Here is a 288,358-nt window from a genome sequence, read left to right as displayed (position 1 = left end):
TCCATGAAATAAAAGGATAGAAAGAAAGTAAAGTTTTTGCCACAAGATACCACAATAGATAACTTTTATCTATTTTATGGAACCTGACAAGCTCTCTGGCTCAAAAACAAAAAAAAAGACTTAGTTCATTTTTTCCAGAATATCAGGAGGGCTTACCGCTTACAAAATCATATTCCCAAAGCGATAAAGCTGCTTTTGTCATGAGCTTGGTTTAAAAGAAACAATTCAGATCCAGGTTTCATTGCAGCTGCTTTTGATAATGCCTTTAAAAAGTTGCTAGCATATGTAAAACACAAAACAAACCTGACAGCTTGTGTAATAAGCTTTGTCCTAGTTGAATTTCAAGTTACAGTTGTGTAAAGCTAAGCTACAAGAGCCGCTATTTAGAACACAAATGAAAATGGAAACTTTCAATGAATAACAACACTAACGCTCTTGTTCGAACATATACTTAAATAGGATTCAGTTCTGAAAGGATACATACATATGCTGGGTTTCTTGCTATATAGCTTCTTTGGACTGGGAGGTGAAGAATAATCACAAATTTCTAAAAAGTTTGATAGAGAGTTCTCATCCCCTAAGTCAGTTATGGTCAGCGATGTCATCTACAGTCATATCATGCCAATATTGCAAAACATAATTTGAGCCCTTTCAACCTAAGTATATTTTCTATATAGGAATCATACAAAAGACAGACAATTATTATTAATCATTCTTCATAAATAGTAATTATGCTTTAAATTACTAAAAACATCATCAGATATTCAGTAACTTCCATAATAAAACATACAGTATTTAATAAAATGCATTTTGTTTACTTTTTCCTTAGTATTTAAATTGCAATGTATACAGTATTCTTTCCTAAAACTAATTTTTGAACACTTGCACCAAACATCATTTTTTCAAGACCCCCTTTGATTATTTTTTTTTTTTAATGCCATTCAAATTTTAATTTTTTTCCCTGAAGAACCTCTAGAGAATGAGGAAAAGGACAGAGGCAGATTCCCCTTTCCTGTAAAGGGGCAATTTCATTAAGACACCTATATTATTATCCTTTAAAAATAAATAAAGATAGTACAATCGGAACAGAGCAACCACAGAGTTTGCGGTCTTTCCTGGTGCTGCTACCTTAGGAGGATTGCCAGCCTCCACCACACGCAGCCCCCAGCACGCTGCTGACCCACGAGTGTAGGATTAACCAGACCAGACCAGACCAGAGGACGGGACTGATCTTCTGTCATGCACCCAGCCAACTCCAATCGCTCACCTTTCAAGGAAAAGTCACAACTGGCCCCAATATTCCTGGCCTCCCATTACGACACTACTGTCAAGGGCAGAGGAGAAGATTGCTTCCTAGCCTCAGAGAAAATTACATCGTTATTTCTCTCTAACAGGAGATTTGATTAGAAAGAAGCAGTGGGCAAAGTCACCGTGCTCCTCACTGGTGCAGCCGGCGTCATGGGCTATTCAGCACAAGCATGATAACGAACATTAGCCTCGATAACAAAATTATCCCGGCCTTTTTACACGCGGTCTGCATAGCTAACACAATGTCCTGCTGCAGTGGTGAAGGCTGCCTGCCTTCTCTGTGAAGAAATACTTCCTGTATCTTCCAAAGTTTTCCATCTTTCATTTAATTCATTGACCTATTCCAACGGTATTTTATGGAACTGGATGAGAAGGACACAAGTGATCATTTTTATTATAAAATTATTAAAAAATTACTGATGCTGAGATTCTCATCTCCTAAAGGAGCCTTCCAGGCTAAACAATGATCCTAAGGGCAAAATAATTTTACCAGCAGCATTTTTAGAACAGGATCTGTTGCCAGGATGTGTGTGTATATATATATATATGCACATATATATCAATGAGTAGCATTTTCAGAACAGGATACACATAAAACAAACAGGGGCCCCACTCCTGGAGCAAGCAGGCAGTGGCTGGGAAGTGTGTGCAGAGACACACTTCAGATCAGACTCACACTGTGCAGCAAGGCTCTAATTTTTAAAATACTGTTGTTTTCCATCTCCTTCCCTGTTTTTTCTGCTTTTTGCCTCATCTGAGTCTTTAAACATGTCCCAAAAACATAAGAATGTGTTTGTAACACCAGCTGCATCTCCAGTACGGTACAAAGCTGACCAGTAGTATAGCATTTGTGCAAGTAAAGCACATGAAAACAAAGTATAATTTGCTGCTTCCCCAGAGTCTAAAATCTTCCCTCAAATTTTATGTGAGATTGATTCATCTGAACTCAGGTCAGCTTCAAGCTATAAAACATAGAAACTGTTTATTTCTCACCTAGGCTCAGAGGACAGGTCACTTTGCTTTGGCAATAGACAGCAGGACAGCTTTGTCTCCATATTAAACTGCAATCATTTTCTTTCAGACATTAAGACCCCGCTTTCTCTTTTTGCAGGAAGTAAGCTGCAGTGGAGCACAGCGATCTCAATGGTGGTGTTTGCGTGGCTCTTTGCTGCATTTTGGTCCGTGATGCCCTTGCTGGGGTGGGGTGAATATGACTACGAGCCCCTCCACACCTGCTGCACGTTGGACTACAGCAAAGGAGACAGGTGAGGCGTGCAGGGATCGGGCAGCAGCTTTCCACCAAGCACACGCAGAGGTGCTTGCCAGCAACAAGCAAACCCCAGGGCCTCCTCCACCCGAGCATCCCCAGCCAGCAGCCGTCCCACCAGCTCTCGAGGGAGGGCTGCAGGGAGGACGCCGTACTGACGGGACAGCCCCGCTCCAGCCGCGTGCACCATTTAGTATGGTAACACACCAAAACCTCTACGGAGGGCAGCTGGGCTAGCCCCTGTGCCACCAGCTATTGCCTGCTGCTGTAACAGATCTCCCTCCCTAGCAGTTTGGGGAAAGCACACCTTGAGATGCCCTCAACTGGGGGCAATGCTACACTCAGTGACAGCGGGGACAGCTCCAAATCAGCACCGAGGCAGCTTTCACAGGTCCATGGGGGAAGGCTGGCTTTTGGATTTCTTCTTCGCCCTTGTTCCCTGGCTTTATTTGTCTGGTTATCTGTAAGCTGCATCTTTTATGGGTTTAGTACTCAAAACTCTTTCCAAATAGTTTTGTTCTGATGCATGTATAAGGTCTAGCATTGTTATCTACACTATGCTGTTATCTACGCTGTGTGTTTGTCCCATACACAACAGCATGGCACAACCTAGCTGACCTTCAGAACATGCTGCATCTAAAGCATGTTGACAGGACTGGTTTTGGCAATTTTAAAAATATAAGTTAATATTTACATTAAATTTATGTAGATGCACTGGACAGGAATTAACAGTCTGTTCTTTTTCCTCACCCTTTCCAGAAACTATGTCACATTCCTTTTTGCTCTGTCCATTTTCAATTTCATGATCCCGGGCTTCATCATGCTGTCTGCCTATCAATCCATACATCAAAAGTTCAAGAAAAGCGGGCAGTATAAGGTAAGAAAGCTTCCCCAGTCCCTGCAACTGCCTTGCCAAAAATAGGCTTGCATCTGAGTCAGTCCTCAAAAATCCCCATTCCTTCTCCCCGTTTCTTTCACAGAAGCTTTCTTTCACAGACTTCTGTGCTAACTCCCAGTATTCTTTTGACTAAGGAGAGTAATGCAGCACTGGACGGGCTCCCTCAGAGAGGCTGGGGAAACTCCATCCTCAGAGATTTCCAGATTCAGCTAAGACAAAGCCACAGCCACCCTCACTGAGCAAAAGTCCCCCTTCAAAAAGCAGGCTGGAGTAGCCATCTCCAGGGATCCCCCCAGCCAACACTGCTATGATTCTAGTCACAAGAAAAAACAGTGTATACAGAGTATTTGTTAGTTGCATATCAATATTTACCCAGAGTAGCTTTGCTCAGAAAGGATCTTATTACCTGCTTTCATATGAGCTCTTAGCTTATCACTGAAAAAGTCTTCCAGAACTACAACACCGCAAAGAAATGTCATAGACGCTCAGTGCGGGTCAAAGTGCCTTTATAAATGTGGCATGTTTACACTCTGCTGAGGAAATTCAGAAATCTTTATGAGCCGGAAACAAAGGAATTGTTCTGGCGTGGCAGGTTTATGGGAATGCAATTTGGTGATTATATAACTTGTTTCCTTATGTGCAGCCTATACAGGCTGAGGGCACGGCCCTTGGCTGGCTGGTACAGCCTGACACCTTAACTTCATAAAGACAGTTAATTCTTAAGGAGAATGCTATAATGGCAAAGAGATAGTCAGGCAGACGAATTTGTAGCTGTCTGGAATATACACAAGTCCTCTACATACTTCAACAAGTTTTTATTATAAATCTACTGCTTTTTCAGTGAGTTTACGTAACAGCTTTTGATTTTTTTTCTTTGCCTATTACAGAATATTCTGTAGTTATGCAGACCAGCTATGATGCAGAAAATGTGTAAGCATAAAATATCATTTCCCTATTGATTAATATTTGTAAGGGACTCAGGAACTACTGGCCATGAAAACCATGGATAAGGCCCTAGCATGCAAGGGCACAGGAACCAGACAGGACACAGTGCCCCTGCATTCATTTGTTGCCTTGCTGCAATACTGGCTTCCCACACTTTTGCTGCAAGACCCTGTAAGAAGTCAGCAATATCTCATTCCTTTTCAATCTGTTATTAAACTTGCATACTGCCCTCTGCCCTCAGTAGCTATTAATGACCACAGCTGCTTTGGTTAGCAGATCCACTGATTTAACCACTACAGCATAACTTACTCTGTCAACTCGCTCCAGGAGCAACTGATGCCAGTTCCCAGGGAACAGAGTTTCCTGGCTTACTCCATAGGCAGCCTTTGGGGAAGAGGAAAGAGCACAAACCGTTGGGAAATATATTCCTACGGCTCCATTACTATCAATAGCAAAGCGGGCACGGTACGGTATATTCTACTGGCCAACCCTTTCCTACTAAGGAAGGAATACAACCTCATAGTATGTCCTATCTGCTTATTGCAGTGTGCGGTTGTGAAATAGAAAGGAATTTGTTGCTCTTGTTTTTCAGTTTAATACTGGTTTACCATTGAAGACACTGGTCATTTGCTGGGGTCCCTATTGCCTTTTATGCTTCTATGCAGCAGTTGAAAACGTGATGTTCATTTCACCAAAATACCGAATGGTACGTCAATGCCATCTGAGGGAAGTCAAAAAATGACACTGTTCTTGCTTTCTTCTCTTCATTCCAATAGAACACCACCAAGTTACTCACCAGCAGTTTGAAAGGAGATCATATAGAACAAGCAAATTGTTTCCTCAAAGCATATTATTTATCTACCATTTTAAAGGCAAAATAGCTAAGCACAGTAATACAATAGGCATTAGTCAGTGCTTTTATCAAACAAAAAATTAGGAAGTTTGATTTTTTTCTTCTTCAGCAGTCGATTAGGGAGATCCTTAAGCCTGACCTGCTTCACAGTTTGCAGGAGCTTTTTGTGTCCTTCCCAAAGTCAAGTGCTGACTCAATTTTCAAATTTTGAACAGTTTCATTTCTTTTTCTAATATTTTCCTCTCCTCAGGGAAGTTGCAATTGATAAAGTTACTCTAAAGGTTACACTTTTTTTTTCTCCTTTTTTCTGTAAGTCTTGGCTATACTGAGTCCCAGAGGCAGTCTCAATGTCATACTGAACCTTTCAATTTCTATTCAGTTCTCAAAAATCAGCCTAGTTTCAGGTCACTAAATGCATTAGTGTATTTAGATATTTAGTATCCCACATAAAACGTGTTAGCAATATTTGTCCATTTACCTATCAAAAGGAAGCCATGGCACACCATTCGCACCTCCTAAGCATGCATTGGTATTCAGTCTCAGCTAAAACATCTCAGTTTCAGCAGGCACCGACTGAACTTCTCTCTCCTGGAGACACCCTTTCCTGGGTAAGCGCCACTGACTGACCAAATAGCTTTTAGGGGTCTCATCTCCTTGGGGTAGCAAGCTGCTGCCAAGAGAGAAGCATTTTGTTGGGTAAAGGGAAACTGAACCGAGGCTGAACTACGCCCCAGACCACTGGCTCCTCAGTTGAGTTTGCTGTTAACAAGTATTGCGTCTCACAACAGATTCCTGCCGTTATTGCCAAGAGCGTGCCGACAGCGGATGCCTTCGTGTATGCCCTGGGGAACGAGAACTACAGAGGAGGAATATGGCAGTTCCTCACAGGACAGAAGATTGAGAAAGCAGAGGTTGATAACAAAACTAAATAACCCATTACGACGTTAAGCCAGATTAATGCAGGTACATCACTGAAGGCAAAACAGTAGAGGAAACCATGTGCATTCTCCGATATGTGCACACAAAGGCGGTTCCACATTGGAAAGGCTGTGCACTGGCTACAAGCAACGAAGCACTGAAAGAAAGCCCCACAGATAACTGTTCAAACTATCACAAGCTGCTTGTCAAACAAGCTGCCTTAAGCCTGTGTTGGTTGTTGTCAGTCTCATTTTATATGTTACTGCAAATAAACCGTGTGCTACAAAGCTTTTTTTTTTTTTCCTGGACTAACATAAAAGCTCAGCAAATTAACTAAAGTGGGTATTTGCTTATCCAATGAGGCCTACCCGAATTAATCCGCATGTGGTTTGTCCATATGGTAATGTCTGGATTACTAAAAGATTAAAGGAGTATCCAGAATTATACCACGTGTCTGTATAAATAGCTTGTTCATCTGAGCAATGCATTTTCAATGCACCCGAAATAGGAGTTCCCAAATTTTCAGGATGAATCTGCCTTCCTAATTCAAAATTCAAAACATTTCAGTGGACATAAATAAGGAATATTAGCTTGGCTCCTATTCAAATGAATTAGTGTGCAACATTCAGCTTAGTTGCACGCTAAACTGTATCAGATCTTGCAGCTGCTGCTCACCAGGACAATCAAAAAGCTCACAGTGTATCATTAAAGCATTCATATTTTTAATCAAACACTGGGCAAAAAACTAAAGGGAGGTATGGATCAAATTCTGTTCTAAAAACATTGTAAGAATAAAAATTACCTTCACACCTGCCATTAAATTCCCTTATGCTCTAAGTGGGTAAAAGCAATCACTGAAGCAGCTGCAAATAGAGAAGGGTCTGAGCAATAAAAAAGCCACTTATTTTACAGTGATAGGAATTAATATATATTTAAACTCCCAGAAATGTCTATTTTAAACTTTTGTATTTGATCATGTTGCTCACATTGCCTACAGAACGCAAAACTGTCAGTTGGTCTTGCCTGTTACTACAAGAAGTGTCTCAGAATGACCCATTTGCAAAAAATAGGTGCATGACACAATAACTGAGGAACTGTGTGCACAGAGAGCCAAACCTAATTGATTTTTACAGAGATCATACAGTTCACTTCCAAACATTGACAATGAAAGAGCTTTTGAAGCTAACTAAAGAAAAAGCTGATCTGTCACTATGATGCTTTTCAACCTATTAGGAGGAAAAACAGTTGTGTATGGGTTACAAAAGAGTAGATCCTGGAAGCTAAACTATCAGTGGATAGAAGAGACATTCCTCTGGTGGTTATAGATATGAAACAAATGTCACTGTTACAAGTTACCAGCAGGAGCCCATACAGATGGGTTTTGGGACTTGTGGTGTTCAGCATAGTCATAAACAATCTGACAAAGTAGTGAATAATGAAGTGACAAAATTATTCAAAATAGTCATATCTGAAGCTGACAGCTAAGACTTACATCTCAGGTTCTCATAATATTAAGTGAGAAGATGACAAAACTGTTTGCACTGATAACTGCAAAGTAATGTGTATGGGCACAAAATTACCCCTGAGTATGTATCTACAGTGACAGACTAAATCTGCGATTATCTCTTTCCCAGGAAGAGAGACCTAGATAGGTCTTGAAATCATCAGCTCACTTGTCAGCAGGGCCATACTTAGGAATCCTAGCAGAATACTAAAAACTGCTAGGAAAGGAATAGGAAACAAAAGAGAAAACAGCCTCAGACCACTGTTTAAAGCCACTGTTCTCAGACTTGTTAAATACTGTGCATAGTTTGGGTGATTCCAGCTCACGGAACATTTAGAAAAGCTAGAAAAGGGCCATAAGGATGATCAAACAAGGAAGAGCTTCAACATGACAAGGATTAAATGAATGAGAAGTCTGGCTCAGAAGAGGTAGTTGATCAGGAGACCGCTCTATCAAACCAGGAGTGGTTCAGTGGATGCGAACATGGAATGACTGTTTACTACTTCCCACAGCGCAAGAATGATGGAACATGCAATGAAAATAGATAGATCTGTGTATTTTCTCAAGTACACTGTGTGAAAAATATTCTTTATGTTTGCACACTGAAACACATGGCTCATCTGTCAATGGTGCAATAAATAATGGCTTATATTATTTGGTTGGAATCCGAGTCCCCTTTGGCTTGAAGGGGACATAACTCAGCTAGGAACCCATCTCAGTCTTTGGCTCTTAGCCCATTTTCAGAGTATTTTTGAGTTCCTCTTGCTATAAGCTTTTTATTGTGGGAGTAGAAAGGAGAGTTCACTTAGCATTTCTTCAGTCTCTTGGATGGCTACAGATTTTAACAGTGCCTCTGTTTAGCTTTATACATTCCTTTTTATATTTGATCACTGAAAGCTCCTGATAGGTAAAGCCAAGTATTATTACTTACTGAACATAAAATTGCTTGGTGCTATTCAAGTCACAAGAGGAAGATGGCCTCCACCCTCATCAGTGACCAAACTTATCCTCTACAGCTACACCAAAGAAACACAAGGTAACAAAATTACTCAAATCTTGCCGACCTAGGGTGACGCAAAACTTAAGGATGAAGGAAAGGGGTCCTTGAAGAGCATGGCATATGTTCATGTAGCCCCGGGTAATGCTTTATATCACAATCTGTTCTCTCTCCCTCCTTCACAGCAGCAGCAGTGCAGTGCATTAAAATGACACGAGAACAGGGCTGTTCAGCCTGAGTGGGACCTCACACAGCTCTCCTGAACGAGACCCCTCTTCAGCAGGGTCCCCATGTCACATTGTGTTGTGCTGAGTAGCCATTAGTACTTAACTGCTCTGACCTACTCCTAATTCTCATGTGTTTTCACTACACATTTACATTCCTCCAAAGTGTAGGGGTGTGGGTAAAACCTGAGTTATTTCTCGTCATTCATTCCCACCCTAATGCCTCAAACCAATACTTCTCAACCTCTCAGGCACACAGCTGCCCCAGCTGAAGCCCTACTTAATACAATAAATTACAAAGGGTTCTTGACTGAAGTGAGGCAAACAAAGCATTTGAACAAACTGACTGGACTTTGAAGTGTCCTTAGCTCTAGTTCATAATGTCTTAGATGCTGACTTCCTGCTAAAGAATAGAATAAATGAAGTTGCTTGCAGTTCCTGGAAAGGTTTGTTTATGAGGCCACAGATAATCTGAATTTCACTTAAAAAAATAGGGAAAAAAAGAAAAATACAGAAATAGATGTGAAAGTTTCCAGGAATTGGGCACTAAGGCAAAAAAAAATCCTCTTCTAGCTATAAGTAGTTCTCACCATTCATTTATCTGCATTAAACAGAACCAGCGAACAATCGCTAACAAGCACATCAACAAGTGCATTGTGTTTCTTTCAGAAAAGTGTCTGAAAGCGAGCTGCACCATATTAAGAAACCCAACACACACTTCGAGTCAATTAGTTACCCTTAGCACAGTCAGTCTTCCCTACCACAATGCTGGCATGGTGCCCTCCAGCACTGCTGATTGTCCAGGTCTTGCCAACGCGGCTCTGCTGCCATTCTAATAAAGCACGTCACACCAAGGCCCCCTATTTCAAGCAGGGTATGCTGAAGTGTGCAAAATCCCATCATGCTTTCACACCCTGGAGAATCCCAGCTGGCTAGAAACAGGCTTTATAATACCCCAACAAAGTACAGCCTAGGGGTCATACAGGGGCTGCAAAACACTTCCATAGATAGTATCTAGCTTATCATCCAAAAAAATAAAAAATAGAACAAAGAAAAATGTGTAATCCTTGGATGCACTCAGCAACTCAGCTGAAGCTGGAACAACCAGCTTGAACCTTAGTGATTAATGCCAACTCTGTTGTTAAAGATAAGAGTGACTTCAACCCACCCATAAAAATTAGTGACAACTTCGGGCTACTTCAAATTAGCTACTGCAGCCCTTTGTTGGGGAGGGATTGGACAACTGGTCACAATCAAAATAAAAGAAGAAAGCGTACCTCTCCTTCGGGTTCAATTACTTGATTCAGTATCCAACCAATCACTCTAACACACTGAACTGCAGTATTATATCCAATATTACCAAATCATCCTAGTATCCCTATTACAGACAGCCTAATTCTGCTCATTATGCTCATTTGTGTCAGAGGAGTTCTGTTAATATTTTGATGTTCTGATAAAAAATAGGCTTCTAAAGAATAGAGAAAAAGCAATTTCTCCTTCTTATCCCTAGACACAAACAGCATAATCTCAGGTTTTATTTCAGCAGAAAGAAAGGACTCACACTTTAAATAGCATCTCTCGGAGTCCTATTTTCAAGGCTATTAAATGCCCACAACTCCAAATGAAGTTAGTGTGTCCTCAATAACGCTGAAATCAAGCTCTGGCTGACTAAGCTTTTTTGCACTGCCTATACTTACAAACATCCTACAGTTGGATAAAAGAGTGGAGTTTTTCTGCAGTGCATTTTCTTCATGTGCTCCATACTTTTTCTGATGCATTTTTCCTAACAACTCCTGTACTTCTGACCAGGACACTACAGTCTGATTTAGGAATTGGAGCAGGGAAAGAGTTTGCATGTTCCCTGTCTGTCAGCATACTGCTTTGAACTGCATGACCACAGAACAGTGAAGTGAGATGCTTTTGCCACCACGGAGGAAAAGGATGGCCAAAGTTCCTAAATACGGGCCCAAGTGCTAGCGACTGGTTTGGTTTAGCCACTTGGGATGTAAAGGCTAACAATGTAAGATAATTATAATATGATGAAAGAAAGTGTCATTCACAGTTACCTACCCTAACTTCTATTATGTCTCACTTAAATTTCTTGTGGTGTTTCACCTGTGGGGGATGTCTGGGTGGAGACTCACACCTCAGGCTCTGGTACTGAAAGTTTGCACTTTGGAGTTAAATGCAAAAATATTTGCTACCGTCTATACTATGCATACTCACAGAGATTATTCAGAGAATTATGATGAATGTTCTATATGATCAATATGAGAATAAGTGGTCTAATGAAGTCTTAACCAGAAGGTGCCTTGTTAAAAAACAGGCATTCTTCTTTCTGCTCAGAAAAAGAGGGATGAACCTCTTGCATAAAGATTAAAATAACAACATTTTTTAAAGTGGTGAACACATATATCCATATATCTGTTTTAGATGCTGTTTGGAAACTTGTTAGTGTAAGGCAACCTCTTTTACATTCTTTAGAGGGCAAAAGGATCCAGGGATGTCAGTAACAAAAAAAAAAATCTAAAAAAGATTTCAAGAAGATACAAGTTTGAATGATTATAAATAAAATTAAAATTGTACATGTAAGACTTAAGAATTATTTGCTTATGCTTTAAGACCCTTGGATTTCCACAGGCAGGATTGTTTTCCTGTGTGAGCCATGTAGTAAGCTATTAGCAGATTTTGTTCAGAATGCAACATCAGATTGTACATGGCATCTCATGTGTGCATTGACTGTGGCAGAGAAAGAGAGCTCAGATTGACTAAAGGCACTGTGCTGGGATATGGATTTTCCTCACATCAGGAAAATAAGAGACAAGCCCAGGGCTCAGCGCCCTGCACATTGATTAGAGGCAACGCATTGCTACTGCCTGAACAGTGGCATAGATTCAAAGTCAAAGGGAACAAGCAAGTTGCTACCTCGAGACATTGGCCAATAAGAAATTGTCAATACAATTAAGAATTTGCACCTAAATGTCGATTTCAAGTTAAGAAATATTTCAGATGCAGATTCAATTATCTGTTTAAAGAAATCTAATTTAGATTAATCTAGAGCTTTAATTAATCTAAATTCTTTAAAGGCTTTTTAGAAATATGCCTCAGAGGACAATACTTAAATCTGGAGATCCTTAAGTTTAGAAAGTGTGCTTGTTTTTACTAATCATTTGTTCTTGGAAACCTGAAAAATAATTGCGCAAAGTCTACTATCCCAACATGATGCTATAATAAGTCATTTTTTAAAATAATTTCTAACCAGTAGTACAAGAATGCGACTGCAGGAAGACAAATATTTGTGACCTACAAACACTCTGTTTTAAAAAAGGACTGAAACTGTCAGAGCAATATTTCACTTGCATATGAAAACTAGTGAAGAAGTGTTTGGAAGCAGACAGAAAACTTTCAAGTCCTTACAATAACAGTGTTAAATTTTCAATATGCTTCAGATCTTGAAAATAAGAACAAAAAGTAAAAGCAAACTATATTTTGCCAGATGAAAGTTGGAGGCACTAACTGTCAGAAAAGTCACTATTTGAATTCTCATTGATAGAGTAGCAAACTCTAGATATATTTTTCCCCCCCTTGTGGTGTTCAATGATCTATGTCCACTGTCACAAGATTTGTTTCACTGAACTACATTGGGAAGTGCTAAGGCATTCTTGATTCCTTGCTCTAAAATCTGACCCTTCATTCAAATACAGGCTGTTTGGCAAGCAAATTATGTCATGTTAGATGAGATCTTTAGCTGAAAAGCAGAAGTACAAGCAGGAGTTTAGAGATGCTATAACTACAGATGAGAAAGGAGAAATGCTGTTAATCAAATAGAGGGGAGACAAAACCAGAAAGTGATGGCAAAATTTGTCAACAGAGGCCTTCATTATGTCTCCCTACTGAACTGGAGCCAGGCTGAACCACAAAGCTAACTGGCACTCTGCTGTTATGCTTCTGGCCCAGCAGCGCGTGACAGCACGTCCTAGACACTGCACTGAATAGTGCCTCAGATGTATAGATCGAACGTCGCATTTCCCAGAGGGCCCCACAGCTTCCCCTCCACACGGAAGGTCTCGTCTCTCTTGAAGTAGCTAACAAAGAAAAACCTTAGTGGAGACAAGACAGGTAGTAGCTTTACTGAGTTATCCCTCCATGTACAAAGAAAATATGTATAAAGAAAACACTTGGCAGAGAAACTCGATATATCCAGCTCCTGGAGTATAGTCCCCAAGCCTAGCATTGCACCAGAAAGTGGGATTCACGCATTACATAAGGAAGAAACAACCTAAAACAGACAATAAAACCAAAGAAAGGTTTTTGTCTCATATCCCGCCTGCTTGGCCTTTGGCATCACATTTACCCACTTCCGCTGTTTAGCCTGTTTTCAAGAAAGATTCAAAATCTGGAATTGGGCAACTTGAAGTCTTTCTTTCAAGAAAATGAGCAGGAAATCACTGTTATGGCCAGAAGAGATGCTCTTTTGGGATAGTACTTACCTGGTAGTGGAAGGATTCAAATCCATTTGTCCTTAGCCTGACAGGAGTCAAACATACGTCATCCTTCTCCCCAGAGATGCCCTAGCACTGTTGCAAGACTTCCATTTCCCCACTGAAACTACACCCTTTACAGAAAAGAATTCAAGGTTTAGCAAACTAGAGGGGCAGAAAGTGAGCGCAAGCACTTAGGGTTTGATTTGACTAGAAGGGAAGAAATCTGGATCATGATCCCTGCTTCCAGGACAAAATGGCAAAGGCACATGTGTTGCTAATGAACACTTGGATTTCTCTAAGATACTCGTGAGGATTGGTAAGACACAACAAACTTCATCTCCTATGGAACTATCACAGAACATACTCTACAGATTAAAAACAAGACCACTGATAGATCTCAAAATATAGCTGGTGGAAAGCCTGGGACACCAGGATGCATCCCCCCTGTGAACAGGGACATTTTTGAGCCAGAAACACCTGGTTTTGATCCAACATTTTTTGATTCTCTATATTTGGATATAGGCACATATTCAGCTGACACAAAAGTTTGTGGAGTAGTAAATTAAGAGATAGATGGATTATCATTACAGGATGACCTGAACCGCCTGGATAAATAGTTATAATCTGACAAAACATATTTTGGAAAGGCTAAGTGTTTGAGATCCAAGAAAGGCAGTCAGTTATATTTACATGATGGAAGACTTTGCTTTGAAACAACAGGGACTCCGATAAGGATTTAGGGGTCATTATAGATAATTGCCTCAATGTAAGCTCTCTGGGCAATGCTGCAGCAAAAAGAACTAGTGAGATTCTTGCATATGGGGGGAAGCGGGAGGGAAGAGTATGAAGTAGAAATAATAAAGGATTCCATCTCTGAGCAACACTGCCAAGACCTCTTACTGATTCATGTCCCAGTATCTGCATTTTAAAGAGGATTTAGAAACATTGGATAGAGTTCAAGTAAGCATAACAGATGAATTCCCTGCCTTTAACAAAAAAGCCCAAGCCTTCTGACATGAGGGGTAAGGAGCTCAACATATTCAGGTCATTGAAGAGAAAGCACAGATACACCTTCATCACATTATGTAGATAATTGCACTTCGGGGAAGATACATGCAAGGAGCTTTCCAAGTAGGCTGACAGAGATTCAATGAGTAAAAGTCAAAGTTAAATAAATTCAACCTTGAAATGAGGGAAATTTTCCCAGCAGTAAAGAAATAAAAGACAGGAACAGCTTATCAGGGGAACTAGTGAAATCACCATCACTTGCAGCATTTTAGAGAAAGATAGATCTGAAGATAGGCCTTTAAGTCTAGCTTCAGACTAAATGATTATGGCTGTCCTTTCTTGCTCTGGAGTCTATGAATCTTAGTTCTTTCACACATACCTTTATTTCCTCAGCCCTTTGTAGAAGAGGATTGCCTGCACTGTACTCAACATGCTTGAAATGTTCTGTGTGTGGTAAAATAACAGCTTGATAATGCTTCATGGATATCAAACAGGAAGGATGCAAATTACTGTTCTGAGGCCACATTAGTCTCGTGTTCAGGGAAAAGGGGTGATGAAGGGAAAGAGTTTGTTACTCTTTCCTGAAGCATGTGAGACAACCCCAGACAGATGGATGGGACCACACTCCTGGAATGGCAAAAATCTTTTTCTCTACACCTTTCTTTCTCTTTTTAAGAGCTGGGACTATGCTGCAGTCATAGGAGCAGCTACAGGTAGTGGAAGACATCCCACAGGAATTTTAAACAAATTACTCTGGGGTTTGGGAGCCCTAACTCATGAAGATCAGCACAGGTTAACTACTGTTTCTTGGCTCTTCTGTAATCTCAGTGCTTCTCCAAGTCAAACCAGTCACCATATGCCCATTCCCTCCCATCTCCTCCCTCCCTGTCTTCCTTCCACCCAAGGCCATTGCATGAGACACTTGATTTCCTTTACAGTGTAAGATTTGTGTGGCTTGTTAGACTCCTCTGGGCATTTCTCACCTAATTAAACCCACTACAGAGACTGCCAGCAATAGTAATAAGTTAGTGCCTTCCTGGGGCTCACAGCAGTCTAGTCCCCTGAGGGACAAAATGCTTCAGTTTAGCTGGAGTCATACATTTAATAAACTGCTCCACACAGGAGATCAGACTAAATGATCTTACAGTCCCTGAAGTTGTTTCTCTTTCTTTTTTTATCCCAAGTACGTTTTCTCTTTCTTTTCACAAGTCACTGGAGCAGAAGTATATGAAGGAAGAAAAAGTTGCCCACAAGGAATGAGGTCTTAACCTGGTATCACCTGGAAGTACATCCATCTCAGCAAATGCAGTGACTTCCAGGCTACCCTGGGGTAAGCAAGCCAAGATTGAGCCCTGCCAGTTGAGCAAAACTGTTTGTCTGTGGATACCAGCTTCTTCCCACTCTCACACTCTGGCCTATTGCTGGCAGTTGACCCTGAAAGTCAGCTAGGATTTTGATAGCAGTTGTTTGATAGAGCATGATCCATTCCAAAGGTAGGGACCAGCAGTCACAGCAGCAGCAGGGTGGCCATTAGCAGCTCTAGTTTGGCAGGTGAGCAAAAAAGACTTCACAATATGGTATCTGGGACATGATAAAAAAATACCCACAACCTCACACAGCATCAAGTGTAAAGTTTTGTTCCAGTATAGCAGTGGCTACTGCTCAACCTTTATGAGTCTGAGAAAGTTTTCCTTTCACATGCAAGCCCACAACTATTTTGAAGTGCTCTATTATTACTTTCAAACTTGCACAAAGAGGCACAGGGTTACCTACTGTCCACGTGTATTCCTTCAGGGATAGGTCCCTTTACAGGATTGTTCAACCTTGCTAAACATCTAAGGCAGTGCACTGATGTAGCCTCCAAGAGCAGTACTGTCAGCCCTGTTTCTAGCTAGCCAGGGTGGCCTGCATTTGAATGCCATGCAGCTACACTACAGACTGTGACAGACAACCTAGCTACATACAAGATGGCACTGTATAAATACAGAGAGAGTGCCCTCCATGTCTGTCCATCTGTCCTTCCTCTTCTGTCTGCTGCACAGCAGGCAGCAGCACATTTGCCTTCCATGGCACAGTAAAGAATGTCACCTAAAGACGGTATTTTGAAATTAAATGTATATAGCAGCTATATATTTAAGTGTAACACATGAAGCAGCAATGTGTTTAGAACAGAAACAGGGGGAAAAACCCAGGGTTTTTGACTCCAACGAAAACCCAGTCAGCAGTTGAAATTAGAAACATTAGTCCAGTAGCACTGCCCATAAGTAAAGGCTCCATTTACCAGCAAACAGTTACATAACTGGAGCTGGCTGAACCTCAGCAGCTTTGGAACTGGGATTACACAGAATCACAGAATCGCTGAGGTTGGGAGGGACCTCTGGAGATCTAGTCCAACGCCCCTGCTCAAGCAGGGTCACCTAGAGCACATTGCACAGGATTGCATCCAGGCGCGTTTTGAATATCTCCAGAGAAGGAGACTCCACCACCTCTCTGGGCAACCTGTTCCAGTGCTCTGTCACCCTCACAGTGAAAAAGTTTTTCCTCATGTTCAGATGGAAGCGTCTGTGTTTCAGTTTGTGCCCGTTGCCTCGCGTCCTGTCGCTCGGCACCACTGAAAAGAGTCTGGTCCCATCCTCTCGATACCCTCCCTTCAGATACTTGTACACGTTGATAAGATCTCCTCTCAGCCTTCTCTTCTCCAGGCTAAACAGGCCCAGCTCTTTCAGTCTTTCCTCATAAGAGAGATGTTCCAGTCCCCTAATCATCTTTGTAGCCCTTCGCTGGACTTGCTCCAGTAGTGCCACATCCCTCTTGTACTGGGGAGCCCAGAACTGGACACAGTACTCCAGATGTGGCCTCACCAGGGCTGAGTAGAGGGTGAGGATCACCTCCCTCGACCTGCTGGCAACACTCTTCCTGATGCACCCCAGGATACCATTGGCCTTCTTGGCCACAAGGGCACATTGCTGGCTCATGGTTGACTTGGTGTCCACCAGCACTCCCAGGTCCTTCTCCGCAGAGCTGCTTTCCAGCAGGTCAGTCCCCAGCCTGTACTGGTGCAGGGGGTTGTTCCTCCCTAGGTGCAGGACCCTGCACTTGCCTTTGTTGAACTTCATTAGGGTGAAACTAATGAAAAAAGGGAGTATCACAAGCATCAGTGGAACAAGCAGTACTATAGCCTGTTTTAGATTATACTGACCAAATAATAATAAAACTAGTTTTAGTGTCTTTTTGCAGTTGTTCTAAGAAATCGTTACCAGCAAGGATGAGAGTATTACAAACGAAACAAAGGAATACAGGACTAGAAGCGTGTCAGCATCCTATTACCTAATAATGTATGCTTAGATTCTGCTTTAAGCAAGCAGTAGCTTCTTTTTCTTATAAGATTTCAGAAGCCCTGCACTTGCCACAAAAGTCTATTCACTGGCTTTCCACCACAAGAGAACATTGTGCCCCAGACAGGATATGTAACTAATACATTATCCAAAGAGATGGTGATCTATCTTTGGGCATCTTTAAATGATGCATAAGGTGTCTTTAAATGACACATACAGTTTTTCTGGCTGAAAACTACTTGTAGATAAGGCAAATGACAGAACATGAACACGAAATAGTCATACTGTGGGGAAGGTACCATATGGTATACAAATCCCATTAAGAGGGTTTAATTGTTATTTTAAAGCCTATAGACAAGCAGGAATAAAAGGGAGTCCAGTTCAGGTATTCTTCAGATGCCCATTTTGCCTATAATTTGGTCACACTGAGAATGCAAAACCCATCTCTCCTCCTGCAGGCAGCTGTTAGAAAATGACCGAAAGAAGGTGGAGTAACGCCCCAGTTACTGTGAGCAAACACGGGTAAGCCCATGGCGCAGTGACTCCAAGAGAATCACAAGGCTATGTGCTGGCCCCAGCCCTTTTCAGTTGCATTGTCAACTTTACTCAAAGCAGTTGGTTAATCTCTAATGCAGTGATGGGATTTTCCCAGTTTAAAGTTTCTCTCTTTTTATAAGTAACCCACCCTCCTGACAGAGCTGTCAGGCCAGGTCTGCCAACAGCATTACTATTCTCAAATCTATTCTCTTTTTCCCCCCCTCCAGGTGGTGGAAGAGAAATGAATCAGAAGGTCCCTTCAGGTGAGGGGACTGCACGATGAACAAGGGACAGTCCCTGAGCTGCAGAGCTGCAATTTTTATTTGTTCTCATGTCCCAGGCTGGGCTCTCTTGTTGCAGTGTGTTGGAAGTAAAACAGAAGAAGAGCTGGTTAAGTATTGCCTCCAGCAATCAAAAAGCTAATGGCACAGAGGTGGCTTGTCAAACTTCAAGCAGGAGGGGGGAAAAAAAGAGACCTCTCAAAATGCATTCTGGTTATTCTATCAAGGATGTAACAGAGTGTCTAGTTTGGTTTTATTAAATTGGTGTATGAAGATAATGTCATTTAGAATCCCAGGCTTTGGTTGAAGCTCTGACTATAAGGTTTTAAAGCAGGTCTGAGGCCCAAAGAAAAAAAAAAGAAAAAAGTCTGCAAAATCTAATCCATCTTTACCTTTTTGCTTCAATGTGACTCTCTTGTTAGCTCCCTAAAATTAGATTTTTAATCTCAGATTGGTACCCCATTCTCTGCTACTCAAGTATCACAAACAGTGAGAAGATTATGGCCACTTACATAGTATCTATTTTCATAGAAGTCTTTTAGCACCATAAATGTTAAATACAGCACCCAGTTTAAGTTAGCTTTAACCTCAGGTTGACTCCAGTTAACTAGGCAGGAACAGTCATTAAAAACAAAACAAAGCTAGCACTCAAAAAAATCTTAGTATACTATTTGATATAATAGATAAACAAATCAACAATGGTGAATTCTGTAACTGCCTTTTTTGGCAGACTAGGATTTGTGAGCAGTTAGTCTGCAACACATGGACAAATTGGTTACAGTATTCACTACCAAAAATAGCCTTACAAAAGTACTACAAACTGGGACAGCTCATGCAGCTATATTTGCAAATAGTTAAAAATTGGACACCACAGTCTTTTTGTGACTTGAACTCCCACTAGTTTTTCCAGGACAGCCTTTTTTAGGTTCCTTGAGACCTTCACAAGAGAAAATAATATATCCCTTGACTAGCACTGGACCATCACTAGATCATCAGAAGTCACTTGTGAAGAGAACCAAAACAAGTTAAAAACCTAGAACAGGAATGACATCAGCAGAACAACTGCAAGGGAACCCTGAACTATATTTGGTGACTGCTTCAGGAAGAAATACGTTCCCAGCATCAAAACAGTAGTTTCAGGAAGTGCTATCAGAGAACACAGGCATCACGTTCAGCCTGGGCTACGCTTACCTACCCCCAGAGAACCAGCACCTGCTCCCTCTGACTCCAGAGGGCTTTACAGCTGGGCTACATCCCTCATTGCCAGGGGCCAGCACTCACTCCATGGTTTTTAAATGAAAACACATTTACAGGTTACACATTTACACAATAACTTATACAGGCATACCTCAGAGATATCACAGGTTCAGTTCCAGACCACCACAATAAAGTGAATATCAAAGTGAGTCACACGAATTTCTTTTGTTTCCCAGTGTGTATAAAAGTTATGCTTACACTATACTGTAGTCTATTAAGTGCACAACAGCATTATGTCTAAAAAAATAATGTACATACCTTAATTAAATACTTTATTGCTAAAAATGCTAACCATCATCTGAGCCTTCAGCAAGTCGTAATCTTTTTGCTAATGGAAGGTCTTGCCTCGATGTTGATGGCTGCTGACTGATCAGGGTGGTGGTTGCTGAAGGCTGAGGTAGTTGTGGCCATTTCTTAAAATAAGACAGCAAAGAATTTTGCTGCCTTGATCAACTCTTCCTTTCACGAAGGATTTCTCTGTAGCATGCGATGCTGTTTGATAGCATTTTATCCACAACAGAATTTCTTTCAAAATTGGAGTTGACCTTCTCAAACCCTGTTGCTGCTTTATCAGCTAAGCTTACGTAATATTCTAAATTCGTTGTTGTCATTTCAACAATGTTCACAGCATCTTCACCAGGAGTAGATTCCATCCCGAGAAACCACTTTGCTCATTCATAAGAAGCAACTCCTCATCTGTTAAAGTTTAATCGTGAGATTGCAGCAAATTTTATCATGAGATTGCAGCATCTTCAGGCTCCACTCTTAATTCTAGTTCTCTTGCTGTCAGCCTGTCCTTTGAAGCTTCGAAGGCAGGCATTGACTTCTCTTAGCTGTGAGGGTCCTAGATGTCATCATCTTCCAATAGAAGGTTGTTTCGTCTACATTGAAAAGCTGTTGTTAGTGTAGCCACCTTCAGCAATTATCTTAGCTAGATCTTCTGGAGCAGCTTCTACATCAGCACTTGCTGCTTCACCTTGCACTTATGTTATGGAGACGGCTTCTTTCCTTAAACCTCATGAACCAACCTCTGCTAGCTTCAGACTTTTCTTCTGCAGCTTCCTCACCTCTCAGCCTTCACAGAATTGAAGAGAGTTCAGGCCTTGCTCTGGATTAGGCTTTGGTTTAAGGGAATGTTGTGGCTGGTTGGATCTTCTATCCAGACCACCAAAACTTTCTCCATATCAGCAATAGGGCTGTTTCGCTTTCTTATAATTCGTGTGTTCACTGGAGCAACACTTTGAATTTCCTTCAAGACCTCTTCCTTTGCATTCACAACTTGGCTAACTGTTTGGCACAAGAGGCCGAGCTTTCGGCCTCTCTCGGCTTTCAACATGCCTTCCTCACTAAGCTTCATCATTTCTAGCTTTTGATTTAAAGTGAGATAGATGCGACTCTTCCTTTCACTTGAACACTCAGAGGCCATTGTAGGGTTATTAATTGCCCGAATTTCAATATTGTTGTGTCTCAGGGAATAGGGAGGCCCAAGGGGAGAGAGACGGGGGAACGGCCGGTCAGTGGAGCAGTCAGAACACACACAACATTTAAGTTTGCCATCTTACATGGGCACGGTTCGTGACACCCCCAAAACGATTACAATAGTAACAAAGATCACTGATCACAGATCACCATAACAGATATAATAATGAAATAGTTCAAAATATTGTGAGAATTATCGAAATGTGACAGACATGAAGTGAGCACATGCTGTTGGAAAAATGATGCCGACAGACTTGCTTGACGCAGGGTTGCCAAAAACCTTCAATTTGTAAAAAAAACAATATCTGCGAAGCGCAATAAAGCGAAGTGCTATAAAACGAGGTATGTCTGTACATTAACCTATGCATCCTATTTCTGCTCCTGCATCAGCACTTATCCAGACGTTCCTGAGCCAACTATGTTGTTTTTTTAATCAGACACTTGGTCTGCTTGAAGAGCTTAACACCAAATGAGCCCCAATAATCAGGTCATCCCTAGGTAAACAAACATCAGGAGCAACACCCTTAGAGTTGCAGGTTCATCTCAAAGGCGTAGTACTGGACTTAATGAGGCTGCAAGTTTCCCTGTGTTTTACTATGCCCTTTTCCATCATCACATGGCAACAAAAAAAGTCTACCCTCAGCAAGTTTGGCATTTTCTCATCCTCCAGGGAGAAAAATACAGCCAAATCCTATCCTGGCATAGGAAATTGTGTAGAAATGCAAGTGAAGATATATCTGATTGTGTCTGCCTCTCCATTGTGCTTCAGCTTTTTGGAAGCAATTAAACAGATGCCTAAAGCTGAGCAGTAAAATGAGTACCCAGGAGCTCTTCCCCATAGAGTTTTCCTCCTTCACTTGGAAGGCTGCCACACACACAGATTGTGATATTCTCAAATATTCATTACTCAGATATACTCATCTGTTAAATACAGATTGGGAAGAAGAGGATAGTTAGGGCTGGTCAAAAGCAAAATATTAAATCAGAAAATGTTCTTGTGAACTGCCATGACTGCTACTGAGATGCTTTGAGAGCTTCTTTTTAAAAGGCTATGAAATCCCAGCAAAATAAACACACACATGCAAAATGGTATTAGGGTTCTATGTCTGAAGCAGAATCAACTGGCTCTGAATGAAGAGGTCATCTTAAGCACAATCCCCCCATGCTGCTTTCAGATTATTTTTTTTTCCATATAGAAGTATCAATAGCTTTCAGGCTTCTGAGCAAGTTCTATAACAGGATAATAAACAAAACACTTTCAGTTACTCCTGAATACAAAAACAAGGAGCAACAAGATGGTAATCAAGACAGGAAAGATCAGGAGGAAAGAAAAGCTCCAGTTATTTGAGCATTCTGAAGCTAAACTGAGCACTTCATAAACCCCAGCAAGAAAGTCACTGCCCCAAAGAGTGCTCAGTCTCACCAGGACGTGACAGAGAAGGCAAGCACCACAGGGAGTAGAGAGATACAAAGATGAAGGATAAGGACAATGGTAGAACCATATGTTTAGAAGAGAAGTTTCTTCAGTTTTCCCTATATTTGCATTTGCAAACATATTTACCTCTTGACTAAAGCAGCCTCTGGGCTCAGATCCAATCTCCTGCAGTAGGTGGTGAACAAGTGTCACAAGTAGGTTGCATACTTTAGAAAAGGAATTAATCTGGATTTCATACACTTCATTCCAAAGGTCCTATTTTTTCCTGTTTACTTTCATTCTACAGAACTTAAGTGATTTTTAAAACTTGCTCACTAATACTTTTAAAGAGATTAGCAAGTTAAACAATTGTCTATGCCCTCATTTCATCACAAAACACAGGTTAGTTTAATCTTCTTAGACTCTACAATGATGCTATAAGGGCATAGCTATGGTTTGAAACACCACCTCATTCTAGATGAAAGAGGTTCCAAAGGTTTTACTTCCACTTTTTTTTGAAGACAGACTTCTTCATAGTTAGGGTTTCTGTAATTTGCTTCAGGGACATCTAGCAGCAATTCCACCAACAGAAAAGGAAAGAAAAAACAGCCTTTGAAAATGGAAGAAAGATTTATGTTCTAATGTAAATGGGGAAACCCTCTAGTACTGAAGACATCACTTAGCAGCTGTATTTTTCTAACCTAGAAAAATGGTATGTGTGTGACAGCTGTAGGAATCACTTGCCATATGTGCTCTATGAGATATAGAAATCAGAAGCATAATGACTTCCAGAAGGCAGCTGTGATGACTGAGATGCAGTAGCAATATCCTATAAGCTACATCCATTTCTATCCAAGAGAAGCCTAACCTGCAAAGGTGTAATAACGCATGCTGCTTCATATTGGCTCCATCCTGTACTTTTTAGATTGCAGACTCCAGGCCATTAAGAAAAATAACTTGTTACTAGTTTATCACAGTCCACTATCTGCTCAAACATTTGCTGGGCAATGGACATAATCAACACTAACATGAATTTGCATGCAAGTGAAAACCTTCTTCCTTCCAACTCATATTCTCTTTATTACACATCCTGTGCTACTGCTACCAAAGAACACAGAAATGGCTCCCAGACAAGTTTTCATTGCAGGGACAAAATAGGTGCTCATATGTCAAGTCACCACACCCCATGCCTGCAGCCAAGAAAGCTGCACATCTGGTGCATACTTGAGGTTGTTCAGTGACCTTTCCCATCTTGGAGAAGCCTTAGTGGGCCCCAAGGAAATCTCAACCAACCACTTTTTCTTAGATAGTTTTTGCCCTAAAAATTCTTCTAAAGGGGGACACAATGAGAAAAATACTTCCTCTAACACTGCTCTAAAATTTAGGCTCTCCTGTCCTTCACAGCCAATGCCCAGGCACTTCTCTACAATATCAGTGTTCCCATTCCCCTAAACAGGGCACTGATGGGCAATTTCTCAAGTTCAAAGGATGCCTAGGGAAAAGCTGCTCAGTGTCAACCTTTTACTATCAAAACAGTGATTACGAACCAGTTTCATAGGTTTCTCCTCACCCTTCCCTCAAAAATACCTCTCAAAGTTGATAGTAAATTGCTTTTATTTATAACAAAACAACTCATCTATGCCTTGAGGAGCAATGCAACTCAGCTAATTCTGCAGTTGGCGCCCAGGTCCCACTGGTAGCTTACAACCTCATGCCTTTTCAGACTGTAGTTTCCAGAAGCCCAGGCCAGCACACAGGGATGGGCATTCCTGTTGCCTCTCTCAGAAGAGCACAAAGTGCTCTGCCTGAATAATTTGTGAAGAATTTACAAGAACTAATCATGTTGAACCCAATCTACCACTTAAGTGCTGCTAAATGAAGAATCAGTGGCAGTGGTATGTACAGCAGAGCTCTAAGGATTAATGGGTATTTAATCTGGTTAGTTTGATGCATGGTGGTATTGTGCAGGTGTTACAGTTAGAAAGAAAAAAAAATCATTTCCCATCTCTTGGCTTTGTTTTTCTGAAAAGTCAGCATTTCTACGGTGTTATTGTTTCTCTCTCACTACCCTAAGCAGATACACAGCCCACAACTTCCTCTCATTCAGCAGATAGGTACATTAGGAGAGCATGTTCACATGTAACCTGCAAAGATGTTGGAAAGGCCTCTTCCACATCCTACAGGGAAAGGTTTGTCATACATAGCAGAAGGATTTAAAACTAGCATTCCCAAAACACAGCAGAAACAGACACTATTTCCACAAGGACTACAGCGCATGTGATTGCCCATGCTGCTTTTGTGACTGTCATTATTTAGCACAGCCAGCTGAGCAGCGTTGACCAAGTACACCAAGACAAAGGAGCCCTTCCCTCTCACCAATGTCTTTCTTGAGGGGAGAGGTACCTGCCACTTTCCTCACTACTAGCTTTACAGACTGCTCACTCCAAGAAATACTTTCATGCAGGGATTTAAGCCAAAGACAGGGAGCTACACCTGTCCAGTAGTGCATGGTCCCTCACAGAGTCACCTCCGGGAGCACCGGCTGTCCTGCCAATCCTTGCATAGAGTTGCTACAGGAAACTCCCCTCCTAGATGGAGTTTCATCCTCTACCACTCAGTCCTGGAAATCTGCTCCTGCAGGAGCCTCAATTATCTCTAACCAAGGGATCTACTTCTACGTAACAGTAAAATAAAGTCACTTCCCTGTTTCTAGGGCTCCCACATTGGCAGATTTTTCTTCTAGTAAGAGTAAAGTGCTGCTGAGAGGGCAGCCTCTGTATTGCTTGCTGACAGGAAAGATCTGTTGTCCTGAGCATTTGCAAGTCCATTTAATAGAGACAGTGACCTCTCTCCATTTACTGAATTGATTTGGGATATAAATGTTTCCTCTACTGAGTGTATTTAAATTAATGGCTGCTAAAGCAGCTTATGTGACTATTTAATCTAGCTTTTCCATATAATTATCTGTGGAATGACTGTTTGAAAGGGAAAACAAACAAGAAATTGGGGCAAAACCATCACTGACAGACACTGAAAATGGTATGATGTAGCCATAGCACATGAAGTTATTTGCAGTTACACAGATGTATTTGTTGCTCATTCATTACCGCTTGACTACTTTCCCAAAAACTGAGCATTTCTAAAGGCCATCTGAACAGAGACACATCCACACACTCTGTGAGCGGATCTCAGACAAGCTCTGAACAGGCTGCACTTTACAAAATTAGTTTCATCCACTGAACCAGAAAATACAAATAGCCCTCCATGAATTTCCCTACCCAACCCTTTCCTTAGGAGGGAAAGGGGACATGCCCAATCAACAGGAGAGGCCCAGCTCTGCGGTTCATTCCCTGATGTTCTGTTTCTAAGGTTTTGATTATGGCTAGCTACCATTAACTGAGGCAAGAGAAATATGGACATTGAAAGACATTTTTAAAGGCCTGCTGCAATATGCAAAGACTGACTCTGATCAGACATGATCTGAGTTAATATGCTGGAATAATATTCTCTTTCATTGTACAGTGGAAATCCGTGCCATTTTCCCCATTCGTAGATACAGGAGAAAGTGATGCTGATCTCTTGTAAGGCACTAAGAGATGTTAAATATACTCGCACCCTACTATTTTCCTTTTCAAGATCTTCCATATCTTCCTATGTTAATAAGGTACATCGCACCAAAAAAAAAAAATCAGAACAGTGCAAAACTGCATCACCCCCAATATGTCAGACAACTCTTACTGTTTCAGTGCAGAAAAAGCTAATCAAAGAACAGGCAAACAGTATTTGCAATAGGAATCATTAGGTTTACTGCTTCTAATGCCTAGCACACGACCTTCTGATGATTTCTCCAGCTTGTGTGCTGTGAGCCTGCTTCCTCATCATGCTGTAAAACTGAAGGGAACACAGGCCCTCATCCAGGTACCATACGTAACTTGTAATTCCTCTTCTGGACATTGCTGCTTCCGTGTTTTAAATATGGATAAGCTTACATAAAGTTCATTTTAAAAACGAGTACTGTTCAAGACTTTTGTGCAGATACTATTGCATCCTTACCACCGGTTGTACAAGACAGTGCTTCAAGACACAGAAGTCCAGTCTAAAAATCTCTCCTCTGAGGAGACAGGGATGCTGTCCACACAGCTATACGTTTCCTCCTCCTGCACGTGCTCCAGCGCAGAGCCAGGAGTTGTGGCTGCTGCCACTGTCACAGTTCCACAATGCAATTTTCACTCTGTGCTGGCACTAGCCAATCAAACAGAATTTAAGAACCCCTACTCAGATTTTGTGATCCGAAATATAATCAAAATCAGGAAGGAGTACATAATACAAGCAACTACATTTCCTAGTTAATAAGCTCTGTCTTCACTTTCCTGAAGACAGACCATTCCAGGGTGTGACTCCAAAGGTGAAAAGTTGCTTCCCATTGCCTGTCACGGCAGGCGGGGGGAAATCACCTTTGGGTAATCTCATCCCGAGGATAATCGAGTTAGCTCAGCCCAGCAGACAGTGCTGATCTGAGAAGCAGGAAGGAACAGATTCGCTATGACGTGGGCAGTCTGGCTCTTTATGAAAGCCACCTTCACTCTTCGGTGGCTGGAGCCACCCCCATGGCTTGGGGGGGGGGGCAGGGGGTGTGTCTGCTTTTCCAGACATCCCACCTCTCCACATGCCTGTGGTTATGGGGGTGTCTGACCATACGCAACTTCCAAAGCTGCGAAAGAAAATGGCATGATCTACTTAAACAATTAGACCCAACGGGCAGTGGATTTCTGCATGACTATTGCATACCTCAGATTGCCTCTGGACTTTAGTCACCTGAGAAGTGTGACAATCTCTCTGAAACACATGCCCCATCACAGCTTATCACAGGTAGAAAACAACACTGATACATAAACAAAGAACCGTGCCCTCCACGTGCGTTTAGACATAGATCTGGTACAGATCCTGACAGCAGCCCCCTGCTCTCTGTTGTGCCCAATACAGAAAGCAGCCCCCCCTCCTTTGCCGCTGCCAGCTCACAGGTATACCACAAGGTCATGTCAAAATATACCGCCTCAAAGATTTGCTGACTGGCCAGTTGTACGTGCAGTTGGGAAACAGAGGTCACTCAGTCCTGTGCAGTCTTTCAAAAAATGTACAATGTGGAGAAAGCAGCTGAATATAGACCATCAGCCCAAGACTGACAGCACAAAGTGGCAGAAAGCCTAGCAATAGGAAGCGAAAACTGTAGGTCTGTCTCTGGTAACTACTACTGCACTTTTAGAAATTGCTCTGATGAGCTCTCAGGGGAGTAGCAGCCATTTCCTTCAGTCCTTGCTGAAGCTTTACAGAGGTGTGGGCCATTTTCTCTGGGATTTTGAATCAGAGAATAAGTGGACTAGACTGCCTGGAGAAATCAGTGTCCTCTTCCAGCACCCATCCAGGCTTTATGAAAAAGGAGATTTGATAAGAACAGAGTCAAAGGGGTGTTTAAGTTCAAAGATGAACACCAGAAGGATGCCCAAACACAGAAAATATTCTTTAGAAGAAGGCCAAGATAGAGATTTATCTCAGACTCCAGTTAGAAAACAGTTGAAATCTCTAAAGTCCCAGCTGGCCCCTTCCATTCAGCTCTCTAAGGAGGCCAGCCAGGGCTCAGCTTCTGATTTATTGCAGAGTTACAGGACACAGTTGTTTATGATCAAGCTGGAGGTTCAAAGCCCTGTCTCTTCAGGCTGATGTCCACAGACAGCACCAGAGTAGGACACCTTATTGCAACTTCATCTATTCTAAGCAGCCCAGGCAGAGCAGCTGTTGTTTGTTTTGTGCTCTCACATAAATATTGAGGATTTCACTGCAAAATCTTTGGCACTGGCTTGGACAAACAGGGAGCAAATAAAGATAACGAGTGATGATATCCATGCATCTGAGTAGATTGCCCTTAATGGAAACAAACCCTGCCAGAGAAAAATTTACGTTTTTAAGATACAGGTATTTGTTTGCTGTTCACCAAATCCATCATTTCAAAGTTTGTCTAATACATGGCACATCTTCACTGACATGCTCTTACTGAATTTCTGACATAACAGAAAAAGAGATTACAATGCCACAACCAAACAAATAGCTCCATTGATCATAAACATAGTACACCTGTCCTAGAAGGCAGGAAACTTTTATGATGACCTTTGAGAATGTTTGGAGAATATACAACTAAGACTCTCTCAGGCAAAATTCCCATTGAAGCCAACAGTACTTCAAGGGAATCCCTATGTGAGAAAGGGTTGCTAAATAGTCTCAAGTACAACTCAGAGATACTAACATTTTTTTCAGAAAGTGTGTTACTTTGATAAAATTGCTCTTTAACTTCTTTTAAACAATTTTACCAGTAAATACATATTATTCTAGATAAGATTCAATGAAAATATTTAACATTTTGTAAACAAAGTATTTGAAATATATATACACAACTGCCATCATAGTCTGAGGCATGAAATCCAAATGTTGATGTTTCCGTGCAGAATTCTGTGTCAGCGTAGATCAGCCTAGAACAATACTTAGAGCAGCAAATCAGTGCTTACACTGATAAATAATAGAGAAGGAATCACAAAATATGGGTTTATATCAAACACCCAATACCTAAGAGAATTAAGTATGTGAGCTCCATCAATCCATAGGCAGAACCAATTTTTTCATATGCCCCAATAATTAAATTCCTTCTCACCTCAGAAAAGCAAAACTCTTATATGCAAAAGGTGGCATCAAATCTTTGTGCTAAGGAATGAAAACCAGCAGCTGTTCCATAGCCCAAATGCAAAACTAAAATATGCTTTCACACCAAGAAGATATGCAGAAATGCTTTGCTGTCAGTAACAATAAAATACTAACAAGTAAATAGAAGCAAGTTACAGTAAATAGAAGGAACCCCATCCCCTGCCAGCCTGCACCTTCTATAGCAAGTGGCATATGTGTGAAGCAAAATTAAATTCTATCAAATAATGTTTCTCCATCTGCTTACACTTTGCATCTTCTACACTCTAATTTTCCTTTGCTGTCAAAGACTTCCCTAAATGCCAGACAGAGGATAACCAGATCAGGGGCTGAGATAAAGAAAGGGGCTTTTTTTCCCCCCCTCCCAAAAATACATGATACCTTTGCACCACCTACTGGTGAAAGTCACGAGCGAACAGCCTGAGGAGTCTAGCTGCAAAGAAGGCCTCTTTCTATCACGTACATTTAACTGCTGACAACTGACTTTCATCTTAAACAGTTCAATTTTTTTAAAATATCATGGTATTAGTTCTGTTCTAGTCAAGATCTCTATTGTCTTTAAATGCTGTTAGTGAAAAATTTACTTATGGGATTAATGAATATGAAAGGAAAGTGCATTTAAATTCCTTATTTTAAGATCATATTCTTGTAAAGTCACTAATTTCTTTGCTTCTCTTAAGGAAGGACACCTCTTATGCTGAGCGGACAGGCTACTTTAATACCAAAAAAACATTTAGTGGTAACGTATCATTAAATAAAATACCTAGAGGACACACATTTGCTAGTTACTTAAATTGGGTCTTTGCTATTGACATAGAATCACCCTGGCAGCTTCTCTGTAGCAAGGATGCCGAGCCCTTTCTGTAAACTTGACCTTTCTCCTTTAAGGTCAGCAGCAGCAGATGTAAGATGATTTTATTTGTATGATCTATGATTTCATTGTCTAGGGTTTCTTATATTCTTATCAGTATTATTTATTCATTTAAATAGTAACACATGGGGAAGTGTTCATGTTACTCAATAGAAAGTATTAAAAGTATTCAAGAAAGTTACTAAAGAAATTAGATAGCTGATTACTCCAGTTTATCAAGTAAAGACAGCAATAAACTCAATAAACTCATTTTTAAAGAGCAGCTCTGTTATATTTATAACCAGAAGGTGGCATTAAGTTGCCACGAATCTGCTCCAAGTGTCGTTTACTGCACTGCCCACCACAGCCTAGCACTGGAGTCCTAGGCACTTCACACAGCTACAAATCTATCATTTAAGCTACTACTTGGGTAACCTCTTTACGGTTAAAGCAATAAATATAGCTAATAACTCTTGCTAAATGGTAAACAAAAATGCTCTATTTCTGCCCTCTTGTCCATTCCCCCTGCAGGACCAGCCTCTGCCATGCCTGCACTGGCTTTTCCAGGACATAGTTGAAGTTAGGGGACTCTGAAGGGTCCCACATCCCACCACAGAGCTCTGCTTTCCGAGCTGCCACGTCTACTTCAAGGAGTCTCTGAAGGTTTGTACTCAGCGGACTAATTGTCAGGCTCTGTACCTCCACTGAAAAAAACTATCAGGTCAACAAGTCAAATCAAAGCAGAGTACCACTGCTGTTGACCACTGCTGCTACTACCAGAGGCCCAGGCAGGGCTGTGCCTGTTTTCTGTGCACTCCAAGCCCACCAAGTACGCGAAGAGTTGCTGTGTCCGTGTTAACCTGAAACCACTAAAAATCACAGCAAAAGCAGGGGATGTTGCTTCATTGGATGGCATCTCCAAAACAGACTGGCTGGAAATGCTGACCCCAAGTACAGACAACAGCTGGTGTGTTTGCAATGTCAAATAATATATATGCACCATTTAATATACTTTAAATACATTATAGACAACATCCCCCCCAAAAAAAGGCATTTATTTTTAAAGAATCTTTGCAGATTCTGATCTCTCCTTTCCTTAAAAAAGGAATTAAATGCAGCTGACATGACAGTCTGTGGCAAAACTCCCCCTGACTTCCGTTGGGCCTGTTTCAGTCTGTGTAACATGTGCCATACTGTCTTCATCAGCAGTAGAGTGGCACTGCAGAACCTCAGGGTATTTTCAGTGGAATAAGTCCCTGTGATATTCTCCACTTCCATCACATGTCCAATGAAAAAGGCAACACTAAAGGAATCAGTGGGTGGAAACCCACAGAGGGTCCAGCCAAACAAGTCCTAGGGCAGCAATGCCACCTTACCTCTCAAGCAATGCTTCTGTGCAACTTCAGGGATGTGTTTACATGGACTGTTCATCCAGAGAGTTCCCACATTTTACCAGGAGAGAACTTACCTCTATAAATGGTTCATAGCACTGGAGCCTTGCACAAATATCATGGAAGGAATTGCAGGTGTACAGGCTTATTTATGCTAAAAACATCTCAGATGCTTGAAGTTTCAAGTGGAAAAAACATATGTGCACATCTGTGGACTGATGCAAAAGACAGCCTTAGAGCCCTGAAAGTTTCCTCCATACAGTTTACACCAAAAGGCTTGATTCTCTACTGCAGTGCTCCAGATTTGCACCACTCCCCTCAGGTCCCTGGAGCTGTTATGCATTTTTGAGCAGGTAGGCCGCCCTGGGGCAACCAGGGTTTCAACTGTAGCTTGAGCTGTCTGTCATGGATGCAAAGGCCCCCAGGCACAGCAGAAGAGCAGTCCCATGGTATCAAAAGAAGAGAATAAAGGGATGTTGGAAGTATACTCTGGCAACCCCCCTTTTATAGAGCAACATCTCTGCACCATATACAAAGTAAATGTCAGGGCATGGAAGTGCAGCACTAGAGATGCAGTTAAGTACAACCCTCTTGGCTCCACCAACCAGTCCCTCCACACAGCAGCAGGATTTCCAGGAGACTAAAGACTAACAGGCAGCAGAGCAGGCCAAGAAGGAGGGCAAGAGCTCTTGGTGCCCAGTCTCCTGCAGCCCCTGCCCCAAGTCACAGCCACACTATCTCCTTCAAAGGAGCAAGGTTTGCTGCGAAGTGATTAGCTGACGCAAGGCAAATACAGAGCAGTACTTACTGTGCAGTATGGCTAAGAGCACCTGTAGAATTATTGATGTAGGGGGTTTTTTGTTTTTGTTTTAATCCCACAAGTGAAAAGGAAATGCATGTACGGTATGTCATGCTTGAATCAGTATCTTTTGGTGTTAGTAAAGACAGCAGTTCAAAGCTAAACAGGACACTCCAGGCTCAGTGCTTGCTAGTGCACCTCACATAAGGGATGCAAAGCAGATTTAATTTTAGCCCTCAGCCTTTGTTATATCTGTTTACAACTGCAGCTTGAGTATGAGTAGCTGAAAACAGCAGCAAACACAGAAAGGCAAGAGGATCAGAGCAGGATAGGCTCCTGCTCTCTAATGCAAGATCAAGAATGATATAGGCTGGAACCACAAAGTGTTAGCACCAGACAGTACTGGTTACAAAATCCCACGCTCCCACTGACTGATATGAAGCAGTCCAGACCCAGAATAGAGTCCAGAAGCTTTCATGTAAAACTATGTAGGCACATGCATCTTGTACAGACTCCCTGACCAGCTCTCTGGCCATGAACTGTTACAATCTCAACACAGAATCTAGAGTACTGCCAGACAAACTTTAAACCAAGAGAGTTCTGTTTTATTTAACTTTTTCTTTTTTTTTTGGGGGGGGGGGGAGGAGGAAGGATTAAACCAAGAAAGATAGTTCAACATAGTTATATTGTTTTCCACTTTTAATGAGGTGTTCATTACTCTTTTATTGTGAAGTCTTATTTTATTATTTCAGTGTTACCCCACCCCACCAAAAAGTGCACATCTGGGACAAGAAACTACCATTTACCAGAAAGCACAAGAGAAAAAAATTAAGTAGGAGTCCACAATTGCAAAACAGAAGCATCAACACTCAGGATATTTCAACTCTAATGCAGGATAAGACTGGGAAATGTGAAATGCTCAGACTTCCTTTTTGCTGTGATCATTTTCACACAAACACACAAGGAGACTCAAAGCCAGGAAAAACCCAGAGACTGGAATTACTCTATATTTACAAAGAATAAGCAAAAATATAAGTTCTCAATAAGAGATAAATAAGACTAAACTCATGAGTAACTTTGCTTGGGAAAGAGATAAAGAGAAAAATAGTAATATTTTAATTCCCATTTTTCAAATAAATAATTCGGAGAGGTTTAAGTGTTTGGGGAGGGGTTTTTTTTGTTGGTCTTAAAAGAGGAACAAGGGGCTCCAGTGATGAACATTTAAAGAAGTGATCAGCCTTGCCAACACTCACATGTTAGCCTAGACAAACTGAGCATAGGCATTCAGAAGGAAAAGAGAAATGAAATTCAGGTTTGGAAGTCTTGCTATTCAGGTCGCCAGTCATCCAGATTAGCACAGCTTCCTGAACGTCCACAAACTTTTCGTTCCCTGGGACTTGGTGGTGGAGGGACAAAGAGGGGACAGACTGAGATCAACACTCATCATGAAACAAGCTGATGAGGACAAAATCTATATCTGGGCCCACAATATAAACACAGGGTATGTGCCCTAGTACTGTTCCATGAGGGAATTTAAGAAAGGGAGAGGTTTCAAGTTAAAGGGTGATGGCAGGCTAGTGCTGATACTCAGTTTGAAGCACATGAAACTACTGAAAGCTCCGGAGTCCTCAGAGACTGAAGGAAATGCAAGCGGAGCTCCCTGAGGGAAACCATATTTCAGCAGGTCGTGAGGAAGCCAATAATGATTTCCACTTCATTTGTATGTGTGCTAAACATGTTTGGCATTACTTCAGAGAGATTGGGGTCAGAAGTTCAACAAATATAGATCTTTCCTAAAGGCATCACACTAGCAGAAGCATCTGGATCACTCTTGGGGGGGGGGGGGGGGGAGTGAAAATCAGAAATCTAGGTTTGCCCTAACCCCGATTTCCCTGTCTTGAGAGGGTTTTCCCAGCTGAGATCCATTACACAACAGCATGCAATAGTACTTAGTTAAACAGTTCTCTCCTGCCAGCAAAATACACCCACATTTCATTCCTCATTAACAGAATAATTTAGTTGTTTCCTTATATGAAATGAGCACACTGAAAAGACAGCCACAAAGCTTACCTTGCATTTTACTTCACTATCAGGAAGTTTCCGTATAGTAGACAGAGAGCAGAGCAAATCAGAATATCATTCATTTTGTGCTCTCCCTATGGCCTTCTCAGGTTACTGTTACCCTGGATCAGCAAGAGCCTTCCTTTCCTCCAGAATCTCTTCAGGACTTCTTCTAAAAATATACCTAGAACAAAGGAGAAAAGAAATGAGATGATACATATATGAGGGAGGGGGACGTAAGCCATCTTCCCTACACTATCAACAGGTGACAGTAGACGGTTACAGAGGGGCCAACTAGGGCACTTAAATTAACCAGTGCCTAAAGCAGACAGTGCAAATACACCCTCTTGCAATAAGCCCGAGGACATGCTCTTGTTCCCTCTATGGTGAGGCCTGCACTGCAGCTGACACCCTTGCACAAGTTTCAACATACACTGTTTTCTCACCACACGGTTTCTCAGGCTGTAGGACACCCATTTTCCAGGTAGAGACACAACACTTGCTTTTGATGGTATCCACACTGGGCTTAAAATGGGGTCTAGCATTCTGCTCCTAAACAGATAACCAGTCTGAGAGCGAGGGAAGTGCTTCTTTTACCAGTTTGTAAGGGTGGAGTCTTGCCTAGTAGCTGTAGCAGGCCTCACAGCGCAATTTGTTCTTAGCAAATTATGAGAACTCAGATGTGTAAGAACATTTGCAAGTACTTGCTAGGTGAGAAAGGCATAACTTTCCCATGTAGAATAGGAATCAGGCTGTCTTCCACATGCTTCCCCTTTTGCCCCCCCCCCCATGATCTATCACCATAAGATGGAGAACATCACCTTTCAGCTTCCAAGGCACTACATTTGCAACTGTGTTGACAAGAAGCACATTTAGAACAAACTATGTTCTTAATTGTGCATCAAGTGCAGGTACCATCTTGCATTTCTTAAAGGAAGCTTTGAACCATCCCTCTTACCCCAGGGAGGTTATAGCAGATGCCCGTTCTGCTGCTGCCCATCACCTCTCCCTCCCAGACCCTGGGGCAGCTCCTCTGCCAACCAGCATCCCTCTGGGCAGCCCCTGGCCATCTGGAGCAGCTGCAGCAAGCAGCTCCCTCGCGACCATTGCTGCAGCATCTCTGGAAATGGAGGGCAAAGCACCATTAGCTGCTTCAGCGCTTGTCTCCCCATTACGCAGCAGGAGCAGCAGCGAATGCCAGCGCTGAGCTGACTTGGCTTGAACCGAGAGAGGCACTTAAAAGAAGGGTCTGCCAGCCAATCATTTAGTTTCTTGGCAATGATGACGGCCTTTAACTTCACCCTTTAGGCTTTGGTGGCCTGGCAGACTTGCAATATCTACCTCACACACTTCTTGATACACAGCGGAGTCACCTCCTCCTGCACAACTCCCCCAGTAGTAATGTAAGGAAAACCTCTGGAGTAAGACACTTTGTTGTCACTTTTTGTGGATGAGATGAAAGGTGACCCAGCAAGCAAAGGTTTCCTCTATTTGTGGAAGATAACAGAGCTGCAGCAAAAACCACACTCTCCCTTCCTCTACAAGATGAGGAGTAGGAACCTCAGCTAGACAGAGACAGGACCTGAAGCCAGATTACCTGATTTTTGCCAAGAGGGAGACACATTCAGGGGCTTTGGAAATGCAACAGACAAATCAGGGAGGTAGGAAAGCGGAAAAGCATGGTGTCCTGAGGTGGAGTCATCCTCCAAAGCCTTAGACTTTCCTTTATAGAAATGGTCAGGGGCGGAGGGGGGAAGGGCCACATACACAACGACAACATGGGGAGCACCCATTTGCATCAGCCGCTGGTCTCCTGGCTTCCGTGTCTTTCTTGGAAAACAACCATGTGACAAAGACTCCGAGGACTCGCCGAGTTTCAGCGCACAGCCTGCCTTTCTTTACATTGAACTGGCAAGAAAGGAGGAGGTTCCTGCTGTACCCAGCTGTGTTACACTGCTTTCACTTGCAGACAGACAGTGTTTTCCAGCTATGTCTGGCCGCCACAGAGAGAGGGGAGGGGGGAAAAAAAAAAATCTTCCTGGTAACAGAAGAACACATCTTTCAAGAAAGCCTCAAGCAAACTCAAGGGAAATAAGGCAGGAACAGAGACTATTATTTACGTGCATAGGACTTGATTGAACTAGATTAAGGTAATGAATACTGGCTGTGAAAGATGAAGATTCATTTTTCAAGAACACACGTGCAATTCTCTTGAACTTCAGTAAAAGCTTACAATGCACGCTCTAGGGATAGAAGCCTACCAGACACACATTGTCATTTTGACTTTTCGCTAGCAAAAATATGAAAATAAAGGGGCCCCTGTTCCTCATCTTTTCAGAAACTTTTCCCCTTCCATAGTTTTTTCTGGTGATTAAGTCACCATAATTACCACTGCAATCTAAATCTAATATGAAGCCTGAGTTTGTTTTCCACTGGTACTCATTTGTAGTGCTAGATTGGGGCAACTCACTAAAGCATACAAAGAACATTGCGCAACAACCTTCTTGAGTCAGTGGATAAGGAGAAAAGCTCAGCTAAACTGTATTATAATCACTAAAAGTGATTCCGCCCTATTGCTTATGCTCCAATTCCACTGGCATGAAAGGTACAAGCTGCCTTATTTACACATGCGCTAGTGAACTCATTTACACACAGCTGCTTTCCACCTTGGAGCAATAAAAATTAATAATAAAAATAATTAAACCTCATCAGCCTTCAAGCATTTGGAAGCTCTAGAGCCCCATTGTCAGATCCTCTGAAAACGCATCAGCCTCCTCATGAGAAGGATTTGGGTTTGGTTCCTGCAGCGCTGGCTGTCAGAACCAAAGTGCCTGACTATAACACTCAAACAATAGATTATCCCACTGTATCGACCTTCGCTGCTCTCGGTTAATTCTTTTAATTGTCCCAGCACATCTTTTCCCATTAGGCTGATGTAACTTGTTTAAGCATACACAGATTGATTTATGACAGCACTAGGGATGTTAATCAGATGCCTGCTCTCCCATTAATGCGTGCTCTGTAAGAAGTGCTGGACAAGAGTCTCCCGTATGGGCGCTGTAGCCTTTTCACTGGAATTAAAGAGCCTCACAGCAAGAGCAGAATTGTGCTGCACTGAGGCGGCTTCCACCAGCACTGCTGGGTAAGGCAGGGTCACTGCCTCCTGCTCTCGATTCTCAAGTGCCATTTTCTTTAAATACAGCTGCAATCAAGGAAATGGAAAGTCTCATTAAAAGTTCTCTGATAAGAACTTACTGGAGCCCGCTGAAATCTTAAAACTTCAGCAGGGGGCAAAGGGATTTATGAGAACATCACCCTGCTTGTCTCTGCTTAAAGGGACACTCCTTCACAGAGTACATTCAACATCCTTTAACTCACTGCTGTGCATCCCCTGCACTTAAATAACATGTAGTATAGAAGCCTGGGCAGAACAGATTTCTTTCCCAGTCATGCAATGCACAGAAGACAGTGTTCATATGCTGTAGAGGTAATTGAAAAACAAATATTATATTACAATCCTTAATAGTACAAATAAAAAAATTGACAGCTATTAGGAAAAGACAGGACACTGCAGATCTAAGCTACTTCTCATTCTATTACTGAGTGTGCTCAAAATTAAATGTATTAGATATACTCAATAAGAAAAAAAGTTCATCTGCAGGTACCACCATCCCACTGAAAGTCAAAGAGAACTTGACCCCTAACTTCATGCTTCTACCAAAACAAACAAGCAGACATCCCCACCACATCGCCCACTTTGCCAAACTGCTAAAGAAAACAAGTAAATTCTGATTCTGATTCCAATCTACATAACCAGACACTTTAGCATTACAACAGGGATGTCACTAATCCCATCACATTTTGACAGCAAGTCCCCCCACATTTTCCCACCAGCATCAGGGCTTAGTGTAAGAATTCTCTCAGCTGCTTCTCCTGGGTATTACTCCAGCTATCCAGCACTGGTCAGTCCTGCCTTGGTTAGCTATCAGATTTCATTCTTCTTGTATTTCCAAATTCTTCAGCCAGCTTTCTATATGATTTTTAAACAAAGAGTTATTGGATGTGCTGACAAATCTCAGGACTTGTTATAAACTTGTACCACTTACAGCCTAGTCCTCACAGATTCAAAGGGGAGGGGGGGAGCCAACTGTGTAATTAAAAAAAAGTCACAGAAATTCTCTCTTAAACTATGTTCCAGCCCCATCTTTGCCCCTCTAACACAGCAGAGGGGATGTAACAAGAACAAGAAGAAACATGTAATTTGGATGTAACAAGAAAACAGAACAGAGGATGCTGCAAGTCATGAAAGCGACCAAATCGACGACAGCAACAGAGGCAAATCCCACAGCTGAAATGCTTCGGAGAAGAGGAACATTCAAACAGTTAAAGCATAGGGCTGTTAGCAAGGAAACACCTCAGGCTCCCTATCTTTCAGTGGGAAGAGCCACTCTGTTAAGCAAACCGCTGAGAGGACCAGAAAAAAATACAGATGAAGGCACATACACTCCCCCCTGTTGTGCTTCCCTTTCCTGAAGCAGGAGGCAAAGCATTAGCTCCCCCAGCAGACAGACATTGCAGAGAAGGGGGAAGCATTCACTGTCTGCTGTGCACCGGAGCTTCACAAACAGCTACAAGAGCTGCGCTGTGCCTGGCCACAGTTCAAAGGTAACAAGAAGAGCAGGGGAGTGACCACCCGGGGGAAAGCCCATCACCACGGACAGAGAGAAAATAGTTCCTCAGGCTCCCAATGCTATGCAAGAAACTACAAATAGCCACTCATTTGTGAATAATCCAGGAACATGCTTCCAGAACAAAATAACGTCAACGCACCTTCCCCTTTCATGATTTTCCACAGCCAGGCCACCATCAGCAATGCCTCTGCGTCAGCTCAGCTCTGCCTGCAGCCTGCCAGCAGCAGCCTTGCCGGCAGGCCATAAGCAGCTTGCTGCCGGCTCCTCTGGGACCAGGCTCGCTGGGCTAGCAAGCAAGCAAGCAGAGCCCCAAGGGGATGCACGGTCCTGTCCCATCCCCTCCCTCTGCGGGACACCCAGGCCCTCACTGGGACCTGACCTAGACAGAGCAGCAGCCCTTGTGCCCCAGCACGCAGGTGAGCACCACCACAAAGCCCAGGTCTCACCACAGGAAGAAGCTCTGGGAGAATTAGCTCCAAGAAAGCTTTCCCCAAAGCATGCATCAAGATAGAAACACTAGGGTATAGTCACCAAAAATGGGAGTTGGGAAACTGGCACTAGAACAACGCACTTTCAGCCCAGACAAACAGACGACAGGAGGTGCATGGCTCCTGAGAGCAAGCCAGCACAGTTCAGGCTTCTAATGTACATAGAGTATTTACAGCAAATTCTTTGAGAACAACCTACATGCCGAGAGCAACTGACAACGTTTTCAAACCAAAAAAGGTAAGATAGTTGTAAGAGTGCTTTCAGATAATTCATACACACCCCCCCCCAAAAAAAAACATTTAATGTATTATTAATTATGAATTATTCATTCAGCTCTATTCAAAAATATCAAAGGCTGCTTTGATAGATCTAAAAGAACCAGCATGAACCTTTGCCCTTTGTACCTCACTGGGAAGAGCTCCCCAGCTGACGAGGATGGCACAGACTCATGACCATATGCTGCTCCAAAGCAGCACTGACAGAAGAGATCTCAACAAATACTCTGAATGACACAGGGCACAGTGAAATTGCTGCCTTGCCTGTTCCGCCTCCACCATGTCCACGTCCCAGCCCTTCACTTCAACAGCAGCCCCAAACCAGCACTGTTTTGTCCTCACCCAGCACTTACTCCACTTACAGCCTGACCACCATCCTCCCTCCAAGGGCCAGCCTCAGCCTTATGCTTTCCCAAGGAAAGAGACCCTGACACACACCTGATGCCAGTTCCTAAATTTGCATAGCTACTAATCCTACACACCTGCAATTATCTACAACCTGGCTTCAATCTCCACTGATCTCATCTACATCCTTAAAAGGAAAATTTTGTCCCCCTATCCTCAAGTGTTTTTGGTACTTTAAAGTATCACAGTTATTCAAAATGTTAACTCAGAGGATGAAAGTTTCAGAAATGTAACTTCTTATGAATAAAAGAATGCAACAAGATTAGATGAGCAAAACCAGTGATAAATCCTGCCACAGACTCATCTAACATGCCTGTAACATATGCACATAAGTAAATATCTAAGGCCTAGAGTAATTATTCTAGGTTTACCTTTTCTGACTTTCATAATTCATACAGAAAAGCAGAATCTAAAACAAAATTACTTTGTCTCTAAGACACTATTGCCTACTATTTCATTCTTTACTCAGAATTGTCTCCTTTCTGATAATTTTGTAGTAAGGCAGTACAAAATTTCCAGATGCCTGAGGTTTTCTTAACAGACACTAAAATTTCACTTAAACAGTATGAAGAGAAGCTGACTCATATCCTGTCACTAGGACATGTCACATACAATATATTCTGCAAACATGTTGTGTGTCCCCCCTCCCCCAAGAGATTTGCCTCCCAGTTTAAGAAGTAAAATATTCATATTAGATTCACTCTGCTTGGGACAATGTTGATCCCTTCACATGTTACCAAACCAGAACATCTGACAGTTTACTCCAAACATCATGCTTCTGCAGAGAGCATGATGAGAATGCCCAGCATAATGAAAACCTACATTTAAACTGTCAGCAAATCAGACTGCCAATCTGACACCACTTTTAAAGCAACAGAAAATATCTCTGGCATTTGTGAGTGTGTGAAGATACGTACCCTGCTATCTTAGGTTTGAGAGGCTGTTAAGTAACAGAGAGCTAACAAGGAGTTTGATTTAGGCTACAGCAAAGCACAGAGGGTGAACACAATTGACTAGTGGAGAAACAAGTTAAGAATCAAAGCCATCAAAACATTTCTCTAGTTCCTGTTCACTGCAAAACTGGATGACAAATGAGTGTGCAGATGAACTTTTCTTGAGGTTTTATTGAACAAGGATAGATTCTGTATTTTTACACTTGAAAAACTGAAAAAATATATTTATGGTTGTCTCAAAAACTTTTTGACAGGCTTCCTTAAAGGAATAAAGGAGGACATGAAAGGACAAAAATGATGCTAAAGCTCTAAGATGAGAAGCAGTCGTTGGGAGGAGCAGGATCTTAGAGATGCTTCTTACATCTCTAAGAAAACTAATACCAATGCAGCACTTGTAGTTTCCATCTAGTCTGCGACTGACAGAGGAAACATTTCAAGGATGCAAACGCACAAGAAGAGAAAAGAATGGTTTAAGGTGACACACAAAGGAGACCTATGCATACAGGGAACAAAACAGGAAAAGAAATGTCAAGCTGAACAAATTAGGAGACGATTCAAGCAGTGAATTTTATTGCACAGCGAAGTATTCTCCAAAGAGAGAAGTGGAAATGCCATTGGCTCAACCATTTAAAAGTAGAGACATCAAGAGCTTATTGTAGAGAATACACTGTACTTTCAGGGTTGGAAGATACACACTATAATTTAATAGCTCTCTTTTAACTCTAACTGCACAACTGTCTATCACAACTAACAAGAACATCAACTATTGCTAGAGCTAACAAAAGCTTAGGCACAAGTCCTCAAATTACTTTTTGTCTTTCTCTTCTTTCTCATCTATTTTTCTGTCTCACACTAAACATTATTTGCCAAAGACTGAAGCAGTATGACAGCAGTTTTCAAACCACATGAAATATGGGTACAATGTAAAAAACCCTGATCATTTACCATTCCTAAAAAAAGATGCTATGACAACCATTTTTAAAGAGAAGTCTTGCTTATTAAACACAGCTTTTACAGAAATGGATGGGCATGCTTTAATGTATAGTCCCCATCCCTAGCTACATCTCTATCTGAAGTTTTGACGAAGAATTACAACAGACAAGGTCTCCCCACAAAGCCGTGGCAAATAGCCAGTTACTGCTAATGGCAGAAGTGCTGTTGATTTGATGGGCTAAGCTTCCCGCCTAGCTACTGTCACTCAGAACTGCCCAAACTGCCTTCAGGCCTGGTGGGCCAGCAGGTCCCTTGAGTCAGGCACACCTCGCGGCCAGCAGGATCTCGAATGCAGTCCCCGACTGGTGATGGAGCCGGGCTGCACAGGGCAGCTGGAGAGGGCAACCCCAGCCGGGAGAACCTGTACTGGAAGCAGTGGCCTGCCGAGCCCCCTGCTACTTCCCCAGCGCCGCCCCGGCGAGTCATGGCCACTGGGCTTTGCCAGCCCCTGCCACAACTCCCTCATTCCTTACGTCTCCAAAGCATCTGTGCATGTGTGTGTCTGTGTGTGCATCTACGTGTGTCTGTCTGTCTCGGGCTCTCCATCACATGACGATGTTAGTGTTTGGTGGGAAAATCAGGAAGATCAGCTACCACTGACATACTAAGGCAAAGTACCAGCATTTTCTCAATAATTCCACTCTCAGAAATAATACATTGGTTTCTGTTCTACAGACCCCCCATTTCACACACAAAAACGTGTTTGAAATGAAGTTGTTGAAAATGGACTTTACATTCTATCTCCCCCCTTTTCTCCCACCGCACCTCTAAAGATTATAACAACACATTTATTAAACAAGGTGAGTCTCTCCTATTTGACAGGATCAGATATGCAAGTCTTTTAATCAGAAATGATGTAGAAAAAAAACACAGAAATAGCTCAGCACTAAGTGCTAAAACATATTGCCATATCCTTAAGAGGACAAGCTCTGTATTACAGACATTAAGTACTAGGGCTATTAAGAAAATTAATATTTTGCAGACATGAAGAACTCTAACTCTCTGAGTCATTGCATTTGGACTCCCTATATCAAAAAGTTTTTCTCATGTGCAAGAAAGATTCCTAGGGACACTCAATTAACTTAAGTCCATTCTTGACAGCAGTGTGCATCACAGCCATAGTTACTTCTCTCTGTCTGTAAGATCACCCTCATCCAACATTTAAAACAACCGTCATTCCAAAGTACAAGGACTATCAATTCAGTACGAAGCAGGACAAGCAAGTGCAGATTGCACACAGTCATTTTTTCTGTTTAGCTATGAGCATATTTATTTTTATGTTTGGATAGAAACATATCTCATTTTCAAAAATTCCTGAGCTAGTTAGGTCTTTCTTTTAAAGCTAAAGTGAGTGTCAGAAGTAGAACTAACAGGTAGTACTAAACCCCACTCTCCACTCATGTTCCACTTGAATCGGTATCATAAATGGAAGGATAGGTTTATATGTGTTATATATTATCTGTTGTTTCTGAAATCCTGAAGATCTTACATGTGATTTCCATCCCTGAGCCTTTTTTCTGGACACAGGAATGAACTCCTGAACGGGACAGAACCGTGAGCTGTACTTTCCTTCATCTACAGCCCTCCAAACAAAGCACGGAGTCAGCAAGCCTTGTCTAGTCAGGTCCGTTCTTTATACAGACCTCAAATCTCCTCTGTCTCCTTGACATTAAAAGTGGATTTCCAAAACTGAATGTTCTGCATTGCAGGACAAATGAAGTACATTACCTCCCCCGCATTCTTCCTCTCCAACCAAAATCGGTGTCCTATCTTCTGGGCTTTGGGATAACAGAACAAAATTTAAAAAGTCATTTCACCTCATCTCACCCTAAAAGTCCCATCCCAAAGATAATTATGAGTTTCTAAGCCAAACACCAGGGAGTCTTATTTTAATTTACTGTGGGTCCATCAACTCTGACCACATTTGAAGGTACATCTTCTCCCCATTAGTTCTGTCCAGTCAAAGAAGCTCATGTAGTGATGACGCATCTGTTGTAGATAAGGGTATCAGCTGATTTGATTTACTAAGAAAGCTAAATTTATTATGCAACATTTTACAAGTATAATTCTGCTTTCCCTTGATGGCAATAAATTCAATATTATCTCCCCTGAGACAAGAGAACCGGTCCCTTTATTATCCAGACATGACCCCCAGAGCCAGATTCCATTTTAGAGACGGGAAATGGCCATATCTCTGATTAAAAGGGAAACTTTAATCAAATAAAGTGCCTCATCAAGCAAGAGCCAAGATTCCAATACTCCTGACTGCAGCAGAACAATAATCCAAAGTCATATCTCCCCCCAGCCCATTACCATCTACTGTAAACGTGACATCCATCCCAAACAGGAAGAACATCCATCAGCAGTTTTCTTGTATCCTAAGAGCTGTTCCTCCTCCACTCATGTTTTCTCTCAGGAACACTTCTTCAAAGTGCTCCCTCTGGATCTACTCTGGGAACTCTAGGAGGATGGGGTTTGGGGTCTGGGGTTGGGCTTTGGGGTTTTTTGACCACTAGCAACAAGATCATGCTCACAGACAGCAAGTAACCTGGACCATGCAGCCAAGCACAGCAGCCGTGGCCTTATCTCAGCACCATCAAGTTAAGACTCTTCTCTTCTCTTGGATATTTTCTGTCCAGACTCTGAAATAGTCTTTTTGAGCATACAGAATATTATCTTCTTTAGAGTCCCAGCTCAAGAGCTTTATCCCTACTGCCAGTGGTGTATTTCTCAAGTTTTACATCATGGGTAACAAATGAATAACAAATAATGTTAATAATGACAATATGGATGTCTAAGGGTATTATTATTGTAAGTGTGCTTCAAGCCTCCACTTCTGTGTAAGTGCAATCAGATCTGTATGCCACTCCATGCAGAGATCTGTCTTCAAGACTTTCTGATCAACTGGACAGTTTTCTTTCAACAGAGCAAGATACAGCAACTGCCAGAATAAATCACCTTCCTTTTGGCCACAGAAGCCCAGCGGAGTGCTACGCAAGCAAATGAAGGAGTCCGAACTCCACACCCACTCAGTGATGGTTCAGCTCCAAGATCTAATTATTTCATACATCATTCTGCAAAGATATTCCTTGGATCAGTCCACGTGTCATTTCTGCTACAGGCGTAATGGTTTTTACCCTCTGTTTTATGCCAAGAGTATCTTCCTAATACTGAAGCATCTGAACTGAGCGACATCCCTGTTCCATAAGGCTTACAGCTGGAGCAGCTGGCCAGACAAAATGTGGCAAGATACCCGTAGACTTGATTGTTTTCCCAGATATTTGTCTAACTGAGTGTTATACATACACACAACGATGTTAACTGTATTACTCTCTGCTTTCTACTCTATCTTAAACCACCTCTGAAGGCCGGACTGCTTTCCCAGGGGCAGACGTGCTCACCTCACACCGCCTGTGGACGTGCGGGGCTCAGACCCGGGCCTGTGAGGGTCCCGTTCCCGGGAAGCCCCGACTCCCCGCGCGTCTCCTGTGCCCGGCTCGGACACGGCCGGGGCTCGGAGCGCGGCCGTGGCGAGGGGCGCCCGGGCCGGCCCGGGGACGGCGGGCAGCCCCGGGGGGTCGGCGGGCTGGTCTCCCCGCGGCCCCCGGGGCCGCGGGCGGGAGTCCCGGCGAGCAGCTCTCCGCTTAGACGGCAGCACCCGCGGCGCCGCAGCCCCTCCGCGCAGGCACAGCGACAGCGGCGGTCCGGGAGGGAGGCAGGAGGGGGCATTTGGGGCTCGCGGCGCAGGGGCCGCCGCGCTCATCGCCCGCTACCGACCTCCGTGTCAGGAAGCGCCGCGGCGCTGCCGCTGCCGCTGCCGGCGGCGAGCGCGGCCCCGCACCGCCCGTCCCGGGCCAGGCAGCGCTGCGCGCAGGCTGCGGCGGGCGCCCCCGGGGCCGCTGCCCCCGCGCTCCCCGGGCCGGCGGGAAACGACGGAGCGCGGGGGGCGGCGGGGGCGGCCGCCACGCTGCGAGGGCCGCCCCGGGGGCTGCGGGCGGCCGCGCCGTCGGGGGGCGCGGGCTGCCGGCGGCCCCCACCGCCCGCCGGGGCAGGGCCCGGCAGCCCCCCAGGCGGCCCGGTTCGGGCGCCCGCCGCCGCGTTACCCCCGCGCGGGGCGGGGCGGGGCGGGGCGCGGAGGCGGCGGCGGGGCCGCCCGGGGGGCGCGGAGGGAGGGAGGGAGGGAGGGAGGGCGGAGGGAGGGAGGGAGCGGGGCCGGCGCGGTGCGTGGGGGGCGGGTGGGGTTTCTCTCCGCGGCGCTTATTAGTGTCATGATGGAGGGCCGGCCCCTCGGATCCGCCTCAGAGCGGCGGCGAGGGCTGGCGGCCGCCGGGAGGTGAGCGGCGGGCGCGGGCGGCTCTCGCTCCGGCGGCGGCGGGGGAGGCGGCGGCGGGGCCGCCCCCGCCGTGCCCCATGCGGGCGGCGGGGCGGCGGCGCTGAGGCGGCGATGGCGGGCGCGGGGGACGCGGGGCGGGCGCGGGCCGCCGTGGCGCGGCTCTCGGACGCCGTGGGCGAGCGGCGGCGGCGGCTGGGCACGGCGATGCAGGACGCGCGGCGGCAGCGGCGGCTGCTGCTGGTCATCGTGTGCGTGGCGCTGCTGCTGGACAACATGCTCTACATGGTCATCGTGCCCATCATCCCCGACTACATCGCGGCGATGCGCGGCGGGGGGGGCGCCGCGCCCGCGCCCCCGGCGGGGGGCAACGAGAGCGGCGGCGGCGGCGGCAACCGGAGCCGGCTCTTCGCGCGGTACCCGGCGGCGGCGGCGGCGGCGGCGGGCAACGAGGACGTGCAGATCGGGGTGCTCTTCGCCTCCAAGGCCATCCTGCAGCTGCTGGTGAACCCCCTCAGCGGCACCTTCATCGACCGCGTGGGCTACGACGTGCCGCTGCTCATCGGCCTCGCCGTCATGTTCCTCTCCACCGCCACCTTCGCCTTCGCGGAGAACTACGCGACGCTGTTCGCGGCGCGCAGCCTGCAGGGGCTGGGCTCGGCCTTCGCCGACACGGCCGGCATCGCCATGATCGCCGACCGCTACGCCGAGGAGCCGGCGCGCAGCCGCGCCCTGGGCACGGCGCTGGCCTTCATCTCCTTCGGCAGCCTGGCGGCGCCCCCCTTCGGCGGCGTCCTCTACCAGTTCGCCGGCAAGCGGGTGCCCTTCCTGGTGCTGGCCTGCGTCTGCCTCCTCGACGGGCTGCTGCTGCTCGCCCTGGTGCCGCCCTGCGCCGGCGGGGCGCGGGCCAACATGCCCGTCGGCACCCCCATCCACCGCCTCATGGCCGACCCCTACATCGCCGTGGTGGCCGGCGCCCTCACCACCTGCAACATCCCCCTCGCCTTCCTGGAGCCCACCATCGCCAACTGGATGAAGGAGTCCATGGGGGCCACGGAGTGGGAGATGGGCCTCACCTGGCTGCCCGCCTTCTTCCCCCACGTGCTGGGCGTCTACGTCACCGTCAGGCTGGCCGCCAAGTACCCCCACCTCCAGTGGTTTTACGGGGCCCTCGGCATGGCCATCATCGGCGCCAGCTCCTGCGTGGTGCCAGCCTGTAGGAATTTCGGGCAGGTCGTTGTCCCCCTCTGCGGCATCTGCTTCGGGATCGCCCTGGTGGACACGGCCCTGCTGCCCACCCTGGCCTTCCTGGTGGATGTGCGCCACGTGTCCGTCTATGGCAGCATCTATGCCATCGCAGACATCTCCTACTCCGTGGCGTATGCCCTGGGGCCCATCGTGGCCGGCCAGATCGTGCACACCATGGGTTTCGTGCAGCTGAACCTGGGAATGGGTCTCGCCAATGTGCTTTATGCCCCTGTTCTCCTCTTCCTCAAAAATGTCTGCCAAATGAAACCCTCTCACTCGGAGAGGAACATCCTCCTGGAAGAAGCACCTAAAGGACTCTATGACACCATTAAAATGGAGGAGCGCAAAGGCAAGGGCAAAAGCCTCCATCCAGCGGGTGAAACGGAGGAGAACAATGTGGACTCTTACCACAGAGACCTGGCAGGGGCGTCTGAGGAGGACTGTTCAGACTATGAATACAGTTAGGTTACTCCGAGCTGCCCAGCCCCCAGTAACAAGAAGTGGCATGTGGAAGGGAGGGAAAGGGGGATGAAAGCATTATTGCCATACGTTTATGTACCAACATGCAATATATACATTTTAACCTTTGTCATGATGTAATGGCTTTCTTCTTCTAGACTTATTTTTAATCTGTATTTCCTTCGTCATTCTGGCAAGGTGGGTGGGGGCCAAGGACTCAATCCCAAAGAAGATTATCTGAGTGATCATTGGCATAAATCTGTGATGGTCCTTCCAAAAAAAAACCAAAAACAAAACCCAACCTCATAGCTGGGGTCTAATTGTGCAAAGTTTTCTTGAGCTCAAACTGTGTGTGACATACTGTATATCTCTGTAAAAATATAAGAAAAGCAAAAAAGTCTGTGTAATAAATTTCAAATGGCATATTCAGGGACTTAATAAATCTTGTGTACATATACTTAGATTTTCAGTTGGTTTCATATATTTAAGAAGAGCAACAACTATCACAATGTCTTATTGTTCTTTGGGAATAAACTGAAGCACTGTACTCATTTTTTTCTCTTGTGCTGCTCTCCGGTAAGTGCAATATGCTGTATTATGTTGAAGTCCAAACTACAAGAATAATATGATCTGAATAAATGGAATTGAAGGGGATCGATTGTCTTTGTTTCATTGATGTGAGTTGCTTTAGGGAGGGAGATTGTTGTGCTCAGTGTAACCCATATGGTAAGAATTCCTCATAACCCCAACCTCATCATTTACCAAAATCACTCAAGAGAAAACCCGAATACGAAATGTTTTTTTTATTATTATTCTTTGAAACCTATGTTAACAAATATGAGCAAACAACATGGCACTGCAAACACACTATCGATCACCTAAAACGGCGTCTTGATGATACCTCATATTTTCATACTTTTCAATCGCGAATTTAAATTTTCACATATTCCAGAAATTACATTTCCAGCAAGTAGATCTGAAATACTGGCAAAACGCCTTTCTGGTCCTTAATGCTGCCCCAATCACAGTGTTCACCACAATATAGCCGATAGGGATTAAACAAAACAAAGAAAAGATGGGTGAGGTGCTTCATTCAAACCTTTACAAAAAGCGGAAACCTTGATCAAACCACAGATTGGAACCACAGCGCATGTTTTGCTCTGGAAGTTTCCCTTGATATAAAATAAAACCGTTTATTTAAATTCCCACCTCATTAGGAAAATAATTAAACTACTTATTTTCGCAAGTGGAAAAAAGATACAAACGGCAACAGCAACTATTAAACTGTTTCCACCAGTTCTCTAGGGAAATGCGCGCCGCGAAGGAGGAACAGAGAAATCGTTCATCAATCCCATTTAACTGCGACGGACTGACTGACCTCGCGTTGTTATAGTCGCTTTCGGGGACACTCGAATCGCTGCTCAAAGGGTACAAAACTAATGAAAAGGCCACTAAGAAATGGCACGGCGGGCTTAGCAAAAGAAAAGCAATAACGAATGCGGGTAAGAGCTGAATCCCGTTTGCCTGAAACCCAGCCGCTCCTTGCGATGACCAGGAGCGCGGCAGCAGCGGCTGTCCGCCGTGTCCAGGGGGCCGCCGGCATTTCCCCTGGCCGCGCTATTCGAGCGGCGGGTCTGTGCGGGGCGCCCGCTCCGCCGCCGCCCGCGGAGCCCGGGACCGCTGCCGCCGCGGCCGCGGCCGCCGCTCCCGACCCCTCCCGCCGCTCCCCGGATCGCTGCCGCGGAGCCCGGGACCGCTGCCGCCGCGGCCGCGGCCGCCGCTCCCGACCCCTCCTGCCGCTCCCCGGATCGCTGCCGCGGAGTCCGGGACCGCTGCCGCCGCTGCCGCCGCTCCCCGGACCGCTGCCGCGGAGCCCGGGACCGCCGCGGCCGCGGCCGGCGGGACGGCAGGCAGCCCGCGGGCAGGGCTGTGCGCCCTTTTCGATCGCGGTGCAGGAGCAGCTTCCAGGAGCCGCAGGTGTCCCGCTGTGACACAGATTGGCACGGAAGGTAATCCCTGGCATTTGCCCGAGCTTGGGCTAAGATGGTCACCGACAGCTTAGCACCTCGCCTTCCTGGGGGCCCCCAGCCCCGGCGCCGCCGGGCTGCCCGAGAGGCAGCGGCTAACCCCGACCTGCGGTGAAAGGGACGCGCGGAGTGCCCGGGCTCTGCCCGGCTCCGCCCGTCCGTTCTGGGACACAGCCGGCACAGAGCGACTTAGCAGCAGTTTTGCGATTAGTCACAAGCGAACGGGGCACTGCAAGGCGGGCGGCTGGCGCGGGGCCCCCTGCCCGCGGGCGCGGCGGCAGGGCGGCAGCGCCTGTTGCACGCACACCGGGGCGGGCCGGGCCGGGCCGGGCGGCGCCGGGCGGCGGGGCGGGGAGGAGCCAGGCGGCGGCGGCGGGGGGACGAGCCGCGCTCCGCACGCCCCCGCCCCAGAGGGCGCTTGGCCGGGGACGGAGGCGGCGGCCGCGGTACCTTGGACAGAGCCGCCGGGACGCCGCCGGGAGCCGCGGACCCGGTCCAGGAGCGCCTCGCCCCGCAGGTAAGGGCGGGCGGGCGGGCGGCTGCGCGACCGCCGCCTCCCCGCGACCCCGGGCGCCCCGGCGGCGCGGCTCTCCTCGGCCCCGGCCCCGCCGCCCGCACCCCCGGGCGCCCCGCCGGCGCGGCTCTCCTCGGCCCCGGCCCCGCCGCCCGCACCCCCGGGCGCCCCGCCGGCGCGGCTCTCCTCGGCCCCGGCTCCGCCGCCCGCACCCCCGGGCGCCCCGGCGGCGCGGCTCTCCTCGGCCCCGGCTCCGCCGCCCGCACCCCCGGGCGCCCCGGCGGCGCGGCTCTCCTCGGCCCCGGCCCCGCCGCCCGCACCCCCGGGCGCCCCGCCGGCGCGGCTCTCCTCGGCCCCGGCTCCGCCGCCCGCACCCCCGGGCGCCCCGGCGGCGCGGCTCTCCTCGGCCCCGGCCCCGCCGCCCGCACCCCCGGGCGCCCCGCCGGCGCGGCTCTCCTCGGCCCCGGCCCCGCCGCCCGCACCCCCGGGCGCCCCGCCGGCGCGGCTCTCCTCGGCCCCGGCTCCGCCGCCCGCACCCCCGGGCGCCCCGGCGGCGCGGCTCTCCTCGGCCCCGGCCCCGCCGCCCGCACCCCCGGGCGCCCCGCCGGCGCGGCTCTCCTCGGCCCCGGCTCCGCCGCCCGCACCCCCGGGCGCCCCGCCGGCGCGGCTCTCCTCGGTCTCCGCCGCCCGCACCCCCGGGCGCGGCAAAAAGCCGGGAGCCCCGACGCGCAGGGAGCGGGAGCGGGAGCTGGAGCGGCGCGGGGCGGGGTGGCGACCCTTGTCCCTCCCGCCCCGTTGCTGCCTCCCGCGGTCCCGCTGCGAGGGTCGCCCTGGAGGGAAGCGGCTGCCCCGGCGCTAACGCGTGGGAACGCGTCGGGGCGAGAAAGCCGGTCGCAGGCGGAGCCGAGCGCTCCCCGGCGAGCCGTGCTGCTCCCGCCGCCGGCACGGAGTTCACATGAGGCGCTAAGGCGGCTCCGCTTCCCGAATAATGTAAAAGGCCGTAGCAGCGCGCACTTCAAGCACATCTTCCTGATAACTTTAAGCATATTTTCCTGATAACATCGAGAATGAGAATGAATAGATGGGGGCTAAGCGTAATGCTGCAATGACATTATATATTGCAAGTTGCCTCCCGAGCCCAGAATGTATGGAGAACTCAAATATAAGCACGGGGGCTCGTTGTGTCAGTCCTTTTCTGTGGCCTGCTGCAGGAGAGATCAGTCCCTTTTGTTGTGGATTTCTGCTGCCGCTTTGAGCTGCGGGGAGGCCACCCGGCTCCCTTGCCTGCAGCGACGTACAGCCACCCCGCTAAGCTGCTCACCACAGCCCGCCAGCTAAGCCAGCTGTAAATAAAAGCAGCTAGGATTAATTTTTTTTGGCCTAATAACTTTGACAATGCACCTCGCAGCTATCTGAGCGAGCAACTTTGAAGTCATCTTGAATTTCTCCAGGATTTTCTCTTGTGTCAGTTTTTCCCCTGTCCAATATTAAGAAAATTTAGGATTGGGCATGGTGCTAAGTTGACAGTGCTTGAACAAGAGACAAAGCTTCAGTTTATCCCCATGACAGAGACAAGTACAGTTTAGGCTGACACTACCACCAAACTCTCTTTGTACTGATTTTACAGATATGTGGGGCTGTTATTAATAACATTTCCCAGAGAAACAGAGCCAATACGGACTTCCAGTTAATGTGATAATTATTGCATATGACAAAAAATGTAAGGAAGGAAGGAAAGAAAGAAGGAAGGAGGGAAGGAAGAAAGGAAGGAAGGAAAGAAGGAAATAAGAATAAGGAAATAAGAAATAAGGTAAGAACAAAAGCCCCAGTGAAAAGAATACCAAGCAAGATTATTCCTTTAGGGGAAAAAGGCTTTAGGGACCCTGAAGACAAAATGGCTTCTCTGTATTTGAACACAGGTCAGGAGCTGAGGCTAGCACCTAAACAACTTGGCAAGCCACCGTCTTCTACGAGTTACAGGACATGTCCATTATTTGAAGTGCTTTGAATCTGTGTTGTTAGGAATTCACTGATATGTGATGAGATCTGTGTAGTACACGAGAGGGAGCTGAGCAACACAGCGGGTTAATGTGGCCTTTCAGCAAGGGAAATAGTCTCTCACCTGTGTTGAAATCCTGAGCAGACGACAGATCAACACGAGTTTGGTATTTGGCTCATTGCAGTGCCCTGGGGACATCTCTCAACCTTATACAATCTACTTCACAACACATGGCACCACTGGCAGCAGTTCAGGACAGGAACAGGACAGGAACAACACAGGATATTCAGTGACCATGTACCTATTCACAAAGCTGTGCCGAGTCCAAAAGACTGAAATAGCCAAGGTGGTTCCTTGGGAAAGGAATAACGCACAACCCTCCCTGCCCAGCTCTAACCAGAACTGTTCATCTCACTTTCATACACCATACATTTTCATACAAATCATTTTTAAAAGCATTGTAGAAATAATTCAAGGGCCCTGCATTTATAGTCCCAAGGGTTTCATAAAGGAAATACAACATTCTTTTCTACTTAGTCAATAGATATTTACTTTTATATTTTGCATATCCACAGTGCAAAGCAATTAAAAAAAACCTGATCTGTCTGCACACATAGAAGTTATTCTGCTTTAACTGTACCACCATAATTGAAGGACAATTTCTTGATGTGGGCACTATCATACCAGAAGAAATATGTGTGCCAGTACAGCTTATTCTTGTACAAAAAAGGAATAAGAGGCATCTGTAGAGGTGAAAACAAGGATAAGCACAGTACCTAGGAGACACAAGTGGAATTATTTGCTCTGTCACAGACAACTTCTGTGACTTTTGGCAGGCTAAGCAGTCTCCCTGGATAGGTCTCTGCCATTTGGAAAGCCTGCTTTGCGAAGCAGCTGAAGCACAGTGCATACCAGCTCTCCCAATAGCCCTGCTGTCCGCCCAGCTGCAGCCAGCCAGCCCACCTGCCGGAGCAGCTCGCGGAGCCGCCGGGGCCCGGGCCCCACAAGCACCTGCACCCGCCAGCTTCTAGCATGCGTGGGGGAAGGCACGTCTCCATCAAGCCTCCATTCTGTAGCTCCCACACCTTTAAAGCAGAGATAATAGCATTTCACTGTGTCCGTGGAACTGTGCAATGATAAATACATTGAAGGACTGGTGCTCTCAGATAAAATGGTAAAGGGAGGGCATATAAGAACCTTAGACAGATAACTGCAGCCTTACTATGACCTGTGTTGACATTAGTATATCCAGAGAAAAGTCACCTCCTTCCTCCAGCTAATGAACAGTAGTAACACAAATCCATGTGCAGATCACAGCAAGATACATTGCAAAGCAAATTAGAGTGACAAAATAAACCATGTTGAGAAGGGACCATTTATGTGCATCAGATAGTTCTGGATAAAGAAATTTATAGCAAAATAAGACAAACAGAATGTCAGAGTAATCTCCACAGGGCTTAGTTCAGTAGTTTTGAAAGCAATACTTCTATTTCTCTTCAGTTTTGCATTCTGAAGCTTCTGTGTATGCTTGCGCAGGGAATATTCCCCATGTACATTTTGATTATAAATAATGGGTACTGACTGGACTTTAAATCTTTTCTTTTTCCAGAACCGAGGCGTGAGGCTCTATAAGTGCCCCCGAGTGGCTTCAATTTCTGTCCTCAACAAAAGATAACAAAAGAAATGCAGGAATGCCTGTCCTAGAAAAGCCCATGCAGAAGAAGGAGAAAGAAACATGCAGTGAAAATGAGACAGTAAGTGACTGTTTCTGGGAAAAGAAAAAAAAAGAAGACAAAAATGATTGAAGATAAATTACTTTTGACAGCTGACAGTAAGACTAATGCTGTAAATTTAATGTAAATTAATTTAAAAGTTACTTGTAAAACAAGCTCTGTTCCAGAGCTAATTTCTTTATTTCAGGGAACATTAATTATTTTGCAGCAGTTTAAAACCAGGAACTTTGATCTAATGTTAGTACTTCTCATATCTGAATACATTTACTCAACCTCCTAACATCCTGTGACGAATTCCAGTAAGTGAAATACCATTATACTACGACAGATGCATTACTACATAGCCAGAGATAGCATATAATTATTTCTTAACAGTGCAGAACTATCAGACTATCACACAGGATTCATTTGCAAGCTCATTTAAAAGATACCGGGTGTGTATACCTAAAGTTAGTCATCTAAATCCCTTGGGTTTAAAGCTTTTGTCCTTAGCAGAGCCAGGAAATTAACAGCAAGCCTACCCAGAAAGATAGGGTCAAAACAAGGTATCAACAAGAAATACTTTTTGGCACATCTATTTCCACTGACCAAGAAATCAGTAACAGAAGAGATATGTCTTGACTAAACATACCTGAAACTGCAAAGTAACCAACTTTTCATTTCTGAGATCTAAGATGCATTACAAGCTAAACTGGATTTGCATCTTCATTAATAACAGGTACTTAATCCTACAACACTTTTTATGAGTATCTGTGATCTTTGGTGTCCAAACAGGAAAATGTAACGCAGCACTGCCTTTTCCATGGATGTCAAAAGGTAGAGCTGGAATTTGAGCTCAGAGGAATTTGAGCTCAGAGACAGCCCATTCCTCAATTTTTGTTCAAAGCACTTCCCCCTTGCCCTTGCCCTTGCCCTGGGGAGTGGAAACCAGCTCTGAACCTGCCTTGATTCCTCTGCTGTTTCCCTAAGTATCTATTACTGGCTGCTGTCAAAGACTGCTGGGCTAGATAGACTTTGGTTTCCTCCAAGACATCCATTTTTATGCACATTGGCCCTGACATGCAGCTCTCAAAATCAGCACCCAATCTGAACCAATATATTACTCCAAAATATTGTATTCATAATATTCCATCTGCCTATCTAAAGAAAAAAAAAACTACAACATTTTGGGAACAGGTAGAATTATTTACTAATCTGTTTTTTTTTTTATGATTAGACAGTGCCAAAACTTCCAGTCCCACCACTGCAACAGACCTTACACATGTACCTACATTGCATGAAACACTTGGTGCCAGAGGAGCAATTTAGAAAGACCAAGGTCATCGTGGAGCAATTTGGAATTGCAGGAGGCCTAGGGGAATCCTTGCAGCAAATCCTCGAGGAAAGAAGGGAAAAGACAGCAAACTGGGTAAGCAAATGCAGATTAGAAAAATAACCACTTGTGTTGGAGGATGCTCATTTACAAACTATTTGTGATGTTCTATATGTGATCACTGCTTTCTGCAGTGATTTTTCAATGGGTCACTGTAAAACAGGGGTCACATCAGATTCTACCTAAGGGAATGAATATTTCATACTTATTAGGCCAGAATTTGAAAACAATGTCAAAATCCACATCATTATTAAGTCAGGTCAACAACTCGTTGAGATAAATGAGGGAATTCATGCATCTCAGACTCAGTCTGAGCTTATCTGATAAGCTTACAGCTCATCTGGAAGAAGCACTGTATTATATTGTTTGGATGTAATTCCAGATTGTCCCTTAAATCACAAGATTCTGATTTTTTTTTGAAACAAAAAATGCATTCTGATAGGGCTATAAAAAGTGCTCTGCATACACATCTAGCCAAATCTCTGATCCAGTAAAATTATTTTGGAATAGAATATTTTAAGGTAGGAACTATTTTTCTAAAATAAGACTATCATTTGCCATTCACTGTCACAGTATACTATATAGTTTCCCAAAAGTATTCTCTTTGCAGAATATATATATATATGCTATATACTATATATATAATATGCTATATAAAAAACATACATATACTATATATAAAATATATAGCATAGTCCATGCTGAGAGCTCAGCCTTCAAAAAAGGCCAGATTTCTGCTTCCCAAGACAGGAAAATTAAATATCTGTAGACAAAATAAATCTGATCATTCCGGTCACAATCCATCCTGCCTGTATTGACCATGTTAGAATACGGCAGCTGAAAGCTGGAAACACTGCTTTTATTGAAGTCCTCCTGTCCCAGCGAGGAAGAGACACACCGAGTGGTTTCGTGGATTCACTGAACTCTTGCAGGCTTGCTACTGACGTCAGTGAAGCATAGCTCTCCCTTAACTCTCCAGTGGTGTGATCCGTAAGAAACCTCAAGCAATCAAATTTTTGCCATAGTCAGAAAAAAAGTCTACAGTGCTTGGATAGCTTTTATTTTAAAAGCAGTGCTTATTTTATGAACTACTTGCTGCTGCAGTCTGAGAGCCTACTAAATACCACCCAATCTGTTTTTGTTATTCAGGTCATAGAACTTCATGGTTTTGGTGACTAAATTAAACATTTCTTAAATAAAATAGAGCTCCTGATTACCACTACCAAGAGAGAAATGTACGTTTAACTGCTTACAGCATAAAAATCATAGAGGAAGCATGTATAAGGGTTTTCTGAAACATCTCAACTTCAAACTCTGGTCATTAAAATTAAACACCTGCTTCTTAAGATAAACTATAAATGTTATAATTCGGAATTTAACTCATCAAGAATACAGCTCTAGCCTGTTCTCTTGAAGACTCCAGAGAATGTGGGGGAAGCATCTGTTCTAACAGCAGTGAAATACCTCAGAGGAAAACTTTTTCAACAGATGCATGCATTCATAATTATTTTTGCATAATTTGGTTGTTGTTTATAGTTACTATATGCAAAGCTTACCTGCTAAACTCAGACAGATCATTTGATCTTTTTAAGAACTTCTCCATTTTCCACATAATGATTTTTCAAACTCCACTCAGACATAAAGAAATACTTTTACCATACCTCTATGTTTTCAAAAAAAATGGTTAGAAATTTAATGTGTGTCTGCCTGGGTTAAGCATCAGTAATTTGCATTTGCACCAATGGACACAAAAGTGGATTCTCCAGAGACCCTATCCACATGCCTGTATCTGCAGGACCAAGCCACTGGGCTTAGGAAATTCTTTTCTCACTCTGTGTTCAGCTACACTGTAGCTGTATTTGAGAGCTAACAACAGAGCATCTTAGCATTATTGACAAATATTTGTAGCCCCACGAGGAAAGCCACCACTAGTAAAATTCTATCCACCTCTTGAATATATCTCTTGAATATATCCTGAATAACGCTATTCAGGAGTCAGTAGTTAGCATGTTGTACTCAAAGATTTTTTCATTGTAGAGAGAAACAAATAAAAAATTATTAAAACCACCGTATTATGGGAGTTGTTTCATTCTTAATGGAACACAATGTAAATTGCCATTGATTGAAAAATAGGATTATGGAATTGCAGCTGATTTCAGCTCAGGTCAGAAAGCCCAGACTGAAAAAGCTCAGTGGCTCCATTAATCAGAGCCCAGGTCTGACACAGGCTGCACCAAGCACTTCCCCCCCCACAGACTGCCTTTCTGCTTGTTGTTTGTGGCTCTAAGATTTTCTGTCCCCTTCCCTCAGGTGTTTAACTACTGGCTGGATGACATGTACCTCAACAACCGGCTAGCTCTTCCAGTCAATTCTAGCCCAGCAATTATTTTTGCTCGTCAGTATTTCAAGGATGTAAATGACCAGCTGAGGTAATGTACTAAGACTTTGCAGCTTTTGCTAAATGAAAGGATATTTTAAATACATTGCTTTGGCAAAGAGACAATCAACTTTCATTAAAAAACAAGGGCTGTTACCATTAAATGATTCCCTAGTAGGTCTGCTGGCTGAGGGCAATGTTTCTGGAGTTGCTTATACTGAGATTCAGAAATAAAAGTGTCATTACTATTACATTTATTGCATTAGAAAAAATAAATGCCAACTTATTTATCATTTTTAAAGGAATATTTGCAAAGCAATTCATTGTATAATTCAAGTAAACCATTTCTTGCTGGGAAAAAGAAATGCAAATTCCTGGCACGTTGTTTAAAGAAAAACAATCTTTAACATGCCATCGCTATGACTCCTACCCACCCTGCAAACCAAAAAGATCACACTAGCATTGAATTGTCTCTTTTGGGTGCCCAAAAGGGCACCAGAAACAACAGGGCGGGTAAGAATGAGAATTTGGAAATCATTCCTCCCCAGCAACATGACTTTCATCAGACCCCTTCTTCCCAGCCCCTGGGTTGACCTTTTTACTTTGAACTGTTATGGGTGGTTACAATCATTTAAAAAGCAAAAAGATAAACAAGGAGCCAAGTACATAATATACCTCTCCGGACACCCTTAAAAAAGGATTCCATTTTTCAGCCTTTGCCAAAACATTTTCTCCTTTTAAGCAGTAAACCAGATCAAATCTACCTGCATATAGTGCAATTTTCTCTTTGCTTTTAGCACTCTCCAGCTGCTCATTACTGAAAGAATTAACTGCATATGAATTTATGCTATTATAAAACAGCCAAAACCTTGAAGCCGATATGTGTCATTTTAACATTTTGCACAGACAGCCAATGGATCTTTTTACTTTACTTTAAACATAACTATAAATGCTTCTATTCATTACTGACTAAATTTATTGTGCACACGGCTTTCTAAAAACCTCTGCTTTGCATTTTCTAATGTGCATACTATAACAAGGAAACATTTTTCTCAGAGCCTCCCATTCAGACACAGCGCAAATGGGCAGTGTCAGGAAATAATACACCTGTCCACAGCCCTGCAGAAAGAATATCTGCTTAGGACAGGAAGTACTCTAATAAATTGGACAGCTTATGAGTGTTGATATTGAAACCCATGTTAAGGATCCTATTAAATATTCAGACTCTGCTCCCATTCTCTAAATAACTGCTTTCAGGCTTTCTCCTGTGGTAGTTTTGTTTAACCATTTGCTAGGATCATTTCTAGGATTTCATATTTCTCTTGACATAAATTAATTTTGGTTTTGGGCAGGGGGGTGAAGGGGGCTCTTCTTGCCAAGTCTGAAGACTTTCTCTCCTTATGCTGTATAATCAATCACTCAGGCTCTCCTCTCTCTCTCAGAAACAGACCAATGTTGCTGAATGACAAAAAAATGATGTCACTTCTATCTTCTGCTTGCAGGTTTGCTGCTAATCTCATTTCGGGAGTGCAAGACTATAAAGCTTTAGTGGACACGTAAGTAGCTTGGAAGGAGAGCTGCTGTTTGAGTTTCAGCAAGGCTTCTGATTCAGAGGTGCTCTGACATGCCCAAAGTCAGGCTGCATTGGACTGCTCCAACATTTGGAAGGGATGGGGCTCCAGCATGGCTGCTTCAGCAGTTTTTCACGTGCTTTCTGCTTTATTACTGCAATCTAGCGGGTCAGAAAAGGATCTTTTTTGATGTGTGGTAGTCATCATTTTCAAATGTACTGTTCAGCCCAAAGTACAAACACAATTTGACTGACAAATCTATTGAGAATACACCAAGAAGTCTGTGCTCCTTGGCCCCAAAAAATGTGTTGTAACACAGCCTGCCAATGCCCCAGGTACCTGAGAACTGCCAGGATGGGGCCCTCCCTCACAGGTATTGCACCCTACGTTTTGAGTACTAGCTCCCCACCCCAGAGAAAAAGAATATGACATCCCACCAGAAGGAAGAAGCCTCATCACAGGCAGTCTGGTTCAGTGGCTAATAAAAAAAAAAAAGTTGATTATTCTCTTTCTGGGCATAAAGGGGGCGGGGGGATGACTCCATCATTCTTTAGGGCCTGCATAACGTAGCTCATAACAGCATCTAAGAAGCTACACTTATTATTTTCCAAAATTACTGCTGAAATCACTGTTGTCTGAAAAATAAAAACAGTGGAGAGTTAGGCACGACAGAACTGCACCGTAGTGGAGGAGGGGTCATTTTCCCATCTAGAAATACAAGAGACCTACATCATTTGCTATAGCCAACACTTACTTGGATGAGGAAGGCAAAATCCATATTAAATAACATAGCTTTTACCATCTATGAATTAGATAAAAGAAATCAGAAGGGGCTGTTCAACTTTTCAGTTCAAAGTCTGGCAGCTACTCAGAAAGTATAGAAGAGGTACTTATTCAAGAACATGTGCTTTTGTCCAAGAAATGCCATGGAACTGCATAGACCATCACCAACATGTTGTGATGTGCTATTGCATACTAATGTAGTTCACTGCATCTTTATATGACAGCATCTGAGATAAGAAACCACATTGCTTAACCAAAGGATAATTTAAATTCTTATTATTTTGACCTCACTCGTCTAGATCCAAAGACTCCTCTGATCAGGTTTGTCTGCCTTAGATCAGTAGTCATTTAACTCCTCACTGCAGTGTGCTCATATTGTTATTAACGTTTGCTTATGACCCCTTCTGTTTCCTCATCATAATTACATTTTCAATTCCTTACATCACTGTTAAAGTCTTCTAACAGTTATTGTACTCCTAGCTTCTCTTGGATCATTCAACATGCAGCACGCACAAAATTCCAACCCAAAACTTTAACTGTGCAGATACTCCATATAGTTGCCAGGACTAAGTATTCCAAACAAAGCCTAAATTGTTCACATAAGAGTCGTAAGAACTTAGACATGCAGCTACTAATCACTGCCAATTTTGGGGGTCCCACTAGAGTTAATAACCCATTCCTTGACTGCTGTAATCACAAATTGTCTTATCTAAATCCATCCTGCTAAATCACTATTTCTGATCATCATAGACGATCTTTACCACTCCTGTAGCAATGTTTCCCAATCATGATCTGAGACCCATGTGCTAAACAATGTGTTGAATATAAGAGGATATCTGCATTACGTAAAACGTGGGAGAAAGGAAACACTAACAGCCCTATTTTGTTGATGAGGAACAAAAAATTGAGCAACTGTAAAATGAAGTGATACACAGAGTTTCACAGGGCCAGCAACTGAGTAAATATCCCTGTTTTAGAACTTCTGACAATATAACCTAACCTAAAACATTACCCTGTATCAGCTGTTTCACAGTAACCCTCCTGGTGTGTCTCTTTGCCCCTGCCCATCTCTGGTAGGCTGGAAGCTTAGTCCTCTTTTACTGAAGGAAAACTTCACCACAAGATCTTCTTCCATCTGTAGTCCCTGCAGCCTCTCCCAAGTGACAGGTGCATTATTTCCTGCTGCAATGTCAGCAGGATATTTTATAACCCGTAATCATAATTGTGATAACACTTCTCCTTTTCCTGATCACTGAAGAGGCCTTTTAGGGGGTATTGTTTCCACCTGGCTTCCAATAAAAGAGATCAGGTTTTCTGCACGCACTTTCCCGTAGATCTAAGGAAGGATTAGCACCTAAGTGGAGCTGTTTGGAAAAAAGGAAAAGATCTTTGTATTGTCCAGGCTGTTCCCATCCATCAGGCATGATCCTCGGGTCCCAGAGAGGAGACCCTCCACTCTAACCATCCTGGGCAGTGCAAGTCTTCTGTGATTTGTGCTGAATTTCATCAGCACTTTTTCCTAAGTGCTACATCTTTTCCAGTTGTTCTGCTAATTTCCATCCTGCCAAGTTTCTGGGGTCCCTTCTAGGCAGGCTTCTCACTCACATTGCAGAGCAGTTCATGACCTGCTATTCTTTCCATTTCCACTAGATGATAATGCAATTGCTTAATGAATATGCATGAGGCTGCCAGGAATGATGTATTTAACTTTGGTATGGGAATTCATCTATTTCCCTTATAACTGTAATCTTGTTTTATTATTCAATTTGTGTTATACCTAATCTAATTGTAACAGAACAAAGGACAGATTAGATTTCTTTTCCTTTCTGTCTCTCTCCCCTCTTTTCCTCTGGTTTTGTTTTTCTCCTTCTCTCTCTCCAGCCATGCTTTACCTGTTGATTTTGCTCGTGGACAGCTGTCTGGTCATCCTCTCTGTATGAAGCAATACTATGGACTCTTTTCTTCCTATCGTCTTCCAGGACATACCAAAGACACTCTTGTGGCCCAGAAAAGCAGTGTAATGCCAGAACCTGAGCATATCATTGTTGCTTGTAACAATCAGGTAAATGGGTGCTCTTTTCTTATACCTCCCTATATTTCTTAGTTGGCTTAAATCACTCAAGAACAGCCTAATCCAATCACTGCTCAGGAACACAATTAGCATGCTACATATGAGCTCACTGGAGCCTTATTTGGTTCTTACCAATGATTCACTGTCAATATTTCCAAAAGATGCTTCTGCAGCATTTTTGTCCTTAGCCCACATTATGTTCTGAGTACACTGATGCAGAAAGGAGGAATGTGGCAGAATTCATCTGCTTTCTCATTCAAACAAAAATGTTTATTAAACAGAGAGGAAACCAGAGAGGAAAAAAAATTGTATCAGAGTGTATTTGCTGGAAATGTTAATCTCTTGACAGTTAAGTATTGGCATACAATACATGGCATGTATAGCACCATCCCTTGCAGGGGTCCCTAAGCTATGTCTGGACAAGTTCACACAGGTACAGGCAGAAATGCTGAAGCATTAGAGGGGGAATCTGACCAGACAAATTAATGCTGCCAAGCAGCAGAGCATATTGGCTAGGCAGAGTACGTGTATATGACTCTACTACTTGCAGCACTGCCTGAGCAGTGCCTACAGACCCCCTTTGAAGAAGAAACAGATTCTGGTGAGTCCCTTTTCCACAAAGTCCTCTTCTTCACCTCAGTGAGAATTTTCTAGGTTATTTTTAAACGAACAATACCATGGAAATTATTTACATGCTTCCTGATTTTATCTCCTCAGGTGTTTTAAATCTTATTCAAATAACATGCTTTATATGACTCTGATACCCCATGTAAATCCTCTACAGCCACTGGAGTTCCACTGGTGTAAAAATCCAGTGGGGGTGAGCCCTGAGCCAGTCCCAGTGTTTTTGTTCTCCACTGCCCTCAGGCCTGGCTCTCCAGGCAGGACTTCAGCACCTCAAAAACATCCAGGCTAAGGCAAGATGTTGGACTAGTGAGGGTCCCATTCTGCCCGTTTGTGACTGTTCTTCTGACTTCTATTGTTTCTTTGCAGTTTTTTGTTTTGGATGTTGTCATTAATTTCCGTCGTCTCAGTGAGGGAGACCTTTTTACTCAGTTACGAAAGATAGCCAAAATGGCAGAGAATGAAGAGGAAATGTTGCCTCCAATTGGCCTACTGACAACAGATGGAAGAACAGAATGGGCACAGGCCAGGACGATCCTTATGAAAGGTTAGCAGCAGTAATCCCAGCTTTCTCTTCTTCATCTTCTTCCTCCTCTTCCTCCTCACCATCATTGCCTTTTTTCGCTGGCAGTGAGCCTTACAGCAAATATATGACTGAAAGTGCAGCCTCACTGCTTAATTTTTCTAGCAGGAGGAAACTCAATATCTGTAAGTGTTCAGATGTAGCTTACCAGAGAAGCAACAGATATAGTTTGACCCGTTGGCTGTATATGTTTAAGTGTTATGTCATGTAACTACCTCTTGCTTCATTCTCTGTTTTTCATCACATAAATTACATTACATCAGATTTTGTGATTTGTCTCTTTCTTCATATCCATTATGTACCAATGGGAACGATGCATACTCTTAGCTTTTAGCAACTATCAGATATTTTTCATCTCATCTAAGATATCTAAAAGTTAAGCATCTATTGAAGCTAGTTGTGTACTCTCTGTAGTAAATGGAGAAAGACAAAAATTGATTCATCCAAACCATAAGCGAGTATCTAAGAAATGTGAAACCCATCATTATCCAGGGATAGCTACCTCTCTCTTTTGACAACAGGCAGCATTTAGCTGTCTTGGATGCTTGACTTTGAGACAGTTGATGATAACGAGTGGGATTTTTATCCTCTATCACTTCACATCTTATATATTTCACTTTGAAGCTCAGTGATGTAAATTCCCTCTTTTATGCCATTTTAGATGACCTAGGTATTAATTTTTCCTCTCTGAAAAATGTTAACTCATCTCTTTATCCCAAACTCAGCAATGCTATAGAAAATACTGCTGTTTTACCAATGCCTTGGAATAAACATGAGCTGTCAATAATCTCAAAATATTTTTAGCATCCCAAGGAAGTTCTTCCCTTTTCTTATTCAAATTTATCTGTGCTTATAATGACTTTATAAATACTTCATACATATCCAGTTCTGGCCATTATTACAGTTTAACAGTAGACACTGAATATAATATTACCTCTTCTACAAGGCTGCATAGTCTATAAATAGTGAGTGTGTATTAAACCTTCCACTGATTAAAGATACTGCAAGGCATAAACCAGAAGATTCTCTGGCTTTCCTAAAATCCGCATGTTTGAAGAACTGCACAGCACATATCCCATAGCACTTTCCTCATGCTAATCAGTTTATACAGCAGTATCTTCAAAGGAAGTTAACTGAGAAAATATTATGATTATTCCAGTAAAATGACAAGCTGCCAACCCAATGCAGTTTGCAGCAGATGACACTCCTAAACAATTTAATATTTGTACTGATGAATTCTGGTACATTGTACTTTCACACAGTTAAAAGCACTCAGAAACATTGCCTTTGTAAGAGAGTTGACTTGGAGGAACCTTGTAGCTAACCTCCCCTAAAGCAATGGGATCCACTCTTTGAATAGGGAAATCAGATATTCAGGAGCTGTCAGGTTTGATGTAATTCATCAGTGCTAAAATCTACTTGTGTTCAGGAATCTCATCTCCCACAGATTCTCCTGGATTGGCACTGGACACTATTTCTCCAAAATGTCTGGCAATGAAACGGCTTGTCTCAGTAGAAATGCGCTCATATTCTAATCAATAGATATTTAATACAGAATACCTACACAGGTTATTTTGGGGGTGGAAAAGTAATCATCATTAAAGATATGATCACTGTATTCTATGGAATTCATTGAATTCCATGGAAGTATCACCAGCTTCAAAGAACCTCTATTCAAGGACTTAGAAAATATCATTAGAGAAAAAAAGAGAGAATGTTTGTTCAAAATCATCCTCTTCTATAGAAAAAGCATGTTTGGTTTAAATCATGAACACTTTTGCTTCATTTTCTGTTTGCTCCTTTTTTGTTCTCATATCCATTTCTCTTTTGACTTTTAATTTCCACTCACAGTACATACTGCACCTGGGTTAAAAGAAAATAGCACTTTCCTTTTACATGTTTGCAGAGGATACTCTTTCATGCACCTATCATTTCATCCATTCTTATTGCTCCCCACCCACAACAAACAACTCATCCTTTGATCACAGCATGCTTACAACAGGACAATAAAATTACTAGCTGTTACAAACAATACCAGATTTGCAGTCAGTGAACTCAATTTTGTAAGCCAGTGAATTCAACAGAGCAGATCCAATGCCAAAAAGAGTAGTGATATTTTCAGACCATCATTCTGTTAAACCATACCACTTTCTTAGCAGTTACTTTGAGTTGGAAAGTTCTCTAACTTGACACTAATTCTATGAGTCATTCTCAATCTCAATGTGCAGAAAGCAAAACAAAATACGAGATTTAAACAATACTGTTATTTGCTTTTCACTCTCTAAACCTGTACATTATGACACTGCCTCATTTTTAGGCTCCCTCCCCCTTTTATTTTGTACAACAGGAGAGAAACAGATTCCTGTATTTTAATGAAAAATGAGATACACACCTAATCATTTATTTTCAGGCCATGCCTTTAAGTAAAGCAGTGAATGCCTTGAGACTTGCAGCAAAATCACATTAGTAATCCTAGATCATCTTAAAAGAAAAAAAAAATAGACAAAACTAGCAGAAACAGCTCCATGATGGATGTTTCTAGATTACTTGGCATTTGTCGAAATATTCATTTCAATGAAGAAGGAAACCAACTCTGTTGTACAGCTGAAAAAAACCCAAATACTGCACTAGCAAGCGTCACAGCAAAGTGATGTGAGTCTTCCATAATCTACGTAGGGATCCCATCCTGGACCACTCAGATTAGCAGAGGTCCTCTATATAGTATGATGCTGTTCCACATGGATACATGAATATTAACACACCCTTTTTAAAAAGTCTGCGGTGAAATGTTCTTGTGACAATAACAGGGGGAAAGAAAAGGGTCTAGTGGAGCAATGTGAGGTGGAAGGAGTCAATCTACAATTGTTCCCTACTGGAGGGGAAAAGAGAGGACGGTTTGGGAAGGAGGAGACCCATACAGTGCTCTGCAAATGTTATGAAGCGGATATATACATGGGCTTGCATAGATCCATAGGTAGAAGATAGGTCCTTTAGGTGAAAAGATTTCAAAAGAGTTGTAACAATCCCAGCCATAACTGATTTATAAGTATTTTAACTGCAGAAGTAATCCATTCTTCTAAATAGAGGAACTGGGTAAGGAACTCAGTTTCTACTGATATAAGGGGTACCGTACCAGGCACACTATATCTGAATTTGTCGCAGGGCTTTCTTCTCAATTTTTTGGTATTAAAAAACAGCAACTAACCAAAAACAGACTTGCCAATTCAATGCAGCTGTGTGCACTGGAAAGAAAGAAGAAAACCATCTTGCAGGACTTCAGTTTTTTTCTGGTGTTTCTCCCTCTGTTTCAACTCCTTCTGGAAATATTTGTTTCTCATCCCAAGTTCACGAGTCCTTGTGCAGTTCATTGTCTGCTTTACATGATATTCTTGTCAGTGTTTGATCAGCTCTCTGGACACGTTTGTTTTTTTCTGTAAGGACATCTTTCCATTACTTTTCTGTTTCTAGCAGAGCTTAATTTTATTCACTCCAATATGTAGACTCAAGCTACCCTGAAGCCATATGTCAGAATAAGGGCTTCATATCTATCAAGGATGTGTGGGCAGCAGCCACAATGAAATATATTTAAATTTATCCAATAACATAAAGCAGAATGCTGAGCAAAGTGTACCAGTTTGTAAATCACTATCGAAACAGTTTTTCCTTGAAGATGCCCATCCACAAGTACCAGCAGCAATGAATATGTGGCCATTTCCATTCTTGAGGATCTCTTCAGAATTTGTGTTGACGTACCCATAGCATCAATGAAATAAATACCACAGTTACTGTCAGCCCTGCAAGTGGCATACACTAAAAGAGTTTTATGGCCAAGGAGACAGGGACATTTCTTCTCCCTTATAAAGCTCCTGAAAACTTTTGAATACAATTCCCAGAGAGAGTGTTTCACATGTTGTACGGAGATACAGATCACTGGTACAGAAGGTGGCTTCTAAAGCTCAACCTATCTACATGCACCATCGATTACATCCTCCAGGCTCAAGTCTTTGTGGGAACTGGCAGGAATGCCAGGTGCTTTCCTGGGGACTGGTAAGTCGCAGCCTCTGTTTCTGTGGTCAAGGGAAGATAATGAACCGCTTGCTCCAGCGGGTCCCTGCTCAGCCCTACAAGAAGCCAGTTGGACACTTCTGTCGCTTTGGCTTCCCAGCTGCCAATGCTTCCTTGCAGGAGCCACTGGACAAAGACAAACAGTACCTTACCATAACCCGCAAGAGTCCGCAGCTCCCTTCTTCTTTCTCAGCCAACTCTATCACTTCCCTTTCCTTCTCTTGCCTTCTTTTTGGTTTCTTGTGTACTTGCACTCTTTTTTTTACTGCACAGCATCTGGAGAATTAGTATGGATGATAACAAGTATCTAATTTTTCTAGCTCCCCATTAACCTATTTTACTGATTTCTAGGAGGTACGTATTTTGTTAGTTTAAAACACAGACAAAAATGAAAAACATTGCTTTTTCAGAGGATGGAACTGCTCTTCATATTTGCAAAAACTAAAAACATGCACATTTTGAAAAGACTTCATATTTCAAATGCAAATTTGAATTGTTTCATTTTAAATATTTTTTCTATTCCTTCAGCTAAAATCATCTCCCAAATTCCATACAGATTTGTTGAACTTAGCATAGGCTTGAAAGTAGTTTTGATCAATCTGAATACACATCTTTAGTTAATTACATTTTCAAACACAAGCATTTTCACCAAATTCTAGCAAAACCAACAGATGAAAGCTGATCTGTTAATAATGGAAGGAATTTTAAGTTGGTGTTTGAAAGCACTTTTTTCTTTGATCTTTTTAACCACTATTTAACAGCAATTAAAGATGTCTTATGCCTTTGAATAGAAGAAGTCTTTGTTACAGGTTCTACATTTTTCTCCTTTCAATTAAGAGCTATATTAAATGCTCACAATTACATATTTCCCATGCCTCAAACAGGCCCTCAAAAGTACAGCAAATGTTTACCTTCTCAACATTTCTGAGTTAAAGAAACTGCGACAAAATAATTCATAAATACATCACAACTAAGGGGAAAAGTGCTGAGGTCAATGTAAAAATAGCCTTTGGAGTATACCTGCAAAACCAGGAGAGACAGGATAGGAAAAAGGAGCATGCACAGAGAGCCAGAAAAAGCACCATTTATTCACAAGTGCATTAGTGACAGAAGGGAAGTGGAACATGGCAACCCACAGTTTTGGCAATACCATGTTCAAAAACGAAATCTTACAGCCTTATCCACTGATGTTTCCTTCCTCATGAGAAGGCGGCAATATGCACAGTCCAGGGGTTATTTCTCTAAAATGCAAGAAATGATCAGTGATGGGGCAGAGTTCCTTGTTCACAAAAGGTTTTTCTGGAAGAACAGCACAAAACCAGTATGGTCTCTGTTGTTTCACAGAGGAATACTGCAGCAGTGCAGCAATAGCACAAGCTCTGAAACTCTATTTTCCCCATGTCCTTTCTCTAACTGTTACATATAAATTAAGTATTTCTTGTTTTAAGAGTAACATGGATCTATTTTGTAAAATAATTACTCTGGGAAATTAAAGGAAGAACAAGAAAGTGGATATTATTGAATCACATGAAAGAGACACAGATATATTGCAAAAGTTAACACACAAATTCCTTGGTGTAACATTTCCTTGCACCCAGGCTTTCTGCTCTTGATGGAGCTCTGCAGAGACAGCAGCTCATTGCAGAGTCAGGGTCTGATCTTAAAGGCTATCCAAGACAGCAGGGTTCCCTGGGCAGGGCTGCAGTACAGATAACAGGATGTGAACATCTCACTGTTTTATCCCCAGACTCTACTAACCGCGACTCTCTTGACATGATTGAACGGTGCATATGCCTGGTGTGCCTGGACAGCCCAAGCGGGGTGGAACTCAATGATACAAACATGGCATTGCAACTGCTACATGGGGGAGGCTACCACAAAAATGGGGCCAATCGTTGGTATGACAAACCTATGCAGGTAAAAACCTTACACTGCTATATTACTGCATGTGACAAAGGACTTCCATTGCCCTTGGGGCCGGGGCCGTTGTGAATCAAGTGAGAGAAAGAGAGGAATGTGGTATGAGCATTAGTCAAGGAAGAATTGGTATTGAGAGCAGAGCTGTTTGTTCCCTGCCAGCCAGAAGTAGGCAGGGGAAGCAGACCTACCGCCTCGTGAGCAGTGGGGGGCCTTTTCCAACACAGGTACACCTCCACTTTCCATAAAGTTGACCTTTGCATGAGGAGGTAGATATATAGACAGACAGACAGACAGGTAGACAGCTGATAAATAACAGCAGGCATTTAATTCTGCTCAATTAAAAGAAAGAAAAAAGCTGGACTAGGAACCTAAAACAAAGAAGAAAAGCAGAATAGTTTTCTCTGTTCTTTCTCGTCACACCATTTCCTGGGGTCCTAGAAATACTACTGTTTACAGTTTAGCATGTGCTTAAGCTAGTATTAGGTTCTCACTTAACAGACTGTTTATTCATTTAACGACATTCTTGTTGAAGCTTTCCCAGAAGTGCTGATTTCTCAAGCCTCTTTCCCAATCAGATCTTGATTGTCATATTTGAAAGTGTCACACTGCTATTTTCACATTCTGCAATAGACCCAGGGAGAAACAATATATTAATCTCCAACTGTCAACACTGGTGACACCTCATGAGAAATTGAAAAAAACCCTGACTGATACATTGCTCGTGCAATGCTTTTTGCTCTTGCCATATCTAAAAGCATCAACATGAAAAGAGAGACTGCTAAACTAATTTCACTTGCACCAGCTACCCCAGTGCAAATCTATTTTGGTAGTCATTCCTGATTTATGCCACTGTAAATGACATTATTAGCAGACTCAAATGTTATGTTTTTAAAGAACAAACCATTTGTCTTTAAGAACCATTTGTCTTTAATTAGAATCCTCTCTTATTTGCAGGGCCACTAGTAGAGAGGTTTCAAACAGATGGCAATAAACAACATTTTCTTCTTATTCACTATCAAAAGGTAGCAGAAAGCAAGTAAATTTGCATAGTGTATGTGAGGGCTTCACCTGGCCAGATGCATTCAGGCTAGAAGTAGACCAAAGGTAAAGAGAAATTCTTAGAGGAAAAAAAGATCCTATTTTCCTCCATGCAAATGCAGATTATATAAGAATTTTCCACAGTAAAACTTATATTCCCACAGTAAGACTTGTTTTTTCCCTCCACATTCTTCTCCAACTTTGCAGTGAGGCACCAGAATGAAAAATGTCCAGTAAAACCTTTTGCATCACATACAACTTGTCCTCTCTGAAAACCTCATGAGAACTACTGGAAACCAGGGAGGTAGGATGCGTCAGGGTGATACAAATGCACAGTGAGCGGAGTGGGAGAAGTCCAGCCAAAGACATTTTAAAAGAAGTGAAAAAAAAAAAATACCAGGGAAAGTACAAGAAACATATGAGATAAGCTGAAGTTTGGTCTGAAGTATCTGCTGGTGTTTGAGATGCAAAAATAACCAACTGCATGTGGGGTATCACTGAACTAGAGTGTGTTAAGTGCAACCAGTTATACCAGTGTGTATGCAATGAAATCAGGAAGGAAGCAAGTAAGAGGGAAATGAAGAAACCACCACAAAAAGGAAAAGAGGAAGCAGGATAGTGAAACAAGCCATGAGAAAGCTATTAAATAAGGATCGGCTTGATCATTTGATAGGACATTTGCAATAAAATGTGATTCTAAGGAACTTGCCAGATATAAAAGTCTTCCATTCCCTCCCAAATGCTGAAGGAGAAGCCCTTCCTGTCTTTCTAGTGACGGGAATCTTCTCTACCGTAAGGGCAGATGCTAAATCCAACTTCCAGATTGGGAAATGGGAATTGGTAAAGTTCGCATCCTCCCAGGAGTGGGCCCAAAATCCAAAATAGCAGCATAAAAAGGATCCAACACTGTGTGTCTCCCACTGTCATTTGTATCTATACATCTGGATCTATAAGTCAAGGAAGTTCCTGATGCGAGCAATAGAAAACCACAGGAGAATGACAACATCTCTTGTCAGGTTGGGTTGCTGCCATAGGTAACTTACCCAGAATGTGATACATTCACTACAATATCTTGTGCTTGTTCTTTTTCTCACTTAGTTCGTAGTAGGAAGAGACGGAGTCTGCGGTACAGTGTGTGAGCATTCCCCTTTCGATGGCATCGTCCTGGTGCAGTGCACAGAACACTTGCTCAAGCACATGTGAGTCCCCTTTCATTACAGCTACCATGCCCACTCTGAGCCCTGGAAATGCTCTACCAGCATCAAATTCCCCCGGTGGCACAGGGCCACACTAAACCATGCTCAAACCATTAGAAATCAGGCATTGACCAACAAACTGCTAAGAAAGCGCTATTTAACAAACAGATTATTACTGTGACCTTAATGCATTTTCTCTCACATACTCATAGGAAAGAAAGCTCCAAGAAGTTAGTCCGAGCCGATTCAGTGAGCGAGCTTCCTGCTCCACGGAGACTAAGATGGAAATGTTGCCCTGAAATTCAGGCACACTTGGCATCATCAGCAGAAAAACTCCAAAGGTAGCACAGATTCCTCATTTTTCTGAAGGATGAATGCAAACTGGGAACCACTCAGCACAGTGTGTTCAGGAAGGTGTTTCCTCCTATAGCACTCTCCTTGCTCACCCACTCCTCCTCCTCCTCTTCCCAAAGCTGGAGGTATTTAGCATCTCTTTGCAGCATGGCGCCCTTATGGAATTAATATACAGTATTCAGGCATTGCACTAGCACTGTGTTCCTTCCATGTAAATATTAGGAAAGCTAAAGATCACTGGAAAAACAGTTGAAATGACCTTCCCTATTTGCACAGGATGCAAACACTGCCTGTCCTCTGTTTTTATGGGTACATGGTTCAACCTGATTAAAGCAGAAGCCAGGCCAATGGAAATACATACATAGGACAAGTAGAATACAGCTGGTTTGAATAAACAATTTGAATTCAGTTATTTAATTTGTTTGCATCCATGTTGCTGCTGCAAAGGTTAGTTCTTCTGACTGGGTTTCCACACTGTAACAGATTTGCATGATTTTGGGGATGGGAGTCATGGCAATGAGAGATTTTCTTTCAAATGATTTCATTTCAATATTCAGGTCTTTGTTGTAACTCTCTCTGAAGAATTAACAGTATACACGTGATCAACTCTAAGTCTGTCCAGTGTGATCACACTAAATGAGGCCTCAAAGTGACTAAAAGCATATATGAGAGTATAAAAACATTCAGGATACAGAGTAATTTTTTGCTGTTTTTAAATAAAGGTAGCATTCTAAATAGAAACACTGAAAGGAGCCTATGGTCTTCACCTATTTCTTACACTTGTAAATCTCTCAGAAATTTGTCCAGAACAAAGGAGGCCCTGTCTTAGGCCTCAGAGGAGGAAATGCCAGAGAGAAAAAGGTGTTTTACTGAAAGGAACTGAAAGATCCGAGTGCCACAGCTCATGTCAGGGTTGCAGATTACAAGCCCAGTCTAGAACCTGTATGAATAAAAGTTAGTGGGAACAAGTTACCAAATGCCGGGACCACCAGCAGAATAGGGGCCCACTCACCTTAGAGTGGGCATAGGCATGAAATGTTCTCTGGGTTTTATTTGCAAACCAAAATGTAACAGGAGAATTTTGCATTGCCCCCCATGATCACCGCCTCTGCTTGTTTTCCAGGTTAGTAAAAAATCTGGACTTTATTGCCTACAAGTTTGAGAACTATGGAAAAGAATTTATCAAGAAACAAAAGACTAGCCCAGATGCCTACATTCAAGTAGCACTTCAGCTAGCATTTTACAGGTAAGGTTAATTAAAATCACAGGAACAAGGTAGCACAAGAGGAGATACTCGATTAGTTGTTTATACAAATGGTTGAGATTTTCCTTAGCACCAGACAAATACCTTCTGCATGGAAATGAGTTATCTTACCTGAAGACTGCAAGGCAGCCAAGATGGAAATTGCCCCTGGGTCTAAGACAGAGTACTCCTTTCACTCACCCCCTTTTTCACGCTTTGCTGTATTGACCCACTCCCTGCTCCCACACGCACCATTCCCTGCTAGCCCCCTCCCCACTGCTGTCACTGTGCCTGGCATAGAGAAGAGGGTGAGGGGACATGGCAGAGACTGGCAGACAATCCTGCCATCCACAGCAGCCAAAGCAGCCAAAGCAGCGAGGGGATCTGAGTACATGGGGCAGAAAAGCTCCTTTGCCACTAAGGGTGTAGCTTGAGGGCACTGTGGCAATAAGCTAGAGCTCCCCACACAGGCGTGTCCTGGGCTGCAGGGAACAACATAGATACTACAGCAGCATATCAGATCAGAGTTCCTATACAGGATAATAACTACTGCTGCTCCCTTCCTCACAGGCACCTCAAGATTTGATAATACCCTCTGATTTCCATGCTATTATCAAAGTTAAAAGCTCCTTTTTACATTGTCAGAACGGCTAATGCTCCAGGATAGAGATCAGCTGCATAGTTTCCTGCAGAACAGCCTATTACACCAATAATTCTTAATCTTTATCATGTCAAATTAAATCCTGAAGTGCTCTTTATCTAGCCAAAACCAGCAGATGCCTAACACATTTTGCATACTCCATTAACCAAGGCCAACAACGATCTGGTCCAAGATTTTCATCTGGATCTCAGCCATCATACAAATCCCATTTATGCTACAAAAAGCTTAGGGGACAGTTATGTTATAACTGAGAGCCCTGACTGAACTGGAAGTAGCTAAGGCAAAGTAGGTTTCCTGAAACAGAGGTGGTAGCTATATATATCTGGATGCAAATTAGAACAATAGTCTACATGCTCCGTTCTATTTGCAACGTGGGCTTTCTGTCCACTTCGTAGTCTCAAATGGCACCCTTTTCCCCTTTTAATTTTCTGTTTTTCATTCACACAAACACACAGTGCATTTTTTCTTGTTTTAAATAAAACCTATTTCACTCCTATAAGTATATGATTAATTACACAATTATTTTACGACACAGTACAAATAAAATATTCCTTGAGATCTTTCAGTAAATTCTAGTTTTACTAGCCTTGTTTTTACACAGCAAGTCATTTTTTACTGGTGCTGCATAACTGAAATGTATACAACCATATGCAGCTCCTCATATTAGAAAGGAGTGAGCATCCATCTTTTTTAAGTTTCTTATAGAATTCTATTAACATTAAGATGAATACTATGCAAAAAATAAAATCACGGCAGTAACAATGAAACATACTGAGCCTATATTTCTTTTCGTCTTTATGATTCCTTGAAAATAACCATTCTTTTTCTTATTTCATTTTCTCAGATGCCACAGGAGACTTGTCCCTACCTATGAAAGTGCTTCCATACGCCGTTTTGATGAGGGCAGAGTCGACAATATTAGGTCTGCTACCTCAGAAGCATTTGCTTTTGTAAAAGCAATGATTGATGATAAGTCAGCTCTATCGGTACGTTGGTCTGGCTCCCTCTAACTTCTCTGGTAAAACTCTAAGCAAATAAATACATCCACAATCCCCAATCTCTCAGTTGTTAACTATTAAGCAAGAGCATAAAGGCACAGGGCAGGATAACAGGCTTTACAGGATTTTGCTCTTTATGCAAACCAGCCATTAAGCTAAATATTTATATATTTTTATTTTTATTTAAGCATCCAAAAGATTCACAGGTGCCTAAACATGGCATTATAAGAAACAAAACATCTGAGGTTAGACCTAGTATCATCTTCTGTACGATCCATCATCAGAGACAAATTCTGCTCCCTGGAGAGATCTAGGCTGAACATGGAAAGTTCAGGATCATTATACTGCCACACCAGGGGAATTGCCTGGCAGGTCCCTACAACAGATAGCTGTGCTGCAGATTGCAATGTGTGAAGTGATCTAATTCACATGCTTTGATTTTGGTGGAAATGTTCTGACTGATCTTTTTGGTTTTAAAGTTGTGCTTCTGCCAAATATAATTATTCTTCTGGGATCCCCAAGGGACCTGAACCTTAATGATAAAAAGATATTGCCTAGCTAATAAAACAGCTCTCTAAACTGTCCTGACAGCCATCTTGCAAAAATGAAAAACTGTGTTGCCTTTTTTTGAGACACCACCATCTGTTTGCCAGAAGCATGAGTGCTCTGCATAGTAGATAGTGATGGGAAGAGGTACAGCTGACAGAGCTGAGACAGTATCTGCACAAACAGATCTGTGCCATTGTCCCTCCTGCTGCCTCCAGAGCGCTTCCCTTAACATGTCTCTGTGTGCCACTTCCACCCACTGCTCTTCACTGCTGTACAGGCAGTTTCCTGGTGGATGTTTAGCTGCAAAACACTACCACCATATAGATCATTTCACACAAAAAGCCCGCTACAGCGTCAACAGCCCACATAGATGTTCCTTAGCATCTAGCATAGGATTGCCAAAAGTATTACTGGGCTGTAAACTAAGTGTAAATTAATGAAACATTGTAAAATGGGCTCTAAAATCAGAAGATGAGGAAAAATTTGTCCAGAGAAGACGTAGTCTGTTTGTCCACTGCTTATTCAACCCCCTTAAGATTACCAAGTCCAGAACTTACCTCATGACGAACATGATTTGAAGAAGTTCCATATTAAAAATGACAGCTCAAAGGAAAGCTGAGGTAATTTCCTACCTAGTATGGGTAATTCAAGGCAGATTTATGACCATACTACTATATACACTAGTGACTACCATACATTAGACAAGAAGATGCCTTTGTTATCCGCTATCACAATGCCCTGTCCAACTGCCCATGGCACAGCTCTTAACAGTATTTCATTAGAAGCTGGAGTCATCCGTGCAAACCCTCCCCTCCTGACTCGGGCCTTGGCATACCCCCAGTCCCAACACACGTTCCCACAGGCTTGGGGCAGTCCTAGGAAGAGCCAGCCTGCTCCTGACACATTGTCTGGCCATGTTCCTCTTCCTCCCTCCAACAGTCTCTTTCCATCTTCCCCGGTCCAGCACTTTCTGACTTCTCCAGCTCTCCCAAAGCTTCAATATTTCTCATTTCTTTATGACTTAGATCTGAGATTGTGCCCATCTTAACAGCATCCTGAACTGTATTGCTTCACATGACAAAGCAGAACGCCATGCTCCCACCCCAAAATCTTAATATCACATGCCTTAGCAATACCAAACAGGGAGAAAGTTTTTATTCCCTCTGAAAAGGCTGCAAGCAGAATGCAGACCCCTCCACTGCTACTTTTCCTGCCTTCTTGTCCACTGAGAAATGCAAAGGGCATCTAAACAGATCCATGACTGTCTTTGAGACAAACTTTTAAAGTAGCAAAATGTTTGTTCAGATTTGAACAGCTTTCAATCCAAAACTATATATATATTGTGATCACAGAATCAGTTAGAAACAGAATTCACTTAACAGAACTCTCTTCCAAGGTGATTTCTTTAGACCTACTGATTGCTTGTGGATGTGACGGGGTTAATTCTATTTTTTTGGACAAAGAGATGCATCATTTGATTTAAGTAGCCTTGAAGTCCCCAAAATATTGTTTGTTAATAGCCATTAATCCAAATCAAATTAAAAAAAATTCTATCTATTGCCAATAAAAGTGCTTTTCAAGGCAGAGCTTGAACAGTCACCAAAGATTGATCAAGTCAGATTGATTCTCTACCAGGAGAAATATCTCACGCATTTGACACTTGCTGTAAAAGAAGCAGCATCTGACACTGCAGAGATTGCTTGAATAGCTGTAAATTAATCAGATTTAAAGACTGCATTTGATAATTTAATCTGTATAAGGGAACTAAGGCCTGGCTGTAGCCTTGTGAAAAAATATCAGACTCTGTACTTTGAGGGTCCCTGATGGTGGCCTTGAATTGCTTCTAAAAGGAATTCTTTGTTAAAAAGATCATTCATCGTCCACTGGAGCTGAAGGTTCCCTGTTCATCTGGAGACCTAGCCATTCTTGGCTGTTTCAGGGTCTCCCAAAGTTGAAGTGTCTGACTTGATGCACAGCAAGGCAGCACTTCCTAGGATCGCTCTTTTGATGTAAAAAGCTGACATTAGACAGGACTCAAAATTTGCTAGTTTGTTATCTGAAATGTGAGGCATCTGTGAAGGGTAGAGCGGCTGTGGAAACTTCTAGATGCCCTTTCACACAGGGGAGTAATTTCTTGACCAGCTACTAAAGCATCAGTAATGGTTTTCATTAATACCACTGTCATTGTCCAGATAAATCATTCTGGAGAAGATATACTGCCTGTTTTGAAAGGCTGAATTACACTTGGCAATTATCTTCCCTACTTCAAACGAAGTGATTCAATTAGTAATAATCTACACCCCCAAAGACCCATGGAAAGGAACTGCAAATCTTTCCTCAACTTCAAACAGAGCACGACCAATGAGCCTGTTCAACCCTCACACAACCAAGTGCTGTAGCTGATCATGACACTGAATCCCTATGGCTTTTCACTGATACATTTATTCAGAGTACTTACACCGGAGAAAGGAGAAAAGGGCATTTGAGAGTCCTTCCTATTTGGTTGCTGGTTAATTGATGGAAGATGCTATTTCTTTGAAAGATATTTCAATAATAGATATATTTCTATTCCCCAACAGGATTCTGAGAAGATGCAGAGATTTAAGGATGCAATTGCAGCTCAGACTAATTACACTATTTTGGTAAGTAAAACATTGCTTTGTCTGGATAAGGACTAGCTAGTTTTTCCAAGAAAAGTATGAAGATACAGTCTTTAAGTATTTGAGCATTATAAAATGTAGTCATCTCTAAATAGGAAAGTATCCACTGTGACACATTCAAGAAAATTTCTAATGACCCAAACATACTTTAAATAGCCTTATTCAACTAATCCCAATTAATCCTGAAGGCAAAATGACAAAATTCTGCATAAGACATCAGTGGCAAGATCATCGCTCTTGGGCATTACCTCTCTCATCTAGAACTGTCACGGAACATGACACTCTATACAACATATTCACAGGCAACGTGTATCTGTGAAACATGTATGACTTGCATCGCTGTCATTAATTAGGAGTCCCAGCCACAAATTAAGATTCCACTAAGTTTGGTACTGTACAAATTAACAATTCAAAAATAGCCTCTGCCTTAAAGTGCTTGCAGTCAAAATATAACGAAGTTTTAAAATATATATATTGAAAGGTTTGCAAAGCAGAACACTAGCAAGATGCAATAACCCTTTATTCTGAGCTCTTTGTGACCATCATTAAATGTTAGCCATGCAGAGAGCCAAGAAAAGAGGAAATGGGGCATTCTAAGATGAAGTGGCAAGTTGACAACCGAGTGCCTTAACAGGAAAAGAAGCAAGCAAGGCTTAAGAAGCAATTGACTTAGCTGCCTTATAACATGCATGAGGGATAGAACTCAAACTGGAAAATTTAGATTCCCAAAGTTTACAGGTATTTAGATCCTAAAGCTATAATATTACAGAAAAGCTCATGAAATCTGTAACACATAGGAAGATTTTTTTTTTCTCCCTAAAACTGATCATTGGCATATTTTCTTATGTTCCTCTTCCCTAGGGGAGAGAGATCCTTATCTGGGAGCTGATCCTCAGCTGACAAGAGCAGTCATAGTTCCACTAAGTCTGTGGCCAGCAACTGAGAATATAGCTCCTCAGATAGACAGGTATTCCAGAAGGCTGATCCAGGGTGCCATAAAATAGAGGTCATTAACAACAAGGGAAGGATTGTAGAAACTCCATTTTAAAGGTCCAAATGCAGTATTTAAAAAAGGAAGGGATTCCTCCCAGTGAAAAAATAATTTTGGTGTTAAATACCACTCATTTTCTATTGAATAAAATTGAGACAATTCATACTGGGTAACACTCTGCATCCCGCTGTGTCAAGACAAAGCACAGACTTAATTTACTAACAACTTTCTCAAACCACTCATGAAATTAATAAATGTTAATAACCAGCTATGTTAAGACGATCTGCTGCCCATGGTTCTGCCTCAGACTATTGCCTAACAAACCCACTAAAAACCGTTACATATAATCATTGCTGATTACTGTTTAAATACTCACCATACTCAAGGAATTATTCACTTCTAGTGGCTATTTCCAAGGTATGCTTAGAGCATAGGAGAGGTGAAGTGTTGTGTTTAGGCAGGATTTGTTCCTAAGTCTGTGAAACAAAAGAAGCAGGGGAGAAGGTTTTGTGTTTCAAACACCATACTGGGATATGCACCTTAGAAGCTGAGACTGAATTTCATCTTTAAAGCAGAGGCAAGTCTTACCTCAGAGAAACTGTCTCGCCTGAGCTATCTCAGGGCAATCTCCCAGTGAAGACAATGTACTGCTGATTTACCGGGTCACAACCAGTGGAGTTTCTATACAACATCTTTTTTTTTTTTCCTATTAACCCCCCCCCCCCCAAGTCATTCCAGTCCAAGAAAATGTCACAAAATTTAGCCTCTGGTGTAACTCACGGGAAAAAATTAAAATCACTATGGGAAAATGAATTTAATTGATGTGTCTTTATGGGTAAGACTTGCATGGTCTGACTAAATCATATATGTAACAGACTGCAGTGTAATAGCCCCTAAGAAAACCAAAAAATCTACTTCATAAAACAAAAAGCAATCTAATGATTTTATTTCCCCTTGTTAAGGCTTACTAGTAGCATTGCTATCTTAAATGTGGAGCCCTAAAATTTAATTTAGCACAGTTTTTTCCTATGCGTTGACTCACAGTTTATTTCGTTAGCCTGTCTCGGCCTCTCTTCAGACATGGCATTGATCTATGTTGCAAAAATGTCATTGCTAACAGCCTTATAAATCTTGTGTGATAGCAAAATATTTCCTTTGATTATCAAGTCAGTTTCCCTCTATGGGAAAAACAAGTAAATGCTGCCCTGATGTATGCTCCTTTTTGCAGCTTCCCTGCTCCATCTGGCTTGATGACCAAATAGGCCCTTTACCAATGGGTGTCTATTCCTTAATATGCCAAATAAGATTATGCACTCCTTGCCCCTTGCTTCAGGCATTTATTAGTGGTTAGGATGATTCTGCACCTAAGAGGAAAAACAAGCTGGTGCTCTTCTTTAAATCCTACGTTCTCTCTTAGGTTGCTTTGTTTCCCTTGTTATGAGGGGCTGGTGCCATGGCATGGGGATATCAGTTCTGTTTTCAGTGTAGTCCAAAATTCCTTGTTCAGCATTCCCTTCCTCAACTCCATCCTCCTGTAATCAATACACTCACCACTTAGAATGAGGCTAACAAGCTTTTGTGCCACTTCTGGAGAATAAACAGAAGGAAAAAAGAAGGCCTTTAAATGCATCTTTTCATCTGAGACAATTTCTGCCCATTCAGAACAGCTCAGCCCTGTTCTTCAGCTGCCAAAATTTTGATTGGTTTCCTAAAGAAACAAAACACCTGTAATTATGCTCTCTGTCCATCTGTCTGCCTACTTCCTCTACTAACTTTTGATCCTGTTAGCCATCTTCAATCACATATGCTAGCAGGTCAAAGATATTAAACCTAATGAAATTCCGTAAGTCTATGGAGTTAGGTAGCTGGTTAGAGCAGAGGGACCAAGCATAGCAAGCCCAGGGCAAAAAAAAATTATTACAGGCTCTGCAGCAATTAGTTCTTGAGAGCTGGCTAGCTGGTCATCAGCATGCCCATACCGTTAACCAGTCAGCCATGGCACATGCTGCTGATTGCCCCCCTGCAACACGGGACACAGGAGGAAAACAGGGACAATCATGAGCAGGGCCTAGGGGCAAGCATGGCTGGTTGCGAGCTATGAGTGTGGTGAGCAGAGAATCAGGGCAGCAGGATGGAACGTGGATTGCTCTAGGTCTCTTGCTTGCCAAACACCTTATTTTCTCTTGAAAAGCCCTGTTTAATCTGATCCTAGATCCATGGTGCTGGGCCTGGGGAGTTTATCCAGCTATGTTGTCCTATACTTACCGTTCTCAAATGCCTTCTTAGAAACAAGGGCTGCCTCTGAGACAATCCAACTCTTCAGCGAAGCCAGCACATAGGCAGGGGTGAAGGGAAATTGGGGTGTTTAGGCAGTGAATTAAATAGAGAAGGCATCCGCATCCCTAATCCCAGTCTTCTCAAGTGGTGGGGGATGCTAGTAGATCATGATAGATCACTAGTAGATCTGTTCTATACTTGAAATTGGATCTAACTTTGAAGATGGCCCTGCTCTGAGAGGTAGTTGGATCAGAAAGATGACTTCCAGAGGTCCTTTCCAACTTAAGTTATTCTGTGATCACTAGTAGATCTGTAGTAGACCTCTAGTAGATCTTTGGATCTAAATTCTATGGAATCACATGCATTCTACCTGCCAGGATTGAGACCCAGGCAGCAATGCAATAAAAGATTAATTCCAGCCTGAAGGTGTTTTGGAGCTTCCTTATAATATAATCCTAGTGATGCACCGGCAATTCCAAATCTACTTAGAGAAATCCAGTGCCCCATATTCTCCCTTTAGCAGCTTTGAAAGACCAATCCATGATATTCAGCTCTGAGAAATGATGAGCATCCAGAATTGCCGATAACATCAGCACATGACACATCTCAAGACCAAGCTCTTTCCTAATACTTACAACTACAAAGCACCAGATGGATTCTAGTTATTGATCAGCAGAGTACATACCTGGAGTAATATCTGAATTGAGGTAAGGCATTACACCATTCAAACCAAGTTCATCAACTCTGACCAGAAAACTAGGCAACAACAGCCAGGAATGCACCTCCATACTTAGTTAAATACTGACGTACACCATGTTGTACACAGGCTATTACTGGAATGGCAATAGACAATCATCTGCTAGGGCTGAGAGAGGTGGCACGGGAACACTTCAAGGAACTGCCAGAGATATTTACAGATGGGACGTATTTGACAAGCAATCGATTCATCCTCTCAACCAGCCAGGTGAGTTTTTCATATTCACTGGTCTTGCTATGCAAAGGCTAATTCATTCTTGTTCTTTAGACCTTGCAGTTCACAGTGAGAATGCTAGATTAAAAAAAAAAAAAACACTGATACATCAAGAGATCTGCAAAATTCTCCAGATTTTTTTTTCCAGTTTTGGTTCATTTCCCCAAATTAGCACAGTAAATACTGGCTGAAGTTTTTACTTCCCTTGCAACACCTCAAAGCCTTTCCCAGAAATTCTGAAAATGCACACATACAAATTCAGCAAAATTTTTATGAGGGCCCACTCCTTCCTCACTTTCCATACTACATATCCTCCCATTTCCTGTCTTTTCCTCCTTCCCCCCAGGCACCGGCTCTAGTGGGAATTCTTTTCTCCAGTGACAGTACAGCCACAAGCCAGACAGGCTGCCATTCTGAGAGAGAAAAGCCAAGAGCTGTGAGCAAGTTTTCTTCTTAAAAGTAGCTATGTCTAAAATCTTCTAGAGCCTTCAGCTACTCACTGTCAGACTGCAATCCATGCAGGCATGCATCTGGATTTACAGACATATTAGACATTTACAGACATTCAAATTTACAGACATTTACAGATTTATAGTTATGTACAACTATACTAAGATACTCTAAAAGTCAACGCTTCCTATATTCAGTGTTCTCAAAAAGGAAACGTCCTTTGTAGCATACAGCTTAAAAATTAAATGTTTCATTGCATATAGCAGCAGTCCTAATGAAAGAAGAAATCTATGTAGGAATTCATTTACGGAAACACTAACTCAACTGCATAGATTGGAACTATGCAACAAAAAAGACTTATAATATCGTGCTGAAGCATAAAACCTTAATAAGTAATTTGATCTTGTCATAATGTTTGTAGGCTTTCAGACATGAGTGAATGTAACCAACATACTACTACATAAATTCTCCAAGAAACTATCCATGAGCAAAGAGTGCTCCTGAATAGCTATATGGCCTTCGGCTGTTGCACAGCCAATTTATCTGACAATTCTATGGCTCTATTAGCAGGACTAATGGCTTGTTCTACACCATTAAAAAACCAAATGTCATTTCTGAAGGCCCATGTACACAAAGTCTGAAACATATAGATTTCTAACACATTTTTTATTTTCTCTAGTAGAAAGTGTTTCACTCCAGTATTATGCCATAATTAAACTGAAGTGTAATAGAAATGTAATTTTAGCTGGTACCTAGACACATTAAAATATATTTTTAGACAGCATCACAATTATAAATGATTATTAAAAATGGACAAACTACATTCTGTAATTGATTACAGCCTTCACATTACCAGGTTAACATAACAAGTTTAAGATAAATTAAGGAAAACCTTACAGAAGTTTTATGTAACATAATTACATACAGCCTTACAAATTCCATAGCAATCAGTAAACAAAGCTCATAGCTGTTAAAGATCTGTATAGAGCAAGCAAAGAAATACATTACACCTACTTCAAATGATTCCAGTTTTCTAATGCACACAACCAAATTCTATACTGAGATCAGCTTTTACCTTCCAAGTGTCAGCTCCAGGTCTGGACTTCTGAAGGAAGCCATATTCTGTAAGGAGGATTCACCACATTTCAAACACTAGTAGCATTGGGGTATGTGTGTGGGGGGGTTGTTTGTTCGTTTGTTTGTTTTGCTTCATTCCTAACCAGCATTTCAGATGCCCTGATTAATCAGAAATCATTCCTTACCTTCTCCCTGCAACCAGGTTCCAACTACCATGGAAATGTTCTGCTGCTACGGGCCTGTGGTGCCCAACGGTTATGGAGCATGTTATAACCCTCAGCCAGAGCACATATTATTTTGCATCTCAAGCTTTAAAGACTGTAAAGAAACCTCCTCTGACATGTTTGCAAAAGCTGTGGAAGAAAGTCTCCTAGAAATCAGAGATCTGTGTAGCAAATGCAACTCCACTATGGCAAAGCCACTCGCTAAACAGGAAGCAACCCCACAGTCACAGAGTGACCGCAAACCCTAAGAGGCCGTGGGAATTATTTTCCTGAATACACCTTATGGGGAAACAATGATATGGTTGTTCAAAGGCAAGATAATACAAGTAATATATTAGTGTACAGCAAAAATATAATTTGTTTTAGGTTGTTGCCAACATTTAAAACCTCATAAAATACTGAAGCTTCCATTTCTTGCTTAAGAGTCAGTAAAAAGGTTTGTTTCACTGGCTGAAATGAAGAAGGCAGTAACACGAGTATGTGTGGTACAACCGTTTCTAACCATAATTGACTTATGCTATTTTACCATCTAAAAGAAATTGAATAAGTTTGTATATGACATGAATAAAATACTAAGGCACACTGACTTAACATCCCCTGCAAGTAGTTCTAAAACATTCACATCTGTTCTTGCAAGGTTTGCATGTAAAGAAAAAAAACATTCCCCCCAATCAAGAATGTTGAGCATAATATTGTAAATAATAGGCTGATACCATTAAATCTTAAAATTTTGCATGAAGAGTATTTAACACTATATGCTATTTCCTATATCCAAGAGACATACCCTGGTAATGTTACCTACAAAAGCAGATCATTTTTAATGTGGCTTCTGTATATCTCCACAAACAGCAACAGATTTTAGGAAAATTACAGGAGTGTCTGCATGTTTCCCCAGCTCAAAAATGATGCAGAAACAGTTTAGCCTTTATTCTGGTTTGCACTGGCCCCAAACCAAGCACCTTCACATACATGTTCTACTTGCACTAGAGGAGATCAATGCAGAAAGCAGCATAGTGGAGATAAGACCCAGCAAAGAGAGCTGTGAACTTTTTGTCCATAATGAATTGACTTAATTATTTTTTTTCAATAAGTGGGCAAAATTCAGCCTGACAGAGAGGCAAAGCACAAAGCAGAAGTGCAATTCAATCCCACTCAAGAGCTTTTCATCTGCACAGGAATGAATTTAGTTACTGTGACTAACAGAAGAACTGTATGCAACCACACAAAATCAAAGAGCAATAAGTAACTAGAAGCAAGAGGCAAGCAGTAAGAGATGCTTGCAAGATATGGAAGTCTCTAAGTTAGAACTATAAATAACAGTTTAAGAGTACTGGTACTTATTTCAACTTTGGATCATCCCACTTGGGAGGGATTTATATTTTATATTTTTTAATATTAGATATAGAGTATCATATTCTACAATATAGAGTAAATTAAACAGGGAAAATAATATAGCATCTAAATAATTTCCATGTTCTGGGGGTGTTATTTTGAGGCTTCTCTCATTATCTCTTTAATTTCCAACAATTCCTCCAAGAACTGATATTTTCAGTTACCTTCTCTCAAGCTGAAATATGTTGGCTTGCTTAGAGATTTTCAGTCCTAATTGTTAGAATTTAGTCACTGACTAAAGACACTTACTAACTAAATTTGATGCAGATCCTTCATAAGGCAAGCTGGAGCATACTCAGAAGTCTAGCCAGGGGCTGTTTACTTGCCTATGGAGAAGTGGACACCTTCTTTTTAATTCTTCCCATGGACCGAATAATCATGTGCTTAAGCACTCACAGGCCTAAAAGCGGGGGGGGAGAGGGGGGGTGTACAATAAACTAGTCAGAGAGATGCAGGGATACTTTTCTGTCTAAGAAGTCTAGATAGTGATTCAGGACAGTATATACGTCCTTGCTTATTTTAATGCCTCTTTGGAGTCACATACATGCAGTTGTCCGCTGGGTAAAGGCTAGCCACAAGCCCTTATATTAAAGCACAGTAGGCCTGATAATCAGTTGGAACAAGTCAGGTATGTTGGAGCTAATCAACTGTGTTGATTTACAGTGACTGAGGGCTGGGCTTATGCTTTTAAAGTTTATGTGTTCATTTAAAAATATGTATATTTCATTACTCTCTTAAATATCGTTCAAACAATAGTAAATACAGAATTTATTTTTAGATTATATAAAAGAAAATGGCATAAAAGCTGCCCCAAAGATGAAATAAAAAAAAAGTAACCTGTTAGTCAAACCAAGTGTTCACTTAATGAATATACTGTTCAAAATATGACTTTAAATTGTTTTTATACTGAAATTCTGTAAATTACTTTGAAATATTCCCAGTAATTTTGCTTTGGTTTGTTTTATGTCACTACAAAGGCATTCTGCACTTTTAACACATATGTAGCACTACAATCGCAAGATTTTTTCTTAGAATTATATTTTCATAGAATTATATGTTTGAAATGATGACCAAACTTTATGTGCATAAAAATACTGTGAGTAGTTATTTGATTATTAATTTACTTCTACTGAAATAGATCTCATTTTATTTTATATTCTATTTTGACAGATATTAATTTTTATTTACAAATATTACCTGTATATTTTTATTTTACCTTTTTGGCTGGAATTTTAAAAATAGCTCAAACACTGTACTCAACACACAATCACTGAAAATTCAGGCTGAAACTCAGACTACATATGAAATATTATACCAGTTTATCATTAAGTAGAAGAGCCCATCACTTGTCTACAGCTGCAATAACAGATGTTTTAGATGTTGTGATTGGTGGTGGAAAATAGTGACATCGTGTTTTTTACTTGAGGAAAAAATCAGTGATCACCCATACGTCCTACTTATTTAGCTAATCATTCCATACTTAATGCTTACTGTTTTTAGCATTCACTCTACTCTTCACATCATTCTGTTGAAATGAGCAGCTTCATTGAACTCGGTCACTCCAGAGGAAAACATTCAAGTACATGCTTAACCTTTACTCACAGTAAAAGTAATAAATGTAAACTACCTTACTTTGTTCAAGAAACTTCAGAAACAGTTCAGGTACATTGAAACGAGAGTCTTGAATAAACTCAAGAGGGACAAAGTTCACAGTGCAGAGCATTACAAACTTACCCTCAGTTTGTTGGCAGGAGCTTCATAAGGGACTGTGCTTCTTCTCAGTTACCACAATCACCTGTACCTATGTGGTATGATCCCATGCTGCAGCTGCATATGTTAAGGATATCAGGAAATAAGTTTTCTTAGGTACCTATTTAAAGTTAATTGTATTAGACAAATGAAGTTCTCTTCTGAGGTTTTAAAATATGCAATCCGTACACACACACGGAAATCAAACCTGAAGTTTTAAAAATGTTTCCAACCAGAAAACTATGGAATGGATTGTTCATATTAAAAAGGTAGAAAATCTTAACTGACAGACTAAGTATAATTATGTTAACATAACAAGTGGCAATGATTTAAAGAGACCTCCTGGTTGGACTTGAGACAAACTCACTGCAAGAGTTTTAAGATGGCAATTATTTCATGCTGTACGCAGGTATACACACACATACACACAATACTGGGATGCAGAATTTAAAAACTGATTTTTGTGAACCTCAGTATTCACAGTGAACAGACAAAAGTAAAAGAAACTTGACTTCAGAACAGTGATGCGTATTAAGGGTGTAAGTACCTGACAGTACTCTTCTGAGTATTGTCAAAGGCCTTATGCTGTGTGTAAAATAGGACACATTATGACAATATAGCTGAACTTCTTCTGGTGTTTGAGTTACAGAGGACATAAAAATATTTTAGTGATACTTTTATTTTTGTAAAATAGTATAGATTTATGACAAACGTAAATGTGTATTTATAGCACAGTTGGTTTTGTTTCATGCTTTACGGAAATATGGTATTTATCTGCCTCTATATTCATATATATAACTCAGAGCAAAGGATACACTGGTACTATGAATTCAGCTTAAAGACACAGGTTCAGAGCAAATAAAAACCGTCGCAAGAAAAGTGTCGTCGCCGTTTCCTGTCACGCAGGTCGCCGCTCCCGCAGCCCCGTCCCCCCGCTACTCCGCGCCGCCCGGGCGGTGCCGCTCCCGCCGCGCCTAACGGTCGCCAACGGTCGCCGCCCCCTCCCCCCGCGCCATGCCGCGGCGCGCGCAGGTGACGGTGCGGCACGGGCCGGCGCGGGGCCGCCACGCCGCGAGGTGCGGGGGGCTCGCGGCGGGGAGGGGGGACCCCTCGGGGGCTGGTGCCCGGCGCGCCCGCCGTGTCAGCGGGGAGGCGGGAGCGGGCTCGGCGGCGGCGGCGGCGGCCGGCAGTGCGGGAGGACGTCGTGGGGCGCCTGAATGCTGTGGGGGCTCCGCATTCAGGCTCAAAGTTATGCCGACGTACGGCCCACTCGGGGTTAAAAAAACAGAGAAAAATTTAGTAAGATGTACTTTAATACCCTATTGTTTCTGATTCATCATGAATCGGGAGTTTCTGTAGTCTGTTTTCTGTTTATTACGGAATGAGTATTAGTTCTCCCTCTTAATGCTTTCCATCGGTAAGAGGATACACAGTAAAAATTTCTGCCTAGCAAAATTCATCAAAAGTTGCCAGATCAATCGAATTGTATGTTTGGGATCTAAAGCGTTCAGATAAGTCAAATTCTATGATTACAAATGCTTTAGCTCACATGCATACAACAAAAAGGTAAGCAAATGCCATATCAGACAAATCGGTGTTTGCTTGATAATGGAAACTAACAAATAATACAATACAGTACTACAATAGTATACCTTAATACAATATATACATGCTGCTGGCAATTCATTCAAATTATCTTACTGAGATTACTAGGTCATTTAAATATACATGTGATGTGGATTAGGAAAGACCAGGCCTTAAACTAGTGAAACAATAAGTGTCTTGGTGAGCCATCCTGCTTAAGGATGAATTCAGTCAGCACACTGGCTCAGCCTTGACAAATAATTGATTAAAAACCTGAAAAGATGAAAGGAATATACAGGGATCTACTTCTACCTAGTAAAACAAGTCTATGGAATAAGATGAATCAAAAAGAAATTTAAACCTATGGGGCCCCAAGCAGAAGCATATGGTATTTATGTGCTGCTGGAGTTGCATTATCAGCCAGTTTTTCTACTTCCCCAGTTCTGATTAATTTACAACAACACTATACAATGTACTGTAAGAAACCCCAAACATGTCTAATGTATCTAAATAGATATGTAGATTCAGAGAGGATTGGGTCCCTTTTGGTTTGATTCTCAGAAAGCTTCACAAAATCTCAAGCCTTTAACTGTACTGAGGAATTATTCTTTAAGGAGAAGTGAAATGAATTATGCCTCAGTGAACAATTGGGTTATCAAGGTTGTTCTCTTAGTGTTCCAGCTGTTCTATAGCACCATCTTAACATTTATGGGAGATTTCTTTTGAATTTAGTTTTATTCCCTGGTACTTACAAATAAATACATTGTGTGTCTTACAGTTGCTGTGCCAGTTAATAGCAAATACAAGTGCATAATGAACTTCTTACCTTTTATGAAACTGCTAGAACTAAAAATGACAGAGGGTGGAGGCTTCATTCAAAGGAGATCCATTAATGTAACAATAGTGAAGTCACATTAGAGCTGATAGGATTTGTAGGGAGTTTTGTACAGCACTTAACTGTGCTAACACTGTTATTTGCTCTGTGGTCTCATAAGCTCTAAAACTGTGATGAGTTCACAGCAAACCAAGCAAATGACAGTACTGCTCAGTGCTTCTCTGCTCTTTTGCAGCTGTCTTGGAAGCAGATGGACATGAACTTACTCTAGAAGAGATACCAGACTGGAATACTGTGGAAATCATAGTAAATGGGGAGACTGTATTTCACTGCAACATCAGTGACCTGGACTTTGGTAAGTACAAAGGTTTAATCAGAGCAGTCTTTCACTGAAAACACTTAGAAAGCGCTCATTTTGAAATCTAAGGCATAAACAGTCTGACTTCTGTCAACATTGTTACTTTACAGTTCTGCAGTACTTTATATTTGAGGCATTCTGAAGTGCACAAGGCAGTGCTTGGAACTTGGGACACCACTACTCAGCACCTTCCCCCATGCACCAGCACACAATCACAAGCAAGCCACTTACATTTCAGACCACAGAAGTATTAGGGCACTCTTCTCCATTCAGAATAATAAATATCTTTCTATGCCTGGGCCTTAGCTTCTTTGCTTTTTCAGCCTCCTCATTTTGGTGCTTCACTGACAGCAATTTTTTAATTGAAATTTTTGCTGCAGGAGAGACAAGGAGCTTGAGGGCTCACTTTTTCTCATGTTCTGTGCTACTGGCAGCCAAAGAAAGGCTGACAGCCACTGCTTCTCCCCTCCCCACTGTTCAACAGCCTCTTTATGGCTGGGGAAGAAGGACTTGGGGAGGGAAAGCAGAAAACTGACCGACCATAAAGGCATTTCCAGCAGCACAGCTTGATTGGTTTTACCTTCTTGCAAAGGAGCCAGACAGGACAGCAACTGGGAGGTTCCATTTGTTCTCTTTTTGGAAATTTCTGCCAACAAAAAACAACTTTTTTGTCACAGCTCAAGATGTATGCTAGACAGTGTATGCTAGCGTGCGTGTGCATTCTCTCTCTCTCTCTCTCCTGTCTATTGAATCACCTGCAGTGCTGCATCTACTTCTTGCTCTGCTTCTGATCCAAATCAAAGCTGAATCAATCTCAGATTATGCAGCTAAAAAGGATAGAGCCAATCTGGGTCAAAGTACCTTGAAGGAGAATGCAGAGGAATATGGATGCTACAATAATGAGTACTAATGCAAAATAAGAATAAATTTACTTGCATATAAGTTGTGTTTTTCTGCTTTAGGAGGTGATGGCAAGTTGGATCCACTTTGTGAAGAAGCCAGAAAAGCAGTGCTGAATGCTTACTGATTTACAGGGACACATTCTCTTTTGCCCTGTTTTTTTGTCAGGCAATTTACTTATATTACAAACGTACTAGAAATGTCAGGATACAGTGATTCTTTACACTATGTCTCTTAGACATACATGCCTCTAGATAATCTTATTTGTTGTATCCATGTGTCAACCAAGTACCAATATACTACCTTTTCCAGAACCAGTCATATGTTACTAACCTGAATATTACAAATTCATGTAGAACTGCGTCACATGTAGTTCTTATAATTTGATTTTAATAAAAAGAATCAAACTCCTGAATATCTTGCATTCTTTCAACTTTTAGAAAGTTTGAAATTGTGTCTTCAACATAGGAAAGTCATTCACAACTGAAAATCAACCCAAACATTTGACTATATGGAAGTGTAATAAAGAGATGCTGTATTATCTCTAACTTTTAATGCTTTCCTGAGAAAAAAAATAATTGTCAGAGAGATTTTATTTATCTACAGTCTAAAGACTAGAATTCTCTACTCTTAGTCATACAGAAGATGGGCCAGTTCTGCTCTTCCGTTGGCCAGAAGTGTCCCACAGAGTATTCTTGGGTCATTAGACACAGCACAAGGGTACACAGAGAGGGAATTTGGCATACTTACAAGGATAGGGCTAAAGCTGATGGGATGTCACCATAACTGATACTCCACCAGGTATCTCAAAATGACGCTGCTTTTTCAGTCGCTCTATTTTTGTTTTTGATAACTAGTGTATGAGAGTTCTTTTTTTTTTTTAACTCCTGATTTATCAATATATAATCTCAACCTCAACTTCATTTTAAAGATACTTTTGGCCCAGATAAATTCAGCAGTTTGCAAACAAACATATGCCAGAATGCTGGTACTCTGAATAGTTTTCAGTTTGGGCCATAGCTAAAGAGGTAGTTAGTCTTTGCATCCTAACGTAGTGCTATGAACAAAGAAACTCAGCATTAGCACAGGTTAAGGAGTGTTAGGCTGCACAGCTATAGTTTCTAATGTAGCAGCAGGTGAGACAGGCTGACCGTTATAAAGCCAAGGATGAACAAATCCTACCACTCACAATATCGCCTATCAGCTGTAACCTGCAGAGAGATAGCTTCAGTTACAAATGAACCACATTTACTGCAGTACTGATACAAAACAAACAGTGTTGTCAAAATAACGCTATTGCTATGCAATACAGTCTCTTACCAATAACCTAAAGATGCCAGAGGCATTAAAGAAACTATCCTCCAGTAAGTGAGAAAAAAAATACCAGTAGTCAAAATTGAGTGAAGCAGAAACTGAAATGTCCCTCTAGAAGACTGAAACATTTTTGCTTTCTGCCACTCTGATAAAACAAGAACAGAAATTGAAAACATTCAGACTAAACCTTGCTGAGAAGATGCATAAAATTAACTGTGATGCAGATAAAGGACCATTCTGCAGCAGGCACTCGCAAAGACCAAAGGCTGGGCTTAGCTGTTGGCCCCACTCTGGTTCTGCACTGTACAGGCAGCACTGAGTGCCCACCTCACCATCGTTCTGACCCAAAATAGTCACTGAACAAACTCTCATCCACCATAACCTAATTCCAGCCTCCAGCTGTAACCCGCAGCACAGAGAGGTTCTTAAAAAACAACCAACCAACCCCCCCCCACACACACACAACTACTGCGTTTGGCAGCAGGGCACCTCCAGAGGGGCCTCTCTTCCCAGCAGAGGCGCACGCCGTGCTGTAGCAGTAACCACTTAACCGCTGCCCCAGGAACTGTGCGCAGAGCTCTTCATGGCAGCAGCTTTCAGAGCTAGGGTATATTCCTGCCCCTAAAGCCCCAAATCAGAACTGCGCAAGAATGGATTACTGCTCCCTCTCCCTCTGGCGGTAGATTGTTTATTGGCCTCTTAGGTAAATGCAAATTAATTAGACTAAGTTAGTTTAAATAATGTTAATTCTAGAGCAGGATTTATTCCAAAAGATGAGAGACTAAGCTCCCCAGACCTCCTGAGCATCAAATGACATGAATATCAATGCAAATGCTCCAGGCAAAAGAACTCACCAGGGTGACTAATTTATTAAAAAAGAAAAAAAAAAGTTTTAAAGTTTTACTGTGTTCAGGGTCTGTGTATTATCAGCCTGAGAATGTTTCTGATATACCTCCAAGTCAGAATGAGAAAAGTTTTTTAGGGAGATGTTAAGTCTTAATAAAACAACTTGTTTAGCTGGAATAAATATAAGCTTTGAGGAACACAAGGCTTCACTTCTGAAAGAGAAGCAGGAGACTTCAAGACAAGTATGGGTTGAGAACAACCTCTCTGATTTTGTTTTAGAGTAATATTATGACCAAATCAAAGATCAGAGACAAATAAAACCTTTTTAATACAACAGGCTACTTCCATCCAGTAAGGTAAAATATTAGCTCCATCAGACATTTTGAACAAGGCTGGCTAAAAGGCATAAGAGATCTGAGATCCTGTTGCTGTGCTTTTGTTACAAAAGGGAAAAATAAATACAAATTTTAAGTAGCCCATTCAGTTTGATACCCGTCCCCTAAACATTACCTGCAATTAGTTGCCATGGCACTAGCAGGCAGCTGGATATTTGAAGGCACTGTAGTAGCCACTTGGACAAAGACATTTAATATTTTTTTATACGTTAAATAACTACACTTCTTTCGAAGTCTCACTCGTTTTTAAGGGGATTATCTGCCCCACAGATAATTATGGCCATTTGAGAATGACTGAACTAGCCTGCAGATCCTCTCTACAGCGACTTCCATCCAGGCTATTGCGATGAAGTCAGATCAGGAGGAAGAAAGCAGCAGCAGCAAATTATTCCAGTAGTAACTCCAGCTAAATTGCTGTGCAGCCTTTATGGTTTGACTAATTGTCTCATTAAGACACATTTCTGATCACTGAAATGGATCTCAAGTATTTTTAATCACTGAAAAAATTATACCACTAAGAGCCTCTCTCCCTCCTATCCTCAGCGCTATTTGCGATGGAAAACACACAAAGGCCCCTGTTGATTGGAGCCCCACTGTTGCACAGTTGGCAGTCAAATGGTACTAATGGCACAATAACACAATATAACTAAAATAGCTTGCCTTTTAGAGTAACAGTCTCTTATAACATGATTAAACTCTGTCATGGCTGTTTCCTCATGTTTTGCAAATTGCTTCAGAAAATCTGACAATTTTCCAGTAATTTCTTCAAAAGGGGAGGCGACAATAAAAAACACGGAATCAGCTATCAAGAAACAAATTAACAACACTTGATACATAAAAAAAAAAAAAAAGAAAAAAAACAACTGCATGCAGCACATGCAGCGCAGCAGCCTGATTGCATGGCACCCAGTCCGTTCCCCTTAGGCAATGCAGCCCCAGAGCATGAGTTTGTCCCATCTAATTGCAGACACTTTGAGATACTTAATTTAGGAGCCGGCTTGCCCTAGGCTACCTCTATAACTGATGAAGAGAGGCATCTCCGCAGAGCGATTCACATCTCTACTCACTAAAATGATAGTATGACTGCTAGTCTCCTAATCCAGGAACTTAATATTGTCTGGAACCAAACAACAAAAAAAGAAATGAAGCTTCTTCTTCATCTGAGGAGCAGGTTTAAAAAGGAACGAGCTGGCATTATTTGCCCTACTATTGACATGATGTTTACGCTATTTGCAAACAGGAAGATTTCACTCTCGGCCATCACTCACAGTGGCTGCACAAACTGTACACTGCAGCAAAGCATTTCCCCTTACAAGAGTTACAGACGTTTATCCCATATATTATCATGTTAAAGACAGCAGCCACTTAGGCTTCTGAGAATAAGCTGTTTGAAAACTAAGGCAAAAGTGGCACAGCCATTGCTAGGAGATGTATAATTTTGTGATGTTCAGTCTGACCAAAAACCCTGCAAAGACCTAGGAACTGTTTCATGGAGATGGAAGTGATGCATAGGAAGGAATTCACTCCATACATGTACTCAAGCAGAATGGAAAAGATCCTATATATTCTCAAGTGTTTACTGCTTGTTTAAAAGTTAGAGTATGATGGTGATCATGTGCTTGGAAAAATAAAACAACATATAGCTGATGTCAGTATGATTCTTGAAAAGAGTTTAAAGTTTATTAGCAGGACAATGTTGAATTAGTTTAATAGTACTTTTTTTTTTTTAATTATCAATGAGACTTCACATAATTTTCCATCCTCTTCATTTTGCATGTTGGCCATTCAGCAAGGTAGTATTAAACATGGCTGAATGGCAGCACTAAGAATTTCTGTGTATCATTTTTACATACTAAGAGAGAGTCCGTCACAGATTTGCTTTGTGGTCTGGATGAAATTGCTTCTCTCTCTCCTTCATCTGAAATGGAGATAACCGCTGTGAGTCACTGAGATCTTGTGCTCCCTAATGTATTTTCCAATTCTCTGATAAAAAGTGATAAACAACTACTTGTATTGCGCTCCACAAACAGTGCAGGGAAATGTTTTATTCCAATACATGCATTCTTTAAACAAAGAAAAAAAGACTGTCTTTTTTAAGCTGAAAAATTATAACAAACTCAATCATTTCTGCTTTTGACAGTCCTTTTAACTATCCAGATTGCTTTTGGTTATTTTAAGACATTTTTGTTTAAAACATTTAGAATGTTCCCTATCAAAGCCTTATGTGTTGCAAGTGGAAAATAGCCTAAGATACATGCAACATTCTTCCGCTCTATTGAGGCACATATTTACAAGAACCATTACTCAGTAGAGGCTCATTCAAAGGAGAAGCAAGATGCATTACTAATTTAAGAAGAATTTAAATTTACTTGCTACAGATTTCAGTTTTGATCAATTTTGTAAGGCAGCTTTAAGAAAAGACAGGATTGTTCTGCACCCACACACAGGCACTATTCAGATACATGAATATTTACTCATATATACATATATATAAGGCAGTGTCCAGTAAGGTCATTTGAAGTATAGTCAGAAACATCACAAATCAGTGGTTTTCGCATGGACTTTGGGATAAATTCTGAGGCATAGACTATGCTAGAGAAATCTCAGTTTACTCTCCTTTGAGCTTTGTTACAGAGACAGGTACCACAAAGTTGGAACATTCTGCATAAATCTATTGAGCTGCACAGTATTGTGCTCACTACAAAAAATAGTTTTACTGGTAAGTCTAATGAGAGGCTTGAGGGCTTTGATATAGGCCTAAGAATAATCATACTTAGTGTAGCATGTCCTACTTTTTTTTAAATGCATGGGAATATCAGAACAGTGATACTGAAGAAAAGGAGAAATATCAGAGTTTTTTTGTTGACCGCCCCTGTGGAAGCTCTTTATGTGTAGTCATATACTAATGTGCATACTCAGATATATCTTCCTGAAGCCTGTGGAGTTTTGTCTAAGCAAGAGCTCCAGAATATATGTGTGTGCATATAAATATATTAAAGAATGTCTGTTTCATAATAAGCAGGGTATATCGTGGTATAAATATTGCAGAGTACACTAAATAAGCATGGTCACATATGACCAGATAGTTTTTAAATGAACATATCACAAGAGAGGTTAATTATGTAAGTGTGTAACCAGGTACCGTTCAGAATCACTGGAGATTAAGTTACTTTATTCCTCTTTATCTCTTCTTTGGTAACAGCCTACTGCCTACTCAGAAGAAGAGAGAATCCCGAAGCATCACAGAGTTTCAGCTCTTAATCAACTTTAAAATGAGAGAGTTTTGTCAACAATAGTTTGAAATTCTGATAATCCAATAATTTTCTTCAACATAGTTTTGTGTCTGCTGGCATGAAATACCATTTAAGATGCAAAGCTGCAAAGTATTTGTGCTTTTTTTTGGTTTCTTTAGCTGCACAGGGGACAGAAGAAGTCTTACAGTGTATTTTATGTTTATGTATTTGTCAGATATATTGCCACAAAAAAATATAACCCCAAAAAACTGCACACGCAGACTTCTTCAAAACTGATTGTTAGTGTCAGATACTAATATCCCAGGGGTAACATGCAACTTTACCATATTAATAAGACTTTTCCAGACATGAAAAGATATTGTGTTTCAGCCCAGACACCCAAATATTAAGTCTGATGCAATCTGGTTTTGCTTGGGCCATGAAATTCACAGAGAAAACTGTCCAGTGTTCACCCTATACAACAGGATCAACATTGCAAACACTGTTTAATTAAAAATATGTTTGAGCAAACTGCGCTAGCACAAAGAAAACTGCTGAAGAAAGATTTAATCACATAAAATTCTTAAAGAGATTGGCTAGGTCTTGCTTTCAGATTACTTAAGTACTGCTTAAAACATGTAATTAACATATAGTAATAAATATTTCATCTTTAACAAGCCTATTGGGAGCAGTTTGTTAAACATTTATTTCTAGTCAGGGGGAATTATGTACTATCATTTTATCATGTTATGTATTAGACAGTTTTATTTCATCCCTTTGATAGCCACAGTAGTGAAGACACTCATTTGAGGAAACAGTATACTCTGGAAACAAATGTGTTTTGTTTTTTACTAATTAAGTTTACCCTTGCAAAGTCTGGGCTACCATACAGTAAGAGCTCATATTTACTTGACCGCCTCTCCTGTGGAACTGACCTGCTACAGATTTGGGAACTTTACCGGAAAGCCCAGCCAGGTTACCCAGGGGGTCACTGCACAAGTAACCTACACTGCGCTGCACGCCTCGAACAGCCCTGCGGAGAGAGAGTTCTTGGCCTGTCACCACTTTGTGTGCTGATATCCAACAGGAGATATTTAAAAATAAATGGATATTGTAGAAGTTTAAAGTCTGGATTCATGTAGACTTATGTTGCCAAAAGATGCCCAAATCCACACCATAAGTGGCACTCTAGTTTTTTATAGTCTTAATTATTTGAACTGTAAAATGCAATTTTATTCTATAGAGCTTTTCTAGTCAATATATATTAGCATTCCCAGGCAGAAGCCACCTAAGTTAAAATTGATAAAACAGTAACAAGGATAGCAGTCACATTTGTTTCCAAATTTATGTTTAATAAACAATAATGCTTGAAGATTAAGCATATTGCCATGGCATAAGACCTTTTTATTAACACTTTTCCAACTCTATTTCCTCCTTCCCAATTAGAAACTACTGCTTCCTGAAGGTGAAGCCAAAGTTACCTTTTAGGAACTCTGACAGACTTACTGAATTTTTTTGGATGTAGACACCCATTAAGGTAAATCAGCATCACCCTGTGAATACCCAGAATGTCCATTGCAAGGCCAAACAAAATTTATAAATGTTACATAAACACTTAAGATCTTTATGAACATTTTATTCTACCTTGTGTTTGTCAGCTGAGGAAACACAAATGTAAACAGCAGAGATCATATACACTGCTCTGCAAACCACGCAACAGCACACTGAACAAGGGCAATCACTCCTTAAGTCAGTCACGAGCGCATGGATCAGGCCAGCAGCCCAGGGCCATTGAGGGACCTGTTCTCCTACACGTTTTCTCTACTCAGGGACTCCGCACAAGGTAGTGTCACAGGTGCGCAGAGGAATTTGTGAGAGCACTAAAACGTTACTGTCCTTTGGCTACAGCTTTTATTCCATTGCAAGGCCAACTAAACTGTGGTCACTTGAACCACTACTCAAACAAACCCATTATACTGATAATGCTTAATGTCCATCTGAGGAAAACAACCAAGAGCCGGGCTAAGCACCTCCTGGTCTTCCCTTGGGATAGTCTGAGCAGAGTCTCTATTCCAAAAGGGGGAGAGCATAAAGCTGGCTCGGTATGACACTGTCAGAAAGTTTTTTCCATACTCTTTTATGAGAATGTCAGTGCATTTATGGGCAACTGAATAGGAGGTAAAGATTTCTGCAAAAGAAATTATATTTCAGTATTTCACACAGCATCTTTAGTGATGACTACAACTGTTTTCCTCTCTAAATAAATTAGATCTCCATTTGCCATTAATGACTGCATCACTTAAATATCACGAAGGAACCGCCTGGTGCGCTTATTAATAATTGAAAACTTTGGAGAAATCTGTGAAACATTTTCAATCAAAGCTAATAAATCTCAAACATTTTTGTTTCCTGCATCATTTTTTCTCTTGTTCTTTTATTCTTTTTTAGACAATAGGCCAAATTTTAAATAATGGCATTAAGAAAAATTAATGCACAATCCGAAATTACAGTTAAGAAGTATTTAAAATCAGAAATGGTTTGACCAGTAAGAAAAAGCAAGAATTACGGAATGGGCAATGTTCCCCCATCTCCTTCTTGCAAATATATTGAATTTCTATTTCAGTCTGTATGCAGTTTGCTAATATCTTACACTGATGATTAAGAAAACGTAAACACATAATCTCTGTTCTTGGTCTGCATAAGCCTGAAGAAAAGCTTTCAATAATCATTGCTTCATCAGTAGAGTCCATCAAGGACTCCTGCTGCTACACAACTGGACTTTACAAAGCTACTAAATGACCAAAGGGAACAAAAAATACCCAAGACTTTTTGATTAAAGTGAATAGAAATCTTGAATGCTTTTGGCTTTGTCATTTAAAGCTCTACACTGTAATAATTCTACTCAGCGACCTTTACTATGCAGGGACAGCGGCAAAAAGATATACGCAAAATTAGCCTCATCTGCAGAGATCTTTGGATGTGGTATGGTCTATTTTTTCCATGAACACAGAAAGGCTCTAGGAAAGGTAGTGATCATAGCTCCAAGTGCTGCAATCCTGCCTGCAGAACATGGAAGAGCAGGAAGAGCAACGTCCAGTGCCTGTGCCTCCTGGCAGGCAAGGCCTGCCGGGGATCATCACCAGAGCCCGGCAGAGGCAGGTCATTCTTCGCCTCCACCCGTGGAAAGACAATGGACCTTCTTCTTTTTAAAGAAAACACACATTTCTCTACCATCTTTCATCCGGAGGTTTCCTCACCTTTCCCAAACAAGCCTCAGTGTGCTCACACTGCAAATAGCAGTATTTTACATACTGAGAAGCCAGTGCACTGAAGCAAGCTTCTCCAGCCTGTGCCTGCAGCAATCAGAAACCAAGAGATTAGAGCAAGGAGAGCAACCAGCTACACACCAGTGAATAGACCCCCATTGAAACAGCTTTCTTTGCAGGATTGTTGTGGTCACAAGATGCTCTTACTTTTTATTTGAAGCGTCTGGTGCATTTTGGCCTCAGGAATACCAGAGGCTAAATTTAGCCATCATATTAATGCACGTTGCCTTGATAGCTTTGCCAGCTGTTTGCATCAGAAATCTGTCTGTCATTTACTGTGTTTTTCTCTAGACCTTCAAGTCCATGGAAGCTCTGATGATAACCCAGAGGATGACAGCCGCTCCACCCTGAGGGTGGGAGGAGAAACGCCTAACCAATTCCCACCGGCTGGTCTCTTACCTGCCCGCAGAAAGCACGAGCACAGGGAGCCTGCAGGCTCCTCCACCTCCTGCTCCAGCCGGAGAGCCTTTCCCAGCAGCCATCCTCAGCCTCCTTTCTGCAGTGTAACTCCTTAACTCTTGTCCTTTCCACAGTGGAAATGGTGGGCAATGCCCCATGGGGCGGCAAGGGTCTGCGCAGGGACCCCCTGGCCCACCACGGGCATTCAGGGACCAGCCATGGCCCTCCATTCTGGAGAAAAAAGTAAAGAACTTAGGATACAGATGCAAAGGAGATAGAGACAGGCCAGCCAGGGCTGGACTGCAGCCTGTCTGGGCTTTGAGCAGCTAGCAACAGCCAGGGTTTGCCTGGCTGCCCCCGTCAGCAGTAATTAACAGGTCACCTGTTCTGGGAACTCGTTAGCCCAGCAAGGCCCCGATAGGCCCAGTGCTGACCTGCAAAATTAAAACATACTGAATTTGCTGAACCAACATACAGTAGCAGATTTTTCATCTTTGACCAGACCTGCTACCTTTACACCAAATTTGTATCTGCTTTTAGGGATTTTCAGGTTCTACATGATTTTTGAGTGCCCATGTATTTTGTATTTTGTTTTAAACAACATTCTAGTCCTATGTGCCACAAAAAGCTAGATCAAGGAACAAGTCTGACAATTTCTGTAAAGTTAACAGCAAATCAAATGAATTAATGTGAGGAAAGGCAGTGTGTGCACGTGTGAGTGCGTGCGCGTGTGTAGCCAGAGCAGAGGTTCCCAAACATTTGTTATTTTTAGCAGCAGTGGTGGTTACTCCCCGCTTTGTACCCCAGGCAACTGGTCTGCTGTTTGTGTATCATGTTAAGAGCTACCAGAACTCTTAAGAGAGCAGCCAGAGAGAGAGTGAGTCTAGGCAAAGGGTTCTCTCCCTCTCTCACATACACACACCCACCAAAAATCAAAAAGGCACCACTTTCGTCTACTCAGTTCAAACAACCAACTCGCACTCCTGTTCTTGTCTAGTCTCAGATGCTTATTTTTACCTCCTAGAACAAGCAGAGCAGTTCCAGCTCCAGAGATCGTTTCTCCTCTGCTAGAGCAGACGTGTGATTCCAACTGTAGCAAAGGCAGAGCAGAGGTTTTCAAACACCCCTGCTGCTAGGGCATTTCATCAGATAACTACTGGGAAACAAAAATAATTTTGTGACAGAAGTTGTTCGAGCAATTTGTCTGCCGTTGTGGACATGCATCATGTGATACCTCACCTGCAAATACGATGAAGCCAATTGATTCTTGTATCATGCTGACTCTATTCTTCCTTCCAAGTTACAAAGCTATGGTTTGAATTTCAGTGTAGACTATTTGCAGAGGAGGCCTATTTAGTATTTCAGTCCTTTTCAAACATTGCACAAAGATTAAAGGATTGCTGTTTAGTATGTAAAAAGCATTTATGTCAGTTAGTTCTACGACAATATTTGTCTTCTGTGAGATCAGAGAGATATTCTTAACCCAGTTTAAAGATGCCATTACAGAACTTGCATTCATTGTTGATAATGCACCTATTCAAAAATTTTCTTTAAACTTTTTTTTTATTCCAAGGGCCATATTAAAGGGAAGCAGAAGAATTCTATAAATAAGTATAATTTGTGCATTTAGCAACTTATGATGTTTTAATGGCTTCTGAACATTTACTGTCCATAGTGCAGGCAACAGGAAAAGCAATTCAATTGAAACATAAGTTGAGCCAACATGCTTAGAGAAATGAACCTCTTAGATATCTGACTCCGACATTTTAAAAAAAATCTGTTTGAAAGAGATGTGTTCACTTAATTACTTTTAAAAAATTAGGATAAAATGAAATAGTCTAATATAACCCCAATTCCTTTATTACTCCTTTTAACTCAATGGTTTGGAATAATCACCTTTTTCTAGTCCAAATGCTTTGTTTTCCTCTTTGCTACTAAATTTAAGTAAGCCACTACTGAGGAAACAAACAACGAGCAGAAAAATGAGCTGCCCTAGCATTCTTATGAGTGGGATACTAATGCCAACACTCGAAGGAGAAACTGTCAAAAAAAAAAAAAAACAGCCATAACAGGGAATTTAGTTCTTATGTATTTTTATTTTATTTTTTTTACATTCTTTGATGGAATTTTTATGCAACTGTTATGCCACATTCTATTTTACACAATGAAAATGGAAACCTGCCATTTACCACTTATATTTCTATTTCTTTTGTTGTTGTTTTCTACCTCCACACATACTGTGGGATAAGTGCATTTATCATATTTCATGCAGCACTGACCTGCCTTATGCAAGCAGAGAATACAATAAATGGTGCCAGCAATATTTAGCTGCACACATTCTTGCCACAGAAACATGCATTCATAAAAGCATTAAAATACTTTGGGTGACAGTTAATGCCTATCAGCTTAATGTTTTGAGCTATAGAAATGGACAGGAGACAATCTTTGCTGCTGTCAACTGCAGTACTTTAAGTTCATTAGGTTTCAAAAGACTGAATTAATTTAAATGTTTCAATGAGAGAAAAAGCCCAAGGCAACCAGCCTAATTTGAAAGGATGCTACAGAGGTTCACAAACATCAGGCTAAGTTTGGCTCTGGAGCCCATGGTAAGTACCTTGCCACATCCATTTTCTGCTCTGACAAAAGGATTTTTTACCATCATGCTGTCTCCAGGCCAAATGAAGGGACAGCATGAGACACACACCCCTTTTTGGTATCCTGCTTGTACTACTACTATCCTGCTTGATCATAGTTGAAAGGTTTTAATAAAGCTTTTCATTTTGATAAGACAAGAAGCTTTTCAGCATCACCAGACTCTCTGAATCAGACAAATCGTCAAACCTTCTTATATCGCAACCAAAATAGCAATAGCAACAGGAGGGCAAAGCTTACCGCCAAGAACTTAAGAATGTCCCAAGAGCACACAGAACAGGGAATTGGGGATGGGGGTGAAATCTCATCCTTGTGTTTTCTAGCCACTTACCTCGGTGTACCAAAGCGGCAGCTCTCCTGATCTCTCATAGCCCTCCAGACACCACAGCAGAACAGGGCCCTTGGGAGGGCATTACCGTTTCCTACTTGGATACAGGCACAGCCATTCCTCTGCTTCCTACTCCACCACTTGTTCTGTTAAATGTGCAGTTCCTTCTGCTGGCCAGCAGAAAGGAAAATGTCTCTTCCTACTAGACAGTCTAGAGCGTTGCAGAAACCTACAGTCACAAGGTTCACCCAGATCCAAGTGCTCCTGGAGCAGAGGGAACCGGACTTCTGACAACATTAATTCTTATATTAGGAGGGGAAAGGAAAGCTGTGCCTACCTGCCTTCTAGCACTGCAGACAGAGTGCCGTCAAAGCGCTCTGAGGCCACCCTACTACACTGTACCTCCAACGAAGCCAAGCAACCACTATCTCCCTAGAAGAGAAACAACCCCCTGCTGTTCCCAGTCACAGCTCATGGACCTGCCACGCATTGACTGTTTTACACAGAGCCAGTTCTTAGAAGCAGTTCACTTTTATCTCCCTACTGAAAAGTATATGGCAATTGGTATCCTAATAGACAGGTAAAAACAAAGGAAAAAAAAAATCAATTACTACTTGTACAAAAAACACAGCACGTGCCTTTGGTCAATCAGCAACTGCTGCCTGCCCACTTTCCTCTTAAAATAAAAAAGGGCAATTAAACCAGGAATTGCCACTTCAGAGCTGAATTAATATCAGCAGGGAGATTTGAGGCAGCAATTAGCACTGGACAAAGGAGAGAGCCCACCACTTGCTGAGCAAACACAGATTTTCCATCAAGACACAACCTTTGTACAGGTGCTACCTGGTCAAAGGAAAGCAGCTTCCTGTAGTCTGGGGAAGGGAAGAAGAGTCCATCCAAAAGAGATGATGTCCACAGGAGGACCCCCACAGTTCTCTACATAGCACAGTACATCAAATCAGGCAGCCCAGAGAATGGGAGCAGCTAGTACTGTCATCTTCTTCCTTTTGAAGTCATTTGTCCAGCACTTTGCTGCTGCACTCTCCTGCTGATTACTCACTGCTGCGAGCTGTGGCCTTGTGCAGACTTCTTCCTTCCTCAGCTATCCATCCCCTACAGTTCTTTTCTTGGTCCCTTTCTGTTTCTCCCTCCTTCACCCTCCTCCACCTTATACATAAGTGGTTCACACTGCTTTTGCTATCACCCATAGACTACTGACTTTGTAATGTAACTCCTTATTTCCAACCTCTTTTCTCACATCACCAGGCCACCTTGCCACCTCTTTTCAATCTTGACAGCCAGTACATTTCTCCGAAGTCATCTATCAGCTTGATGGTAGCACCCTTTACTTTTTGGCTTCATTACTCCTCTCCAACACATCCAGAAATAACTGTCAACCATTTTTCCCTAGAACGATAAACGCATCCTGTTTCCTTAGTGGCTCCCAAACTCACCCTCTTCTTTTTCAGCGATCTGCATAATTGCATCATGTTGTCCATGCCTGCTCTGCTTGCTTACAGTAATTAGACAGTGCCCACAGACACTGGATCCAGAGATAGGAGACACTCCTTGTCCCAGAGAGCACTGGATCTAAATAGACAAGTGACAAAAAACAGCGGAAGATAAGTAGGACTGTTTCCTCTCCCCTCCCCCCCTTTGTTTTTTTTTTTTTTTTAAAGAAACTGGGGAACAGGATGCAGAGTAATGAAGTCAGCTGGTGGATCCTTTAAACTCAAAGCAAAAAATACAAAATTTTCCAGTATTTTTCCATTCAATCTTATTTCCTCTTTCAGATGCAGCAATATATAACGCTACTAGATGGAAATGAGCTGGTGCCCTGCAGTTAGAATGTCTTTCCCTCAAAGGCCTCCAGGTTGAAAGCTGTATCCAAGAATCTTCTGAGCGACACCAGATGAGTGTTCTTGTTGCCTGTGGCGGCAGCAGCAGCAGGCTCTCGGCCAACATACCTTTGTGACAAATTGGGCAGACAGGTGAGAAGAGAGACAATTTTGACACTGACAAGCAGGGGAACATGCTGCTAAGTGCATTCAAGTCAGCTTGGTAGAATCAGACATTTAATCATCAACCTTCTGACATAAAAATAAATCAAATTGAAGTTGTGCCATCAGATATACCTTCTGGTCAGTCTCCACCTCTTTCCCCCTCCCTTCAGTTCTGAGCTGCATCTTCTCCCTCATCCCTCCCAGAGTCACCAGCTACAGCGTCTCATCCTTAGATAAGCTGCTCTTGGTGATAGAGACTCTCGTTCCTCCAACAGCTGCACATGCTGACTCAGGAGCCAGTCATCTAAAATAAGTGCAGAGCTATCTGACTGGACCGAGCTTTTACAACCGCTATTTTCTCCAGAAACCTAAAATTTGGAGTGAAATTTTTAGAAAAGACAATCTTAGACAAAAAGAGATAAAAATCCAGGTGGGCCAAGCACCGTATTAAGTGGCAATAAATACAGAGCTAGTTACTATTGATTTTTTTTTTTCAGAACTGCAAGAAGGAGCAAGATACACATTGTGTATTTAAGAAAAAGTTGCATAGACTTTTCTCTCATTCCCCTAAGAAATCAAACTCAAAGCTTTTGATTTGTGAGGAACTTGACTTCCCCATGAATAACATCCTCAAATCAAAAACCTGGCAAAAAAATTATCCCAGGAGATAAAGCAATTGTTTAAAGTCTGATACCATATAGGTCGAGTGTGGTTCACAATAGTGCGGAAACGAGGTTTGACATAATCATAATATCCACTGTTCTTGTGTTCCTCCTGACACCAAACTAGATCAGCCCCTGGATACTTCTCAAGCTCTTCTTTCAGCAGGTCAAAGGGGAACGGTGAGATCTGGAAAGAGGTAATAATTGGCAAAGCTTTCTCTTATGCGGTGTTAGTCCCTGGTAGGAAAGGCTTTTAACCTATCGGGTGTTATACACAGCCATTGTAATTAACCATTTAGTATCAAACTAATATAATTGCTATTTGTTCTTAAAGTGACTCGTATTTCTTTAATCATTTTCACAGTGTCAGAAATGACCATCAAGTTATGAAACACACATGTTTTATATCAACACAAGTATGTAGGGAAGTGGTCATAGTCCACATCTCTGCATTTCTACAATTTTCTGGTAAAGTAGCTGGCACAATTCAAGTCCATTTGCTTGGGTAGAATTATTGAATGGTAACATAGTTCCAAGGGTACTATTCACAACATTTAAACCTAGCAAACTAGAGGTACAAATTTAAGATGCCATCAAATTATAACCTTCAGTTTTTTATATTGTTCTGTGCAAGTCATCAAGCTTTGAGTGTCACTGTCCAGTATATCACTGATGTGTTCCTACTCCACAAGACTATGAGGTTTAGATAGTCTCTTGTAAGATCAAAATGTTATAAAAATGCTAAGTATCATTATCATTTCCTCACATATTTAAAAGCATAACACCCCCCTGCTGAAAGTCTTCCCAAAGACCCTGTTTTTCTGAGGATTCGGGAGCTCACCTGTTCCAATCTAGTTATAGCCACTTGTTTCTCCAAGTCTTGACTCTTTCTTTCTTTCACAAGATCGTAGTACACTTTCCCCGTACAGAAAATCACTCGCCTGACCTCATGCGGCGTATGAGCTGCCAGCCCATTCTCAGGAATCACACGTTGGAAAGTGGTACCTAGTCAGAGCAAAAATTAGAAGAGTGCTCTCAATTGAACTGACTCTGTAATAAAGCAGCCCCAAGAAACAGTCATTTTCTGAGCAATCAGCTGGGTGCAATGGTCACAGGGCTTTGCTGCCTCTCTACTACTCTACTCTACTACTTTTCAGACCAGCAATTCTGCTGAAGCAAACTTCAGCAGTTTAGTTTCAAGAAGTGAAAAGATTTTCAGTAAACTACTCTTCTACACTTAATAGGGAGAAACATATTGAGAGAGAATTCTTTTTTAGTTTTATGTTGTGCTTTATACCTCTAATTTTTAATTGATATGATAGCTCACTGTCGAGCAAGTGAAGGGTTAACAGGACTGAAAAAGTCTGCCAACTAAGGAGTCTGCATGGACCTGCAGGGAGGGAGGAAGCGATAAGGAGGTGTTGTGGTCTTGCCTTGCTAGCAGGGTCCTTCCGAACAGACAAACAGCCCTGTTGGCAAGAAACTCGCAGAAATCAGCGAAAACAGTATTTGCCCAGAGTCCCAGCTGTATAAAAAAGGAGACTTGGATACTAAAGACTGTCTCAAAATTATTATTATGAGTCCACAAATTAACAAAATTAGAGAAGTTAGGGACTGAGTAATGAGTGTGGTCGGGTCAAGATGTCTACACAAAGATGGTGGCAAGACAAACGAGGCAAAGGAGGAAGCGATGTGAAGACATTGCAGTCCACCTCCCTGTTTCGCAAGGAGCAAAAGACCACGATCACAGAACTTAACTCTGATCCATGATAACCTTCAGCTCATTATTTTAATATTTAATATTTTAATATTATCTCGCACATCCCCTCCTAATTAGCATATCAGGAAGGGGCGGGAAATGAATAATAAAGCAAAAAAAAGGCCAATGAGAAGCGGCTCTACGAACATGCAACTATGCATGAATCAGCATGGATGACATTTGCCCAGAATCCCAGCCAGGTATAAAAAAGGGTCACCGAGCAGGAGAGTGAGCAGGGACGGGAACATGACCTGACCATCCTCTCCAGCTGGACCGTGAGTATTTCCCCCCCCCCCCCTTTTCCTGGGATGCTGGGTTAAGGTAACTCCTCATGAGGTTGAGAGCCCTCTCGTTAAGAGAGTGAACCAAAGGCTTGCCAGTAGTAACTCCTCAAGGTTGAGGGCCCTCTCGCTAAGAGAGTGAACAAGAAAGCTTTCAAGTAGGGATAAGCAGTGCTTTCAGTTACTAGCACAGTAGCTGACTATTTCGGGTTATCCTTTCTAAACCAGTAATCGATGATTTCAGGTTATCCTTTTGAATCAATAATCAACGATTTCGGGCTATCCTTTTTCGGGCTATCCTTTCTAAGTTAGTAATCGCATTACTTTAATGGATGTTACTAATCTAAGAGCTTGCGTGAGGAAGTAAACACAGTTTTTTATTATATTACTGTCTCAGTCATTACTATCAAACTTTCGTAGCGTGACACTCACCCTTGCTGACAGTCTTTTTCAGAGATACACCAGAAATAGTTTCTTCTTTCCAAGATGATCTCAACCATGTACATTACATATTTTTAGAAAGTTTTAGAATATTTTCTATATGAAATGTGATAAAAAAACATAGCATAGCACATGTTCTTGGTAAAAGCATTACAGAGCAGTTGGCAGCAAGAACCTTAATGTAACCAGATCTGGTAACTGCAAAAATATTTACACAAGCACACACATTACTACTATATACTTATGGGCTTCAAACCTCCGAGAGCTAAAATGGAATTAGCCAAAGGAAGAATTAGCATAGTACTAAGCCACATGTATGAGTGATGGGATACAGTTTCAGTTGCATATCCTGACTGCTAGATATCTTTTCCCCTGTGATATCATCTCCCAGGAGAACAACTTGCTTGGGATACATAAAACTGGAATGTATGAAAGGCAGTAATCTTGCACTGGCAGGAGAAGGGACTTGATGGTCTAAAAGATTCTTTCCATTGCTCCTTTCTGTGATTGATTAGAACTATTCCCACATCAACCAACTGCAAAGTTGCAGACAGCGGCATGACCTCCCAGTCTGAATCAGCACACCCACTTACCAGGAGAATAAGCTCCTGTTTGAATCATTTTTCTTGGAGGGAGAAAAACAGCAGCACAAATGTATGAAAGAGGAACTGATTTATGTCAGAATTATCCCATCTCACTCAACAGCAGAATTTATCATTAAAGAAGACTGAATCTGTGTTTTATTGGGTCAGCTGGAGTCAGTCTCCCCCTCCTTCTCAGCTTTCAGTTAAAAACAGAGCAGAGTCAGCTGAGAGTCAGCAATACTTCACTTGCTGTCATCTTCAGCAGAAACATGAAAGTAAATCAAAATTAGGTGTCAATTAAGAGTTTTGGCTGCTACCGAGAGTTAGCCTGAAGTAGAAGGGCACCCCAAGACTTAATCAAAAGGACACCTCACAATCCTTACAGAACTTCTAATCTGCAATCATTCTTTCTAATGCAAAGAAATGTAATTGCAATCATGTGATCACACGCACACACATTGTAATCATGTTTTCTAATCTAATAATTCTATAAGCTTTTAAAACCAGAAGTCAAACCCAGCAACATTCTCTGCCTGAAAAGAAAGCTGGACTCACCTACAAAAAGGAGATACTGCAACATTTAAGGATGTTTAGAAATGTTAATATGCTTTAAAGAAAAAAAGGAATAAAAAAGAAAAATCTAAGCAGTTATTCTATCCTGACAGCAGTCTGGATATCAGCTAGAACTTGAACCACCATACACATACATGCACACTCACTCTCTCTCCCCTCTTAGTGGTGCGAACTGCTATATTCACTTACTACATTTCCCCACACTACTTCTGTGCCACTCGATATGTTCCAACCAGTGCATAGCAAGGCCAATCCATCTGGGGGTTTTTCGGTATTGCACTGGCAGTTGCTACATTGTCTCTTGGTGCTAACAGCACGCCGACAGCAGCCATGGGTGCTAGTGCAAAGCAGGTTCACTGATCTTGCTTTAGACTACTAGTATGATGTGGCAGCTCCAGAAACGAGTACAGCAAGAAGAAATGGGCCCATCATTCTTCAGAATGGGCATAGTGCAGTTGCAATCTGTCTCTCCTGTCTATGGGGGGCAGTACAAAGAACAATTAAATTTTTTAGTGGAGGGAAAAAGAGAGGAGGGACCTAACAGCCTATTGAGGGGAACACCCCTGCAGAGAGGAAAATGTACTTTCCACTGCCTTTAAGATTAATGGTTGGTTAGGCGGTAAGTCAGTTAAAATTAAAAATTCTTACTTGAATGCAGACTCACTCTTCATCCAAAGTCCATGTCATATCTCTTCACAACAGCTCCACAAAAATTAAGCCAAAGGAAGACACAGACTCTCGAGAATAGATTCTCTTTTCACATTTACAATCTGACATGTGACTTTGCATAGCTGATTATCTGTCCATAATACTTTAAGTCAACCTACCAGATACCATTTCATCAAAACTGGATTTAGCTTCTGGATGCCTCAACAGTGACTTGGGCGTCAAGATAATCAGCTGTAAGACACAAATTTTTCCAACGCTCAGGAGCTGCTTCATCTACATTATTATATGCAATATTTACAACACTGTTCATACAAAAAACAGACACTAAATATGCCATAGATCAATTCAATGTGAATAACTTAGACACAGTAAATTAATTTTGCATTTTTTGAAAGCTTAAGAAGTTTCAAAATTATTCAAAAGATTTAGATAATCAAAACTCTAAATGTTCTCAACTACAATTGCTTATAATTCCCTTCCAGAACAAAATAAAATCACAGCCTTTGAACCAGTAAAACATTCAACAGCTCTATCTTAGTCTTTAAATTATAAAGAAGCTAAAGAGCTTCAAAGGTAAATACGGAGCTTACTCAAAAATATTTGTGCGTTTTAGCATCTGTGTTAGAAGTTGGCTAGTCTCTGAAAGAATTCAAGGCAATTGCTTTTGAAAGGAAGGTGAGAGGAAGGGAGAGAATCAATTGCAACAGCATCGAAGTTTAGCTTTAAACACGATCTAGAAAGGATGAATGTCTAAAACCAATGGAGCACTTTGGTCAGCTCTGCCAACAAGAGACTGACTGGAAGTGTTTGCACTCAAGGGAAACCCAGGCTGAGTTTCCAAATTTCACTTGGAAGTTAGCCACCACTACAGTCACAGCAAATGCCTTAATGTAGTCATAAAAATGTCCATGTCTTACGCTATATAGTTCATGTTTAAACTAGGATAAACTAACTTGCACTAATGAATTCTTCATACTATCAGAGAACATCTCTGTAGAGGAGAGGGGAAGAGTCTGGCACTGGAGTGAAGCCAGCATCAGAGTCCAGACCCAAAGAGCCTGATTCAAACGCAGCAGTCACTTCTTATGCAAATACGTACACATTTTTTAAGTTCTAGCAGTTAAGCATATAGATTATATGTATACAATGTATTAGCGACACTGTATCTTGACAAGCTGACCTGGCGGTCTGCATAGCTAGAAGGAAGGAAAGCTGAAAACCAAGCTGTAGAATTCTGGTAAGTGAGAGCTGAGTTTCATTTCATCAAATCAGCCACCTTTAACCTATGCCCATTTAAGGTTTTTCACCAAGGATTCATTTTTTTATTCAGCAGTATGTCATATACAAACAAAGATCCCTTTTTAATGTAAGGGATGAGTTAATATACCTAGAATATTCAAGTCTATTACAGTAACTGTACCGGTTTTCTGAATGGCAGCAAGATCTGTCTTCTGAGGACGTGAAAGTAATTGGCTGGAGTTGAACAATTCACCACAATCCAGTTGCATTCATACAGCTGGGAAACTTCAAACTGTTCAGTGAACTCCTGAGAGAAACATTAAAGGCATAAGAAAAATATCGGGGGGGGGGGGGGGAAATCAGAAAAAAGGCTTGAAAGCCATCCTTCTATTTCTGACTCTTAGCAACGCCCTTCCTCAAAAACTTAATTAGCAGATTTCTACTGAGATTATATTATTAGCTAGGGAAGCATCCCTACAAACAGTTCTCCTCTGTTTCTACCTCTTCCCAGAAGTGTATGCAAATAAAGGAAAAAAGCTCCCATTAATTTCAGCAGGCTTCAATAGGTGGAAGACACAAAATGGAACCCCTTTGAAAGGATCTTAAAGTTACAATTCATTTTTTTGTGTGTACAGTTAACTCTCTCTACCTCTCCCTTTTTTTGTAGGTGTCCTGTCCTCTTCTACTCTTTTATATAATATATATATCTGTTTTATATTTATGTATTTTATAATTTTTTTATATAAATAATACATAGGTGGACATAGGCATGCATAGATACAATAATCTCACCACAGACTGGTACAGCATCTAAAACAATGATGTCCTGGTCCATCATTTGAGCTCTCAGCTACTATGATAAAATTTGCACTTGCTTATTATGTGCAACTGACAGTGCTTAAGCATAGTCAGTCAAACGGAGCTTTATGCTGCCAGTGCACAGAAAAAAATCACTTTTAGGTGAGAAAGAGCATGGCTCTGAAACCATCCTTACCCCAGTGGTAACAGATCCAAAACTGAAATACACTTTTTCTTTTTTGTTTAATTGATGGGAATTTCAATTTCTACATAATAGCATTTATTAGAACTAAATTAACACAAACGCTGCAGTAGGGAAGGGCATGTTCTGTTGCCCAATATCCTGTAGAGCTTTGTACTTTTTCTGTAGATGTGACTGATCAGTCTCTGAAGTTCTTAGCTGAACCAAATTTAGAAATTAGACTAAGTTTATTAGGGAATTTGGGGATGATTCTCTTATACTTTTTGTGGAAGTAGAATTTTTATACATTGTCCTCACTTTCGTGCTCTCACCAGTACAACTGAGCTCCACTGCAAAAGCCAGGTGTGATTTCACTTAGCTTCCTTTAGAGATACCAATTTGTAATATGCACAGCAATATAACCAGGCAAAATCACTGGCCCTGAGGAACAGCCATAAAGAGATCATGCTCCCAGAGACTGATTGCACATGGCCTCCGCTTTGAAATGAAGTGGCACAGCTGCATACTTTGATTATTTTTACTAGGACCAAGTTAATGTTATACCAGCTCTTGAAGCTAAATCTAAACCCACCATACCTAGCTAAAAGGATTAAAAAAGAAAAAAGAAAAGAAAAAACTTGAATTTTTTCTTTCATGGAAAATAACTGAATGCTACTTGTGGCAATAAACTGATTTCTCAGATGATAAAGCCAACAAAACCCACGTTAAAATAAATCTCCAACAAGCAAAGAGCAGGAAAAAGGACACGGCCCTTGACAAATCCTACTTACTGGATAAGCATCAGAATCATCATTGCTCATCTGCAGAAACCTCTCAGGCCTCGCCGATGAATGCTCTGGACCCTGGTAATCATATCATTTAAAATATTAAAAAGCCAAAACAGCAGTTAGACATCAGCCTAGGTCACTCACTGCTTAAGTACTCCCTGTCACCCTTGCAGCTCTGCACCAGGCAGCACACTCAGTCCCCCAGCCAAAACCATGAAATGTTGCAGCACAGAGAGAAGAGGACCTGCCACAGGACTGACATTCTTGGTCTTCCTTCTATGGGCTGTTTTCACAGGAGAAGATTAGTTTTCACATGGAGCTTCAATGCATTTATCAGTTGCAAGTAATTTCTGGCCTGTCTCAGTATATCTGCACAGCGAAGACCAGTGAAAGGCCAGTAGGTTCATGTGGACACAAGAACGACCTTGCTAATGCAGGGCCAAAAGGAGGAGGGGGAATGTCAGGAGGGCAAATATTATGTGCTTCTCAGTGTACTGCAGTGCCCCACACTTCTCAGCAGCAGACTACACTTGCATGCTGAACAGGAGCAACCACTATTTAATTGCTGATTCCCTGTGCTTTATTAGCAACACATGTGGACTCGGGATCTCTCTCCTACAATAGCTCACTGTTCAACACAGGACAAAATGCCCTAAATGAATACTTCTGCTGAAATGGATCAAAATGCATGTAAACATTATCTGCTAACTAGCCCAGGATTAATTACTGTCTCCTCAAGAGGGATTTTACATTCTGTCAAAGTACTGAACACTCAAGTCCTCTTTCTCGCTAGCAGCTCCCAAAGCAATTTCTTCTAACGCACACTGTTAGCCCCATTTTATACTAACAAAACACACATGCTGGGCAGAGGCAACATCAGGAATAAGGAATGTAACAGAATCTGTTGTCTCCCCCCTCTCAAATCTCTCCACAGCTCTTAAGTTAAAGACGTTTATAAAGAAGTTTTGCTTCTCTCATTCTCAAAGCCTATCTCCACTTTTAAGGTGCCAAATACTCTGGTCATAAGTGAGTAGGGACTTGGAAGAAAGAGGCAAAGCCAAGTGAAACTGGTGCACAGCAGGAGTCTAATATTGCAATAGTGCTTCTGTATGCATCTATTTGCTGTAAACCAAACCCTACCCCAAGCACAATCTTCACACAGAGATAAAACACATACAGCACTCCACAAGCATACTGAATGCAATAGGCTGGAAACAGATGTCGCTAGCACACGGTTACAAGAGACACAGAGGCTTCCCTAACATACACACGCATGTTGCCCCAGCAACAACCTCAGTCCAAGGCCTCAGTGTCCACATCCATCTTTGATTTCTCTGCTGACACTGCCAGTCAGACTGCCAGTGACTGCTGTGTGGGATGGTGTAGGGTTTATTTCGATTGCGACCACCTATCCAGTGAGACCTATACTGAATCCATTAGCTACTTTCAAATGAGTCACCAAGGAGCCATAAGGCAGCAGAGTCTTTCAATCACAGCCAACCTGCCTGCAAATGCATGACCTAGAGGTGAAAAGATCCATATCCCATTACAAATCCTTCCCCAAATCATTCTGTCCCCAATGCTGCAGTCAGAGAAAATAACTCTCCTGTAATGGAAAGCTCCTCCGGGAAGATAATGGATTTCAACAGCCGTGTGGGATTCTTAAATATTCAGAAAACACCTGACACCAGTAGCAAAATAAGCATGTTTCAGAACATCTGGGCAAATCCTAGCTGCCAAATGGCTAAGAGAAAAGAAAGATTAACAGGATTACAAATAGCAGAGATCTAGCTCCCTTCATGTGAGCGCTTCCTCACAGAGGGCCACACTTCCTCCTGAGAGCACATTCAGGCTATCACTCAGGATTCATTTGGAGTCCAGCCCTGCAGTCCTTACCTAAAGAAAAATTAATTTATCAAAACTTTTGTGAACAGCACCAGACCCTTTATTCTTTACACAGAAAAGGGTATGGAAAGCCATTCATAAGATACGAATGCATATCAGTATATCAGAACAGGATTATAACTGAATGGAAATAAACTAAATTGTTTGGAAGAATGGTAATGACTACCGGTTTGCAGTAAAAGGGTCTTTAGCATTTATAGAGATGGAGATTGCCACTATGGCACATATTATGCTTTTCTTAAGAGAAGACTAGAAACATACATGCATCACTTCATGCCTGTCAGTGAATTTGAAAAGGAGAAAAAATCAACCTAGCATGACACGATGTTCATGTAACCTTTGAAAATAATTTAAAAGATTTGAAGAATAATTTTACTGCTGATGTGAACTTCATGAACGTTGCATACACAGCCCCTCCATGCCCTTCCCCCCAAGACATTGTCTAGTTCCTCCTACTAGCCACCAAAGAAGAGGGCAACAGCTAGCGGAAAGATGTTTCTTCCTAGAAAAGAGGAATTTCTTATTATATCAAAGTTACCCACTGTCAATTATTTTTGAAGAACTTTTAAAGTTTCATATCAATTCATTGTAACTAAATTCAGTGCAGAGTTCACACAGACATGTTTCATGCAAAATGAAACCAAACAAGTACTGCTAGACACTGACATTTTTTGGTTTTTATTGCACACCAAGAATCCAGCTTCTTAGGGAAAGGCGGCAGTGTCTTAGGTAAAGAAAAAAAAATAAAGAGATGGGGGAAAAAAAGGCATGGAAAAAAATGGGTTTTTTTTCCGCATTCTCATGCAGTTACTCAGCAACACATTAAGTCTTCCATCTAATAAGGAAAAAGTGGCACAGGCCACTAAGAAGATAAAGCCAAGTGCTCAGAAACATTTCTCAGTTTTCTTTTGTTCTCACTGACCAGCCCACACACATTCCCTTTTGTAGCACTGAAGCAGTCCAACACACTAAATAATATTTCCTCCCTCTCCTAATATCACTGTGAGATTCCCAAGATACCTTTGGATTTTAGGGACGGGGAATGAGGTGCTACAGTTTTACACATTTCCATTGGTGCCAGTGAGCAACACTTACCATTCCTTCCATCCCATGTGGCAAGAGCAGAACAATCCCATTGTGGCGAACCCACTTAGCCTGGCCTGAGCTGATGAACTGGTCTATTATACACTGGGCTGTGTTGTGAAAGTCGCCAAACTGGGCCTCCCAGCACACCAGGGCGTTGGGACTTGCCATAGCAAAGCCAAGTTCAAAACCTAAAAAACAAACAGGTAGAAGGAAAAGAAACAGACTTGCTGAGAATTCTGTTCATTTCTCATAAAAAATAAACTGAGAAGAAAAACAACATGATTAAGAGCATGAATCAAATTTTTTTTTAGCCCTGTTGCAAATCATGCAGTTTTCAGTAGTACCATTTTCATTATAAAGATTAGCAAATAACCTTCTCACAATACTGACTCTAGTCCTTCGAACTCTTGCTCAAACATCTGAATATGATATGAGTTTCTAATGAACAGTTAAACTTCCCTTCTCAGCTCAGACTTTTGTGAGAGGTTTTCGAGAGAGCTCACTGAGGTAGTTACCATTTTTCCTGTAAAAACACACTTACAATCCAGGACTAGTTCAAAAAGCTACTTGCTCATTTTCTGACTTGCACAGCCCTGCACAGTACTGTTGATTTCCCCCTGCCCATGCAGACACTGAATAGCATTATTGGTGACATCAATCTTCAGTCCATAGGCAGGACCATAGTCTTCAGACTTTTAAATAAGCTTGAGCATTCCAGGTGCATAAGACACACCTCTGGAGTATCTGTCTTTAGTAAAGAGTCTTTTTTTTTGGCAGGGTTAAGGATCTCTGCCTCAGTGACGGAAAGCAGACCAGAGACATTCTTCATGGGGATGACATCGCTACTTTGGCTAATGAAGGCAGAAAGGCACAAGCTTATCTCTCTCTCCAGTCCTCGACAAACATCTCAACCCCAGTTCCAGGGGGTTTATAGTAGCAAGTAAGTTCAGAGACTTCCCTAAACTTGTGCTGTTTGAACTGTAAATTCAAATGATTCCTTACAGAATAGAAGGACCACGCATTTCCACTTACTCCAGCACATCGGGTTAGCACAGCAAGACAAGTGTACAGACAGCAGTGCAGGTATTCTGCACAGAACAGGCCAGGCAGCTTGTTGACTGCTCTTAAAACTTAAAGTTCCAAATGCAACTGAAGTCTCTCAACAGGCTCCATGGGTATCAGTTAAAGGCAGAAAAAAAAAAATTATTTCTCTCACCGAGAGATCTTTAGCAGTACAATAAAGCCCCAGCTTCATGGTAGGATTTGGGGAGATGAGTAGCAAAGAGAGAAACGAAAAGCAAACTGCTATCCCAATATAAGCTAGCACTGTAATTGCTGTCTAGCAGCTCTACTAAGGCAAAAGAATAGAAAACTACAAGGGTGTTTGCATGTGCTGCATGGCTTTTGTTATGCACCTTTAAACACAGCAGAATTTCATGCTAAATTAGACCATGAAAACCTAGCTACATGTAATGCACTTGTCCCAGTTTAATGACCATGCTTAAATTTTAGGTATTTTTCAATACCATGTTCCACAGTGACCAGCTCAATGTGCTTGCTAAAAACATACATGTAATCTCTGCTCATGTTTTCCCTTGTTACTTCCACACAGCTGAGTCTGGAGTGCTGATCTAGTATCTGTACTCATGTTATACAGCTATAGCTTTGAACAACTGAAAAAGTTCAAGCTCACACAGGTCACCTGCGTAGCGCTACACTAGATATAGAGGTTCTGACTGAGGAAAAACTGATTCAATACACACAGAGAATAAATATTTGATGGATAAATACATTTTATGTTGAGGTTTGTAAGTTCTGCACAAAATCTTAAGATCTATTTTCAAACACAATTTTAACACGGGAATATTCTCACTGAAGGTTACTCCAGCAAATAACTGGCATTGCTGTTCTAAAATTTTATTTAAAAACCTAAGATAATGAGTTGCAACTCTTTCCTGAGTAACTGCAACATTCTCAAAAATGTAATAACGAGCTCACAGACCAATGAGGATTTCTTGCCTTTGTAAAACAACTTTAAGATCCGATTATGTGATTAGTTTGCAAGGAGAGAGTCCCATCCCACTAAAGCTGAACTGTACTGAACTCCTGTGCTTTGTATTTATGCTATTTACAAGCCACTGTCATTTCCATTTTTGTCTGATTTCACCTTCTTTCTTTTCCTCTGTTTCCTTACTGCCACACTGTAGACGTCACAAATGCTGTTCTACGATATAGGCTTGATAGCAAAACCAGCTTAGGCAAAAATGAACACACTTTCAGGTAACAAAGTTACTGTACTGCTGAATTTGCCCATCTGGCCCCTAAACCCCCAAAACAGTCACAAGAGTAGTGTACGCTTCATTAAGACAGAAATGAGCCAAGACAGAAATTTTGGATGCAGAGTAAAACTCCTTCATATCTGAGAGCATGGTACACTTATCCTGATACTATGTATTAGTTTGGGTTTTCCCCTTTTTTAACTTGCAGACAATCTCAGGAGTACTGGACAAGAGTATCACAACGCACTCTGTAAAACCTAATACTACGCATAATATTTCCTATACCCAAATGCAGCTAGGAGCCCAAATCCAACCACAAGTCAGGTACCTAACAAGCCTCCTACATATTCTGTGCTAGTAAAATCCAAGAGAAACTGCTTTGTGACCAGCAGTATTTAATAAACTAGAGTAACCGATTGGGAATGCATAAAAAAAAAGTCATTGGAACTACAGTTTCTGATTCTGATCAACACCATTTTACAACTCTTCTAATCAGAGAAGTTTCAGGAACTCTGAAAAACCTCAAACGTCCTGGCAGAGAGGAGCTTAGCATCTCAATATTCTCCACACACAGTAGGCTACTGCTTCAAACTCACCAGAGAGTGATAGCTGACATGTCTCATATACTTGTCATTTGTGATTTATACCCTGGTGACTAGAGGCTGCAGTCCCTCTAACAGAGCCTCTCTTCAGGGAATTCAGTGCATAAGGGAATTGCTTCAAAGAGAACTATAAAACCAAAAAAGCCCACAAGCAATAAGAGATTTTATTGCTACTAAACTACCTTTAAGATGACCTGACATGCCAAGAATAAGAGAAAATGTAACAATATATTAAGAGGCTGAAGAGAGCAACATGTGCCACATACAGCACATGAGTTATTTTAAGGTTACCAGTGCCAGGTTATGGACTTACTTACAGAGGAGGATTTTAGGATCAACTCCTGTTCATACTTTCTTTGCCCTTTTCAGCTTTTGCTCAATTTTTACTTTATGTCTGCTTTCAGAAAGATGCTCAGAGCTCTGAGCTAAGACTGAGGTCTTCATGTGCTGGGAGCTGCAAACACACAAGTAGTTCCTTCCCTGAAAGTTTTACTGTCAAATTGAAAGGGGGGGGGGGGGAAGGTGAAGAGCAAGCATTTCCACCTCATAAATTTGAGAGCTAGTGATCATATAGTTACAGAAAGTTTGAAGTAGCTTTTACAATGTCACAAGGAAAACCCACAGGGAAACTAGCGAGATCTAGGCATGCATCAAACAAGTCCCCGCGTAACACTAACTACAAGAACGTCCTTCCAACACCTTATATGAAGTTTTTACACAGGTTGTCTACATATGACACTGAAATTGCTTTAGTTTGATTCCCTGACCACAGCTAAATTGGCATTACAGGATCTCTTTCTTCTATTCCAGAGAAAAGTCTCTTCAGACAGTGCCAGCATACAGACTTTCCCAGAAGGTTAGTAGATGGACAACTTCAGGACGACTTAACTGCATGAGAGAAATAGCAAAATAACTTCAAGCAAAACTGTTTATTTATGGAGACAGCTGGTTTACATCCCATTTTTCTAGTGTCTCCTTAGTCTACTCCTTGGTAATTCCAGCCTAGTTTTTTTTTGTTTGTTTTTTTTATCATCTCCATTGCAAGAAATCTTTGAATCACTTGACTTCTAGAGTGCTGAACTCTAAACAGTCCATCCATGACTCCAGCAGCTGCCTATGCTCTCACCAAAAGGAGATCAATAAGTTAAGAGGCCAACAGGAGACTGGTAAGTTAGAGAGACTGTCTTTCACCTTTGAGTCACTATGACAGTCCATTTTCCAAAGAGGATGGCTCTTGCTGATTATTCATTTGGTCTGACTCCCTGTACGTGCTTTCTTTTAGAACACAGTTTAAATCTCTACTCTCCTTATTTGTGCGATTCCATTGCTTTTAAACACCACGCAAGGAGTGGAAAAAAATCTATACAACTCCTTCAATGCATGTTCCCAAAGGTATTTGAAAAATAGATTTCCCTAGATAGGCTTGAATCCCATTCTAATTTTACACAAGCATTAAGAGACCATTTCTACTGATTAGGTGACATGGTTGAGAAAATATGCAATATGTTCAAGGCTTATTTGCACATATGCTGCTCTCTATAAGGATAGGATAATCCAGCTTTTGGAGAAGAAAGAACTGAGGTGCTGACCACTTGGAATTACCAATAATCACATAGTCCTTTTCAAAGAGTATGGAACTTTATGAGGATTTAAAACTTGCTCAGAGCACACACGTAATTCTGTTTCGCATACCAAAAATACCCTTGAAGTTTCACATGGGAAAAAGGGTGTAATTTCTCACTTCCTATCTTGTTGCTCCCTTCATGCTAATAATCACCCCAAGGTGATTCTGTCCCAGGATAAGCTACATTAAAAAGGGTGGTCTTAACACAGGTACCTTCTGCAAGCTTGCTGACGGACATATAACTATTTGGGGAAATATATTCAAGTGCAATCTGTACATTCTGATTAATATTTTTAAATTAGCACCACAAAGACTACTGTATCATGAAACATGTGTCTGTGGTATATCCATCTTTGTTTAATCAGTCTCCAGAACTCATTTTCTACCAGGTAAATGACTAAGAGAGTTCATAACTTTAACGATTTTTTTTTTTTCTTACCACCAGCAATTACAGCAACTGCTAGGGAGTCTGCCTAGAATTACTACTCCTACCTGCATGTGGAGAAAAGTGTTTGAAGAGCTGGACCTGAAATACTAAATAAAAAATCTCAAGTTATTAGTGGAAAGATGTCTAAACAGATGCAAGAGGAGAGGCAGAGGCAGAGCTTTTCCTGAAAGGGATTTGTTCAGGCACCAGATCAGTCAAGGTCAGGGAAGGTGACCCAAGCTGGAAAGACTCCACAGTTCTAGAGATGAGACACAAACTGCAGGGGAGCAGGATCCTCCCAGACTCCTCACAAGGGCTTAACCTCAGACCAGAATAAAGGGTTAAAAAACTTCAGCAGAGACCTTGCAAACTTTTATTGCTTTTGTCTCCAGAGACCAGAACTGAACAATGTTGTTTCAGAATGCTGTGCAAAGCTTGTGAGCTTAAACGATTAACTCTTATATAGCTAGAGACCTGGAGAACACGTTTAAGCTATGGAAAAATCTAGTGCTGAGACTCCTGGCTGCAAGATGTAGCTCTCAAAGAATGAAAGGTGAAGAATCTGGGTGGCAGAGAGATCCAACCAGTTCCTGAGCTCCTTGCAGCCTTTAGGGGCTTAGAGCACACCAGGGCCTGGGGGACCATGACCAAACGCAGAAGCGCAGTAAATTTCCAAACCGAGGGAAGATAAGAAAGAAAGATACCAACCACTTGACTGAGGTTGCAAAACTAATGTTTTAATTGTTGGAGTTCATTAAGGTCCCTAGATGACAGGCATAGTAGAAATGCTTGTTTCTATTAGCCCGGTTCCTGCTGTGCTCCCTTACTGTTTTTTTGTCACTCTGGCAGAGAAGGAGGTGTTGTCAAGCAAACTGGCAGCTTACACAGCACATTATACTGTATTTTTATCCACAGCACTTTGCATGACTGTCGTAAGAACTATAGCTTTCAGTCAACATAAGTAAGGCTACAGCTTAATTGAATATGATTTCTAAGTGACTTAAGGCATGAATGTTAAGTAAGGGCCATAAATGGCTTATCAGTACAGGGAGATAACGTCAGAATGAGGAAAATTAAGACAGATTTGTGCCATGTTTAATCGAAAAATCTAACTGCAGGGACTAACAGAGTGACATGCATCCTTTCACAAACCCAAATACAGCCCAGGAGAGAGGGAAGTTAACACCTATTTGATGGCTGATTCTACGGAAACAGAAAGACTGATGACTTCTAGAGCTACATGTATGTGCCATTAAGAACCTGGCCCTTTCTGCAGTCTGTCCTGTTTCCTAATGCAATTTCAGTCAGATAATTTCAGCATTTCCTAATTGTAACCTTACAAGAAATATATTATTCTGAATGAGTAGTAACTTTACATATTCCATCCTAGGAGCATGTTGTGAAAAAATTGAAATCAATACCTGTCTTTTTTTCCTCTGCCTTTCCATTTAAACATCTTCCCCACCAAAAAAGCTGTACTCGAGGTCTCTTGAGGTTCAGGACTTTGCTGAACTATGTACTAACTCCAAGTCTGTCATGCTTGGAAGTGTCCTGGCAGTTCCCAGTATGGGATGTTACAATCCCAGACCTCTCAAAGCCAGCACTGAATCTGACAGAAAAAAAGTCACTCTTCCTGGATGGAGAATCAACACTACACAGTCCTTCTGAGAGTGATACAGAAAGACAGAAGATTCTTTAAAGTATTTAAAAAAAATGCTGAAGAGGCATCACAGAGTGCCTTTAAGGTAGTTCTGCTTTTCTTCTCTGTCTTGATCAGCAAATAAACTAGGGAAAACTTTTCTGCTTACATGACTTCACACAGCAATCAGTTACACTCCCGGACATACATTTTCAGTAAAAAGGAAAATTCATAGCTAGATGAGTGAATGCACAACTAAATTGCAATAATCTGGATATAGCTAAAGATACTAGACATAGGATATCACAATTGAGACAAGAAATTAGGGATTATTAAATACTCTGATTAATGCCCCAATACACACACCCCTTACTACTTCCTGTATTCAAACACAAGCAATTGTTTGAACTATAAGATAACAAGATTACCTTCGTTCTATCTCTAAGGGAAATCGATCTTGTCAGAGTACCATTTTAATGGAGCAGTTGCAACCCAGGTGCTCCTAACCAGCTCAACAATAAACTTGGTGCAAAGCTCACAGCTCTGAATAGGGGCCAGCTCTTGGCTTCTGCACCTGCCAAGGAAATAATCTGTGGTTTTATCATGCAGAGCTGTTCAACCCATTTTTACTTAGCTCCAATTCACAGGAACTAAAGGAATTTCCAAAATGATTCTGACGTGTTGCATGTTTACACAGCTACAAATTATTATTTTTTTCCTGTATCTCCTCTCACAATCTGCACTCCCAAGTACTTTAGGACACTAATCTCAAGCTGTTCCTCTGCAATAGGCTTGTACAACAGAATTAGCATGTAGAAAAAATAAAACTTTGGGTCTTTTCCCTGTTTTCCTGCTCTCGAAACATCAACTCCTTGAACTGCAACAATCACTTTTTTGTCCACATATTAAAAAGGAGACCAGATGATGTTACCAGCCAAACAGATTAAAATTACTATAAATTCTTTTTGACTAACATTCTTAACTAGAAGAGACATTCACACACTGGTTCCTTACCTCATCACTGTTTCTCTCTATGGATACAATATACAAAAAGTAAACATACCAGAGAAGGACGATAAGTAAAAGCTAACAAGAGAGTAAGAGACTTGATTATAAAAATCATTTCAACATAACAACATGGCATTTTAATTAAAAAAAAAAAAAAAAAAAAAACACACACAACCACTCATCAACTATTTCCATCAATTTAATCTCCTTTACTGTCAGAAAAAGTCTGAGACATGGGGGATTTAGAGTTCTTTCTATATAATTAAAAACATCAACATTGTTAGTTTCGAAGAATCAAATTTGAATTTACTCGAAGGATCAGATGTTACATCAACTTTCACATTTCTGCTGCTTGCAGTGTAAACATGTTCAGTACAAGAAAACCAAAACTGTGAGAAATGGTACCAAATCGGAAACAAAAAATAAGACCATTCTCTGAAATTAAATTCTTGCTCTTTATCTACAGTAAGTAATTTTTCTTACTTTTATACGCATCTTCTCTTTCACTCTCTCTCCTATTTAGAGATCATATATAAACATTATCTAATAGCTTAAAGAGATGCAGAGGAAGTATCTTAGTTTTGCTTATACCAATTCTGCCACAGAACTAACAAAAATACCTCAAAATCTCAGCTCTTCAGCCCATGCTCCAGCTATACAGTTTTGTACCATTCAAATTTTATTATTAGCAATATGTAATATGTATCATATGTACAACTGATTACACGTTCAAATATTTCTGTAATCTTCAGGCAAGCAGTTCACAATTACCATCTTTATCTATCATGTTTCATTTTCTTCCCCTCATACCAGCTATGAAATGGATACAATTCTTCATTATTTACCCAAAGGATCAGTAACATTCTTGATAAATTATTAGATGCCTTTGTTTCGTGTTCCCCATTCCGTTTGCCACCCTCAGCACATCAGAGTGAGGTTATCCATTCACTGCTGCTGAACATAAAATGTCTGTCCAGTTCCAAAAATATAATTCACAATGATTAATGCTACAGATAACAAGGATTTGTGTTCTTGAAATAGCACATTCAGACTAGCACTCAGTTCATATAAGGCTAGGATGTCTTTTTATATCTATATTCCAAAGTGTCCCTGATTTTGTTGACAGTTCCTCCCCTTTTGTTAAAGCATTAGCTGTATGTTCTGGCATTGCCAATATCAACTACAACAAATAGATTCTTTCAGCTGAATCCCACAGCTGTAAAACGTGGGGACGCCTGTTCAAGAGACGCCAGCATCTGAAAGGGATGGCTTTGATATCACTTCTACATACGGCTGTTCCACAGCATTTTTCTATGTTCTCTTTCTTGCTGAGCTCTGTCTCTGCTACGCCTAACTTACTTTCCAAAATTCAAATATTATGTCATTACTATGCAATTTGCTGCTGAACACTAATAAGACCAACGCTGGCATATTCTGTAACTTTTCTGCTGAAAGATACTTGACTCTCCCAAATCACAGTTTTCAGTATAGGCAGGTTCTAAGCAGCCTATACAAATAGGGATGCCATTGGGGAGTGTAGAAAGTAAGTTTTGTCCTACAAGCACACTAAAATCTGTGCAGATTCATACGCTGGATGCTACAGGCAACACATTCAAAAATTAAAGAATAATTGAAGTTTTCCCCTCTCATTTGTAATCTATGCTAAAATGTTAAAAACAACATATAGGTTAAAAACAAGACCGATCATAGCACGCTACAGAAAAACAGAATTTGGTTTAAAGCTTATATTACAACAATTTTTAAAAACCTTTCAAGATAAGAAAACAAAGTACAAATCTTATAATGACCACAGTAATCTACTGAATGTCTTAGACTGCTTTTCTCGGGGCGGGGGGGGGGGGGGGGCGGGAATCAGTTTAGGCATTTTGATTGCATTTTAAGCCACTGTTCTGCACTTCCTGGCTTCCAACTGATGCAAAACTGTTATGAAAGCAATAATGTCAAAATACAATACAGGCAGAGTTTGCTTATGTTTAAATGCAACTAGCAGATGGATGCATATTTTTTGGTTTGAGGCTTGGCAAACTCAAGTAACAAACCAAAACTTTGCAGGCCAGGAAGCTCAACCACATTAAAGCAAAATCTGAAAAACTTCCTCCTAACAATTCTTCCTGCCATCAATTCCTCCATCTTGTTTGAAACCTATTAAACCATAACCAAATCTCTTAGTTATCCTGAGACATACCTAAGACGCCATATTCCGAAAGGGAGCTGTTGCACACAGTGTAGGGGGCCTGCTGCTCCCAGAGGTGATTCATGGGAACGCACGTCCTCTTGTCAACTTCTTGATCGTGAAGCACGTGATGGCGATGGCTGCAAATAGTTGTTGAAAGAAATCTATCAGCTAAGAATAACCTTGGGCTGCAACAGAGCCATTTTAAAATATAAACCATCAAGCTACGTTCCAGAAAGTATGAAAGCAACAAAGTTACCTCTGGTACACACAATGCTGGTTGGTTGAAACATAGAGATACCATCATACCTTTAATACAATTGCTACCCTATAAGGACTTTCACAGACTATCCAGGCTTGTTCTCACACACTCATGGAAACTGAAAATACATCATCATTACTGGAATTTGGGGGGGGGGGGGGGGGAGTTTATAAAATATTTTAGACTGATAAAGTCAAATTTCAGAAGGTTAAATTGTTATTAAAACCATTTTACTGTGCCTCCCTGGCAAATTCTATTATTCTTTTCCTTAAGACAATAACCGTTTGTCTTTTAAGCAAAAAATTCATCCAAGGAGCTTCTCTCAGCACCAACACTGAAGTAGCTGCATCCTCCTTCCTGCCATTTCCATTCATACCACTTGCAGCTCTCTAGCCCACCATTCATCAGCACTGGAATGGGGCACCAAGGAGCACTATCAAAACAGAGACGACTGAAGTAATTACTGTAATCCATTAACTCTCGGAGCAGACTAACTGAGTGAATCACACCAATATGTCCAGCTTTACAACTGCTAACATAAGGACAGCTATTATGTTGGTAACAACTACTGTGTGTTGTACAGCTGCCAACACTGAACTGAAGACTGAATCTTTCTGTATTTCCTTTGGTATAATGAATGCTAGCAAAAGAGCTCCGAAATCTATTTAGAAGTCAACAACATAAGACCAGGAAAAGACAGAATGCTTGAAGAACAGCACAGGGAGGTAGGCAGAAATGGGAAAAAACACACACAAAGACCAGCTGTAAGGCAGAAATAATTTTTGATACTATCATTTTATTTTTGGCATTCAACCAAAGATAAAAGGCCTAAATAGATGGTAACCTTCCTGAGCTTGAGTTATGAACCACCAACAAAAGGCGGATACAATGAGCATGGATGGACAGCCAGAATTATACAGCCATGCAAGTCAGATTTTGCTGCTGCACAGTTGTCAGGTTTACTGACATGAAACTAGCACAGATTCAAGTCTCTCTCCCCCTTTCCCTCCTTTCTCCAAAGTGTGGCTCCAAGATGAGAAAGGGGCAAGACCTTTTACCTGCAGCATTATCTGACTTCCTTCTATTAATAATGTTAAGTGGAGTATTACATTTAACACTCTTCAGATGGGAGAAGTAGCTTATATCTATAATATTCTGGGTTCCATGGGATAAGGGCTCCAGAGTGAGAAGACAGAGGTTCCAGGATCTAGCCAGCATCCTAGGGCTTGCTTGAGGAGACCTTTCTGGCTAGCACTATTATATGCTCACTCAGTGTGCAATGCATTCATCCCACTGCATACTGAGATTATTTTATACTGACAGAAGGTATTCTATTATAGCCAGCACTTCAGAAACTCCAAAATAGTGAGTGCACTCCCATAATGTTGTCTTCATTATGGCAGTACCGTATCTCCATTTCTCCCCAAATAGTAGCTGATGCTCCCTCTTCAATTAGACCAAGATATATGAGATTTTATGTACTTCAAAGATTTTTGGGGGGTAAGAAAGTGTCTTTTTAATACACAGTTTGAGAGAGGATACAATGACATACACTTCCCATGTGTTTGCAAGTGTTTTTTCCCCAGAAACAATGCACAGACATTTGCAAGAGTCTTCAGCTGTTAGGGGAGTTGCTCACATTTATTATAGATGGCAGAGAAACCCAACCACAACTAAAATAGCGCAGCTCTATTTAAAACTGCAGCATATCTTAGAGGTGTTTGTATGATGAGTTCACATTTCCACCTATTCCTCTGATGAAATGAATCTGAATACAGTATTACAGTTTAAGCCTTGTGCATTTCTACAGTGTTCTCTTCTGTTTAACAGGATAGTTTAATATTCTCTGACCTCCCCAGGTCTGAGGCATTTTTTTAACCTCATCCTTTACTGTTCTACTGCCATATCACAATCGTAATTAAAATTCACAATCATACCATAGCCTAGTATTTGGTAAACCTGGCATGCAAACTCAAAACCCAACAGTAAAGCAGAAACAGGTTACTATAAATCAAACATCTACAGTACTGGCTTCAGTCCCCAACTTCACAGGCATTTTTATTCCTTTCCTAAAAGACTGAATAATAGCTAAGGATTTCTGTGCCATGTGAATTCTAATCTTTACCAGTCTGAATAGGGTTTTTTTTGTAGCACGTTTTTTATTTTCCCTATGTTGCTGTGTACACAACAATTATTTTCCTCTTGGATATACATCAAGAAAATCTGGCTGATAGTTCTGGAAAATCCTCTTCCACCTGTTACAGAAACAGTATTCTCACTGCAAGTCTGTATGAGAGTGCTGGACATGACTAAGCACTCACTTGAAATAGGTAGTTAGGTTGCTGAACAACGTACACGTGTGTTCCTCTCCCAGGAGGTGCATACCACTTTACAAGACCCATATTCCTAAAATCAAGAAGGATGAGAAATCTGGGAGAAATCTCCTGATTCTCACTTTTGCATTAAGATCTTGTCTGAATCATTTTGTCAAACTGCCATTAGAATGGGAGCAAAAAGAAGAAAGCCTGAAAGCCTGGATACCAAGTGAAGTTCAGCACAGAAACAGAGAGGTGCACCACAGAAGGCAGGCACCAACACTCATCATTCTTTTCCGCAAGCATTCACAATAAAGTATAGGGCAGCTGCTACTCCATCCACCCCCAGCAATGAGTTTTGCATCAGAGAGTTCAATTAAATACATCATTAAGATTTTAGTCCGTGGAGAATCAGGTAGGGAAAAGCAGCAGCACCATTTATATTTTACCAAGTGATCAGATTCTGTGTTCATTCATGCTCCATGGTCGAGTCTCGGTACAAAAGATCTTGTTTCACTTAAAAGAGACTTGCCAACTGGCAATACGTTTGTTTCAAAGGATACTAGAGCTCGAAGCAGCTACCACTTCAATGCTATTTAAAGACTTCAGAATCTGCAGCAGCGAAACTCCTCATCTTACTTCTCAGTAATTAGATGGCTTGCAGCTGAATTTTTAGCCAAAAAGCAGAAAAAAAATCATTTCTGCTTTTCAGCAAGAGAAAGAAGAAAATGTCTAAGAATATTTATTCTTCCTTAGATTTAGTTCTTTGAAATGTTCTCTCTACAGATAAGCAGGAGATTGGATTCTTCTTGAACACCAGTACCTATTACGTTCAGATTGATGCCAAATAGCCTCAAATTCCCCTTCCCCTCAAAAAACCATATTGCTTAAAAACATGTTAAAGTGTTTAAGTACGGGCCAGCATTTAACAATTATTTCAATACTCACCTAAAAGTACCCCTTTCCACATCCTGTCCACTTAGTCGGACATGGATCCCTTCTTTCAGAAAAGAGCCAAAAGCCATGTATTCTGCTAAGGCCCAGTCAACAACCCTGTTCTTGGTCATTTCCAGGCGGGCTCTCAAAATCCGAGAGAGTCCTATATCGGAATAAAGATCAGAAATCAGTGGACTTACTTGAAAGACTTTCCACATTCACAGTACATTCACCTTTGCCCCACTGGACACAATACACTAGAACAAAAAAACCCATCAAGTTTGAGTTGCTACTTTTAGTTGCTGATCCACTGTCTTTGTCAAAGGCAGAACAGCTGCAGCAAAGTTAAGCAAATCCTGATACATTCTACAAATTGTTTTTCTAACCCGAACTGCAAGCAAAGTAAAATAACTTCTTTCCCAGGCAAAGGGTTGCATATTGTTCACACCTTGTTTTAGCAAAAGAAAGTAAGATTGGCTGTGTCAGAAACTACTGAGGACAATTAAAAAGATTCATGGTCCAATATTTCTCTCTACAAATTTATTTTCACATTTCTACTCCCAAATACTATTTTGTAAAAGACTGACAAGTCAGGTATTGGGTTAGTGGGTTTTTTTCTTCTCTCCTTCTCTCTCTCTCTCATTTTTTCTTGGCACTTGTCATATTGGACTTCTGGAGAAGTCACAAAGAGAAACAGACAGAATTAATCAATCAATAGCATTAGTATCAAGCAATCGACAAACAGGAAGTTACAGCAACTGCCAGTGGATTTTCAGTTGACAAGCAACAGCTGTTTTTGTTTGATTGCTTGTTTGTTTTACAGAGAAAGTTTTAGAGCTTGATGAGCTAAAAACACAACTTGCAACACTGTGGCTTTTAAAGGGGGGGAAAAAAAACCCCACAACTTTGAAGCTGCCCACACTTCAAGGTGCGTCCAGCTTTTGAGGCTATAAGCTTAGTGAATTTGGTGTCATTTGACATCAGCTTCTTTTCACACCTGCACGGATGCTTTTGGTAAGCTGTTCTGTTTGTTATTTTCCCCTTTCCCTCTGTTATCTTCCCCATCTTCGCAAAAGTCACACTGCTTCCATTCCACAAAAAAATTATTCTCTTGTCAAAGTTGTTTCATTTTAAATAAGAAAATCTTGATAATTGACTCATTTAGAATATTCTACACACCTGATTAATATCTCCCTGTCTTTCAACAAATAATTGGAAGCTGATTTTTTTTTAAGCTGTTTTGTTCTAGTGGAGGGATGCAAAGTACTTCAAAGGTGCTCTTCCCATACCATTTCCTGCTAGTCTCTCTCTTGTGGCCTTTTAGGCAACATAGGAGTCTAGCACAGCACAGTGAGAACTATTGCCCAGGAGGAATGCTTTCCTCTCAAGAAACAAAAATCTATCTTATATACTGGCAAGTGTTACTTAATGTCAAGGGTTAATCAAATTACTAACAAGAGACTGTCTTGTCTTTCTAATCAGAATGTGTAATATTAAATTTTATTGGCTGACTAATTTCAAACTTATCAGTGTCACAACAAGTTGCACAAATGCGTAGAAGAGTTTTAAAGTTAATCTAATCATTGTATCTGCTCAATAAGCTTGCAAGTGGTAATTAGGAATGCCCTTTCATCATTACTCGTAATAGTGTTTAATTGACCCAAAGGAACACACACACATACAACATCTATACCAGACACATTTTATCCTTGATTGATGACTGTGGAGAAGAAAGATTATCTAGAGATTTTACTCAGAAAAATCACTCTTTCCACAGATCCTAAGTAAATTTCCTCCAAGCCAGTAAAAGCAGAGAGAGCCCTAAATCAAGTGGATCCATCTTTACAGGGAGTAATAATATGCTTGTTCCATGGGGAAAGCTGCTAGACTCCAACCAGTAAAAGAATTAACTCAGAACTTGGACCCAATGCCAGGCACTCCCTATTGAGACACACACATTTAATTTTTTACCGTAACATGCTAGATTCAGAATTGAATCTCTTCAGACCAAAAGCTAAGATTTTTTGAGAAAACGCTAGATTTGTGTTATCACCAACACTAAAAGGCTACGCTGAAAGAAAAACTGGGCTCAAATTTACTTGCACAGAGTCTACTCTACTGTACTAAAATTAGGCTCATTGCATATCAGCAGTGTTGCCTGGTCTGAAAAGACTAAGCTAAATCTCTGAATAGAAAGTTACAAGAGAAGAACAAGAAAAGTGTCTTAAGTGGATCTCAAATTACCACCAGTTTCAACATAAAAAAACACCATTAATAATAGTGCTTCATGAGATGGGTGCCTTACTTCCCAGTAAGTCCCATGAACATGCTGCATAGAGGCAGCATTTTACACAAGGACTGGAAGAATGAAAGGATGTATTAACTTAACATTACAAACAGACTATAACCTCCCTCAGAGAAAAAAAAACTATTTTAACAAGGTATGGAACAGAAGTGGTATGATATTGAAAGTATATTCAACTGAGAACAAGCAGCGGGACCCTATCTGCCACATTCTCCTTGCCCATAGGATGGAAGAGGTAAAATTAAAAGAAGTCACTGCCATTTTCCCCTTTGGGAAACGGTCCATCAGCAACTCATGTGCAGAAATACAAAACCTCAGCAAGAAATGTAGCCACTGAAAGAAACAAGGACTCCAGCTGACCTGCATGTATTTTGAAGTCTTTCACTGGCACCGAACTAGCTACATTGCCAATGTGAGTCAGTAGGTCTTCTGAAATGCCAGTTGGGGGACATGACATGCTCTTGGGTTCTCCATCCACATTAAAGAATCCTGGAAATAAAAGGTTTGGTGAGATGTTGTAGAAATCTCTTAATCAGTCCTAGACTATCTGCAATTTATTTAAAAACCCACAGCTCTTTAAGACATTCTAAGCAGCACTCTAACCTAGTTCTTCACCTTTCAGAAGAGAGGCACAACCATTTCCACTGTCTGCACGACAACAGTACTCGATCTTACTGGCACACAGTGATCTGCTTTGTTTCTACTTTCACTCCCTGCGAATGAAGTCCAAGTGTGTGGGCAGAGGCAGCCAGTAAAAGGCAAATGGCACCTCAATCCCTCCAAAAAAGGAGTGTAAGGAATTTTCCTTCTTCCTGAAGGAATAAAGATAGATAGCACTAAAGGTAAAACACTTCTCTGCTAGACTGAAAAGTGGGCTTTTTAAAAGTCACATCTTTCAAGATTTTCTAAAAAATGCACCTCTTTCAAGGTGAATTGGAAAATGTTTTACTGCTAACATAGGCAAACCATAGGTCACATTTTATTTCAAAGGAATGCTGCCTGATAAAAAAAGTAAAGAGTCCTAGAATATGGACTCAAAATGAAAACACAATAACACTAGAATATATGAAAGGACACTTCTCACCAGGCCAAGGTGAATCAAGCCAGTGCTTAATATGTAGAATCTTATTATCCTTGGATCTAGTATATGCTTCTTCACATATTCTGTCATACTTTGCAATTTCTTCCTGTAGAAGGAAAAAAAGGCTTTCCTTTTAAAACAGATAAACACAACACCCTGGCATCCTACAGATGGGACCTACCATTCAGTATGATAAAAACAGTTAACAGTAATGCCATAACAAAATTTAGTTGCAATTATGCAAACAATCTTATTTTATGTAGAATAAAATTGTCTTCTAGAAACATGCTCACCCAAATCACTCTAAATAATTTATTTAGTTTATTGGGCAAGTGTTACCGAGGAGAGAACCAAGAGCTGAAGTAGCCAACACTATTCCAAAAATCAAAAAGAACTGAAGTGCTACATATAAATTACAGTCATAAGATCAGAATTATCCAGCTGTCATACTTCAGGCTGCTGAAGTTATGAAAGACTAGAAAAGATCCTCCTAGACAACTAGTCCAGCTGCAGAGTCCAACTAAGAATCTACTAGTTACACATTTCAATGGCAACAGGTACAAAGCCACAATCTGAAGCAAAATGCCTCTACAACATCTATGCTTCAGTCCAAAAACACACTCAAGTTATTAAGCTAGCTAATTTTAAAAGTACAACAGCAAAATGGAGCTCAGTCTGAGCAGCCAAAAATACGTCCAGGATCCTGGATCCAGTCAAAGTCCATGCCACCACTGGCACACTGTTACAACTATTCAGGATAGCTAATTCTGCATGAGCTGTGATCATTCTTGCGGATAACAGTATGCACACACACTAACTGCTTTTTGATTTATCTGCAATGCTGTGTTACTACACAGTTAGCCACACTTTCTCAGAAAAAGCTTTGTTTTATAAGCCTTCCATACATTTACTCTCAAAAAGATTAAGGTAAAGATCTAACCGGTTTAATACAGGCACCAGACTCCGTACATTTCATCTTTCTGGAATATTTCAAGTGATCTCTGAACTCAGTTGGATTATTTAAAGAAAATAACAAGGTTAAATCATTTTTCTTGCTTTAAATATACACAACAAACTGTTGAATGCAACTACCACTTCTAGGTGATCAACATGAAAACACAACTAGAATTATAAGCATTCAAATACTGTCTTACTGCTGAATCAGGATTCTAGAGACGAAGAACAGCTACCAAATTCTTCCATCTCCAATATTCAGATCTGAACACTTTTTAAAAATCTCAAAACTGAAGTAAACTTTTTTCTGTGTATATTACATCTATATTCTTAGTCTCAGTACTTCGCAGCACTTTCAGTCCTTTTCTTTCAACAATACGCATGTACATTCACGTGGAATTCATTCCTCATTAGGTTATGAAGCAAGGATTAAAGTTATGAAAATTACTGAAGTAGTACCTCCAAGGAGGTAAGCTTTAAAACTATTTATTTTACACAAAAATCAAAACTGAATTGAATCAGAAAGCGTCAAAGAGGGAAGACACAATCACAGTAATGAAAAAAGGTTGTTAAGCGGACAGCATATAATGACACAGCTATTTCTTCCTGCAAACAGTTTCATAGGTAGCCTTTAACACTGTTGACATATTGTACCTCAAACTCCTGTAGTGTTACAGTCCCATCTGCAATCAGTTTGTCAGCATACTTCTTCAGCACTGGCACCTGCTTATGAATCTGCTTGTACATTAGAGGCTGGGTGAACATTGGTTCATCCATTTCATTGTGCCCTCTCCTGCGGTAACAAACCTACAAAGGAAAAGATTGTTTCTGTTGGTAAGGAAAGATGCCAAATGAAATCTTTCAATTTCATGGTTTTACAGAGATTTAAAAGGTTTATGGTATAGAAATGTTTATGGATTCTTGTAGGGTTTTTGTTTTTTAAATGAAGAACATATGCTTCTTAACTGGGTCTTCTAAGCCACATAAAAATAAGAGAGAGAGTAGTATACACTACAGAGTGAAGAATTAGGAAGCCCAAAACTTACCAAGTCAACAACGACATCTTTATTGAATGTGTTCCGCCATTCTGCAGCTACACTGCACACATACATCACTGCTTCAGGGTCATCAGCATTCACATGAAAAATGGGAGCATTTACCACACGAGCAACATCAGTAGGGTATGGAGATGAACGGGCCATTCGGGGGTCTGTGGTGAAGCCAATCTAAAAACCCCAGAAATTACATTAAAATGATGGGGGCATCTCCCTCTACTTCGCTTCAATGCTTGAGGTTTTCATTTAATAGTCATTTACATGGCAGTACTCTGAGCTTTTCATTTTGGCAGCTATATGAGCTGCTTTTTTTTAAGCTTCCTTAAAAACAAAGCGAAGCAAATCCATTTAAGTGTTACCAACTGAATAAAATAAATAAATGTAGGTGATACAATATTATCCACTCAGAGTTGCTAGATACTGTGACCATTTTCAGGAACATCCTAACCATTCTAATAAACAGAGGGGACAGTATATCCAGCTAATAAAAAACAAGAACAAAAAAAGAAATATAATAGCAACTAATAAGCAGACAAATTGATTGAGAAATGCTCTACTTATTACCTGGTTATTGACCACAACATGAATAGTGCCATTTGTGGTGTAAGATGGGAGGTCACTAAGATGAAACGTCTCATAAACCACTCCCTGCCCTGCAAAGGCAGCATCCCCATGTAATAATATGGACATAACCTAAGAGGAAGGATTATACACACGTTAGAAAGCAAAAACTGCAATTTAAGCTCCTCAGGAGGATCTCTTTGTTCTATGTTTCTGTAGTGCTTACAGAATAGAATCATACTTTCATCATAAACCATATATTTGTCTGCATTCTGCCTGCTTTGTTCAATACTCAAATGAAAGTTATAAACCTACTTCCTGAAGTTACCCTAGAGGTCAAATATACTTTATCTAGTTCAATGGGTGGAGGAAAAGACAAGGATTTCTCCACAATACAAAACTCTTGGTAAACCACTTTCAATAAAAATACTATAAAATCCTATCAGGAAGGGTTACCATGACATTACACCATTTTTACCTTTTTTCCTGCCATATCCCCTCGATAAAACTGTTCGGCTTTAGTCTTCCCCTGCACAACAGGATCCACTGCTTCCAAATGAGAAGGGTTAGCCATCAGGGACAGAGTGATTTTCTTATTTGTTGCTCGGTTGATCCTCTCATGGTACATTCCCAGATGATATTTTACATCCCCAGATCCCTAACATGCAAGAGGTGGTCAAGGTTCAGGCACATCATTCATACAAACTGCTTCCAATTCAGTATGTCTAATTTATCCTTCATTCTGAAAAATTGATCTAGCTAGTTATGCATCAGTATACACTGTAGATTCGACAGTATAACCTCACATTTGAGCACTGTTCCTACTTTATTATCTCAGTGTCACTATCCAACACATGATTAATATTCACAGAATATTGACACTCATTTCATTTTTATGAAACAAAAAGATAGCTGGGAGTATGAACTCAGTCAAATGATCTGGAACTTATATGCCTACAATCATTTTTTAGACTTTACAAATGAGATGCTTCCCACATGTTAGAGGTCAGGCATAGTCTTTAAACTCTTTACCAAATTTCATCAAATCATATCCCTCAAACTAGAAAACAAGATGATGCTTCTCAGCAGATGATAATACTATTGTGATAATGACCAGGACCAAAAATGACTAAAGACTAAATAACTACTTTAAATGTTGAATTCTCTGTATAGATAAAATGAAGAAGCATCTTACCTCATCAGTTGCTTCAAGTTTGGGATCAAACTGACAGAAGATCTGCTCCAGCTCTTTTCGGATGACATTAGCCAACACATTCAGTCTACCTCTAAGAAAAATTCAAACACAGTTACGGCTCAAACATGGTAATCAACAGTGTTAGTAGCATAAAACTTACAAAACTGGCAAGCCATCTATTTCAGAAATTTGCAGTTAAGAAGTTCACTTTAAACTTTTAAAATTTAAACTCTTTATTCTCCCTTTCTTCCTCCCACTGCAAAGTTCCTCCAATGCATTCCCACTAACACTTTATAATACCTAATTATCCAAATGTGAGCAATGAATTTTATACCTAACTAGCAGCTGTAACATGACAACATTAATAATTAATTAATAATTAACACAGACTGCATAAGTAAGTGTGATACTATCTCATCCTCCTTTCTCAGTTCTAGACTCCATGCAGTGGGGTAAAAAACATAGCTGCTGCCACATTTGCTTGCTGCTTCAAGGTACATTGAAGTGACTTTCACTAGCATTCACCTGTGAAGCCTTTAACCTCTCATTGACAAATATAGTTCTATGTTTCTGTTACTCACTCTAACTGACTTTTGCTTCCTAACTTCTGCAATACTGGCTTTGTTAATAAAATTCTACAATCCAAAACCCGTCTTAAGACAGCAAGTCCATTTGTTGGGGGGTTTCCACTGACATTACCTATGAGGCATCCCCATTATAACATATTCAATTCCCATTTCACTGGACTTATCGATGATGGTCTTAAGTGCAGGAATCATTACTTCACATCCTTCCAAACCAAATCGCTTTTCTGAAGACCACTTGCGAGCAAGAAAGTCTTCAAATCTTTGCAAAAAAAAAAGAAAAACAAAGAGAGAGCGCATTTGTATTGAGAAAATGTAGCAAACATTTAATTACCAAACATCTTTTAGCAAATCAAACGACTTTACTCTGTTTTAAAGCATCTGCCAACACATGTTTGTAGACCTCTGGAGATAAATCATATGCAGGGGGTAGACATGAGAGGGAATTAAGGCTTCCTCCTCCACCTGAGAAGTGTTCCCCAGAACTGCCCAGGTTAAACTGCTCCTTCCCATGTACACAAAATTTACGCTGATCACTGGGAAGGCAGAGTGACAGCAGAGAAGTCTTCTCTATGGATTGAGGATGACCTAGCAGAGAACCTGTATTTTCTGGAAGTAACAATGATCAAATACTGGAAGAAAACAGCAAGAGAAAGCACACCTATTTCATAGGCCCTTTTTAATGGGACAGCTCCTCAGACTACGTGATGTAACAGCTGGTACCTTGCCAAGAACAAGGACACTGGAATCTCTGCCTCAGCTACAGCAGGACAAAGATGTCCATCCTTGACAGTTCTACATTGTTTCATTCTTTAATGCATTTGTGCCAGAGGCAACGTGAGTGGTTAAAAAGTGCTTTTAACAAACACTGAGAGGGTCATTTGTTGTAAAGTCTGGAGATATGGAATGCAAAGGAAAATAAACCTCCATGAACATAACTATTGGTTACATCATCTGTGCAATGTCTGGGCTGATAACACGGCCATAATCCATTAATACTCAGTTTACTCCTCACTCAGGATGCTGACATTTACCTCTTCAGATTGAAGTCCTAAAAGCAATGAAATGAAATGTTCCCAAAAGACAACAGTGTCACCTTAGCTCACCCAACAAAACCTTTACAAGTCAGGCATTTTAGCAACAAGTCAGATACTCAGCTAAAATAAGCTGCCATAATTCCTCTGAAGTCAGTGGGGCTATGCCAGCTTATATAAATTGAATGGGGGGTTCCCATTTCAAGCAAGTCCCACAGGGCAAATCAAAGTGGTGACTGCATACACAGTTTTCTCTTTGTAGCTACAAGTTGAGCCAGCACTGCACAAGCACAAAGTTCAACATCTGAGGTGAACTGCCGCTAAGTGTGTAGCATTACAGGATTTCATAGTCACATCTGGCAAGTCCATATGCCACTGAGTTCACAAGGGCTGCAGGTACTCGGTGCCCAATGAGAAGCAAGTCTTATAAGAGACAGTTACTTATGGAGGGGAGAAGCTAGAAAGGCTTGACCCTGCACAGGAGTAAGACGACACCCACATGGATCAGACTACACAAACAGGGTCTAACATTGACATGTTTAGTAATGCATACACATAGAACCATATAGATATACAATGAGTACTTTTTGTGGGGAAGGCTTAAAAATGATCTGTTCAATAACCTGTCAGGAAACACCAGGAGGAGGTGAAATTCTACCTTAAAACTCAGTCTCAGGTACCTGAAAGTACGTAGTAGTTGGAAATAACATTTTCTGAAAACACAGTTCTCCTGCAAAATGATGTCTATCTGCTTTACAAAGCCACAAATCTCAATGGCACAGCCAGTTTTTCACAAAACAGATTTTTCTTTTGATACTTTTCAGAGAAAAAAAAACATGTCAAAGGTAGCTGGATAGAAATTTCTGTAAATCCATTTTCAATAGACAATTAATTTGGCAGAAGATGAGTGCTTCACTCCTTTATGGTACTAGAAACTCCACACCTTTCCACAGCTTAGATAAGCAGGAGTAATAGCATAAATTTGCGTCTCAAGATAGATGGAGACGCTTCATAGTGAGGGCTTCTTAAACAAACTTACCGAAGTGCCATATTCACTTGACCATTAAGTACCTTTTCTATTTCTGTTTAAATTAAACTTTTAACTAGACGAATGATCTTGCTATAATATTGGCAAACAAAACACCTAGCAACAATATGTTTGGTATCTCCTATGGGAACTTAATTTTCAACAGTTTTGAATAGAGAATTTTAACCAAAAGAATGTTTCTTTATAAATCTCTAACTCTTGTGTTTACTGAAGGATATGCAGTATTTCAGACTGTAGGAACTGGAACAAATTCTGTGCCTGAGCAGGGAGTCTCATTCTAGGGGAGAGAGGGTAACTCAGACTCTGGGATCACAGTATCTCTATACAGATAGCCACAACTGGAGCAGTCAACAAGCTGTTTCCAGACATGCTTCCACACATGGAAGAAAACTCTTGCTGCCAGGTCATGCACCAGTACAGCACCTTTTCGCATGCCTCAAAAGAAAAAGGCAAAACATGACTCGAAATCACATTATGCCACCCAAATCCAGTCCCATTCTGGCACAGTGTTCCAAAAAGACCGTTTATCTCCCAGTGGGCCTGACAAAGATCATGTCCACACTTCATCCATCTAAAAGTTTTTCTTGAATCGACAATTAAGGTGGCTTCTTTTGATCATGCGCTACCAGAAAGATGGAAAGTAGATAGAATATAGCAGCGGACTGGTATCCAAAGTTGTTCCGACGCTTATTTTCTGACACAGGTATGAATCTTTAACACAGATTAGCATCACTAGTCTGCTGAAACAAATTTCTTCCCAGTTTTTCTCCACAAGCCAATGAAAACATTGCCAGATATGCCACTAAAGTTGCGCAAGTAATAAAGAACACAGCCTTCCCTTTAAGGAAATAGAATATTAAATGTCACTAGACAAACCCTGACATACCCCACAGCACACAGCTTCCTTTGATATTGCAACCAGATTAACTACACCCACCTGTAGCCCAAATTTCACTTCCACCCAGCAGAGCTTACAGAGCACACCAGCTCCCCACACCAGCTCGCACTCAGCTAGCGCTGAGCAGAGCGGAGCGGTTTCCCTGCACCACCCCGGCATACCTCATTGAGCGCACCAGCCTTGCCAACAAAGTCCTTTTCTCCTCATTAGTAAACTTCATAACACCCGGTGTTTCAAACTTCTGTCGGATCCACTGGCACTGCTCCACATCATTGATGAACATAAATTCCAGGCCAATGTGTTGGCAGTAGGTATTCTAGGAGGTAAAACACACCAATATAGAAGCTTTAGGAGTTAATGAACCATGAGGAAACAAAATGTATTTTTAAAATTAAACTTTCCATTACTCTTCCGAAAACTATGTTGTCTTCTTCCCCTTGCCCTATACTTTCCTCACATTAATCCTATAAGCAATTAAATTATTTTACTGAATTTTTACTTCTTCTGCCAGTAAATAGACAGTTTTCTTTATAAAAGTAACATTTCAGAATTTTGAATCTAGAAGATTCTCATTTGGTAGTACATTTAAAGTGGGCCAAAACACCTGCCTTAAACTGACTGGCATATTTCACCTAACTCACAACTGTTCTTATGGGCATGATACAGTCTTTACTTTGGATGCATAAGCAAAGATTTCAAGTCATTTACCAAAATTTACCCAGTCTTTTTTAAATGTCACCTGAGGTCAAGTAATAAAGAGAATCAGAAGATTGTTATGAAGTCTCATGCAAATTATCTGATAGCTGGCAAGTCTCAGAAGGCTGGAAATCTGAAAAAGAACCCAAGCAGCTGAGAGCAGAGAAAGGAAGGGGAAAAAAATGCAAAGATTCTTCAGATACTTTAGCCTTGATAAAAGTGGGCCAAATGTGCAAGTCAACATATTTCTCATACTTGCAACAGGTCAAAGCCAAGAACTCCTATATTCTCAGTAATTTTTTTTAATTTATTTTCATTCTCACAACTCATTTCTGTAATTCATCCTCCTCACCCCTACCCCTTTTTACTGCAATGGATTCTATTACCATGCCACCAAAATCTTTACAAGTTTTGTACTACAAAATCCTGAACAAACCACATTTGGGAATACTCAATACTTAGTAAGTACTTCAGCACTTTACAAATTCATTATTAGCACTACTTGCTGTTTGGAGTTCCCCTCCAATTATAATTATTCTTTTAATCGTCTACTAGCTTTGATGACTTCACATGGCATAACCATATCGCCTGTCAGAGAACCAGACTCTAGGAAAGGGATTGGGGATGAAAGCAAGGACCATCAGTATCTAAAAGCTACAGATGGGTTTTCATGAATTTGATACTTAATCTTCACATCCAGGTTAAAGTCCCACTAAAGTTAGGGTGGCAAGACCAAACCCTGCACATCTTGAGTACAGTAGGCAAAGGAAATTTGTGTGTGACAGGAAACAAAACAACAACAACAGTTCTAAGGTCTCTACTCCTTTTAAGCAGCACAGACTTTTTGCAAAACTACAGCCTGCATTAGTTCTACCACATTCACCTCTTTAACACTCATCCAAATCTACATATCTGGGACATCCAGTAGATGAAACCAGTGGTGCTGCCATCTCTGGTAACAGTGCAACTGCTATTTTTAATGCCATCTGAAGTCTTTATATGCTCTATTAATAATTAACAAAGAGTAAGTTCTTTGTGGCTGACAGCTTCTGGAAAAATTTCACATCTGTTTGGATGAAGTCACAAATCGAAAGCGTCACACTGACCTCCAGCCGTCTGATGATCTCTCGTAAAGAAAGACTGGTCTCACTTCCTCCTATGAAGGTGGTTGTAGGCAGCTGAAAGACTTTGTCCAAATCTGATTCATGCAAACCATAAAACCCTGCAACAAGTGCATAATTAGTTTGAGAAGCAGGGCAGGAGACAAAAAACAAACCAGCATTATGTTTTTTCAAAGCCCCACCAACTGAAGTTTAATAAAGCAATGTTAAGAAAGAAGGAAGCAGATTTAGGATTTAAAATGTGAATATTTTGGAGGCATTCATTCATATAAAATACTTCAGTAGGGATATAAAAAAGAAAAAAGTTTTCATTAAGTAGTTATTATTTGACTAGAGGAACCAAATAATTCTTTGTAAAATGCACAGATAGAAAACCTGAAATTAAGTTAAGCCAAGCATTTTTACATTTTACGATTTTAGCATACATGCCATCAATTCAATATATTATATCTTATACTTCACTGTTAAGGGAAACGACTAACTGAACTGATGCAGATTTCTTCCGTGCTCTATCACGAGAAACAAACACAAAAAGAACAATGTTTCACAGACAGATACAGTTGGTTGGATATACACTAGATTAATTCATGATAATTTAATAGCTAGACTAAGAGAAAACACAGAACAGCTTAATGCAGCTCTGTGCTAACACACTGGTAGAACTTTCAAGGCATCTCTTCTTATTCACTTTCTCTTCCTCATGTACGTGAGAGTTGGCTACATGGGAATTTATAGGAAAGTTGGTATGAAACAGTCAGGTAACTAGCAGTACAGTAGTATTTCCCATATCAGCTACACCTTATAAAACATACAGATTTTTTCCTCCCCAACAAAACAAGGACTTGTTTAAGCATACCATCCCAACTTGATTTAGAGATCTCTAAACTCACTCTGGCTGCAAATATGGTTTAAGAAAATAAATTTAACTTAACTACTATGCAGTTTTGAAAGCAAAAATACACAACACAAACCAGATTGATATCAATGCACATTAAAGGCTTTGCAGGACAAAGTTTAATCTCTACCTGTTAATGGACAAAGAAAAAATAGCTTCTTTCAATGAAAAAAAATTATGTGTATGTCTATTATACACAAAGTAAATAAATATAATATACAGTACTTAGCATTATAGAAGTTAGGTAAAAATCATATGTGTGTGTATGTGTGTGCATGCACACGTTAAAATATTTTAAAAACTAAAAATAGCTTTTTTTTTTTTAATTTTGACTTGTATCCTGATTCTGGATATATTGCACGCACGTATTTAACACTGATCTGACAGCCTGCACGTAACTCAATGTAGAGGAGTGCTCTGTATTCCCATTTAAATCAATTTCCTGAAAATAAAAGAGAAAAAAAGCAATTCAAAGATTAAATAACTACAGAACTTAACCCATAGAGAGAGCGATGCCTACAGATAGAGAGAGCGATGCCTACAGATAGAGAGAGCGATGCCTACAGATAGAGAGAGCGATGCCTACAGATAGAGAGAGCGATAGAAGCCAAGCCATAGGATTGTGTTGCAACCACTTTTACTACACAGCACTGTCAGTAATAACATATTTTGTGTTTTAAATATAGTATATTTAAATATACTATATTTAAAATGACAAATCTGGAGTGACCAAAAAAGATGTCTGTGTACCACTATTGTGTAAGTGTGCACACACCACTGTGTACCACTATTTTTTCCTACTTTAATAGGTTTTTCCAGGAGCAAATTATTTCTGTATTTTATAATGCAAAAGACAGTTTTTCTGAATGTCAGTTGAAACAAAGCAGTGCTACCATCCTATATATTTTTTCTCCTTGCTTTCTTTCGGACTTCACAGGCTCGTCATGTGCTGTCATGCAAAAAATAGGACATGCACAGGAGTGATTTGGGCACAAACAGAACATCCGTGCTTTGTACTCTAGCACTGCATATTTACTGAAGCATCATTTCATGTTTAAAGAGAAAAAGTCGTCTTGAACTCCAAGAGTTTCTGAAGGCAATTCTGGAACTCCTATTGTGCAGTAGGTACACTTATAACTAGCTGCATTTCAGAAGCAACTGCTAAAAGAAACTTCCTGCCAGAAGGTTTCTAGCAGAAACCAGAAGGCAGGACAAGGAAAACGCATAGGAAAGTCAAATACCAAAATGCTTTCTGTACCATCAGAGGCTTTTTGCACATTTCCTGCCTGAAACACTCAAGCTGTTGTGGTCTGGATTTTTAAGACCAGGCAACATTTAAGATCCTTCTCTCTTCTTGCTGTGCCAACACTGTGTTAGAAATTTTGTTTCCATCACAAATTCAAATTTCACCCCAGGTACATTCTCAGACACATTCCCTGATTCAGTATTCTAGCATCTTTTTCCTATGCACCTGAGGGTTTCAGTATCATCCCTTCTGGCCAGTCACAACACTCTGGACTAAACAATTTTTAAAGTTTAAGGAAATTTGTACCAACATGCCAACAATCACCCATGCTCTGAACATCTAATAGAGTCTCCTTGCCTCCTCTTCTCCCAGCAGGCCCCACAGCTTTTAACACCCTAGTATAACACCACTTACCGGAGGAACAAAAAGCTTTCTTGCTTGACTCATGCAAGTAAAGTGAAGACAACACACTTGGGTTTCCAAGTAAATTTCTGTGTAGAAGCCAGCTTATAAAGAAAGCCATAGGTGAGAGAAAGCGTTCTGCCTATTGGATTCAACTTAACCACATTTAACACAAATTGATTTCAGGGCCAATAACTATGTTAGCATCAAAAATAGTGTTAATCACTACCTTTAAATTGAGGAATTTTTGTTTCTACATAAAGAAGGGAACAGCATGTCCCTATCTGGGGAGGTGAGCATTCCTGAAGCATTGTATAGTCCCTATGAATCAAAGGCTTTTAGTTAAGGACAGTTTAACTGCAAAACTTTCAAAAAAGCTTTACTAAAATTACAAATAACGGTCATAATATTACAGACCACAAAGATATCAAAGGCATGAGGGGGTTACAAAATGCAATTCTAAATTTCATCTGTCTCAGACTAATATATACTATTTCTACCTTGCTTAACTCAAGGATTTATTTCATCAGCCTTACTTGCAAGGATGTCAGTATCCGAGAACAAGTTACATTTACTCAGTAAATGTCCATTGTATTTTCCAGTAGATATTTTCCTCTAATTAAAGCTGACAACACTTCAAAGTGAACCTCTGATTTGTGTAAGCACCTCTCTATTTACAGACTTAAGTGCTTGACTGCTGTTCTATGATCAAGGGCCAGGACTGCTTCTTTCCCTATCACCAGAAATAGAAAACAAAGAAGCAAAGAGGCAGTAGATGTACTTACAGTAAAATTAAGCAAAATGTGTTTTATCTACTACTTGTACTGTGTTTAATGTTTGGTCCAAAAAGCTTCCCTACATATCAAAGAAAAACTGATGCTGCAACTTTATCAATTAGTGTGTTACCTTTTAAACAGACAAGGTAGATTGAATAGTAGAGAAAATCAATCAGATATTTCTTTATTGCAGCAGAGCAGGAGAAAAAAAAAAAAAAATCAGTGCAACCAGAATAACTCCTGCAAAAGCAGACTACAGTGTATTATACCCTTCCAGCAATAAACTGAAGTCATCATCATTGGATTACACACAGTTCAAGAATTCTATACTTTCCATGTTTTCTTCTGATACCTCCAAACAGGCTTCTTCAAGCACTACAGAAGGGATTAGTATCAGAGGCTAGACTCCAAGTTTGGTATGAAATTTATACTAAGTTCCTCTATCCAGGTCTTACCTGTTGCTTGTGTTTCCTATTGATTAGCCTTCAGACATCCCCAAAAACAAATACGAAGCAAAAAGCTATAATGTAATTTAGACCACCAGGTCTTGGCCTAATGTACTCATTAATTCCAGTGTGGTTAAAAAAAAAAAAAAAGTAAAAAAAAAAAGTAAGTTTTTGTATTTTTAAAAAAGTGTTTACAATCATCATTCATCAGAAGGTTGATTCACAGGAACCTTACCTGTGATTTCAGAGTAGAAATTTCGTTGTCCTGAAATCTGAGCCTCCTTACAGGAGCTCAGAGAAAAGGTTACGTGATACCATCAAGCTGAAAAGGAAAAAGCTTCCCTGAAAGCTTCCCTTATTCAATCACCTCAGCCCAATGAAACAAAAGAGAGAAATGACCATTGCAAATAACCATCTTTTTACCCAAACAGCATCTAGTTTATCAGAGTTCCCCAAGCTCAGGACATGAGTACAAGCAAGTTTCAGCTGCTTTTACCAAAAAAACAAAAACAAAAAACAAAAACAAACAAAGTGTACCACTCAAATGTGGTAAGAACAGAGACTGTTACACTCATTTGTTCTGTGGTCATCAGTGGTTACTCAAATCAAAACATATGAGTAAAAGGAAAGCCACCAGTCGGTCATAAAACCATTTATGCTTAAGGATCATTTCATTAAAAACAATTATTTTTTTTCTATAGGAATAGTATAGTGAACTGCTTTTGTAATTCTCTTTCTATTAACTTTGAAGACAACAGTCTTTTTTTTTTCCCCTCTCTCTTCAGACACGGTATCGTGTACTCACCAAGTTTATCAATTGTAGTGATTAAGTCAGATGGAACAAACGAATCCAAGTCTGCATCCAAAATTCCAAGGGGGTCTAACTGAGCCACATGATGGCCACGAATCTGAAAAAAGAGGAAAATGGATGAAAAACACAATCAGGCTAATTAAAGTCAGAGAAAGATTAAAAAAATAAGATAAAATAAAATAAAGACTGATCTCTCTCCACTGCACATAGATCATCCATGAACTCAAAAATAAGTAGACATAGTTAATGCCAAGAGGGGCAGGTTTCCCAAGTTTTCTGCAAGAACAGAAAATAACCACAGCATTACACCACTGGTTATGTATACTATCTCTACTAAAAACTGTTGCCTACACATGAGAACATAGGTTTTATTTTGTCTAGCATGCAATTTAAAGTAGAACTACATTAAAGTCTAAATAAAGAAAAATATTACTTTTGAAGATTGTACTCTTAACTTTCTGGGTAAAATTAAGCAAGTGTGACTAATCTATAGATTCTACCACTTGCTATTTCAATCATCTTGTACTTTTGCCTGAATCCTCCTCCCAGCAGGTGGAGGATACCAACATACAGCACTGCTGACTTAAAACACAGATTGGTGACAAAGATTACTACTGCAAGTGAAGGGATCAGTCTGCATGAGCTCTATTCCACGCCAGATAGTAACCTCCATAATACAGTCAACCTAGTTTTCATTCAGGAAGGTTTGGGAATTTCATATGTATGATATGAATGAAGTTGAAGACATTAAATACATCAATGGGGAATTTAGTCAGTTGTCATTTATTAATAACACTGGTGTCAATACAAGCCATTAACTGCTATAGACTAGTGCTTTATATTAACATGTAACATTGCTACAGAAGGAATAACTAATTGGTCCAACAGAGCCACAAATAAAAGATTTATATATATACAAAATGCACCTTGTGCATGCTTCTCATATACCAAATTAGGTCATTAAAAGTTTTTTATGTAGGTGAATATACGACTGTTTTTTCCATCTTATTTTCCTTCTAAAGGCTGCATTCAGATCACTTGGGTAGAATTTCATTCACACTGCTAGTATACTAACTGTCTCTGAAAATTATTAATAAACTGCAGCTTCATTGCTCATAATCACTCTCAGTGTGTAAAAGTGTGGCTTATCTATAAGAAATGACTTGTTAAAAGACTATTCAGATGTTCTATATTTGCAGGAGAGTACATACCAAAATGCATTCCACTTATAAACTAATAGAAATACAGCCTTTTTTTTTTTTCTTTTTTTTTTTCTTTTTTTCTTTTAGACCCACCAGCCCTGTAAATTCAGCCTGGCCTCTGAGATTCTTTGCATCTTATGAATCACCAGTAATAAAGCTTCGACAGGCCAAATGATGCCCATGGCAACATCTGTGCCACCTCATTGTTTACAGCGGCACAAAGTGTATCTGACTGGAACTATGCAAACAATTCTGTCTCAAGCATCATCAACAGGAAAGAACTCACCTCCCCAAGCTACGGCTGTTCTGCAGTATTAGCAGGAGGAGGAAGAGTATTAGCAAGAACTCTAAAACCCAAAAGAGCAAGCCTGTAAAAAATTGTGCCATATTACACTTCAGGATTAGCTGTGTTTTAATTAAAATACAGTATATACCATAATCTCAAGTTATTTTTTAATAACTCTGCACTCTGAAAAGGGGAACTTAGCAAACAATTTCTGCAACAGATATGGGTAAGCTAACGCTAAGCACTGTAGTGTCATGAAAATTTACACAATAATCTAGTTTTCTACTGTTTGCTTATTTGATCTGTTTACACAATACAAAAGCAGGTATAAGATTCAACAGTTCAAACTGGAGAAAATCAAAACTATCTTCTTTCTACCCATGTATCCTTACCAGCAAGCTAGATAATAAAAGCCATGTTCTGATTTCAGAACAGTCATTATTGCCCATGATGAAAAAAGCCAAAAGGGGCGGGGGGGAATTGATCTTTACAAGACAGGTTACACTCATCAAGCTGGCGTGGGGAGGGGGCAATTTTAAGAATTAACAAAGAAGAAAAGGTCTAGAGAAAGAGTCCCAAAGCTCTGCAATTTCTTATCACTAGTCTAACGGAGATCACACATACCATGGAGATGACAAAACCAACACCAAGTAACAACACTTAGAGACTGTTACTACAATGATATAGTTCTGCAAACATTTTCCACACCTTCCGAGACATCTCTGCCAGGACTAGTCCATAGAAAAGAATTCCTGTGTAAAATACATTTAACACATTTAAAAACACACGTATGAACCTATACACCCTCTGAACTGCCAGTTTCAGGAAAGCAAGAGGACGCCAGATAAGACGGCTTCTACAAGCTCCAATTCCGAGGTGGGGAAACCTCCCTTCTGCTGTATCATACCATTCTTCAGTCAGGAAAAGATACGCATCTCCATGTGGGACTCACAAGGTGAAAGGATTCACACAAGTGACTCCCAGATTTTTAAAGGTAACACTAAGTGCTAAATCCTGATCCTCTTGAGATCTACCATAACATATATTCCAATCAGGAGTTAGTCTGAAAGACTCATTTTTACACACCTTCTGACTATCCTAGTGCTTACTGTTAAGGATAGCATATCCTGCAAGTGCAGTTTGTGAGATTGTGCCCTGATATACATACCCCATAGGACTATCAATTTTATGCAGTTTGCAGATTTCACCTAACCGGACTGAACAAAAACAGACAAACGGAAATGACAGTTTACTCACTGTCAATCTTTCTAATATATAATTAATTAAATACTGTATTATACCTAATAGGCAACTTGCAAAGCATCATAAAGCTGTCTGGCTAAAAAAAAAAAAATTAATTGCTAAATACAGCAAGTGTGGCCATCAAAAGAAATTTACCGTATTACTGTATCAGAGTTCGATTTATCATTTGGAAAGCATTTTGCAGCTCTTGGGAAAACAGTTGCATTATTTCTCTTTCTTGTTTCAGAGCAGAACATTTTAGGAATGCATGTGAATCACATTTTATGCTGCTCCTGGTTTGCCAGATCACTTAACGTGAAGAGAAATATCACAGAATCACAGAACGGCTGAGGTTGGAAGGGATCTCTGGAGATCATCTAGTCCAACCCCCCTGCTCAAAGCAGGGTCACCTAGAGCAGGTTGCCCAGGACCCCACCCAGGTGGTTTTCAAGTTTCTCCAAGGATGGAGACACTACAACCTCTCTGGGCAACCTGACATATTATACAAATATATTACTAATCTGAATAAAAATCAGTTACTAGAGATTCATGTGTAGTGAAGAACAAAAATTAATAACACCTTGCAAACAAAGTTGATATTTTGCAGGCCATTGCAATGGTTTGTGCATTAACAACATTTTTTATAAGTATTTTAATATTCTCAAGTTGAAGTCTCTCCTATTTTCCAACTAATGAAAGTCATAAAACTAATTTTTTTTCAGCTTTACACTTCCAGAATTGAAGGGGTTTGTCCCTTATTATTTTGATAGAGGCATCACTTCATAAAACACTATACCATCCTTAACACCTCAAGAGGGTTTTGTGTACCATTTCACCAATCGCAGTGTCAGAAGAGATGTTTAGAAGCCACAAATGAAAGGAAACAGAGTAACATAGCTATGACTGTTTGTTATTTTTGTTGTATCTTAAAAAGGAAACCAGAACACTTTAGATACAAAGACAAAAATCTTGAATGCCAATTTATGGTTGCTGTTTAGAGAGGCTAAAGACCTGCCCTTCATCCTCAGGAGTGGGTCAGTGAAAGACATCCTAGCCTGCAGTTTCCAATGACAGTCTATGGGGCAAGTCATGCCAAGATTTAAGTGAAAGTACAAATCACACCTGGGCAGGAAGCGCACAGCCCTTTCACTCACGTCAAGCCGAATGGCGGTACAAAACAAACGTAGCTTATAAACTAAGTAGGAGGAAGTATAGAATGGAAAAGTGATGGGAGTGTGAAAAAAGGACACTAGTTCATGTCTAATACTTTCATCAATTTTTACAAGCATGCATCAATATAAAATGGCAATTACTGGTCTTATAGCAAAAGTGTGTATGGCATATGTATTCACATTCCATCTCGTACAGCCTCATGATCATCCTGCAACTTTTTAATGCTAATAGTGTCCCAACACATTAAAAAAAGGGGGATGAGGGGAACCACATTTTCCCCATGCAAACTCAAATCCTCAAAACTTCAAGAGGCTGTAAACAAAACTTCCACCTAGCACCTAAATACTAAAACCACAAATGCTGTATGACTCTCACTGCTATTTCTCTTATGAAGGTTTTGTTTAAGTAAGTTCCTGACAGAAAGATGATGTTCTTGAGATCAACATTCAAAGACTAACGCACTTACTTAAACAAAAACAGGAAAAAAAAAAAAAAAGAAATATTCAGTATTGGAGAAGTTCTTAAAAAAAAAAATAAGAATACTTGAACCCCTTTCAATAATCCTCTGTTACAATGGGTTTTTAAAAATTACTAAGTTCAACTACATATTTGAAAAAACAGTGTTTTGTTCTCCAGGTAAGAAAAATTACCTGGATCTACCATGTATTCAAAGTGGTGCAGAACTAATTAGTCTTATTCTATACTATTTTCTGAAAGCACGTTTTAGGAATATAGCTTCTTTCAATATGATAACTTTTATTACAGATGGGGAAAAAAGAAAGATAAAGCCTTTCTAACATAACACAAAGGATATGTAACATCCAAATTAGTAAATATTTAGCAGAGGTGCTAAAGTGAATTGCAACTTAATTGATCTATTTTATTTGTTAAAAGCTAATACTCAACATGGAATGCAAAGGAGCCAAACGCATGGTCAGAGGATGCACCGACTCCGACGGACCAAGCCAAAACCCTCAAGCCAGCACCGATGATGCCACCCTCTCAAAAACCACCAAAATAACACCTCAATTCATTTATTCATTTTTTAAGGTAGAGACAGAGTGCAAACAGGTATGCTTTTGAGCTGGCCTCTAGTTCAAGTTTTTGACATATTTGCAAAGACTGCAAGAAACTGATGGGACAGAGACTTCTCCAAGAACTGGTGGGACAGACTTCTCCATATTTGTGCCAAATATCAGACAAAACCCATGAGAGTTTTGCATTGAATCAGAACCTATAATTCTAATTCTGACTCTGCTGCAAATGAAAAAATATAATCATCATCAATACATCAAAACAACCACACATTTCATGGATCTCACTTGAGCATAACGCATCAGAGCGCAGGCAGCAGTCAGAAACACCATTCTTGATGAAGACATCATCTCTAGCCCATCTTCAGTAATTTATTAACATTTTACACTACAAGTTACCATCCTAGAAACATATGCTAGTACAAATGTATATAAAATCACTTCCTAACCTTATTCTGTCAGTATGAAACAAATGGGAAAGAGGGTAAAGAAGCACCCTTACCTAGCTTAAACACTAAACCTGCTTAATCTAATCAACATTATTTGACAGAAACTGGCTAGGAGCAACTCCACTTACAGTTGTGCTTGCAGAACTGAGAGAGGGGTCAGTAATCTCTGAACCTTGCTTGATTACAGCCAGAACAGTATATCCAGCCACCTGGATATACACTGGTTGCATCATATTTCCTTGTCTTCTAACAACCCCCCTTCCTTTTTTTCAATGGATACTGAAAACGGTAACAACTGCACAAAGTAGAAATCATTCTTGTGAAAACTCAGGCATGGAAAAACTTCATCAATTGCTACAAATTCAACTAACTGCAAGCACAGACTACCTGAAACTAGACTTTAAAATCATGTCTTCTGAACACAGATGCAAAAAAATGCACGTTATAAAAGAAGAATCAAGAAATTAACTTGGAAACATCTGTGTTTAAGCTCATTTTTGTTAAGCACACAAATTTCACTGGAAATCCCTCTTTCAGTGTGCCCAGCTCCCTACATTAGAAAAAGCAATAGATTAACTGCCTTTCCAGAAAACCAGTTCAACAGACCACAAAGCAGTTTACCACAAAAACCATAAAACACTGACAGGTTTGAGAAATGAAAATTCTGCATCCTTTTCCATTCCATTCCATTCTCGAAGGAAGGAAGGTCACAAATCTATTGTATCCCTTCAGTGGTGAATTTAAAGGCTATTAAATACCTTTAAAAACAGACAGTTGCCTTAGGTAAACCCCTTTCAATGTTTGTCGCAGACGCATAGGTGCCTGCCTTTTATAGAGACGTTTCTACTCTATCACTTCAGTCAAATAATGCACACTTTCAAATATAGGAAATAAAATACCAATCCCTGAACAATTTTCAAGTAAATGGTGGCAAAGCAGCCTAAGGTTCTGTGATTTTTTCTAATTCTTCAAAAAAGTTTTATAGCAAGCAAAAGTGAATGGGCTGAAGTGCTTGTTTCTTGCATAGACATTTCTAAGCAAAGTTCATGTTTTCTCTATATTCACAAATCTTTCCAGTCATTAATATCTCCCCAACAGTTAAATTATAAGGGTAAATATGTGGCTCAGTAGTGACAACATAGTGTACAGAAAAGTTAAAAAAAAATAAATAAATAACTTCTTCCATTCCTCTGATCATAGCAAATAGGAGTTAACAATTCTTACAGCTGAGCAGAACAGATCTGTAGAGTCAAACTGTAGCAAACTTCTTGGGAAATTACAGTTATTTAAAAAAAGTTTAAAATGTTCATTTTAAAAATCAAACTGAAACATTTGCTCAACCCAGATCTAAATGGTTGGTTTTTGTTTCATGCACAGGGTTGTGGGGTTTTTTTAACCTTTTTTTGAAATTAAGATATTAAACATGCATTTAAATAAAAATGTTAAAATTTGTTTTACATTTAGAAAACATCAAGCCAAAAACACTGTGACACTTCCAAATTCCTTTTTCTTTTAGGAAAAAAAGGAAATTAAACTTTAATTTCTTAATTCAATAAAAGGGTTAAAAAAAACTGAGTGTGAAACAAAGTCAACTTTGATAAACAATTTCTCTAGAAGAAATTCCAAGTTGACCCAAACTCAGTACTTTCAGCCTCCCAAAATTCACATTCCTCTCAATTCATCATTTCTTCTCTCTTCTTCTACCTATAAGCCTGCCAAAATCAGCATTCTCAAGAATTCACACTAACTTAGCATGAGAAGGCAAGCACATTTCCTCCTTTCTTCAAAAAGGTAGTACATTTAGAACCATAACACAAGCTTTCCCTGATTTGGATCAGGGAAAAGTTCACTGTCGAAGACAGGTAAAAGTTCACAATTCACTGCACACATCAGAACATTCATTTGATTTCACTGCTTCAGACGATATCACTATATATCCAGGACAACTCTCTTCATATGAAGCAAAATATTTTCAATAACTACTACTTAGTTTTCCACTTTGATCTCACAATTTACTGAATTAGAGACCAAAAAAAAAAAAAAAATCTTAATACAGTCAAGTGAGCAGCAATGGCTAAGATGTGACACGTTAGGCTCCTGCACTCAGTTAACGGGCAGAAATCAATAGATTCACATTCCCTTTGCATGCCACTCTAGCTGCGTAAAGAGCTTCCATGCAAGCATGTGGAGGAGTCAAGCCGAGGTGGTGGGCACCCCAGGGCTCCAACCGTTCAGCTGAAGCGGCAGGGCCAGGTTAGGTCAGACGACCAGCATCAGTGCTGTGGGTAACCTGAACCCTCAGTTTGCCAAGCCAGAGGTGCTGACGAGGGAGTGAAGACTTAACAGGACTGAAGAAGTTTGCCAATTGATATGCACAAGAACTGATACACGCAAGGCTGTGGAACAGAAGAATTAACAAGACTGAAGTCTGCCACCTGGAATCTGCATGGACCCCCAGGGAGGGCAGAAGCGATACGGAGGTGTTGTGGTCTTGCCTGCTAGCAGGGTCTTTCCAAGCAAACAGTCTTGTGATTGTGAAACTCGCAGAGGTCAGCAAAAGCAGTGTTTGCCCAGAGCCCCAGCTGTATAAGAAGAGACTTGGAAGCTAAGAGAGTTTGAGCAGGGACGGGAATGTGACCTGACCATCCTCTCCGGTTGGACCATGAGTATCCCCCCCTCCCTTTTTCCTGGGACGCTGGGTTAAGGTGACTCCTTGAGGCTGAGAGTCCTGTCACTAAGAGAGTGAACAAGCTAGCTTTCAAGTAGGGATAAGCAGTGCTTCCAATTAATAGCGCAGTAACCAACAGTTTTGCGTTATCCTTTCTAAATTGGTAATCACATTATTTTAATGGACGTTACTAATCCAAGAGCTTGCGTGAGGAAATAAACATTCTTTTTGTTACATTACTGTCTCAGTTGTTACTATCGAACCTTCATAGCGTGACAGGCGCAATAACACTTTGGGATCCCAGTCTGAATCCAGGACCTCAGTGTTCAGACCCTGTACGGAGAACACAAGACTGTCTAGTTCAAGGTATTTAAAATCTGGAGCAAGACAAGAGACAGAAGTAAAGAACAGAAGATAAACAAGGACATAAAAAGGAAAAAAAAATAGGTTGTTTGCAAAGAAGATGCCCTCCCAAAACTACCAGAAGTATACTTACTTGGTATGCTCTTATCAAAGACTGCACAGCAAGGTGATCTTCAACAAGTTTCTCAGCTTTACCCGGTGTCTGGGCTAGGCCATGGCTCTGAAGAAATGATGCCTTTCTTTCTAACTGATCTGGTAAGTGTGGGTCATACGCTTGGCCAGCATTAGCATTTCGGAAAAACAAATCCCAGGACTAGACGTGTATGGAGAAGGAAGGAAGAAAGGAAATTAATTATCTCAAAGAAAAGCTACAACCAAAACCAGCAGCTACATACACAAGCCACAGATGGTACCTCATTACATTACGGCATTAAATTTGATGGTAGCCAGCAACAGAAGAGCGTGGATACGTCCACACCTCTGTAGCAACTCCACGTTTTCATTTACACAGAACCATTTTCTTCTGCTTTCTAGTGCAGAGTTTGTTCAGGGAAAAGCTCTCCAGCATAGGTGAATACAAAGCATATTAGTATGTTATTCACCCAGCCCTTTTTAACTCTGATGTTTATTCAGGCAACCAGTAATGGGTATAACATTATGTCACTGGTAAAGATCTAGCCTACAAAATTGAAAACCTTAATAAAATGAATCCATTCCTTTAATCATATTTAAAGAACTCATGATACTTCAAGATATGCAATGAATATGGTAACTCAGAATCAGTACTGAACAGCCTTTCTTGAAGAAACGGTTTAAAAACAATTACAGTTTTGCCAAGTGAGGTGTTTGGTGTAAGATCCTTTCTTCACTAGCTCAGGTTATCTTACTATGAAAGAAATTATGTTCCTGATTTCAGCTGCAGGTTTTAACTTTAGACAAATAAGTATTTTGGAAATTGAATCACAACAAATGAAAGATTCTTTTATTTCCACCTGCACTTTTACATAAGCCACTTCCTTCACACATGCCCAAATCCATTTTTTCTTGAACAATTTCTATTTTAATAAGGTAGCCACTGTTCCAAGCTAGAATGGCACTAAATACATTGATGCCAATAGACAGCAGCAGCAGAACAGATTTACCTTTAAATTAGCAGAGACTGGTTTGACAGGGTCCTGTCCCTTCAAACAGCAATATCTATTAAAGACCACAGTCCTCTGTGGAGGTGTTACAGTCAGTCTTTCCCAATTCTTTCATCTGGTGTTTCATCATACTGGTAATTGTGGAAGATACTTTCCCTCTGAGACAGGCCCACATGCAATACTTGTAGCAAACTGGTTCATCTTATTTTAAGAATATTGCAAGGAGAAGGAAAAAGATGCAATAAAAACTTGGCTTCCAGTCCCTCTATACAAATGTTTTGTTCCTGCCAAGTTCAAGTTCTCACCTTGTCATCTACTCCAGTCAGCCACTCACAGATGTTTGCCTCTAGATGCTGATTTAGATACAGATAGTGTTAAGTCTCCCCTGCCTATCCCTCAGAAAGACCAAAGCTTTGTAACTATTCTTATCTAGTTCCTCTGATTCTGGAGCAGAAGAACTGAGCAAGTTAAATCTCACTTTCTACAGTGCATGTTATTCACCCTCACCATGTGCTGGGAACTAACAGATTTCAAGGAACCAGTTCCAGGAAAGACAATAAGTATTCCAAAGAATTGATTTTTAAAGAACTTTACTTAACATATTCATTATGAAATACAGCAAAGGAATTACAATTTTAAAAACTTATATCTGTCATGTTGATATTATATTATTTTATTTTCATTAACAAAAAGAGTCTTCCTATTGAAACTTCTGCAAGTTTTCACTAAGAGAGGGCCAACCTACGAGGGCTAAACCTTGCCCAGCTTTCCACGATTAAGTTGTGGAAGTTGGTGGGGGTTGTCTTATGGCACCTGCAGGCAGGAACCTCACCATGAGCATGAGGCCAATGTCAGAGAAACATTCCTCTAAGGCACCTCTCAACCTACAAATCTACGAAACCTGTTCTTAGGCAGAATTGATCTAAACTTTAGGCTAATGTTTATATGTGGTAAATTGAGGCAGTCGGATCATGCTTGGTGGTCAGTTCCTGCCATGCTGGTGAAGAGTTCATTCTTTCTCCCACTTATGCCTATTTCCTATATTCTTCTTCCCTTGACACCTTACCAGCCTAGCTTAGATTAGAAGCCTGCATTTATACAATATTCTGTAAGTGGTCTACAAGAACCATAACTGCATTTTCTTTGATGCTCTCTGTATACATCTTCTTACTCTAAATTAAGAACAGTATTTTTATTCTATGCCTGTACAGTACCTAATCTGACAGTTTGCAGTGCTAACTAGCAACAGCCTCTATGTGGTACAACTAAGGTTACTTAGACTGAAGGTATTATTTCTGCAGTATACAGTTACTAATTTTGATTAAACTAAGAAGTTCTCAATACACATTTGGCCAATCACCATGACAAATCTGACATTCACTTTTCATACATAATTTTAACAAAGAATATCTTTGTTTATGTTAAGGTTCCTTCCTCAATTTTTCCACAGAAAATGATGATCATAACACAACTATTCCTTTGTTGTGTCAAAAGTTTTGGATTTCGACATAAAAAAAGTTATCAGAGTACAGGCCTGAAACAGCTGAATGTGTTTTTGGACAAGCAGTCTGCTGGGACAGCTGCTAACACAACCCAAATAGATTTGCCCAACAAGCTACATGTTTAAGGAGAATAAGCATAGCACCCTTGCTTCAGGCAAACTCACAAATACAAAGAAATACCTTCAGAATGTTTACATCTGAAGATGCAGCCAGCTGGGACAGAAGGAACCCACACTATTTTTTCCTATCATATTTTTGAACGTATTGATTTGTTGAGCAGGCTTGACATTTAATCAGAGGGGAGGGAAAATACATCATTTGGCTATAGAAAATTAGTTTTTTCTAGACACACATCCATCAAAGCCTTTAAAAATTTCTGTAGTGTCTTTCAAGATTGATACCAGATTATAGTCTTCAAGTCTTGTGTATCAATGTCAGTTTTTGGCAACAGCACTTGCCATGTGACTGAACAGACAAAAGACCCACAAATCTGGAGGTTTCTCAACTAAATGAGTAAAGTTCTTTAAGAAAAGGGTAGCACCACAGGTTTGGGGTTTAGAATGGAATTATATGAAGAGGAGACTTGCAACAGATTTTTTTTTAAAATACCTCTTTGGAAAAAAAAGAGATTAAATAAATTGACATAGTGATACATGATACATTCCTCTATTTTCTTCTTCTAGTCAGCAAATTTATTTTGTAATTAATATTGTTTTTAATTTCCGAATTAATATAATTCAACTGATTCAGCGACAATATTTTACTCTCATACAATAAACAGCACTACACATAGAAGAACAAGCAATGTATTAGTTATCTTGAAGGTTTGTTTTTTCTAGTGACATTATAATATATATCAACTATAGTGAGGACAGTAAAGCCTTAGAAAACACAAAGTGAGAATCACTACATCATTAGTTGTGAAAAAAGAAACAAAAAGCCAAAGCCAGAAAAACCCTTTTTCCAAGTACACAGAATGAGGAAGTGATTACACACTCACGGTAGAGTGGCTGCATATAGTATAACATGGTAGGCATCATGTACTCAATATCCAACCATGCAGTTTTGTAATTAATCTTGTGATAGTAATAACTGAGCCTTGTCAAGCTTCTCTGTTATGATCTATGGCCCTGACACCACACTCCGAGCAAAAATAATGATGCCTTTTTCAGAGCCCATGTCATTTTATTCTGATTGTTGTTCTGGCTACTTTAAGGAAAGGAAATACAAAAGACAAGGAAAAGCAGGAAATCATCAGGAATGGATTTACACAAAGGAATAAAAGGTCCTCTGGATACAGATATGTATTCCTAGATATACAACTGTGGTACAAAAAGAAAGGAGAGATCTATAGGACAAACACCAGTAACACTGAATGTGTTCACTTGAACATGACAGCCACATTTCAAACAGCAGCTTTTAATATGCATATATGGAAACAGATGTCCAATAAAATCTTCTGAGAGAGAAATAATTTGAGGAGGCTTGATTAATTGGAGTTTCTAAGTGAAAGTGAATAAAGTAGGATTTTAAAAGCCCAAGAACAATAAACACTTCCTCTCATCAACTAGGAGGCACATTCCCTCCAATAAGCAGGAGATATCCAAGAAGAGGAAACAGCAGGAACACAAGGAAGAAAAATATTTATTGACTTATTGTAATGTCTAAAAGCCTAACATAGATTAGATCTCTAAACCATGATGGGGCATATCGGATAATACAATAAAATACGAGTGGCCTGCAGAGAGATTGAAAATGTTAACAACTATAACTAACACCACACAAGCTGTAGGTCTCTCGTCATGATTTTCCTACATTCCCACAATTTTCTGTGGCAGAATGATGAATTCACAACTTCCTCTGGAGCCATGAAACTATGGTATGCATTTTTCTGTATATTTAAGAATACACAGGGTGACCTGAATTCTCAACACTTTTTGCTTGTTTTATTAGTATTATTTTAAAAGCCCAAGTTGAACAATTTCTGTCAGTCAAAAATCTTTCAGGAGTACTTACAGTTTTTAGCTGAAGAAAGGAGGTGGCTTTCAAGAAACTAAAAATGAAATTCTTTGGTGAATCAAAGCCAGATTAATCACAACTGCCTCCCCCCCCCACCCCCTTTTCAGACTGGAACAAACCCAATTTTTTAGGCAAGGATACTTGTGAAGCAATTCATAATTTTCATCAATCATATCCTTTTAAGCCTCATAAACCAGACATATAATGAATTCACTTCAATTCATTATGTTGGGATATGCTTAACCTGGAAAAGAATTCACACATTTCCAAAATACATCTTGAATTACTTGGGATACATTCTCTGGGCCACACACTAGTCAGCCAGCACGTCTACATTCCTCTGTCAATGCACTTCTGTTAATTTATCAGTTGCTATTCAAACTACAAATTGTATTCCCTCTTCAGAAACTGCCCCTTAACTGCGCTAGACCTGCCAGATGAATTGGACAGTCCGTCAGCAGGATTTTTACCATGTCCATTCACCTCCTAGTATCAGCAAAATAATGAGCAGGGCCAGAACACCCTGAATAACTGACCACCTTTAACAGAATTCTGTCTTCCGTCCTAGGGTGGTTGTGTCAGGAAAGTTTCCTGCCTCAGCGGAGGACACCGCTTGCCCCGAGGCCCAGCTTGCCGTGGGCACAGGAGCATCGCCTTCAGCACCGCCATCAGCTCCTGGCAGTGGCTCTCCCTTCCCTTCCCTTTCCCCTTCCCTTCCCCCTTCCCACTATCCTTGAAGGAAGTCTTCGAGCTTCCTTCCTGCAGAGATCCCGACTCTAGCAGTCCTAATCTACTGCCTTATGATTGATTTAACAGCATAACATTTATGTAATTTATTAAGGTTTATGTCCCATTAAAACAAAAATCAGACTTCACAGCAGCAAAAGTCATTCAGCTGTAAAGGGATTGAACAAGAAATTCCCTTCTTCCTAAAGGAAAGAAGGTTGTCACAAGTCCATGTAACTTAAAGAAAAAAAAGCAAAAACAAGGTGTCGCCCCACACACTACTAATACATTAGTTCATTCCTTCAGTGCCCTTACAATAAAGGGTTAATATTGACTCGCAGAACAAACGTGCTGAGGGCTTCTCAGAAATTAATTTAATGCATTCACACAACATGCTGCCTTGCTCTACACTATTTGGAAACTTAGTTGGCAGGTACATGAAGAGAAATCAAAGACAGACAAGGTGAGAAAAGGAGCCAACCCTGGAAAAGGTCTCTTCAGTTTCAAGCTCAGGCATAACACAAAAGGCTGGGATGTACCTCTTGTGTGAATAACATGCACTCTTCAAAGTTGTCATTGTATGTATGTTGCCTTCCAACAGAATTAAATTCATACGGAAAAACAAGACCCTTATTTTGGTATCCATTTTTTCCCCTCAATGTGCATCGCTTCCTCACTCTTTAAACAGATTATCAGACTTAAAGCACCAACTTCTAAGTGACATTTTGATATACTTGCCCCAAGAATAAAGGAACACACAACAAATTTGCTAAAACAACCAGGGCACAATTTGCACTACTTCTATAGAAGATGACTGTCTTGTCTATCTTAGACTTTATTGGACTTTTCATCAACTTCTTAATATAAAAGTACCACCATAAGAGAGTCTTTATTGTCAGCAGAAAACCTGTTAGAAATAAAAAACAAGTCCATGTATTTTCCCCACAAGGAAGGATTTAGGAAATATGATTTAAAGTTAAAAAAAAAAAAAGTGCATGTAGCCTGGAGAGAGGCACTGAACAAAATACTTCTGGCTTTCTTGACAACTTCAGATTCAGTTTTAAGATTATAACTTCCTAAGGGAAGGGAACTGAACATTCATCATCTTTAAGCAGTTTAGAAGTACCAACAAATATATATACTACTTAATTATAACATATTGTAATATGGTTATATCAGGGGATAAGTAAACCAAAATATTAAAAGCATTTTACTTCTTGGGTGTTCCTCAGGATCTAATTACTTACTTAACAGACTTCTTCAATGTCCATTCCATAGAAGAATTCTGAAAGTTACTAAGCAGCTTACTATTGCTAGTCTGGACTTCTCACTCTTTTAGCCAAGTTCACCATGCCTGTGGCTCCTCTGTACTTTTGCTTTGCTGTAACATCAGATCTTATAACAATCAATATGCAGGAAATTAGTTTCATATTTTTCATTTCATACAAAACCTTTCTCTGGACTTTTATAAAGAAAGTTAAAAATAGAAAAAATCAATTCCACTCAACCTAATAATATAATTTTCAGTGAACTTTTAGACTTACCTTATGCACACTTTTAGGGTTTTCAAGCCATGCATAATACATTTCCTCCACATAACTGGAATTACTCCCACTCAGGAACGGTTCTGAGATTCCTGATGAAACATATCGTTGGCCATGGAAAAATACCTTTCTGGCTATATCATGCTTTTCCAGAAGTTTAATGCCATGCCACTTCAGCGTAGCTGCAAACAACTTCAGATGACTCATGTCTGTTTATTAGACAGAAGATCCAAGTCTATTAATAAGACAAAAAGCAAACCTAATCAGAAAAATGGCCATTAAATTAAAGGCACTTTTCAGTCTCACAGTCAAAACTGAGGTTTATGGCTAGAGAGCTCTTTAACAAAGCTCAGGCGTAGGCATGAAGTTATCTTCAGGACAGAGGACACTCCATGATTGCCTATAGAGCCGCACTTACCACACTGGAAGTGTCGCTGATGGCCACCCCCACGTCCACAGGTTTCCACAGCAATCATGACACCCCTTGTACCACACGACCCCCAAGTCTTGCTTCCCTGGGAGTGCATGAGACTGCTAACCACTTGCTTTTCTGGAGCTCTTGGCAACTCTAACTGCTGTCTCACAGTTGAAGAAAGCAGTGGCTTTTTACAAAGCCAAAGTGGGGTAGGTTCAATGAACAGCTTCAACCTACACATGCAACGGTTGAAAAAAAGCCCACTGCCTTCATATTGACATTAGCCTTGAATCAAATAGGGTTACATTTTAGAGGAAGCTTGGTTTAATTTGTACTCTTAACTAGCAAGATTTATCTTGTCCTTCCAATGACCTCCTACTTGCTTTTTAACAAGGTGAGCAGATTCCCCATAATTTTGAACACAATCAGAAAAAAAAAGTTGAATCTTGGGAACACTGAACATCATCAGCTCTGGTGCTAGCAATGGGAATTAAAGCTCACCCTCAGAATAAAATTCACAAATGTAGCTTGCAATTAGACCTCAAAACAGTCTAACCTCAATGCTGTAAATACTACAATAGCAAAAAGAACAGCAATAGTGTGAAAAGAAATTATTAATTTTGTTTACACTTTAGAACTATCTAGGAAAGAATATAAAGGATAGGATACAAATTAAGAACAACAAAGATTCAGATTTAACTCTGTCATATATGCATTCCTCATTTGTTCTGTTACTCACCTTGAAAAGTAATTTCTTTGGTCAGATGGTAAAATGCAAATTTTTTGTTGTTTAGTTTGACTAGTTAAACAATTCCTAAAAACAAAAGTACTGAACTGCCATATTAACTTTAAAGCGTTTTAGAAACAACACTGTCAATTTAAGTCATAGATCTGATTCTATTTTACCTGTTATATGCAAAGATTCTTTTATCTCTAATAAAAGAAGCAACAGAAAAATTCTTCCCTTGTTCTCTTTCACCCAAAACATAGGCATTTAAAAAATTAGGAAATATATGATTACAAAATAGGAAACTTACCGTTACCTAAACTGGTAGGGAATAGGAAAAACTATTTTTTCATCCTGAGTTTAGAATAAATATTGGTCTTTTAAACAAACAAACAAAAAAAGGCCCTAAAGTTAGATAACTGTGATTTAACTGTTAAAAATCAGTATTACTGCATGCTCCTCTGCGGCCATCACAAAGCCATTTTTGGCATCTATTTTGAAAGCTGCTGACAGGATCACTTTCCGAGTCTCTGACTTTAACCACATCATCCCAGCAGCAAACTCTCCTCCTTTATCACACCAGATTTGCTTGTCTCCTCTTTCAAGACTTCTGCAGCCTTTCAGCTCTCATCCACTATCATAACTGATTGCTAGCTCATAATACCAGCTGCCATCATCCATCTGTTGAATTTTCCAAACAAGCACTTGTACACATTCTCCACAGTGCCCAGGTATATGGGAAGTATTCTCCAAAGGGAGTATCACCAGAATTAGTGCATAATCCTCCTTTAAATCAACAACAACAACAAAAAAATGAACCCTCCAACCCCCTCATACACTCTTCTTTTCCTGTTTGGTGTTTTCAGGAAATTGGCAATGGTGAGACTATGTTGAACCCCCTATATATTTTGCCGATCAGCATTATTTCCTTCTCTATCTATATTCACTTGTCTTTTCTCATTTTAGAGATTCAAAGCTTATTACAACACTGATTTCCTCCTTTGTTAACACCTCATCTGTGATTAGGGCTCCCAGGCAGCTACGGAAGTACAAAAGCTGCCAGCACTATTCTGAAAGCAGATTAAGTCCTCTACAAACTCAGTGCAACTAGGGCAACACTGGCAGAGCTAAAAATACATTGTCTATATACATTACACTCTTTAAGATATAATGGCACCAACAACACTACACATATGCATCACGGCATTTCTCACAACTGCATAAGATTTTAACGCTTTATAACAGTAAGAATTGAGATGTCACAATGGCACCTAGGACTCTATACCTAACCCCATTTCCGCTAAAAATGATTATCTAGTCTCTTACTCCACGTGAATCCCACCCTATACTTCCAAACTTCTGCACACGTACTTCAGCAGGTGGATATGAACTGCCAGCTCTTTCCTAAAGGGTTACCAACCTTTGTTTAAAGTGCTTTGCAAAGAGCTGAAGAGAATGAGAGGAACATTTATCTCAGTTTGTCACACTACAGTGGCAAGCTTCTTAAATACAGATAATTTCACATTCTCTCTTGCATAAGTTTCTTCCCTGGAGGATGTGTGATTCTTTCTTCCAGCAGCTAGAGAAGAACCAATAGGAAAATAACAACAGTTTGTCAGGGAGATTTGAAAACAGACACAAAATCTGCATAATACTTATATGGATATAATAGAAACAAAGAGCTCATAAGTGGTACCTGCTACTTCCCTCCAATTCCATTTAAATTCCAAAATAGGGTCAGGGTCACATTTCAAGTGATAACTACTAAATACATGATCTATAAAATCAGATATGGATTACTTGACTCCTGTGAAGATCTAAAGATCCTTAGTGAAGAAAACTTGTACCACAGGTATTATTTCTACCTCATGAAAAAGTAATGCCTCAACCTGCGCATATATGAAACAGAAATGGACAAAGCCACCAATGGTGTAGTTCTGGTTATATTTCAACTACAGATTAATTTCAGTCAATAAAACCAGCTTCTTCCTGGTTCTTCCTTTTGTGCTTGCAGCTCTTCAGCGCAGGTGTCAGCTGTCAGCATCAACACTAAACAAATCAAAGACCACCAGCATGATCACAGACCATTCCAGTCTACTCAGTCTTGAGACTGTCAGTCAAAAATCTGCACAAAGGACAGCAGACAGAAGTAAGAAAGAGGATTGTTCCATTCTGCTATGTTTCCTAAATCAACCTTGAAATGAAAACAGTGATTGGCAAGGAATCAAGCTCAGCTAAGAGCAACCAAAAGAAGATATTAATTAAATCTCTACCGGAGGTCAAAAATGAGAAAGAAACAATGAACCAGAAAGAGACCCTGATAGTTAATGCACCAAAGCACCATTAAACAGTGAAAGTAAATGAAGCAGTTGAAAAAGTCTACAGCTGTTTTACAGTATTGTATATGTGTCTTGAGCCACGAGCTAGCTTTTACCTTAGCACTTTCAACTCAAGAAGCGAGCTAATGCGATGGACAGTCTTGTCAATTATTCTACCCTGTCTACCCTGGTTTTCAGGGGGTATGGAAGCATAAGAAAAAGATAACAGCAAGACACTTTTGATATCAGAAGTGTTTATCCAGCTTTTTTCAAGATCACATTAAACATAAATACATTGCAAAGTCTCACATGAATCAATATTCTCCTGGCATTGCCAGTATCCTTACTGACTTTCTTAGACACATATGAAGTCCTGCTACCAATGCTAATAAGTGCTTCTTATGCTGCGAGAAGAAGTCATCAGTAAGCCTGGTCCACGCTTCACAAAAACCTCATTTATCCACTAGCATAGCCATTTTCTCCTATATACCTGATACAACTCCCTCCTAAAGTTCTTAAGATAGAATAATTCTAATCGCAAGATAGAGTAATTGGAATAATGAAAAACGGGCAAAAGTAATAAACTAACTTCAGAAGCCTGTCATGGACAATTGAAATTTGAGCAGCATGAAGTAGTCTTAGCAAATAAGGCTGCTTCAGGAACATACACCTACACACTAAATGTTTCTTTTCCTTCCAGCAGAAGTGCCATACTATATAAAGATGCATAATTTTCCACCCAAAAAGGTGAACTGGAGGAAGTTTACAAGCTGTGCATTCACCACAGTTCATCGTAAGCCTTAGCAATGGAGCCAGCTCTACGGAATGAAACTACCTGATATAAGACTCTCGCTTTCCTTAAAGAAAAAAAAAAAAGAAAAAAAAAAGAAAGGGAGAGAGAGATGGAGGGAGGGAGGCGGGTGGCAGGGAGGTGACGTGTTTCAGGGGGTGACGCAGCGCTAACCTCACCACAGCCTCGGCTATCAAGAAACTCCCGAAGCGCGGGGGAAACCTGGCGGGCAGTAGGGGTCATTCGTACCCTGCCGCCCCCCGCCTCGGACCGGGGACACCCGGCAAACCTGGTCGCTTCGGCGCCCCGCTCACCGGCCGAGAGGAGAGGCCGGCGCGGGCGGGGCCGCCCGCCGCCCCCGCCGCGCCGGGGCTGCGCCGCCGCCAGGCCCGCCCGCCCCTCCGCGCCTGCCGCTCTCCCGCCCGCCGCCAGGGTGACAGACCCGCGGGGCGGGGGGCCCTAGCCCGCCTGGCACAGCGCCGCCACCGCCGCCCGGGGACAGGCCGCGACGGGGAGGGAAGGGGGGGGGCAGGGGAGCCGGGCGGGGGACCGTTACCTGCGTCACGTGAGGCGCGCGCGCCGCAACGGCCGCGGCGCCCGGTGCGCACGCTGAGGTCACGGGCGGGGCGGGGCCGCGGGGCGCTGTCCGCCCGGCCGTGCTGGAGTAGGCGCGCCCGCCCCGCCCACAGCGTCCCGCCCCGCCCACAACGCCCCGCCCACACGCCCCGCCCATAACGCCCTCATCGCCGCGGCGCCATTTTCCGAGCGACGTTTGCCGCCGCCGCCGCGGGGTGACACGTTCGCGGCCTCCCCGCGCTGAGCGCCGAGGGGCAGCGCGCTATAACGCGTGAGGGGCCGGGGCAGCCCTCACTGGGACGCCCCGCTGTTCGTCTGCAATAAGCAGTAGTGCCGATAAAGGCAGTCCATATCAAAATGTCTCACAACGGAAGAACCACCTGGCAGGAAGGAATATAGGGGGAAAAAAAAGACTCTCGCCTTTGAGATTCCCTGAGGGTTATCAAGAAAACCGGTGATAAAGTGAGCACCTTTGCAGCTGCACAGGGTTAGGCATCCTGGGGACATAAGGATCTTCCCATCCTTGATGATGGCATGCTATGCCTTCCTAGCATTAATTTTCTGCAGACCTGTAAAGATAACAGTGCAAAACAAAAAAATTGCACTTGACATTGATGGCAGAGGACACCATTAAACTAACAGGTACACAGAAGAGTCCTTTGATGATCCCTGCCCAAAATTTTTTTCATTAAGAATAGAATATAAGTATAAAAAAGGACTGATGAGATGAATAGCTGTGAATTGACCATGGAAGGAAAACAGATCTAAAATACAAGTTTTTTATACAAGCTGCACAGCTTACACAACTGTTGTACAGGAATGACTGGGAGCTTCATAAAGGAGATATAAAATGTTCCAAGGACATTTATGCTTTCCATCCAAAATTAGTATATAAAGTAGACTGAAAGCACTAGACCTTGACAAAATGATTGGAACTGCGTTTAAGCCGTTTTTTATTTGAGAGAATTATTATCCCAGGTTATGTCCTAATATACAAGACAATACATTCACAGTTTTCCTCTTGCTGCCAGTATCTTTATTTATATGTTCTAAGACAGCTTCTCCCTTGAATATCTTCAAATTACAAATATCTATGAATTTTCTATGACAATTCAGAACATAACATATTTGTTATTTACCTGCTCTTGAACAAGATACACTGTACATATAACCAAGGTCAATTGTCTGTACGGCCACTGAAACTGATGTTTCAGGTAAATATTGACACTATCCCATAAATATCAACATGCTTGATAATTTTCTGGGTGAAGATATGAATAATAGGAAAACTGGACCTGCCTTAAAAGGAAGAGGGAGAGAAAGAGAGCTATAATTCATTTTGTGCAAACGATATGCTACAAAAATGACTTTTTCAGGGTCAGCTGGGCAGAAATGAGAAATAAAAACCTTAGGAAGGAACACAACAGGCTTTAACAAGGGTTTTGTAGCATAGCGATCACCTAGATTTTCATGAGGCCTGTTGATTACTACGATTAACGATTGATTGTTCATTCTAATTTAGCTAATTAGAATAAAATTTCTTTCTTCTGGAAAAGAAATCGTAGTCCTCACATAAATCAAAGTCTTTATTATCATCTTAGCAGTTTTCTTAGCAGTTGTATATCTTCAAGAAATTCATAAATACTGCAAAGTGAGGGTGTGAATGATTTTTGTGTTAATGTTTCTTGTGATACGATATTTAGATTGCCCAGGAAGCTGCACACGAGGCATCGTGGGACAGCCTAAGACACGGCGCTACAAGGGAAGGCAGCCGCCACGCTGGTGAGGGGAGCCCAGCATCACTGCAAAATGAAACGCGTGCTAAACCGGTTACATGCAGCTAGCCATATGCTAGTTGAGCCTTCTGGCAAGAGGTGAAATATTGTTAGATGCTGCAGCTACTAATTGAGTTTTAACCTTGTTATGAACAGACAGAAGCCATCTTTAGAGCAATCATGTTATGCTAACTGAACATAAACTCAATTAAAAATTATAGTGAGGACAAGCAGACCTCCCATCTACTTCAGAGGGAAACACCCATGTCAAATCTGGCTTTGAATACCATTGCACTGAACAGGGTGAATATACTTGAATAGGCATTAAGGTTTTACAGTATGTTTTGAGTGCTTATTTTGTTCCCTGAAGCCTTTGCAATTTCACATTTTTGTTCATCTTTCACCAGTTTTTTATTCTTCATCCAGAAGGTATTTGTGTGCTTGAACAGCAAACTTCTAATTGTTTTTTGTGCTTTGGATCGTCTTACAAATTCTCCAGTATTTATTTTAACTATTGATTTCCCTCCCATCTCTCCCACACATCATTCTTGTAAGCATCAAATTTCAACACCTATCCATATCTGCTCTTATTTTCTAAGGAACTGCATTACTGCCACTTCTTTTCCTTTATTTGTTTTGTGTCACTTTTCCACCATTCTGGGCCTTCTGAGCCTTGACCACTGGTCTGTTTGCTCTCCAGTGAGCCCCTGTGACAGCTGATGAGCTATTTTCTTACAATTTGAGTTTGAATTTTTACATTTTCCAATTACAATCCTCAGTTTACCTGCCTGTTTTTGTGTCCACTTACACACTTAACTCCCTCCCCGACCCAAAAGAAGATATATATCCTGAATTTGCTTCCTATTAAACTATCACACTTTGAAATTGGCTGGAATGGAAGTCCATCAGTGGAATGAAAACTTGCAGAAATTGCGACTCACAGCAGACACAGAGCCCAGGTTGCAAGCTTGCTTAGCATTGTTCTCATGCCAGCTCCACACCAAAAGAAACACAAGAGACATTTTGCTCTGGATAAAATATGTAGCCTAGGGTAGCCATGACAGTACCCTGAAATGGAAGTCAAACGTGACATTGTCTGTCATGCAGAAAGACATAATTTCTCATTATGATTTATTTTGAAATTTATCCTTATTTTCTGTGGCTTGTCAGTTTTAAGCTGACATGCTTTCTTATTCATTTCTGTCTCTTTTATGCCTTAACTCAGGCATGTAATTTACAAAACTAAAACCAAACCGTTTTTGGAAATATACCGCATCACCCATCTGTTCACTTGAACAATGAAGGGCACAACTTGACCCATCGTTTGTCCTACCATGTAATACTGTGCGACTCCTGTATGCCTTGCCTCTGTCCATGCTTGTTTTTTGGTACATCAGTTTTCCTTGCCGGATCAGCAGCTACTTGCAATCAGCATCATGGTTCCTGTGGTTAATTGCTTCACACAACTCTCTCTATAACACAGCATGACTTCTCAGTAGGCTTGTTTCTTCAAAGGGTAATCTCATAGGAGGTGGTCTGGGTACAGGATTACTTATAGAAGGACAATCTCATTAATAACTTCCCCTCCTGAGATAGATATATTTATATATTTTTGGCAACTCTTCATTGTTATTTATAATGTAATTCTATTAGAGACAATGCTTACCAGAAGTTTTCTTAGACCAAGCACAGAGACTCCATTTTACTTTTTTATTTCCCAATGTGTTTATTACACATTAAGAATATAATCTAACATAGATTAAAATCTAAAGTTGCATCTCTTCTTAAAGTAAAGCAATCTGGAAAGGGTAAAGCATGCTCTCACATTGAACCTAACAATAAAAAACAGTGAATATCTTTCAGGAATGTGGACTTTAGGCTGGTCTAATATTTAAATTTGAGGCTTAAAATACTTGAACATTCTAGACCAGAGAGCTCCAAAGAATGATTCACTCCCCTGTTTTCAGAGCTGGCTTTTTTGTTTCATGCTGCTTATCCTATGTAGATGTTTCAAATAACAGCTAAAAAATTTCTTTCATGCCTGTAAGCATAAGCAGAGAAACAGTACTCATTCTGCCAGTTGGGATTTGCACCAATTTATTTGGACAACATTCCTCCCCCTTTTCTGCAGCCCTCCATCTGCAGTCCTTCTGCAGTTGGAATATCTGAAATTAAGATGTGACAGGAGCTTTCCCTGGACAAGGTACCTCAGTCAGGGTATTCACAACTATTTTGGCCCCTTACCTTCCCAGAACTGCTGTATGTCTCGAGCAGCTCACACAGGAAGCTAACCACAAAGTCTCATTTAAAACCAAACACATTTTAACATAAGCTGTTCGTCTTCCATCCCCGATCCAGTACTCCTCACTGTCATCACATGCCACGTTCTCCCTGTGCAGCGCCCAGTGCTGTGCTTGCTGCTAAGCACCCTGCGCTGTCAGTGCTCCATTTATGTCCCTTAGTATGAAAAGATATTAATTGTAAACACACTTTTCAGCCTGGAGTTCATACCATTTACCAAATTACATTTAGCAGCAACTGACAACTGCCTCGTGCTACCAGGCACTTTCTCTGGCAGATTCCTAATCTGAACTTCTCTGGTTTTGCTCCACAGCTTTTATTTTTATTCTAGCAGACATATCTGCATTAAGTGAAAAAAGTTTCTCCATAACACTAGTACAGATCTGTTTTGTACCGATATGCAGCTGCAGTAACAGTACTACATTTCTTTGTGATTTTATCATACTCCCTAAAATGACACATGCTTAGATACTGTCAGAAAGCTTGTTCGAAACAGCTCAAGGTGGTGTTTCATACTAATGCTTTAGATAGTCTGTTCAAGTGGGTCCCCGTGTGCAGGAACACCCCTCCCTGTTTCTTGCCTGTAGCAGGTACACAGCCAAGTTCAGCAGAAGTACAGAATGTTTTTTGGAAGACCAAATGCACAAATCTGGAAGACTGCTCCCCAACTGATTCTGGCCAACAGGTTATTTTTAAGTAACTTTATTCTCCAAATGTATTTTTAGGTAGAATCAGACTGTAGGGATCCTGGTCAGTCTGGTCATGGATCCATTAGAGAGAGACAAGCTAGACAGTGGAGCTGAGTGAAAATCAGCAAAATGTAGCTTCCCACTGCCTGTTTCACAGGTCTTGGCTAGTAAATTAGTGCACTACATCTACAAGAACAAAACCAGCCATTGCTGTAATTATTTCTCTGGAATCTCACTGTAATATCATTAAGATATGAGAATAAACATGTAACAACATCGTATACAAAGCAGCAAGTCAATAAAGAGGTGTAGGTTAGGGAAGAACACTGGTGTGCAACATTGATTTTAGCTGCCAAATATGGATTCATGTTCAAATTGGCAGGAGCACTAAACTTAACTCGTCCTAGTATTTTATTGGGAAGTATGCAAGTTAGCAGGGGAAATGGCAAGAAGTCTTCCCACTTACCATGGAAACAGATCAACACTGGTGTTGCAAAAAAGCCTACCAGCATTTGACATGTTGATAATGCAGTAAGCAGTGTCAACTGCCTTTTCCTTAGCCAGGAAAGGATGAAAAATATTTTTTACTATTTTACTAATGGATGAGGAGAAAATTACTAAAAAAATGTTTTCAATATGCGCAGGTATTTCCTAAGAAAATCCTAACAAAAAGAGAAACATTATTTATTTTTGGATAGCTTTCTTTCAGCTACATCTAAATTGCACTGCATTTTTCTTAGATCGTCCCTTTAGATGAAAATAAAACATCAAGGTACCTTGACATCAGCGGAAAAATATCCTCATCTCTTATTCTATACCGCTGGCTGCATTTTTTTCCAGAGGGTCTATTTTGATTTTTAATGATATTTATCCTAATGGGGGGATGTGTAATTATCTTGCTATTTCTTTCATTTGGAAGAAAATAAATAAGGCAAGACAGTTCTCCATCAGTTAAAACTTCTGGGGTACGTGAGATTTGTAGCTCTCATTGGGAGGAGAGTTTGCTAATGAAGCTTTTGAAGCCTCAGTGGCAGTGTCTGATTGTAATTGCTGAAAGGTGACTCTTGAAGAGGTTTATTTGCACTAATCAACACCATGTTGTGCCTCAAAGGTAGAGTTCTCTTAGATGCACTGTCCCTACTGAGTTATTCTGCAATAACTAAACAGCCTTTTCTGTTTACTTTTGTTCTGGCACCATATCTGTTTTTTAATGGAATCCTTTGAAGCTGTTCTCCAAACCTGTTGTACAGTTAAAACTTCATAATTTCTTTCCAGTGCTTTCCTCTCGCAACCCCCAACCCTTTCTCCTCAGTTGCTTGAGCCAAAGGGACCTCTAGTAAGCGTTAATGTAAAACATCCAGGGACTCAAGGGTGAGGTGTAAATATCAAATCTATTACATGCAGAGTAACAATCATTTCTTATTTCCCGATGGTGGCCATCTGAAAACATTACGTTCACAGGGCTGGAAGTAGCTAGACAATATTAGAGAGTGATTCTTATTCACAGCTGAAACAGCTCTATGCTTCCTTTAATGTTTGCTGCCTATATTTTACTGTAAAATTGTTCTCCCATAGAACTGGAAATAGTTTGTGTGTCTCAGTTATCAAGGTGAGCTTACTGTTCATATGGACTACAGATGCATTGGCAGCCACCATATCACTGGATAGTTTTTAAGAAAAATTATGTTGGTGTTTTAGAAAAAATGCAACAACTCACCCAAAACTTGCCCAAACATGTTCTTTTGCATTTGCTTTATCAACTCAGAGTAAATTGCTCTAAATTTGCTCTAAGTTGCTTCCAGACTAAACTGCTCCACAGTTCAAGCCGCCTCATTACAGAAGTTCTCCTGTTTTGCAAAATCTTCATCCATCAGCACTGAGCTCATTGTATCATATTAGTGCTTATTAACATGAGGCATCTGTGGTGCTGGGCATACAGCACTGCAATGGTTTTCCGTTCTCTGGTCTTCTCTTCAGGCCAGCTAGCAATGGATGCCTTTCTGACATTTGTTTCAGTAACATGAAAATACTACTACTGCAGCTCCATTTTAAAACATTTTGAGCTGCTTGTGTGTGAAAATCTAGACTGATTACTCATAATACTGCTTTCAATGCACAGTACACTACATGAGGAAGAACAACATTCAGCAAAAGGCAGGAACCACAATGGGATGAGTTTTGGATCATAGCGACGTTAAGTTTGGATTTTTAGCCCTATTCCTATGGCAGTCTAAGGCGTTTACAGACCTTGCCTTAAAGAGTAGAAGACCTTTCCTGCATAGTACCAGTTCCCGTGGATTTGCACAGTGCCTGTGGAAGGCTGTCACTGAAGCCAATTAAGAAAAAAAAATGTGAAAACTCTGTAAAGGTGTTTGGAAAGTCAGAAATAAATCCTACTTGTCATTTCTTACTCAATCCACCTAGCAAATCATGATGTTCACTCATTACCACCCTTGCACACTGTAGCCAGAGAAAGATCTAGCGCTGAAGAACAGGGATTGTATGTCACTTTGGGGACTGTGATTAGCTCAAGTCTTAAGTAAATAAGTTTGAAGCTGACAGTTCACTCAATACTGTAGAGCCACTAAGCATAGCCGGCACATGCTGTCACCACCGGCGGTGGAGGCTTAGGGGGAGCGAGCGGGGAGACTGAATTATGACTCCTCCTGCAGACAGGGTGAACTGCTGAGGCCACAGCTGAGATCACTGGCTAGACACCGCGAGGAGCGGGCGCGAGAGGCCATCGTACAGAACAGAGACAAAGAAAGCACTTCTGTGAACGAGGGATTAACACTTTCTCAAGCATGGCCAAAACACATGTGGATTTCATCCATGAAGTATCGTTTTGCGGCTCTCACGTGTTTTACCTCTGTAAGAAAAAGGCACTGCCTGTGTCTCGTTAACACTGACCCACCGGCTGACCAGCGTAAGTCCCTTACCTTCTTCTGTCTCATTCTCCTGCCCAGCCCGCTTTAGATAATTTCCCCTACATGGGGATGTTTTGGATATTCATTTTTGTCAATGCTTTAAGATATAACCTATTAAATATCATTATGACACTTTGGCTGCTAGTTAGTTACTGCTTGCATTGTGTCTCTGAGCCCTAAAGAAATACCAAGAAAATAGAGAATATCTAGCAGTATTCATTGTTTCAAGATGCTGGTCCCTGTGATCCAGCCGTTTCTATGCACACCATTCAATAAAGCATTGGCTTAACTTTATTAGAGATAAGAATTTAAAGTTGGCTTTAACTTCCTTAAGTCATAGTTCTATCATGTCATTGCCACATGAATTTTCAGAACTGCAAAGCCTTACACTGTTCATCTAAGTATATAAATGCATTACTTTGGTCATAGACTATACATCTTTCATGGGTACAATTTTACACAGATCTGTCAGGAGCTTTTACTGGACTGTAACAGAAACCAATCTAAAAGTAATTTATTAACATTTTGAGGCTATCCAAAGGCCACATATAATCAAGATTTGAAGCAAAAAGAGGTGTATGCTTCTTTAAAGGAAACAGAATTTGATCAGCCTTGAAACTACTGGGGCCAAAAGCCTTCCTAGCAGGCACAGGAGGCTCCTGCTGCCAGTTATTAAAAATAACAGCTCTGAGAACTGACATGCAGAAGGTGCAAGTTCATCTGATTGTTTACAAATCTCACATGCCAGTGACTGACAAATGATTTAGAGTCTTCAAAAACTTAGGAAGTGGTAAGTCAAAAGATTTAAAGCCCCAGATGCTGAAGTCAGATGACTTTATGAGGCACTTGGTTTTCATTAAAAAAAATCTAGTCCTCATGATTGCCTGCAATCAAAAGGTTTGAATTTCAGATAGCAAAAGAATTCCTGATCTGTTGCATTTTAAATTTAATCTCCTGGTTTCAGCTGTTATTTTTGTATATGTGGGGTTGGTGGAATGAGGCGCCCACAGACCCAATCAATCAGTAGGTCTTTCCTTCATCACGAATGCTGAGAGAATTGTCATCACCAACATTAAAGTTGCCACTTAGCTGAGATTTACAAGGTGGAAGAATTAGAAGTCTCCTTTGCCCAAAATTATATGTTCAATCCTTTCTCAGAAGACACTGAATTTTTGTCTTTTTCCTCAAAAGGTAAAGGTTTTCATTTTTCATAGAACATAAAATCAAACATCCTTTCATTCCTGACCCATATTTATAGTAGGTCAAGTAATTATGAATGAAAATGCCAATTTGCTTATACGAATTCTATTTATGACAGAGATTAACTTAAGAAATTTGTACTCCTGGCATCTTATTAATACTGTTCTGCTGTAAAATTCCTCAGGCAACAGGCAAAATAATGACTTAGAACTTGAACAGGATAATTACCTTACAATGCAGGCATTTTCAAGATAGAGTTAGCTCTGGATTTGAAAATACAATTTGTTAGGACCTTATCCTTTATAGAAAAGGCTGCGAAACATTTACAATTACCTTAATTTATTTCCATGACATTTTGGTTTAGATCCAATCAATTCCTAGTACATTAAGGAAAATCGTGTCATTATTCAGTAACAGAATTTAGCTATTCAAAGCAGTTTTCTTAACATTTAATTTTGCAAATGTAAGTCTTCAAATCTTAGCACAGTGAATTTCTTGTTATGGTCAAACACTTTGATTTATACAGTATCTTTATTGTGTCTAGTGTGCCAGGATGCTCTGGTGAATGAAAGAAATGAACACGTTTAGCACTGCGCATCGACTCCCAGCTCAAAGCACAGTGTTCCTCTGAAAAAGAGCCATGTCCTTGCCTATATAAGGACATACAGAAAGGTTTTCTAAATGCAGCTCTAAAGCAGATTAGATAAACTACATCTAAATCTTAAGTGGACACACTTCAAAATTCATTGGTTTGATTTAGCTTCCTTCGCTTCCGAATGGAAGTAAACAAAGTTTCATTCTGTTTAGGTATAATCCACATAAATGTCACAGTCAAAGAGAATTAACTTTCTTGAATGTTCCTTTGGAAGTACACCTGATGTGAAAAGAGCTTAAAACAAGTGAATTCAACACATGAATCTCCTTTCTGAGTGGAGCAGCTCACCAGACTCCTGCAATGGGAGAAGATGTTTATATTGCATCTCATCCTTCTTCCGTCCTGCAAAGCCAGTGCATGCAACAGGGAACATTCTGGGTTCTCTGTACAGAGATACAATTTCTTACTGGTCAAGCTGCTGAAGATTATAAAGCTACTCAGGACTAACTTAACATGGGAATATTTATTCATGTTATTCATGAAGATGCACAAGGAGATGAAAATATTTCACTAGAAACCTGTTTTTTTGTGTTCCAGCTACACAAAACTGAAAAGCTTGCCCTAACAAGGCAGCCTGGAGAAAATTTGCCATGAATCTCACATTGCTAATTTTAAGGCTGCGACATCACGCACACATAAGGTGCTTGCCCTTGTCGTTTCCTCACTGAACTCCAGCATGAGCATGACTTACCTGGACCTAGTCAGAGCTTGGATTTCTGTTTGCAGAAAAATATCCCTTTTTTTTTGTCTGTAAACTAAGCCAGACTAAAGTAAGCAATCAGGAGAGTCTTTCAGAAACAGAAACATTCATCAGACAGGCACTTAAGGAAACTGATACAGGTACTCATTCTTGAGCACCAACACGTTGGTGATGGCGATCCAGAAAATGGGAACACAGAAACAAAAATCAGTTGCCTCCCTGAAGTATACTCTGCCCTCTGCAAAGAGCTGCAATCTTGGCAAAGTAAAGGTTGATCTGAGGAAAAAAAAAAAAAAAAAAAAAAAAAAACCCACACCCTAAAATTAGTCTTGATAATGGTTGCTGCGAGAAATCTAAGCATTATATTTGGAAACTATAACTATAGCAAATTAATGTAATAAAGTCTGGAAATGTTGAAACTTAACCCTGGTTCCCCCTGCTTTGTTTCCATACCATTGAACAATTTCTTTCTCTTTTTCAACAGATACTGTTAACTATTTCTGAGAATAAACTTAACCATTCTCCGACAACATAAATAATTTTATAGCTCCGTAAAAGGAGACTAAAATGCTAGGTGAAACTGGGTTTAATGCCTACCAAGAGGATTAAAGCTTTCCCTTTTTGCCTCTCTTAACATACTACGCTCTGAAAAGGAGTTTTCAGATGCTCCATAGCTATTAAAGAGCACATCCAGCCCAGACTGAGAGAGGCTGTACTTCCCATGCAGTCAAGACATTATTTCTAGTTTACACTAAAATCAAAAGTTAACAAACATTATACTTCCAGGCAAAAATACTACCAATAACATTAACCCTTAGCTAAGGTCAGACAGACAAAAATGTGACTAAATAAAGAGCCGTTAAAAGAAACAGTATGTAGTTTGTTAGTTATGACAGCCTTCCTACAAAAATAGACTGCAGAATTAAAATTTAATGCTCTGGTACAATGATTAAGTACAAATACATGCACATATGTTTTATCAAAAATGGTAGCATCTCATATGGCACTACATTCTGATTCTTGGTAAACTTTAAACATGGACTTTCAAACAATAACTTTTCCACTGTTTTTTTGCTCTCTTCCCATTTAGTGAATGCAGTTTTCATCTGTGTGGAATCCTATTTTGATAATATTAATTGCAAAAGGAATAGTTGCTATAATACCAATAAAAATTTCAAGCAGTTATGGAAGGCATATCTGTAATGAACAAAAAAAATCTGCCATTGAACTGGACTTCCCATGGGAATATACCTGAAAACAGGGTAGAAAAACTATCTGCAGAAAGTTCTATACAAGGCAGTTGCCTGCATGTTACAGGAGTTGTCCAAGATGAGCTTTACACAACCCAACATTTACCACTTGCGGCAAAAAGATGATTTATGGATTTTCAGTAATATTTACCTAATCAGACATGATTTTACCATTTTATCCCCAATGAAAGAAGGCCTTCATTGTACTCCATTGCTCTGAAAACATTAGAAAATTAGCGGTCCATGTTTTTTTGTTAGGCAAATTAGCCATGGAGAACATTTTCAGTGCAACCCATTTGGTCTGGAGAAGAACTGGCCTATAAAATGCTGATGTATATGAACTCTGGTTGCAAGACAGCCAGCAAGCAGAATGAGACTCGTTGTAAAGATACCGCAATATTTTTTTTATTGTGCACCGGTTCCCCTATTCTCTGCTTGGTGGATATACAGCTGATTAACTATGTATTAACAATCTGCTTTAGTAATTTGCGATGGCTGCTTTAAGCTCCTATAATATATGTATCAGCTAGCCAGTATACGCAAGATAGTGTGTTTGTTACCCCTGCGCATCCATGAACATCACAATACTACACCAAAGTATTGTCAAGAGGGCTGGGAACATACTAGAGCTTCCTTTAACTGCGTACTGAGGGTCACCTATCAGAACCATCTACTATAACCCCAGCTGACAGCTCAGTTAACCAGAAATTGATGGTATTGCTGTAATGGAGTTATCAGTGACAGATACCTCCTATATAGCTTCCAGGTCACACTCACTTAAGCAATGATAAATGAGCATGAAACACTGTTAGCACAAAACAAGACCATAAATACTCAATTTTTAGTTAAAGAAACTTCAGACAGCTGCAGCATCTTGTAATTTCCAACATTTTATGCATGCTTTCACTCTTGTCAAAAATGTGCTGTGTAATAGTGAAAGGTCTCTTAGGCAGACTTTAATTTATTCATTTATTTGTTTAGAACGGCCATCCATCCAGAGCAAATATTGCATCACCCTACTCTGGATTACACAGAAATACATTGGTGAACCTTAAGAATTTATAGCAGCTTGGTGGCATCCCCAGGGTTCTACATCCACTCATCCATTGCTCCCTCGCAGAAAGTTGTTTAGGCTTCGGGATGGAGGGGAGCAGGAAACTGCTTGGAACGTAAACATCACAAGTTGTGAACCTTGCTTGTCCGGGACTCCTGCATCCGAGGACTGACAGCTGGGACACCCGAGGTCTGCAATCCAGATAGAAGAAAAACAAGGGCCATGGGGAAGCAGACCTTGCAGCTGTACTTTATTGATAAGGAAATCATTTCCTTAGGGCTCCAGTTGCCATTAAGAAGTGATGAAGCATATTCCCGAGGGTGGTTGCTGCATTAAAATAGTATACGATTATCTTGGTGACAACCTGGGACAGCAGGGACTGGCAGTGGCTTCCCCACTGCGGAAGAGGAGAGGTTGAATTCCTTCTCCTATTGCCCCCTCACTTGAGATTACAGGGTATTACGTGCACGGCAATGGCCTTTCCCTACCCAGTCACCAAGCTGCCGACAGTTTGCCAGCTCCAGGTTACCCAGTGGATTCACAGCAGCTTTTTAGCCAAACGCCTATAACACACAGTGATACTATTTTGACCATTTATATGGGAAAATTAAATCTAAAACTAGGAATGATAAACAATGCTGTATGTGTGCTTGAGGATAAACCGAGACCTCTCGCGCAGTACCAAGCACACTGGGCAACTGGAAACAGCAGAAAGGGCTGTCACTGACTGCCCAGGGAACCCCCGCTCGACCACGACAAACCTCCGCATTTACGCTCCTTGCGACAGGCCTGTTGGTTACAGTCTCTGTTCTCAGAGCCCCTCTGCTCTGCCTGCCGCTGCAGACCGAACTTTTGTGAACACCACAAGGACAATTCTGCCTGTCCCAGAGCTTCCTGCAGTAAATATACTGCATGAGCTTGCATATTCTTTAACTTATCTAAGGCACTTCAACTTCAGGTATGGCGTTTGCTCTTGAAGATAAAAAGGGTCATAAAAACAGCAGGAAAAAGGGAGCAACTGTAGAAAGGAGCAACCACTGAGAGCACCTCTTCCTAATCTAGGAGGTGCGCTGAGGAATTTTCACTGGAACCACCTTGAGGCTGTTCTTTCTCATACTGATTTGTATGATATTTGCACATGCAAAACAATCTCAAATCATGCCAAAACTGGCTGAGGACAAGAAAAGGAGAGAGAGGGGGGAAAAAAAACCAAAAAACCCACAAAACACAAAAATCCCCAAACTTTAGCATCAAATTGCTCAAGGTAATTGAGAACTTGCATTTTAAGCTGCTGCTTTGGTTCATCAACCCCCGCATAAGCAAAAACTATTCTTTTTGGTATTATAATTAGTTGGGATGCTGTGCTTTAAGATAGCACATAACTGACTCATGCCTTTAATCCTCTGGGCTAGTAAAACTGGTGGCTGCTTACAGACTGCAAGTGCATCTTCTTTTCTAGTTCTGCAACAGCACTTTTTAAAACATGCCTTTCTTCCTTTTTTTTTTTCCTCCTTCTTCTCTTCCTCTTTCAAAGCAGAGAAGAAAAATGCACATTTGGCAATGCTGAGACTGTAAAGAGCAGTTTCCTTAGTCAAATGTGATTTTCACTTCTTACTCAAGAAATCTGAAGATCTAGATGAAAACTTTTAGTACATTTTGCTGGAACAACACAAAAACCTCCAGAAGGAAATTTAAGTTTTTTTACGGTCACTGTTGTACTGTAAATCTTAAATAATTTAATATTAATACTACAAACTTTAGTAAGTTCAGATATACCTAAAAGCTCAGGAGCAACCAGAAATTATGTTTTATCCTTTCTGTAATGCTAAAAAATGAATTCCTTATTAGTTTAAAGCAAGTTTTTTGAAAAAATAGTTCTTACATCCTTCCATTTAGGAGGACATTACTCCTACTTTTACAAACCCTGCCAATGTTTATGCAACATGTTCGTTATTTATACGTTTCTAGGCTTTTATTCACTTTTATATTTTAGTTAGTTATGTTTCCTTCATGAAGTTCAAAGGATAGTTAAATGATCGCTTTCCAAAGGCAAATTAGGAATTTAACATCAAAATGCCTGCATATTGCGATACACATTTACGCTTATGAACTTTCACATTCATGTTCACATCTTCCCAGTTAGTTTGCCCTTGAAATTTACAGTAGTTACTTTCCATTTAAATTGCTATGCAGTCTTCACCAACTCCTAAAATATTATATAGGAAGAACAGATTACTTGGCTATAATATTTTATGTGGCAAACAACATTTTAATTATTAAATCTACTACTAGAACTATCTTTAGTATTGTGCAGTGTACAGTCAAGTGTGCTGGAATTTGTCTATCCTGTAAAGTATATTAAGAGAGTAAATAAAAGCAGACAATATTGTTTCAATCAGAATTTTTTAATTGTATTCCTACAAAATCATGTAAACATTAGCATACAGATCCAGAAAAATCAATATAATATAACAATGCATAAACTGTAGGTTTAAAAGAATGTCAACACTTCAACAGTTTATAAATTAATATATACAGTAATGGGTACTCATCATTAGATAAGAACACCTCATAACTAACACCTCATAACTGAGGAATTTAGGTGCAAGAGCCATAAAACAAACAGACGTGCTCTGACACCGAACTTGATTATGAGGCAACACTGCAATCTAAAGGACTGCCCATCATTGTTTCATAGTAGGCATTCAATTTAGCTGCTAAAAGAAGTATAAAACAATAGTTTTGGTAGAAGTTTATTTCAAATCATATAGCAAAGATCCCTAATGTAATTAAAAAAAAAAAAAAAAAAAGAGTACTCCATTAACAGGTTCCTAGAAGAGTGAAACTGAAGTTTACTAGGGTGCACAAAGAGGCCATCAGCATCTCCATTTCACACCGTTTCATGTAGAGCACCAAAATAACATCTCTAGCTAAAGAAAACATTTCAGGTAGTTTAGAAAAGAAGAGTAGTAGTTGGATGGAAAAATAAATAAGATGCAGAGCACAGATTAGACTGATCCAAAATTCCTGCTTCCACACTGATGCAGCATTCTGGGCAGTTTAGTTCTTTTTCGAATTAGAAAGTGACAGGAATCTAATACTGTTGTTAACTTCTGATTTTCCTTTTAGCCTGTCCCTACAACCAGATTTCACAGGAAAAAAGTATGGGAAGCATATCCTAAAGAATTATCTCAAATAAGAGGCATTCTTCCCCATGTTAGAAAATCCTCAGGTATCAGTGAAATTATAGACTACATACGATCACTAGGATTATCCTGGAAATACTTGATACTGCAAAAATTCTCTTAACTTAATATGATCTTGAGAGGATCTTTTCAAAGTTAAATGTATTTTTCCATTTCTAGAGCCAATGTAGAATTTTATGCCATCTTATTTGGTACATTTTTCATACACAAAAATCACTTCCCCCCACGATGAAAATAAATATTGCACTAAGAAAGATGTTCTTATTTACAAGAAAGGGGAGGTCATATCTAGCCACCTAAAGCCTTTTGCTATATTTTCTTCCAGTTGTTCAGGAATAGATTTTGTTTATTTTTTTCTATAGGAAATCCTGAGCAGTAAGGTGAATAAGGTTTGGCAAATAGCACCAATTTTCCATTGCTTGTCTTAATTAACAGGGTACATTTATCATCAGCACTGCATCTAGAAACACTATCATAGTTGAACTAAATGCCCAAATAGAGCTTATGATAAATAATGTTATTCCTATTGCCAGAATCTGAGCTAATGCTGGAACACCAGGAGCAGGAGAAAATTTTTGCTAACTCTGAGGACACAAGTTGTGAACAAAGTAAAGGACCTGAAATCCTGTCCTCCCCCCCCCCTTTTTTTTTTCCTTTTGTTATAATGGATGTGTGTGGAGAAAACTACAGTTCATGGGAACGACGGGAAGAAATTGCTTTAGCTGCTGCATCAACTTCCAAGCAACATGCTTCCAAGGTGCCCACTGCAGCATTAATGCAATGGTGTAGCACTCTGAAGCATTTATAAATGACCCGAACTCTTCACTGTTGCTTCCACTAGAGCAGCTCCAACAGTGAACATGTTACTGTAAGCCAAACTCCCAACAGCTTCCAGCATTTAATTATGTTATATTCCAGGCTTGGAGAGATTCTATCAGACCTGAACCCAAAATATTTGTTGATACCAGAGCCTCAGCTCACTACATTTCTGTGGCTGGTTTTTGCTTGTATTGCTAAACTGGTTATAACAACAATGACAGACCAGACAAAAGAAATCTAATACAGATGAAGCTAAACTTCGCAATTTGGGCTTCAACTGTGGATCAACTACTAGGAGACAAACCGGACTGGCCCTGTACGTAGGCCCGGAAAAGTTTTATCACTGATGTACCTGAAGTTTTGTGTAAACAATTTTTCTTTAATGTACTACAGCAACATTCACTTGGTATTCACATAGATGGTAATAGCACAGTTTGGGGTTTTTTGTTTTTTCAAACATCTTTTGACCTCTTCATGTCTAAAAAGACACAGGTGCAAGCTCCTAACACCACTTCATGTTCTAACTTTTTTTCTTATTTGTAGCCTGAAGACATTCCTTCCACCGATACGTAAGTGATTTCCATTTCCTCACCCAAGCCATCCCATCTGCATCTTATGCTTCTACATGCGAATATTTCGGTAAAGGAGGCCTGATATGAGAATATAAACACAATTAGCAGACCTAAATTCAAATGATATTGCCAACAACAGTGAACCTTGAGAAACTTCAGATACGCTAGTATGTTTAAGACCTTGTTCAATGTTGTCACAGACAGGTCCGAAAAAATTTAGAAGATTTTAGAAGTTTCATGTGAAAGTGTTTACTTCTACTAACTCTGATTGTATTTCTCCTCCTCCCATCCTTCTGTACTTCAGGTTTGCTCTACTCCCTCATGCTAACTTCTTGCCTTATTCCGTCTAATTTGATGAAGATAACAGCTGTGGACTCCCTTACAGCTCCCCCTGATTTTTTCTATTTTTAACCACTTTTTAATAATTATATTAAAAACTGCACATTTTAAATTAAATTAATGAAAAAGTTGATAAGAAAACCAAAATACTGTGGCAGTCTTAAAGAGGTAATGAAAATAACAATTGTCAGTAAGAACAATCATTACAATTCTTCTCTCTACAATCATCCCAGGAGTTACGTGGCTCCTTGTACTCCAGCATTAAGATTACATGAGAAACCTAGGTAAGGTTGCTCAAAAATAAATGCGAAGAAATACGGGGAAACGTTTTGACGTTTTTCAGTAATTTCTTGACTGAAATGCAAGTGTATTAAAATTTTCTGCTGAACAAGGTATAATGCAACCAGGATTTACCAAAAAAATCCTTTCTGTATGCACATGAACAAGGTTTTCATGTACAAAACCATCAAACAAAAAAATCTCTCTCAAAGGTTGATTTTTGTTTTGATGATATACGTAACACTACCAATGCAGTCAATATATATATAAAGTTAAGCCAATTCATATGTCACATCCAGCAATTCAAACAATATACCAGCGGGAGGAGAGGAACAACATTTTGATTAAACATACTTATTTTAATCCTCAAAGCACAATCCTTTTTCTTCATCATCATCATCAGTGGAATCTGCATAGGACTCAATGGTGCTATATATGAAAGAGTACAGCTTGACGTCTGGTCCTGAAGTAGAACAGCTTCTGCATTCTTCATTGTAATATCTCAGTAATAGCCTATAAATGTCCCCTTAAAAATGAAAAGAAAAATACATTTTTTAAAATGTGAGGTCATACCATATGATGAATGCATGACTGCAACTGTAGACTAGAAACGTACATTTGCGCTGAGATAGTGGCTAGGAACATCTTTTTAAAGGCATAGTGACAGCTGTACAAGGGGGACCCTGCTGTTTGCAGGCTAGCGTGGAACCCAGGGTGGGGATCCCCCAACTCTCTGCATGACCTGAACGTTAGCTTGCACACGTACCCTTTACGAACGTCTTACCAATGACCTTTAGCTAGTTTTGTGCTTCTATCCCAGAAGTTAAGGGCACTATTAACATTTACAATGGGGCAACGGATATACAGCTTTTCTTGTATTGCTACTGCATAACAATTCTGGCTACTAATTCATCTTGCAGGATTAAGCCAACATCATTACGAGACAAATCTATATCAAGACCGTGTAAGCAGATCTTCCTTTTTTTAAAAGTATTTCAAATAATACTAAATTATACTAACTTTGTAAGCCTTTTTACTGCATATATCCAGATTTTCCAAGTTCTGGGGCATGAACCCCAAGGGTCAACTGAGAAGTGTTAATCTGTTCCAAGGATTCAGAAAGTCTTGTAACAAATCAACACTTCTCAGTTGACCCTGAATCAGAACAGCTCCCCACTTTGGAAACAGGTGCAAATAAACTAAGACCAATTTGCTTGGGTTCAAGACTTGATGACAATAGTTCTTACTGGACAATTTCCACTTAAAGAAGGATAAATGTCTGCTGCATGAAAAGATTTCTTTATGCTCACCAACAGTTTGGCCCTTCTCACAGAGAAAAGTGTGCATGCTGTAAATATCTCTCATCAGCTCCACATCCCCAAAGGTAAAATAAACAACATCACGTCCAGCCTCAGCAGCTGCCAGTATCTGTATTAAGGCTGAAAAAACAGAAAGAGATTACACAGCTGAACATGGGATAAAATTTGTTGAAGGGAAAAGCACAGCCTAAGCCTACAGCAAATATTCATACCACCAGTCTCAGGTGAATACCACACAGCCATCGAAACAGTGGGTGGGTAAGCATTAACTCCACTTTTAAAACAAAGTAAAGAAAACCCAACACTGCAGGTAAGAGGGTTGAAGTACTCTGCTGGAGTCACAGGACACAACCACCTTGCACATCTTTCTGCATAAACAATGCCTTTAATAATCAAAGTTTTTTTCTCCCAAGCAGCACTCAATCGTTAGCTATCCAGTGAGTGGGTGCTACAGCACGAGAAAACAGAGCACCACCTTACATCCTGTTTTAAGGTACTTAGGCTGAGTCACAGCAGGAAAGGGGTAAAGCGCAACCATCAGCATGCGACAATTTCCATTCTCTGCCACCCTTAAGAAGAAATGGAGCAAACCCTTTTGCTAAGCAAGCAACACAGAACGGGAAATAGACTGTGCCTGGAAAGGGCTGACCCAACTTACATCTCCCAAGAGGAAATCTATGATGCTGCAGCCTCTTATAGCACAATGCAAAGTCTCCATCTAATCTATAATAAAAGCATGCAGCACGTAATATTATAGCTCATTCTGACCTATAAAAAGTGGCTGGAGGTTTCACGAATGCAATTCGTGTTCTTTAATTTCCAGCTTTATTTCCAAGCCACTGGACCAAGCTGCATCCCATGTTCTGTTGATGGGTAACATTACAAAATTAACTTAGACTCTGTTTTTCTATATGGAAGAGAAAGAAGAATGCTCCCTATTTCAAAAATAGAATTTTTTTTTTAAGATTTATATTGAGAAACCATCTAGGGTACTGGTCAGTGAGGTAGCTGAGCCAAGCTAATGACTCTCTGCAATTGGAGAGGGTGGCTCTGGCCCACCTGCGTTCTCCCCTTTCCCACCTCCTACCTATTTCGCAGCATCTCAGGTGCTCAGACATCTCACTGAGCCAATTCCATTCTCTAACCTGGCAGAAAAGTTATACAACAGGGGAATAAAAGCTAGTTGCTTTCTGCTACTTTAGCAGTTGAGTTGGCAAACTGAGGGGTTTGCCAGAGCCAGAGCTAGTGCAAAGGAGGGCACCAGAGCCCAGAGCAGGGGTGACAGGGAAGGGAAACCAGGACGCTTTTAGGTGGCACCAGGTTATTATAAGAGTGCAGCTCTTTCATCAACTAGTACTGCAAGCTGGGAGTGCGACCAGCAAATACAATCAATCACATTCATTTCAGATAGTGTTACAACAATCCAAATAATGGATCCCTATCAACTATTTAATCTACTAGAGCTTGTCTTGTTTCAGATCATAGGGACACAATTTCAATATTAATTGTCCAATGACAATATTAATCACATATTTTAATTAACTTTACTTACTGAGTAGAAAAGGAAAAAATTCATTTGAAATAAAACAGGGAATGTACTGCACTACTACCTGCTAGTGGAAATTAAATAGGAAGCTGTTCATAGCTTAGCTCACATTTTTAAACTTCTGCAGTCTTTAATCAAAAAACTCTTGTAAACCCATAGCTAAAATTATAAATTACATGATTCACATGTGAAATTAATCTCAATCTGGGAATGATATTTTAATTAAACTACTGAACCAGCTGTGGATTTGGTAAAGCTTCAGTAGTTCAGTTTTTAAAGGGCCTAATTAACTAGCTTGCATAGGGGATCAGAATCTAATGAATCTTCATATTCACGCCAAACAAACAACACAGTTTTGCCTTACACAAAAAGCGTCAAGAAAACCCTACTGTTTTTTGTGACTTGCTCTAATTCTCATGAAACGAGGGTCAAACAGTTCTGGCAAGAGTCAGGCTTCACCACCTCCCGGGCATTGGCGGTACACAACAGCCACTGGAGGCACCCCGCTGCCGACACCGAGAAGGGTGTCCCAGGAGCAGGGGCCGAGCCCCCACGCGGGGACTGGGGGGCCGGGGCTCTCTTGCCCCTCACCCCCAGCGGCCCCGTCCCATCTAACCGCACCGGAAGGGAGGGTTGTGCTCACACAGCCCCTTCCACCACCCAGCACAGCCCCGACCCCTCTAGGGACCCAGGTCTCCACACGTGGGGCAACTTCGTTGTGCTCCAGGCCCTTTTTCCGGAGGAAAGGGGGTTATCGCTGGCGACCACGGTGTGCCCTCGGCGCTCCCCACTACTGCGGCACAGCAGCAGCAGGAGCCCAGAGAGATCGGCACGGGGAAAGCGGCACCAGAGACAGCAGGGCCAAGGAGAACACAGTGCTACAGTGGAATTCACGTCTATTATTTTGGTATCATTGTCTATTCTGTAAATCTAGAATTACAATGCCACAATATCACATGCATTTACATTAGGCAAGATGCAAGCTTTTCCTTCTTCCACCAGTTCTACAAGGGTCTTTTTAAAGTTGATGATAGTCCTCCCAATGAACTCTTGTTTTCTCAGATAGATAAGAGCGCTGATTCAGGTAAACAGTGCTTTCTCACAATCACTAAAAGTTAGGTATTTGCAAGATGCCTCACTTCAGATTGTTTCCTTTGCATTTTAAACAATAAAACAACACTTCTGATGTTTAGACAATTAAACATACCCTCTGCATCTACAAACTGCTAATTTATCCTCTGGTCTGAAAAACTAGCCAAGATCTTCCAACTTCTGCCAGTTATCTAAACATACTTTTTCAATATTTCAAGTCCTATGTCCATACTGAAAACTTGTGGAAATATCTACAATTTAGCTGGGATTTGTCTGTTTTGTTAAAATATCAGGTCTTTCATTTATAAAGCCAGGCTTATTTGGCTGTCCCGAAGTCTCTGCTACAGATCCAGGTACTACATTTGAAATGACAATGGTGTATATCTAACAATGTTATAGGAAAAAGCACAATTTTAAATTACAAAAACTATTTTGTCATTGCAATACAATGTCTAGCCTGTGTAGCCAACAACAGTTTTTTCCTTGGGCTTCAGTGAAACTGTGGTATTGATAACCTCAGTTTTCTAAAATATCTTCTGAAATGAAGGATTTACGATATCCTATAAACTGTAAAAGACTTCTCCACTGTAAAAGATTTGGCCATGGTGAAGTGAAACCATTGAGAGATTCTGCAGTTCAAAATAACCCCATATAACATTTTAGGACAAAAGAGATAAACACCTTTGGCACTTAGGAGTGTGTAGGGAGTATATGTGAACTAAGAGCAGCCTTCATTTGGTTATCACACATCAAATACCACTCTGACAAAAAAAAGCACACATGCTTTTTAAACTACCGTGCCCTTTTCGTAGCTCAGTTTACTAAAAAAAAGAATCAAGTCATCTTGTTCCCAGTCAGCATTGGCTCAGAAAGAAGTGCCACATATTAAATGACCAGTTCCATATTCCACTGCACATCACTGTCCTTAAATTCTCTTTATTAAGCATTGATTTTGCAGAGTCAGCTAAGAAATTAAGTTCAGTTTAAAAAAAGGCTGACTTCAGTGGAAGTTGGGCCAGTCTCCTTCTTTGTAAGGCCTGACAAAAGAACAAGAGAAGGCTTGAGAGTACACGCATAGATTTCGACAAATGTTTTCAGAACAGCAGCAGTGCTGTAACCTGCTTTTAAATGTTATTGCTGGCAAACTTTGCAAAAAACAAAGTTGATCCAAAACCAGAGGAAAACATAATGAATGGAAGATCAAAATAAAGATATAAGCTAAAATAAAACAGAATGTTATAGATATATAACATGCACTTTTATCAAGCCTCTACATGTTCTTGTTCTGGACAGAGTTCACATCTAATCTATGAAGCACTACACGATTATGGCCCATTTCTTTGTCTACATCTACGAATTCTTTTCTTAGAGGTTACCTCAACACACAGACTCAGCTCTGGGGGTCTTTGCTAGTATACCTCAGTTTTGAGCTCTGATGGATGGGGGAGAGGAAGTAAAGCATTCCAGTGAGCAATCCCTATTCTACAATTCACATCCAGATGTTGAACAAATAATGTTTTATATTGGATGAGCAGTATTTTTAGCAGAAACACATATGCTGAAAATAAATATACATGGGGTACTACAATTGAGATCCAAGAAAGGTCTCATGCAAATTAAAACGTTTATTAAACCTTCCTAGGGTGAATCCTTAATCAAATATGATCAGATCCTGCAATAAATATTGCTCCTGATATTGATGATCTGAACTTGGCAATCCATTTTATCTAATGGAAACCAAAAGACAGCTGTCATGAAATCAATGAGCACTGAGAGAAAAATAGATTCTCAATGAATAAAACACGTTCGGAAAGAAAACTAATGAAGCTGGTAGCCTGAAAATTATTCATCTGAGAACATAACTACCTAAAGCTGTTCAGAGAAACAAATTTTAAATACTCTCCAGGGGTTTGACAATAACCAAAATGTAAATTTCTACATAGAATTATATAAATCAGCACATTGATTTAAGTGTCAGGATCCATCAGTCCTTAACTTGATGGGAAAAGAGTCTTAAATGAATGCAGGCATGCCATACCTGCTGCACTGTAAATATTCTAATTAAAGAAAGGACATGGAAAAGTGAGGGCTAGCAGGTGAATCAGGAGAGAGCGCAGCGTCTCCAAGTGACTGTGGGTAACCTGGGAACCTCTCTGGCATACAGCAACATACTAAGGAGCAAGACTGAACACTAAGCATTGCCAGGGAGTTTTGGAAACCCTGTAAGTTACCAGGTACTTAGTTAAAGCAGCTTTGCAGAGATGAAAATATTTGAGGTTTAGTCTAAGAAATTGGCCCAGAAAGGTCAATTGATTTATATGACTGAGAATTACAATGAATATGTTCTTATGTGAATTAATACTGCAGATAGATGGTTTTGAAGTTTTCAGGGTTATAGGTCCCTGTAAACACAGCATTTCACATGATGCACCTACCTCAAACTTTCAACTACAAATGGCATATAAAAGCAGTAAGCGTTTTATTGTTTAAGGCCACAAGTTACTCAAGGCCTAAAGATGAGAGTTAATGAACCAGTTCTGTAGACAGTTTAGCTATTATTCCAATTCTTGTCTAAAATTATAAATAGTGAAAAAAAAGGAAAAATGTACTTCCGTTAACAAAAAAGAATACGCCCAAGAATCAAAATCTAAGTTATTTGATTCATTTGGGCATTAATGTATTGCTACAATTTACCTTTTAATCGGGAGTCCCCTCCAAAGGCACCACATCCCCAGTTCCCTGTGGCTACTGCAGAGAGATGTTGAGGTGGAACATTGGGTCGAGAGAAGCCGCAGTAGGCCTGCAGGCACACAAGAATCAGCAGATGAAGCTGACAGGCAATCTGGTGCAACGTTTTCATACAATCAGATGATAACAACAATCAGGACTATCTTCTAGTAAACTAAAATTCAAATAAATTCAATACAGCATTAGGCTTCCTTTAAATTTAAGGTCAATCACAGTAGAACTAAAGAATTTAAGGCAAGAAGAAATTTTTCCGTATTTGGATCCAAGCTAAAAATTAGATAAAAGCGCAAACTCCCAGGGATTTCATCAAAATTACAGAAAAGTTCTAGATTAGCCAGAACAGAGAATGTAACTTTAACAGTAGATTATATCATGTTTGTTGCTTTTCAGCTCACTTAATACATATGACGGCTCGACTGCTTTATCCAGTATTATTAAAATTCCTGAATACTGAAAACAAAATGCAAAATGGCATCTTAAAATACAGGTCTAATACAATAAATGAAGGAGGAGGAAAGTGTGATACGCACTTGAGTGCATTTTGTCTTGAGTCATTTATGTCTTGAGTAACAGCAGATGTTTCTATACATATACAGAAGAAAAGATACATCCCTCTGAAGTTTTTGAGATGGCACAAAAATTTATTGAATACATTGTCTGATATGGATTGAAAAATCCATGTCCTTCACCCCTATCTGATTTAAGCAGTAAATTCTGACTTGTTAGTTATAATTTGGCAGCATACCATGACTCAGTGTTTGCAAAAGGAGCATTTACACAAGTGTTTACAAATTACCTGTTCCATCAGGTGCAGCTTTTTAAGCTCTCTCTAAAGACAGAACTAATAGTGTGCTTAATGTCCAAAGCACATTTGTATAAAATGAGAGGGCCAAGCAAGCTATTACACTGGCTGCATGGAAAAATAATTCTTCAAACTCCATCCTCCCAGCGACAGATATGGATTGGTGCTGCAAAAGGATGCCGTTTTCTTTTCAGTTTTTATTTAACAAGCATGTATTTCTCAACTAACCAGGAAAAAACATGGAGAATAAAAACTGTCTTGTCAGAAACGGTAAGAAAGTCTGCAAAAGCTTGGAAGGGCTCCAGCAACAATGAAGAAAATATCTGAAGGAAGTACTCTCATAAGATTTTTCATAGCGAATGAAGGGTAAAGCTGTCTTTAAATAAAGAATTTAAAACAACTAATCACTTTCTAAAAAAGAAACAGTGCATCAGCACTTTAAGTAGTTCTCACCTAAGAATACAGAAACCTGCAAGCTTTTTTGTGCAGAGTTTTAAAGCTGTTGCTTCCATATGGAAAGCGGAAAAGTTGGTGCTTTTGAACAACACGAATCTGTTCAAGTTGTACATAATTCTATATATATGGTATGTCATATTATTTAAAAGTGTGTGATATTTACAGTTGTTTTCCTTTTTTCCCCCCCATACAGCTGCTCAATATAGTTCTCACAGTTAACGCTGTTTAAAACAACCATACCATAATTTTTAGGGAAGCATTTCTTGCCGAAGATGAAGCTATAGGCTTTTAAATCAGTGGCTATCAAAAGAGATTTCATGACATTTATGAGCGGGATTGCAAGCCCAACTATCAGTCAGTTGTTCCTTAGCATTTGGAAGGTGGAATTTCTAACTAGAAAAAAAATACTGCTAGGGAGAGCCTTCATTAGGCAATAACCTCAAGGGGCTAGCAAGGATAAAACGATGACAGCTTTTACACGTGTATCTGCACATCCTGATGTTGAAATCAGACAGAATGGGATTTCTTCTCATTCTGAGCAGCTGATTTAAGGCAATATTAATCTTGTTTTCCAGGCATGGATTAAACCAGAAATAGGGGTCACCCTAACACAGCTGCCATTTGAGAAACTTGACTGACAGTGAACATCTGGTTCTTTAAGAAAAATGGAGCGTGCAAAGGCGACAACATATGTGCTTATAGGAAAATACAAGTCTGGAAGAAAAATTATTTTATTCAAGTTGTTTCGATCATTTCCTAACGTCTAACAAAGTAACAGAGGGTCAAAAGACCCTCTGGAAACAAATGGGGGCTAAGCTATGTCTAGTAATACCTGATACACTTGTATTTCACAGCCTATGTGCATACATTTTGTTTACTGAGCCCTATTTTATTAAATTGTAATGGAAATATAGAGTTACAACTTACTCCCTCAACTTGCTTTCACCACCACAGAAAACTCTTAAGGGTAATATTAATTTTGACTCAAACAATTGAAAAAAATTCCTAATACAGTACATTCAAACACATTTGATTTGTTAAATTAACATAGAACTTCCATTAAACTTAATTCTTTGTTTACCACAATAAAAATTTCTTTAACTGAGGCTTAAAGTTTTCTTAAAATACCAACCAGTTCTCAAACAACATCAGCTAAACTGACACACTGTATGGAAGATTCATTAATCTACTGTAATTTATTCCAAATTTTAAATCCAACCAATAATATTGAAAACAGTATGCAGATTATAAATTCAGTAGAGCTGGTAACTTGAACTTTGTAGTAAGATGTCACTGAAGTTTACATTTATTTACAATCATTTTCAGGGCTAATTTCATTATCAACCATAAAGAAACAAGCTAATGAATGTTATTTTAGTCATGAAGCTCAAGTTTTAAAGCTAAATTAGTCTTTCATCACTGTACGCTATTTCGGGGGGGGGGGGGGAATCAATGGCCTTTAAGGTGCATTCCCTTTCTAGCTGGATGGCTAGGAAAATACTCAAGCAGGGTGGAATTTATTTAGATACATCCTATTATATTCTATTGCCTATCAACATACTCCTGAAAGCAGGAAACTTCAACAACTGCAGCAGTGTCCCCTTATTTTTAATCCTCTAGCTAAAGCCGAGGCCTGTTGCATCTATAAAAGTAGAAGTGCACTAAACAGACTTTAGTACTGATTTGTTTTTAACCCAAATATAAGCACAATAACAACTGTGTGAGCATCCTTGTACTCAATGGCCCAGTGAAATAGTACTGCCGTTGCTATAACAGGCCACAGACCTTACACTAACCGTGCCTTACGCTAAGTGTGCAAAGCCCCAGCTCTGGCCTGTTAGCTGTGTTATCAGCTTGTTATGAGAATCTGCACTGTGAAACAGAGCTTGGTACTGGGTGTCTCTTGTTATGACGCACAGTTTAAGCATGGAATAACAGCAAAGGCCTTGAAAACATGGACACGAGCTGAAAGCTAAGGCCACAGAACTATAAACAGCTCACTGATGGCAATTACTGGTCATTGGAAAAGAACAACCTTGAGAGCTGGGAAGAGACTGCTTTTGCTTCAAGAAAATACACAGCAGCTAAACAAGAAATACAAACAAAAACCAAGCCAGCCAAGCAATAGGATAAAGCATCTGCCACAATTGGGAAAGTAACCCCATCTGCACATGATAGTACCCCAAGAATTAGCATGAAAGGTGGAAGAAAAGCAAGGGGCATCATATTTGCCATGTTAAAACATCCCTCTCCACTTTAACTGGAAGGGTGGGTATGGTTCAGCAGAGCCAGTCATAATTCAATCCTGTAAAAACACTGGGAGAGGATTTAAATCATATTTTAGAAGCAGGACAACAGAGAGTTAGAAACAGGTATATCCAAACTTTGTGTATATTTTTGAACATTAAAGAAAACACATCTTTGTGTAGAGTATCAAAGAACAAGTGCTTCTATTTGAAAAGCTTCTACTTTAGAGGGCAAAACCCCAAAGTACATCTTCTATAAAAGACAATTAAGCAAGAACATCCTTAGCTGAAGAGAGTAACAATACAAAAATACTGAAAAGGTACTATAAGTATCAATGAAACAGCCTTAGACTGCTGACTGTAATAAAATGTTACTGGCCTTGTTGAGCTCTCTTCTAATTTTCTCCGGACCAAACTGATCAAGGAAACGTCTGAAATGAAACGCATCTATAGCAACAATTTCAGTGTAGCGTCGCTGCCATTCATCCCTAAAATCGGAGGGAGGACAAAAGTGGATAATAAAATTAGTTGTTTAGTAGTGGCCATATAAGCAGGATCCAAAATAAGCAACTCTCTGCAGAGCTTCTCTGCTAGTGGAAGCCAGAAAGGTGAAGCTCATAACAGTCAATGGAGCAGGGTTTTTTTGTTTTGTATTGGTTTTTTTTTTGGGGGGGGGGGAGAAGAAGGATGCAGCAGCATCAGGAAAGAGACAAAAGGCTTCCCAATAAAAGTAAAAATACTCTGGCTAGACTTTGAACATCAGAGTAGAATTGTGAAACAATCTAATTAAACTGCACTGTTTATTAACTACAGAGGAACATTGCAAGGTCAGGAAAAAAAAAAGACACTATGGCTCCATCATCCTCCAATATTTATAAGAGAGTACATTGCATATGTTTCAAAAGAGCTCATTTCTCCTCAGCTTGTCTTGTTCCCATACCAAATGCATAATTTTGTGTATACGCTATGATAACATTGTTGAGAAAAAAAAAAGAAAAAAAACCCACAACACTCAGGGCTTTCAACTCAGATTCATTATATTAAATCTTAGTTTGCCATGCAAGTGTCACACATCTCGTGAGGCATTATCAACCCACACCTCAGTCAATAGGTTAACAAAATTTTGTATTAAAAACACGTAGAAGTTGTTGGTTTAAGAACTGACACATTGGCAGGTACCATTAGCATCAAGAAAGCACGGAAGATCGTTGAGTAACGTGAGGTAAGTTACTCAGTTTGTTGGCTCTCCTGAAGAGAGCAGGAGCAAACAGTAAAATTCTCTATGAGGAGAAAGGCTAGGAAATACTCAAGCCACCAATTTTTCAAGATTTTAGACAGTTATTTATTCCTTCAGCTGATATATTTACATGAAACTTTACCTTGGAGTCTTATCTTCATGGCTTCTTGCCCACCGGTAGGTTTCTGCATAGCCTGTATATTCACTGTACTGCTCAGTACCTGAAACGCAAGTAATGTTCCATATTATACACAAAATTTGTAAATATTTTTCCTCTTGGCAAATATTCTTTCACAGGAATCATTGCCTCTCTGAATGAACATGCAACACTCTCAGGAGCATGGGTGGAAGCTAGAGATTCGTATCTGTATGTGAATATAAGTCTTCTCGTAACCAGTACAAGCTTCTTTTCCACAGGTGATAGCTAGCATCCATCGCAGAACATTAGAAACACAAATCTCTTATGTATGCTGTCCAGTATACAACTGGAAGATAATTCTCAACTTTGCCACTCCAAAGGTGGATAGCGTCTCTACAAATGGCCTTTCTTCATGGAAGTTTTACTGATTAATATCTGTTTAACAAACACTGGGTGCCTTCCTTTCACCAGGACTTTGTTTTTCTGAGATCCAAGTGGAGAAAAAGAGATTCCTAAAACATATTGAGAAGCAAACTTGTGAAAAACACCGGGTTAGCTTTCCTGGAACGCATGGACAGAGGCGCTGTAACAAAGGAAGCTTAAGTACAGCAGCAAGCAAGCTTCTCAGTTTTAATGATGTAATAGTAATCGCTAAATCTAAGCTTTCAAAACTCAAGGCAATTCCAGAGTTTTTGATAGAATGGCAAGTTGGTAACCTTTAGAATTCGCTCTGAAATACTAGTGGTAGCAAAGCAAGGATAAGGAAAGAAATTCTTAGTGCATCAGGGATAAACAAATCTTTTATATACAGTCCAGGCTCACTACATGACAAGTTATTAATTAGCACAACTCAAATCTAGAAGCATCTTTGAGGCTACTACCTGTAAACATGATGATAAAATAGTCACTCTATTATCCAAAACATTGCAACACTACATCACAGTTTAGCTAACGGCTGAGGTGACAGCTCTAGGAAACACAAGGAGAAAATATAAAAATGATAAAAAGTGTATTTGGTGAGCCGTATGTTTCCACAGAACAATTTTATTTTCCTAAAGCATAACCTAAAATCCATAAAGCCGAAGAAAAGCCCTACGATCAGGAGCATTCTAGCCGTGCCAGCGTTCCTCAGTTTGACACCCTACAACCTCCCAAGAGCAGCCTGACGCAAGGGGCGGTAGCACTGTTAACACTTCCAAGTCTTCATTGCCCCATACCTCTTTCCCTCTTGTCATCATTTTGTTTTGCATTTGTGCAGCATGATAAAACTATGGTTCCTGCCATGAATTCTCAGATATTACAGCAATTAATGGCACTGAACACACTGAAGAGCCACTGCTCTCAGCTGTGGCAGTCACTCTTAAGAGGCCACTTCTACAAAAGCTTTCGGACCCAACAAATCCAGGTTCTAGAGCCTAAATACTGGGCCGCTCTATGAAGACGACCAGCAGGGCATCTTGGCAAGCATTAAGGGGTGTAAGAAAGTAAATCATTAAGATCTCTAGTAATTTTAGCTATCATACTCTAGTATGCAAGCTACTTTTTAAAGGTTTATCCCAAGAGCAAGAAGGGGAGCATTTTAACTGAGGCAAAGAATCACATGCCTTCTACAAAAGCCACCTTTCACCCCATCTTGCCAAACTTCAGGTCTCTACTTCAAAACTTGGCAATGCACAAATGTTTCAAAGAAATACTTCTAAAGGAACACCACAGCAAAACCACAAGTCTTCCCCTAGTTTTGGGCTCACAACAGCAGAATTATTTTTGGTTGAATTTCAAAAGCAGAGGATTGCAGAAAATACCTTGCTTAGAAAATTTCAGCTCATACAGGGTACAGTTTGGCACAATATTAACCAAATGAGAACTGTTAAGCAACCCCTTAATCACAGACAGTGGTACCAACTATGCCTATAAATATAACAGAAAATTAGGTTTTAGAAAGACCTGTAAGCATTCAAAATAATTGACAGCACAACAAAGTGTCTGATTACTAAGAAAAGAGTCATGCATAACTATTGCAAAGATGGATGAAACTAAGAACACAAATGTTTAAATTTAATCTCAGTCTTCCAATGTGTAAATAGAAAAAAATGTTGAACAATCAGAAACATACAACTATTCACTTCTAACCTCAACTGACAGGGAAATTTGAATGCTTGCTTTCAGTGGTCTTCAGCATATAAAACATAAGCTGTTAAAAACCATTTAAAAATGATGAATATATTTCAAGACATTTTTCTCCATTTACCCAAGTTCATTTTAACTGAAAAAAACTTCTTACCATGCTCCTTCAACTCACTTGCCCTGTTACTAACTCATGCTTTATTTATTTAGATTTACCTAGACGATAAACCACACTGGGGACACAAAAATTCCCCTCAATGCTAATTTGAGAAGTTGCTATTCAAAATGAATGAGATGGTAAAAAGAAACTGCTCACACCAGAAATTCCACACCAAGACTTGCCTTCCTCTTATAAAAGAAAAGTCCCCGAAGTTGTGATGGCAGAATATGCCTATATATTCATACATATCCATGCCCTCATACAAAAGACTACTATGAGCAGCTTAAATATTCAGAAGTCAGTCTCTTGATCAAATTTTAGGCTATCAGCCTTTAGTAATATTTTTCTTGACTTAGGAAGAATTTAGATTTATTGATATGCTTGGGAAAAGTGTCTGAGCAAATAGTAAGAAAAGACAAACGAGGGAAACGTTTGACCTTTCCAACAGCCCAGAAAAACTTCAACTTTGAAAAGCTGATTTCCTTTGGGCTCTAGCATGTGAAAAGACTGAGTTATCAAGATATTGCATTGGGATGGATTAAATGACAGTCAAAGTATTAAGCTTGCTTCTTAAAAGGGTCATTGTTTTCATTCATTTTTATGAAAATGCAGCTTCTGGTGAGGAAAGCATCAAGAAACAAACAAACAAGCAAACATTATATATATATATCAATAACAGAAACAAAAAAAATCATACAAACTCTAAACTCATGTCTCAAAACCAAAAGTTAATGAAAATCAAGGGGCTTTCATAAGTGAAGCTCTGGAAAGAGGTCAGACAAAATGGTTATTCAGCTGGAAGTACTTTTGCCTGTGAATCACAGGGATACAAACTGCTGCTGCTGGGGGAATAGACGTAATACAGAATGAATCAGATGTGCAAACATTTCTGGTGAATCTCCTTTTTCTTCCCATAAAAAGATGGAAAGGGGAAAAAAAAACCCAAGCCACCAATACAGCACATGATTGCAGTTCCATCAGAATTTTAGAAAGAAGCTACAAAATAAAGAAACCTACACAAGACAAAAAGAAAAAATATATACAAAAATCTTTCAAACATACATTTTTAGTAAAACTTGCAGTAGTTACAGAAGCAGAGGAACAGTGAAATTGCCAAATGCTAGCGCTCATCCATCTAAAAAGAGTTGCAATTATGACTAAAAATAAATACACCATTCTCAAACCTCAGAATCTTACTTTGCATTTGCATATAATCTATATTGCATTATAAAATACCCAGGGATAAGGGGGGGAAAACCCACACTGTCCTACTAGTATTTCTGATGAGTTAGAAATCATAACTCTGAAGGCAGGAGGTAAGTAGTACCACTAGCACCCAATAAAAGGAAGTACATATGAAAAACACAGGGGTAGTTTTGTGCTTTTTTGCCCAGAAGGTTTTGCAGTCACCACAGGCCAACATGAACAGATGTTTACTACCAAGAGGTGAGGGGAAGGCCCTGCTCTCCCTCTCAGTCAGTCCTTCTGATCCTTCTCTTGTGCCAGCTCTAGCCTTCTGGCTCTCCACACAGTGGCATGATCAACAAACTAATCCAGCTGAAAAACAATTTTTCCCCCGTGTTGATTTTCAGCTGTTTTTGGCTGAAAATTGCCTGACCTAGCTTACTGCATGGATAATGTGCATAGAAGTTTCTGAAAAAGCATTGCCCAGAGCAGCGAGGACCGGCCATTATTCCATCTCTAGATTCAAAGCAATCATGGAGCACAGCTTTATCTGCTCTTAACCCTTCTTGAGTATATATGAACTCAAAAACAAAACAAAACAACAACAACAAAAACACAACCAATCCCCCCCCACCTCCAAAACCCCAACTGAATGAAAAATATTGATACTTATGAACAGCTGTACCAGAGCAAACCTAGCAGAAATGCAGCCACTGGAATCTCTGACATCGCGGCTGACATTTCTGCAGGTAGATGCCCATGCTGAAGAACTTGCCTCTTTGCATGACCAGTTCCATATTCATTACAGCAATGATCTTAACCAGATACCATGCAATCACAACAAATTGAATTTCTTTCCAATTTCTCAGACTCTTCTGCAAATTTAAGCTACACAGTTATACTCATTAGGCCACTGAGTCAAGCGCGTCATAGCAAGAATATAATTTATCCAGAGAGTGGTGACACGCAGTGGAGACTTGGCCAAGAACCGAGCTGGAAGAAGGCCAGGGATGAAATGAAGATGATGGAATAGCCATTTCCATTAGAGGAGGAGAACATCGTATCACAGATATTAATTGCAAAACACTGTAATAAAGTAAAACTGAAAGAATACTACTGCAGTGAAAAAGTCATCTTTATCTTTTCATCGCAATTTTTTTTTTTTCCAGGAAAAAGGAAGAAGCCCTTTCAAAACATTAATTTACTGTTTCCCCCAGTCAGTTATTATACAGACAGATAGCTGCACTCTACTTTTACCCTCCCCAGAAGAGCCTCATCCAAAGGTCAATACTTCAATATGTTAATCCTGTTACAGTACCATACCCAAAATACATGGCAGAAATTAGGCCTGGCCAAGAATTTTCTGACTCAATTTTTAAAAATTAATCACAAAAGCCCATTTGTCAAAAAGTTTTCACAGAAAGGCATTAATTTAGGCAGGGTAAGAAAAAGAATGTCTTTCTTCAGAAAGATTACCAAGGTTAAGACCGAAACCAAGAGATGCTCTGCTAAATACAGTTGATTGCTCTGTGACCAGGGTAAGATTTGGAAGATCTAAGCTCAAATTTCTACTGGGCATGGATGGGAGAGAAAGGAGGAGTGCTCCGGAAGGACTGTTCCAAAGAGTCTGTTCCAACACCTCCACAAATTCCTGCCTGTCGAGGCAGCTCAGGTAACTAAATATAAGATTGTTTTTACTATAGCAAGCTGAATAATATCAAATATACATAATCGCTTATAATATTTGCCTAGAGGATCGCTGTGGTCAAGTATTTATTTATAGCTATTGTTTACAGTAAATAAATTAGATCCACTTTATTCTTCCATCAGGAAGCACGTAGCTGCTCACTGCATTACAGGGCGTAGGACAGACACACACAGCATTATTTGGGCCTCTCCAACCTTTTAATAGTGAAATTAGCTGTTTTGATCCACTTAGATGGATAATAAAACATTCCAAATGTTAAGACAGAGATGGAAATGAAAGGAAAAATACTTTCGGTGAAGCACTGGACAGACGGCACATCTCCATACACAGCCTCACAACATACAGTGGAAAAGCATTTAGTTTTTAAATTTTGTTTAATTAACAGTCAAAAGAAACGCATAACTTGCAAGATCAACATTCTCAGAGACATTTACTGATTTAAAATCCTTTTTAATGAATACTGATATTCTCCTTTTCCACCTCCTTCTCTATTTGGTAACTAGAAGCCAGTTCCTCTTCTCACGAGGAGTTTTCAACCACATTGATCTCATCAAATGTTACCAATTTCAGAAAGGAACAGAATCCCCCCTGCTTTCAGCACAACAGAAGCATAAGCTAATAGCTAGTAATTGCAGCTTTTATTTATATCACACTACAGTATTCTTTAGTTAGGACTGAAAATGCTGAAACTTCAAACACACACACACACACACACACACGTATATATATATGTGTATATACATACATATATATATATGATAAAGAAGTTTTATAACATCTATTGGCTGTTTGCTGTCATCTTTTTTTTCTCTTTTTAAACAATTCCTTCACAAAACTTCTACTGAAACAGAGGCCCTATGGTCTCAGGACGGAAGGTACTCATTAGGAGTACCCTTAGGAGAAGGGTACTCACTGTTAAATGAGTACTGAATTTCTTTTATTTTTTTTTTAAAAAACACTTAAACATTTTAAACTTCATTTTGCAATAGATATATATACACACACACAACATAAAACCAGAATGATATGTGAAACACCTTCCACAAAGACTAACCTGTGATGATAAGACACTCATTGTGATCCAAGACTTCAGTGATGAGCCTAGATACAATCAGTTCTGGGTTAATTAAAAAGCGAATTTCTTCTTGTACTAGTCCTGCCCCAGTGACACCACCTCCAACAAAACGGTTTGCAAAATCAACCTAACAAAAAATATATTCAGGAAGATTATAAGATAAGCAAACACTATAACATCCTTTCATTTAGTGAGGTAAATAGAGTCCCATACAAATTTCAACATTGTTCTGCTATAGTTTTGTTTAGCTGCTATCACTTGAAAATAAAAGCAGCAGGACAGTGCTTGATTAACCGCATGCCTTTTTCATTTTTCCTTTTCTTCTTCTGAGACAACTTAAAATTAGAAAATGGAGACATTATAAAGCAAAATACAGTTCTGTATCTCTAATGCTCTAGAGCTAAGATTTTTTTTTTAATTGAAAAGCATGTATTTAGGACACATTTCAATACATGTAAAAAATGAAACAGCAAATTACAACATTCTCTTCTTGAATTTTACAGACTCTGATCAATTATCCTTTAACAAGCATTCTGCCCCAGCTGTCCACCCTGAAGCATTTTTAGCTCGACTTTACCTCTGTATCAGCTGTTCTGTACCTAGAATAATTTCTTATGAATTCTCCTTGAAATGCACTTGTACAAGGCAAGTCATTTTGATCACTGAAGTTTTTGCCCAAAAGAGAGAAGCTCTGGACTCTAACTTCTGTAACAATAGGGCATATTTCACAAATTACACTGTAATGTAGATAACCATTTTAAAAGCAATTGATTTATTCTATAAAGTGATTGCTGTTTATGCAAATTCACCACCCTGCTGCTGGAGTGGCATGAACGTCAGTGGAGGTTACAAGGTAGTTCAGCTGTCAGGTTCAAGGTGAAGCAGCCTGAGAGGCAGCCACTGATCAGCAAGAGTCCCTGAAGTCTGCCCTGGAAACACTGACAGACTTCAGCACGTGAAGATTTGCTGAATTTGACTATGATAAAAGAACAGTAATAATAACAATAATAACAAAGCCACCCAATGGTCAGGGCCCCAAATGCATTGATAGGCCTTAATTACTCCTACTTAATTATGCACCAGGGGCTCCCCACCGCCACCCTCTGCCCCCAGGGTGCAGGATCTCCCCTATCAACGCTGGATGTAGGGCCGTGCCCAGCCCTGTCCCATCCTCTGCCGATCCCGACTTGCTGACCGGGCTCCCAGGCCTGGCCTCGAGGAGCCGACTCGTCACCTTGCGTCTACCCGCCCACCACTCGCTGTGGCAAAAGCACCGTCACCAAGCCTGGCCGCTGCTCCTGTGCCGCGGTCGATGACCTGGCCCTACTGCGCTGCGGCCACCCTTGGCGCCCGGCTCGTCTCCCCGAGGGAGCAGCCCTGCTTGTCCTGCTCCCTGCTGCTGGGAGAGTCCTTCACTGCACACACACGCTTGTTTGGTTTGGTAAGACTTGAAATAGCCAGGAGGGAGAATATCAGTCCCTAGGCAATATTTATTTCTATTGAGTGCAACAAACGGAAACAGTACATGAAAAGGCATAATTTAAACTTCTCTTTCCTTTGAAGTTAGAGTTAGTTGGATTAGGAGGACAGTAGAAAAACAAATACTGCTAAGCAATTGCTGAGTTTATAATAACTTCGGTATATGTTTTGGCTGCTTAAGTTTCATAAGGTCATGAGATATTTTAAGGTTTAGGGAAAAGACCAAACGAAACACCAGTGAGTGATGGTCTCGCTTGATAGATACACCATACTGGATCAAACAACTGAGCACTTCAAGTTCAGGATTTCCTCCCTGCTCATGAACAATTTTTGAGCTATCCTACTTGGATATCAACCAGGATATTCAAGCAACTAATTATTCTATTATCTGTCCTGCAGCAATACCTACAGAGAGACCCCCATCACCCCAACTGCTCTACAAGCACAAAGGCACAACTGACAGTCCCCTCCCTGAAAAACTAAGTCTATTTTCAGCCAAAACAAATAATGCAATAATAGCAGAAAGGGGAAAGATAAAAGATTACAAAAACAAGTTCACTTTTTTTTTTCGTAACTTATGATGAGGATTTCTTCCATTATTTACACATTAACTGTCTTAGTAGAAAATTTTAACTTTCTACTATTCTCTAGCATCTGCTTTTTTCAGAAAAGGCTCTCTAATTTTCTCACTTCCTCTTACATTTAATCACTTGTTCCCAGCTAAGAAATTTTAACTTTTTTTGTAATTTAACTCTAGAAGACAAACTTTTAACTAATTCCAAAATTCAGACATGTCCCTTGCTATAGATATGGACAGGACATCCTCCTTATCAATCTGTTTTATAGCTGACTGGCTCCCAGACTGAAACAGTGGTGCTGGCAGCAGCAAAAAAGTCTCTTGAACTACTGAACTGGTCACCAGCTAGGGCACAAGAATCATTTTTAACGAATAAACTAAAAACCTTGACAGCTCATCAAGATCATAGCTGGAAACTTTTAGCTTGTCAATCTTTGATCCTGGTTGAACCAAAAGACCTGAAGCTGTCTGTGGCTTGTGCTTTTCTGTCAGCTAGTTCTGTAACAGGTACATTTGCAAAACTAGATGAACTAGGGAACATTGCAATAAGACTGTTGGATTTTTTTTACACTGCATAATATCTTATTTAAATCAATTAAGGATAAACAAATAACTTTTCACAGAAGTATGACAAAAGCATGGCACAAAGCCATATTGACTGTTACACACTTACCTGTAGCATACCATGTCCATTGCTTTCAATAGTGCCTTCATAGGTGACATGCAATCTAGACAGTTTTTTCTGAGATCTTATGATTGGAGAAAAGATATTGTACAGAAAAGATGATTATAGAATCTATGCACACAGACATCCATTTTAAAAGAATCCATTCAAAAACATTAGCTTCTTATACACCCTCGCATAAGGTGGTTAAAAACTGATTAAAGAAATGTATTTGCTATTCAGAAAGGATTTGTTAAGGTTTAACACAGTCAACCCCTCAGTTTCTCCACATCTTTCACCATAAAACCCCAAATCTGAAATTGAAGTTCCCCTTTTTCACACAAGTTTGTACCACCTGAACTTGCTAACCAGTGGGAAAGCTGTAACAATCTTTCTGTAGTGGCTATCACCCATACTTCATTGTATTCCCTGTCATTTCTGAAATCAAGGGACCACTAGTCCCAGCTCCTTTTCCCCACGCAACCAACAGCACCAAAGATGTGTTACTGTTTTAAAAATTCATGTGAGACCTGTTGACTTCACAGGCAACAAACATGCTCAAAACCTCAGAGCACCCAAACAGCTTCTGTCAGTTCACTCACTTCCCTCTGGGCCCCTCTCAGTAACAACCCATACCAAACCTTGTTTCCTGCAACACTTCCAGGACTCGATCAGTTCCTTAAAAATAGGATTTGGCTATCACTAATTTAAGCAATTTCTTTTATTTAATGGTATGTTTGACTTACCTTTCCCAGTCTGGAAAGTCCTGGAGACTCTGCCTTGTAAACGTCACCAATCCAGTAGGTTCTACAGGCAAACCAACCCCAGAGGAAAATACATTAACTGCTAGAGCTTTAGTCCTTAGATTATTTTAACTGGTAAGCTTTTAAAACTACCACAGACGTGGTTACTGGCAGAAATACAAGAATTTAACTTTCCTCAAAAGCAGCTTTGTACCTTCCCCTGACAGCCCACGCTCAAATTGAAAACAGTTAACATGAAGACCAAAATATTCACCTCTCTGCTTCTACTTCCTTTTATTTATGTACTTTGCATCAGTCAAAAGCACTGAAGTGGCTGTAAGACATTACCAATAACCAATATGTCTCCCTTTGCAGTCTGAGTATTTTTCTTTTTCCAGATCAAGGAAAAATTACTTTAAGTGATTTCACTTAAACTATAAGCTTTACTAAAAGGACTTGATAGTTGAGGTGAGAGTAAAATGTGTTGCCACTTAAGAAAAGAAGTCATATATCAGAGATTTGGTCTATCTATTGTTTTCGGTCTACAGGCAATGCACAGAGCACTCAAGCTATGGATAGATGGAAAACCACCTCATATTTCCCAGCAAGCCCTACTGTCTCAGTAAAGACACAGTGTCGGTAGATTCCAAATACAGCTGTTTCTGACCCTGCCCGGATGCTAGTGAAATTCACTGTACTGCAAACGAGGAAGAACTCCTGCACTCAAGAGAAAAAGAGGAGTCATTACTCATTACAGGGAAGATGCACAATCATCTTCTCTCCTTGCTCTAGTAAAGAAAAAAAAAAAGTTCAGTTGTGCTACAGAAACAAAACATCAACCTTTTATTAGGTGATGCCATCCTAACAAAAACTTCATTTGAGACTTATTTCTTTGCTACACTAAGCCTGCTGTATTAGTTTGTAAAAAACATTGAAAAGACTTAACCTGTAAGGCACAAACATATCCTACTAAAAGCATTAAATAACCCTACAACTTTCTTAGAAATCATATGGGTTTAAGGAAAATGAAGGGTTGCTTGCTCTTAAAAAATGTAAACTTTCAGTAATCAAGTGTTTTCCCTCAAGGGCACTGTGTATATCAGTGGTGATATTTTACAAATTAAGCATAGCACAAAGACCAGCTTATATAGGCTCTACTGCATTCTGTTACAAGGAATTCAATTACCATTTATTATAAAAGAGTTATGAAAGTAATTTATAGGGCTGTTACTTGAGTCTTATTAATTCATTATACAGAAAAGAACAAGAAATGGGGTCTTCTAAAGGTACGATGCAAATTTTTAATTCAGATGACTGCATGTGAAAATCTCATTAAATATGATTTGAAATTATAATGTTAAGAAATTTAATACAAATAGTTTCATAAAGCATATTCCCAACAGATTTCATATGCATGGGCAGGGACAGCTGCATAAATTTAGGATTTGGTTTGTATTAAAACATTACTACTCAAGTGTAAAAAAAGCCAGTACACTATACTTCTCAGTCATATACACAGACCATAATTTACTTTTGACCTCAGAGATTTAGTTCTATAGACATTGCTTAAAGTTTGATAGCTGAAACAGCACGTAGCTGCATTTAATTTGTGGCGGAAATATAAATACTGAAGACAGACTGAATCAAGTAAAGGGATTTCCACTTAATAGTTTAAAATTATTTTTCTTTTAAAACAAACCCTTCTGAGAAAACGTGAAGCTAATAGTGAGAAAATGTCACGTAAAGAAAATGTTCTATAATTGAAAAATTACTATAATAAGAGATTGCTGCAGATGCGATGTATGCTACCACAGTATAATCCGTTTATCCCCAATACAATATGTAAGCTCTGATACAGTTCTTTCATAAAAATTAGTAAATTTTGAGAGCTTAGCAAATGTTCAAATTCATGGTAACAACAGAAGATCTGATTAAATACACCAAGGGAAAATATCATGCTAATTTCCAAAAGAGTTGAGGATATCTCACATCTTGCTCTATCACTTATTTTATTTTAACCTGGGAAAACATCACAACAGCTTTCCTTTAGGAGAACAGAAGGGAACAAAATAAAATAACAACATAGATGGGGAAAACTCCTCAAAATTACAAATGTCATAGTCAACGTACAAGATGTGCATACAGCAGGAAATCCAAAACTCCATTCAGATTCTTTTAGTGTGCAACAGAACCTAGCTGTATCTCTGTGATTTTAATGACTACATATGTTTCTAAGTTCCCTCTGCATCCTCATTCTGATACACTGCAGCAAATGGGTGCATATATTGAACACACACATATGTGTGTGTATGTATATATGTGTGTATACATACATACACACATTCCTACATATATCACAAAGAAAAAAGACAGAATAACCTCCATGGAAAAAAAAAAAATTACATGCATCATCTACACAGGAGGAAGCTACACAAATATGAATACCCGTGTCCTCAGCATGCTGGCTCCTGTTAGAAACTTCCATTATAATGCTGCGCTGGAAAGCAGCTCTGCGGAGAAGGACCTGGGAGTGCTGGTGGACACCAAGTTAAGCATGAGGCAGCAATGTGCCCTTGTGGCCAAGAAGGCCAATGGTATCCTGGGGTGCATCAGGAAGAGTGTTGCCAGCAGGTCGAGAGAGGTGATCCTCCCCCTCTACTCAGCCCTGCTGAGGCCACATCTGGAGTACTGCGTCCAGTTCTGGGCTCCCCAGTACAAGAGGGATGTGGCACTACTGGAGCAAGTCCAGCGAAGGGCTACAAAGATGATTAGGGGACTGGAGCATCTCTCTTATGAGGAAAGGCTGAGAGAGCTGGGCCTGTTTAGCCTGGAGAAGAGAAGGCTGAGAGGGGATCTTATCAACGTGTACAAGTATCTGAAGGGAGGGTGTCGAGAGGATGGGACCAGACTCTTTTCAGTGGTGCCGAGCGACAGGACGTGAGGCAACGGGCACAAACTGAAACACAGACGCTTCCATCTGAACATGAGGAAAAACTTTTTCACTGTGAGGGTGACAGAGCACTGGAACAGGTTGCCCAGAGAGGTTGTGGAGTCTCCTTCTCTGGAGATATTCAAAACGCGCCTGGATGCAATCCTGTGCAACGTGCTCTAGGTGACCCTGCTTGAGCAGGGGCATTGGACTAGATGATCTCCAGAGGTCCCTTCCAACCTCAGCGATTCTGTGATTCTGTGATTCTGTAGCCATTTCTAAATTTAATGAGATTTAACTCATCCTGTACCTGTTTTGCAGCTCAAAGAAAAGACTAAAGGACATACTTTTTTCTGTGACTCTCCTAAAATAGCAGAAAAGGGTCTTAAGCTTCTCGGGCTTCCTTGGTGATCGTCCTTCAAACAATCTGGAAAACAAAAGTGATTAGGAGGATTTGAGTGACAAAGTGAATAGTAGTTAGGCTACATACAAATTGTGATTTGGTTTTTAACCTTTTTTTTTTTTTTTGACATATTTCAATCAGTACAACTTATGCATACAAGTTGAAAAATAGTCTGCCCCATTAAAGGCAAGCACTTCAGCATTACGCGACGAAGACGCAGAGGGGCTGTCCAGAGGGGTCTTTACACAGCGCAGTACTATGGCAAGCCACTACCTGGTGTCTCCATTGCCATGACCCCAAACTCTAAGGCTTAGCAGCAACCATTTCCTTCACATCAGTTGTGGGGAGATCCTGAGCCTTGAAATCTACACAGGTGCCGGGATGGTACATTCCCCACAGCTACCTGGCAAGCATATTTACACACTTCCCTATGTACTACACTTTAAAGACAGAAGCGCTAAACTGATACCTTCAGGAAAGTATTGTTTTAGTTAGTTGTTCAGATGCAGCAATATTCTTAACCTTAAGAAAAAAAAAGTTTTGTATCTGCTCATACTCTGATATTCAAAACATTACAAGTTTTGTAGATTATTATTCTCCTCCCTAAAAAATACCTATAAATATACAGATTTTTCTGAATTTCTACAGTCCCAGTAGTGTATTTCCATTATCCTTTCGAACCATACACAGTAAAGTAGTACCCCCTGTACACTTGATGCAATACAGCCTGGAAGAGACTGTCTCCATCTCAATGAAATGCAAAAAATAAGGGGCTGATCTTGGAGACTGGCTTATTTTTCTTTTCACCCAAGTAGTTCCATGGAGTTCAAAGAGACAATTCATATAAAGTAACACATTTGCTTGCAAAATTAAGACTTTAAAGTAACAAAAAGAAAATGAAGTGGGAAAAACAGTCAAAGTCAGGAAGGGCATGTCCCAGTAGTGTTTTTAAAGTGGAACAGAGACAAGTCAGAAGCCACTGACGAGTTACTGTGTGCGGATCAGAACACAACCTTCTCCACATCAACATCACATACATTCTTTAAAGCAGAGCCAGCCTTTAGGAGTGGCAAGTTCATTCACTTGCTAAATTTTGGATGAGAATGCTAAGTGAATGCCTATCTCATTTACACTGATTCCATAATATTAAAAATATAATTTCAATATGAACATCCAGGAAAGCTAACAGGATTTAACTAGTTTATTTGCAACTGACTGGCTTGGATTGAAAAAAAAGTCACCCAGAGCTGAAAACACATTATGTTGAGTCTTCTAGTATCCAAATATCTTACCTACTTACAGAAGAATATAGGCAACCATTCTGTTCTTCAGCAGTTGCACTGTACCAGCACTGTTTCTAAAGAAAAGAATCCCTCTCCCCAACCCCCAAAAGGCTCTATCCACAGGGCTACTATTGGTATTCTGAAATTCATTTGTAAAAATCTAAGCATTGAAGAGAAGCGTCCTATTTTTAGCCATTAAGTGAATGTATTTTTTTAAGGTTACTTGAAATATTTCTACTGCATCATCCATCTTCCAGCAACTTGAACATGCATTAATTTAATTCCTAACAGAGTGACATGGCATTGTTATTGGCAACACATAATGGAATTTGTCTGGAAGGAAGAAGAGTGGGGACTTCAGAAATAATACCCTTAGAGTAAGAAGCTCACTAAAAGATGTCCGATAAAGTGAAAGCCCCGAGGATGTAAGATTTTTTTTTTATTTTATTTTTTTTCCAAAAAACAGCCTGCAAATAAAGCAAAAGACACAACATAATTCATTTCCATGCATTGCAATGACAACCTGTCTTTAAAAGCAGAATGCTGTCAGGTAAATTTAGCTTTCTAGTACTGAAATGAACTAGATTTTTTTTTCAACATTTAAAAATTCTTACGAAGTGTTCTTGCTGTAGAGATTAGTTTATCCAAAACCTATATTGTGTGACAAAAGTTAATTTAAAAAAGCTAAAAAGGTCTTATGCTGATTTCATTCTTGGAATAAACATTAAAATGGACTTTAAGAAGGCAAACTCCATAAAATGGTCCACTTTAAATTGGACCAATATGCAACTTCTAGCAAGGTATTACACTTGCAGAACTAATAGTTGGTTTATAAAAGCAAAAGTTGATTATGTGTGTGTACGAGTTTTGTCTAAATGCAGAAATTAACTGTGACCTTTTATCCGGAAGTCTCATTTAGTATGAATCCTTTATACTCATTAATTCAGATATTAGACCATCATGCCTTCACTAGCTTTTTTTTTGCCTCTTCACCTCAAATTGAAATCCTGCTTATTTTGCAAACTCTCAATAGGGAGTTCTTCATGTCACACAGGCAATATATGATTCAGCATAACTGGCAGACTCTGTTCAGAAGTCCGGAACTGGAAAAAACTATGTCTGAAATAAGTCTGATCAAGTTGAAAGGCAATGGCAAGGCAGATGAATTTGATTTCCTCTGTTACAATTATTTACCAAAGTGTCATCACTCTGTCAGTAGAAAATTTAACCAAATAGATACTTAAAAAAAAAAAAGTCTGAAGTGTTTAGCATTGACCTGTCTTTTCTTTTGTTAAAAGCCATGGTAAATCTCTTCCTCCCCAGGATCAAAGCTGATTGCTTCTGAAAATCTCATTTTCAAAATATATATTCCCAAAACACTTTCTATAATTAAAATAATCAGAAGGGAGCTGTGTTTCTGTTCTAACCCTAAAACGCTAGGTAAAAACCACAGAACAGCATAAAAGAATTTGGAAAGCCCTGAATTCTGACACACGAATCCCTGTTGTAGAGGGACAACCCACGCAGGAGAGACCGAACAATACAGTGGCACTCAGAAATTATTTGTATTTTGACCTGGTAACTATATGCATCCAGTGTAACTGAACACATCAGATGATCTGCTGCCAGTTTGCACAAGAGCTCCATCACCCTTCTCCTCACAGTATTTACTTTTCCTCCTTATGACACAAAATATGATGCATTTTCACTTTGAAAATCCACCACCACTCCCATTGTTAAATACACAAATTTCTTCACTTTTCAGTTTTTTCAAAACAACAGGTAACAAGAGTCTCTATTAGTGAGCTAGTGGCAAATTAAAGATAGCTGTCTGCAAACATGTTTACTATATATCAGTTTACAATATATAACAAACTAGAATGTTACTTACATATTTTCATACAGTTAGACAGGGAACTCCTTTGTCTTCAACCAGATATTCCAAGCAAAATTGCTTTACATTAGGAATCTGTTTTAAAGACCAGTAAAATCACTGGAAAAATCCCCATGGATTTTAATGGGTTACAGACTAACCTTAAACCCTCATAGTATATAACTATTTATAATAATTACTGATATTAATTCAATTGAATGTGATTGCTTCATATGTTCTTTTAAACCTCCACAGAAATTGGATCATGACAACATCAACAATTCAGGAGGTTTCCAGCTATACTGAAATCAGAAGAAAAAAAGAAGAGTGCAGGAGAAAACTGAGCAACAAACCCCACTGCCAACACATATATATAACCATGCTCTCTTAAGCACAGCACAAAGTAACTGCTCATCTTTATGAACACCTACCTAATGCCACAGTAAAAGCAAGATAATTACAACACTCATATACGGCCCAATCCTGCCCCCAATAATTTAAGTGAAGACATAACACAGAAAAATTATAAAACTTCCACCCTAGAACCTTACTTCTGAAATGATCGAGTAGGCAATATTATCGGAAGTTTTATTTCTGATGCAAATACCTCTATTCTGAAGTACACGGGGACATGAATAATATGTTATATACAATTTTTCTTCAATCTCCAAAACACAGATCATACTGAAAAATACCCCAAAATCACAAGTAGAATCCACATAATCAACTTACTGACAAGAAGAACCCAAGGCCAAAACCCATTAATTCAAATTAAAGAATTTATCCAAGTGAAGTGCACTGTAAATTAAGTGCAAAGCAGTGCAAAGCCCACTTTCTGCTGAAGCGCTTGACGGATGACTTGCAACTGCATACGCAAGCGGGATCTGCTTCGCCCAAGAGGTTGGAACTGGCACGCGGCTAACTGCAACTTAGCAGATACAGGAGCTGCGAAAGCTTGCAGAGCTGATCACCAAGCACAGCTGCAAATTTCTCTCTGGCTCTTCAGCTTCCAAGAAAAGGTGCGGCAGCAATGTTAGTCAAATAAAAGACCTCTACAGAGGGTTACAGAATACTTAGATATTCTGAGGAATAAAGGCCACGGATTCAAAATCATAGAAAGCCGATGCGTGAACAATGTAATAAACACAAAGTAGATGGTCAAAGTAATTGTGGCTAAACAGAAACTTTCCTAGCTAATATTCAGACACTTAATTCAACTGTTCTGAAGAGAAATCCTATATTTGAGAAAGAAAATATTAAAAATACTAAGAACAGATATTGTGAAAGTGTAAAAAAAACAAAAAAACCCACACAACTGAGTTGTGTAATGGGCAGAAATGTTACAAAGCAACAGTTTATACCGTTTCATTATTAATTATTATGAAAACACTTGCAATTGCTTTATATTAGTGTTTTCTTGAAATTTCAAAGTGAAAAAAAGTACTTAAAAAGTGTAATCAATATTCTGATTCTTTGCTGTCTGATTAGTTGCAAACTCAAAGTTTTCTTATTTTCACCTAACATTCCTACTGTAGATAGCAGAGTATAACCAAAGCTCTAGAAAGCCTGCAGGTAAGAGCTTTCAGGAGAGCTTCAGCCTGTTGTGTTGCACATTCTGTTTGCAAAGAGTGCTGCAACCAAAAACTAACTTGGGAATTTCAGCATTACTACACAAGTGTGTTATTTTTTCCAAGAAAAACAGAAGCAAAGAATACGCATCTGAGAAAGACACATAGGAGTAATGCATGCTCACAGAGTGCTTTATAGATTTTTAAAAGCATCTCATGGCAAATCAACAAAGTATTTCAAAGGGTGAATTTCAAATGATGCAACATCAGCTTGATGATTTAATAACATTAAGTGCTACACAAAAATGACCTTGGCATAGATATAGTTTACTGCGGAAAAGCTGAAACATCTTAAGTAAACAGTTTCAAAATATATTGCTTCTGATTAAGGTATAATGAAATACAATAGCTTACTTGTAAAATTTATTTCCAAGGAGTTAAATGATCACTTGATGTTACTCCAAAAACAGGCTTCGGTAATTTTACAAGCAGAAAGAACCATTACATTAATGTAGTTTAACCTCCCAGATAACACTAAGTATATCATAATGGCATTTCCATCCCCAGGCTGAACTTCCTCGGAATGTTTCTTATCAAAGAGTACAATAACATCTTTAAACTGAAATCAACTATCACATGCCTCCAAAAATTGTCCCACTGTAACAATCTGCAAAAATTTGCAGATACATATCATACCGCAAGGCGCTGTATAAACTTCCCATCCACAGATGAATGGCACTCATATATGCTGTTTGCAAATGTGTGGATAGATAAGTCATAGTTATGGGCCCCCCAACCACAGGCACTTGTAAAATCAGCCTGCAGTGCAAATCTGAAGTGCCTTTAGCTTTTCTACTACAGCTGAAGACAAATTGTATTGTTTCTTGCATTTCGGCATGTTCTCGCTAAAGATAACATTGCATCTGAGCAAATACAAAACATTATCAAAAACTCTTTTCCTACCAAAAAAAGTGTAAGAAGGATTTGTAAGAAACAGGTATAAAGAGATGAATTTCACCCAGTAAGGAGACAGAGCAGAGCAAAGGGGGAAAGTTAAGGCAGAAGAGAGAAGACAGAATAGACATTATTTTCAACCTCAAGAAAGTACTAATCACTAAGTAGAGTTTTAGTCTAACATACAGATTGACAGAACACTTGAAGAAAGAATAAAAGAAATATCTTAATTTTTGTAGCCTGTTACATTTCAAACTCATTTGATGCACACATGTAGGAGTGGAGATATTATGCTTGCATATGTTACTTTCAAACTTGTATCACTCTGTAGATGATTAAGGGCAATCTTCATTAAAATGCTAGGCATTCTCAATTGCTAGAAATCTCAATGGGAACTGCTAATATTTCATACTGCTACATGGGACCCTAAAGGAAAACCAATATAGTGTTGCATGGCACAATAAACGAGTCGTTTGGATGACTTCGGTTGCCCTGGCAAGCAAACACAAGCACTTCTACTTTTTCTTGCAATTTTTTTCTTCCCCATGGAGTTCCAAGAACAGAAGAGGGGAAAAAAAGCTCTCCCTTTTTGAAAACTGTATCATATTTGTAATGAAGTATTTGTAGGCTTCGATTTGCAATGCTAGGCACAGCTGACCAAAACACTTTCCTTCAATTTCCTTCTACCACATTATTTGACATTTTTATTCAATTGTGCTCAAAGTAGCTTTAGTCACATGCATATGTAAGACTACGTGTAGATGTCAGATTAGCATATCCATTGTCTAGCAAATGTAGAGAATCTATATGAAATACGTGTGTGTGTATATATGCACACATTTATACATATTTGCATATATACACATGCACTTACTTGCATATCACGATTGCTCACGATAGAGCAATCTTTTTCTCTAAATATGATAGCAATTCAGCCTACCACATAGGAATAACCAGAATTACATCAGTTACCTATATCCTTTGACTGAAGTACTTTCGGAGAAAGCTGTTTCAATTGATTATCTACTGGGTGGGGTCCCCTATACATAAATATTTATTTGCATTTTAAACCACAGTGCTACAATACTAAAGCTACTCGACTTCAGTGAAAAGATGGAACACTGCTCCAGTCAGTTTCTGGTCAAGGACTTTTCATTGGAACAAAGCTGCAATAAACGTTTCATTATTACTGTTTATACTCCCATTATCAAGAAAAATGGGCTACACAATGTTTCATAACTGTTTACGTACTGTATTTTGTGAATACAGTACCTCAGACCATTAAATACTTCAATTACACAAGGTAAGACAAGGAAATCCAAATAGTTTTAAAATGGGAAATTCTTATATCCAATATAAAATATAAACACTAAGTCCTACTGCCATTGAAAATATTTTAAATGAGAACCAGAATGTAGCACCAAATAAAGCATTAATGAAAATGCAGTAACATCTGCTTAAAAATACAGATCCAAAACCCCAAACAAATAAAAAATAAAATGCCCTTGATCTTTTGCAATTTACCAGATCCTATCCTGGCTCAGAAGAGATTTGTGCTAACAGATTATTTAATAAGTTTTCAGAATATCAAAATTTCAATTTATGAATTTTGGACTTTTTATGAATCAAAACCAAAATAATCCAGCTGCGAAAATCTGTCTGGAAAGATGAAAGACAAAATAACCCACTGGGTGACGGCACACAACAAAATGCCATTAGCTGGCTAGATCTCGTATTTATTGACAGCAAGACTCAGCGCAACCTAACACAAGTTAGGTACAGTGACATCAATTCTGTTTTTCTGGTGCCTAGTGTGCCAGTTAACTACATGAACTCTATCTTTCTAAACTACCTTCTATTTCTTCGTTTATACAGAAAGTAATTTAGAAGTTTTGAATTCCCTTGGCATCAAGTATGAGAAAAACAATACCTTCAATAATTCAACCTCATAGGCAATCTCTTATTTACCGTCAAACATCACAGTCTTCAACTGTCGTCTTGATGTTATTTAAGAACACTGAACCACTCAACATCCTTATGTTTAATTAGGACTTCATTTTTAGATTAAACAGTGACTTTTCTTTGAGATTTGTAAAAACATACAGAAATTGAGTGATGTAATTTTTTGGTAATCTTCCCTTCCCACACACTCATATTCACTCCTATTGTCTGTGCTTTTTATTTTGGATTTTTGTTTAGGCTGGCAAGTAATTTGGAGCAATGAGGTTATAAGCCTGTTTTTAGAAAGAGTTATTGGTGATTTAGGAGTCTTAAATACATCAGATTTTTACTTAAGATGACATCTTGACTTTGACAAAATCCAGAGATGCTGACTCCAAGTATTCATCACCAGAGAACAGCAAGCTGGAATGTTTTATATTGAGCATTTAAAACGAGACATCCCACGGTACAATTAAATTGTGGACTATATTACCATATTTAGTAATTTACCAAAGGAGTAAAGTATTCAGACATCAATGCACTGTTTTAATCACTAAAGCAAATTAGTTACACTGGACATGTTAAAATTAATTTCCTTTTAAAATTGGCTATTTAAAGAGTATTTCATCATCTACCGTATACAAACATCCAGTTTAAATTTTTCAGAAAACAATACTCTACTTAAAAATTAGTATAACATCCAAGGCTAATTAGAACACAAACCTAAGGCAGGGAGAATGGGCTCAGTTTTTTAGGATCAGTGTCTATAAACACAGAAAACCTAGAATCACTTCTCATAGGAACGATGCATCTCAGCCCAAACTAAGTTCTCACAAAGGCGCTGGACAACATATTCCCCAAAGAATACTCATTAGCATTGCAGAATTGATGTTGTTTATGAAGAGACAATTGCATTACTGCTAAATTAGATTTCAATTCTCCTGTATAAATATACTATACAGTTTGCCCATTTCCTTTCATATATTACACATTCCATAAAATAAGATATATATATATATCTTAACTAGTGTATTTTTCCCTCATTTCCAATCACTTGAAATTACTTTAAAAGCTTGTTCGACAAGACCGAAGAAATTCAGTCCTACTGCAGTATTGGCAGTTCCATGTTGTGACCAGAATACCTCACTCTGTGCCAAAAGATCTACCAGGTATAAGTTATTAGACATACTATCTTTAATTATGAATATGACCTGAATTCCTTTGATGGGAGCTACTACAGATGTATAACATCTCCAGTTTAACTAGCTTAGTTTTTTGAAAGCTAAACAGGGAAGGAGTTATTGTAACTTCTGCAACATTCTTCTACAGCGAAGAACGGATCAGCAGCAGATCAAAGGCACAGCAAAAGCAAAATTGTGAGTCTTTGACAAACCAGTCACCTTCTCAGTCATCCAGAAGACTGATTCACGATCGCAAGAGGGTTCTTACCCCCTTATACCTTGCTTTTACATATATCAAATCTGGTAGTTTCCTAAACTACTAAATCCTATCGAGTTAAGACGCAAGTCTGATAACTCAGTCAATTGGGGGGGGGGGGGGGGAGGAGAAAAAAATCCCACAGAACAAAGTCTTGTGTGACAGTGGACTGTATCCCTTTCAGTATCTACTCAAAAATAAATGCAAGAAAACAGTTCAATGTTAACATTAACATATTTCAAAAGAAGAGGGACAACAACCATTTCTTCCCTTTTGAGAAAAGTGTTGCATTAAACAAACTATTCACAAAGAAGATTCATTAGAAACGACACCAAAATAAACTACTTCAAACAGCAGCCAACATCACAACTGAATTGCAGGAACTGCACTGACTCTTCTGAGATCATCTTGCAGAGATCATCTCCACAAGGCGACCTTGGAAGAGTCAGTGCAATTCATGCTTCACGTTCAATCAGCATGTGACTTCTGTGGAAATTTTATCAGCAATAGTGACAAAACTGCAAATTTAACCATGTCTTTCTTTTGTGATAGGATATTTTTGCATAAGGCTGTCCTATCAATTTCCATGTTAAATATTATAAAAATATTTTAGAAGGAAAAAATTGAGCACAGTTTAGTTTGATGTTTTGAACGGAAACAATGCTTTAGGATATTTTGTATGATTTAATGTTTGACCACTGAACAGATGATGTTCTATCAACTAGAATTCATAACCATTCAAGCTTTCAAAGTTAAACCATAAATTCCATTATATCAACTACATTTTTAATGAATTATGTTATTAACGACTTTTAAGAACCATAAGAGGCCCATCCCTGCCAAGTTCAAAAGAGAGGAATTTAACTAAATTAGCAAGTATTTTATTATACAAGCTACTTTCACTCTGCAGCATGATGAGCAATCGAAACAGACACTCAGCGTCACAACACGCTATTATTAAACTGGAGTGCTTCAGTGTCAAAAGAGAAGTGTTCCCTCTCCCCCCGCCCCGCTAGCAAGACCATCGCGAAGCACCCATGATTCACACGACGCTAACGCGGGGAATGGCCTTCCTTCCCATCAGCCGCAGTTACTAGCGCGTGCACCAGCATTTAAGCAACGTGCCATCTTCGCTGCACTAACAGGGCCAAGCACTGGCGCACTGGAAAATGCTTAATAGAAAAAAGGGTAAATTCTTGTACTAAGTGTTTGTTGTTTTGTTGAAAAGATTTGTATTGGGTGAGGAGGAGGGGGAAAAATCACAATATGCTATTTAATACTGCATAAAAACCTACAGCAGGGAGAAGACTGGCGGGGAGGAGGCAACATGACAGCCTTTTTAACAACATATTCAGAAATGTTAACTACTTAATAACATGTTAATATTTAAGCTTGTATAATGTGACTTGATCAACAGCTGCTGCATAAAATTGAAAAGTCCCAAGAGAGAAACCGCTTACACAGTTGTGTTTTTAACTTAAAAAAAAAAAGGGACAAAAATTTTATTTTTTCTGGTCTCAAAGAACTGGGGGGGGGGGGGGGGGGGGAGCCTGTGATATGAACTTAGAAAGGGCATGCAGAGTGGAATTTAAGAACACCATATTTGCTAAAAAAAACAACAAAAATATGCCCCCAAAATGCTAGCACGCGCTCAGTAATTCTGCTCCGTTATGGAACCGTGGCACATGATTTTGTCGTACTCCAAGGAACAAAATACTTCACCCACAGTCATACAGCAGACAAATGGCACTGAGGAAAGAACTAAGCCTGGAAGAAAATGAAGACTGTAACACTGTGGGGAGAAATCTCTTTGTGCACAGTCTCTTATGCCCATCTCTAACCAGAGCAAAACAACAGCCTCCAAAGCCTCTAAATGAAAACATTGTTATAAATGAAGAAAGTCACAAAAAGTATAATTTCTGTCATTGCCTACTCTTTTGAACATATCCAGCTTTGTGAAAGGCTTTTTGTAAAAGCTGAAAATACACACTGCAATGGGCCAAACTTTGTCCTCTTTACAAGTCTGAGACAATAGTTGAAAACGTGGTATTTTATGGTCTTTCCTTACTACCAAAGAGCTAAATTTTCAAGGTGAAAAAAGACAGGATTGACAGAAGAGAAAGAAATGGGATACTGTCCACCCTCCTGCCTTTTCCCCTCATTTTAGATTTAAACTAAGTCAGGTTACATAAAGTAGCATGAGAGAAAATGGTGTAAAATCTTGTAGTAGTTTCTCCATCATTCACTCACTCTAATCTCCTTTTGCTTTTATTCTATCAATCCCTTTTGACACATTCACTCCATTTTATTCACTGTGGGTCACACCTCTATTTTTCATTTTTTATTGTTCACTACTCTGCTCATTAGATTGACACAAAGAATAAATATTATATTTGGTCCAACAAATGATGAAACAAAGAAGTATTAAAAAAGGAGACTACTCTTGTATACAAAACACACATAAATGAGCAAACACTGAGGAAGAGCTGCTTTTAATCCTCAGGAACCAGAGGACATCAGCTTCCTGTCCTTTCTCCAGTTTGGCAGCAATATTCTTGCACTTAAACAAATAAGGGTGGCATACCACCTTAGGTGCCAAGGGTTACCTCATACATAATGTGAGAGCAGGGCCTGAACATTGTCTGCTCTAATATCCCTTTTAAAGAATAGTGTTGGAATTTACTTGGCTTATAGCAACTATGCTATATGGGCTAAGAAGCCAAGTCAGAAAAAGAGGAACCAGAATTAGGCAGAAAATCCTGAATACTTATTACTTTACACTGGTTGTTGTCTGAGACTATGGCAGTAAACTATTTACCTCATAACTAGTCAAGAATTTTTAAAAGTAGTTCAAAACATTACACTGAGTTAACCGTTAACATTACACTGTGTTGCTTTGACTTTACATTGCTGTGCAATGTTCAGAGGATATAAACTTACTCTAGTGATTAAAATTCTCTTTCAACATTTTATTCTGTACTTAATAATAATTTAACAGCTTGATTTATAGTAAGCTTAAATTGCAGAAAAAATGGTATCTTGCAAGTTCTTTAAGAAAATATTCAGCTGTAAGTGCATAGCTGGTGCAGTCAAACAGGAATCTCACCACAGCCTTAGTGTCTTCTTACACTGCTCTGAACATAAATCTTTTTTAATGAATGGCTCTCTACTTTTCATTTGATTTGTTTTTTGAGCTTATGGTGGAAAACATGCTGAATTGTATGGAGCATGAACGTCCACCCCGCACTTCCGGAATCAACATCAAGTCAGCGAACCTTTTCCCAGAATAATTTTCTGGCCTCTTTTCTCTTTTCTGAGATATGCAGTGTAGAGAAACCTGTGCTAGCCTTTAACAACAGCAAGCGCCAAAACCATTATAAGTGCATCAGCATACCCGACTAATTTATTCTGGAAAGTTCCAGCCTAGCATAGCTCTTATGATGCAAATATCAGGTCTGTTGGTTCACAGGTAACACAGTGTTTTTGTAAGTCATTCAATTGTTCAGAGCATATGCGCTACATATGTTAACAGTGGGAAAATAAGAAAAACTGACTGGAATGGAAAAGCCCAGAAGAACAAGAATTCTCTTTTATTTTAAATCTACAAGTGTGTGTGCAAACAATCTTAATCAACAGTGGAGCTCCCCCCCATCTATAACTGAAATAAGCAAATTTAAATAATTTCCAAGTCAAATCTGTGTCTAAACCAGCACTGAGAAGAAAAGAATAAGGGTTTTTTCGGAAATCAGAATATCCTTAATGAAATTCTTGTTATGGTCTTAAAGCCTTTCTAGGCTAACTTGTGGCAAAAAGGACAGGTTTACTTTAACGCATAGTTCTACAAATGCCTTGAACTGCTAAGAGATTGTATAGCCACTAAAGAGGCAGGTCCTGCTGATCTGATCCAACGTGCAGATCGCCACTGCCGACACAAAGGAAACAAACATGGTTGGGGCAACACCGACCTTTACTGTAAGTACATACGGAACACCCCAGGCACAACTGAAATACGTCACTCTTAGATGAAGGGCTACAAGGAGGCAGGGAACTGTATCAGCCTAATTATGCCAGTGCAAGCATATGGAGGGGGGGGCATAGAGGGGTGGGATGAAATGGAAAAAAATTGGAATATTAAGCATATCTTTTGTCCATAAAATCCTTTCTTATTTCTGAGCGATAACACAGCTATATAGATGTCTTGTCTCTTAAAGATATAAAGGAAAGATACAAAGCGATCTATTGAAATTAGTAACAACGAACTTCTAAAAAGGTGAAAGAAGAAACAGGCTTCTCCCCTAAATGACAATAATATTTCCTTTCAAAGGTTATCAGCTCCATTTACTCCAGAGTGCCATACCTGTTGAAGTTAATATCTGGATAACTAGAATACTCGGACTTCATCTTCGCATTGCGACGTGGAAAAGTGCAGAAAAAAGCATTGGCCAGAAAGCTAGCAATTTGTTCCTGTGACATTGTGATGGAGTGATTCATCTTTTGTTTCAGTAGAGGTATTGGCTACCAAGGGGGAACAAAAAGGGGGGGGAGAAGGGAAGGAGGAAGGGAGGGAAAGAGAAAGAAAAATAATTAGCTTACCGATTTCAAAAGAAAAAACACAGGAGCACAAAATTACATTTGTTAAATTAGAGCAAGAGTAATTTAGGCTATTGGTGGACCCTTAAATCAGCAGCACCATTAAAGTCAAGAACAGTTTATTCAAGATGATTGGGAAAAGCTTGCTTGACAAACTGCAGATTTCTAATCAATAATAATAAGAAAGACCAAGAAAACACAACTTATCAAACAAAAACAGGGAAAATGTGGAGAAAAAAAACAGATGAGATGTTGCAATCCTGGGCAGTCTTAAAATTTGAACTGAAAAACAACAACAAAACCTTTCAGTAGCCATAGAGTTAAGAACAGTTAAGGAATACTTTCAGCTACAATGGCCATACTTTGCAGTTTACAAAGAAAGGTGGAAGTCACTCCAATCATCATCACCCTGTAACTTGCTTTGAATTTTCTCCTATCCTCCCTGAAAAAATAGACCAATAATCTCTGCAGAAAGGGTACAGTTAGCAGTTCTTTGATAATCAGAATGAATAAGAAACACAGTTTCATATTGGTTTTAATTTTGGGAGTTTATTTTACTCTAGACAAAGGCTCTTTAAATAAAAAACAAAGGGGGAAAAAAAAAAACCCAAAACCTAAAGTGGCATTCATCTTCCATTTTATCAGGTTTTAGTCTCCTGATTTGGAATTTTCCCTCACCACATTCAAGGCTTTTTTTTTTTTTAATACAGAATTTTTATGTGATAATACTAGGAAAGGAAAGAAAAATCAGCTCCTTAGTAAACAGCCCAGTAATGATTATAACAAATCCACTTGATAGTAGGAAAAGAATATGTTCTTCCATCATTCTCCATCGCCATTAGCCTAGCTCCAGGGGAGCCAAGAAGCTACATTTTAGTTGTGAGGACAGAAACTGCTGCTAATTCAGGCTGTTGAACACATGGCCCTATAACTGACACAAAAGTCTTCAAAAAACAAGCCAGAAAGTTCTCCTTCATTCTTATAATTATTATATTCACATTCACTGAATCTCATTCAGCCTTCTGGCTATTTAATTAACAAGCTGTATTACAATGTCTGAGGTCACACAGGTAGAGGGGAAAAGACCCTTAAAAGTTCTAATAAATTCCACAAGCCTACAAAAATAGGCTTTTTTGGATGGTGTTGGATGGTATGTTACACTGAAACATCAAATTTAGCTTTATATTTATTTAGCTTATGAAAGAAATTCTTAACCATTTATACTGCTTGGCAGTACATCATCTTCATAACAAGTATTACTTAATGAACTTAGAGTTTTGTTCTTGACTTTATTATACTCAAACTTCACAACACTCTCAAAAGCTTCCCCCATCAAGTAACGAGGAGAAAAAAAAAAACCTTAAATATTCACACTGTTTGAAATTGTACATCTACTGTAGACACCCCTTCAGCATAATAAAGTAGGGCAAGATTTTCCCTCTCCAGTCCAAGAAAACTGATTTAGAAAACTGTGACAAAGGAGCTTATAAATTAGTCTCAACCCTGCTCGTGTTTCATCACACACTACATCTTCACCTATTTGAGCAGTCCTATTCACTTCAATGGAATTATTCACAACAATAAACCTTTTATCAGCTTTAGTATCTACAGGACTGATTCCTGCAATAACAACAGAGAATTAGTTAAGGGCTGTATGTGCAAAAATACTGTGAGGCTCTAACGAGAATAAAGTATGCTCCAGAGTAAAGGAAGGCTTTATGCAAATAGTACTTCTATGATTAAAAAAAGAGATCTAAAAGCAAGAGTCAGATGTTTTAAGATGACTGAAATATTTCAGTTGCTAAAATTGATTTCAAACCTGAAAAGTTCTATGGTAGTTTCACTGAAGAAAAACAAGAAGCAACTCTAGGGCATAGAAAGCAAGGCGTAACTGAAGTTCAGGCTAAAAAATATGACAGTGAGGGTTTTTGGGTCCTGTCCCCAACACTATTATACCACTGTAGATACGTATTCTCCATTCTGCTCCCTAACCCTCAACTACATTCAGCAGAAGAACTACAACCTTTATTAAGAAACATAACGTGGCCCTGGTATTTTGACCCTAGCCATTAGTTACACTTGCAGAAAATTAGCCTGCCGCAGAGCACCCAGCTAGCTGTATTTACTTACCTGTGTGCAGATATTAGGGAGACAAAGTGCCAACTTCACCATATCAGGAAGAATGGACTGGAACAAATGCTGAGCCTCTGCATCTTCAAGAATCTGTTTAAATAAAAAATAAAAAAAGCTTTTACTCCAGAAATAACAATCATACAAGTTTGTAAAAACAGGACCTGTCCAAAAGAAGCAAGAGCAAAACCTCAGGTCCTATTAGCTTAATGCACATCAGTAGCATTTTTCATCACAGTACCTCATTGCATTTTGCCTCACAATAAACAACAACATTTAAATAGAGCAACAACTCTCTCACAAAAGTTGCTGTTGAGACTATCAAACACACTATCAAACACACTACATAAAGGAACCTTGGAGTCATAAGCAATGACTTATTCAAAATAATGAACCAGAGTCTCAAATGAAATGAATCACTACATAACCACAGAAGTACTGGAACTATTTACTTTAGTTTCGCATTCAGGTTATAGTCTGAGACAAGTACCTATGACACGCTCCTGTTAAGGATTTATGAAATGCACTGCTGGGTCAGATCAACGGACCTCAGCAACAGGAAATGCTATTTCAGAAGAGCATGCGAGCCTGGCCCCCTTCTGCAGGGCCACTCCTTGCATGTTCCCCTGGCCCCACAGCTGTTGGGTTACAGACATCAAAGGGCACATCCTGCCTGTGCCATCAAGCGCCCATGTGCTGAATTTGCAGCCTTTTCAGGCTCTTCTCCCTAAGATAGCTGACCCCTCCCCATGACTATTTTAGCTGTCCCTCTCTCTACCCGCTCTAACGTTCCTCCTGAGGTTTAGAGACCAGGACTGACACAACACTCAAAACATGGGCGCAGCGAGGTCTCATGCGGTTTTTCAAAGTTTTCATGCCCAAGACCAAGTCACATCAAGCCCCTCTGCCCTATTCCCTGGCACGCTGTTGGCGTATTGGGCTGCCAAAGCACACAGAGCCCATGCTCTTCAGAGAGCTGCCAGTGGCGAGTCCAGGATCTGTTTTCTAAGTTGCAACTGCCAGTTCTAAGCTCAACATCATGTAACTAGGTTTTAGACGAATCTTCCTCCGAAAATTCAAATACCATGCACTGCCCTTCATTTGGAGCTCATCTGCCATGTTTTTGCCCTCCTGTTCAGGTTTGGCAAAGACCTCCAGAAGGCTCTTCCATCAATGTGGGATTTCAGTACCTGAAGGCCCTCTGTACTAGCTGCAAGCTTGGAGATTTCTCTCCTCACTACCTTCTCTAGTTTATTAACAAAGATACTGAATAAATCTCATCCCAGCAGTCATTCCTGGAGGTCACCACTACTGGCTCTTCTCCATCCTGAATAATGACCATTAAAACACAAACCCTTGCTTTCCCATGCTTTAATCAGCTTTCAAGCCATAAAAAGAATTGGAGAGATTTCTTCCAATCCCATGGCAACTACCTTTCTCTACTAAGAATTGCTGTGGAACCTGGACAAAGCTTTTTTTTTTTTTTTTGGAGGGGGGGTTGGAGAGGTAAGAAAAAGAAAGAAGGAAAAAGAAGCACCCTTCCCCTCAACATACACACACATGCAATATCCACTGGATCTCCTTCCTCCACGTTTACAAACACCTTCACAGAACTGCAGTAGGGTAGAAAGGCAGGGTTTTCCTCTACAGAAGCTGTGGTCTTTCCCAGACTCTGTTTGTCCATGTGCTCATTGGCCTTAGTCTTTAATAAAGACTACTGCCTCACCAGGAATGGATGGCCAGACTTACTGGCCTGTATTTGCCAGTATCCCCCCTCTAGAGCCCTTTTTGTAGATGTGAGATACACTGTCCAGCACAAGAGTTTTCTGGCACAGTGGCTGCTCGTAACAACAGGTTACTTTTGCACAACTAGTTCTCTTCCTTTTTTGGAATTTTAGTTTTCTTTCCCTTCTAATACCACTTCTGTTCATCCATGAACACTTTAACATGCTTTCAAAAGACACAAAGGCTCCTTTTGGTGGACAGCACTCTTCTAAGGAAAGCTATGATACATCTATGCACGGGAGGTAGTGAAGAGAAAAGCAACATAAATCAGTGCAGTTGCAATACACCAAGCAACACAAAAGCATGCCATATCCTCAGAAGTCCCACATTCTGCCATATGAACAGGCTGCAGTATGATCAAGGAGAGAAAAGCACACTCTCCATCTTCCCAGGCAGCAGTGCAGTTTGTCTTCATCTAGGGACCCATGCACCAGGTATGACTGACTGTTAGATCTGCATATTGCATTCAAGGCAAGAAGTAGAGAGAAACTGGACTGCTTTCCTGAGAATGTGCAATCTGCAAAACAGCAGGGGAATGGAAGAAAAAGATTAGAGTTCAGTCTTCTGCTTACTTTTTTTCCCCATATCCAGTGAATCTGTACCTGAGATGACTACCTTTTACCAGCTTCTGAATTAAAACCCTCCAAAACCTGAAGCTGGGCTTTAAAACCAAAAAAAAAAATACTAATTTTGAAATAAAATTGTTAGAAAAATTGGACATGCTACTGATTTCACACAAAAACAATAGTAGATAGAATGGATGAAATATCATAAGGGTATTCACTTCAATCTTTGCAACATTTGAGACTGAAATCACAGAAAGTGATATTTTTGGTCATACAATCAAAGCTTTATAATTCATTCTTCTATGGAAACTTTTGCACAGACTTCAGAGTATAACAGAAGATTCTGGCAGTTTTCTTGAGAAGAGGAAAATAAGATGCTTCCTTTCCACAGCATACTGTTCCCCATAAATGACAAGTTGAAAATACTGTCTGAAAGCTAACAGCTTAGGTTCTCTACATGATCATTAAAGTGACTATAGAAACGTCTCTGTTCCATTCCATCATGTTCCAAGGGATATAAAGGGATAAGGGTGCTTAGGAAGCTAAAAACAAGAACAAAAACAAGACAAAAACATACAAACAAAAAACCCCCCACACAACCAAAAGCTCAAAGGACAAACAGCTTGGGCAGGGGAAACAATCCCAATATCTACAACAGTAACCCTAGTTATTTTCCATGTATTATACATGCTGCTTATGGAGAAATATGAACAAGGTTTTAATTTAAAAGTTTCAACTGAAATAAAAACTTACAGAAAGCAGCAAGCCTAGGTAATCTGAAAGTCATTTCATTTAGCAGAGGAGGAATCCAAGTAATATATACCTTATTACTAAAAAACAGGTTTTGTCTGTTTGTTTTTAATGTTAAAGAATGAACAAGATGCTTATCTCTCTTCTACAGTTGTTGGCTGCAGGTACACTTACATTTTTATACAGTATAAATCAGATATAGAAAACTATCACTTAACTGTTTACATCTTCTGCTCTAGCAGGAAACTTTGCCTTGTTCTTCTTAGGCACAATGTTTTAAGTGCTATTAAATAACAACAGGAGCATTTAAAGACTGGAATTTCAGATCTCAATACACAAAATAAAATGAATATGTAAGTTAAATCTATTCAAAAGATGACATTTAACCCCAGATGTCTACCAGGCTGTCAACTTCTGATATTCTCTCCCCTTCGGGTAACACTTCCTGTCTTTTAAAGCTGACATATAAATAGTGACTGCCATGCTTTGCTGACTGCCACAGACCATACAGTATCACTTATCTGATGACACATTATGGCACTGGACTTTGTCATAGCTGTCAAGACTTCAACCTTTTCTTTATGTTCCTTTGAAAACAATGTAATAATAGTATGAGACAATATCCTCCCAAAACAAAAGCAGGGCCAGCAACTGCACGGCTCAGGTCCGATGCAGAATGCATAAGTAAACAAAATGCACATCTTAAATTCTAAAATTCTGCTTTTCCCTCTCCTTCTCTTTCTAATGTCATACAAGAGCATTTTCTCCTGTCTACATTATTACCACCCACAATTTTTATTGCTGGTCCTCCTCTAATGAAAACCTCAAAATTTGGAGCTGCTAATGTCCAGAAATTTTCTCACTGGACTTCAGATGGATTATGCTTGGATGCAAATGAAGAAAAGTTTATGAGTGAACAGGGTTGGGTCTCACAAAAACCTTACTGCATTTTCATAGGATAATTCTACTGCTTCATTCTTACTGCTTCAACCTAAAGATCCCCTTTAACTTAGAGGTAGTCACTCTAAGTGCTAAATTCATAGATCTTGACAAGGAACTCCAGACTCCACACCCTTCTCCAATCAAATCACCAAGCAGCCTAAGCATCCCAGTTTTGAATGCACTCCTATTTAGGGAAAAGTCCCTGAAGTACTGCAGGGAAGCATATTGATAGTTTTCAAGTATAAACATAGTTTATTTCTTCCAAGAAATATTTTAACTTCACAGAGTAGCTGCTGTAGCGCTTAAATTAACAACATTGTTTTTCAGCTGCAGATAGTCTTTTTTGACTTTTTCCCCCAATGCATATCTTGCCCTTTTGCACAATTCTCTCATCCCCAGGACTTCTTCCTTTAATCAAGTCAGAAAGTATCCAACTCTTCCAGACATTTAATAAAACAGGCCCAAAATATCCAAGAGTCTTTTGCCTATCTTTTTGCTAAGCACAACTTCTTCTACATTCTTTTCCAGTTTATCCCTCATTACCAGGCCCAACAGAGGCTCAGCTCCTTGGGGAACTACTCAGTCCTGAGCTTCCCACTTATACCTTGAGGCTATAACCCATTATTGAACAGTGGCAGTAAGCCAGAAATACATGTCCTTCCTTTCCTGTAAGTTTCTGGAAAACCAAATAACCTGAGTCATGGGCATGCCCATGTAATCATAACTTGCCTTTTCCCCCACGGACTCTTTCTACACAGGTAACATTCCTATGAGGTTTCTGTTAAGAGCAGTGCCTGCAAAACCGACTGCTTGGCCCTCATCGTCTCTGGGCCACCAAAACAGCCCACCAGCAAAATTGCAGTTTTGCAGGCCAACTACTATCAATGCATATTTTCAGCTACGCTCAGTGCAACACTGAGTCTGGTTTTATCTGCAACAATCTTCGAGGACTTTGAAAAGAGCTAGAAAGAACAGTCAGTGGTGGAAGGTAAAAGGATTCCAGGACAGGGAGCGCTGACACCACCACTGCATCCGACAGACATCCCACTGTGCAAATGTTGACCTGGGAGACCCTTGCAACGGCACAAAGAATTCATTCTAAATCTTATTCAGTTCAGTGACCTGATAATCCTCTTCAGGAAGCGATAACTTGTACTGATGTAAAGTCCAGTATATTTAGAGTCACCTTACACACTAGGCCTGAGCCAATCTACCTATTACTGCTGAAAGAGCTAGTGTCTTTCTTCACCCTCAGACACATATCAACCCCATGTCACCAGTTCTTATGTTCATCTGACCATCTCGTGAGATCTTTCAGCTTGCTAACTCCACAGGATACTAACCTTGGAGAGGGGAAAAAAGTTTCCCACTGCATTAATTAACTGAACGTGCCTACCAGAAGGTCAGGTATTACTAGCTGTGGCGCAGGGTGGGTGGTAGGTGAAACAGAACCGGGCACTTCCCTTGCCATGGGTCAAGATGCAACTCTTCTCACAGAGAGCAATAATGGTCTAGTTAGTTTGAAGCTATTACAGCAAGCATCTTTGAAGTAGATCTCCTAGTACAGGAACATCTTTATTGATTCAGTAGTGTGCTTTTAACTGCGCACAAAGCTATGCAAATCTTAAAACATTAAGAGAAAGGATTGGATTTCAATTTTTAAAATGTAACATTTCTTGTTTTATAACTTAAGGAACTCTTAAAGTATGAAAAGGTTGTCAACAATTTTTGATAAAGGAAAATACACTGTTTAAGTACCAGAGCAGAGTTTATTTATTTATAATTGATCAGTTTGTCCTTGTCTTATTATACATACATGTTCTCTGCAGCTTCTTTCAGGATTTGAAATAAAACTATAAAAATATATTGTTGATTTCATTCATAAACTTCCATTCATGCAAAAGAACTATTTAGGAATGAGATAAAAGCAGAGGCTATTCCTCAGGGAAAAGTGTACAGAATCAGAGTTACAAAACGTGAACTGCCTTTTGCCAAAGAAATCACTTGGTGGTTTTCATCAGTGTTTACACTGGAGTAGTTGATTAAATGAACACGACTCAGGGCTCCAATTCATAAGATGCAAATTGTTCAGCGATTTGTAGCAGCGGTAAGAGCTCCTGGCCAAACCTTCCTTGCAGTTTAGCAAAATGAACATTTATACCGCAGCAAGGAGGCCCGACTAAACACTGCCATAAATAACAGTTTCTTGTCACTATAAACCAGTCCTCCAAACTGTAATGGACGAGCATGCCTGACAGTCCTAATGAGAAGGAGCTGAGGTAGCACAGGGTGATAGTGATGGTAGAGAGCTTAAATCTAAATCTGACAGCTCATCAAACCAAACAAACTAAACATACAAAACAGAATTTTGGACAGCTCTATCATGCGAGAAGGAAGAATAATCAAGCCAACAAGCAAACAGCATGCTTAGACAGCAAAGGCTTCAAGTTTTCTACCTGTTTGCTTTTATTTCTCCATATTAACTTCTTATCGTAGGACAATGACTGACTGAACCTCATTCTGAAAGATGAGGAGAAAACCGGAGTGTTCCCCATCCCCCCCAAATCTGATGCAATTTGCATTTCTTAACTGTAATGCATTTTGGCCATCTGACTTTTTCCTTCCCAGTGGACATAATGCCAAGTACAAAAAAGGACTCTGTTGTTTTCTCAGAATGACCTTGATTCAGTTCCTGTTTGAAAGTGCTCTTTATATCACCAGCTACTATATTGAATTGCCTTTCCAGTAACAGTTTTCCTAATTTTAATAGATCTCATATGGTAGGAAGTGGTAATGACATTCTAACTAATAAATTAGACAAACTATGTAATTTATATCTACTCTATTCAGAGTAATTTTACCCCTCTAATTTCTGGAATAAAAAGATGTTTTCTTTTTCAGTACCTTCATTTGTCTCAAAGTAAAATAATCTCTGTATAATTTTACAAGATAATATGATCTACACGATGTATACTTCGGAGTTGAAAAAAGTCAAAGGAAAACAGGAGCGTAACAAAAAAGGGCATACACAGTCTACCTAGACATAACATCATTATTAAACTCATTCAAGTCAGCAATTCAAACAAAAGAAAAAAAAAGATAGATATGTGAGCAATGGGCTGCTATTAGTGCTTTCACAGAGAGAAAGGTTCGCTTAGAAAGATTCTCGTGTACTCCACCTAAGAACCACACAGACATCCTGAAGCGTCTCCCTCACGATTACCCTTCAGCTAAGCTTTCCTTTGAGATGATGCTTATAATACGAAAACTTCTACATAATTAAGCAATCATAACCTGTGACTGCTCCCTACTGCACTAATCAATGCTGTCTTCTTATTCTTTTATTTCCAGATCAGCCCATATTTATTTACGTGCTCTCCTCTGCTTCATATACAAGGTCTGTGTGTTCTGTGCAAGGACTGTATAACACTTAAACATGCTGAAGTCTTGATCCATGACTAAAATTTCTAAGTGCCAATATAAGACTTTTTATTTAAATCTTTTACCAGAAAGTAAAACAACCTCAGACTGCCAACCTGTATTCCCTTTCTTCCCCAGAGTCTTACTCTAACCCTCATCTCTTAAGTACTACAGAAACCTAAAAGCAGTCTTTCTGAAGTGGTTATTTGGAACAGCTGGAAAAAGACAAAAAACCCACCTAAAAAAATTCTTATCAGGTGACTTTAAAAAAAATAATATATTAACCTAATATACCTGACAGAAAAAAATAACTTTGCTTTAAATCATACTTCCTACAACATTATCAGACAATCATTACTGCACATGCTTTTCTTCTGGACAGGGAGTAGATGATGTCTACTTAAATGCACTGTGCCACAACTACTGGCTTATCAGGTACCTAACCAGAGACATCAGGGTACAGCCCACTAACTTGTATACATGTATGTCACTGTATCTGTAAAACAGACTAACAGTCAATTGTCATTATGCAAAATATTATACATACAAACAAACCTAAAGTGTAAAAAGCAAAGCATGGGGGGAGTGGGGAGGGGGGAAAGGAACATTTATTTCCTATTCTGAGTTAATGAATTTCCCAAACTATAGGAAAGAATAAATTGTCTCATCTCCCTCCTTTAGTTCCTTCACAAAGCTAACTGAATAAGAAACACACTTAGCTGTCAAATCCATCCCATTTCTTGAGCACTTGACTGATTAGAAACCAGAGGAAGGACAAAGTAATCTTTGGAAGGAGGAGGGGAAAAAAATAAAAACAACAACAACAAAAGTCACAACACTGGATTATATGGAGAAGAATCTTATTTAAGAAGAACGCTTCTGACATTTATCAAAACCACAAACTGACACTTCAAAAGGAAGAAGGAAGACAGCTTACAAGGCAGAGGTTAATTCATTTTTGTTTAATTTTTTTTTGAAGGCTCATTTACATCCTCTGCCAATCCAGCCCTGGAGTGATCTCTCAGGTGTATCATCCTTAACAACTGCAGCTTTGCTCTTAAAGCTTTTCAACAGTCTAAATAAAACAAACAGTCATTGATGAGATATAAAGGTGTGTATTTATTTTTACTTCTCCTTTTAATGTTTTTAAAAGTTCAGACTTCCACAGCACTGGAAAGCTATTCTCAATCATTTTTGTTACCAATGGAGGGAAACCTTTGCCTTGATTTTCAGCAGGTGCTCAACAGAGTCTACCTGTACATCCACTGAAAAGAAATTCTAACACGAACAGAAGCATCACAGCCATTTCCCAAGCAATGGCAGAGTCATGCAAATTCTGTTTTCTAAATACTTATGACTTACTGTAGGGAAATACAGCATTCTGGAAAAGACAACAGCCTTGTTTCTACAGCAGGGTTGTAACATGAGAAACACCAAAGTACTCCTATCTTCATCTGACTGACCCAAGGTAAGGGTGGAAAAAAGTATTTATTACACCTATGATTTTCAAAACATCTATTAAGAACTGCAGTGTGGAAGCATTCAAAAGTCAGATATTTAACTACAATTTTTGGACCATTTTTGAAACTGATAACCTAGACTAAAAGCTTCCTGAGACGACTTAGTTACTCCACTTATAAGAACTGTATTTTCTAAGCATTATGAAAAAAAAGTCCAACAGACAGAGGGGGAAAGAGAAGAATCAGCTAAATTGTGGACTTCAGCAAACCTGGACTGTTTTCTGGTTGACTGTCATTATTAAAGACTGAACTTAAGTGATATCTTGAGAAAAATATCCAGTAAATAAGATTATATTGGCCAAATGAGACCCACTGTTAGAGATACAGGCACCTGTTTCCAGGATACATGCTCAGCATCACCTTTGCATACTCACTTTAAGGAATGCCAAGCTACTAATAGCAAAGTGCAAGGCAGTATAAGTAATATAAACAAATTCAGCTTCTCAGATGAAAGGGCAGGAGCAAAACATAGAATAAAGTTATACACTTCATTTATGCCTTCACAGTCCTCATAATGGCAGTGCCTCTTTACCTCCTCCCTGCTTCCACATACACTTCCATGGAGTATTTCTCTCAACAGGTTTTACCATCTCCCAATTTTTATTACAACTTCTCCAGACATTCAAAATCGAAAGGCACAAAACAGCTAATGAAAGTTGTCACACCCAGAAGTTTCTTTTACTCAGTTGAGATAGAAGGGTTAGCACAGATAAAGGATGATTTACACAAAATCTAATGGCAAAGAAATCTGTTCGTCAGCCCCCTTGCAACTGTCACAAGGTAGCTCTCAATGGAAAAAAAAATTTCTTTTTAAAGGAACTTTTAAATTTGCTACTTTTTTTTTTTTTAAAGCAGAAATGTTCTCAATGCAGTGAAAAAACTCTGGAAGAGATTCTAAGGATGTATCTTTACATTGTCTCAAAACATTATAATGTCTAAGGTGTTTGTGAATATGTAATTACAACTCTACATCCGGTATACGTAGATAGCCTATCCCTCCCCCAGTAACTCTGGGTCTATTCAATAGCCATTGTGAAGGCGCTTACAAAACAACATTTTCAGATATTCAACTGCTTTGCCGGGAAAGTATAGAAAAACTAACAATAAGCCTGTAACTCAGTACTCATTGCTATTTTACCTTTACAATGGTTAGCTTCTAATGTTCTGAATGCATGCAAGATGCGCAAGTACTTCCCCCCTCTAACTCCCATACCAGAGAAGCTACATTTTGTTCAACATGGGACAAATTCTTTTCTGCTACTGTGGAAAGGAAACCCTCTACTACACATTCAAAAGATCTTTTCGGTTTAGATTTTAAAAAGGTAATCTGATGTAATGACAATTGTTTGGAAACATCTGGACTAAAATTAAATGCAGCAAAGAGCAAAGGATAGGCTATTTTCAAGCCTCAGGGCATTTTGTTTCTAGCTTAAAAGCCTACATTTGTAGCACCGACATCTCTCTACAATGCTCATTTCTGTTAGTACTGTCCACACAATTATAAAAATGATTATCAAAAAAGCAGTCATCAGAACAATTTGGTATCTTAAGTTTTTTTTGATTCTAGCTTCTTTGATTAGAGCAATCTTTTTTCAAGCAGTTCATTCAAACAACAAAATATACACGAAAGACTTAAGTAGTTCATAAGACCTACCAGAAGACAAGAGTGGTATAAAGCCTTATTAGAACAGAGAAATTTTCTCCCAAGATATGCATGCATTTGATGCCAAAGGGTGTTCTTAAATGGTCTAGTCTTTCTCAAGAAATGAGTGAAAATCCACAGCTCAACCCTAATCCAACTAGATTATACTACAGTCAAATTATCTTCAGATATGTTGCACTTAGTCTTTTTTAGATGAGAAAATGGAAGTAATAGTAAAAAATGGAAGTATAATTTTTGCTTTTACCAGGTGATTTCCAAAATTTCTTATTAAGGTTTGTAGTACTCTTAAAGCTTTGTGTGGTTCTGAGGCTATTTGAAATTTTGCAATAGAAGTAGAATATTTCCCTTCTCCTTAATTTCATTCACTTCTCAATTAAAAACATTTCTTAATTTCATTCAAATCATCTCAGTGATCTCAAAAGACAACCAATTCATCTTATGGGAGGAACGAGACAACATACTGCCAATATATGCACATCTGATTTCCCCCTCTGTCACTTCTCAAATATCTATCTTAACACAATAATTTTTACCCAGTACATTTTCTAAAAGTACTAAGTTCATGTCAAATGCACCAGTATACTACCTAGCAACATACATTCAAATGAGAAACTATACTTTAACAACAACAACAACAAAAAGCACTAAGCACATTTTGTGGGTATTATCCCAGGTGTTACTAGTTTTATGCCATAATTCAGCAATTCAATAACATACTTATGCTAGTTTTTACTGTGAAATCTACCAAAAATTTTTTTTAATTATTCTTGAGTGCAAAACATTGACTAACAGAACCAGAGACTCATTGCAGTATGCTCTACCACTCTTCACTTGAGGAATATTCTCCTATATGCTGAAGTCTGCACTGAGCACTTTACATTCGAAAAAACGTGACACCTTTGAAAGAATATGCACATATCCACATGAACATTGCTAAGCCAAAATTGACTTAAAGAATTTGTGCAAATAAGATATTTTCTAGTACAATGAGCAACTTTAATTTTTTCAAAAACTGGAACTAGATTTTTGAAAGAGCAAAAAAAAAAAGCCGTAATATGGATTTGTAAGACACACATTTCTATAAATCGAAAAGGAATTCTAAAGTGAAGCTCTTACAGAAATTTACAGATAGACTTCTGCACATAAAGGGAGACAACAATGAAGTCTCACATCCTGACCCTTCCAGACTTCAAAAGGACCCAGCAACCAGCAATAAGATCATGTGAGTTTTAGTGGAAAGCAGCAGGGAGAAGTAGGGGTCTTTTTCTAATCCTGTTTCAGGAAGTAATTACAGCTATAAGACAAACATTTTAATAGCCTATTTTCTATAAACCTGTAAAAGTGTGACTAAAGGCTGAAGAAAAAGTAGAATACACTGCTTCAGCTTGACAACTGACCTTGTTTTCTTGCTACAAAGCTTCTATCAGATTTTATGATCAGCTGAGATTTGTGGCATGATAAAAAACCAAACTGGTAAGAACTGTCAGTTTTAAGGCTAAAACCAATGAAATTGTGTTTGACTGGAACAGGAGAAAAAGGAGCACAGACGGGGTCGTTCGGCATATTCTTCCTTTTTCCTTCATGCAGGAGGTTTTTCCTTGCAATTGAGGATAGATAACTGAAGAGGCTAGTCTTCCTGAAGAGTATTATCATATTTCTCTCGACCTCATAGAAAAAATCCAAATGGAAAAATATGAAGCTTCTTTCATAATAGAAAAGGAAACCCTGGAAAAGAACAGTCTTGAAAACAAATAACTTTTTTTGTACGGGACACTGAGTTTACATGGGGAAATCAACAGCAAGTATGCAAATCCTGGTCATTATATGGATTGACTACAAACAGCTTTGCAAAAAGACTGGTGTCAAAAAGATCACTCTACACCCATAAGCAGTAAACATTGCAGACACATACCCAAGGACTGGAAATTGAGTATATACAGTGGAGAATGAGAGTGCATCTTTGTAAAGGATATACCCTTTAGGTCTCTGTTGCAAAAACATGCATCAAGTAGGAACCAAGGGTTTAAAGATCCGCAGAGAGCCTGGAAAAATAAATTCTAGAAGATATGAACTGCTTCAAGCAATGTTCGTTTAAAATGTCATCTTAATTATTTTGTTCTCATGTCAATCATCTTAATTATTTTGTTCTCATAAAAGGAAAGAGTACACAGATTCTTCCCGTCATCAACATCTGATATTGGTGCCACACCACAATGCAGCCTGCACAATAAGGTCACGTCTTTCAGTTTCAGCGCAAAGTCACGTAAGAACATAAAAATGGACAAAGGTCCAAAGCCCCAAATCCTGTGTCTGATAGGGATCAACAGAAGATGCCTAGAAAAGAGTGCAACAGCAAGGCAAAAACACAGCAACACTTCTTCAGAACACAGCCTTTGCTTGTAGTAATTGGTATTTCAGAAGTTTCTAGAGTCCATCACAGTATCTGTGTAGGTGTCAATGGGATCTTTCTACCTAGAATTTGTCCAAACCCTTTAAACACCTGATATAAACCCTTAGTATCCTCAACATGCCTTGCAAGGAGTTCCACAGCTTATTATGCATTACCTGAATAAGTAATTATTTTTGTCAGTTTTTGAAACCATTAGTTACTAGGATCACTCATTTGGGGTCCCTTAACTCTTACCCTGGAAGAATAAGATGAAAAGGATGAAATAGTCCTACACTATTAGATGTTTCTCACATCAATGCTGTTATACACCTTTAACCATTCCTGGCTCCTCTCACTGTATCTTCCCCATTTCACAAGCACAATCTCCACCAAGAGGCTCAAACTCAGAGTCCAGAGAAACACAAAAATAGTCATAGATACAATGTCAACATCTGTAAGGTGCATTATGATCCAGTTTTCAGATAACTCACAGAACCTATTCTCAAAGACTATCATCATCCTTGCCACATAAATTTACCTAAATTCTATTAATCAATGCTTTATAAGAGATCTAATTTCAAATCTAAACTTTCTATTTGCAATTTCCAGTACAAGAGTGATCAACGCACTTTATAGTTTTGTCTTTTAATGACATGCTTAAGTAGTGGATTTAACCCTTTTCAGCCCTGGACAGCATACAAACATCCATTTCAAAGTAGCTTTTTTAACGCAAACATTTGGCATATCCTAAACACTCACAGTCCTGCATACATCAAATTACTCCCTCTCTCTGCTTTGCATATACATCCGGCAGCAAGAGTGGCTAAAAACAAAGCAAAAAACAAACAAACAAAAGTCAAGTAACTAACTCTGATGCTTCCCTTTCATTGAAGCACATTAGAAGAGCCTACAACTTAGATAACCTGCAAGTAAAAACTGAAAAGTATTAACAGTGTATTCATTTGTTTTCTGACTAAAAGCAAGATGTAAATGCTACAGGAGCCAGGAGGACTGAAAACTAAGGGCTTTAAAAGAGCCCAAAATTAAGCCACGTGGACAATAAAAGTTCCCGTTGTTGCTTTGTTACCTAGTGAGTTCCTTTTTGTCCCTTTAAGGGTCTTTCTTCCCAGTGGCCTTGCTATTAATTTGAGTACTGCTGATAAAATCCCCAAGTTTTAGATGGGGCCCAATAACTTAGTTTTATACAGCTCTACTGCAAAGAACAAAAAAAAAAAAAAAAAAAAAGAGAGAGCTGTGAGGCAGCTCACAGACTGGTTTTATCTCAGAAGAGCTCTGATTTTAATGATGACAGAAGTTCCATATCATAAAGTCACTGAAGATCCACAACGCAAGTCCTGCTCATTTAAGTTTTTCTTCTTGTATACTGTGCAATAAAATTGAATTTAAAAGCAGGATCACCTCTGAAGAAAGTTTGCATTACTTATACAATGCCCTTTTCAGATTTAAACACTGCTTCTGAAAGAACAGAGTGGATGCAAGCAGTAAGAGGAAGAGTTCATGAAACAGCATCAGCAAGAGAATTATGCTTAAGCTCTAAAGAAACTTAAAAGCAATGCAATAAAAATAAAGTATGCCCAAAACTGTCAGTCCTAATCTAAGGCAGCAGACAGTGTTAAATGATAAAGTCCTCCTCTTCCCTTTAAGTGAAATTGCTATTGTCAGAGATCAGTTTAAGACATAAGCCTTGCACTATCACATTGGAGTTTTTATTTTGTGCACTAAGGAAGCAGCAAAAGAATCTGCTCTTCCCTGGAAGTAGAAAGGCAAATCTACAAGAAAGAAAAACTGCTAAAATACAGCACCGTTGATTGAAAGAATGTAATAAATTTCCAAACCGTCATCATTCGTATAAGCAAAGCTCGTCTACATCACTTTGCTGTGGGGCCAAGATAGCTCCATCCACAGTACTACTCTCACTTTTCTCCTTGTTGTTTCCTCTTTCCTACTTGGCTTCTAATTAAGTTCATAGAAAACAGGTGCAAGGATGACTTTCAAGTGACAAGAATTTTGCAAGTTAGATGAAAAATATGTTAGCACTAATAATTTTCATCCAGTAAGTACTAACTTGAACAAATCCTAAGCCTGTTTGCCAATATTAACAAACAGATGGAAAAACAAATCAACGGATTTGTGGAAATTGCGTGGAGGATAACAAAACTGTCAGGTGTCTGCAGCAAATGAACTATCCTGACTCACTGAACACTTTATGTACATTACTGGTCTGTGCTATGAAGTTTTTAAAAGAAAAAATTTAAAACGAGCTCCCACATTTACTTTACAGTACAAACAGGAATTTTACTTTCATGCATTAACTGGCATTCCAGAGAAGTTTTTGTAAATAGAGTGAGGGCTCCCTCTTGTGACAATACTTTGGAAAAAATATACGACCAGTAAGTATGCATTTGTCAGGATATGCTGTTTTGAAAAAAACACTTTTCACAGAAACAGAGCAGTTTTTAGGAAGTTATTTGCAAAAACAGAACCTTTTGCACAACAGCCCATTAAAGGATGATAGAGACCTATAGGTGTTCTTTGACAAAGCACTTCAGAACAGAGATCTGGATATAGCTTTCATACATTTTCATTCAGCGACCCACACTTCAGCACTGAATTTTCTTCTTTACCAAAAACACACTAAGAAAAAAATCTAACATCCCAGCAACTCCATCATTAGGGAGTTTCTGTAACATGAAGAAAAGGTTTTTAAAGCCATGACAGTGGCATCAAAAACATGTTTTCCCTCAATCCCTCTCCCTTCCAAAAGAAGGGAGAAATTGCCCTCCTCCCCAAATAAAGTAGTGATTTTGTAGAGTTATTACAATAATGCAGTGTGCTGAGCAACATGAATCTTTCAGACTTTTGGCAACATTAAAAAAGAAGAAGTGAAATAGCATTTAATGTTAAACTATTGTAACTTAAGGGTTAATTAAAAAGGACAAACTTTGTGCCTAGGATTTTACAGCTGGTCAATAACCATTACCCTGATTAGCCAGGGAGAATCATTAAATACAAATATACAGCATTTTTGTCCATAAGAACTTTGGTTTAGAGCAACTTGTACTGTTCCCATAGGTACACGGTAGTACACTAATCTGACAAGGCACAGCTGGCCTCTACCAGCAGAACAGCCCTGTTGCTCCACCATTCACTTCTTTAGTTAAGAACCTCAGTATTTGGCTCTGGTTTATTGGCTCTACAGTTTTTAGACTAAAGAAGAGTTCCATCCCCAGCATTCGTGTTACATAAAGTAGCACACAGACAATAAAAAAGTTAACTTCTCAATAAAGTAGGGAGAAATCTGAAACTTAAGTTACTAGATATCTACGATCAAAGGCTCCAGTCATCTATAATTTCCAAATTTTGCTTCAGGACCTTAATTTTAGCGTCTCACCTGGAGGACCATTGGGAAGCTAGCTACATGCTAATTAAGCTTTTTCAGTGACATGTACAAAATATGTTTGCTTTGTCTCTACCATACCTCAATACTGCAAAAAGTTAAAAAAAAGTCTGTCAAAGAACAAGCAGCCAAAGCTGGCTTTGAAATAACCATTACCAGCCAGAATCAAGACTAGACTGCACACTGTCCATCTGGGTAGTCACAGGACAATGAAACTGAGGCTGCCACAGATGCAAGAAAAAGCACTAGTAGACTTGTAAGAACAGCTATCAGCTTATTCACATGCGTAGAAAACTGTCACATTTAATAGTAAAGCTGCAAAAAGTTTGTTTCTCTCTAGCCAGCATTTACTCCAGTTGAATATTGTGTTCAATGACAGAGTATCCTGATAAAAGCACTGAGACAGAAATAAGTCCTATATCTGAAAAGCAGAAATTAGACATCTCATCTAGAAGTTCACCACCCTCTTCAGTATCTACACTGAGCAGCTAACATCGTATGCATGCTCACAGACTGGCACAGAATAGAGCAATGAAGAACAGATCATGGAATAGGGTTTTAAGATTATACTTTGAAGAACCGGGGCTCGAAGTCCCATGCTATTAACATAGGAATGCAGAAGCAATTTGACACCATTTCTAGCTTCCACAGAAAGACTTCTACAGACCTGGAATACTGTATATCCCCCCATGTATGTTGCTTTGAGGGGAATTATCGCGTGGGGACATGCAGGCTAGGAGACAGCGACATCATGAGAAGAGACACTGCCTTCGCACCCTTCCCTGGAAAACGCCTGCCGTACACGTTTATAGTCAGGGCAACAAAGGCCAAGAACTCTGAAGTGCCAAAGTGCAGCTCATGTGACAATGTTTCCCAGAGACCATCATAGATTATGTTTACTGGTATAAGATAGATCAGTCATTTTATTTGAGACGTCACAGTTTGATTTAACCCAACACAGCCTGATCGTAAAGTCTGTGTTTCATCACATCTAGACCATACCTTCTAATGGTTCCAATTAGCATTCAGTTCAAAACAGTTGTCTTTAATTAGATTCAGCCATAACATAAGTACAAGCGTTAGCAAATAAACCCCCCAAAAATCTCACGGGGTTTTTTGTGCTGGAAAGAATTCAGAAAGAGTGAGAATTTCCATTTTAAAATCAAGACTCTAAGCAAGAGGAGACAAAAGACGTCAGATAAAATCTGACAAACGTATTTGCACCAGTGATTAATGTCTACCAATTAAGTCAAAATGTCTAGTTTTCCTTTTATGCCCTGAGTCTGTGTCTGTAGATACACAAAAAGCTTTGGAGGAAAGGTTGCAGAGGCAAAAGACAAACAACTCCGTAAACATATATCCAACCAAAGGCACATCAAAAGATTAAAGTTAACCATTACCATATATAAAAATACAGGACTGATACTTGATAAAAGATTTCTCCCATCTCACTCTTCTGGTTGTTGGGGTTAGGACAGATACAAGCACCCTTTTAGTGTCAGGTACTAAAGACATACAAATGTGTTGGCGCACCTGTTTGGGCAGCTGCATGATGAGCAAGATCAAGGACTCTGTCTGTCTAAAAGTAACACTTTTAGGCTACTTCTCTGACCTGAATGCATGTCTTTATAAAAATTTACTCTGGTACAGCATGAAGGGCAAGTCAGGGTGGGAACAAGTTATATGCACAGAAGATAACAGCTAGTAGGTATTTAAGCCAGAATAAGTGGTATCACTGCCAGATGTTAAACTACAGCTTCAGCATTAATAGGTAAGCATTTCAGTATAATTAACGGAGTGATTAAAGTTATGAGTATTGTTAGTATCCAGATGTGTTAGTCAAATGAACCAGAGCAGACTTGCCAGTAGTGTTTTTTTGTTGTTGTTGTTTTGTTTTAAAAGCCAGAGATGGTTTTGTGGAGCAAGAGGCAATTGTTTAAAGCAGCACTGCTGACCAAAAGCTGCTGTTTTGATGAACTCCAAACTATAACCCAAGACACATTTCCTTTGATCCCGAGATCTAGCTCTTAAATTTTTAAGCATTTCCAGAACGCTACAGCCTTGCTCCCCAACAAAAGACTGATACTGTATCTCAGGTCTGGATTGCACCTTTTTCCTCAGGTCTTGAATTATTATTCAGACACAGAACACATCAACCACCTTAGCTAGCTGTAATAATAGTATAGTAAAGAAAACCAGTAAGTATGACCATACATATAAAGTGCTGTTTAAGTAGCCACTAGAGGACACAAATTTCTAAATGGATGGTGAAACAAAGTAGAACGCACTTAAAAATACCGCCTTGATTTTTTTTGCAATTCTTTTAAACAAAATTGTTCAGCACTGTATTAGTGTAACAGGAAGGTAACATGTACTTAAGTTTCTCATACCTATCCAAAGTTCTACATCAAATAATTAAAGTGTGATTAAAAAAGTGACATTTTCTTTTAAGCTTAAACTCTGTTAATCAATTAAAAAAGCTGAATCCGATTCAAAACATACTATTTATGAGAAGCAACAACATTTATCAGATCTCAAAGCCACCAACAAGAACAAATCAAGGAGACAGATGCTCTTCTTGGTTCAGCTGGAAAAAATAAACACTAGATCCCAGCCAGAATGACATGCAAGAAGCAGCACCACTGTCTTTCCCGTGCAACAGGACATTTTTTTTTCTCTCCACATGTTTTATCACTTAATTTTTCTTTCTACCCTGGAATCTCCCACAAGATGTGCCAAGACTAAAAACTTTATCTACATTGGCTTTATAACCCTTTTTCTTTTGACAAATACACATCAAGAAATAATGTCTCAAAATCCTCTTCACATGCTATGTAAAATTACCAATTTTTAAATAAAAAGCTGAAAATAGTAAAAAGTATGAATTTTTGACAGTGGCTACAACATTTCAGATGTTTTATGCATCAGTCCCTTGTAATTACAGAGACAAATCTATATAACTTTCAATGTTAAAATTTCAGCCTTCTAAGTTTGCACATGCAATTAGAACTCCACTTTTTATAAGCATTTTGACTAATTTTTAATATTAACTCTGTCATATTTATTGCTTCATTTTTACTTTGCATTCCATTTTTATATGTACACACACACACTTTTGTTACAAAATATGAGAACAAATTACATTAGACAAATGCTATCATTCTTTGTAGAGAAGCCAGGTTGTGGAAGTAATGGTAAAGTAGGCATTACACTTTTTTCCTTCTCTTCACACACCAGAGACATCATCCATGCGTGGGTTTTGTTTCTTCTTATCACAAACATCCATTTGTTTCAAAATGTAGCCTCCCAAAAACTCTAAGTGTTCTGAAAAGGTATCATACTGAGAATTGTTTTAAGTTTCAAAGCTGTACATAAAACAAGAAACAACTGTTTCCTAGAAGTTCAAACCTCCATATTAATTAAAAGATGTTCAAAGAAAGAAAAATCTCATGAATCTGACATCCTTCTTTCAAAAAAATTAATATATATTTTATTATATACATTAATATATATATATCAATCAAAAAAACACTGCCAGGTTAAGAATTTTCCAGCAAAGCAAGTTTTACTTTCAAATATAATAGGAATGTGATAAAAATTAAAATCAAAACCTTTCTTAGAGGTAAGCGTCTCAAAATATCTTGAATGTATAAGCAGATGATCCTCTTTCTGTAACATACTGTGGATTTGTCACATTCTTGCGAAAAATCACTAAAGTGTATTGATTCACTGAGGATATGAATTGTTTGGCAAATATTTTGGATTTAATTTAATGGAATGCTACACAAGAGAGCTAAAGAGATGGCATATTAGTTTCTGGTACTTTCAGCAGTTGGCAGAGAAGGAGAACAATATTAGTACTTAAGATGCAAAAATACTAGATACCTGGCACTTGAGGTCAGCACTGTTTTCAACTTCCTAAATCAGAGACAAAAGGATATAGCATACTTAAACACATTCACCCTTTTTCTAATGTCAGTAATATAATTAAATCCATTGCCATATATTGCTTTATGTGGATTAGTATTTCCTGTTCCAAATTTTTCCTTGTTAACGACAAAAACATCAGTCATTTCATAAAACACTTTTTTTTTTTTTTTTTAAACAGAACTGAATGGGTTCAGAAAAGAGGTGGAAATTTATTTTAAATTACCACACCTTCTACAAAGGACATAAGTGTGACACACTGGCTTGACACTTTTTACACTCTGGCTATCTAAGATTAACCTGTGTTTAAAGCACAAAGAGATGTACTATTCAGCTGTACTTCATGTCTTGAGTGTCAATTAAAAAAGCAGACTGCTATGAGGTAAGAGGAGGCTTTTACATGGCTGAAGCATCCACTAAGAAGCAATTTTAAAAGCTAATCAATTTGCATCCACTACTTTAAGTATGGGAGACTTACAGCTTATTTTAAGACAGTTCCTGATTATAACTCTGTGGTTAGCATTTTAAAGCAATGTAGCTACTTATGGGTTTTATTATACTGTCTCAAAGACCCCACAAGAATCAGGGCCTGCGCAACAACTGTACAATTAGATATACAACTGTGAAGAGTTTGTAATCTAAATTAAGATAAATTACACATTCACAATGAACAGGGAAAATATGAATTAAATATGTTAGATATAATTGGAATGCATTATTTTATCTAGATGCTTCAAAAGCAGTCAAGCCAAATAGTTTACTTCTATGCCAGGATGTCTTCTCAACAACTAATATAAAAGGTGACCATTACTTTGTTGGTCACAGCAACACTGTAGCTCTTCTAACTTGGTAAGTTTTTCAAATAACAGTTCTTCCCGAAAACATTACTATTAAATACAAACAAAGCTTTAGCCTAGACTTGCTAAGGTAATTCAGGGCATCAACTTATTATCAACTTTACATGACAGAATTGAACTGGCCTGCAAAATTTAAGTTGTCTCCCCTGAAGCAAATCATTGTATTACATTTTGTTCTACACAGTCCTCCTCCTATCTGGTGCACAGACGACTAAGTACAGAACAGGATTTTAGGTGGAGAAACAAACATCCCATTCTGTTTGAGGTAGAGGTCTACAACAGAGTTATCTTTGAAAGCTTTCCATTAGTATACTGCCCACAGTCAGAAAACATACCTGGGAGGGCATAGGCAAGCTCTTGCTGTTATCCAAGAACCACAGCTGTTGTTACCCTTATAAATCAGGCAATGCTACAGTCACCAAGCAATACAGCCCATACAAAATCACCAGGCCTTTTTGATAATTACATCAACAAGCCCAACAAATCTTACCATTTAAAGAATTTCAACAGGACAGAAAAGTCCATTCAAATAGATTAAACCACCGTTTTACTAATTACTTCACTTCAGCAAATTTAATATGACAGCTTCAAAATTAAGTGTCTGTATCCAACACAGGATTACAAAAAATGCAAATGAATCATTTGCATACCATCAGTCTTATAAGGAAGAGTCTTTTTAGATCTTGCCCTCCTCATGTCACCCAGTTGTTGGTACTAAACATGTATGTGTGACAGTATCAGAACCATGAAAGAAGTGATCTATACCTATCCAGTGGAAGTCCTGGGTCACACAGTACATGACATTTGCTTTCCTTTAGTTAGGAAAATAAACTTAAGAAAAGTCCCAGAAACTGGTTATTACTGTTATTACAAGAAAATTGATTGGAATTTTACAACTAAGATTTTAAAGAATGACGATCTTGAGTGCATACCTTGAAAGGAAACTACCTAAAATAGGAAACAATGCAAGAGAAACCCACTGATATGAAAACATTTAGCAACAGATTAGGTGAGCTGTGTCCAGAATCATAAGCTATAACACCAAATTATGCTTTATAATTTAACAAACACAGACCTACCAAAGTAATTCCAAATACAATGACCTCCAATGAATCACTAAAACAGACACTATTAGGTGTGCAGACCCAGTCCCTTCCTAAAACAGACCATAGCATTCCTGGTTAAGAGCGTATAGGAAGTCAATAGTACCCAAGAACAGAGACAGAGATTTGAGGCTCAAAGAATCTGTTTAAATATTTTTTAAAAAATATTTGTCACTATTTCTGAAATAAAACCTTTTACTGAGCTTCTCCTCCCTTTGGCCTGATTACTCAAGCCGGCTTTCCTGTCATGCAATCTCCTCAGCTTTTGCTGAGCAGAAGTCACCCAAAATGCTTCCCCTGCTCCTCTAAAAAACAGAGGACAAACAAGGAAAAACATAAGCCAGTGGTAAATCCATAATCATTAGCTCCCAAACACAGTAACTTCAAAAGCCACCATTCACTATAGCTAGTATATTTAGGTCATTTCCACAGAGGATCCCGAGGAGCTGAACTTTTCGCTCAATAGACGCTCCCTTAAGCAGACCGCAAATACATTGTGCAAAGCCTCTGAAAGTAGATGCCTTGCTAATTTACAAAACTTAAAGTTCACATATCCCTTAATGATAGAATAGATTTAAACTTCTAAGATGTTCCCTCTCCACATATTCCTTTCACTGAGCTCAACATATTCAATAAATTAAGTCAGAGTAGGGTTCTGTTCTGGTAGTCTACAAGTTCCCATAGTCTTCACTATTTGTTTTTTAAATAGTTTTGCACGTTTCACCTTGGTCTAAGAAAATATTTTGGAACAGCTTTCCTCCTTTCATCAGGGAATCTCACAAATCAATCATCATTCCTAGGTGACAGAAATTGCCTTTTGACCCCAGTGAAAGACTGATGCCTAATACATAGTTTATTTTCCTATTGTTCCTCTCCTCTTGAGAGGGCTAATATTACTTATTCCCCACGGCTGATGATCTCTGAATCTAATCACCCATAGTTTCTGAACTCCCAAAGGCATAACATAAATGCATCATGGCAAGCTCAGATGTATTTGCAGCAATAGGCTGCCACCCAGGTGCACTCCTCAGTAAGGTTTATAAGCAAATAGTTTGCTTATACTTTAAAACATTTTTATAATTTAAATACAATTTTTGATAATGTAAGAAGGACCAGTTTAAGGCCAGTTAAACAGACCAAATTAGCTTCAGGTAGTACAAGAGCCAACAATAGCAAAGTAGCCAAATGTCCACAACCTCTGTCATTACAGTCTCATGAAGAAATATCACAGATGAGGGAGCACTAAATTGACAAGATAGACCAAAGCGGTAGCTCTCATAGCTGGCAAATGAGAAGCCACAAGAATTTTACAGCTACCTTCCTCCAGTAATACCAGTATTCTGTTGTATCTAAAACAAAATCCCTTCTGTAAAATACTAGTCCTTAAAAGCAAGGGAAAGAGGCAACAGAAAGAACAATCCTCTGATCACATGAATCAAGCTGACATCTATTTTAAACATAACAAAAATTCACTTCAAATCAAATTTAGTTTCTGCTGTACCTTAATACAGCTTAGCAAACCTCCCAAAATAACAAGCACTCTTGTTGTTTTAAAACATTCCTGAGTTGTGGGGGGGATCATCATTCTCTACAACACTTAGTGTTGCATCTCATTTAATCTCCCATACTGTGTTAATTGGTATAGTTTGTGATCATCAACCAGAAGTACATTAAAAATAGTCCAACTTCCATTTGTCATCTGCTATTCTCCCCCACCCCAAATCTCTTCCAGGAAGGAAATATGAAAACATAATAACCATCCCAATCTTTCAAGGGCTCCAGGATTTAAATTGATCATCTTGGCATATAGCAAAATTTTACTGCTAGACCAGCAAAGCACAGTCTATACAAACACCATCACAATATAGTATTAAAGTTTTTGTTCGTTTTTTAAAAGAGCAACATTTTCTAAAACAGGAAACAACTACATTGGAAGTGTTAACACAGTTTATTAATAAACGTGGTTTCCATAAACCAAAAAGGGTTTCTCACCTTATCTTCTTACCTTCAGTAACCTGTTACTGAAACACCCAAATTAGCAGCATAAGATTTAAAACAAATCTAGTTTCTAAAGCATAATAACTATTTCAACTAAAGTTATCAGCCAAATATTTATTCATATAGATTTTTATTGCAACAGGCAGACCTTCAGCCCTGAAAGAGGAAATGAAGCCAAAAGCAATTCAGGATACATAAACAAAGTACAATTCTTTAGATTTTACCCTTTTTTTCCTATTTTAAATCAACTTGGTTTACCTTATCACAAAAGTCAGTGAGAGCAGTGAAGTCCCATTTCTTGGCATAAGCAACATTGTATCTCAGTATAGCCTCCTAAGGAAGGAACACAACAAAATAAAGCTTTGAGACACAGAAGAAAAATGATTTTATGACACTTCCTTTTTGAAGGAACAGTACCATCTAGTGGCTGAAACCTGTCAGAGCCTACCAAAATACATGCAACCATACTAACATGGCACAACCCCATGTTAATAAATCCCATATTTTAAGCTCAGTGGTGAAAGAGCTATGGTCTACAGTTTTTTCCTCCTAGCACAAAACAAGACAAGGCTTCCTTGGATCTGCCTACAACACACAGCATAAGCAATCTGAACACACACACCCCTGCTGTCGGGACAGAGGGACAGAGGGACAGAGGGACAGAGGGACAGAGGGACAGAGGGACAGAGGGACAGAGGGACAGAGGGACAGAGGGACAGAGAAGCATCCCTCTGCAACATGGCAGAAGTTTTACCAGTTTAAGAACCTAAAGGATTGGAACCACAACAAAATTGACTTGGCCCTTCCACAACAAGAACCAGCTTAAAGAATTCTCAAGAAAATATAATACCAAATAAAATAATATTATCAAAGGAAGTTTGATTAGTTGCTTGGGAGGGAGGGGAAGAGGGAAGAAGCACTAACAGTTCCTCTAAAGTGTCTGTAGTTTCCCCATCCTCCTCCTTCCCTGCCTTTCAGGCATAATCTAAATTGCATTATTCTTTGTAAAACCATAAGATCAATTTTTAGCTGCTCCAAATCACAAATCATTAATTCTTGGTGGAAAAGTAAAGAGTTGGGGAGAATTATCAGAGTTATCAACAGATCATTAGCCTCAAAATTTAAAGTTTTTTTTCCAGCAGCTTGAATTTTTTCAAATTTAGTGTCATACACTGGTGTGAACCGTTCTTGTGTCAGATTCACTCAGGAGAGGCCAACCTTATTTTTAACCACAAGAAGTACTATCTTTAATCCTTCTGTCTAATTCTTTTAATTAACTACAGTATACTAAGTTAGAACAAAACAGAGATTCCATATTCGAGTTCCACAAAAGGGTGACAGTACTTCTTTTTAAATTTAGTTTTAAAAATATAGCTTAAAAAAAATTAAACACAAGACCTAATAATGCTGTTCAGCAGCTATTGTATTTATAGTGGCAGTACAGAAGAGTTCTTAACAAATGTAAGCCCCTTTAAATTGTAATATCCTTCAGAGATACCCACCATAATCAGAAGTGATTACTGGGAGAAAAACAAAACGTTCCCCCATCTTCCTCGCCCAGTGAATTTGTAGCATTCATTAGGGGATCTCTTGAATAGCATAGATTTTAAGTGATTAAACAAATAGAACTGAGCTAAACTCATTGACAGCACCACATAAGAAGTCTGAAAGTATTTCTAATCCATATATCTATATAGACTTGGTTTCAAACTGACAAACTTACCTTCAAATCATGTGAGCAGGTAAATTTGTTAAGTAAGGCAGTTTGGATTAGTTCCCATCGACTTCCAGCAGTTCTATCCCCATTCTTTAAAACAAAAGCCCCCAAAAAGTCAGATGAAAACATAAAAAAAAAAAAAGGAAAGATATTTAGTGCTAATTGTCTTCCTTGCTACAAAATTTAGAAGGGTAGTTTTATTTGTGAGGTTATTTAAAAATAAGCGATGTATTTTGAGTAACTATAAAGGACTTTTTGCAACTTTTAGGCCGGTGCATTTTACTTTCTAAAGAGTTGCTTTTTAATTGAAGCCCTCTTTTTCACATACGCAGCACTATTCCTCAGGCTGAATGAAGAGAGTGGATTCTGCACATAAAACATTACCACAGTTTATAAAATCCACAACTCAGAATGTAAATTGAAGTAACTTTATAAAAATGTAATATTAAGAAAATTAAGGGCACAGATTATAAAAAACAGATTGCTATGGCTCACTCTTTCACCAACCCAATTTAAAACATCCTATAATATTTTTTCCCAACAGGAAGTCTTAGTGCCTATTCCAAGCAATTACATGATATTTGAGACTACTGCGGGGCAGGTACAACTTATCTTGCTTGACTGGCAACAAAGATCTTATCAACCTTTTATCATTGAAACATCAATTGAATTCATTTTACACTGCATCTGTACAGTTGATAAACGAAAAACATAGAGGGTAGTTCCTAGAGGTTATAAAAATCTCCATTCCAGCTTCAAGTATCAACAACAATACAGTTTTCACCTCAGGACACATGTTCACTTTAATCACTGCCCTTTAAGGTGTTTCAGCAGGTATGCTTAAGTAAGTCTCAAGCCATGACAAGAAACACTGATCAACAGACCACGCAAGGCCAACTCTTTAATCTTTCTGCCATCATTTTAGCAGAACAGCAAAGTCAGATATATTTCAATCAGTGAGCAACACCTGACAGAGTATTATAGTCAGAATTTGGTTACAACTTCATTCATATTTGTGGTTATCCCAAATTGCTTTACCAATAAAATCCTCCCTCTGTCCTCTACAACCACATAAACAGCTTGATAAAATAATTACTAGAAGAAAAAAAAATCTTCCCCTCTGTCTGAAGCATCATGTCCCAGAATCCAGCTTTTCAGACCAGATATGTCCATCTACTAGATCTTTCAATTCCAAACATACAATTTGCCAACTGAGCATGAGTGAAAACACAGAAAAACTGAAAACTTTTATTTTTATCTGTCTATCTATATATGTCTCTAAACACACACATTTTATTGCACAGCTGTAAGTACTTTTATCTTACCTCATCCTCTACAGGGTATAAATTTTGTTCCGAGAAGGGCATTTTAACATGTTTGTTGTCCCACAAATCTTTGTAGTGAGTTGGAAAAGGTTTAGGTACCTCTCCTTCCCTCAAGAGGTCTACCTACAACCCAGCGGTAGGGAGAAAGAAAAGTTCAAGCTTCACTTCAGAAATTTTATATGGAAAAAAGAAACAGAAAGCACAAGCATAATTAAATGACAAGCTCTCATCTACAGTCACCGCTTTTGGAAAGGGAGAAAGCTAGAACAGCAAAAAACCTATGCGATGGATTTTTCCATCTCTCTAAATCCAGAACAACATATGCCACAACTTAAAACCAAAAAATGAATGCTCACTGAGGTTACTGATAGGAATTCTATGGCTTCAGACAGGAGGTAAAAACTACAGAATTGTAAAGATCCCCTCAAGTCTTAAACTTGGTAAAAAGAAGAACACCTTAACATTCAATCTCTTAATGTGCACCAAAATAAAGGCAATATGTGCAATTATTTTAATGTCTAATTATCAGCTAAAGATATCCTCATTTATAAAGTTAAGTAGATACTTAATCAAAATATTTTCACCAAAGTATTCAAAATATATTTCGAAAAGTAACCATTGCCAAGCACATAAATAACATCTTTTAAGCTAACAATGAACAGGATGATAAGTTATTATAGATATAGCAATAGTTTAAACTTTCTCCACAAAATATGAGGAAATGTAAAAATAAATAATGCAATGTTCTTAAAGACCTAATCTGTTGCATGGCTTTCTGGTGGCACTGATTTCCTTAAGATTTGCATTTATTTAAAGTTAATGCACTTCATTTTGTTTGGGATTTGTCCAGGACCCTGCAGGTTTCTGGTCACGCATTTTCTTTCAACAATAATTCAACTACATATTACTCCAAAGGAATAAAGACATATATGTCAGATTTGACCTAAAATTCAGTGCTAAAACTGCTACCAACTCCTCTTCATTCATAGTCTTTTTTATATCTTGAACCTATTTTATATCCTGAATCCAAAATAGAGACATATTAAAAACAGAGCATGTTTAAGTACAAATTTTACCTGCAAACATACTTAAAGTCCCACAGCTTACAAATCAGACCAGGAAGCATGCATATACCTGTGCAAAGGAAAAATACTTCTAACAGGCCAGAGGCAATAAAACCATAATTACATTTCTTCTGGATCTTAATATCCTGATTCTGTGTATCAGAAGACAAGTCAACTTTCAGGAAAATCAGTTGCCCCAGTCTGACAGCAAGGACCGGCAAAGAAAGATTTCCGCAACCTGCTAATGTAGTAAAACTAATGCATGGCAGGACTGTATTAATTTCTTATTAGTGAATATCAACTCAGTAAGAAACTTTTGTTCTCAGGTAATACACTGAATAATCATACTCTGATGGTTACTGTGTGATTAGCCGAGGGTCGCAGATGAGGAAGACGGGCCCCACACAAAGGCATTCTTCTCATCTCTTCAATTGGTGTCCCAAACCATTTCTTATTAGTTGGAAGAGGAGGTGGCATATATTTAGGAATCTTCCTTCCCGGCCTCTGAGGCTTGAATTCACACTTTTCTTTCCTGCTGTTAAATACAAATATAATTAAACATTTCATTTCCACTGAAAAACTTGGTAGGCAAATGCATGGGGTTTCCACTTCAGGGTGAAGTTTACAATCCTGCCAGTTTCTGGGCTAGCCTTGCTGCAGCCCCAGGCCAAAGGTTTATTTGGGAGGAAAACCCCCACCACTAACAACAGCCTCTCCCCCCGCCCCAACTACATTATGTTCACTGAAATTCCTTTTTCTACATGCTCACAAGCACCTTTGCAGAACTGCAGTAGGTTAACAAGGCAGGATTTTCCCCTGCAGAGCCATGCTGAGTCTTTCCCAGACTCTGTTTATCCATGATCCTATTCCTTACCAGGGACAGAAGTCAGACTCACCGGTCTGCATTTGTCAGGATCCTCTCTAGAGCCCTTTCTCAGTTGTTAGTTAGAAAAAAAACCACACGTACGCATGTGCGCACACACACATATGCATGCATGCACGCACTCCTTTAAACTACAAACTAAAATTAAATTCTTGATCACCTTTTCTGAGTTGAATTTTTCACGTCAGAATAAATACTTGCAATGAAAGTCAAAAATTAAAAGTTATTCAAAAAACACCTGCAAATTTCAAATGCGTGCAAGAACAGATGAAGTTATCCTCTTCAAAACAAATATGTGTGATTGTTAATCTGAAATATTTTGGGGAAGAAAAATCTGAACCTGATGAAAATCCACAGCAAATGCATACAAACTGCCTAACAAACAAGTCTGTCTGGTACAGAGAAGGGAGACTCCTGTTATACACAGGCATAGAAAAAAGTAGACCTCCTCCTCTCTCCCTTTTTTTAATCCTACAACCAAAAGGAGGCTTATAATGGAAATAAAAATTGGATCCAAGTACAAGGTTTAGCAATAGGATTATGCATTAATGGCATTAAGAATCTGTGAAAGCTATTGAAAATTTTACACTGTCAGAGAGAATGTGTCAAAATTTCTTTTTTTATTTGCATTTAGAAAAAATGAAACTTGTATCATCTCCATTTTAAACGGTATGAAACACTTGCAATGGGTGCAACAATTTTTTTCCTTTAAAGATTCAAACATGGGAAAACATTTTCAGAGCTAAGTATATAATCCACACAACACTTTATACCCTTTTTTGTTCCTCATGTTTTGCTTTGATATCAGAAAATAAAAATACTGGGAAGCCTCTTAACCTTCACCATGTTTCTAGATAAGACTGCTTTTACGTTACAGTATGATGTTTGGACGCAACTTTTTCAAATATGTGCTAAGCTTGGCATCCTCATGAGCTGACACTGGAGACACAAATGTTACTTGGAAATTAATATGAAGGGACATGACAGTCCATTCCAAACTTTACTCCTCCCTCCCCCACCCCAAAAAAAGCAAAAGTAGACCCATGTTTCAAATAAGCACATATTCTGGCATTTAGCATATCACAAAGACTATGCTAGCTGCACTGCTGTCCATTCTCAGCATTTCATGTAGTGTCACCCTTATTCCTTTTTGAGAAGAACTTATTTACTCTTCTTTCTGTTGGACTGTAACCACACAACTTGACTGGACCAGCTAAGAGCCCCTACATAGCAGTTAGGACTGTTTCTACAGATCTGACTGGGGCTTAGCTATGTGTTTGATGTGACATACCAAATGTTTTTCATTCATAAGAGAAAGTTCTCAGAGAAAAATGCAAAACAAGATAAAAGCCTACACTTCGAGGTATGGTTTAGATCTCTAAGTTCCCCTTAGCAAACTTACTCCACCCTGGATAAAGATGTTGTCCAACCTGTTTGCTGCATCTGTGTATATGCCAATATCTTCAGGTGCAGATAATGCCCAAAACCTGCCTGATCATATGCAAACGGTGTAGTCACATTAGTATGACACTTCACTGATGACTGAAATCAGTTTAATACAGCACTGTTTCTTTCTCCCCAAGTCAAGATCTCAGCCACCCTTAACTGCTGCAGACCTGGTCTGTTTAAAACTCAGAGGAGAGCTTTAAGATTTTCTAATTGCTCTCTTATGCACTATAGACAATTCCACTGTTTTGCCTGGCACTGAAGTTTAAAACCTTCACATCATCTTGGTTAATGCCAAAACATTTCTCTGCAGCCTCATACTTTATCTTACTAATTATTCTGTAAAGCACCACTAATATTCCCATTTATCCACACAGCAAAACTTTGCATCAGTTTCCCTTCTCAAACACGCAACCATTTTAACACACTATTCTTTAGCATTGACAATCGCAAGCTTGTCTCAACCTCTGCTGTTCTGTTACAACAGCACTTAATTTAAATTAATGGAAAGAATATTCACTTAATCCATCATTTTAAGCTTTATGACCCTCTTTTCCATACTACTTTGAGCAAATGCTCCATCACTACTATTTTTTTTTTTTTTTTTTAAGAACTACTGGTTTTTTGCTTTCCAAGTCCATTCTCAGTCTACTCATCTCAAGATTTTTCAAATGCAAGTTTCCCACCCTTTGTCACCCTCTTGCTATTTCCTTCACCAGTATGGTTTGGGCTGTTCCTCACATCTGGAAGGAGCTCCCAGTAAACGTGTGAAAAACTACCTTCTTGTCCTACTTCCAAGACCCGAGAGGAGACATTAGTCTGAGATAATTGCTTATTACACCAACTAACATAGTTCTCTCCCTCCCCCACACCCGCTTACTCTTTTGCGGTTGATTCACTTTCTCAGCCTCCCACTGAAATCTAAGCTCTTCGGGGCAGAAATTATCCTTTTGTCCTTATACAACATCTAGCACATGGAGTCCTGGGTCATGCTTAGGGCTTCTGTTTCTGTGACGTAGCATCTAATCACTATTCCTCCTTTCTCCCAAATTATGAATAAAGACCAAAAAAACCTCACCCACATCTCTACAACTTCTTTCAAAAGGGAAAATTTTCACATTGATCTCAAAGGGTCAATATCATTGTTGTGTCAATAAAATTGACTTAGCACTGTTTTGACAACATGGAGAAAACAAAATAAAAAACAAGAAAACATTTGTTTCCTCAAATATTCTGAAGGAAGCAACGAATGCTAAATCTACACTTTGCAAAGCACTTCTGTATCACCATTTGTTTTCAAGCATTAAAAATCCCATGGTCCTAAATCACTTCTTTCAGAAACAAAATCAACTTTCTACCATGAGCGTAATTCCTAATGTTAGCTAAGTCTCCAATGATTTTAAAAATTGCACTAGAAAAACATGTCCTTTAAAAATGTAGTCCCATTAAAAATAGGTTATTTCAAGCTAACATCAAAGTTGTCTTCATTTCTTAGCATACATTTTGCAAAACTCCTTGTATAACCCAGCACCCAAAGTGCTATCATTGAGAAGTAAAATATTCAAGTGAGAAAATAGAGATGAAGAGACAAACAGAACATTACCTTTTCTCCTCAGTTTTAGGTATCCTCATGAAATGAGAGGTGATTTTGGAGTCTTTCTTCCCACCCTGTTTTGCACCTTTGCATTCTGACAATGGAGCAGGACAGATCCCAGGTGACTTTGTATGCAGACCATCCTCTTTGACAGAATTATCTGTTCCCCCAAAGCCTTCACAACCCTTGGTAGAAAACCGTGACTTTCTTGACTCCAGTTCAGGATCCCCACATTGAATTCTGGAAGGTTGATTTATGGATTTTGACATATTAATCTCTTCTCGCTCATCAAAAAATGGACTTGTTTCTTCATCAGCCTCTGATCCATGACAGCTATTTTTAGAATTATCTACATCCATTGGTGACTCTGGTTCACTTTCTTTCTCAAAAGCAGGAGAATCCCCCGAACTACTTCGACATTTGCTCAGTTTCCCAGGACCTCCAAGATCAGATACACAGGCATCACAACCAGCATCTGAGAGTGGGCTTTCTGGAACTACATCCCCTTCCTCTTGTTCACTCGTTAAACAGACTACATCAACAGAATTGCAACTCCTCAGCTTCTGTGAATTGCATGAAGCCACTTGTCCATCAGTCTCAGTGTCTTTTGAAGAAAGTTTGGAATTTCCCATTTTCAAAGACCGGCCTGACGATAATTTCCTTTGAGTCCAATTGTCGCTGTTTTCTTCACAGCCTCTTTGAGCCTGTTTGCCAGTTTTGTGCAGCTGATCAACGTTGGCATTTCTAAACAGGTCTCCAGATTGTGTCCCCTTCGCAGGCTCTGTGTCCAAGACTGGATCTTTACACACACCTTCAGCCTCCCAGTTATACATGCTGCCTGTCTGAGGCAAATTTGGGTGCTTTGCACCACCTTCCACAGATATATTTGGATAATTTTGCTGACAAATATTCTCTAGTTTTTTCACATCATGCTCACAAAAGTTGTCTTTTTTAATGGAAGTCATCTTGGGATTTGCTTCAGTATTATTATTAATTTTGCTTTGTAAGCTGTGGAAGAGAAGTAAGAGAACTTAATGTCTTATCTCCAAATGAAATCTCTATATGTATTTTTTAAAACAGAGAATGATTATAAGCATACAACAGAAACCCCATTATAACTGCTAAGTGAGCACTACCAGGACCAACAAGTTTTACTGAAATTGGGAATATATTTCAGTAATAATATATGTCCATTTAAAGCTTTCAAAGGATGATGAATCAGTTGCTTACCTTAGTAATCTAGTCCAGTGATTCATTATCCTTACGTTCAAATCTAAAATCTTTCTTTCTAAATTTTCCAAAACTGTATTAAGCTATCCCTTTGTTAACTTAAAGCTCATTATTTAGGTATTTTCTCCAAATGAAAGAAGTTAGAAATCATTAAAAGTCCTCCTTAACTTTTTTTTTAATCAGTTAAGCACAGTAAGAGTAAGGAACTCTATTGCTTTGTAGCTATTCCCTCAGATCTACCTTTTAGAAGAACAGGACACAGACTAATCCAATAGTCTCAAAAATGTCATGCTATTTCCTTACTCTTGTAAGCAGCATATGACTCTTCAAAAATCACCATACACAGGTATAACACTAGAGTATGCTTAAAACTGTTAACAAAAACTAAATTTTAAATTATTAAATTTTAGTTATTTAATAATTAAACATTATTAAAAAGTAACTTAATTTGTTCTGTACTAAGTATTACACAAAGAATGGGAAAGAATGTGTCCTAACAACTAAACAGGAAAATTAATCGAGTTTTATACAACCAGCTTAAACTTTTCAAGAGACATTGGAAAATCATATCACGTTTGTGTACTAATTTTTGTATAAGTTTATTGAGGAAGAAAAATACTTAGATGCTACATAAATCTTAAAAAAAAAAAAATCTGCCTGCTCTTGGTAAACATATCACTGCACAAAATCTTCTACTGAATGTATTATTACAGTATCATATATAATTAATGCAAACCAAGCATGTTAAACTCTGTTTGTCTGGTCATTATCCCATCCGCAATAAATGGGAAAATTCCTGATCATCATGCAATCCTAAATTCAGCAACTGAGCATCTTAATAGATTCCTGAAGGCATTCATTCTCTCCAGGAATGACAACAGCTTCCCTCCTAAAAGAGCACTCTGGATAAAAGAGAGCAGTCACACCCCTTAGTGGCACAGAACAAAGACAGGAAAAAAATGAAGGGGCTTGGATCATCAGATGATAACCTCGAACTTAAACCATAGAAAAAATTACTTGAAAATAGAAGGATTTTAGAGGCTTTTATGTTAGAACTTACATTCCTCATCTGTGCATCTGTTCCTGCACTGAAAACTTCAATGAACAAAACGAAAAAGTCATGCTACTGCCATGCCATCTCAGAAGTGACTGCTTAAAGGTATTCAACAGATGTCAAATATAAATGAGAAATCAAATTTAAAAAAAATACTGTGCTAAAATTCAAATAGAATAAACTAGAATCATGAAAGTTACCAGCAATAAAGAGGCACATGAAGTGTTCACATGACTTGAGTTTACTATTTAAAACTGGCCAGGCTTCAACCTGGCAGTGAGGCTGGAAGAGGGCATATAAAAGCAATACTCAAAAGGGAATTTGAAATAAAGATTCATTTACTTCCTAAGTATCGTTTTAACGTTTTTGCTTTACCACAATCTGTGGGCCCGTAATCAAGCCCTCTGGACATCCATATTAATCATTTTCTTAAGTCTTCCTGTCTTTTGTTGATCATTTTAGCACTACTATGGATTATAATATCTAATTATTAACAAACATTAATGAAAAATAAACCAGCATATTTACAATTGGGATTATGGAAGAGTACCATCTGATATTCCTTTGCAGCAGACAGCATTAAAATGAAACTCATCAGAGTTTAATTGTCTTGCCAACACTGCTCCTGACAGACTACATCAGCAGACAGTATCATCAAAATTTACTTGGCACTATTCAATAGCAAAACTTTTATAACATCTTTCGCAAAATAATTTGAACGCATATTTGAGTGTCTTGTAAATTCTAGTCCAAATTAAATTGACTTGCATGTGCTTATACTATTACAGTCCACTGAGATGAAGCAAAACTGAATTTTGTCCGTAAATTAACAACAGAATTAACAACAGAACTGTGAGTGGAATACAAGACCATCAGCCAAAACCTGAAAGTTATTATTCCCTGTGTTAAACCAAAATAAAAGCAGAACTGTTTACTAAGGACGTTACCGCTAACCTGATCCAATGGCTGTCTGCCACTAAAAGTGGCAGTCCTGTTTTGCCTTCCATTGCTGCACATCCCCATCTTTTTCCTTGCAAGAGAACCAGTACTTACTCATCTAAATGGTGTGCTGATTCAGTAAGCCAAGCCAGCAAAAAATTTTCTTTTTGGCTAGTTAGCTTTCAGTAGTGAAATTCTGTCAACTAGTTATATCCATGGAAGACGTGCCTAGGCAAGGAAAGCAGCAGAAACAGAGGTGCCTTTTTTCAGTGGCTGGCTGTACTTGCAAACCACACTTTTAGTTCTCCACAGGCCCACTCAAAGAACACAGCTTTTGAACAGGTATACTGCACATTTTACCTTTTGGACTCAGTTGTCTGGGGTCCTTTATTCTCCAACCAAGTGGTAATTGTCCGCTGTTTACAAACTGAAAAACCACAGTCCACTACATTAGTACATTAAACATGATAAAAATACAACGTGATTGCATATGAGTAAGATAGCTTATACTGGATGAAGGTAAAAGTGCCTCAATTAAATCTTTATTATCACCTCTGCTATAGGAAGCATCCAGACTAACATTATTAACATTACATGTGATGCAATGTTTAATTTGTAATACAATCAGCAGCTGTAGCTTCTGTAATAACCCCTACAAACTCCAAGCTTGGTTTGTTTACTTTCCTCCAACAATTTTTTAAATATAGTTAAAAAAAAAAAAAAAAGCTTTAACTTTTCAACTGCCATTATCACCTTTTATTATCACCAGCACAGTGAGCCCTGAAAGATTTTTGTTGAATCTTGGAATGAAGAGGAGATGCAACATAATCAAATTAAAAACAAACAAACAAAACAAAAACAAACAACTTCCCATTCTCTATTGAGTTGGCATCTTAGAAGACCCAGGTGACAATCTTATTTGTATGTAGCATACTGTGAAACATGAGTCTTTATATCAAGATTGTGTGTTAAGAGTGACCAAGACTGGGAAAAGGACTCTCTTCCCCCCTCCAAACATAAACAATTTGTAAAGGCTATCAGTGCTGATTCCCCTAAACAGCAACAAAATGTGTTATATCTTTTTTCAAATTCACTACCAACCATAAAGGTCCAGTGAATTTATCAGTTTTTTCATCTCTGCCATGTTGCTGCAGTTCAGAAAAGTTTTCAATAGAAGAACAGCCCAGGAACTAATTATCTAGAGACTCAGGGGGAAAAAAAAAAAAAAAAAAATCAAAGCAGTCATTTCACATCTGGAAAGTAAGTTTATAGTATAGTAGCATTAGTGCAAGAAGAATTTTTTGGTTTTGTTTTGTTGTTGTTTTTAAAGCTAATGCTAAAAATTTGGCAACTGGCTTCAGTTCCCTTTCTTTCCATTTGCCAAGAGAAGTTATCTACCTGCCACTGCTGACTGTACAAGGTGTCTACTCACTGCTGTCAACTGGATAAGTAAAATATGCAATTTTCCTATTACAACAGCAGTTTTGCACAACATATAAACTAGTACAACAGATCTAGCTATCTTGATTCATAGTTACTACTGAAAGACTCAGCATTTTATTGCAAAAGGGGTCCTGTAACTTTTTCATGCCATAGGTAACTTAGATCGTTTCACAGGCACTTCGCTAACATTCAAGACCATGAACGCTACTTTCTCCACAGCTGGAGATCAACATCCTTATCAGAAGTACAGAATTTCTTGCATGTAAAGGTAATGTTCAGAAAACATTTAAAGCATTTCAATTTCTTCTGAAACCTAGCACAAACAAGGGTGCAAAGTTGCTACCATTTGACCAGGTCACTGGGTCAAGCCATATACAGATGAGGCACAGGCACACCCATGCCATAGTCAGCCATTCACAGGTTTTCAAAAATAACTCAACATCACCCAACCCAGATAACAATAAGAGCCTTTGGCAGATTTTATTAAGTGAAAAATGAAAAGATTTTTATTTCTAAAGATTCATTAAAACTTAAGAATACTAGTTATTCTGTTGTTTATCAAATTTTCATTTTCTTATATTTCATGTGTAAAACCAAGATCGCCAATAGGAAAGAGGAACAAAGCAGCCAGACATGTTGAAACATGTGATAAATAAATCTCTACAAAGTCAGCTGACTATCTCTTGAGGAATTCATTTGTGTTGAGAAAGGAAGTTATTAATTGGTACAATAAGGAGAAATGGCAGCAGCAGCTTCAGAACAGAACAAAATCACTTTGGTTTGGGAACCTTCACATGTGACTAGCCCTTTAAGCCCCCAAACCAACATAACATATATTATTTTTCTTTAACACTACTAACATCCGTTTTTACTACTGATAAGGTGGTAAAAGCATAAAAGGTGAAGACAAGACAACATATGCTTATATTCAGTGTAAGCAATAAGTTTAGACTTTCTGTTATTTTTTAAAGTGATGACTAGGTTTCTAGTCAAGATTTCCCTACTCATTTCCAAAAAACGAACAAGCCATTCCTCAGATTCTACCACAGAGGAAAACAACTGAATTTTTACAAGATGATTCTTACTTATCACTTTGTAAATGTGCATATGTATAACTACTATCTACTCAAAGTAGCCTCTCAGTTACTTGCTACTGAGGTCTAAGTCATCAACTCAGGTACACAGCAAAAAAAGGATTTTTTTTTCCTTCACCATGTTCCTTTCTATTTCTGAAATACACACTTTATTGTGCACTAAAATTTTAACAGCGCTAGCTCCAAATAAAAAAACCTTGGGAAGCCAGGTTGAGGCTCTTTCCATGCAGCTTTGTAGCACACTACAGCACTACCAACACCCTTGGCCTGTAGCGATGGACACAGGGTGGCCACTTGGTTCCCTGCAAGCATGTGGGGCTGTGTCACTACCCTGAGCTCACCCCACTGCCACAACAACATAATTTCTATTGCAGCAAGTTTTTGTCCTCACACATCCACTAAGTGCCAAAAACACTACCTTGTGTAGTTCACACATCGCTCGGATGGTTACACCGTTACTGAAAGTTTGCAAACAAGGGGGCAGGTACGCATGTTAATCTGTTCTCAAAGCTTTCTTTAAAGGGAAGCAATGTGGACTGCCAGACACAGCAGGGCTCCAAACACAGGGCACACTGGCTCCCGGGAGCTAACTTAGGGACCAGCTCAGCCCTGATACTGAAGCCGGGCTCTGGGGAGGCCACGCACATCAGCGCAGGGAGCCTCCTGCGATGTAACGCTGCCTCCCTCGAATTCACCACGGAAACACAAGTACTGCAAAGACACGATAACTACGGCAGAGACGGACGAAGGGGCCCTTCCCGGCCTCGCCTCCTCCCCGCAAGCGCGGCCGCGGCGCCTTCGGGCCCGAAAGCGCAAAGCAGCGAGGCGAGACGGGGCGAGGGGAAGAGCGGGGAAGCCCCACGGCGCGGCGGCAGCGAGCCCAGGGCGGCGCAGGCCCTGCGCGCGGGCCCGCCCCTCCTGCGGGCACCCCGCCGCCCCCAAATCACCGAAAAGGGGTGCAAAGCAAGCCAGCAGATAAGGTTCCGCGGCCCGGGCGGCTGCTCGGGCACCGCTACAAACCTTTGTTCCCCACGGCGGTGGCGCTGCTGCCGCCGCCGGGCCCGGCCTGCCGCAGGGGCGCGGGCGGCGGGTACGGCGGCTGCTCCGGCTGCCGCGGCTGCGGGCCGCCGCCGGGGCTGGGCCGGGCTCTCTTGCGGGGGGGGTCCGGCCCGCAGCCCGCGCTCATCCTCGGCGGGCGCGGGCCCGCCCGCCTCAGCCGCGCGGCGCCGCCAACGGCCGCCGGGGCCGGGCGGCGGCCGCCCCCCCGGGACGGCGCGACGATGAGGCAGCGGCGCCTCTGCCCCTCCGCATCCTCCGGCCCGCGGCGCGGCGCGGCTTAGCGCGGGGCTCGGCCCGCCGCCCGGCACGGCGAGGCGGCGAGGGCGCAAGGGGCCGAGGCCGGCGAGGGGCGCAGGGGGCCGCCGCCGCCGCTCGCTGCAAAATGGCTCCCCGCCCGCCTCTCCCCTCTCACCATGGCAACCGCGCTCCGCCCGCCACCGCTGCCGCCGCGCGCGCGCGGGCGCCGGAAAGCAGCGCCGCGCGGGCGGCGCTTTACGGCGGCGCGCGGCGGCGCCGAGGTCGTTGCTGCGGGCGGTTGGCGGCGGCCGTTGGCGGCGGGGCCCTGCGGCGCGGCGCCATGGAGGGCGGCGGTAACTCCAAGGGCACAGGCCTCGGCGGCCTCTTCGGCGCCGGCGGCGTGGGCTACTCCCACGCGGACCTGGCCGGGGTGCCGCGTGAGTACCGGCGCGGGGAGGCGACCCGAGCCGGCCGGGGGGGTGGGAGGGGAGGCTCGCCGGCCCCCGGCGCCGCTCTCGGAAACCAACATGGCGCGTGGGGCGAGGGGGAGGTCGGGCGGGCTGGCGGGGCCCGACCGCGCCGCGCTGGGCTGCCGGCTCCGCCGCGGAGCCCCAGGCCTGGCGGAAGTTACCGGGCCGCGAGCAGACTCCGTCTCCCTCGTCGCGTACGGGAAGTGAAGGCGTAGCGCTCGCCTCGGCTTCCCATGTCTGGTCGGCGTGGCTGCGTTGGGGCGGTGAACGCACGTTTCTTTATAGCCGGTCCCTTAACGATGACTCCGTGTCGCCTGGCGCGATGACAGAAATGTAGTGTATACCCTACCCACACCGGTCGGTAGTGTTTCCTATAAATAGATGTTTCTCAGTAGGCGCCTTATTATTTTATTCAATTATACGACGTAATGACAGTATTGTCATTGGTTCCATTCACAAGCTCTGCCCTTTTTAACTTACTGAACTTGAAATTATCGGAGAAACTGGTGTCACTCAAAGTGCTCTTTCTTTTCTTTCAGTAACTGGAATGAGTCCTTTGTCTCCATATTTAAATTTGGACCCCAGGTATCTAGTACAGGTGAGGAATGGTTGTTTTTATTGTATTGAACTTAATTCCGCTGTTGGCAGGGTATGTACAAAGACTTCAAAATTCATGCAGTGCTGTATAGTATGTAGTTCACTCTTGAACGGTTGAATAGCTGAAAGTTGATGAATGAGTTTCAGTACTGTTCTTAATCTTGCAGTGCTATAGTGTGTAGGACAAGAAAATCTGTTTCAATATAGAGAATAAATGAGGCTGCTGAATCAGTATAATAGTCTGTTGCTATTGAAAAGAAAAGGTGTTGCTCACCTGTGTTTTTCCTTCTGCCTCCCTGCTCTCTGGCATGTGGCTGCGTCACTGCCCCTGCCCCAGTTCTGGCATCTGTCAGACCCTCCACTGAGCCCATTCAACCAATAAAAGCAGCCAGAAACTATCACAGTACAGGAAAACAATCCATTGAAACAGTGGATGAGTTGGATGGTTCACAAAGAGGGTGATATAAGCTACGTAATGGGCATGTGCTCTCTCCACAGTGGCTGCAAATTCTCTATCAGTTTTCCCCATCTCATTTCACAGCTGAAGTGATACTGTTAGGAGGTAAAGCTTTCAGTTTTAATCTACAGAATAATGTAGCTTTTGTACTTACACAGCTTAATATTTAGTTATCATAATACGATGGCCCATAGAGCACTGGAATAGGTTGCCCAGAGAGGTTGTGGAGTCTTCTTCCTTGGAGATATTCAGAAGCTGTCCGGACACAGTCCTGGGCAACGTGCTCTAGGTGACCCTGCTTGAGCAGGGGGTTGGACTGGATGAGGTCCCTGAGGTATACTGGATGAGGGTCCTGAGGTCCCTTCCAACCTCAACCATTCTGTGATAGACAGTCATAAAGAAAATGAGATTATTAAAGACCCTATGTTTTCCTTTTTTTCAGTTATATTAAGCATAGCTAAAAAGGTTTAAGTTAATTCAATAAAGAAGCATGTCTTAATGATTTCATTGAATTAACTTATTATATATATGGCTTGTATTGTCTATGAACATTAAATTTTGCTGGAGTAGCACTGAATGTAATCAGTTGTATAGTATCTGCTAATCTGTGCCTTTTGTTCTATGATGCACTGCATCACCACTTCTTTTGCCAGGAGAAAGCTCTGAATGCAGCTGAGGGGATTGTTTTTTCCATATTTCTTTTTCGCTCTAAGCTGTTGTGGTCAAAATTACAATATAAAATTTCTCTAAAGGCAGTAAACAAGGGATATGCTCCTGTCTGAGGTGGATTCACTAGTGCAGTTTTCTCACCTGCTGTTGTTGAGTAGTGGAAAAAAAGGGCTAGTGATTACATAGATCTCTTCCAAAAATGCCATTTAATGTTGTTTCATTTAGCTAGTACGGTACATCTGGAAACATGGTATGAGACCAGAGCTTTTGGAGCAAAGTTTGTGTATACTGATATATTTAAAAATAAAAAGCTTGCTTTAAAAGAAAGGAAGTTATTGGCATTAATGTCATAAATAACTTGCAAAACAGATCTAAAAATACCTATTGCTGTAACACTAGAGGTTAACGGAACAGTATGTGTTGTAACACTTCACTGCTCTTGCCATTTATTACTAGGAAGCACATTGAAATAAAAGGAAATTCCATTTAAAGATAAGGTTTTTTTGTTTGTTTTTTTTTTTACTGTGAAGGTGGTCAAACACTGGACCAGGTTGCCCAGATTCTCCATTTCTGGAGATACCCAAAATCCAACTGGACATGGCACTGAGCAACCTCTGCAAGTGACCCTGCTTTGGGCAGGGAGGTTGGACTAGATGATCTCCAGAGGTCCCTTCCAACCTCAACAATTCTGTTATTCTGAAAATTAATGGAGAAATATTTATCTAAGATTTTAAAATACAAGAGCCTAAATTATTAGCCTTTGAATTTGCTTTGTGTCTTAAAGTATGTGTGGAGGGATGGAAGGCCCTTGTTTTTAAAGCAGAACGTCTGTTTGCTTTCAGAATGCTGAGTGCACACTCCTGCCTAGGAAAGTCAGCCTTACCGTTTACAGTCCTACATTTTGATCCTGGCCTTTCCATTATAAGAGTGTTACAATGGTGCTCCTAACTTGAGAGCCCTCTTTCTTTTTTCTTCCCTTAGTGCAGGCACAAACCAATGTGTTTTCTGGAATGCTTTTGTTACCTTCACCAGGTATCCATTATAAAATAGCACACAAGGCTTTGCCATAAAGCTGGAGGGTGGCCTTCCTAAGTGGTTGCCCCTACAGAAACGTAGAGATTACGCACAGACGGCGATTGCTTAAACTTGGCTTTTTGCAGAATAGTGGCAACTAGTAATAAACTGCTAATTAATAATCACACACTCAATTTCTCCAAATATCTGGCTACAGGGAACCATATTACAGGTTCAGTTTATTGGTATGATGTTCAAAAATTTAGAAGCCATATATATTGCCTATATTGCCAACCACCTTAAACTGCTACTGTGGATAATATAAGTGCCAAGTATGGACTAAGAAAAAGGCTTAGAATGCAATTACTTGAGACTGTGCTTGTCCTAGTGATGTACTGATTAAATAGTGGATAAACCATTAGCATGACTGTGGAAAGCACAGAAGCATAAAAAGAGATCTTACTTTGGCGCCTTCTCAGCATATGCACATCTCAGCAATGTCTACTATTGAAAAAGTGCTTTGGCTGACCTTATCTCTACACACATGCTAGTTATCACCTGGTTGCTTTTGGTATTCATCTTTTTAGACTAATCTGTTGTACAAGAGCACAAGTCTATTCCTGTAGAAGAATGCACAAATAAAACCAAACTACCAACTTCATATTTTTTATTCTGTCCACCACTATTTTTGAATGTATTTCTTGGTTTCTCATGTCTTCAGAATAGGTCATTTATTTCAGTGCGATGAATTACTTAGTTTTTCTTTAGTTTCAAAGTAGTGGGAAAATCTTAATTACTGCATTAGTGTAGGTTGCTCAATGGAAAACAGTGTTGTGTAATCAGACAACAGGAGGGTCCCCAGAGAACAGTTGGTCTTGTATTGCCTGCTTCAAATTATAATGAGTAATTAAGCAAATAGTTGTTAAATAAATCACACAATATGAGTTCCTTGGTTGCCTCATTCCATTTTTAAAAAGTCAGGACAACTAGAAAAGAAAAAGCTTTCAACCTGTTTCTAGTTTTAAAATCTTTCTTCGTTCTCATTAAAATATGTAGGTGGGCTGTTCCATTTTAATGTAGGTAGCGGTTATCTAGAAACACTGGTTGTTTCCGTTTTTCCTTTAGTTCACAGTATGAATTAAAAAATAATTTTAAATGTGGCTTACATTTTAAAGGGGGTATACTTGGAAAATACAAGTTATAATATTTATTTTTTCCAGGATACAGATGAGTTTATCTTGCCCACAGGAGCCAACAAAACACGGGGCAGATTTGAACTGGCCTTTTTTACCATTGGAGGATGTTGTATGACAGGTAGGTGGTAGTATTTTTTTCCCCCCCAATTATCCAGCTAACACTAATATACCAAACTAATTAACAAGATCTTAAGAGTCTTGTTCTTCAGTCTTTATCTATAGATTTAGAGAAACAGCTATTTGGCTTCAATCTATACACTTTCAGTATCCTCAGTGTTTGCTTCTAATCGCTATTTTTGTTCCTTTTTTTTTTTTCCTCCTTAAAAAGTAATAACTGGTATTATGCTAACTAGGGGCAGCATTTGGTGCGCTGAATGGTTTGCGGCTTGGCTTGAAGGAGACGCAGAATATGACATGGTCAAAACCTAGAAATGTACAGTAAGTGCTTAATCTCAAAAATGTACACATTAGTGACAGAGTTATTTCTTCCAGCTCGCTCAGAGTTAGACCTGAATATATTGCAAAAATAAATGTATTTTTTGTATCTTCAATGGAGACAAATGAGAGTCAGTATTTATCATCAATTTATGAAATGTCTTTGATTATAAAAATTTTCAGATCAAGTTTCTTGCTTTTCAGTTAGTGACAATTGGTATGTCCTCTGACTTACCTTAAATATTTGAGAAAGAATAAATGAACCACCAAGTGTTGCTTTGATATTTGCTAGAAATCTACTTCAGAGTAGAGACAATATTTTTTATATGTTGAAATATTCCCAGAAGAAGCCCTGTTTTGAGGTATTTTTTTGCTTCCACTTGTCTGAGAGCAAGTTCTCTCTGAATTCCTGACCTTTCCAAAACCAGAAGAGATTAAAATGTAAAAGCTGGGCCTGCCCAATTTTGCATTAAGGACAACATAGGTGCGTGCTACTGAGCAAGTGTTGCATGGTGCGAGTTATTCTTGATTATGGCTTCCATAAACACTCATAGCATTCCCACATTGTTACCTCACCTGAATGTTTGAAAGAATGCAGTAAAGATAGGAATACATTTTTCATGCAGAAATGCTGCTTCTTCTAAAATTATAGTGTCAGTTGATTAGACATAACTATAGGAAAATTTAATTACCTGTGAAGGGGGCATAGGAACTTAGAGGAGTGAAATAACTGGGGGAAAACATTTTCACTCTTCCACAGTGCTTTGGAAGAAGGGAATATTAGAGAAAGTTAATATTCATTAGTACAGTTTGGATTGGCTCTGCTCCTTTTTAAATACTGTTTCTGTATTCTTCCTCCACTTCTTGCCCATCTCTACAATTAAAAATGTGAACAAAATATTCCTCACTATAACTATGACTCTTCCATAATCTTCTAAATGAAGAAAGGTGTATTTTATGTATATGAAATGAGCAAAGTCAGACAAAAACGTGTTGTCAAGTGCAAGCTTTGACAGGTCAAGCCCAGCAGGTGGCAGTCGGTGCACAGGCTGCTGTTAGTTCTTGCCCTTCAAGGGAAAAGGCATGTTAAAGGTCATCACCTTGAAACAGCATATTAAGTTCCATGTTTTCCTAATCAGACACAGGGAAAACACATGCCCATCTAGATTTTCTTTGACTTTATCCTTTATGTACACTGAGATTCTTTTTCTCAGCTGGAATTTTGCTGTTAATATTTCTATTGCCAGATATCTCGCAACACTTTGTAGTTAACTTATTAAAGTTATGAAGTTTCTCATCAGTTCAGAACTCATGTAATGTTAACAGAATTGGGGGGGGAGGGGGTAGAAGAAGGTAGCCAGTACTCTAGCCTCTGGGGTTTTTTTTCCTCTTGTTTCAAAATGAAGTTTTCCATAATCATTTAGTTCATTACCTAACGATATTAAGTAGTGGCCTGTGTCTCCTAGTGAGAATTGTAAAAAAGGAAAAGTAATGGGAAATAAACTCAAATCAGAAGAAACATAACATGCAACACTTTGCATTAAATGATGAACTAATTTCCAGTGGTAGTCAGCTGTCCAGAGCAGTACCGTGCCTGTGATAGTGTTACACTGCTGGGAGATAAAGGTCAGTCATTTCTTCTGGCTGTTGTTGTCACTGTTCTGGAGACGGCTGATGCCAGAAAGAAACGCTATTGTGCTTCCCTGAGAGCGTGCTAAGGATATGCTTTCCCTCTTTAGTGCTAGTCTGGAAGCATACATACAGAAATATTCAGTGCACTTTGCTTTTGTTGTGTATGCTGCCCTTGAGAAATGGAGGTATGAAAGACTGCCTCTTTTCTCCCTGACTTGCTTTTGTTCAAGCTTGCCTTTGGTTCCCATCCCATTCTTTCAGGCATCACCATGCTCCCTCAGGCATGGTCACTGCATCAGTCACACCTGCTAGAGGAGCACTCCAGCTATCCTGGAGCTCTCACGTCCAGTTAAATCAGCCTAAGTGGATCAGTCCATCTGAATAGCTACATATAGCCACCGTATGAAGAAGTTGTCTTGACTAGGGCTGGAAAGTCATGTTAAGGGAGAGATTTGGATTCTTAATAAGTGCAAGTTAGGCTGGAAAAGAGAGGAAGATTTTCTTAAGTCTTGACAGAGCTAAATATTTGCCTTCAGTATTGCACACATTGCTATTTGTAAAATGCATGATAGAGGAGATTATATATTACCAAGCTCTGTGCATTTCCTTCCAGTTGTATCTGTTTTTTGACTTTTTTTTGCTTAGTTATTCCATTTTTGTTAATAAAGCAAATGTGCAGAATAAACACTTTATGCCTATCATAAACCCCATAACATTAATTTTGTAGATTAGGACACTACCTCAATGTAAATACAGAGAACTAAAGCTTTTAATACCTTTTTAATTCTCTTATAGAATTCTAAATATGGTGACAAGGCAAGGAGCATTATGGGCTAACACACTGGGATCTCTGGGTAAGTAAATTTGTTGTTTTATAGGGTAAACTTAATTGACAAAGATGTACCTATTTGAAGGGGAAGAATATCCTTCAAAATTTTCATTATCAAATCTGTCAGGGGAAAAACTGCAACTTTTTTCTTTGGATCATAAGGGAATTTCAGTAAGTATTGGAAAGGAAATTAAAGACACTAAAAAGAGTTTAAGCACAAGTAGCTAGAGGCCTGTAATTAGAATACAAAATTTTTTAGTGTAATAGAAGCTGGAACTCTAACCAGTTGGAATAAAAGGAGTAACTGAAAATTATTGGTAGTGCTTACTTGTTAATAAATATCAGTTAATTCACAATTTAAGGCAAAAATGTAATTTAAGTGTTTCTGAAATAACTTTAGCCCAGCTAGAAGAATTGTGTATGATACTGGCCACTTTAAATCCAAATGTTGACAGGTTAGAAAAAGAGCAAAGAAAATGATCAAAAGCCTGATGTGCAAGAAAGAAGAACTTTTCTATGAGCTGAGCTTTGGAAAAAAAATCATCTCGCCAGTTGCCTCAAAAAGAGGATTCTAGAGGACTTTATAAGAGTCAGTGAAATAACTAGTGCACTAGAGAATACAGGTCCTTTTTTTTCTTCAGTCTTACAAGAAGAAGGGATGCTCAGTTACTGTGAAAGAAGAAATCCAGAACTGATGAAAAGAGATTATTTTGAAATAGATAAAGTGTGGAACTTACTGCCTCACAATGTGGTAATGGATGAGAAACTAGCAATATTTAAGACAGATTATATCATGTTATAACTCCATTTAGAAACAATTGAGTTTTGAAAAACGCAAAGTGTAGACTAAATTGCATTTATTATATTTTGTTCCAGTCGTATTTCTAATAGATTAGATAGAATAGGTAAGAATAGTTTGATGCTTTGTCCAGACATCAACTTTTGAGGCATCATATAGAGGCAGTGATCAGAGGTGGGATTCTGGACTACGCTGAGCATGGCAGTTTACATGCTGAGGTGCTTATTGCCTACATTTTTTTGTATTTTCAATTCTGACTAATCAGAACATGTCTGAAAACAGAGGTGTTGGCACACTGCAGTTCAAGGTTCCAGGGTAAGTGAAACATTAACAGTTTTTTCCAGCTGTATTTGAAGAAAGATTACTCAAGAAATTATGTTTGTATGTGTATTCCAGTAACAAATTATTAATTTTCTTATAAAATGTGGCCTCCCAAGCATAGCATTAAACAGAACCTAGTATTTTAGGAGCTGGTATTAGCTCCCCCTTGTGCTAGTTACCAGAGAAGTTCCTTGCAAGGAGGTGAAGTATTTTGCATTTCAGTTCACTTGTGCAATGTTTTTGTAACTCAAAGATTTCTTTGTCACTGCTGTCAATTTTTGTCATTCTGTTCCTAAAGAAGAGTAGCAACAGCTGTGTTAAAGTATTTTAAAATATTTTGTTGAATAAAGCTCATCCTTCTCATTGTAGTACTACACCTACTAAGACTAAGTAAAAAATATCCTTTCTTATGCTGAGTGGAGAAAGATGCTACTGTTCCTCTCATTGACTGTAATATGGCTGCTTATAAAGGATTTAACATGATTTTTAGCAGAAGTAAATGTTTCTTATTCTTGGCAGAAGAGGACTGAATTAAAGTCATACAGTGTCTTTTCTGTTCTGATGAAAGGACATACTCTCCTGTTCTTTGTCAGCATGAACTATTTTGTACTTGGTTATATCACAGGTGCTTTCTGGCCAGGGTGAGGTGGGCAGGAGAGAGTCCCCTTCAATGTGCATCCATATTAAAAGCCCACATACTTCTCTAATCCATTCCAGATCAGTCCCCAAAGCTCTCTGGGGCTGGGGACAAAGTTTTCATATGCAGACAGAGGTGAAGCTGCTTTAAGTGTCAAATCTGCCATCTTCATGACACCAGGTGTCATGAAAAATGTTACTTTATCACCAAGCCCTGACTAGAAAATTAAATGTTATCTGTAAAACAGAAATAGGGCTGAAAAAACAACACAGGATTTGGTAGAGGTTTTTGCCCCTTTAAGAAAAGGTCTGTGCTTCAGAAGCATAGCCTTAATAGTTACACCAAGCCTGAAGTTTAAGCCTTATTTCTCAGAGAAGGGGAGTTTGGTTCAGTTTTTCAATATGTTTATTTTCTTTCCCAGCGCTGCTTTACAGTGCATTTGGAGTCATCATTGAGAAAACACGAGGTGCAGAAGATGACCTGAATACCATAGCTGCTGGAACTATGACGGGAATGCTGTACAAAAGCACCGGTAGGGCAGCAAAATGTTTCTAGTGTTCCTCTTGGGCTTTATCCAAGCTATTAGGAACTTATTCCTTTTTCTAAATACAGTCCTGCTCTGAAAGTTAACAGTGGAAAAAAATGGTTAATTAGGAATACAGAACTAGAATATAGCTTTTTGTTTATAAAGTCCAATCTTCTGGTATTGCAGGCACACTACCATATGAATCACTTGTAACAAGGAGTTTCATCTTGTAGCAATCAACCTATGTTCTGCATATTCCTTTTCCTCCCTCTTTCCCTTGGAAAGTTAATTCTCATTTTTCCTGTGTGCACTAGTGGACTTGTGAGACTGTTTTTATTCCTGCTATACCTGAAATATATCACTAAGAATGAGCTGGGGTTTGTATAATAACTGAACATTTAAATGTTTACTCAGATTTAGAGTGAGTGAATAATGAACAGTTTGACTCTCATGATTATTAGTCCTGTGCAAGCTTGAAAGAACCCAATTTAATTTGTCTAGAAATAAATAAAAAAAATTTTAAAGTACAGGTTTCCCTTATGCAGTCTTAGCTGTGTGGAGAACAATTTGCTGTTGAGGAATATTAAACTATTAGATCTCAGTTATCTGCTAGACTTGTTTGTACCAAAAAAGGAAAAAATTAAAATGATGCCGTCTACTTCTGAGGTTAAGCGACAGTAACCAGAAAGGTTAGAAAAAGGGGAGATTGTGACCTTCTCTAAGCATACATGAAACCATGTAGAATCCTAAATATGGTTTAAGAAAAAAAATACTTTCTAAATAATGGTTTAGAAAAAAATTGCTTCCAAGGAAGTGAAAAATCAGAAATTCAAATTTAACACAACTTGTTTTTTTTCCCTTAGAGAAGAGATTTTGGTAAACCTGAGGTTTTATATATCCATATCATTAGAGTATGTGGAAGGAAATGGATTTCTTTTTAAAGATATGTACATAGCTGTTTGTGAAGCTGTCATCTAATCTTTGCATAGTGATCAAAACCAACAAAATGTTGTTTGAGAACAGCATGGATTTAAGGTTAGTTTGTTGCTGAGTATTGAATTGTTTACAGAAGAAAGAGTTTGACCTTCATCAGCAGAACTTCTGTTAGTACATTTTACAGGCTGAACATCTAGAGGTAGTAGTTAGAGAACTACCGGGTACCACAGATTGGTGAGGGTTGGGGGAAAGTATTTTCCAAGTTTTAAGTACCTTGATAAAGGTTTGGCTATACGATTCACCTGTATTTTACAGAGCAAATACTAGAATTAACCAATGTGCTTTTTACATGTCTAACTGAGCTTCATGTCTTTGGCCTGAAGGTTAGCTTTATATATGGGGGCAAAACAAGTTGAGAAACCTTTTTTTTTGTGTTGGTCTTGAGTAACTGAAACCAGGAGTAGTTGGCTTTTGCAGCCTAATACTAGATTGTGCACTTAACCTTGCAAGACAATATAGCTCTCATGTAATCAGTTACTTATTTGGAATTTTGTAAGTGGTATGTCAGATTGCAAGCAAATAGCTGGTTAGGATAGCAGGACAGGAGTTTAACGTTTTCCATAGGAAGTTACCATTAAGGAGACCTGCTGTCTTACACTCTAGCAGAAGTTTCCCCCTTGCCTTTCAGAAGTATAGAAACTGTATGCATGAAGTTGCTTTTTTAGAGCAGTGTAGACATAGATAACTGCTCCAGTCACATGCACTATCATATGACACTACAAAATTAAAGGTTTTTCTTACCAGAGCACAGCGGGACTTTTGTTCTGTAACATGGGATCTATTGAGCTAATAATAGCATTGATTAAGGTGGATGAAGTAAGTCTGTATTCATTACAGTATCCTCTTTTAAGTGCATCCTGCATATGGAATGCACTGCACAGAAACTAAAAAGAAACAGTTTCAGAGTGTACAGAGAATTTGAGTGGTACAGTAGACTTTAAAGGTCAAGGATTGGTTCTTGAAGTAAAAAAGATATTCACATCTGTTCAAAGAATTTAATTCCAATCTTACTTTCAGGTCTCTAGAGATTTTTTTTTTCCCTAATGCTCTGTCCTTCTCGCTTTTTCTCTAATGTTTGTGTGCTGCTTTTCCTATCACCTTATGGCAGAATGCCCTTCCTAATTTTCTGTGGTAAAAACCTTCCCTGTACAAACTATACCTTTTGCCAGCATCAGTATATATTGGGGGAAAAGAAAAGTGTTTTTAACTTAATGCAAATGATTTATTCATATCTATGATATATATTAAATTTGTAATTATTTTCCTTGTTACAGGGAGTGCTAAGGTATGTTGGCATTAAAAAAAACAAATATTTGAAGGCTGCCAGAGACATTTCTGTTCTGAACCCCCACATTTTAGTGACAGCTGGCAACTCCCATGAACACCCCATTTCAAATCAAGTCTGTTCCATAATCCACAAAGGGTGGATACAGATTTGGTACAGACAGTGCTGTTCAAGTACTCAGATTTCCTGCTCCTATCATTCTTGTTTTGTAAAAAGATTAGGAACACATTTAAGAAGAAACTGTATAAAGTAAGGCAGTTTCCTTGTTGCAAACTTTCTGGTTCATTTTTAAACTTGGATGGAATATCACATCAACAGTCCTGCAGGAGTGAAAAAAATACCTCTGTGTACACTACAAAGTCTTCCTGTAGATTGAATTTCTGAAACTGTAATGACTAAGTCTTTGCTGAGGGGGACAAGCAGACAAAAAAGCTAATGGGAAGACTCTGAAGGTTGATGAGATTTGTTGCCTATACTAATCCCAATTTTTACATTTTGTCCTTGTAGAGGTGTTAATCATTACCAAAATGCTAGCAGTCAAACACAGAGACTTTCTGAAGCACCCACACTCTAATGAACTGAATTGCAAGCAGTTCTGTGCAAGGCTACTTACCACACAGTTTGTGCATGAGAGAATGGAAGAGCTTTTAAAAAAAATCTGCATGTGAGAGCTGCAAGTTCTGCCCTCCTGTGTTCATTGGAAGTGGCATTAGTCAGTGAAAATTCCCTGTTGCATGTGACTAAAGCAGTTAAGTCCCCAAGACTTCTGATGGTCCTCCTTGCAGTAAGTAGGGGACTGTTAATTTGCCATTATAAACAAAGTGTTGGCATAGAATCCTTTTCAGAATACTGTAAGGCTTAGATTAATAGATGTTATGAATTGATTTTGCAAGTGAAACAGTAATTTGGAGGAACTTCAAAACAGCTCACTGGCTGATCCCTTTTATGCAAAGTGATCTGTAGCTTTCATCTCTGTTTGAGATGGAATTTACTACTGTGATGACTTACTAGCTTCTAGCCCAAATGTAGCAATCAAAGTACAGTATTAACTTGATAAACTAGACTTGCAACTTCATGCAAACTGCATTTTGAATTCACAACTTAAGATGGATGTTCTGGATAGCAGTTAAGTGAATGATGAAAAATCCCTTTTTGTTTCTTTGCCAGTGGCTTATGAAGTAGAAATGTTGCAATGATGCTCTGTGCTATCAAGCAAAATTTGATTTGTTTACTTTTCCCAGCTAGAAACCATCCTGTAACTGTCCTTATGGCTATCCTTATTACTGTCCTGGAGAAAGACTAGTTCTTCTTTGGCTCCCTATGAGTTTCCAAAAATATAGTCAGTTTCTGGGGAAAGTGTGTTTATCCTTTGTTTTCAGGAGCTATACATTCAAGCATAGTCTTTTGTATTTAAAAAAGACTTTGACTTTATCAAATCTGTTCTGTTTTTACTAAAACAGAATCTGACTTCCTAATTCCACTAGGATTGATTTTTCTATTTAGTAAGAGATTATGTATTCTTCGACTTCAAAAAAAGCAGAAATTAAAATCTGTTATGCTAAGTTTTATTATGATAAATGATATGAAGTACAAATACTAACACAGATCTTAAAGGAGACAAATATTTAGCCCCATCTCACATACTTTTTCAACATCCTCTGTTTCAAATCCAACATCTTTGTTTTGGCATAATTGTATTAGTCTCTGAAAGTAGCAGTAGTTAAGGAGGCAAACAGTGTTAGAAAAGAAAGAGCAAAATCAAGGTGATTGTCACTATACACTATGTCACTCATCATGAAAATGTACATGGTTCCAGTCATCATGTCACGAAGAAAGGTATAGCTGGGTAAGACCTTTACACCCCTCCTCAAGCATACACTATTGATCAGTCAGGAAAAAGATACTGAGCTAGGTGGGACTTTGGACTGAGCCAGTGTGACAAGCATTAATATCTTGTTTATTGAAACTCTTGAAAAGGAGTTCACTAGGCAGAAATTTAAACAACCTTTAACTCGTATCTGAGGGTTATTCACATTATAGATGTTCTCTCTTAGATATATTTTTTTTTTCCTTTGGAGGTTAGGGGAAAAGGAACAAGAGTGAACTAATGTTTAGGACAAACTGGATCCATTTGTTTTACTGTACTTCTGTGCAGTAGGAACCTGGTGCTAGATAGAATCTCTCATGGCTTTTGCACAATAAATGTTAAATGTGGTAGGCAAAGGTGTACATCTGAAGAAAAGGGAAACACATGCTAATGATAACTAAAGGGAATAGTTATCATTTTAAGACCTCAAAACACCGCCCTAAAGCCAACACGTTACAAATTAATTAAGAAGGGCTAAATGTTTTATTGCTAGCAATAAAATCGGGCCAGAGTCAAAGATAAGTTTTGTGACCTTCAGTGGGTAGGAGTTCAGGGCAATGGAGTTAGCTAAATGCATCTGGAACTGTAAAAGTCTCTTCCCTTTGGGCTCATGTGAGTTTTCTTTTGGGACAAAGTTTTTTGTTGTTTTCCTTGGAGGACAGGAAAACATTTGCGGATTGCCACAGATACAGCCCTGCAGAAAGTTAACTAAAGGATTTGCTTCTGAACTGCGAGCATAAGGTCCATTAGGCCTTTTAGAAAATTAGAAACTCTGTTAAAACCTGCTTTTAACATGAAAACAAAGTCTGTAGGCCTGTTACTCAAATGGTGTTAGTGAAAGGGTTTAAGGTCTGAAATAAGGGGAGCAGAAGATGAGGGCAAAGTATAAGGAGATCTTACATGTAACAGCTTGTTAAGGCTTTCTTTGTTATTCAGGAGCTAACCTCTGAAAATACATAGGGCATCCGAGTGCAGTGCTGCCTTCTGCCCAGCTCTCCTGGACAGAAACAGAGACCTCGGCTCTCACTGGTGCAGCGAACTGCAGGGTTCTTGCTGCCATTTACAGTAACTGCAGTGGTCTCCTGTAGTTCACATGCTGCTGTTTGCACTCAGTGAGAAAACAGTAGTTTAATATATGCAGAGTAACTTCACTAGTTTTAATACGTATAAACTTGAAAATGTAAGTTCTTCCACTTTTTCTAATCTGGCCTTCTCACTAGTTATTGCAGGAAAATTTCCCTATTTCGAGCTTTGTTGTTTCTGTATTTTAACCACACTGCTGTCTTAGTTGCAGCAGTTTGAAAAGGGAACATGTTTGTCTAGAATGTTTCTTGTTTCCAAAAAGAAGTTAATCACATTTTCCTCAGTAATTACTGTGCCCACAGACTATGTCCTCACTTACAAGATTTCATACGACTCCCATGGGGCAGCAGGAAGAAACTTCTAGAATTTTCTCCTGCCATAGGGCCACCCACAGATGTTCACCAAACATCTGTGCCCGATGGTTCAGAGGGTCTGATCAGCTCTTCAGTCTCTGCTTGAAGTCAGAGCAAACTGAGGTTGCCTTGTACGTCTGAAAAGTTGAGCCCTTTAAACCATATTGAAATGGTTTTATTCCTGAAAGCCCTAAAGAGAAAAAAGTTGTTTGAATTCTAAACATCTGAGACAGTCTGGAAGCCAGAAAACTAATTGCAATTTAACCATTACACTTCCTTTATTTGACATAAATATAGGAGCCTGGGCTTCCAATTAAGATATTTCTAATGTTTGCCATTGGATGGGTCTTGCTTTAAACAACATTTCCTCGGATATCTAAAGTAACACATTCTGAAAATCTTAGCTATTTAATAGAGGCATTAAAGCCTTAAACTGAAGCTGTTCCCTCATGTTATGCAATGTAGGTGTGTTTTGCCCTACTGTGCAGGTCAAATTCAGTGTTAGGGAGTGGGCCGTGCAGCGAAGTGGTACAAAGCTGTGCTAGAACACTCTGGGTCATTGCACAGTGTGCTCCAAAGCAGATTTTAAACGTACAGAAGAGGGACGATACTTTATGGTGAAAGGGTGTAAAAACCTAAAACCAAACAAAACTAAGTTCTCATTTAGAGAGCATCAGATGCATCTTTAAAAACGCATGGCAGCTTCTCAACTATCTTGCAAGTTGTCTGTCAGCTGAAACTTTGAGTTATCTTACACTGACATGCAAGACAAGGGGCTTACAGCCACGTTTCTAGCAGGGTTTGCAGAGGCAGACTTGGTATCTGAGGCTTTCAGAGAGCGATTGCAGAGGAGGGGTGAGAACTTGGTCTATCGTGCAAACACAGCTGGCATGCGGGTGGAGAATTTTTTAAACAAGGTAATCTCCACAGAAGGCTTAACATTTCCTGCCCAGCAACTGGGCTGTGCTCTACCTTACAGTACTGTAGGATGTCTGCCACAGACCTGGAGGTATTTACTCAAATACAAATCTAGCCAGTTAGGGAAAGGAAAGGCTTTAAAAAAATGACTGTGGATATTTCAGACAGCAGACAATTAACAAAATAAATTAGTGGTAAAGTTTTGCAGCAGAAGCATAGTAAATCTGATAAAAAACTTTATGCATTTTCTTCTTGGAATTTTTCCCAGCTGACTCAGTGGTGCACCTGTACCCAATGCACAAGTTTACTCCCAGTTCATGAAACAGACTTCCACTGAAGTGAAGTACAAGGGACCCTAAGTTGTCTGCAGACCTACAGACTGCAAGGCCAGTGTGGTTGATGCTTTGCAAGTGGATTCGGAGCTGCCATCCTCATTTGACTGATCTCACCAGATGAGAGCATTAACACTGTGTCTGGTGTTAGGAGCAGTACATGCAAGCAGCTCTCTATCCAAGTCTGTATGGAAGTTGGAGAGTGACTTAGCTATCCAAATTAGAGAAGATGCTTCTCTTGTACCATCATAGCTTCCCAGAATCCAAAACCAGACTTGATCAGCTTCCAGCCTCTCTTTTTTCCATGGAAAGAGTAAGTGTTAAGGGGAAGAAGATTTGAACTTGGGAGGGAGGGAAGAGACTACAGGATAGTCATAGCTCTGTCCTGCCTTGTGTTCTGTGAGGGAGTTCCAGGTTTCTTGTATTTCCCTGTGTACCAGCCTGGTTAAGAGCCCTCTTTTGGGATTTTTTCCAATGAGCAATTGCTTCCTAATATAAAGGGCAGAGGTAGAAAAAAAACACTAAGATTTTATTCATTTTCCCAGAAGTAATGAAGAGATAGAGGTCTTATTGATTCTCTCACATATTTGTTTTGCACAAAGTGTCCTTTCAATTTCACTTACAGCTTTTTGCCAGAAGCTGGTTGCTGCTGAACAGTTCTGTGTACCCAGCTGCAACCTCTTCAAAAAAAAGGAAAAAAAAAGTTGTGCCACAAGTTCAGGATGAATTATCAAAAACAGAAGTCTACATTCAGGTTCCTAAACCCTGGTTTAGGCACCTAGGTGAGAGGTATGGCTTTTGTTACTGCTCAGAGCTTTACTGAGGGCTGTTGGGGTCTCAACAGTTAGAGCAGTGGAAACTCACTCAGTAAGGCTTTCTGAAGATGTGGCTGTGACCTTTTCTCCCAAGAAGGACCCTCAGATCATCACAACTAGTCTGGCTGCAAAATTTCCAGAAAGAATGGTTAGACACAACCTCTAGTACCAAGTCTAACTTCTGCAAGAAGTGACCTGTAGTACTGAGTCCAACTTCTACTATCCCCTCTACAGCTTCCTGGTTTCAGTACGTGCCTGGGCACTGATTTAACAGCTCAGTGAGATTCTGCTTAGTCTGACAGCACCCATAATGCAGTCTCAGGCTAGCTGACGCCGCCAACAGCTCCTTGCCCCACTACAAGCCTAAACGCAATTCAGGGAGACAACTTTATGACCTACAATGAAGAAGAAAAAAAAAAAACACCACCCACCACACACACCCAGATTACTAGGATGTTTCTTTTCAAGTCTGAGGAACTTGAATTCCACTGTCAGTTTTACCAATAAAGCATTCAGACTTTATCTAGCCGTAAGCTGAAAATGGCCTTGTTCTATATCCTGTACACTTTATCAAGCTTGCTTCATTTGGTATTGATAAACATTGCAGTATCAAACTTGGTGAAGTTTTCCTACGTGTTGAGGGTCATGGTCTCAGGTGTTCCTGCACGTATACTGTATTCTGGGAATTTTTCCAAGGCACTTTCATCTACTGAGAAGAAAGAAGAAAGTGTTCTGCTGTTTAGTAAAAACAGTGTGACAAAAATCTCCACTTCTGCTGTATATCACAGCCTTGACATAGGCAGTGGAACAGAGTTGTGATGCCATCTGACTCCTCACTCCAGTCAGTTGTGCTGGCAGCTGGTAGTAGCCAGCCTTGAAGTGTTTTTACCTCCACAACTGCTTGTGGAAGTCTGTCTTCTGTGAGCAGTTTAAAAAAAAGTTTTATTTTTATTGTCTGTGTGACTAGGTTTTTGCCATTGCAAGATGATTTTGAGGATTAATACTAGTAAAAATTCAGTGGATGCTCTGTTCATTTCTTGTTAATTGATCCCTTTCATCTACTTTTTCAATTTTTTCAGAAATTCCAAAAACCTGAAAGCAGTGATTGGTTCTGTGTGCTTGTGAAGCTCTGGTGCCTCAGATCATGTCCACATCAGCTGCTTTTGTGGTCACTTGTTTCCATCCTGCCCTTTCCCCTTCCTCCCAAACATGACAAACATGATTATTATTCCTCAACTGAAATTCTAGATGCAAGACTCTTAAAACAGGAAAAGATTATATATGCCTGTAAGCATCTGTTATGAGGGCAGAAAAAAAAAAAGGTAAAGTAGGAGTTAGGAAAAGCCATGTTTGCTTCATGTGTTCTGTAGTGATTTGTTTAAGGCAGTAGTGTTAAAATAGTTTAACAGAAAGTCACACCAGCCAGACTAGAGTCAGGATCAGGAATGACCCATGTTTTCTTCAATCTGGCAGTAGGTTTGAGGGGCATGTAAAACTACCACAGGTAACCTTTCTGGGAGGTTAAAGCAAAATTGCATTGTACTTAAGATGCTTCTGGATTTGAACAGCTTCTCGAAAGTTGCTGCAGCTGGCTGTTTCCCTGGATATAACTTAATAGGCTTTTAATTTTTTTTCCCCCCTCTCTTTTTTCCCCTCCCCTCTTTCCAGGTGGAGTGCGTGGGATAGCACGAGGCGGCATCGCAGGTCTGACCCTTACTGGCCTCTACGCTCTCTATAACAACTGGGAGCACATGAAGGGCTCCATAGCCCGGCAGTCCCTCTGAGCAGGGCAGCCAGCACTGGACAGAGGACACGCTTGCATCGTCACCAATGAAATGGGTTGAGATCTGTCTGGTGCCCCTTACTATTTTATTTACAATTAGTGTGGAACTGAAGGAAGCTATCATGCTGGGAGGAACCTCTTGACACCATTTAGCTGGACTGGCCCTTTCCTTCCTGCCAGCCAGTCACTGGAGACAGCAACATTTGTTGGACCTGCAAGCAAGCAGAGTGGCCACCAGGATCCAGTCTCCCTGACACGCTCACCAACTAGCCCTGGGCCAGAGCTGCGAGGTGTGCTCAGGCCCCATAGTTGTATGTGCTGCGCCACCAGGTTCGTTCAGTTGCGTGTACTACACCGATAGCGCTGCATAATAAAGTTTGTGTCCATAGAGCTATTCGCTGCAGTCCTTCAGCGTACATCGCCCCAGCAGCCGGAGCAAGCCAGACACGGGGCAAGGCTTGTTATTCTTACAGCACAGGGTAAGCTGTACAAAGGGATATCATAATAAATAAAAAGGGTGGTACTTATGCAACACTCTTCCTATGCCTTGCTGTTCTTACTGCTAAGACAAGAGTCTGCCAAATCCAGGGGCTCTCTTATTTACTGTTTAGTTTTGAAGGACTAGCATGATAAAATCATGAGGGAATTAGTGGGTGGGAGGAAGTGAACTAAGAGGCTGATTGTCTCCTGATGTGAGAGGATGGTGAGACATAGCAGGCAGAGGTTGACTCTGCTCCCTTGTTTGTTCTAACACTTCAATAGTGTTAAACCATGTACTGAGCAGTGTTTGCAGATAAACTAAATAGCAAGTGGTTATTTGGTTCAATAATTAGAGTTATTGTATAATAGTTTATCCCCCAAGTTTTTTAAATAGAATCTGTAAACAATCAAACATGTCTGAGACAACATGAAGGGAAAGAAAGCAAAGAGTAAGAAACTTACAGCTTGGTAGGCAACTTAACACAAAGCAAGGAGTTGCTTTACCTGGGTGCTTCCTACTGAAACAGCTCCTGATAACTGTGTTGTACCCAGCAAAATACAAATAACAGAAAGGCAGTAAAGGGAAGAAGCCAACTCTTACCTTCCTTTGAGAAGTGACATAGCTTTGCCCAGAAGCTTCTTTCTTTAGGAGAATGGGGCTTCTGAGACTAGCTTTTTATAGAGAGAGAGCACAAGCGAGAGGGCTCTCAGTAATGAGCCTTCACAGTTGAATTCAATTAGCCTTGCTTGGATACTGGTTCAAAGTAGATGCTTTATGCCAGTACCTAATTAGATCTAGCATGAAGGAAAGGAAACAGTTTTTTTCTGACCTCCTTTGTAAGTGCCATTTTTTGTTAATCCTTAATTGGGTTCTGCTTTTTTTAGCAGGTTGTATACTGCTGTTGTGGTATAAGCGCTAGACCTCCCAGCATGTATTTTTCAAGGGCCGTACCACCAAAGAATCTGCGTCCTACTCACAGGCTGCAGTAAGGTGACTTGGGCATCAGCTGCGCGGTGCTGGCGGGTGGGACATCTGGAAACGCGTGCATGGCCTTCTTCATGAGCTGCCTTTTCTCTCCCCTCTGGCATCAGTGAGTTCCTGCCCTCCCTTTTTGTTGGTCACCTTTACTGTGCACCTGTACTCCTGCCCTTTACCATGATGGAAAAAGGATTGTTGACTGGGGGGGAGGGAGGTTGCTTTTAAGTGTCAGGAGCTGAGCAGTGTATCTTTTGGGTTTGGTTTTGCTAGAGACTTTCTCAGGCCTGAAGTGTGATCCAGGAGCTCGCTGCCCCTAACTAAAGTAGGAAAGCTGTGAATCATCAAATGTCTTTATTCCTTTAGGTTCAGTGGGGATAATGTAGAAATGAGCTTCTAAGATGGAAGTTGCCTCAACCTCAAGGCTAAGCTGACTGTTGGGACAAACTAGTGCGTTATCTGTTGTGCAGTAACCTCAAATTTCCTGGAACTGCCTCGGGCAGAACAGAGTGCATTTTTCTGGCTGTTAAAAATCTTTGTTTCGTAACCTGGTTGTATATAGCATAATAAATAAACAGCACCAAGGCAGCAGGTGCTCTGCATGCAGCACTTCTCAAGTGGAGGAAAGACTAGAGCAGTGGCCATCTACATGTACTGATGTATGATCTTACTTCATGGCTCCAAGTTCTCCGAAGCAAGAACTCTGTGTGCAAATCATAAGTATGGAATATAGGAACCATCTTGATGTTGCTTGTCAAGACTTACTGTGTTCACAATTTGCGAACGGTTGCTATAAGGTTGCTATCCCAAGCTGTGACCTGTGCTGCCTGCATCAGCTCTCTTAGCTAGGAAAAGAATCATGGGAAACTGAAAAATACTGAAAGAGCATCCAGACTTGGTGAACCAGCAAGACACTGATCTTCATTTTGTAGACATCAAGGAACTATTGTTACTGGATTAGATCTGGCTTTAGAAGTCCTGAGTATTAGCTAGGAAAGTTGCTAAAAGCATAGAATGGTTTCAGAGGAGAGCAAGGTGAACAAATGAGAGGTGGCAGGCTGTGATAACAACGCAAAGGTGGAGATGGCTCACGTGTGTACCAAGACTGAGGAAAGGAGGAGACAGTAACTCAAGAGGCAGCTGCAAGGACCAAAAGCATTTCTGAGTTCAGTGGGAATAAAAGGAAGTAAAATGAAGTCACAGCCATAAGATATGGCAAGGATGTTCTGGTCCTTCTGTGGAGAATTACATAAATGTGAGCATGGGAGATCCTGACCATCTTGTAGTGCAGTGTTTTATCTACCTGCAATGCTACTTATGCCATCTAGTTTTGCTTTTGCTGACAGACTGGAGACAACTTTCTATTCTGTAGTAGCCAGTGATGGACTCTGAGATACTGGCTGTGATGACAGCTTTTTGCATTTTGTAAAGCTGTTTTTATGTAATCTAAGGAATGGAGAAAGGCAAACCACTTTCACGGTTTCCCATCAGCTGCTCAAACTTCTCTTATAGTTGGGGGAATTTGTTGAAAAATCTCTAGTCATGTGGTGGGAATCTCCAGCTTCCTCACTGAAGCAGAAGCTGGTTCTCAAAACATAAGGAATATGTATGTTAAGGCAGTAAAAAGGATCCAGTGCTCATATCCTATGCCCCCTCTGACCTAATCTGGGCCTGGAAAAGGAGGGAAGTTGGGGGGGGACGATGACCTTTTTTGGATTTTTAACAGATGATTACAGCTGTGTATAATAAGTCTAGATTAAGTTAGGAAGTTAGTATGTTTTAAATGGAGCTAGCTCTATTAGCCTTGACCTGTACAGAATCAGACACCGAGATGCCAGTGCAATTACAAACACATACCACACCAAAGGATACTGAACCTTTCTTGGTACTTTCACACTATCCTTAATTTTGGTCTTGCGTTCCCCTGGGGTGTCTCTCCCCCACCGTGATCCTTCTCTTCCCACCCCTTTCCTGTGACCAGGGCTGCCAGACTCGCAGCCACAGCAGGTTTGAGCCGCCCAGGAGCCCGTCACCAGGTAGGTACTTGCTCGGGAGGGGCCCCCTTCTGCCACTCGCACCCTCCTGCCCCATTGTTTAAAAGACTTGGAAGTAGCATTGACTTATGTCTTTACAAAGGTTTTCCCCGGACTTCATGTACCTGTAATAGTGCAAATTACAATTTCATCTAGCACAACTCACCCGGCCAGTGAGCTTTCATTATTGACCCGTCTGCGGTGCAGCCTGCCTGGCTGCCGTGGGCGAAGCCTGGGCAAGCTCTGGCCTTTCTCCCCTGCTCCCCCACGCTGCTGGAAGGCTTTGGCACAGGGACGCAGTAAGCCTTTGCCATGCATGCTCTGGGTTTGTAAGCAAAGTCTCCCACCTAAGCTTAGCCACAAAGCGCCATGCTTTCACCCATTAGGTGACTATAAAGCATTTTGGTTATTTTGCACAGAAGCAGGTTAGGAGCATTCATTTGTTACAGCAGCTCCACTAAGAGGAAAGTTGGAGGTAACTGCTCCAGCTCAATAGGGAGGGAGAGAAGTGGAATTAGGAGTTTCAGATGGGACCCTCCCCCCCCACACTCTTCAGTACAAAGCATCAGTCTGATAATCTCTTGTTCAGAGGAGGCTCTCCAAATGGTTGTGAAGCCATAAATAATATTTTCTGCTCCTGCTACTCTGTCATTCTTTTGTATTTGGAAGGCTTGAAACTGT

The 288,358-nt window shown here is 39.9% G+C and overlaps 6 protein-coding genes and 1 non-coding gene across 12 annotated transcripts in view; 5 read left to right on the top strand and 2 right to left on the bottom strand.

Annotated features, from left to right (window-relative positions):
* Window positions 1-6,203, top strand: part of RGR (retinal G protein coupled receptor) — a 20,373-nt gene extending 14,170 nt beyond the window's left edge. The window contains exons 4-7 of the mRNA XM_013961484.2: window positions 2,420-2,573; window positions 3,335-3,452; window positions 5,011-5,124; window positions 6,060-6,203. Of these exons, the coding sequence (XP_013816938.2) occupies window positions 2,420-2,573; window positions 3,335-3,452; window positions 5,011-5,124; window positions 6,060-6,203 (530 nt within the window). The remainder of the gene's footprint in view (window positions 1-2,419; window positions 2,574-3,334; window positions 3,453-5,010; window positions 5,125-6,059) is intronic.
* Window positions 6,204-46,807: 40,604 nt separating this feature from the next.
* Window positions 46,808-49,048, top strand: SLC18A3 (solute carrier family 18 member A3). The gene has a single exon (XM_067299508.1). It carries the CDS (start codon window positions 46,808-46,810, stop codon window positions 48,404-48,406), a length of 1,599 nt encoding a protein of 532 aa, XP_067155609.1. The 3' UTR covers window positions 48,407-49,048.
* A 1,808-nt stretch (window positions 49,049-50,856) lies between these two features.
* On the top strand, window positions 50,857-85,290 carry CHAT (choline O-acetyltransferase). The gene is made up of 15 exons (XM_067299507.1): window positions 50,857-50,944; window positions 54,550-54,694; window positions 55,890-56,081; window positions 58,356-58,474; window positions 59,925-59,978; window positions 62,658-62,838; window positions 63,841-64,018; window positions 69,867-70,036; window positions 72,176-72,276; window positions 72,486-72,614; window positions 73,751-73,873; window positions 75,376-75,517; window positions 78,658-78,720; window positions 82,833-82,970; window positions 84,706-85,290. The coding sequence occupies exons 2-15, from the start codon at window positions 54,632-54,634 to the stop codon at window positions 84,973-84,975; spliced, it is 1,923 nt and encodes a 640-aa protein (XP_067155608.1). The 5' UTR covers window positions 50,857-50,944; window positions 54,550-54,631; the 3' UTR covers window positions 84,976-85,290.
* A 20,450-nt stretch (window positions 85,291-105,740) lies between these two features.
* On the bottom strand, window positions 105,741-165,349 carry OGDHL (oxoglutarate dehydrogenase L). Its single transcript, XM_013961480.2, has 23 exons — window positions 165,314-165,349; window positions 162,752-162,986; window positions 155,952-156,131; window positions 147,396-147,498; window positions 142,811-142,926; window positions 141,170-141,324; window positions 138,144-138,290; window positions 137,445-137,535; window positions 136,728-136,907; window positions 136,253-136,381; window positions 135,680-135,859; window positions 135,288-135,440; window positions 133,683-133,785; window positions 132,959-133,087; window positions 130,306-130,456; window positions 126,793-126,920; window positions 117,017-117,195; window positions 114,020-114,091; window positions 112,431-112,556; window positions 111,169-111,241; window positions 107,545-107,708; window positions 106,736-106,890; window positions 105,741-106,005 (listed from the first exon to the last, which is right to left on the bottom strand). The coding sequence occupies exons 2-23, from the start codon at window positions 162,956-162,958 to the stop codon at window positions 105,882-105,884; spliced, it is 3,045 nt and encodes a 1,014-aa protein (XP_013816934.1). The 5' UTR covers window positions 162,959-162,986; window positions 165,314-165,349; the 3' UTR covers window positions 105,741-105,881.
* A 17,171-nt stretch (window positions 165,350-182,520) lies between these two features.
* On the bottom strand, window positions 182,521-265,064 carry PARG (poly(ADP-ribose) glycohydrolase). Of its 5 annotated transcripts, XM_067299821.1 has the most exons (19): window positions 264,899-265,064; window positions 261,702-261,768; window positions 258,128-259,126; window positions 254,544-254,730; window positions 253,132-253,254; window positions 251,813-251,896; window positions 250,348-250,422; window positions 225,752-225,844; window positions 223,389-223,546; window positions 209,920-209,999; window positions 206,647-206,707; window positions 205,910-205,985; window positions 203,160-203,307; window positions 196,932-197,010; window positions 195,932-196,040; window positions 191,995-192,100; window positions 186,654-186,782; window positions 185,698-185,869; window positions 182,521-184,803 (listed from the first exon to the last, which is right to left on the bottom strand). In XM_067299821.1, exons 1-18 carry the CDS (start codon window positions 265,062-265,064, stop codon window positions 185,703-185,705), a joined length of 2,907 nt encoding a protein of 968 aa, XP_067155922.1. In that variant the 3' UTR covers window positions 182,521-184,803; window positions 185,698-185,702. The 5 variants fall into 5 exon arrangements, with proteins under 5 accessions (XP_067155922.1, XP_067155921.1, XP_067155924.1 ...); XM_067299820.1 differs by having other exon boundaries at window positions 182,521-185,869; XM_067299823.1 differs by lacking the exon at window positions 264,899-265,064 and adding an exon at window positions 246,090-246,122 and having other exon boundaries at window positions 182,521-185,869; window positions 254,544-254,727; window positions 261,702-262,008.
* A 370-nt stretch (window positions 265,065-265,434) lies between these two features.
* Window positions 265,435-284,720, top strand: LOC106499876 (mitochondrial import inner membrane translocase subunit Tim23). Of its 2 annotated transcripts, none has more exons than XM_067299818.1 (7): window positions 265,435-265,611; window positions 266,184-266,242; window positions 269,602-269,695; window positions 269,931-270,015; window positions 272,440-272,498; window positions 274,652-274,762; window positions 284,074-284,720. In XM_067299818.1, the coding sequence occupies exons 1-7, from the start codon at window positions 265,515-265,517 to the stop codon at window positions 284,187-284,189; spliced, it is 621 nt and encodes a 206-aa protein (XP_067155919.1). In that variant the 5' UTR covers window positions 265,435-265,514; the 3' UTR covers window positions 284,190-284,720. The 2 variants fall into 2 exon arrangements, with proteins under 2 accessions (XP_067155919.1, XP_067155920.1); XM_067299819.1 differs by having other exon boundaries at window positions 265,446-265,527.
* LOC136992488 (small nucleolar RNA SNORA74) lies at window positions 271,571-271,773 on the top strand. The gene has a single exon (XR_010884776.1). It is a non-coding gene; the product is annotated as a small nucleolar RNA SNORA74 (small nucleolar RNA).
* Window positions 284,721-288,358: the final 3,638 nt, after the last annotated feature.

This window comes from Apteryx mantelli, chromosome 7 (assembly GCF_036417845.1).
Source record: "Apteryx mantelli isolate bAptMan1 chromosome 7, bAptMan1.hap1, whole genome shotgun sequence".
Lineage (NCBI taxonomy): Eukaryota > Metazoa > Chordata > Aves > Apterygiformes > Apterygidae > Apteryx > Apteryx mantelli.
Note: the sequence above shows the minus strand (reverse complement) of the source record. Positions and strands in the feature narration are given on the sequence as shown.

Excerpts from the sequence above, each read along its gene's own strand:
- CHAT (XM_067299507.1), top strand. The coding sequence starts at position 54,632 with ATGCCTGTCCTAGAAAAGCCCATGCAGAAGAAGGAGAAAGAAACATGC. Across the intron at positions 70,037-72,175 it reads GGTATGACAAACCTATGCAG|TTCGTAGTAGGAAGAGACGG; the intron begins GTAAAAACCTTA and ends TTTCTCACTTAG. Across the intron at positions 72,277-72,485 it reads GAACACTTGCTCAAGCACAT|GAAAGAAAGCTCCAAGAAGT; the intron begins GTGAGTCCCCTT and ends ACATACTCATAG.
- SLC18A3 (XM_067299508.1), top strand. The coding sequence starts at position 46,808 with ATGGCGGGCGCGGGGGACGCGGGGCGGGCGCGGGCCGCCGTGGCGCGG.
- PARG (XM_067299820.1), bottom strand. The coding sequence starts at position 265,064 with ATGAGCGCGGGCTGCGGGCCGGACCCCCCCCGCAAGAGAGCCCGGCCC. Across the intron at positions 251,897-253,131 it reads TATACCCTGTAGAGGATGAG|AATGGGGATAGAACTGCTGG; the intron begins GTAAGATAAAAG and ends TTTGTTTTAAAG. Across the intron at positions 196,041-196,931 it reads CATGAAGATAAGACTCCAAG|GGATGAATGGCAGCGACGCT; the intron begins GTAAAGTTTCAT and ends CTCCGATTTTAG.
- OGDHL (XM_013961480.2), bottom strand. The coding sequence starts at position 162,958 with ATGAGTCATCTGAAGTTGTTTGCAGCTACGCTGAAGTGGCATGGCATT. Across the intron at positions 147,499-155,951 it reads CTTTGATAAGAGCATACCAA|ATTCGTGGCCATCATGTGGC; the intron begins GTAAGTATACTT and ends CTCTTTTTTCAG. Across the intron at positions 136,382-136,727 it reads GGGATATGGCAGGAAAAAAG|GTTATGTCCATATTATTACA; the intron begins GTAAAAATGGTG and ends CCTTCCTCTTAG.
- LOC106499876 (XM_067299818.1), top strand. The coding sequence starts at position 265,515 with ATGGAGGGCGGCGGTAACTCCAAGGGCACAGGCCTCGGCGGCCTCTTC. Across the intron at positions 269,696-269,930 it reads TGGAGGATGTTGTATGACAG|GGGCAGCATTTGGTGCGCTG; the intron begins GTAGGTGGTAGT and ends TATGCTAACTAG. Across the intron at positions 272,499-274,651 it reads TAACACACTGGGATCTCTGG|CGCTGCTTTACAGTGCATTT; the intron begins GTAAGTAAATTT and ends TTTCTTTCCCAG.